The sequence below is a fragment of the Rhinatrema bivittatum genome, chromosome 9, assembly GCF_901001135.1.
Source record: "Rhinatrema bivittatum chromosome 9, aRhiBiv1.1, whole genome shotgun sequence".
Classification (NCBI taxonomy): domain Eukaryota; kingdom Metazoa; phylum Chordata; class Amphibia; order Gymnophiona; family Rhinatrematidae; genus Rhinatrema; species Rhinatrema bivittatum.
Genome location: NC_042623.1, coordinates 209,791,548 through 210,079,905, shown reverse-complemented (window position 1 = coordinate 210,079,905; position 288,358 = coordinate 209,791,548). Strand labels below are relative to the sequence as shown.

The window sequence follows — 288,358 nt, the reverse complement described above, 5'->3', positions numbered from 1 at the left end:
TCTTAGAAACATGCTGGATGCTGTTTAAGAACATAAGAAAATGCCATACTGGGCCAGACCAAGGATCCATCAATACCAGCATCTGGTTTTCAACATTGGCCAAACCAGGCTACAAGTACCTGGCAAGTACCCAAAAACTAAGTAAGAACATGCCATGCTGGGCTTGATGGACCAAGGGTCCATCAAGCCCAGCATCCTGTTTCCAACAGTGGCCAATCCAGGCCATAAGAACCTGGCAAGTACCCAAAAATTAAGTCTATTCCATATTACTGTTGCTAATAATAGCAGTGGCTATTTTCTAAGTCAACTTAATTAATAGCAGGTAATGGAATTCTCCTCCAAGAACTTATCCAATTCTTTTTTAAACACAGCTATACTAACTGCACTAACCACATCCTCTGGCAACAAATTCCAGAGTTTAATTGTGCATTGAGTGAAAAAGAACTTTCTCCGATTAGTTTTAAATGTGCCACATGCTAACTTCGTGGAGTGCCCCCTAGTCTTTCTATTATCTATCTGAAAGAGTAAATAACCGATTCATATCTACCTGTTCTAGAATTCTCATGATTTTAAACACCTCTATCATATCCCCCCTCAGCCATCTCTTCTCCAAGCTGAAAAGTCCTAACCTCTTTAGTCTTTCCTCATACGGGAGCTGTTCCATTCCCCTTATCATTTTGGTCGCCCTTCTCTGTACCTTCTCCATCGCAATTATATCTTTTTTGAGATGTGGCAACCAGAATTGTACACAATATTCAAGGTGCGGTCTCACCATGGAGCGAAATAGAGGCATTATGACATTTTCCGTTTTATTCACCATTCCCTTTCTAATAATTCCCAACATTCTGTTTGCTTTTTTGACTGCTGCAGCACACTGAACCGATGATTTCAATGTGTTATCCACTAGGACGCCTAGATCTCTTTCTTGGGTGGTAGCTCCTAATATGGAACCTAACATTGTGTAACTATATCATGGGTTATTTTTCCCTATATGCATCACCTTGTACCTATCCACATTAAATTTCATCTGCCATTTGGATGCCCAATTTTCCAGTCTCACAAGGTCTTCCTGCAATTTATCACAATCTCATGCTACTGATGCCAGTCATAGCAGTGGCCATTCCCTAAGTCAACTTGATTAATAGCAGTTAATGGACTTTTCCTCCAAGAACTTATCCAAACCTTTAAAACCCAGCAACACTTACTGCACTAACCATATCCTCTGGCAACAAATTCTAGAGCTTAATTGTGCATTGAGTGAAAAAGAATTTTCTCCGATTAGTTTTAAATGTGCTACTTGATAATTTCATGGAGTGCCCCCTAGTCCTACTATTATCTGAAAAAGTAAATAAACGATTCACATTTACCCGTTCTAGACTTCTAATGATTGTAAAGACCTCTATCAAATCCCCCCTCAGCCGTCATTTCTCCAAGCTGAACAGCCCTAACCTCTTTAGCCTTTCCTCATACGGGAGCTGTTCCATCCCCTTTATCATTTTGGTCACCCTTCTCTGTACCTTCTCCAGTGTAACTATATTGTTTTTGAGATATGGTGACCAAAATTGTACACAGTACTCAAGGTGCGGTCTCACCATGGACAATACAAAGGCATTATGACATTTTCCGTTTTATTCACCATTCCTTTCCTAATAATTCCTAACATTGTTTGTTTTGACTGCCGCAGTACACTGAGCCAACAATTTCAATGTATTATCCACTTTTTCCTGGATGGTAGTTCCTAATATGGAACCTAACATCGTGTAACTACAGCAAGGGTTATTTTTCACTAAATGCAGTAGAAGGAGCTGTACATAGTGTTAACAGCATCCCCCGGCAGAGGTCACAGTGAGCGATCCAGGCTTCACAGCCCCAGCTTCCAGGGGCCCCGAACCCTTTGCAGTAGAAGAGGAGCGGAAGGCTCATCTGCATATTGTTTCCAGCATTCTCCAGGAGAGGTCTCCAGATGCCACAGCGAGCAATCTAAAATAGCTCCATCTCTCGTTGGTTCCTGAACCAATTGCTCTATGAAGCAGTCGTTTATTCCGTCCAGGAATTTTATGACTCTAGCATATCCTAATGTTACATTTACCCAGTCATTATTTGGGTAATTGAAATCGCCCATTACTGCACTGCCAAATTGGTTAGCTTCCCTGATTTCTCTTAGCATTTTCATCATTTGTCTGATCATTTTAGCCAGATGGATGATGGGATTCTCCTATCACTATAGTCTCAACCAACACACATGGGATTTCTACCCATATAGATTGTAATGAGCATTTAGTCTCTTGTATGATCTTTATCCTGTTGGACTCTATACCCTCCCGGACATAAAGTGCCACACCCCCACCAAGTTTGTCCTCCCCATCATTGCGATATTTTTTATACCCTGATATAGCACTGTCCCATTAGTTATCCTCCTTCCACCAAGTCTCTGTGATGCCAATTATGTCAATCTCTTCATTTACTACTATACACTCTAACTCTCCCATCTTACTTCTTAGACTTCTGGAATTGGCATACAGACATTTCAAAATGCATTTTTTGTTTGTATTAACAACCTGCTTTTCAGTTGATAGGGATAATTTTGAATCCTTTAGCTCAGGTGATTTTTTACTTATAGGCACATGGACTACGTTTGCTTTTATTGGAACCTCTCTGTTAGGGTGCCCTAACTCTCCTGTTTCATTAGTATCCTTCAAAGATACATTTCTCCGAACCATGCACTGCTGAGTGACTGTTGACTTTCCCCCTTGTTCTAATTTAAAAGCTGCTCTATCTCCTTTTTAAAAGTTAATGCCAGCAGCCTGGTTGCACTCTGGTTAAGGTGGAGCCTATCCTTTCAGAAAAGTCTCCCCCTTCCCCAAAAGGTTCCCCAATTCCTTACAAAACTGAATCCCTCTTCCCTGCACCATTGTCTCATCCACACATTGAGACTCCGGAGCTTTGCCTGCCCCTGGGGACCTGCACGTGGAACAGGAAGCATTTCAGAGAATGCTACACTGGAGGTTCTGGATTTCAATTTTCTACCTAAAATCCTAAATTTAGCTTCCAGAACCTTCCTCCCATATTTCCTATGTCATTTGTGCCCACATGTACCACAACAGCTGGCTCCTCTCCAGCACTGTCTATAATCCTATCTAGGTAACACATGAGGTTCACCGACTTTGTACCAGGCAGGGAAGTTACCAGGCAGTCCTTGCATCCACCAGCTACCCAACTATCTATATTTCTAATAATCGAATCACCAATTATGATGGCCGACCTAACCCTTCCCTCCTGGACAGTAGCTCTGGAAGACTCGTCCTCAGTGTGAGTTTTAGGATTGGTGAGTTAGTGGGCCCTTGGCCTGAGGTGAGAGTTGGTACCACCCATGGGGAGGAGCCCCACTGGGCCTCATCATCGGGAGGCGAGGTCTGTAGCAGCAAATGACACAGCCCAGGGAGTATAGAGAGAGCAGGAGACTGGGGTGTGGATACTAATGCCAGAGTAGGAACTCCCAGTGGTGAAGTGCTGAGCAGGCCCCGAGGAGCAGGGAATGCAAGCCAAGGTATGGAGGAGTGCCGAGGGAACAACCCCAAGGGGCGGAGCCATGGGATGAGTCAGCACGGGAGGAATAAAGTAGGCTTACCCGAGGAGCGGGGAAGCCCCAGAGGTCTCTGGCAGTGCACGGAGCACTATCCTGAGGAGCAGGGGGAAGTGCAAGCACAGGCTCTGATGTTGAAGCAGAATGCCGTCTCAAGGAGCGGGGAGCGAGGCGCAGTCACTGAAGTACACAAAGTGCTGCTCCGAGGAGCGGAGAAGGGTGGCACAGTCACTGAAGTACACAAGACGCTAACCCGAGAAGTGGAGAAGCGCAGCACAGTCAGTGATGTACTCAAGGCAATGCCCCGAGGAGCGGGAAGCGTGGCACAGTCACTGAGGACCACAGAACACGGCCCCGAGGAGCGGGGGAGTGTGGCACAGTCACTGAAGAAAGAGGCAATGGCCCGCAGAGTGCGGTACACCAATGCTGAGTCTCCACGAAGCAGAGTAGTTCCAGAAGTGACACCGAGAAGCAGGGAAGCTGGCAGGCAAGCATCCGAGGCGCAGGGCCCTCCGAGGAGCGGATAGCCAGAGACAGGAATGAGCCCCTGAGGAGCAGGTACTCAGTGTCTCATGCCAGGAAGTGAGGCCTTCCCTCATTGCTGATTCCTGATTCCATGGTAATCTCAGGGTGACTGGAAGTCAAAAGCTCCCAGATATGCTTCCTCCCCCTCCCCCATTCAACACCATTATCCAACTGCCTTCCTTCCTTCTCCTACACCTCCCCCCCAGCTCTAATCCCCACCCTCAATACCTTTACTTGTCATAGTAATGTGGAAAGTGCTGGCCGAGACCACGGTAAACCTCATTTTTGGATATCCATACTCTGCATCGCCTATAAAAGGGGAAAATAAAATGTTATTAAAAAAAAAAAAGCACAATATAACATTGCCACATATACCACTCCCATCATGCTGACCATACATTGCTCCTTTCATGGCACAAACCATGCACAATTGACATCCATCATTTTTCCATTGCATATATCTTACCTCTCCCGACGCTACCTTTTATGCAGATGTTCTAGGGTTTTGATTTGAGTCCCATGTCTTTCCACCCCACCCTGCCCACACGAGCATTGCTACAAGTAGCTCCCACTCCCCTATGCTCCATCTGCATTACTAAGTGACCCTCCCAGTAGAGCTGATAAAATGTGGCTTTGAACTTACCCAGCAACCAGTCATCAGTGTATTTTCCCTTGGCAAAAATCCCACCCAAGCACGGACTGGGAGAGGATGTATGAATCGTGGTAGCTCCCAGGAAATCTTATTTATTTATTTATTTATTTATTTAACACTTTTCTATACCGACTTTCATGATTGAAGACCATATCAGATCGGTTTACATCGAATAGGGGAATTGTAACTAAAACCATAAGTAGAACAGGAAGAATAAAGTTACATATAACAAGGTTAGTAAACTTGGAAGCTTGAACTGCTAGAAAGAATAGGCCTAAGGAACGTAGTGTTTAAATAGTATAAACAGTAAGAATCATCGGCTCTTAGTCAGAACTTGAAGGTAGTATGGAGGTCCATTGTTCATGAAGGATATTCGGTCTAGTGTGTATCAAGGGGATCTGAGAAGGCTTGGCGGAAAAGCCAGGTCTTTAGTTTTTTCCTAAATGTTAAGAGGCAGGGTTCCAGTCTAAGGTCCTATGGGATGTTGTTCCAGATAGTTGGGCATGCTGTCGAGAAGGCTCGATCTTTGGTCGAGGTGAGGCGAGTGGCTTTTGTAGGTGGGGCCTGTAAGGTTCCTTTATGTATTTCTCTAGTCGGTCTGTTGGTGATATGGAGAGAGAGAGGGTATTTGAGGTCAAGATGCAGGTGATTGTAAATGGATTTGTGAATTATAGTGAGTGATTTGTGGATGATTCTGTATTTCACCGGGAGCCAATGTAAGTTACGGAGGATGGGTGATATATGTTCTCCACGGTTGGTGTTGGTCAGAATTCTTGCTGCGGCGTTCTGTATCATTTGTAGAGATTTGGTGGTTGAGCTGGGGAGACACGAGGAGGGCACTGCAGTAGTCTATTTTAGCAAATATCAAGGCTTGCAGAACTGTCCTGAAGTCGTGGGAGAATAGTAGAGGTTTGAGTCTTTTTAGAACCTGGAGTCTGTAAAAACAATCTTTGGTTGTGGTGTTGATCATTTTCTTTAGGTTTATGCGGTTGTCGAGTAGAACCCCGAGATCTCTTACATGGGTATGCGTGAGCTGGGTGTTGAGGATGGTCTGTGGGAGTGGGTTGTCTTGGTTGGAGGAGATGATGAGGAATTCGGTCTTAGACGCGTTAAGAACCAAATTAAGACTGTTGAGAAGATTGGTGATCAATTTTAGGCAGTTGTTCCAGTGTGTGAGTGATTTTGCGATGGATTCTGTTATCGGAATCAGAATTTGCACGTCATCTGCGAATAGGTAATGTGTTAGGTTAAGGTCAGTTAGAAGCTGACAGAGGGGGAGGAGGTAGACGTTGAAGAGAGTGGGTGATAAAGAGGATCCTTGAGGTACGCCAAGTGAGGAACTTGTTGAGGGTGATTCTTTATTATTAATTTTAACTTTGAAACTTCTATTACTGAGGAAAGATGTGAACCAGCTGAGGGTTGATCCAGATATACCTATGTCTGCTAGGTGAGTCAGGAGGATGGAGTGGTTGACGGTGTCGAATGCCGCCGAGATGTCTAGGAGTACTAGAAGGAAGGAGTAGCCCTTGTCTAATCCCATAATGATGTGGTCTGTTAATGATATGAGAAGCGTTTCTGTACTGCGAGATTTTCGAAATCCATATTGGGATGGGTATAGGATATTGTGATCTTCTAGATATTCTGAAAGCTGTGTATTAACCAATTTCTCTGTTAGTTTGGCTAGGAAAGGGAGATTTGAGATGGGGTGGTAGTTAGCAAGTTCTTTAGTGTCTAAGTTGTGTTTCTTGAGGAGTGGTTTAAGAGAAGCGGTTTTTAAGCTGTCTGGGTACCTCCCTTGGGTTAGCAAACAGTTTATGATGTTCGCTAGAGGACCAGAAATCCTGTTTGGAATTAGTAGCAGAAGTTTGGATGGAATGTTGTCCACTGGATGGCTAGAGGGTTTCTGTCTCTTGAGGAGGGATTCGATCTCACCGGGGGACGTTGGTTCGAAATTGTTGAGCTTGATTCCAGCGTGGGTGTGAGTGTTGGTGAATGTAAAGCAGGGGGTAGTCTTGGTAGGTAGGAGTGCCAGGGTTTTAGCAGTCTTCTGCTGAAAGAATGAAGCAAGCTCATTGGCCTTAGATTGTGCCTGATCATCAGGTATCGTTGGTGGGGATGACTTTGTGATTTGAGACACATAAGAGAAAAGCGCCTTTGCGTCATATTGGAGATCATGGATTTTGTTTGCAAAGTATTCTCTTTTTGCCTTTAGAATTGAGGTTCTGTAATGATGTAAGGTTCCTTTGTATGTCGATAGTGTTGAAGGGTTTGGAGCTTTGCGCCATCTGTTTTCTTTGTGACGTAGGACTTGTTTCATCCGTTTGAGCTCATTAGAGAACCAGGGTTGATTTCCTTTTTTTTCTAGGTTTATTGTTTTGGAGACTGCATGGCATAAATTGTTTGCCACTGCTTCCGTAATGTTGTGCCATGAGAGTACGGCTGAATCTGGGTTGGATAGATCCAGGTTTGCGAGTTCTTTCGCAAGATGGTTGCTGAGGGTCTCGGATGCACATGCTTTTCTGAAATGGATGGTAGAAGGGTGCTGCGGGCTGTGAGTCTGTTGTTTTGTGGAGATCTTGGTGGTTATCAGAAAGTGATCTGACCATGGGACTGGAGTACAAGAAGGTGCCGAAGAGCAGGCGAACTTCGAGTTAATAAAGATCAGGTCCAGTGTGTGTCCTGCTTTGTGTGTTGGGTTGTTGACGATCTGCGTGAATCCCATTGTGTTGAGGGAGTTGAGGAGGGTTTCGCAATTGGGGGAGCGGGGTGAGGCATCGGTGTGCAAATTAAAATCTCCCATGATCATGGTAGGGAGGTCTGAATCAATATGCTTCACTATGGATTCAATGAGGGGAGAGGCGTCAGCTTCAAGTGATCCAGGCGGGGCATAGACTAGTAGTATTTGGAGTTGTTGCGATTTGACTAAGCCCAGTTCCAGATTGGATTCTGACCTTATTGTATGCGGTGTAAGTCTGAGTTCTTTTTTGGTCGCTAGTAGTAAACTGCCCCCTCATTTTTTGTGTCTGTGGGTTGATAATATGTCGTACTTGTGTATAGGTAATTGGTTAATTAGGGCAATGTCTGAGTTTTTTAACCAGGTTTCTGTGATGGCACAGATGTCTGGGTCGGAGTCTAGTAGATAGTCATTGAGGATGTGCGTCTTTTTAGTCAGAGATTGCGCATTAAATAGGGTAACCGTAAGTAGAGTGAGCCCTAAGAACTGGGTAAGTGGGGTGATCATGATTGGTATGAGGGATCTGAGACTTCTTGATGGTAATTCTGGAGCAGGATAAATGCTGGTGTGGAGCTGGTGATGTCTGATAGGTATATTGTGAGTTATCATTTCTTTCGGCCGTTCAGCACTGGAAGATTGCTGGAAGGAGACGGATGAGCACTGGATGATTGTTGGATGTGGAGGGATGAGCGCTGGATGAATGTTGGATGTGGAGGGATGAGCGCTGGATGTTGAGGGATGAGCGCTGGATGTTGAGGGATGAGTACTGGATGATTGCTGGATGTTGAAGGATGAGTGCTGGATGATTGCTGGATGTTGAAGGATGAACGCTGGATGATTGCTGGACGTGGAGGGATGAGCGCTGGATGTTGAAGGATGAATGCTGGATGATTGCTGGATGTGGAGGGATGAGCACTGGATGTTGAAGGATGAGCGGTGGATGTTGAAGGATGAGCGCTGGATGATTGCTGGATGTTGAAGGATGAACACTGGATGATTGCTGGATGTGGAGGGATGAGCGCTGGATGATTGCTGGATGTGGAGGGATGAGCGCTGGATGTGGAGGGATGAGCGCTGGATGATTGCTGGATGTGGAGGGATGAGCGCTGGATGTTGAAGGATGAGCGCTGGATGATTGCTTGAGCCTGGAAGTATGAGCGTTGGTCAGAGCTCGGCATAGGCGGGAGAAGTGCAGGTGTGTTGGATTTGGATAGTGTGAGCTACTGTTGTGGTAAGGCTGAGGAGCTAAGGGAGGAACTACTTAGGATCTTCACAGTAGGCTCACAAAGGGGCGCACTAAGGGGCAAGCCCCTTAGGTCACGCTCCTTTGGGCGCGTGACGCCGCCGGGAGCTCTTTAAAATTTAAAGTCCAGGATGGCGCCTTCTGATAGGCTAGGTGCCTGTCTTGAGACATTGCTCAGAATCTTAAGATGCACATTGCACATGACCTGGACATTCGTAGAGTCGAAGTGCTTCCTGTTGCAGAATGACTGAGGGGTGAGAGCGATATGGGTGCAGTATAGCACTGACCACATTTGGCATCCCAGCAATATCATAAAACTCACACCTGATTTCATGCAGTTGCGCTTGCTGCTTCAGATATTTGATATTGTCCTTCATGCGTTTCATCATTGTCCATAGTACTTGACTAAAGTGCCTCGAGAATAAGGACTGGTCCATCCCGCCAACCATGACAATTGTTTGGAAACTTCCAGTGGCAAAACAAGTAAAGCACTGAGCAGTTTCAACAAGCCAGGTATAGCAAGAGTGCGAGATGTGAGGGGGTCTATATCATTACGCAGGTCCTCATAAAGATACAAAATTTCCCTTAAGCTTAAATGGTACTTTCACCCCATATCCATCTCTGGCAATCTGAAGAGTGTTATCCATGGTCAAAATATACCTGCGGGGGTCTCCAGATTATGGCTCTAGCCTGTACTGCATGGTCCCCTCTCCTCTTTTCATTGTTCTCTTCACCAGTAGTCTTCCTTTCTCTTTCTTCTCTGGCTGTCCTTATTCTCCCTTGCACACACAAGAGATGGCCCAACAAAATAAAGAAGTGCAGATAAACCATCTTGAAAATGCCAAAGAAGCCTTCACCAGCCTTGGTTGCTAGATCGTGAGTAAACTTTACTCCACCGACAGAGCTGGAGTTAAATTTCCTGTGCTGAAAAATGTGCATTGGGTACCCAGCCTTTGGGTGTACTTTCCTTCATCAGACAGTTATAGCTAATATCTTCATTTACATGGAATTTAATTACAATAGGCACTATCCGGTATGTGTGTGTTAGGATGCGCATTATGGATGTGCTAATCTCCTTACTGCAAAATATGGTGGCTATTTTTACACGTGCCCAATCGTGAGTAAAACCATGTGCTAGGCTGGGCATGCCTTATTACATCAGCTTGTGAGATTGTTGTCGATTAGTGGGAGGGGAGGCAGGGTGGTATGTTCACAAACGTTCTCCTCTCATACACATGCCCACTCACACTCTTCTCGTTCTCACACACACTCATGCTCACTCAGATGCACTCTCACACACATACCTTCTCACACATGCCCACTCATGCACACTCACTGTTCTCTCCCTTTCAAACTCATGCTCACTCATACCCTTACTTCTCTCCCATACATACATACACTCACTCACATGCTACTCATTCTCTGTCTCCCTGCCCCAAACCCATCGTTAGCAACAGCCTTCTCTTTGGGACCAGTGTAGCTGACATTTCCCTGCTCCTTCTTTCATGCATGGCTAATACTCCATTTTATTCCCAGCCACATGGACCAAGGTGTCTTCCTCTTCTGGGGATCACTCAACCACAAGCCACTTCGACAGCAGCATCTGGAGTTATCCTTGGTTTGCTGAAAGACCCGGCAATTCTTTTAGAATTATATAGTCTCTGGGTCAGATTTGGAGAATACCCAGGTATATATGTATCAGTATGTTTTATATGGATTATTTATTCAAAAAGGCTGGCTGAATGAGTGAATGAATAACTGGGGAAAGGAGCCAAGAAAGCAACAGGTGAGAGAAGCACTAGGATAGGGTCAGGTTTGGATTGAAAATGTCAGCTTCAAAAGTGCTGTGGTGGGGATGAGGAGGGTGGCCCAGAAGATTGTGGAAGGGAGAGGGTATGTGTGTTTGTGCATAGCTGGTCTTCCCTCATATCCCTGCCTGAATTTTTCCCTTCTCTTTCATGCCTCCACCCTAGTTCTTCATCAACCAGCAGTGCATCAGCAATGGAAGAAAAAAGTCATTGCGGGGCCTCTGAACTGGTACACTCACAGGACATGTGGTGGTCTCACTTCCTCCTTCTACAGTAGGCTTCCTGTGACATTTTGTTACAGTTTTTGATATATCTTGATATGGTTTGGGCATTATATTATTTGAGACCCCCCCCCCCTTAAAATATGCACTAGAATTCAGCTCTAGCATTGGAATACATTACTTTGCTATAGCACCCCCTGTGATTGTGGGTTCCTGTCTGCTCAAGAGCAGATAGCGCTTGAGTTTTGGTTTGGAAATTGAACTAGAAAGAGCTTTTTCTGCTGTTTCCCTATTCCTATTGGGCTGAGCCTCATAACCCTAGCTACAAAGGATAGAAAGTGAGATGTTGCCCAGTAAGGTGCTAACTTGGTTAGTGAGTGTGTATCAGTGTTTTTTTGGATTGTTTAAGGATTTCTGGACTTTATTCTGAATTTTTCCTGGTTCTCCCCAGTCCTGTTCAGGGAGGGAAGCATCCCCTGCTCTAGGAAGAATTAGAAAGCAAAAGCCTTTGGTTTTCCAAGTCACATCCAGGAGTTATGTATTAGACAGGGACAAAAAATGTGAAGAATCTTACTGTATAGGCAGGACTAGTTAGGCCCCCAAAGAATTGAACCATTGACTGAGCTGTATAAATTGTGAATATATATATATATATACTTTTTCTGTTAAACTCTCTGTCTTCTCTAGAAAACTAAACCACTGAATTTTGTGTGCTAGTGGTGAGTCTCTGAGTCCCTCAGGAAATTTGCATTATTAAGCTACCTATAAGTCACATTCTGCCTATCTTTTTGAGCCAACACCTGGCAGAGATCCTCTTCCTTAGGACTGGAATGCATGGGAAAGAAGAAAGTACACAGCGTGATTGATGGCTGGATATTGGCAGGAAAGTCAGACAAAGAACAGACATGCTATATAAACCACCTTATGAAACCAACACTTCAGTATTGGCGGTAACGAAAGATTTTCATGACATGCTAGTGCTCCAGTGCTGAAGTCCTAAGAGTTCGACTGCTCCACTGCTGCGATTCATAGGATGACCTCAGGGAAGTGAGCAGATTTAATTTTACATTGTAAATATATATTCTCTGGATTAGATTTACTTATTCTATGCATATAGGGGTAGATTTTCAGACGAGCGCGAACAGCCTACTTTTGTTTGCGCTCCAGGCGCAAACAAAAGTACGCTGGATTTTAGTAGATACGCGCGTAGTCGCGCGTATCGGCTAAAATCCTGGATCGGCGCGCGCAAGGCTATCGATTTCGTATAGCCTGCGCGCGCCGAGCCGCGCAGCCTACCCCCGTTCCCTCCTAGGCCGCTCCGAAATCGGAGCGGCCTAGAAGGGAACTTTCCTTTGCCCTCCCCTCACCTTCCCCTCCCTTCCCCTACCTAACCCACCCGCCCGGCCCTGTCTAAACCCCCATCCTACCTTTGTCGGGGGATTTACGCCTCCCGGAGGGAGGCGTAAATCCCCGCGCGCCAGCGGGCCTCCTGCGCGCCGGGCCGCGACCTGGGGGCGGGTACGGAGGGCGCGGCCATGCCCCCGGGCCGTAGCCACGCCCCCGTACCCGCCCCCAAAACGCTACCGACACGCCCCCGCAACGCCGCGCGCTCCGGCCACGCCTCCCGACACGCCCACTCCGAAAACCCCGGGACTTACGCGAGTCCCGGGGCTCTGCGCGCGCCGGGAGGCCTATGTAAAATAGGCTTCCCGGCGCGCAGGGCCCTGCTCGCGTAAATCCGCCCGGTTTTGGGCGGATTTACGCGAGCAGGGCTCTGAAAATCCGCCCCATACTTTCTTGTATCTTATTTTCTATTACATTTATATTTCTCCTTGTTTACATTATACCTTATTCTTATGTACATTGCAATTTTTATTAGTCCTGGATTATTATATATACTCAATTTACTGGGACAATAAATGTGAAAATCAGCTAAGCTTAGTGTATGGATATTTCTGTTTGTGTCTGTGGGAATTAAGAAAGAGAAAAACGCCACCTAGGAACCTTAACCACTCTCTGTTTATTGGAATGAGATACCTCTTTGTTTTAGGAGGAAGTTTTTTTGTCCACTCTTCCTGCCCAGAAGTGGGGAATATTATGAGTTTTGTATTCTCTGCTCAGTTGTGAAACTTTTGGGCTGAAAGAACCCTAATACCATCAGAGTTGTGTTTTAAAAAACCTGGAGATTTCCCCCATATGAATTTCTATATTGAGGGAGCGCTAGGGAATGCTCCCAATTCCGGGGAGATGTGTGCCCTTGGACCACGATGTGACTGCAGAGAGGAGCTCTATGGAAGCGCTGCGGCAGGCAAGATGTGTCCAAGCATGGGAGGAGCAGACTGACCACCTCTGCCGAACCTGCACGCACCAGTAGAGACCCAGCAATGCAATGCTGGTCTCTGGGGTAGCCCTCCAGCCACTCGATAGCCCTTTCGGAGCTGCCACTAGGGAGCAGCAGATGCGGCAGGATGGACAGAGTTTGAGGATAGGATACTGGAACTAGGAACAAGACGGATCCTTGGACGGACTAGGCTTGAAGACTTGAACAAGGCAAGGTTACTTGGAACTTGGAACTCAGATAAGATGAGAACGCTTGGAATTTGGAACTCAGACGAGATGAGGACACTTGGAACTTGGAACTTGGAACTCAGACGAGACGAGGATGCTTGGAACTTGGAACTCAGATGAGACGAGGATGCTTGGAACTTGGGACTCAGACGCAAGATGCTCAGACGTGGAAGGAAATCGGATGGAAACTGAAGAGATGATTCCGGTTACTCAGACGAGGACTTGGAACTTGGAAAGGCTCACACGAAGACTTGGAGCTTGGAACTCAGATGAGACGAGACAAGGATTCTTGGCACTTGTAACTTGGACGAGACCACTTGGAATTTGTAAGGGACAAGGACAAGGACTCAGGATACTTGGAGACTTAGACAGGCACTGTCCCTCAGGGTGCCCTACACAGCTGACATGGACTGGTCACGGACCACCCTGTCCCACTGCACGCCCTACACAACCTGAAGAGGCTGATCACAGACCACGCGGAGAGCGGAACATGCACAGGACTGAGGCTCAGGATGAAGGAAGAATCCGGGCAGTGCTCAAAGACAGATCCAACCGGAGGATGGCTCCAGCCACCGGAAATGGACACCGGATCAATATGGATTTACTCCCAGGGAAGGTCAGCTGGAGACGAGGTTCAGGGCGAGGCAAAGCTGAACCCAGAGCTAGGAACAGACGGTACTTCAGGATCAGGATTGGATGAAGGACATCAGGACTGGAACATAGGACAAGAGGACACCGGTTCCTCAAAACATCAGAACATCTAGGCGTCTGGACATCTAAGGCATCTGGACATCAGGGACCTCAAGAAAGGAGGACCACAGGGACGTCTGGGACATGATGGACAAAGACATCAGAGGACAGAGACGTATGGACATCTGAAGACAAGGGGATGTCTGGACATCCAGAGATAGGGAGACATCTGGACATCCGGAGTCATGGAGACATCAGGACTTTCGGTAGACAAGAGGATGGTATCTGATGAGAGACCAGAACATGGAACAAAGATGAGACGAAGGTTCAGGAACCATGGATGAAGACAAGGAGTACCAACGAGGAACAGAGTGCCTTGAAGAAGTGAAGAGGGATCACGGAGGACTCCTGGAATGAAGAGCTGGAACTGAAGATCCAGGAGCAGTCTGACTCCGTGACCAACTCCTTGCGAAGGCGAAGACTGAGTGAAGGAAGGCTTTCTTTATAGGGCTGAAGAGGAAATGCCTAGAGGACGTCAGCAGGAGGAGCCTAGGAAGACAACCCACTGCTGGCCCTTTAAGTGAAGAGAGGAGGCTTGGCTGCGTGCCTAGAAAGAAGGCAGGACCTTGGAGAGTGACATCCTGCTGCAAAGGAGGAAGAAGGTCTTAACAATGGTGGCTCCCTGCCGTGAAGCAAGAAGATCGATGGAGGCTTCCTGCTGCATGAAGAGGAGCTCCAGAGCGGCCTTCAGGCCACAGAAGAGGACCTGATCGATGGTGGCCACAGGGCCGCAGAAGAGGAGCTTTGAGGTGGCCTCCAGGCTGCTTAAGAGGGGAAGGACAGTGGCTCCATGTGGAAGGCCTGGTCAGCGGCGGCTCCCAGGCCACGTAGAAGGCCCGGTTGGCAGAGGTTCCCAGGCCGCGTAGAAGGCCCAGTTGGCGGAGGTTCCCAGGCCACATAGAAGGCCCAGTTGGCAGCGGCTCCCAGGCCGCATAGAGGGCCCAGTTGGCGGCGGCTCTCAGGTCGCATGGAGAAGAGTGGTGGCAGCCTCCAGGCTGCGGAGGAGAGTCGACAGCGACGGTGAGCAGAGGCGGTCTCTGGACCATGGGGTACAGTGGTCAACGTCGGGGAGCGGAAGGCTGGCTAGAAAAGGTGTTCGCTGCTAGGGCCATGGGCAGCATCACATCACTCTATTCCTGGATAAGAAAGGATTGAGAAGATTGGAGTTTAAAGGTCCTTCAGTAACTTCAGGTATTTATTTTCCTTTTTTGAAGGGGAGAGTCAATTTCAGTTGGGGGACTCAATTCCATCCTGAGAGCCTTACTTTCCATACCCTGGAAGGGAGGGTATCCTGGAACCTGCACTGAAGGACACTTACGCAAACTGAGTTGAAATTTGAATTTGATATTGGACACGGATGTAACAGTGAGGAAATATTTATGGTGCCAGCTTATACAATTGATGAAGTCACACTGTAACCTGTTTGGAATCCCCATCCTGAGTTTCCTGTCTGCTTTTTTTTTTTTTTTTTTTTTTTTTTTTTTTAGCATCTACATCCATCAGATATACAGTGAGATAGCACCCGCAGCAAAGATTTTCAACCTGCACCTTGGGCCCTGGAGGTATACCCTCCCCGCCATCAGAGAATCCATATCAGGTCAGTGGAACTTTGAGGGCTTTGCCCAAGACTAAGTATGGCTCTGTGCTGAGAAGGCAATCTAGACGCGTGGCTACATATTAACATGAATTGATTCACTGCTATTGGTGCTTTGGGTCTGCTATGATTATTAATATCTAAACCTCTGTTGCAAGTTTTCTGAATGAAGGTTACTTATGTAATCCTTTTCTTGGGGGAAGAGCCACCTTCTTAGCCCTAAAGAGCTTTGACTTGCTCCAAATAGTTGGGAAAATACAGGTTCCGTTGGACAGGGGGCAGGATTACTTCTGCAAGGTCACTGAGAAGGGTTGAAAGTGCAGAAAAAAAACCCAAGCTGTCCATTTCACAAGTTTGGAAGGAAAGTTTACTTGAAAAAAATGGCAAATATTCAACAAATACAAAAAGTTACAAAATACCATCCAACTAATTAAAAATATAGAGAAAAAAAGATTATAGTTTTTGCAATAATTCCTAAAACATTTGTATAATCAGAGCCTTATTCAATATAACTCTTCTCAAATCCCAGAGCACTACACCTTTATCACAGGCTCTGTTGCTTATCCTAAAGGAAACAAGTATAGAATCCTTAAATTTCCACAAAGTACTTACAAACTGGGAAGGTTGGCCCGAAACAAATCCTCCCACTGTCTTCTGGTGGTTAAAGGTTCTTCTCCCCCCTCTCATTCACTCCCCTTCCTTCCCCTCCCTCAGTCGCATCTTTCCCTTACCCTGGCAGAGCCTGGCCTCCCTGCCAGTGGCTGTCTTCACTGGTGCGTGCCTGGCCAGTTCTTTTCCCAGTGGCAAGGCCTGGGAAATTCCACCAGCCTTTCTGCTGCTTCCACGCAGAAAACCCTCTGGGAGGCGTATTGAGTCACATAAAGCAGAGTGATCTGTAAAAATGAGATCTGTGGGCCGGATCTGGTATGCAGACTATGGTTTGGTATGCAGTTATAATCTGTGTTAGCGGCCACTCTAACCTTACCGTAATTCTCTTATGAAAGGTGGAATAGAAATAAAAAATAAATGAATTTTAAATTAAATTCCAGGGTGTTCTTATGAGATGGCCAAAGCCTAGAATTTGTTGTTGGATATATTGTAGGACAGACTGTAAGCCTATTCTATGCCAGGCTCTTCATTTGCGATTGTGTGTCTCCTAGTGCCATTCTTAGGCATTTCATTTCTGTGCTTGTTAGTCCATGATTGGCGCTGGATTGTCTTGATAAGTTATAGCAGCAGTAAAAAAAAGATTCTGACCTTAACCAGCTAAAGAAGACTCAAGAGATGAAGGACAGGTCTTGATCGCCCCTAACCTCGTGCTAAGATCTGTAAGTCAGAGATGCGCGCACTGCATTCAGACTTCATTTGGAATATAATGTGCATGAGGGAAGAAAGATAAAAGGGTAAAATGAAGGGCATTCGAGTTTCTCTCTAGAGCTATCTAGAGAAATAACTCAATATATTACTAAGTGGTTTCATTCTGATCATGGTAATGTGGCAACCACAGATTTGGATTATCCTTTTTCGGATCTTACACAGTGCAGTTTACAGAGCACCATGATAAAGCCGATGCCAGGGAAGATGATGATCTCGGCATATTATTTCTCGGTGTCTGTTTCAGAGTTACAAGCCAGAGACTTTGACAGGTCATACCTCACCGTTACTCTAATGATGGAAAACTATTTTGGAGGGACTGCAAACTACAATCTGCTTACCAGACAAGGCTGAGTTTATTTTTCACAGTTCTGTTTTGCTGAATTTGAACTTTATAGTGTATTTTTTGTCTTTCTTTCTTCGACCTGGCAGTTTCCTCCCCCTCCTCTGGGTGGGTGTCAGTCGGATCCGGGCCTCCTGTCTGGCACCAGGAGCCTTTATTCACAATTACCTGGGGATTATTTCCCTTATTTTACATCTCCTCTCAACCTTTTAGCACAGTCATAGGAGTAGCCGTCCTCTGCCAGGGGCCATGCACTAGGGATCCTACTGAAACTCAGAAATCATGCAGTCTGAATCTGGCCACTAGGTGTCACCATTGCCTGATGACTATTATTGCACAGCCCCCTTGGCAGGAAGAATATCCATAGCCCGGGCTGACCTGGAAAGCAGAAAAAAATGAGCTGGGAATTGAGCCCAGCAGTGCCACTGAGTCACTAGGCTGACCATGTCTTATTTCTTAATGGTGTCTGAAAATGTTGCAGTCCCTGGTGTCCTCAGTCCTCCCTTATATTTGCCTGGATTATTACATGATTATAATCTTATTAAGAAATCCATAGTGTTTCACTGTACTGTTTTTCATTGCTGGTCCATTATCATTATCAGTACGGGATCTATTCAGGTAGTAATGTAATCATATTTGTAGATTTTTCAGAAGTTGGCTTCCCTGTCTTTCCCTTCCCCTGTATCTGCCTCCTGAGATGCGTTCATGTGTTGGGCACACCCCTTCCCTATTTACTACCTTTTCCCCTCACCCCCTCCTTTCCCTTCCCTCTCTCAGGCCCTGCAATATTGCTTAATATTTATTTTTAAACCACAATGATGGTCATAAAGAGGCCATTTTACTGGTTATTTACACTTGTCCGACTGATTCTTGGCTATTTCCCCATAGATCAGATGTAATCTTCATGAATGTAGTAAACCATATGGTATTTTCAGACTGATAAGTGATGTTGCATGACATTGAAACAAGCTCTTCTGCCAGTATTGCTGCAACCTATTCTTTCTGGATTGTTTATTCTCTCACCAGGCTTCTCCTTACTCCTTCGCACTTATCTTTTTTCAGACTTTACCTCCACTGCGTCCTATTTTTTTGTCCTAGGGCTCTTCCACTCAAAGCTCAGTATCTCTAACAGTTTCCTGTGCCCCAGCGAGCAGGCTGGCAAGGTCTATTAGTTTTAATGCTGCTATTCTTTGAGTGGCCACTAGATGTCATCTTTCAAAGAGTTGTGGACTAGCTCAGTCTAGAGCAGGATTGGGGAAGTTAAGTGCACAAAGTGACATTTGTGGCAATTCCTGTTAGCCCTCAACTCCCAGTTAGAAATGCCAAGCATGCACCAACCTGGAAATTCTTGGTATTTTGCACTTTATGGTACCTGAGATTAAATCACTTCACATTACTGCCCTATGGGGGTATGCACAGATGTCTTTTTTCTTCTTTTTGTTTTGTGGTTCATTTTAAATTTTTTTTGTTTTGTTTTTATTACATTTTATTTCAAATAAAAAATCATACAAAATTTAAAAAAAAAATGAAAACAAAAAATGTCGAAGCCACCTTGTCCCCTGTTCCTTATCCCCCCCCCGCCACATACATGAAATCACCACCCAAAAAAAACCTCTCCTGGGCCCTTCCTGCATCATTCCTGGCCTGTTCTTCTCTATCTTACCCCATCCGTAGACTTTGAAGACTCTCTTCAGGGTAGAAAGTAATCCCCAGTCGCTCCTGTCCTACACTTGTAGAAAATGGTGCTGGTTAGCCTGTGGCTAGCGCCATAATGGATAATTATCATACAAAACATGGCGTTGGCTGACCCAAGCCAATTGTATGGCAATTATCCATAATGGTGCCGGCATTCAACAGGGGGATAGCTCCTGCTCTTGAAATGTCTTCAAAGTCTACAGATAGGGGAGGGGCAAGTCGGGCTATATGGGGTAGGCCCCAGGAGAAATTTCTTTTTAAAACAAAATGAAAGAACAACATTTCTATTCTTTTTTTATTTCTTTTTAAAACCAAAAGGAAGGAAAACAGAATTTTATTTTCAAAATGTTCTGTTTGCTTTCCAGTGAAAGTCCATTCCTACTGCTCTAGAGGTTGTGACCACTGTTTTAACAGCAGACAGTCTGAGTAGGTATTTAAAGAGGTTTTCCTGTCTGACCCTGCAGGCTACTAACTACCATGTCACAGTTCCAGCTACATTGCTTTATGCTAAAATTCGAACAGCTGTGTCTTTCATACCACCTGACCTTTTCTTGGCCCAGTAATTCCTCCTTTTCTTCCAATTTAATCAGAATCACTCTTGAGATTATGTGCCAGGAGCCTTCGTTCACTACTCCCCAGGATTATCCCCCTATTTTGATGGCTCCTTCCTCCTGCTGTTCCTAATCTGCTCATTGCGGCAATGACCCTCGAGACTGGTTGCCATGAACTGGGGTTTCTGTATCATGGGCTCCCAAATCTGGCTGCCAGAAGTTACTCTTAATAAGGACTTTGACGCCTTACCCTCCTCCCCCCACAGAATTGCTTCAGGCCAACTGAAGAAGCCATTTTTCTTCTCTGAACCCCTGCAGGATGCACACATTTATCAGCCTGAGCTGAGTCACCATAAATGAGCTTGCCAGTTTCTGTAGATAGGATCATATTAATAGATCATTTTCCTGCTGGCAGAGGAACGTCACCCGAAGCTCTTCACTGGCTCTGCTTATCACCAACTGCTCTCCAGGGCAGCACCAAACTTGCATGGTGGAGCCAAGTATTTTAAAGCAACTATTAAATCTGTCATTTTCTCTTTGGCCCATTGCCCAAAGTCATAGCAATAAGCCAATAGATTTTTCTATGGCTCATAATGAGCTTCCAACATTTCCCACGTTTTTTTTTTTTCTTAGTGATACTTAGTCTGGTCCTAAAAGCTGACCAGAACCTCAACAGCTCTCTTCTTGTCTGGTGCCAACAGGGTGGCTTGTTGCTGACTGGGCACGGTCATGGTCTGATTCATGAGATACTTACTGAGCAAATCTGAATCAATATGTCGTGAAGGCCTTGGAGCCTTCTTCAAAGGCAAAAGTAGTTCCACTTCCCAGCTGAATTGAACTGCAGTCTCCTCAATACCTAACCCAACTGCTCAGTGAGGAGCATGGGATAGGAGAACCTCAGACCCAAGGTAGTTTGTGGTGATTTCTGACGTCAACAAAGAGGCAGCTTGGAACAATCTGCAAACACCCTTAGTTCCCATGGCCCTGGATGAATGTGACAGTATGGAAATAAGAACTGGAGAAATAATTAGCAAAGAGTTGATGAGTTTAGCTTCTAAGGAACAACAATAAATGGAAGTGAACCCTTTATCAGAGAGATGAGAGCAAGAACCATAGTTGGATGGCTAAAGTACAGAGAAGTGAATGGTGCAACCTGTGATAAGGGGCATCTTGATCTGGTTAAAAGGAGAAGTGTACAAGATGGCAATAAGACTATTACTAGTCTACAGAGTACTGGATCATGAGAGAGAACAAACAAGTAATGGTTCTGGTACAGATGAGGATTGGATGCTTGGAGTAACACAAACCAATAAAGCCAGGAATGAAAATGTTAGGAAAAGTGGTTGAAATTGCAAGGAAAAGAAGACTGATGAGGTTTAGACACATGAAGAGACAAAAGTTACATCAATAGGTAGGTACTAGAAATGCAGGTAGAGGGGGAGAAAAGATCCAGGGGAAGTTCAAAAGAGAAATGGATCATTCACCAGAATACTGATGCAAGAGAACTTACCCTAGATTCATCAAAATGTTGTAATATCTCAGGTCTAATGCCATCGCATGGTGTGGTAAACTTTTCGTGCCCTGTGATACTTCCTATTTCGCATCTTGCTCTGAGAGAGAGAGAAACTATTTCTAAGGCCTTCATAGTAGTCAAGTATTTATATCACTATAGGAAGGCCAGCTAATAGCTCAAGGTGTGAGGTGTTGGTGGTGGTTTAGGGGCCAGTTTTTCATGCAGAGTGAGACGTACAAACAGCACAGTACACCTTGGTGAAGATTTGACGTCATTTGGAGTGAGGAAAGTCTGACAAAGATGACATTTTGTACTATGTTATCTCACTCTAGCTTGATGGATATTCTCTCTCTCTCTCTCCACTCCCCCCCCCCCCTCTTTCTCTCTCTCCACGCCCTCTCCCCTCCCATGTTGTATACATGGTAACAGACACAAGAGAGTTGAAACCCTTCTCTGTCTCCCCTCTTACTAAGTAATAACATCTAATCTTAATCCTTGGCCAGTAATGGGCCATAGCTAAAAATTCGGTTAGTACATTTATTTGATTTTATATTTTGCCTTTTGGGCACTATTTACTAGGCATTTAATTCACTTGCAAGTTTTTTTTTTCTGTACTTTCAAGCTGGCCTTATAGCCATTTGACTGGAAGCGCCAAGAGCTTATTCCTGCTAGTGTAGCTGACGGTTCCCTCCGGTGGAGATAATGCCTACAAGGAGCTGGGTTTGTTTCTATGAGCCCTCTGCTAGCCCAGCCTCCTGCCTGGCTCTGCCATCAGCATCTGGAAATGGGGGGGGCAGGGAGGCAGAAGGGGCCTCTGTTAGCCCAGCCTCCTGTCCTGGCTCTGCCATCAGCATCTGGAAATGGGGTGGGGGGGGGGGGGGGCAGGGAGGCAGAAAAGGGCCAAGGGAGCAGGATTGAGGGGATCCCCCTGGGGGGAAGCTGCCTCAGAACGGGAACATCAGCAGCCGAATGTAATCCTTCTGTCATGCTTTAAAGTTAAACATACTGTATCCCTCCTATGGGGCTCTATATTCCTGGCTTCCATGCCTAGATCTATGCGCCATTAATTTGCCATACAGCTGGTTTTGATCATGCAGCTCTTGGGGGGAGGGGTGGGGGTGCCATTTAGGAGAGATTCTGGCTTCTGAATCATAGGACCTGGAATTTTGGGGGCTACTTCCAAAGGGAAAGAGGTTTATGCGATCACCATGTCCATGTGTGTCCCTATAACTTTTGTGTTTAATGTCCTGTTTACATCAGACTTTCAGAATAGGTGTATGAGCGTCGTTTCAGAAGGCAGACTCCATTAGTTTTGCATGGAACGTCTTTTCATGCTATTTTTTGGCACAGCAACGTTCTCCTTTTCAAGAATTGAACTTAACAGCATGTTTGCTTGTGACAAGCCCCCCACCCCACCCCCCGGTTTCCAGGGCTGATGGGGGGGGGGGGGGGGGAGAAAGAGTTTGCTGCCATTGAAATAAACTGCAATAGGAAGAAGCAGTGTCACAGGAACTGTCAGCCTAGGAAAGTCACAGCCAGGCTGGAGAGGTGATCAGCCCCTGCTGGAGAGTTTCAGCTTGGAGATTTGTATATGATAACCCCCTGGGTCTTTTTGCCGAATCACAGTCAAATATTGGCCTAGAAACAAATAATGGCAGCCTCCTAATAAATGTGAGTTGGGAATGTATTGAAAGCAGCAGATCTTCACCCTGGATGAGAAGGGGGGTATCTGGTTTTTAGAACTGAAAAAAAGCACAGGCAAGATGGAAAAGCTTGTGTGCTTCCTCTTTTTTTCTTTGGCCTAGTTCTCAGCTTTTTTGTTTGAGAGGAGGCGTTCTTTTTTTAACAGATCCATATCTGAGTAGTAGGCCATGGACATAGCCAAACTGGAATCTGGCTGAACTGAAGAATGAGCAAGCTGGGAAGCTGGCCGAATTACAAATCACAGTAACAGAAACCATTCCCGTTGAGAAAGGAAGGTACAGGACCTTCAGCAGGGCAGTGGCTGAGGCCTGGTCCAGTGGCTGAGCTGGAGGTGGAGTTGGTCACCCAGGAGGGTGGAGACCTAGTGGCGAATTAGTAGGTGGTGTTTGGTCTGGAAGGCTTGCAAGGTAACTGGGCATAGGGGCATTGTTCTTGTTTCTATAGAGCTAGCCACACTCAACATTTTCCCCATAGACAGAAGGTTGGAGAAACCTTTTAGTACACCTGCCCTCTGTTCTTCTCAGCTCACTCTTTGCCTTTCAGTAGATGTACAATATCTCCTTTTCTTTTTCATCAGGGATCAAGGAAAGGGGCAGGAGTCGAGGTGTTAGGCGATTTTGTTTTGCTGTTTTTAATTTTTGGGAGCCAGCGTCTCAGTTTATTTTGTGTATATTTCTCGGACATGTTTGTATTAATACAGCAGCCTATTGATTTGCTCCTCTTTTCAATATCAAACAAATGGCATAATAAATAAGAAGGGGCCCTATGCATTGATTGAGATAAGGGAGAAAAAAAATACAAATAATCCTTTAAAAGTTCCAGTACAGAAGTGCAAACATACAGCAAGAAATAAGAATTATTTAGGGATTTTGGGTTGAAAGAATTCTTTGATTACAACATTCCACGTGATCTACGCCTTATTTTTGTGACACAAGAGAGGTTGCAGTAGCCACACCTTTCTGTGCGTACGAAAAAGTGTCTGCATAACTCTGATGCAGTGGAGTTTCCACAGGCACCAGCAGAGAAGGTGGAGCATTTCAGCTCCCTGGACCCTGAATGTGTGCTGGTCAGGCGCGATCACCAGCTGGCGATAGTGGTCACGAAGGAGGCAGAACAAGCCTGCGAAGAAAGTGCTTCCTAGCAGAAACGATTTTATAAAAATAAATATATGGTTTGCATTCATGTTAGCTTTTTTTTTCAACTTGATGTTAAAGAGCAGAGACGGCTGTCAAGACTTTTGCCTGGAGGGCTGCCCTTCATGCAACGTCTCGGTTATGGGCGGGTGGATGTGAGGCCAGGGAGGGTAAAGTTGCACCATTGTGCTTTTTCCAGACACGTGAAACTCCACGGCGGAAGTTCTCCTTTTCCATTGTTGCACAGTTAAACGGGTCCATCCCCCTGCACAAAAAAAAGAAAGAAGACTATGAATTCTTATGATTGATTGGCTTTAATGAGTTTTATTTGAATGTAATTCTTTTTCAACATAGCCAGTCTCGGTGTATTTAAGCGACAGCAGTCGGAGGGCAGATAATCGAGTAATAAGGAGAAAAAAGTGGATCCTTCCTGTCCATCTCACCCATAATTCCACGAAAACCTCCCCAGCAAAAGGCTGAGCTCTTCTAATGATGATGCTATGAGGTTGTTCATGGCTCATGCTGCCATCGTGATTAAGGTACTGAGGGTGAGGACAGCTGCCCAAGACAGAGGATTTCAGGAATGCCAGGGTCTGATCACTGACTCCCAGACAAGATACCAGATGGGGCTACGGTAGTTTCGTACACTTCTGATCCTTTATTTCTTGGGAATGCTTTATTACTAATCTGTTTCTTGTAACACTGTTGGCGCTTATGCAAGAAATGTGTGCATTGCGGGTTAATTAAGATCAAGGACTCTTTTTTGTCTTTGGCTCGCAAGCGAGCATAGGCCTAGTCATTCCCTGAACCTGAAACCCAGGCCATTTCTTTGATAGGTGGGTGGACAATGCCAACCTGTGCTGATCTGGGACATAAAGGGAAATCTTTCAGCCCGAGGCCTGCAGCATCAATCCCCCTCCCAGGAGCTAGTGAAGGATTTAAGATTTTTCCACCCTTGGGCACTGTTGCTGCTATCATCCCCTGTCTCACCTCCCATAACTTTGCAGAATTTAAAAGGTACAGTCCCACAGCTGCCAGTGGCAACTCAGGGGTAAATCCTGTAGAAAATAATGTGAAAATTCTGAAGCATATTGACAAAGATTTCCATTTGTATTTTACATGATAAAAATGAGTAGTTCTCCAGTGTTTATCTGCATACTTTTTCCTTTTTATTGGGTGAGGGAAATGGGTCTCAAGTATCAGCAGAGGAATGAGATCTCAGGGATGGAAGGAGAGGGAGAGGAGACTGGAGATGGGGTGGGGCAGTGTGAGAAGGAAAGAGAACGGGATGGGGAAGGAGGACTGGGAATGGGGAGGATGGGGGATAGAGAAGATTAAGGAAGGATGGAGAACAGGAATCTGAGATAGGGAAAAAGGGGAGAGGTTCTGGAACTGAGGAGGAGGGAGTAGGAAAAATTTGGGGGTGGATTCCAGGATCTGGGGAGAAGGGAGAGGTAGGAAGGAGGGGAGGATTCAGGATCTGGGGGATAGATTCTAAATTCAGGGAAAGAAGATCTGAATTGTGGTGGTGGAAGGGGGAGAGAGGAGGCAGGTATCCTACTGTGTTCAGATCCTGCTTCCCCTTGCATCCCATCTCTAACCTCCTGCCCTATCTGACATATACAGACATGCATTACCAGCAACCCCTTCTGGCATCAATCCCAGAGACTCGCACCCCAGCTGATCTCCTCTCGCTCTCCAGCCTCTCTCCTCATGCCCCAATGATCTCCACTCAGTCCCTCCTAACCTCCCCAAAATAATCCCCTTTGCTCTGTCTGCTCTAGGCTTCCCCTTCCCCATCCATACCTAAATGGCAGGAGGGAGGGGCTGAATTAGCTAGCAGAGCAGCTCTTCTTTGCTCTGCTTTGTCTGTTCCAGGCTTACTCCCTCCCTTCCGGTTCCTTGCAGCTGCCTAGGAGGGGAGGGGATGGGATGGATCAGGAAGCAGAGGACTGTTCTCTGTTGAGTACAATTCAGCACAGTTTGAAGGCAACAAATCTTCAGCTAGCCTGCTGCCCCTTTATTTTTGCCACTCTAGACATAGACCTAGTATGCCTATTGACAAATCCAGGTCTGCCAGGAGTACCACACAAAATGCAATAGGAAGAATGTTCTGGTTTCATCCAGAGAGTATTAGTATAGGCAGAATTTAGCCAAAATGAAGCATGTAAGTACTGAGTTGCCAAGTGTCTGCTTTTGCACAACATAAATGCAGGGCTGGCGGAACCACTAGGCGAGCTAGGCCTGTGCCTAGGGCGCCGAGACTTAGGGGGCGCTGCGGCAGGCAGCAGAATTTTGAAAGGGCAAAAAGTGCCCTTTCAAAATTCTGCCAGCCTTCGACTCGCCTAGATGGAGACCAAGCGTCAAGATTTAGGGGGCGCCGCGGCAGGCAGCCAGCTCCCGACTCGCCCTGCCTCCCCCCAAGTGTCACCCTCCCGACACCCCCCCTAGTGGTCCAGCAGAGGTCTCGGGAGCGATCTGCCGCTCCCGGGGCCTCCGCTGCCACTAAGCAAAATGGCGCCGGTGACCTTTAGCCCCTACCATGTGACAGGGGCTGAAGGCTACCGGCACCATTTTGCTTAGTGGCAGCGGAGGCCCCGGGAGTGGCAGATCGCTCCCGGGCCCTCCGCTGGACCACCAGGGGGGGGGCGTCGGGAGGTTGGCACTGGGGGGGATGCAGGGAGAGTCGGGGGCTGGCTGCCTGCCGCTGCGCCCCTTAAGTCTCGGCGGCTGGTCTCCGGCCGCACCGATCTTCCTTTCTTCGGCCACGTGATCAGCTAGACCGGCTGCGCCGATCTTCTTTCTGTGTGTGTGTGTGTGTGATGTGATGTATATGTAAGAAAGTTAAAGGAATGGAGCTTCTGTGTGTGTGTATGTGATGTGTATGTGAGAGAGGATTATTTAACAAAGTGGGTAGAGACAAATACTAAAGTAAAAAAAAAATTAAAGTATTTAAAATGTTCATCTCAGCAAAATCACAAATTTAAGATACTGATGCCAGGTGGGTTTTTTTGTTTTGTTTTTTTTTGAAGCATAATTTAAGCATGAAGACTAGAATAGTTCCAATCTGAAACAGTTTTGCTTTTTTTTTTTTTTTTTTTTAAGCCTTTAGAAAATGTATATTTTTAAATGACTAAGACTGGAGTCTTCCCATTTAAAAGGGAAGCTGACTAAGGATGTCTTTCTGTTCCATATCTCCCACATGAATAATCATACGACTGATCGTTTGAAGAAACACACTTGCTTTATTGCCTGAAAGCATAAAACAAGAGAAGGTGTAGGTGGCTGTCCCTTGGGAGGACAGAACCTGAAGGAAGGGTGTCATTTCGCCTTCTGATAGGAATGTGGTTTTCTTATTTAATGGTTGGGAGCATCACTTTCACTTTTAGTAAAAGTGAAAAATGCTGTAAGTCTGAAAGCAAGGTGCTTCTGTGAGTGTAATGTGTATGTGAGACAGGGAGAGTGCTTCTGTATGTGTGGTGTATATGTGAGTCAGGGAGGGTGCTTGTGTGTGTCAGTGTGTGTGTGCGAGAGATGGAGCATGTTTTTGGCTGGCTTGTGGCTGTGAGAGAGGGCATGTGTGTGATTGAGCCTGTTTGTAAGTGAGATAGAACGTATGTGATTGAGAGCTTGTGTGTAAGTGAAATAGAGAGAGCATGTGTGTGATTGAAAGCCTGTGTGTTAGTAAGAGAGAGCGAGAGCATTGTGTGATTGACTGGCCAGAGAGGTGACTGGTATGTGTGTGTGTGTGTGTGTGTGTGAGAGAGAGAGACTGGTTGGGGAGATGAGTGATGTGTGAGAGACAGAAACTGGTCCTGAGGGTGTGACTTGTGTGTGTGTGTGTGTGTGTGTGTGTGAGAGAGAGAAGAGACTGGTTGTGGTCCCTAAGGAAGAGGACTGTGAGGATAGCTTCAGCAGCTACTGCGGCTTCTGGTATGGCCTGCAAGGGAAAGGAGTAGGAGAACTGCTGGAGAGGGTAAGTAGTAGAAAGACTAGGGGACACTCCATGAAGTTAGCATGGGGCACATTTAAAACTAATCGGAGAAAGTTCTTTTTTACTCAACGCACAATTAAACTCTGGAATTTGTTGCCAGAGAATGTGGTTCGTGCAGTTAGTATAGCTGTGTTTAAAAAAGGATTGGATAAGTTCTTGGAGGAGAAGTCCATTACCTGCTATTAAGTTCACTTAGAGAATAGCCACTGCCATTAGCAATGGTTACATGGAATAGACTTAGTTTTTGGGTACTTGCCAGTTCACTTGCCAGTTCACTTAGAGAATAGCCACTGCCATTAGCAATGGTTACATGGAATAGACTTAGTTTTTGGGTACTTGCCAGGTTCTTATGGCCTGGATTGGCCACTGTTGGAAACAGGATGCTGGGCTTGATGGACCCTTGGTCTGACCCAGTATGGCATTTTCTTATGTTCTTATGTTCTTATGTTTAAGTTCATTTTTCTTGATTGACTACCATTTTAATTATTGGGTAGTATGTGATGTGTCTGCTGTTTGAAATATTTTATTGGTGTTTGGTAAAGCTTTCAAAATTTGCATTAATCTTTAATTATTGGATATTCTATTCATCAGCTGTTTTGAAATTATCTTATTTGTATGGTTTTATAATTATGATTAATGATTTATATATCTTTATATTATTGATTTGTTTCACAAGGAATGGTGAAATTTTTGTTTTTCCATTGTTACACTGTATAGAGTCTGGCATGATGCGTTTTACAGTTCAGTTTTTGTCTGCACATTTCTGTTTATACTTTATGTGGCTTTATTCTGTATTTGGTGAGGGTCTGTCTCTGCTCTGTATGTGTGACCATGATGAGAGATTCTGCTAGCATGTAGTGTCTGTATAGGGATCATTAGCAATTGGGTTTGTTTTGTTTCCTCAGTAGGTGGTGTATTGGTATTCTAGGACCCAGTGTAATATTTACCCTTGCTTTTTCAAAGGTAGGGTTATTGTTGTTTGAGTTATGTTATGTTACGATGGGATTGCAGTATAGATTTTGAGTGTCTTTTTTTGCGGGGTTTTGTGTTAGTTCACAATATGCCTGGCAGTGGAAGGTGTTTGTGCTGCTGTTACTGTGAGGTGACACCAGAATTTGAAAATATCTTTTAGTATGATGAGCTGTAAGGGAAACATCCAAGCTCCATTGTTTAGGGGAATTTCAGTGGATGCACAGAGTTAGAGAACTGAAGATGCAGGATTTATATTGACATTCTGTTCCTTCCTATATATTCCAGTCTTCACTCTCATAGCCCTATAGGATTAGTTGAATGAGGCTATCAAATAATTTTATAGTGTGAAACTGGCCAGCTTTTTAAAATTACCCAGAAGAGCCTTTGGACTTTTTTTATTAACACTTTTTTTTAATAACCAGTTTGAAAGCAGGATCCATGCTATAGAGGTGGGTGTGATGAAGAAATGTCATTTTGGCTCCCCCCCCACCCCCCCCAAAATTCTTCTGTCTAGTGACACCACTGATTTTCTGTGACCTTAAGCATTAGTACAAGAAAGATTAAGGGGGGGGATGCTGGAGAGGCACACAAATGCATTGGCCCCTGGGTGCCGGAGACCCTTGGTGCACCATTGGGTGCGAGTCATATGGGGCCACAAGCGGTGGCAAAGAGGAGTGGAGATTTGGCGGGCCGCAAGCAGTGCCCAACCTGCTTGTGACCGGAAAACCACACAGTCAACGGGAGTAATCGAGAATGAGGTAGGAATCGGGGCCGAGACCGGGGGGTGGTGGCGCAACGGGGGGGGGGGGGGGGTGCAAGGGAGAAGGCTCGCCTAGGGCGCCAAATCCCCTTGCACCGGCCCTGCATAAATGAGACCAAGAAGCTCTCAAAATGTGTTCAGTACCCCTAGGTCTCCACTGTCCATTGGTCCCTAGGTAAATCACTAGACTAGAATTTTGTAATTTGCAGACTTTCCCTGCAGGCACCTCCAAAGTGGCTGGATTGGTCAGCAGTGAACTATAAAAGCAGAATGTGCACAGGGAACACTGGTGGCTTTGGTTTTCGTATTTTGAGTTGTAGTTTGGATTCTCCCCATCTGTGGGATCCTGCTTCTGCCTAAAGAGGATTTTCTCCCCTGCCTTGGGAGCTCAGGAAGGTGCTGTGACTCCCTCCACCCAGCTAAGAAGAGGTAGCAGTGACCTGACAATGAACACCAGAGAAAAAGAAAGTTATATTTTTCTAGAGAATTTTTTGTTTGTTTTGTGAGAAAGTTTTGCCACCAATTCCTGCCCACAGATGGGAGGTGGGGGAGGAGATTTTTGGATTTTGAACACTTTTTGAGAATTTCTACCATCAGAAGTCCAGCTTTTACCATCAGCGAAACAGACAGAAGATCCCAGCACCACCAGGAACCCACTCGCTATCACTCAGGAGCATTGAGTTTTTACTTAGGGTTTCCATCCTAAAAGACACTGACTCAGCTACTAAAACTGAGAAAGAGGCATATTTAGATGGCTTCTTTTTGTGAGAAGATTATATGCAGAATTTTTTTGTTGTGACTTGGTTGTAAATTTTTGTTGAACACCCACCAGAGTATCCAGTGTCTTAATTTCAGAGCAAAGAGTGCCCTCAAGCAAGGACATTGACATAGGGCCTGATTTTAAAAAGCATTTACTCGAGTAAAACAGGGTTTTACTCGAGTAAATGCACTTTACTTGAGTAAGTGGGCTTTTGAAAATTGCTATAATATATGCCATTGAATTGTCCATAGGATTTACTTGTGTAAGTGCACTTTACTCCAGTAAATGGCTTTTGAAAATTGCTACAATAGTAGTTACATTTACATGTGTAACTCCTTTTGAAAATTACCGCCATAGTGAATGCACCTCTCAGAGTAACCAAAAGGGAGATTGAGAGACTGGGCCCCAGAGGTTTATCCTCCTCTCTGCTGGAATGAACCTTGGCACCCTCAAGCCTTCTGTGAACGGAGAGGAGAGAAGGTTGGGAGAAAAGTGGCCCCGGGGCCAACAGCATGCCGCTGCATGCCGAGAGACCTCCGAAGAGAGGGCTACAAATGAAATTAAACTAGGCTTAAAGCGCAATGTGAGCCCACGACTCTATCACTTTTATGATTCGGAACCCGTAGGCGTGCAGGTATCCATGGTTAATGTGTGCACACGATAATACAGAGCAGCCAAATCTAATAATGTACCTGCGTATTCCAGAAAAAGTGTTGTACTGAATAATGTTTGGGGGGGCCTTTGACTTACCCCACAACAGCCGCTTTTGCACCTCCCGCAGAGCGTTCCCATCAGCCCGTTGATGGCCTGAATGGCGCAGAGCACGGCTTGGACGCCACTCATCAGCAGAAGCAGTAGGAAGAGCGTCAGGTTCCAGGGAATGATATCCTTGGGGTTCACACATTCCTGCTGAAGGGTGCTGTTTCCAAGATAATCCCTGTGTGACGGCAAGGGGGGGAGGGGGGCAAATAAAATACAGGAGTTCAGTAACAGCTGTTGTTTGCTGAATATCAGAGCTAACAGCCATGAGGTCCATAATAGTTATCCGTCTTAGCCATTTAAATGGTTTACCTGGCTATGTTCAGCCTTTATCCAGCTAAATTCTAGCTGGCTAATAAGTTAGGAGGCTAGAATTTAGCTGGATAGGTTAAGGGCAGTCTAGGGACGTAACTGGGGAGGAGTTGAGTTAGCCGGCTAACTAAAGAGGGCAAGATTCTTGAAGGCTTTTCTCCCATTTTGTGTCTATGGGAAAAACCCTTAGTGAATCAGGCACTAAGATAGCCGACTATATTCATTAGTGTAGCTGCCTCCAGAGTCAAGGACCAAAGTGTGTTTGCTTTGCTGTAAACCCAATCCACTGTACAATTAATTCTCACTAGCTCTTGTACATGGTTTTTTGAACTACTGGACTTGAATTTTCAAGAGCTAATGGGACTGAAATTTGGCAGCTCACTTATAAGCTGCATTAGGGCTGGTAGAGACTTTGTACCCACACTCGGGCCGATTCAGTAAGTCCGCGGGAGAGCGGGCAAACGCCCGCTCTCCCAGCACGTGCACAGGCCACTCACCTGTGCGCGCGATTCAGTATTTAAAAGAGGCCCAGTGGTAGAAACAGACAAAAGGAGGCGCTAGGGACACTAGCGCGTCCCTAGCGCCTCCTTTTGGCCCGGAGCGGCAGCTGTCAGCAGGTTTGACAGCCGACACTCAATTTTGCCAGCGTCTGTTCTCGAGCCCGCTGACAGCCACGGACTTGGAAACCAGACGCCGGCAAAATTGAGTGTCCGGTTTACGACCCGACAGCCGCGGGCCGACTTCAAGTTTTTTTTTTCTGTTTTTACCCTTCGGGACCTCCGACTTAATATCGCCATGATATTAAGTCGGAGGGTGCACAGAAAAGCAGTTTTTACTGCTTTTCTGTGCACTTTCCCGGTGCCCAAAGAAATTAGCACCTACCTTTGGGTAGACGCTAATTTCTGAAAGCAAAATGTGTGGCTTGGCTGCACATTTTGTTTTCTGAATCACGCGGGAATACCTAATAGGGCCCTCAACATGCATTTGCATGTTGAGGGCGCTATTAGGTTCGGCGGGTTGGACGCGTGCTTTTGGCCCCTTACTGAATAAGGGGTAAGGGAAAACGCGCGTCCAATGGCGGGTTAACAGTATGCTCCGTCGGAGCGCACTGTACTGTATCGGCCCAACTGTGAATAGAGACTAGGAAGTAACCCTCCATTCACATCTTCCCTCTCTTAACACACACAGACACACACCTACACCTATACACCTACAACTACACTGTGTGTAGTTGTAGGTGTATATGCTACACACACACACATACACCTACACACACACTCTCCCACACACACACACATACCTACACCTACAACTACACACCCACATACACCTACACACACACCTACAACTACACACACACACACACACCTCTACACACACACACATACACCTACCCACACACACCTATCTTCCTTCTCTTCTGATACACTCTCTCCCCACACTCACCTTCCTTCTCTTCTGCTACACTCCCACTCCATACACACACATACACGCATGTATCTCCATTCTCTCCCTGCACAAACACCTTACCTTGCCACACATTTCCCTTTCCCCTCTCCTCCATCTTTTCCCCCCACACAAAGAACCTTCCCCTCTGTTATTTCCCCACACACCTTCCTCCAAAGTCTCCCTTTTCTCATTCTTCCCAATCAACCAGTATAAATTGCTAATCTGAAAATTGTTCTATTCTTTTGTCTTGTCAGGTGACAAAGCTAGACTATAGGGCCAAATGTGTCAATATTTAACCTAGAGTGTCTGAAAGCCTCGAGGAGGAACATTCTAGAGGAAAGTAACAAACAATCTTACACTAAAATGCTATTGACCGAAATAATTATTTTGGAAAGATATAATTAAAAACTTGCAAAATGGGTGTTTGTGTTAAAAACTTGTAAAATGGGTATTCATGTTAATTAGAGACTTCTGGTATTTCTCTGTCAATGAAGAGTTTCCTAATGGCTGATGATATTTCAAAAGTTAAAAATAAAATCCTCAGGGTGACATGATCAATAATAAACCACTTCCTTGCCTAAATTACTTGGTGAAGCTAAAACTAATATAAAAATGTTTAAATAATTGAAATTTAATTGCTGCTAACATTTAAAATATTGCCACTTATTCAATTAGATCGATGTTTGTTGACATAAAACCACCTTATGAATAAACAAATAATTATAAAGGTAAATAAACAAGCAATTTTATTTAAAAATAATGCTTGTCTTTTGCAGCTGCTGGAGCATCTCTGCAGCAGCTGCTGTTGTGCATGCATGTAAAACAACAGTGCCATCTAGTGGCACATTTGGGATATTGGCAGTACTGCAAACATTGCTATCGTTGCATTCATTACTGCCATCCGTTCGGCTGGCCAAACAAAAAAAAACAAAAACCCGCGCTTCTGGATTGCGATTACAGACCTCTCCCATTATCCCAGTATTTATCTGTGGTCGGGGGGCTTTGTTATTTTAACCAGGACTTCATTGGGCTCGAGACTGCCAGGACAGTGACCTTGAGTGAAATTGTTCCCTGCTCAAATGTTCTAGCTTATAATGCCCAGCACTACTACTTAACACCAGAGGCTTTAAATAAAATAATTTGAGAAAGGAATGGCTAGAGGGAGCAGTCGATTTTTCAGGCATGCAGTTATGAGCTCTAAGCACGACATTGGACTGCTTTCCTCTTAATAAACGTGTGTCTTTGTTTTTACTTACAGAAGATAGGAAAGGTATGGCTATCCCAGTATAACTGGTTTATTTACTTTAAAGCTATGCTTTCCCAAAAAGCTGCCATTAAGACAGACTGTCCCCTAAACCATGAATCATGTAACTTTCCGCTTCTGGGCTTTTAGATTACTGCATCTACAGTGGATGTTTATCATAGCATTTTTTTTCATATCTGCAACTCTACAGCCTGAGGAACAAAATTTATCTTACCCGTTGTTAAATGGATAGGTCCAGTTTCCACTCTGATTTTGACATTTGGGACCTTTATTTATTGCAATTGCAGATATGATGAAGCAGTATCCAGCACCCACAAAACCAATAGCAGCAAATATTATAGAGGAAAACATCTGCCGAGGAAAGGGACAAAAGACATTAGTGTGGATATCTGGCAAGGACTTACATTCTATAGCCTCATAACTACATTTTCATAACCGCCAAATCCTTATCCAAAAGATGCAACCTAAATCCAGATCACCCACAAGGCGGCATGTCCTCCTTCCCTGAAGAGCTGCTTCTTTTGTAGCCTCTGCTACACAGATTGTAACCCATTGTCTCCAAACCCTTCAACAAAATTTTTTTCCCCAATTAAATAAATTTTTATAAAATAACTCTAAAATGTAGAGCAAAGAAAACACACACACACGCACATACACACACACGCACATACACACACACGCACATACACACACACGCACATACACACGCACACACACGCACATACACACACACTCTCGCTCGCTTTCTCCTTATTTGCGTTTGCTGAAAGTGTGGTGGTATAGGTGTGCAATACTGATGTCTCCTTTATGTTCTTGCGATGTGCACTCTGATATCATCCCGTACTGAGAAGGCAAGGAGAGCATTCCAGAAATATAATATGGAGTACTGCAAGCTAAAATGTCATTATAATGGGTAGTGGAGAACTTATGTCCTATATACCGGTATCATATGAATCTGTATGACTGCACTATGGTAGACCGAAGCCTCAAACTAGTGTAAATACAGGAATTAATATAATCATGTACCAGTATATATTACCTAGCCACAGCCAATTTAGTTCAATTTTTTAAACTTTTTCAAATGAGAAAAAAAACCAAATTGGAAATGTGATCTAGCAATGTTCAAATGTTCTCATTCTCTGGACAATTTTGCACCACACTGAGGGCCAGATTTTATAACATGTGCGCGGGCGTAGATTTGTGCGCGCAACCCGCCGCACACAAATTTACGCCCAATTTTATAACGTGCGCGCGGCTGCGCGCACGTTATAAAATCCGAGGTCGGCGCACGCAAGGGGGTGCACACTTGTGCACCTTGCGCATGCCGAGCTCTAGGGGAGCCCCGATGGCTTTCCCCATTCCCTCTGAGGCTGCTTCGAAATCCGAGAGGCCTTGGAGGGAACTTTCCTTCCGCTTCCCCTCCCTTCCCCATCTAACCCGCCCCCCCAACCCTAACTAAATCCCCCCCTCCACCTTTGTTGTGTTAGTTATGCCTGCCTCTGGGCAGGCGTAACTTCCGCGCGCTGGCCAGCTGCTGGCGTCGGCCCCGCCCCTGGCCTGCCCCTTTTTCAAAGCCCCGGGACATATGCGCGTCCCATGGCTTGTTCACGCCGCTGAGCCTATGCAAAATAGGCTCGGCGCACGCAGGAGGGTTTTTAAAGGGTTACGCGTGTAACCCTTTGAAAATCTACCCCGGAGGTTTTAACACATAGAAGGACATCTCCTCCTCGTGGAGAGTGCCCACGGTAAGACAGACAGCCACTGTTCGATGGGTGATGAGCCCTGGAAGATGTTCTCCTTGAATGGAGGCGATGTGGAGGCTCACATCTAATGGCTGAAGAGGAATATTCAGAAGCTTGACAATGTCATTCATGATGAAGCTGCCACTTGCTCCTTTGAGAGCGCTGGAGAGTCCATCTAGGAAGATGGCTTGCAGACAATCTTCTTGCCACCCGAGCTCAGTAGCCAGGGTCCTGAATTCCACCATATTCTCAGAGAGGGTCTGTGACCCTTGACGGAGGTGGAGTACATTATGGCTGGCTACAGCTTGGCGGCCTGGGTCTCCGAAGGTCTGCTTGAAGGGAGCAACAAACTCGGAAAGCTTGGAAAGCATGGGATCAGAGTGTTCCCATAATGGAGAGGCCCATGCAAGAGCCTTCCCTTCTAGGTGGGAAAGGATTTATTTATTTATTTATGTATTTATTTATTTAAAATCTTTTCTATACCGTCGTTAAGATTGATACCATCACAACGGTTTACAGTAAGACACAAAATGTTGCTAAATGTCTTAAATGATATCAATTAAACAGGTGCCATAATGGTTCGGTAACATAGTTTTATAATAAATATTATTTGGTAAATGTGATGAATCATGTCCAATTCTATATCAGTTTTTAATACAAGAATAGCTTTATAATTGTAACTTATCCTTTAGTGTTGAATGAAAAGTAAAAATAAAATATACACATATTGAATACGGTGAGGTGTATGGATGTTCTACTGTCCGCATCCTACGCTTCCCTGTGTTCTATTTTCCATTCTCTTTGTGATAAGCTTGTTTAAAGAGCCATGTTTTTTAACTTTTTCTAAAGATTTTGATGTCTCTTTGTAATCTTATCTCTAAAGGCATGGTGTTCCATAGTATAGGTCATGCTAAAGATAGTGCCCTTTCTCTTACTTGGTTAGTCTTGCTGTTTTGACTGAAGGAATAGTTAGGAGTGCTTTTTTGGCTGATCTGTTTCTGTGAGGGATGTGTACGCGAAGGACTGTGTTTAGCCATTCTGCTTTTTCGTTATGTATTAATTTATGTATGGTACATAGTGTTTTTGTACTGTATTCTTTGCTCAATGGGCAACCAGTGTAATTCAGCTAGGGTTTCGGTAATGTGGTCTCTTTTATTTTTACCGGTCAGAATTCTTGCAGCAGTGTTTTGTAGTATTTGGAGTGGTCTTAGTGTGGTGTATGGTAAACCTAGTAGTACGGAGTTACAATAGTCAGTGCTTGCAAAAATTAAAGCTTGTAACACTGATCTAAAGTTAGTAGTTGTTAGTAGTGGTTTAAGTCTTCTGAGAATCATGAGTTTGGCGTATCCTTCCTTGACTTTTAAAGATATATGTTGTTTCAAGCTTAGTTCTGTATCAATTATCACTCCGAGGTTCCATACTTTCTCTGCTAATTCTATTTTTTGGTTGTTTTGAGTGTGATTGGGCTTTGAATGACCTCTATATTTTTATGTTCTAAATGTAGGAATTCTGTTTTCTCTATATTAATAACTAATTCCATTTGGTTTAGTAGCTGTTTGATGATATCAAGATACATGTTAGCTATGTTTAATGTTTTTTCAATTGTGTCATCGATGGGTAGTAATAATTGAATATCATCAGCGTATATGTAATGTGTGATACCCAGACCAACCAGCAGGTGACATGATGGCAACAGGTATATGTTAGTGTAGCTGATAGGGCTGACTCCTGTGGTACTCCTGTTTGAAGGTTTATTTTTTCTGACATTACGTCTTTGATCTGTACTTGGAAGTATCTGTTATTTAGATATGATCTGAACCATTTGATTGTTTTGTTACTTAATCCTATTTCTTCTAATCTATGTAATAGTATGTCATGATTTACTGTGCCAAAGGCCGCTGACAGGTCTAGCATCACTTGAATGTGTTTACCACTGTCGAAACCTCTCATGATGTTGTCTGTTAGCGCAAGCAGTAGTGTCTCTGTACTGTATTTATTTATTTATTTATTTAGTAATTTTTTATATACCGCGGCATGTTAATAACATCACCTCGGTTCACAATAAACAGTAAATTAGCAACAAGCTTTACAGTCAATAGGATAACGAAAACAAGGTACATAATAAATCAATTCAGAACAATTTAAGAACACACAGGTCGATACTGTAACGTGCGGTTGAGGATTTCCCGTCTGTAACGAGCTGGGAGCGCACAATTCGGACGCGTAAGGCGATCCAGCGATACAGTCTCCAGTTTCACGCGTCCTTAGCGCTTCTTAAAACAGACGCATAACCCTTTCCGCACGCAGCATGTATATGATATGTAAATGAACGAATTAGCTGAATAATGAAGGAATTAGCTATTCCCCTCCGATACTGTGACGCGCGCTCAGATTATCTCCTTTGTAACCTGCTATTTTGCCGCGTCCTTAACCTGTTATTTTACCGCCACCCTCTACTTGGAGTTAGTGTGGTGTTAGAAAATTAAAACGGGAATAAAGTGTAAAAAATGGGGGCGATTTCGGCGCTCAAGGCCCCATTCGGTCTCCGGTGCAGCCCCAGTCCTGTCCCCTCCTCCCGAAGCAAAAAAAAAAAACCCCCCCGAAAAAGTAGCAAGGCTCGGGCCTGCTACGGTAGTCCCTTCTCCCTTCTCCCCTCCTCCCGATTTCGGTGCTCAAGGCGGCCGGGTGGGCGTGCATTCATCCAGGCAGAGGGAGCCGGCGGCGAAAGCGGCCTCCGGCTCCCTCTGCCTGGATGAATGGACGGCCCCCGCCGGCAGTGAATGAATGCCCGTGCGATTTCCGGTCTCCGGTGCAGCCGCAGTCCTGTCCCCTCCTCCCGAAGCAAAAAAAAAAACCCGAAAAAGTAGCAAGGCTCGGGCCTGCTACGGTAGTCCCTTCTCCCCTCCTCCCGATTTCGGTGCTCAAGGCGGCCGGGTGGGCGTGCATTCATCCAGGCAGAGGGAGCCGGCGGCAAAAGCGGCCTCCGGCTCCCTCTGCCTGTATGAATGCACGGCCCCCGCCGGCAGTAAATGAATGCCCGTGCGATTTCGGCGCTCAAGGCGGCCGTGCATTCATCCAGGCAGAGGGAGCCGGCGGCAAAAGCGGCCGGCTCCCTCTGCCTGGATGAATGCACGGCCCCCGCCGGCAGTGAATGAATGCCCGTGAGATTTCGGCGCTCATGCCTTGAGCGCCGAAATCGCACGGGCATTGTTTCTGTTTATCCCAGTCTAATCGGTTGCCCATTCAGGAGCCAAAGTTATTTTCATTATGACTAGGGTTCAGTGGTCTTTTTCTGATTTAAAAAAAAAAAAAAAGGCTGGAGATCAACTTATTTGTTAGAAAGAGGTTTTCCTATAAGGAATTTGATGCATGAATGAATGCCCGTGCGATTTCGGCGCGCAAGGCGTGACGTCACGTCATGTGACTGCCTTGAGCGCCAAAATCGCACGGGCATTCATTCACTGCCGGCGGGGGCCGTTCATTCATACAGGCAGAGGGAGCCGGAGGCCGCTTTCGCCGCCGGCTCCCTCTGCCTGGATGAATGCACGCCCATCTGGCCACCTTGAGCGCCGAAATCGGGAGGAGAGGAGAAGGGAGAAGGGACTATCGTAGCAGGCCCGAGCCTTGCTACTTTTTCGGGGTTTTTTTTTTTTTTTGCCTCGGGAGGAGGAGACAGACTGGGGCTGCACCGGAGACCGGCCGGGCCAGGGCAGGTGAGCGGGGGCTGGGGGAAAGTTTGCCGAGCATCAGGGAACATAACTGTCCACTTCCTGGTACCTGTCATTTCAAATGTCATTTGAAATGACAGATACCAGCGCGGCCGTGAAGCGTTAGGCCCGCGAACCCAGGATACAGTAAAATGGGTTGCGCGGGCCTAACGCTTGCCTAAGGCTTCGCAGCCGCGGCATGCATTTGCATGCAATTAGAAGAGAGTATCGAGCGCTAGGTGAAGAGAACTGTGCGTGCGGGGAACGAGGGTGCGCCTGGCAATGCCGCACTCTTTCTACCGCGGCCTTAGAGTATCGACCTGACAATTCAGTAACTCAAAACCTTAAATTAACTATGATCATAATCAATCGATCAGAGCTAAAAGCTAATCATAATCAATCGATAAGAGATACAAGAACAAGTGATTGACATTTTAGAAAAATGTAAAAGATCATTGGGAGAAGGCTTGTTCAAACAGCCAAGTTTTGAGGTTCTGCTTGAATTTCTTATGGCAGGGTTCTAGACGCAGGTCTGTGGGCATTTTGTTCCATATGTTGGTTCCCGCAATAGTGATTGAGCGTTCTCTTGTAGCAACATGTTTGATGTGTTTGAGTGAAGAAGACGCCAGTTTGGCTTGGTGTATTTTTCTTATTGGTCTCTTTGAAGTGCAGAATATGAATTGATCGGAGAACCATTGCATATCTTGGTTATAAATCAACTTGTGAATGAGGGTGAGAACTTTGAATAGAATCCTTGATGCTATAGGACGCCAGTGAAGGTACATGAGCGCTGGCGTTATGTGTTCATGGCGGTGGGTATTAGTGAGTAAGCGAGCAGCAGCATTTTGAAGCATCTGTAACGGTTGTATGGTGTTTTTAGGGAGACCTAGTAATATGGCATTGCAGTAATCCAGTTTGACAATATTGTTGCTTGTAATACTGTTCGGAAGTCATATGGATGTAGAAGCGGTTTGATTCTTTTTAGCGTATGTAGCTTGAAGAATCCGTTTTTGATTGTAGCCGTGATGAATTTCTTTAATGAGAATTGGTTGTCGATGATAACGCCAAGGCTGCGGACTTGCTGTAAATTGAGGGAGTCTGAATTTGCATGTAGAGTAGGGTTCGTAGTGATGTTATTGTGTGATGTGATGATGATGAGTTCTGTCTTGGTTGTGTTTATTGCTAGGAAGTTTTCCGTAAGTAGATTTTTTATTTCAACCAGAGCTGTATCCCAGATTTTTAGAGCATTAGGTAGTGAGTTGTTGATGGGGATGAGGATGAGGATCTGTACATCATCTGCGTAAATAAAGTGTGGAAGATCCAGTTTCACCAGTAGTTGACAGAGAGGAGATAGGTATATATTGAAAAGTGTAGAAGAAAGCGAGGATCCTTGTGCAACACCTTGAGCTAGTTTTCTGGGTTTCGACACATGGCAGCCTGTTTTAACGCTGTATGTCCTGTCCATCAGAAAAGATTGGAGCCAGCATAGGGCAGTGCCTGTAATGCCAATTTGTGAGAGGCAGGACAGGAGCGTGTTGTGGTTGACAGTGTCGAATGCCGAAGAAATATCAAGAAGAGCCAGTAAGTAGGAATGACCGGAGTCGAGGGTTTTTAGTATAGAATCCCAGAGTGTTACTAGGAGGGTTTCTGTACTGTGGTTCTTACGGAAGCCATATTGAGATGGGAAGAGTAATAGATTTTCGTCTAGGAAATTTGTGAGTTGCTTGTTGATGACTTTCTCCATGATTTTAGATAAGAATGATAGGTTCGAGACTGGACGAAAGTTGGCCGGTTCAGAGTGATCCAGTTCAGGATTTTTGAGTGTAGGTTTTATAATAGCGTGCTTGAGTTGCGTTGGAAATACACCAGTTGATATGGATTTGTTGATGATGTTAGTAATGGGAGAGGCAATTCTTGTAGGTATGGAGAGTAGCGTTTTTGTTGGCATGATGTCAAACGGGTGCATGGCTGGTTTAATTTTTTTGAGAATTCCCTCAATTTCTGATGCTGTTGTTGTTTCGAAATTTGAGAGAGTGGCTGAGGTGATCATAGTGTTAGTGGCCGAAAGGGGTATTGATGGAGCGGGGGTAGTGAAGCGAGCCATGATTTTTGCCACCTTGTCGTGGAAGTAGGAAGCTATCTTCTCACATTTGTTTTCGTCCTCGTTGTTTGGGTTGCTGTGTATAGGGGGGGGGGGGGGGGGGTAATTATAATTGCCACATATTGGAAGAGGGCACGCGGGTTGAACTGGTATTGATGTATTCTTGCTGTGTAATAGTTTTTCTTTGCTTCATCCGTGGATTTACGATACTGGTGGAGTATGGCTTTGTATTTTTGTAGTAGTGTTGGATCTTGGTTTCTCCGCCATTTCTTTTCTAGTTTGCGGAGATCAAGTTTCATTATTCTGAGGTCTGCGGTGTACCAGGGTTTTTTAATCTTTCTTCTCAGGGCAGATTTCCTTCGTTAGAAGGGGGCAGAGTCGATTTGCAATGTTGCTGGTAATTAGATGCCAGGAGGAACAGGCGGAGTTGGCATCAAAGAGGTCTAATTTATTGAGATCCTCTGTAAGAGCATCAATGATGTCTTCAGTCTTGCATTTTTTTCTGAAATTGATGGTTCTTTTCTTAGGCAGTGGAGAGTGGGAGCTGCAGTTGAATGTGCAGCGTGTGTCAACTTGGTAGTGGTCTGACCAAGGTATGGGGGTGCATTGGGGGTGGTCAGTGCGTAAGAGCGAATTCGTAAAAACAATATCTAGGGTGTGTCCTGCCTTGTGTGTGGGGCCTGAGACCATTTGTTTAAATCCGAGGGCATTTAGAGTAGAAAGTGTGGCTTCACATGCTGGAGTAAGAGGGGAGCGGTCAAAGTGGAGATTTAGGTCTCCTAGGATGATAGCAGGTATGTTGATGTCAATATGTTTGGTAATGTATTCAGTCAGAGGTAAAGGGTTTTTTTTCCAATATGCCGGGGGGGGGGGGGGGGGGGGGGGGCATAGATTAGGCAAATTTGTAGGTCTTTTGATTTGAAGAGACCAATCTCAATCTTGTGAAGAAGTGAGGTGGGTTGAAGCGTTAAATTGAATTTCTTTTTAGCAGCCAGTAGAAGTCCACCTCCTTTCTTTTTAGGTCTCGGAATAGAGAAAATATTGTATAAGTCTGAAGGTAGTTGATTTATTATGGAGACATCTGTGCTTTTTAGCCAGGTTTCTGTGATTGCACATATGTCGGGGGACTCATCAGAAAGTATATCACCTAGTAGTGCGGCCTTTTTTAGTAGGGATTGAGTATTCAGAAGTAGGATTGAGAACGTCATTAATCCTATGATTTGGGTGAAGGGAGAAGTCATAATTGGAATGAGTGAGTTGTAGTAAGAGGTGTTAAGGTTAGTTCTCATCATTTTGGAGGTGAAGTTAGAGTATTTGAGAATTGGAATGTGGAAGGTGTTCATGGTGATAATGGTTGGTCTAGTTATAAATCAGCTGCTGTAGAAAGCGGAATTAGGCATAGGCGTCAGGCAAGAGGGAGGGGTCATGCTGTTTGGAAGCTGAGTGCTGGGCGAAAGGAGTCCGAGTCTGTTTGGAAGCTGCGTGCTGGGCGAAAGGAGTCCGAGTCTGTTTGGAAGCTGAGTGCTGGGTGAAAGGAGTCCGAGTCTGTTTGGAAGCTGCGTGCTGGGCGAAAGGAGTCCGAGTCTGTTGGAAGCTGCGTGCTGGGTGAAAGGAGTCCGAGTCTGTTTGGAAGCTGCGTGCTGGGCGAAAGGAGTCCGAGTCTGTTTGGAAGCTGAGTGCTGGGCGAAAGGAGTCCGAGTCTGTTTGGAAGCTGAGTGCTGGGCGAAAGGAGTCCGAGTCTGTTTGGAAGCTGAGTGCTGGGCGAAAGGAGGCCGAGTCTGTTTGGAAGCTGAGTGCTGGGCGAAAGGAGTCCGAGTCTGTTTGGAAGCTGAGTGCTGGGCGAAAGGAGTCCGAGTCTGTTTGGAAGCTGAGTGCTGTGGAAGGATCTGTGAGTTCTTTGCAAACTGTTGCGCACGAAGGGAGTGCATGAAGGGGCGCACAAAGGGGCTAGCCCCTTTGTCGCGAGACGCCCGGCGCGAGACGCCGAGGGGGGGCGGTAGGGATTTAAATCCCCCGCTTACCTCATCTGCGACGTGCCTGGTTGCCTCTCGCTGATAGGCTGCCTCGTGTTGGGAGGAGGAGCGCCGGGACGAGCCGCGTGGCTGGAGCTGGAGCCCCGGAGGTGAGTGCCCGAAATGAAAACTAGGCCTTGCCCCGACGGGCTTCAGCGCCGGCTGCGCAGGCCAGCTGCTGAGGTCTGGGGCGGGTGGCGCGGTTGAGGTGGTCGCGTTCAAGAGGAGGTTTGAGGAGCGGCAGGGATTTAAATCCCCCGCTTACCTCATCTGCGACGTGCCTGGTTGCCTCTCGCTGATAGGCTGCCACGTGTTGGGAGGAGGAGTGCCGGGTTTTGCGAAAGTAAACTCCTGTAGTGTTTGCGAAAGCCATGTTGTGATGGATACAGGATATTATTGCTAACTAAGTGCTCCGCTAATTGATGAAGGTCACTTTAGTGGTTTCCTTCAGGAACAAGGAGGGTTGCAGTGTAAATTGCATGAAGCACTGGTTGAGGAAGCCATGACAGGAGTGTGGGTCTCCGTTGTATCGAAGAGGTACAGGGAGCGCCAACGATGCTTTGGGTAGCATAGAGGCCGGTAGGCCCATGGGATTGGCCAGAGCTGTATCTCGCAGCTGGGAATGAAGCTCTTCCATCGAAGAGGCTAGCGATTCCAAAGCCCTGCGATGTTCTTGGACTGTGGCAGCCAAACCCGATAGGGCCCTGGAGGCGGGAGACTCCGCCGAGTCCATGGCCTTGGAAACCTGTTGCGCTTGGAGGTGGACCCTTGTCCTGGAGCAGTGGAGAACGGCTCCCTGGTAGGGACCAGGAAGCACCTGCCCCCAGGGGGTGGAGCACAGGAGGAGACAGAGGCTAGGATGAGCTTCACCACTAGAAGACCGCGGTCCTCCCGGGTGAAGCCCGTAGGGACCCGGGCCACTTGGACTTAGGTGGGCCTTGTAGGGTCTCCCGGAGAGGTAGTAGAGAGGTGTGCCCATGAACAGCAAGGGAGCACAGTCAGACACTAGGCTGTAGGTCTGGAGGAGCAAGGAAGGCCAGAACAGCATAGGCGATGACAAGGCAAGGGACAGAGCCAGAATCAGGAGACATGGTCAATGGCAGCCGGGGTCAGAATCCGAGGATCAGTTTGAGGAGTAGTCAACGAAGCAGGGGTTCAGGTTCCAGAGGTCAGACAAGGTCACAAGGCAGGCAGAGGTCAGGATCCAGGCAGCGAACAGAATGGTGAAGGAGCAGGCCGAGGTCAGTGCCAGAGAGACAGTCCGAGGATACTACCCAGGGAGACAGGACAGACGCTGGAACAGAAGGACGCTGGAACAGAAGGATGCTGGACAAGGCGGGAACAGTAGGACGCTGGAACAAGACTGTGAATGCGGAGGCAAACTAGTACACTTACACTGCCGCCCCGATTGCCAAGGCAAGGAAGTGCAGGCAGGGACTTCCTTATATCGTACCTTCAATCAGAATGCCCCGCGGAGCTAGGACCCACCCCTGGCCCTACAAGAGGCCAGGTGGTCCACGCGCACACGCGTAGGGGCATGGCCAATGCCACTGGGGACGCCGAACTCCGGCGTGAGGCCTGGTGCGCAGTGGAAGGCCCGGTGACCGCCGCCGTGGGATGCTGAGGCCTGGAGGAGCTCGCGGCTGCCACTGGGGAGGCTGACCCATGACCTGCAGAGGAGCTAGCGAGGTGAGCAGGCCCGTGCGTGGGCTGGGCGAGGACGGGGCGCGCAACAGTGTTTGTGCTGCTATTACTGTGAGGTGACACCAGAATTTGAAAATATGTTTTTGTATGCTGAGCTGTAAGGGAAACATCCAAGCTGTATTGCTGGGGGGAATTTCTGTGGATGCACAGGATTTATATTGACTTTCTTTTCCTTCCTGTATATATTCCAGTCTTCACTCTCCTAGCCATATAGAATTAGCTGAATGAAGCTATCAAATAATTGTAATAGTAGTTTTACTAGAAGCTTTTTAAAATTACGCAGAAGACCCTTTGGTCTTTCTTATTAAGACATTTTTTTAGCCAATTTGAAAGCAGGGGCCATGCTAGGGAGGTGGGTGTGATAGAGGAAATGTCATTTTGGCTCCCTCCTCTCCAAATTCTTCTGTCTAGAGATGCCACTAATTTTATGTGACCTTAAGCATTAGTACAAGAAGGATGGCGGGGGGTGGGGGGCACTGGAGAGGCACACAAATGCATTGGTCCCCGGGCGCCGGAGACCCTTGATATGCCACTGCTGCTCAACTGATGAGCTCCTGGAGTCACTGGGAAGCATGCAAGTGAAGAGACCTGATATTGAGTTAAGTACACAAGATGTGTCATGCTGGGTCAGACCAAAGGTTCATCGAGCCCAGCAACCTGTTAGTGGCCAATCTGGGTCACAAAAACCCAGCAAAGAGTAGTCCCATTTCCTTGTTGCTCATTCCCAGGGATAAGAGGTGGTTTTCCCAAATCTACCGGTTAATGATTTATGGACTTTTCCTGCAGGAAATCCTTTTAAAACCAGCTATGCTAAATATCTTGACCATGTCCTCTGGCAACAAACTGACACAAAGACCATTAACTACACCCTTTTGAGGAACTGGATCAGCCGCTGAACCTTGGAAAGGGATTTCCATGAACAAGGAACTGTTTCCAGCAATTTGAGAGCTGTCGAACACAGCTTTGGAACCTGGATACTGAGAGCCAACCAAAATGAGAAAGGGGATGGAACAGCTCCCCTATGAGGAAAGGCTGAAGAGGTTAGGGCTGTTCAGCTTGGAGACGAGACAGCTGAGGTGGGATATGATAGAGGTCTACAAAATCACGGAAGGACTTGAACGGGTAAATGTGAATTGGTTATTTACTATTTTGGATAATACAAGGACTAAGGAGCACTCCATGAAGTTAGCAAGTAGCTCATTAAAAACAAAGAAGAAAATTCTTTTTCACTCAACGTATAATTAAGTTCTGAAATTCATTGCCAGAGAATATGGTTACACCAGTTAGTGTACCTAGGTTTAAAAAAGGTTTGGATACATTTCCTGGCGTGTAGCCAGATGGACTCAGGACAAATGGGATAGTATCCGCGTGCTAGCAGTTGGAGACGGATCTGACGTCAGCACGGGGGCGTGTATATATCCCCACAGGAAGCGCAGCTGTTCAGTAATTTCCGTCTCCAAAGCAGTTTGGAGTGCCTGCACACTGGTTCAGCGTGCTTTCCAAGACTACTTTCATTTTTGTTTTCTTCTCTTCTAGATTCTACTTTACCTTTCTTCAACACCTTTTTGAGCCCCGCGCTCCTCAGGGGCCGTTCTGGCCGTGCCCCCCAGTTGAGCTTCCCGGGGTGACTGCCGTGGTCCCCCGGAGGTGGAAGTCCTCAGTCCCGCCGAGGCCCTCAGGAGACACCTATGGATCCAGCCATGGTCCGCTGATACACCTTCGAAGTCTCGCTGCGGCACAGAGCTGTCAGAGTGATGTCCGACAACGCCACCACGGTGGCCTACATCAACCGTCAGGGCGGAACCAGAAGTCGACAGGTATCTCTAGAAATCGCCCCAGTCATGGTTTGGGCAGAGGCGAATCTGCGGGACATCTCCGCCATCCACATTGCCGGGAAGGACAATACCACAGCAGACTTCCTCAGCAGAGAAAGCCTGAATCCAGGCGAGTGGCAGCTGTCCCCCACAGCTTTCCAGATGATTGTCGATCACTGGGGGATCCCGGCCATGGATTTACTGGCAGACAAGTCCAGTGCTCAGGTACCCAGATACTTCAGCCGCAGACGCGACCCGTGCTCGCACGGCATCGATGCTCTGGTCCAGCCGTGGCCTCCGGGGACTCTCCTATATGCCTTTCCCCCGTGGCCTCTACTGGGTGCCCTCATCCACAGGATTCGGTCACACCAGGGCCTAGTTCTTCTGGTGGCCCCGGACTGGCCAAGAAGGCCCTGGTACGCGGACCTCAGACGCCTACTGGCAGGGGAGCCTCTCCCCCTGCCTCCTCTCCGGGACCTTCTATGTCAAGGTCCCATTCTGCACGAGGATCCGGCTCAGTTCTCTCTTACGGTCTGGCCATTGAGAGGGCTCAACTGAAGAAAAAGGGTTACTTGGGGCCTGTGATTAATACACTCCTCCGGGCTCGCAAGTTTTCCACATCTCTCACCTACGTACGGATCTGGAGAATTTTTGAAGCATGGTGCGACTCTCTTGGCACCAGTCCACATACCGCCACTATTCCTATTGTGTTGGATTTCCTGCAGGATGGGCTTCAGAAGGGTCTCTCCCTCAGCTCCATCAAGGTTCAGGTAGCGGCACTATCGTGCTATGGGCCCAGGAGAGGTGGCAAGACCATCGCCAAGCACCCTGATGTTTCTCGTTTCCTGCAAGGCGTCAAGCATATTCGTCCATCACTGAAGTGGCCTGTACCCTTATGGAACCTTAATCTGGTTCTGGATTTCCTCGCGGGATCTACCTTCCGACCCCTTCGGGGCTTGTCTCTACGGTCTCTAACCCTGAAGTTGGTATTCCTGCTGGCCGTATGCTCCGCCCGCCGCATCTCTGAACTACAAGCGCTGTCCTGCCGTGATCCCTTTCTACGTATCACTTCGGAGTCTATCCATCTTCGGACGGTTCCCTCCTTTCTCCCTAAAGTAGTTTCACAATTTCATCTTAACCAAACCATATCCTTGCCTACCACGGTAGGTTTGAAGAAATCTGAAGAAGGCCGTTTATTACGCCATCTCGACATCGGCAGATTGCTGCCCAGGTATCTGACAATGACTCAAGACCTGCGGAAGACAGACCATCTGTTCGTCCTACACAGCGGGAAGAAGCAAGGTGAAGCGGCCTCTCGGCCCACCATTGCCCGCTGGATTAAAGACGTTGTCAGAGCTGCCTACGTGGAGGCTGGGAAGGCTCCGCCTCTACAAGTTAAGGCTCATTCTACCAGAGCCCAAGCGGCGTCTTGGGCTGAATCCCGGATGCTGTCACCGGCGGACATCTGTAAAGCGGCGACATGGTCCTCCCTCCATACCTTTTCTCGGTTCTACCGTCTGGATATCCAGGCCAGGGAGGACTCGGCTTTTGCGAGGGCGGTACTACATGGTCCTCAGGCAGCCTCCCGCCCAGGCGGGGTGTAAAGCTTTGGTACATCCCATTTGTCCTGAGTCCATCTGGCTACACGCCAGGAAATGTTGAGATTACTTACCTGGTAATCTTGTTTTCCTTAGTGTAGACAGATGGACTCAGCATCCCGCCCAGCTGCCTGTGTACATGGGTTTCACCGATTCCAGGTAAGCCTTTGACATTTGTTTTCCTAAGAGCGTACACTCTGCCAATGTACACGCCTTCCGGTTGGGAAGGCTGGCGGTCTCCAGCCACTGTCAATCGGTCAGGGGAGGCCTGTTTTCACTTTTTTCTTTACTTTTCATTGAGCGTCAGTACACACATCCATAACAGCTTTTGCAAGGAAGATTACTGAACAGCTGCGCTTCCTGTGGGGATATATACACGCCCCCGTGCTGACGTCAGATCCGTCTCCAACTGCTAGCACGCGGATACTATCCCATTTGTCCTGAGTCCATCTGTCTACACTAAGGAAAACAAGATTACCAGGTAAGTAATCTCAACATTCCTAGAGCAGACATCCATAAACTGCTATTAATCAATAAGGATTAGTAGCCTGAGATCTATTCATTTAATGTTTGGGTACTTGCCAGGTACCTTGACTTGGTTGGCCACTGTTGGATTCAGCATACTGGGCTTGATGAACCCTTAGTCTGACCCAGTATGGCATATAAAAAAAAAAAAGCCATATTGTTTGAATTGCATGTTTGTATAATGAGGTGAAGTAACTAACCTGTTTGGGAGAATCTGAATATTCTGACTTGAGCTATGTATATTCTGACCTCAGGGAAGCTGTTCATCTGTACTTGGGACTGAAATCCCTGACCTACCTTGCTCCAGTGCCCGACCAGGGAGTTTATCTGCTTGTCCCTGAATTGAGCGGAACTTGTTAATTGTTTGTTTAGCTCTGGCACTGGGGTCAGCTCTGAAGTGAAGAGAGTGAACAGTGTCCTGGCTTCATAACCTGAGGGAGCAAATATTTGTGTTCCTGTGCTGAAGTAACCCTTATACCTGTGAAATCTATGCTTTTTGAAATAAACCCTGTTTTGACATGTTCCCTACCCCCCCAGAAAGAAATCTCCAGTTGAAATAAATCCTGTTTGGAATTCGAGATCTTGGTATTACGGCTTAATTAGGAAATTATATTAAGTAACACGCTGATACATATTTATCCCTGCCTGAGGTGGCTGAAATTTCACTTTTTTAAAAACATTTCTTTTTTCTTAATATATGGAGGCACTCTCTGGCCAATTTGGGATTAATTATGCCAGGCAATTCCTCTCGTTCTCCTTAGGCTTTGTGCTGTTTAGTTAGAAAAAATGTGAAATAAATCAATGATGAGGGTGACAGATGTTGTGGGTAGGGTTGCCAGCTTTCGACCATCAAATTTCCGAACATTTGGAGATGCTTTTAATATTATTGGTGATAGAGTTTATGCACATGCGACACTGACAGGCTTCCCCCTTAGAACAATACAGAAATACAGAACAGCAGATAAGGAATGGGTGATTTCAAGATGGCCGCCACTGCCTGACACTCTTCTGAAGTTCATTTTCTTTCTTTATGTTTTCTACTGTTTTAACTCTTTCTGATTTCAACTGGCTCTGATGGGGAAGAAGAGAAAGGAGAAACCATCTCCTGGTTTAACCTCGGTAGGTATGAGATCCAGTGGATCAGCATATTTAGTGTCAGTCAGGAAGAGCCAGGGGCGTATTGGCCTATCGGGGGATCGGGCATCCCCCGGTGGGTCAGTCACTCTGGTCACATGGGTCTGCAGAGCGCGGCCGTGACAGAACCGCGCTCGGCAGACCACGGGGTATCTCCTGGGCCGGCCTGGGCGGAAAATCTCCGGGCCGATCTTTACCCGGAATCTGCCCCTGGGAAGAGCCTATGGTGACCTGAGTGCAGAGACCGCTTCTGCTCTGGGGCCTCTCTAACACTTCTTTAGCCGATGTAGCGGGTTTCTGCTGGCTCCAGCGATTGCTGCTGCTGTTGGACTTCTACAATTCCTGTGGAGGCTGCTGGGATAAGGGAGCAGAGGTCCCCATGTTTTACTCCTCCTTGTGATCGGCTGCAGTTTGTACATCTGGGGAAAGGGATGGGGAAGGATGAAGTCCCAAGTAGAAAAAAGACTGATACTTTCTCTCTCTCAGCTTTGTAATTTCACTGGAGGGGCAATGTCTAAGTTGGATGAAATTGAGAAATGCCTAAACCTCACCTACTAACTCGAGGTGAGGTTTAGGTATTAGTGTAGGGGGTAAGTTTCTATTTTGATAAATGAGGGGGTAAGTTTCTATTTTAAAAGTCATGTGTACTTGTACATTTGCTAACGTATTTGTGTATTTTTACACCTGCTAATTATCTGATCTAAGTGATATTAAATGTGTTTGTTGTGTGGGGGAGGGTCTGGGAGAACTGGGGGGGTCTGGACTCGGAGAAGGACTGGGTGAACTGGTGGACTAATTGGTAAAACTGATAATTGATGTGTGCATGTTTTAAAATACACCGACTTATGCGCATAAATAAGGACTTAAGCGAGTATGTCTTATTTTAGCATCAATGTATGTGCATATAATTTTAAAATGGATGGGTAAAGGATGCACTTTCAATGCATCGAAGTATGTGGTTTCACTGCATTGCATGCATTCGCACATAAGTCTTTATATGCACGTATGTTAAAGGGTTAAGATACACGCATTTTATAAAACACACATATTGGGGCAGATTTTAAAGCTTATGCATGGGCGTAGATTTGTTCGCATAGTACGGGCCCGTACTATGCAAAATAGGCTCGGCACGCGCAGGGGCAGATTTTCTCAGGTTACGTGCGTAGCCTTTGAAAATCTGCCCCATATTGTACACATATTGTACACGTGTTATAAAATACTATGGTAAAAGTACACATGACCATATACACGCATACATGCCGCTGTGTGTGCTTGTTTGAAAGAAATCCTCTAATAGTTTAATACTCTCAGACTTAACTGAAAAAGGTTTGATTTTACTAGTCCAGGGGCCAAACTATAGTTCTATAAATTAAATCATTGACTGAAGTCTATGCAAGTGACAGTAAATAAACTTATCTAAAGCACACTGAATATAGCGTAGCTCCACAGTGCACACTGTACTATATAATCACAAGGAAGGCTCAGATGCTAACCTGTGGCTGAAGGAATAAAATCAGGACATTTCCGAATATTTTAGCCCTCCGTATTTTATCAGTACACTACCTCAAAATTCTGTACAGTCCAGAAAAAAATCAGGACAGTTGGTAATCCTTCGAGACCTCATACGAAGTACACTCCTAAACCGTTAGAGGGGTAGTCTTCATTTTACCATTCCCATCAATGGCCATCTGGCTGTCCAAGACAGACCCAGAGCAAATCAGCCTATGTAGGTCTCCTCTCCCCTTCTCCCCCTCCCGGCACAATCCTTTTCAACTCAAACCCCCCCCCCCCCATAGGATCCTCTCCAGCTCCTGTCTCCCCTAGACAATTCTTCCCCCCCCCCCACCCCTTGGGAGTCAGGCGTAGTCGGAGAGCAATGCTTCACGCCTGTGGCTGCTTCCTCCTCCTCCTCTGCTAGTCTCAGTCTGTATGAACCCTACAGGGCCCTGTGGTCTCACGGGAACCATTGGGCCCGTACGGCTCAAATTTCAGATCAACGTTGGCAGAAGAGGGGGAACGTTGCCATGAGTAAGAAGTGCTGCTCTTCACCTGATGTTTGAAAGAGGCTTGAAGCCCCTTTCCCGTCTGATCTCCTACTTTTGCAAAATTGAAAGCAATAATGGTCAAACCTAGTCCTTCCTTCTGTGAGATAAATCTGTGACGTGCTCAGCTCACCTGTGGCCCTGACATCTGTCAAGTTTCAATCTTTTTGACCTGATATAGCCCAGGATTTTAGTGACTATTATATTTTTGATTTGGTGTTTGTATTTATTCTGCTTGCTTTTATTTTTATTGCTTTTATTTTATAATAGTATAGAGGCCAATATTCAGAAAAAGCTGGGAAGTGGACAAGATATCTGGATAAAGTTAGCTGGATCAATGCCCTGCTGACTATATTCACCTAACGTGAGCTGGATAACTTAACCGGCTATGTCTGACTATGATCCGTTAAGTTATAAAGTTATCCAGCTGTGCGTGGCCAGATAACTTGCCACTTAACTAGTGTTATTCAAAATGAAACAACCCGCCCCCCCCCAAACCTCGAGCCCTTTAAGTCCGATCCCCCAGCTCCACCAAAGAAAAAACTTACAAATATTTTCAGCCATAGCGCCCGATCCCCTCCAATCCCCAAATTAAAAAATAAAATAAATTAATGGGGGGTGGCGCCCCAAGGCCTAGGTACTCAAATTTGCGGATGATACAAAACTGTTCAGAGTAGTTAAATCAAGAGCAGATTGTGATAAATTGCAGGAAGACCTTGTGAGGCTGGAAAATTGGGCATCAAAATGGCAGATGAAATTTAATGTGGATAAGTGCAAGGTGAGGCATATATGGAAAAAATAACCCATGCTATAATTACACAATGTTAGGTTCCATATTAGGTGCTACAACCCAAGAAAGAGATCTAGGTGTCATAGTGGATAACACATTGAAATCGTCGGTTCAGTGTGCTGCAGCAGTCAAAAAAGCAAACAGAATGTTAGGAGTTATTAGGAAGGGAATGGTGAATAGAACGGAAAATGTCATAATTCCTCTAGACCGCACCTTGAATACTGTGTACAATTCTGGCCGCCGTATCTCAAAAAAGATATAATTGCGATGGAGAAGGTACAGAGAAGGGCGAGCAATATGATAAGGGGAATGGAACAGCTCCCCTATGAGGAAAGACTAAAGAGGTTAGGACTTTTCAGCTTGGAGAAAAGACGGCTGAGGGGGAATATGATAGAGGTGTTTAAAATCATGAGAGGTCTAGAACGGGTAGATGCAAATCGGTTATTTACTCTTTCGGATAATAGAAGGACTAGGGGACACTCCATGAAGTTAGCATGGGGCACATTTAAAACTAATTGGAGAAAGTTCTTTTTTACTCAATGCACAATTAAACTCTGGAATTTGTTGCCAGAGGATGTGGTTAGTGCAGTTAGTATAGCTGGGTTTAAAAAAGGATTGGATAAGTTCTTGGAGGAGAAGTCCATTACCTGCTATTAATTAAGTTGACTTAGAAAATAGCCACTGCCATTAGGAATGGTAACATGGAATAGACTTAGATTTTGGGTACTTGCCAGGTTCTTATGGTCTGGATTGGCCACTGTTGGAAACAGGATGCTGGGCTTGATGGACACTTGGTCTGACCCAGTATGGCATGTTCTTATGTTCTTCCCTGTATTTGGCAGAAAACAGGCAATCTAATCCTCTCCCCCACCTTCTGGAGCCCCAGCCAGAAGTGGTAGTCTGGCATTTACAGCGCAGCTCTGACTGCAACACTGGAAATATTATAACGTTGATCCTCTGCCCTCAGCATTTGCTGTCAGAGCAACACTAGAAGCGCCAGGAGATCAGTCCCGGCTGGGGATTTGGAAGTCTGGGAATGGGGATCGAGGGGGCTCGGAAGGTGAGGTTGCGGGCGGTTGAGGCAGGGGGAAGGAGTGGATCACCTGTTTTCTGTAAAAAAGACAAGGAAAGAAGGGGGATCTGGCCTCGGGACGCTATTATTTTTATTTTGGAGGTTGACATGTGGGCAGGTGGTTTGGGTGCTATGGCTGCAGTTGTCTGCATGTGTTTTCTGGAGTGGGGATGGGGGATCAGCCCTAATGGCCCCAAATGTCTTTTATTATTTTTTTTGTTGTTGTTTTATTTTGCTGCCACTTAATCAGCTATGTTCAGAATGTAACTGGTTACGTAGCCGGATACTGCAGAAAATCAGCTATGTTAGCTGGATAACTTTCCTCCACTGTGCCTGGAACGCCTCTTTTTATGCAGCTAATTTATAGCTGGATAATGAGTTCTCCCACCAAAATTTAGCTGGATAAGTTCCCTCTGGTATCCAAAAATCTGCATTTAGCAGGATAACTCACAAGTGGGAGGAGAAATAGCCTAGTGGTTAGAGTAGTGGTCTATGAACCAGGAGACCAGGGTTTGAGTCCTGCTGTTGCTCCTTGTGACCTTGGGCAAGTCACTTTACCCTCCATTGCCTCAGGTACAAAAGAAACCTTAAAGGCAGATACAGTAACCTGCCCATGGATGCACGTATTTCCTTACCCCTTATTCAGTAAGAGGTGGAAAACACACAGCCAAACCTAATAGAGCCCGCAACTTGTAAATGCATGTTGATGGCCCTATTAGGTATTCCCGCACGATACAGAAAGTAAAAGGTGCAGCCAAGCTGCACCTTTTACTTTAAGAAATTAGCGCCTACCCAAAGGTAGGCGCTAGTTTCCGCCGGCACCAGGAAAGTGCACAGAAAAGCAGTAAAAACTGCTTTTCTGTACACCCTCCGACTTAATATCATGGCAATATTAAGTCGGAGGTCCCGAAGAGTAAAACAAGTAAAAAAAAAAAAAAAAGAAAAAAAAAATTTAATGGGCCGGCAGCTGTCGGGCCGAAAACCGGACGCTCAATTTGCTGCCGTCTGGTTTCCGAGCCCATGGCTGTTAGCGGGCTCGAGAACCGATGCCGGCAAAATTGAGCGTCGGCTGCAAACCCGCTGACAGCCGCTGCTCCGGGTCAAAAGGAGGCGCTAGGGACGCGCTAGTTTCCCTAGCACCTCCTTTTGCCCGTTTCTACCGCACCACCTAATTTAAATACAGAATCGCGCGCACAGGCGAGTGGCCTGTGCGCTCTCCCGTGGACTTTACTGAATCGGTCTGTTAGATTATAAGCCCTCTGGGGTTAGAGTACTACCTACAGTACCTGAATGTAAACCGATGTGATATGTCTGTAAGTAAAAAAAAAAAAGTTATCCTGTCCTTCTGGAAGAGGTTGTGAACATGAAAACAAATTCAAAAAGTCATTGGATGAACACTGTGGGTCCCTAAAGACTAGAGGTGGAGATTAAGGAAAGGGTGCATGGAGGGGGGGGGGGGGGGGGTAACCAGGATGGAGCAGCAGCTGCTACCCCTAACAGAAGGCTTGGGCATTGCTGCCCTTAAGGAACTCGCTTGCAAGATTTTGATGCAGCATCGCTCTCTGCTTCAATGGGAAGGGGGAATTGGATTCAGGTAACAACCAGCACTGGCCTCTGACTTTTACAGACCAGGGTACGGATACGCAGACATTATGGAAAAAGCGCAGGACTGTTTCTACGGCCAAGTCCAAACGCAAAGCACATTCAAGCAGCAGCATTGTATGAATTATCAAGAAGGCTGCTCGGTCTGCAAAATGTTGCTAGCAGTAATTTTGTTCTGGGTTTGACAGTTGCTTGATTTTGATTGTTAATGTTATTGCCCAGAGCAGCAGTTATTACCCTTAACAAAAGACTTGGGGGTAGCCAGCATGGAGCAGCAGTTACTATCATAAGACTGGATGGACCATTTGGCCTTTTTTTGCCGTCATTACTAAGTTACTATATGAGTGACTCGGTTAAATGCCTTTGAATATTGATCCCATATTGTTTCATAGATTTATATTTATTGTGCTTATGTGGAAAGGCATGACATGAGTACATGTCTGAATGATTGATTAATCGGTACAGATACAGATTCCTGCTGATTCAGAACTATTCTCCAAGTGCTTGTTTTTTCTATCTATATATATTCTGAAAGTCTGAATCTGATTCAGTTTTTTGTGACTAATCATAATGTAAGGTTTTTCTAAATAAGGAAAACATCCCCTAAAGTCAATTTCCAACTCTCACTATCTGAGTAAATTTGCATCAAACCTGAATTCAAACAGGGTCAAAGGAGGTTCACCCCCAAATAATAACCCTTCCAACCTTATGATTTCCATTCCTTTCATGACTTGGCTGCCTTTATTGCCCATTTTCCTCAGCTATTTCCTCCTCCTCCTCTGCTTTTTCTCCAGGATGCTACTATCTCTAAGCTTAGGACCTCTGCCCTTCACGGGAATTCTCACCACTTTCTCTTTTCTTCCCTCGTGTCTGGTACCATCCTTGATCTGTTTCAAACCCTTTGCCCCATCCTTAAAGAGTCTTCTCTTGGCCCTCCAGCCTATCTCAGTACTCTACTTCTTTCAAAGCTTTCGGAAGGAGCTTGGTTCTATGAACTCTCTCCTTTCAGTGCGGCTTTAGACCCCCTCCACACCACTGAAACTGCTCTCCTCCTTCCCCCCCCCCCCCCCCACATTGCCTTCACTTTCTTCTCAACATCCCGACTCTCAGTGGACTCTCTGTGCTATCTATAGACTAGCTTCACTTACCGCAAATCTCTCGCCACAGCTCTTATTGCCACAGCATCCACAACAATCATTATTCTTAAGGCCCAGGAACACCAGGGCAGGAAAGATCATCTGTTGCAGGAGGGATAGGGAGGGGGAAAAAGCATAATTTTAAATGATGGGTAATCTAGGATCATTACTGTCAATGCTGCACAGTGCTAGTCAGTGGTCACTTTCATTTGCAGAGAGCATTGCTGGAAGAGTTTTATGTAGCGTAAGGATTATCATCATTGAATGGCTTACAATTAAATGACTTTTATGGGGAGGGAGCTTAGGGTCTTCGGCTATCCAGTGACAAATGCACCGCACAGAGTAACACACTGCACTATTTCTTAAATAAGATGCAAAGGTGTGCAACCTAGCAGAATATTCAAGGCACTGCGAGTAATGTAAAAATATCTGTCAAGACTGCAGAAAAGGACAAGGCTGGAGAGGGAAGATATGCTTGTATTTTAAGAGTGAATAAATGTCTGAGTCTCGTAAATGAAAAATGATCAAACCCTTTTCTGGGTTTTTGGCATGCTTTTTGCCTCTCAAGGTTATCCTGTCAGGCCTGGACCTTGCTCACTAATGTGTGCTCTTACAAAGTACACATTGTAGCTCTCCATGACACATCGAACACATTCCTCCTAACACAGAAACTATAATAATTTTACATCTCACTTGTGCATTTTTGGAAGGTAAACTGAGCAATGCACTGAGGCTTTTAGATCACAAGCCCTGTAGGGCTGGATCCTACAGTATTCTTTGCCTCTATGATTTGCTAAGTTGCAAACTTTTGTGTTATGGAATGAATTTCTATATCCCTACATCCATGCAGCATTGTGCACTCTACAAATAATAATATTTTATCATGCCGAAAGTGAACAATTACTGTTATTCCAATAATGTACTTTATTTTTTAAATTTCCATTAACAGTGACCAAGATGTACATTTAGTAAATTATATGGTGCGGTTATAATAAAAATAGTTTCAAAAATTCAGTGCAAGAGCTACTCACCAACACACCAGCTCCCAGGATGCCTCCAAAATACCAGACCTCATCGGAGATGTGCGTGGAGTCTTCTGCAACTTTTCCCCCAGGGAAAAACAGTAAAATATTGGCCAGGACGCACAGCACAGCCAAAGGGAGAAGAGAAATCCCAAGGCATTTTGCACAACCTCCGGAGCACATGGTAATCCCCAAGACAGAGTACAAGAAAACAAAACGGACAGAAATATATTTGCTCAGATGATCTTCGAAGAGTAGCAAATGGAGCGCCCTCGTTGATGGGACCGAATTGAATCCAGTCCGGCCTTCGGAAGACTCAGTATGCAACACTTCAAGGAGATGAGCACCACAGCTCCTTCCTCATACAGTGATCTGGGTATTTATAAGCCCAGGGAAGCCGGCAATGTTGATCTCAGAACCCCTATAAATGAGATTATATGCAGAGCAACTTCTCCTTCTGCCATGACAACTAATCACCCTTGTTAATATTCTACTAGTGAGGACAAGACACGGGCTGGTATGTCTTTTGCTCATAGATAAAAATGCAATAATAACCCCTTCCCAGTTTAGGGTTATCACTCTTTTATGACCTTTTCATTTCATCCACACCCTGAAAAATAATGAATGCATGACGGAATGCATAGTGGCAGGCTTCAATGTGGTTATTCTCATTCTCCCACAGAGACAGTTCCCTGTATATATGGTATATACATTGGTGGATGCATGCAGCATGCACTTGACATGTTTTACAAACATGCAATGTGAATTAAATGGGCACCTGTAGCACGTGCATATCTATAGGGGAGATTAATGTGTAGCATCCATACATTGCATCACTCTTGTACAGACCTCTGGGGAAAGGCATCAGGGTCCCCAAGCCTTCCATCCAGTATTGCTTCAAACAACCCCCCCCCCCCCCCCCCCAGCAGTGGGGGGCAGCCTGAAAGTGCTTGCCCCTCCTCAGGTGGTTTACATGTATTCATGAAATTCTGTTTTATATGTTGTAAGCAGCTCCGGGATGGTTCTGTGGGTCTGGGGGAGGGGGTGGGGCATATAAATACAGGATTAGATTAGATTAGATACAGAGAAACATCGTAGGATGAAAACCTGAAGGTCAAAATTGCAGAATGTTAAGAAACCTTTGAACATGTCGTAGTGAGGGGAGAGCTAGTAAAGAGGGGGGTTCACCTAAATGTAAAACCTCGATGAGAGTGGTGTTCAGTTTATGGGTATCATTGCACAGAGGAAATGCAAACAGAAGGATGGGTGGGGCGTGACATTCATCCGGTTCATTGTAGAACACCGTGGAAGAGGCTGGCACATTAACAAAACCCAGGAATATCCAAACGAGCGAGGCAGGGAATTCATTTTTTGTCCTTGAATTTCCACAATACCTTCCACATTATTTGCAGGAGAACTTTTGACAAAAATCACATCAATTTGTTAGAAAACTGAACCATTCACTCCCACCTAGTGTCTAAATTTATTTTATAGTGCTGCCTGTGTATACCCTTAGGTATATAGTATAGCTTTACATACCAAGCTCTTTTCCTCTGGGCGTTGTGTTCCTTTTGGCCTCTTACTGGTCCATAAAGCCAGCATAAGTCAGTTATCTAATGCCATTGACTGATTGATGGCCTACAGATATTTTCTGAGCACGTGCAATCGCATAATTTCACAACGAAATACAAAATTCAGCAGCATAAGAGCAGCCAGAGCACTGTTGATGGAGTGTGAAGGTTGGGTATAGACTAGAACCCGGAACACCTTAAAGGACCAAGTCAAGCTATCTAGCCCAGTTCACCTTAAATACCCTGAGTGGGAATCCAGGCTACAGGACATTTCTCAGGGGAGAGAAATAAAAGTCCAGGATCAGGAAGGAGCAATGAGGCCCAGACCTAGAGGAGGAAGCTCCAAGAACTATGCCAAAACCCTGTAGTTAGAATGCTTGACTTGTCATGGAGCACTGTAGAAGTACGTCCTAGGCATTTGCTGCTTTTCGGTTTATGTAAGGAATAAAAGTGATGTTTAGTTGAAAATCCAGGGTGCAGGTGATTTTCTATCTTCTGGCACCTTTCCCTGAAGCCAAGGCTGCCCCACGCTATCACAGGGAGGCATAATCAGATACAGAGATGAAACGTTGATGGTACTGTGCAATAAAATCCATGAAAATCTAAGACTTGCTGCAGATATCTTTGCACAGGTTTACTTTTATTTTCCCGCACATAATTCTATTTCAGGTTGCGAGTTATGCATCTTCCTTCGAATCTTGCCAACCGCGTGTTAAACAGTGCGCATGGCCGAGCGCACTTTACAAAATCGGCTCGAATATCTGGATGGACTGCCTACTTTTATTGTTGACTGGAGAGAAGCTTGTGCTAGAGGCGCATTACCCTCTGCTCTGCACCTTAGGGCAGGCATTGTGAAAAGGACACTGTGACCTTGACTAGCAGTTGAATGAATTATAAACCATCGCCCTGGAAAAATCATGCACAGCGTTTAGCAAGTTTACTAAAGCAAACAATTATCAAACTCATTAACTTCTTGAGGCCTAGGAATAAACAAACTACATTTTTATTTTCAAGACAAATTTCATAAGACCTCATGGATGTAAGTTTTATTTTTTTCTTAAGAAAATATAAAGAGGAAAGTAATGGAAAAATATATGCTACCTTAATGTAAGGAGAAGATAGGACTTGCTAGTTGGCCATGGACCCGAAGATTTCTGAACCAAGCATTATACACCGTATTCTCTCATCATCTCGGAAATAAAGGTTAACAACAAAAATTCAAAGTGATACCTTTTTTTTTTTTTTTTTTATTTAGAACATAAGAACTTGCCATGCTGGGTCAGACCAAGGGTCCATCAAGCCCAGCATCCTGTTTCCAACAGTGGCCAACAGGACTAACAATACATTTCTTGACTGGCTTTTGAGAGCTAATGCTCTCTTCCTTAGGTTAGGAGTTGTAGTCATCAGAGGAGGAACAGTATGGCAAGGTGCGTCTTTGGTAGCCGACAGTCCTTGTGGAGCAGAATTTAAAAAATAAAAATCAGCAGGACAGCCCTGGGGACAGGAAAGGACTCATCACTGAGGAGATTGAGGAGAAGGAGAGAAGCTGCTGAGGAAGGGGGAAGGCAGAGGGGAGATGCTGGGGGAAAGGGGAGATGCTGAGGGAAAGGGGGGGAGGCAGAGAGGAGATACTGAGGGAAGGGGGAAGGCAGAGAGGGGAGGTGCTGAGGAGAGAGAGGAGATGCTGAGGGAAGGGGGAAGGCAGAGAGGGGAGGTGCTGAGGAGAGAGAGGAGATGCTGAGGGAAGGGGGAGGCAGAGAGGAGATGCTGAGGAAAGGGGGAGGCAGAGAGGAGAAGTTGAGGGAAGGGGGAGGCAGAGAGGAGATGCTAAGGAAAGGGGGAGGCAGAGAGGAGATGCTGAGGGATGGGGGAGGCAGAGAGAGGAGATGCTGAGGGATGGGGGAGGTAGAGAGGAGATGCTGAGGGAAGAGGGAGGGAGAGAGGAGATGCTGAGGAAAGGGGGAGGCAGAGAGGAGATGCTGAGGGAAGGGGGAGGCAGAGAGGAGATGCTGAGGGAAGGGGGAGGCAGAGAGAGGAGATGCTGAGGGAAGAGGGAGGGAGAGAGGAGATGCTGAGAAAGGGGGAGGCAGAGAGGAGATGCTGAGGGAAGGGGGGAGGCAGAGAGAGGAGATGCTGAGGAAGGGGGGAGGCAGAGAGAGGAGATGCTGAGGAAAGGGGGAGGCAGGAGATGCTGAGGGAAGGGGGGAGGCAGAGAGAGGAGATGCTGAGGGAAGAGGAGGGAGAGGAGGAGGAGATGCTGAGGAAAGGGGAGCAGAGGGGCAGAGGGGAGGCAGAGAGGAGATGCTGAGGGAAGGGGGAGGCAGAGAGGAGATGCTGAGGGAAGGGGGGAGGCAGAGAGGAGATGCTGAGGGAAGAGGGAGGGGAGAGAGGAGATGCTGAGAAAAGGGGGAGGCAGAGAGGAGATGCTGAGGAAGGGGGAGGCAGAGAGAGGAGATGCTGAGGGAAGAGGGAGGGAGAGAGGAGATGCTGAGAAAAGGGGGAGGCAGAGAGGAGATGCTGAGGGAAGGGGGGAGGCAGAGAGAGGAGATGCTGAGGAAGGGGGGAGGCAGAGAGAGGAGATGCTGAGGAAAGGGGGAGGCAGGAGATGCTGAGGGAAGGGGGGAGGCAGAGAGAGGAGATGCTGAGGGAAGAGGGAGGGAGAGAGGAGATGCTGAGGAAAGGGGGAGGCAGAGGGGAGGCAGAGAGGAGATGCTGAGGGAAGGGGGAGGCAGAGAGGAGATGCTGAGGGAAGGGGGGAGGCAGAGAGAGGAGATGCTGAGGGAAGGGGGAGGCAGAGAGAGGAGATGCTGAGGGAAGAGGGAGGGAGAGAGGAGATGCTGAGAAAGGGGGAGGCAGAGAGGAGATGCTGAGGGAAGGGGGGGAGGCAGAGAGAGGAGATGCTGAGGGAAGAGGGAGGGAGAGAGGAGATGCTGAGGAAAGGGGGAGGCAGAGGGGAGGCAGAGAGGAGATGCTGAGGGAAGGGGGGAGGCAGAGAGAGGAGATGCTGAGGGAAGGGGGGAGGCAGAGAGAGGAGATGCTGAGGGAAGAGGGAGGGAGAGAGGACATGCTGAGAAAAGGGGGAGGCAGAGAGGAGATGCTGAGGGAAGGGGGGAGGCAGAGAGAGGAGATGCTGAGGGAAGGGGGGAGGCAGAGAGAGGAGATGCTGAGGGAAGGGGGAGGAGAGAGGAGATGCTGAGGAAGGGGGAGGCAGAGAGGAGATGCTGAGGGAGGGGGAGGCAGAGAGAGGAGATGCTGAGGGAAGGGGGAGGCAGAGAGGAGATGCTGAGGAAAGGGGGAGGCAGAGAGGAGATGCTGAGGGAAGGGCGGAGGCAGAGAGAGGAGATGCTGAGGGAAGGGCAGAGGCAGAGAGAGGAGATGCTGAGGGAAGGGGAGGCAGAGAGAGGAGATGCTGAGGGAAGGGAGGAGGCAGAGAGAGAGGAGATGATGAGGGAATGGGAAGGCAGAGAGGAGATGCTGAGGGAAGGGGGGGAGGCAGAGAGAGGAGATGCTGAGGGAAGGGGGGGAGGCAGAGAGGAGATGCTGAGGGAAGGGGGGAAGGCAGACAGGAGATACTGAGGAAAGGGGGAGGCAGAGAAGAGAAGCTGAGGGAAGGGGGAGGCAGAGATAGGAGATGCTGAAGGAAGGGGGGAAGGCAGAGTGGAGATGCTGAAGGAAGGGGGGAAGGCAGAGTGGAGATGCTAAGGGAAGGGGGGAAGGCAGAGTGGAGATGCTGAGGGCAGGGGGAAGGCAGAGAGGGGAGGTGCTGAGGGAAGGGAAGTGTTTGAATGCCACAGCGGCATTCAAACACTGCACGGAGCGGCAGTAGCCACAGAGGCATTCACGAAGCGGGATGCCAGTGGCCAGTAGTTGGTGTTCCACCTTCACGGCGCGGAAGGATGGAGGGCTGCTATCTCCAAAAAAAAATAAAATAAATAAAACAAAACAAAAAATAAAAACAGGGGTGGGTAAGAGTATGGGGCAAGGGGGTGGCCTGCTTGTTACAGCGGTTGCTACCCCTAATTGAGCTGGATGTCACTTGGATGCAGATACGGAGCTGCTCTCTAAATTGGGTGGAGGGGAATTAGGGCTGGAGGGTACTGGAAGCCAATAGTAACAGGTGGGAGAGAGAAAAAGGGAAAAAAAAATGGATAAAGTGCGTAGCTTGCTGGGCAGACTTGATTGGCCGTTTGGTTTTCTTCTGCCGTCATTTCTATGTTTCTAAGGGGGAAGGTAGAGGGGAGGTGCTGAGGGAAGGGGGAAGGCAGAGAGGGGAGGGGCTGAGGGAAGGGGAGAGGCAGAGAGGAGATGCTGAGGGAAGAGGGAAGGCAGAGAGGGGAGGTGCTGAGGGAAGGGGGAGGCAGAGAGGAGATGCTGAGGGAAGGGGGAGGCAGAGAGGAGATACTGAGGGAAGGGGGAAGGCAAAGAGAGGAGATGCTGAGGGAAGGGGGAGGCAGAGAGGAGATACTGAGGGAAGAGGGGGAGGCAAAGAGAGGAGATGCTGAGGGAAGTGGGGAAGGCAGAGAGGAGATGCTGAGGGAAGGGGGAAGGCAGAGGGGAGGGGCTGAGGGAAGGGGGAAGGCAGAGGGGAGGTGCTGAGGGAAAGGGAAGGCAGAGAGGAGGTGCTGAGGGAAGGGGGAGGCAGAGGAGATGCTGAGGGAAGGGGGAAGGCAGAGTGGGGAGGGGCTGAGGGAAGGCAGAGGGGAGGTGCTGAGGGAAGGGGGAAGGCAGAGTGGGGAGGGGCTGAGGGAAGGGGAAGCCAGAGTGGGGAGGGGCTGAGGGGCTGAGGGAAGGCAGAGAGGAGATGCTGAGGGAAGGGGGAAGGCAGAGAGGAGATGCTGAGGGAAGGGGGAAGGCAGAGTGGGGAGGGGCTGAGGGAAGGGGGAAGGCAGAGAGGAGAGGGAAGGGGGAAGGCAGAGTGGGGAGGTGCTGAGGGAAGGGGGACGGCAGAGGGGAGGTGCTGAGGGAAGGCAGAGGGGAGGTGCTGAGGGAAGGCAGAGGGGAGGTGCTGAGGGAAGGGGAAGGCAGAGAGGAGATGATGAGGGAAGGGGGAGGCAGAGAGGAGATACTGAGGGAAGAGGGGGAGGCAAAGAGAGGAGATGCTGAGGGAAGAGGGGGAGGCAAAGAGAGGAGATGCTGAGGGAAGGGGAAGGCAGAGAGGGGAGGTGCTGAGGAAAGGGGGATACAGAGAGGGGAGGTGCTGAGGAAAGGGGGATACAGAGAGGGGAGGTGCTGAGGAAAGGGGGATACAGAGAGGGGAGGTGCTGAGGAAAGGGGGAGGCAGAGAGGAGATGCTGAGGGAAGGGGGAAGGCAGAGAGGAGAGGTGCTGAGGGAAGGGGGAAGGCAGAGTGGAGATGCTGAGGGAAGGGGGAAGGCAGAGAGGGGAGGGGCTGAGGGAAGGGGAAGGCAGAGGAGAGGTGCTGAGGGAAGGGGGGAAGGCAGAGAGGAGATGCTGAGGGAAAGGGGGAAGGCAGAGTGGGGAGGGGCTGAGGGAAGGGGGAAGGCAGAGTGGGGAGGGGCTGAGGGAAGGGGGAAGGCAGAGAGGAGGTGCTGAGGGAAGGGGGAAGCCAGAGAGGAGATGCTGAGGGAAGTGGGAGGCAGAGAGGAGATGCTGAGGGAAGGGGGAAGGCAGAGAGGAGATGCTGAGGGAAGGGGAAGGCAGAGAGGGGAGGTGCTGAGGGAAGGGGGAGGCAGAGGAGATGCTGAGGGAAGGGGGAGGCAGAGAGGAGATACTGAGGGAAGAGGGGGAGGCAAACAGAGGAGATGCTGAGGGAAGTGGGGAAGGCAGAGAGGGGAGGTGCTGAGGGAAGTGGGAGGCAGAGAGGGGAGGTGCTGAGGGAAGTGGGAGGCAGAGAGGAGATGCTGAGGGAAGGGGGAAGGCAGAGAGGGGAGGGGCTGAGGGAAGGGGGAGGCAGAGAGGGGAGGTGCTGAGGGAAGGGGGAGGCAGAGGAGATGCTGAGGAAGGGGGAGGCAGAGAGGGGAGTTGCTGAGGGAAGGGGGAGGCAGAGAGGGGAGTTGCTGAGGGAAGGGGGAGGCAGAGAGGGGAGGTGCTGAGGAAAGAGGGGAGGCAGACAGAGGGGATGCTAAGGGGGGAGGTAGAGAAGAGATGCGGAGGGAAGGGGAAGCAAAGAGGAGGTGCTGAGGGAAGGGGGATGCCAGAGGCGGGAGGTGATGACGGAACGGGGAGGCAGAGAGGGGAAATGCTGAGAGAAGGGGGAGTCAGAGATGGGAAGTGCTGAGGGGTAGGGGGGAGGCAGAAAGGAGATGCTGAGGGAAGGGGAAGGCAGAGAGGGGAGGTGCTGAGGAAATGGGGGAGGCAGAGAGCAGATGCTGAGGGAAGGGGGGGAGGCAGAGAGGAGATGCAGAGGGAAGGGGGAAGCCAGAGAGGGGAGGTGCTGAGGAAATGGGGGAGGCAGAGAGCAGATGCTGAGGGAAGGGGGGAGGCAGAGAGGAGATGCAGAGGGAAGGGGGAAGCCAGAGAGGGGAGGTGCTGAGGAAATGGGGGAGGCAGAGAGCAGATGCTGAGGGAAGGGGGGAGGCAGAGAGGAGATGCAGAGGGAAGGGGGAAGCCAGAGAGGGGAGGTGATGAGGGAAGGGGGGAGGCAGAGAGGGGAGGTGCTAAGGGAATGGGGAGGCAAAGAGGCGGTGCAGAGGGAAGGGGGAAGTCAGAGAGGGGAAGTGATGAGGGAAGGGGGAGACAGAGAGAAGATGCTGAGGGAAGGGGGAGGTAGAGAGGGAAGGTGCTGAGGGAAGGGGGGAAGGCAGAGAGGAGATGCTGAGGAAAGGGGGAGGCAGAGGGGAGGTGCTGAGGGAAGGGGGAGGCAGAGGAGATGCTGAGGGAAAGGGGAAGGCAGAGTGGGGAGGGGCTGAGGGAAGGGGGAAGGCAGAGGGGAGGTGCTGGGGGAAGGCAGAGTGGGGAGGGGCTGAGGGAAGGGGGAAGGCAGAGAGGAGATGCTGAGGGAAGGGGAAGGCAGAGTGGGGCGGGGCTGAGGGAAGGGGGAAGGCAGAGTGGGGAGGGGCTGAGGGAAGGGGGAAGGCAGAGAGGAGATGCTGAGGGAAGGGGGAAGGCAGAGTGGGGAGGGGGAAGGCAGAGGGGAGGTGCTGAGGGAAGGGGAAGGCAGAGGAGATGCTGAGGGAAGGGGGAGGCAGAGAGGAGATACTGAGGGAAGAGGGGGGAGGCAAAGAGAGGAGATGCTGAGGGAAGTGGGAGGCAGAGGGAGGTGCTGAGGGAAGTGGGAGGCAGAGAGGAGATACTGAGGGAAGGCAGAGAGGGGAGGTGCTGAGGAAAGGGGGATACAGAGAGGGGAGGTGCTGAGGAAAGGGGGATACAGAGAGGGGAGGTGCTGAGGAAAGGGGGATACAGAGAGGGGAGGTGCGGAGGAAAGGGGGAGGCAGAGGGGAGGCAGAGAGGAGATGCTGAGGGAAGGGGGAAGGCAGAGAGGAGAGGTGCTGAGGGAAGGGGGGGAAAGGCAGAGTGGAGATGCTGAGGGAAGGGGGAAGGCAGAGAGGGGAGGGGCTGAGGGAAGGGGGAAGGCAGAGTGGGGAGGGGCTGAGGGAAGGGGGAAGGCAGAGAGGAGATGCTGAGGGAAGGGGGAAGGCAGAGGGGAGGTGCTGAGGGAAGGGGAAGGCAGAGAGGAGATGCTGAGGGAAGGGGGAGGCAGAGAGGAGATACTGAGGGAAGAGGGGGAGGCAAAGAGAGGAGATGCTGAGGGAAGTGGGAGGCAGAGGGAGGTGCTGAGGGAAGTGGGAGGCAGAGAGGAGATACTGAGGGAAGGGGGAAGGCAGAGAGGGGAGGTGCTGAGGAAAGGGGGATACAGAGAGGGGAGGTGCTGAGGAAAGGGGGAGGCAGAGGGGAGGCAGAGAGGAGATGCTGAGGGAAGGGGGAAGGCAGAGAGGGGAGGGGCTGAGGGAAGGGGGAAGGCAGAGAGGAGAGGTGCTGAGGGAAGGGGGGAAGGCAGAGTGGAGATGCTGAGGGAAGGGGGAAGGCAGAGAGGGGAGGGGCTGAGGGAAGGGGGAAGGCAGAGAGGAGAGGAGAGGTGCTGAGGGAAGGGGGGAAGGCAGAGAGGAGATGCTGAGGGAAGGGGGAAGGCGGGGAGGGGAGGGGCTGAGGGAAGGGGGAAGGGGGAAGGCAGAGAGGGGAGGTGCTGAGGGGAAGGGGGAAGGCAGAGAGGGGAGGTGCTGAGGGAAGTGGGAGGCAGAGAGGAGATGCTGAGGGAAGGGGGAAGGCAGAGTGGGGAGGGGCTGAGGGAAGGGGGAAGGCAGAGAGGAGGTGCTGGGGGAAGGCAGAGAGGAGATGCTGAGGGAAGTGGGAGGCAGAGAGGAGATGCTGAGGGAAGGGGAAGGCAGAGAGGGGAGATGCTGATGGAAGGGGGGAGGCAGAGGAGATGCTGAGGGAAAGGGGAGGCAGAGGAGATGCTGAGGAAAGGGGGAGGCAGAGAGGGGATACTGAGGGAAGAGGGGGAGGCAAACAGAGGAGATGCTGAGGGAAGTGCGGAAGGCAGAGAGGGGAGGTGCTGAGGGAAGTGGGAGCCAGAGAGGAGATGCTGAGGGAAGGGGGGAAGGCAGAGTGGACATGCTGAGGGAAGGGGGAAGGCAGAGAGGGGAGGGGCTGAGGGAAGGCAGAGAGGGCAGGGGCTGAGGGAAGGGGGAGGCAGAGAGGGGAGGTGCTGAGGGAAGGGGGAGGCAGAGGAGATGCTGAGGAAGGGGGAGGCAGAGAGGAGATGCTGAGGGAAGGGGGAAGGCAGAGAGGGGAGGTGCTGAGGGAAGGGGGATACAGAGAGGGGAGGTGTTGAGGAAAGAGGGGAGGTGCTGAGGGAAGGGGGATACAGAGAGGGGAGGTGTTGAGGAAAGAGGGGAGGCAGAGAGAGGGGATGCTAAGGGGGGAGGTAGAGAAGAGATGCGGAGGGAAGGGGGAGGCAAAGAGGAGGTGCTGAGGGAAGGGGGAAGCCAGAGGCGGGAGGTGATGAGGGAAGTGGGAGGCAGAGAGGGGAAATGCTGAGAGAAGGGGGAGACAGAGAGGGGAAGTGCTGAGGAGTAGGGGGGAGGCAGAAAGGAGATGCTGAGGAAATGGGGGAGGCAGAGAGCAGATGCTGAGGGAAGGGGGGGGGGGAGGCAGAGAGGAGATGCAGAGGGAAGGGGGAAGCCAGAGAGGGGAGATGCTGAGGAAATGGGGGAGGCAGAGAGGAGATGCAGAGGGAAGGGGGGAGGCAGAGAGGAGATGCAGAGGGAAGGGGGAAGCCAGAGAGGGGAGGTGCTGAGGGAAGGGGGAGGCAGAGAGGGGAGGTGCTGAGGGAAGGGGGAGGCAGAGAGGGGAGGTGCTGAGGGAAGGGGGAGGCAAAGAGGCGGTGCTGAGGGAAGGGGGAAGTCAGAGAGGGGAAGTGATGAGGGAAGGGGGAGACAGAGAGAAGATGCTGAGGGAAGGGGGAGGTAGAGAGGGAAGGTGCTGAGGGAAGGGGGGGAAGGCAGAGAGGAGATGCTGAGGAAAGGGGGAGGCAGAGGGGAGGTGCTGAGGAAAGGGGGAGGCAGAGGGGAGGTGCTGAGGAAAGGGGGAGGCGGAGAGGACATGCTGAGGAAAGGGGGAGGCAGAGGGGAGGTGCTGAGGGAAGGGGGAGGCAGAGAGGAGATCCTGAGGGAAGGGGAAGGCAGAGAAAAGATGCAGTAAGCTAACTGTATGCTAACGCATTGGAAATTAAAAACAAAACAAAACATGTAAACCTAAAGGTATGCACAAAAAAATGAACAGAGTGTATAACTTATGTTTAATATGCACAGACCATGATTTATGAATTCTGTGCAAAAAGAATGACATCTGCACGTAAAGTACTGTGCATAAATGTTAGGAGCACAAAATTTGTACTCCAAAGGTTTAGGAACATACGTTGTGCTCTTAAGAGTTGTGCATTCAAAACATGAGACAGGAGGTAGAAATCGGCTCATGAAATTTGTGTGCACAAAATACTCATCATGATTTATGCACATAAATATCAAGTACAGAACCCCCAACACCAAAAACTCCAAGTTTAGTTCCATGCACTAAAGCTAGACCCAAACACGTTATGCCACCTCTGACCAGGACTTAAATTTCCAGTGTTAAGAAACACGCATAAAGCTTACACACCTGTCAGGATAAGGAGTAACAGCCAATGCCTTGCTTAACATGAGATTTGCTTGGAGGAGCTTTAATCTGTGCCCGTGTTTTGTGTGTGTGAGTTCTTGCCGCAATGGGAGTTCCTACTCACAAAAAGGTGCACAGAATTTCACATTGATTTGCATAATTTTCTCAAAAATCGACTATTGCAATTCCCTTCTACTCGGACTTCCAGCTAACACCATAAAACCCCTACAAATGCTCCAAAACGCCACAGCCAGAATTCTAACTAAAACCAACAAAAGAGATCATATCACCCCCATATTGAGAAACCTACACTGGCTCCCAATCAAGTTTAGAATTACTTACAAAATCCTTACTATCACTCACAAATCAATCCACAAGCTCATCCCACTGGAGATCAACATCCCTTTTAGACTACATATTCCCGATAGACCGGTGAGAACAGCTTACAGGAATACCCTCATTGCCCCAACCATCAAATCCTCTTTAAACAAACGATCTTTATCCAAATCGGGCCCTGAGCAATGGAACTCACTACCCCCTGAACTACGACAGGAACAATGTCCGATCACCTTCAAAAAGAGACTCAAAACTTGGCTGTTCGAACAAGCTTTTAATCTACACCAATAACCTCCCTCCATTCACGCCCTTGCCATCCTTCAATGGCTCTCTCAGATTATAACCATATTGTAATTCCAGATATCATTCTTACATGCAGTCTTTCCCAAATCGCAGTTTTTCCGAATTGAACTATGTTTAGCTATTGTTTAGCTTCTTTACTTGTTTAGCTATTGTTGAGCTTGTTACACAAAAAATATCATACTTTTTTTTGTTTATGGTGATACCTCGCCTGTTGATCCCAGTTTAATTCTCCTTGTTCTATGTAACTGCATTCTTACATGCCTGTTAATGTTAAAATGTAAACCGAATTGATTTGTAGCTTTGCTACAAGAATTTCGGTATATAAAAATGCTAAATAAATAAATAAATATATTTGTACGCATAGCATAGCCTAGCCTAGTTTATTACATTGGGGTGAATGAGAGCGTTCCCTCCTTGTTCCTCCTGTGAATGCAAGGATTGCACAAGATCAAAACAAAAAGCAGGACCACTGAGAAAAGGAATCGAATAAACCAGTGCAAGAAATAGCAATATTCATTAGGACAAAATTTAATAAAAAAGAATTGCAAACATTACAAAAAAGACCTGAACTAACAAATCAGAGTGCAAATTAGAGTGGAAGACGACCAGCTCACACAAATGCTCCTCCTTTAAGATACTCAGAAGGAACAGTGGTTCAAAAACTAATCATGAATGGACCAAGAATATGTTAAAATTCATTATGAAAATAATTAAAAAAAAAATGTATTGAAATCAAATTAACTCATAAAAATTGACATAACATACACACAGGCTGATACAGTAAAGTCCGCGGGAGAGCAGGTGAACTGTATCGGCCTGTTAATAAGCAGCCAGCAAAATTTAACTAAATGTCTTCATTTAGATAGCACTGATTTAAGTAAGAGATTTGCAATACCCCAACAGAGCAAACTGAGAACAAAAAGAAAACTTTTAGTTGGCAAACATCACATGTGCTGAAAATCATACTCAGGAAAATATCAAACAAACTCTCTTCGCTTGACACAGCATTTCTTTTGCCCTTGGCTTGGCAAAAACATTGTGAAATCATGGTGCTGTCTAAATGTGTGTTTGTACGTGAGCCTGTGTCTTTGAGAGGAAGCATGCATGTGTGTGTGTGTGTGTGTATGACGGCCTGTGTATATGAGAAAAGGAGTATGCGTGTTGTGTGTGCGAGCCTGTGCATATGAGAAAGAGGGAGTATATATGTGTGTGTGTGAGTGAGCCTGTGTGTATGAGAGAGGGAGCATGCAAGTGTGTGAAAGCCTGTGCATATGAAAGAGGCACTAGATGCCTGCCAATGGGCTTCCTTGGCAGGAAAAAGATGAAGACCACTGGGTGGGGGAGGAGGAAAGGGGTGAGTCATATGGCAGGTTGTGACTGAGAAGGAAGGAAACGGGTATGAGTGAGGATGGTGAGTGACTGGGGGGGGGGGGGGGGGGAGAGGTGCGTGGGAGGGAGGATTGAGTAACCGAGAGGGAAGGGAAGATGGTGAGTGACAGTGAGGGGGTGTGCCTGAGAGGGAAGGAAAGTAGGGAAGGGGTGTGAGGAAATGGAAGAAAGGAGTGAGAATGAGAGGTTAGAGAGGTGTGTGTGAATGAAAGTGTGTGTGTATATGAGATAGGAGAAAATTTGTGTGTTCCCTCCTCCCCTGTTGTTGGAGTCATTTTTTGCTACTTTGGCTGAGGATGTGTGTGGAGGGTGAGCCATGTACATTCAGAGTTCTCACCCAGACACAGACTAGTTTGAAGGCTACAGGCCAACTTCTGAGTGAACTCATTTTTATTGCTTTGTTCTGTGAAATGCTTATGAACAGGCAAGAGTGTGTTTATTTTAGTTATTCCAGTAGGTCTACGATGAGAAAGCAAGCAATTCACTTCTACTAACTAAAGCCTGAGAGAGAGTGAAGGCCATACAGCTGTGCCTGAGATTGATCAGAACTCAGAGGGAGGGAATATCAGTTCTTTCCCAAGTATTTAGTGTATAAGGAGAAATAACAGCGAGAGAGAGAGGGAGAATGCGCTCCAAACATGATAGCATAGGCCGATCCTTCGGAAACGTAAGCTTTTTTGTAAGTTTTTATTTAAGTAATGATACGTCAAGACACATGATAGCCTTCAACTTATACACAGCGTGAACAGAATGAAGAACAAACAAAAACATTGTGAACAATTGCCATATAGTCAAATTAACGGTCGCTCAGCTATGCGAACTGACTGGTAATACGATAGACAAAACACGTCATAACGTAAGTATCTAATAGACCGTCCTTCTTAATTCAGATGTCGGTATACAATATGCAAAACTTTTTCCATACTCCTAATCTCTCCACTTAGCTTTTTATATATATGTAGCAATTGTTATCATCTACCATTACTTCTTCTGTATGATCTGATTTTATTTGTTCTATCCTCCTAATGCTCAAATAAATTTACTTTTCTAAGTACCTGGAACCATGATGTATTGAATCCAAGTTTGTGTATGGCTATTTGTGTATGGAATAAGCTCCTGGGTTCAAGCCCCCAGGTATAAATCCAGTAATTGTGTGTAGCTATTTGTGTAGGGAATAAACTCCTTAGTTTCAAGCCCCCAGGTATAATCCCAGTAATTGTGTGTGGCTATTTGTGTAGGGAATAAACTCCTTGGTTCAAGCCCCCAGGTATAATCCCAGTAATTGTGTGTGGCTATTTGTGTAGGGAATAAACTCTTGGGTTCAAGCCCCCAGGTATAATCCAAGTAATTGTATGTGTTTATATTGGGTAAACCCCCGAGGTAGTCCTGTGTGCTCGCAAACGATAAACCCCTCAGGTAGCCCCCCAGTGTAGACCTCAGTGAGATTAGTCCCCCCCAGGTCAGAGCCCCTGGGCAGAATGCCAGTGTGCACAGTCTGAACCCGGAACACCTGGCCCCCTCCCCTCCACTAATCCACGGCAATCTCAGGATGAGTGGAAATCAAACCTTCCCAGATATAGAGAGGGTGTCTTTTTTATTCTTATTAGTTATAATTATTGGGTGTTATTCGATATGTCTGCTTTTTAAAATATTTTTCAGAAATGTTTAAAGTTTTTGTTTACCCTTATTCATTGTATTTATTAGATGATCCATTTGTCATCTGTTTTGAATTATTATTTTTCATTATTATGGTTTACTGTTATGATTGATTTATATTTCTTGATTTTATTTTATGAGGAATGGTGATATTTTTGTTTCTTTATTATTCCATTGCATATACGTCTGACTGGGAGGGGAGAGGGGCTGGGGAACAAGACTGCTGGGGCCTGGGCTTGTTTCTCTGAGATAGGAAGTGGAAAGAATTTGATTTTGTCTGTCATTTTTGGGAAATGTGTATCTGAATATTTCTATTTTTTTTCCAATATAGGGAAAATGCAATTGTTTCTATTTCTCTAGTATTATACTGCTGGCGTTTTGGGATTTCCATGTTTCCCTTTGTAATTTGTGGCTAATTATTCTGTATTTGGTGAGGGAACGGGCTGTATGCTGTAATCAGGCTATAGTCATGTGTACAGGTCTGGAAAAAAGGTCACATTTGGAATGGTTTTTCCTGATGCTGAGAAGTGGAATAATTGGACCTTTTGTAAGAATTTAGAAATGTTACATCACAATTCTTGACTTTGCTTTCATTCTGTACCAGAGAATGTTTTGTTTGCTTGCAGTACCACACAGGAAAGGGGGCTTAGGAATCTCCACCTGCAGGCAGGGAAACTTTTGCCCCTTAGGATGGCCACCACAGTCCATTGGTTCATTTCTTTCCTGGGGTTTGCATTAACGTGACTTTCTGCAAGGAGACTGGTGGGGCAGAGGGAGAAGGGGGCCGACAGAAATCGATTGCCCCTCCCTGCGCCCGAGAGCCTTGGCGCGCAGTTTCTGTGTAGGGCTCTCTGTAGCTCTGCTTCCTTCTCCAGCTCTCCCCAACATAACCGCCTAAAGGCGAGGGGGCTGGAGCAGTACAGGGCCAGGGAAGCCCAGAGAGGGCCCAGCTATAGACTGAGCACAACTCCTGGGTTTCCAGGTATCTTTCTTGGCGCCTTGGGCTTGCCATGTATCAGGAAGTAGCAGGGGAGCAAACCGCGTGGTTTCACTTCCGCCCCGTGCTCAGGCTGCTGCGGGGCTGTGTCTGTACGGTGCCGAGAAAGCCGAGGCTCTGGGCGTCCTCTGCCTCAGAAGTCGTGAAAAGCTTTTACGGAAAACGCGTTTGCCTTTCCAGGGGCGATTTCAAAGTCAAGCACTCTGCCAGCATTTTCAGAATCTCACCATTAATTAACTCGAGGCCAGACAGAAATAGTCGAGGCAAATCGAAAGTTACAAGGCTCAGATTTTTATGGTTCGCAGATCACAGAGTTGGGATCAGCTCATCTCCATATTTCTGTCCCTTTGCTCCTCTTCTTACCCGGATTCTGCAAACCTGCATCTCTGGCTGCCTTCCTGGTAGTACTACATTAACTGCAGCCGTCCACTCTGCTGCACTAATAAGTAACGACCCAGGCTTTTTTTTTTTTATGTGTTTGCAGCATTTTGCCTTTGGATAGTGGTTTACTCTAATTCACCTCTCCTGTCTCTGCCCAGCTGCACTGGCTCTGCACTTCAGCCTGCGGTGGGAGGTCCCAGAATCTGCTCGGCTTCTCCCGGCACCTGTCTGCTCTCTCGCTCAACTGTTAAAGCACGAAGTCCTCGTGAACGGAAATCCCTCCGATCTGAAGCCTGACAAGACCTCCCTCTCGCTACCAGCATCCCTGCATGAACTGCATACCGTGCTGGTGAGCCAGAAATTAATTTACGCCTCTATGGACTCTTGGTGGTGAACAGATACAAAATCCTGCTTAACCTTTAAGGCTCCTGAGGTGATTCCGATAACTTCGATTAATTTAATCCATAAAGAACCCAACCCAGGCCCTGGGCCAAACAGACGGTGCTTGTGAGGCTGTCGCTGACTGACCTCTGTGATCTGTCACCCTTTGCTTGTGTGACAATCCTGCTCCACGTTTTCTCTTTCTGCTGCTTACCCTGCGGTTTCGGGCTGCACAAGCTTTGGCTCATGAATGCAGCCAGCACTGGGCATGCCAGTTGCAGTGGGATTTATTTTCTCAGCTGCTCGCCGAATTCCTCCCTCATCCTGTGGGGTATATATATGGATCATCCAGATCTAACATTCAAGATATTCATTTTGTCTTTTCCTTGCCTGTTGCTGGAAGGTGTCTAACCCAGACTTGCAAGGCTTTCAAACCTGGCCTTTTCTATCCATTTAGGAAACATGGCAGAAATAGGAACGCCTCCATCCAGTTCATCTCTGGGTATAAGATGTTGTATTAAAGAGTTAAAGCTTTATCATAACTTTGTGAGTTTTTTTAAAATAATAGTTCAGCATGCAAGGTATCAGTATACTATTTGCAAGTATATTTCCTTTAGAATAAGTGTAGCCCTTGTTTATGTAACTTTAGTTACTTTGGCAGAGTCATTTTAAAGTTATAGTTGTGCAGATGCCTGGGTTATTATATTGGGTTATCTCTATACCAGTCCTATATTTTTGTCATTTTACTTTTCTTTTTATGACAGCGTTCGCATTAGACAGACACGATTTCCATACAGTGGTCTGTGATGACTTCCAGTCTTTTGTTCCAGTCCCGAAGGTCACCTGTCATCTGTACTGGAGGATGCGTGGCTTCGAGTCAACCACTTGCAACAAACATTGGCCTTGGTAATTGCTTTCTTCTGTTATTAAACTGAGCAGCTAGTTTTAAAAGTGGCAACATGCTTTGAAATTCTTGGTTTAATTAAGTGTGTTCTCTACGGATATGTGTAACAGTGTGCCTCTTGTTTGATTTTGATGTTTCTCCTGGAGCCGGCTGTGTCACTGCTTTGTAGAGGAGTTATCAAATAGTTCCAGGTCACAAGAGGTGGTTTAAATCAGGTCTGGTATTTCCCTTTGCATACATACATTTTATAGTTGTATTTCTGAGCTGCTTCAGAAAACTAGAAGACCACACAAAGTGCCAAAACCAGAGCTGAGTTAGCCTGTACTTTGTGGACTGTAGTCATGTAATAACTTGATGTGACGCTGGTCCCAAATGGTCTATGCTTAAACTCATCATCAACCTTAATTAACCTTTTCCCATAGAAAACAATAGGCTGCATTTGTTTCATCAGTAGACATAGGATAGTTTTGCATAACAATAGGTTTGTAATATATTTTATATGTACTCATTACAGATTTCCTGAAAATCTGACTGGTTAGATGTAGTTTTTGCATTACTCTAGGCAGGCAAACACAAACTTGATTTCCCTTCCCCATTCCCCCACTCAAAAACAAGGGGCCAGTTTTTCACCCTAACATAGCCCCTTCTGAGACAGCCACTCCTGGCATCTAGAAGATCCATAAGGTACACTACACCGAGGGCACTGTTAAACTACCAGTTCTCTTAACCAAATAGTTACACCACAAATAAGAGAACTCAGAAACTTTCTCAAGTTATGTCAATATTCAATTTCCCATATTTATTCACGAAACATACACTTCTTAAAAGATCCTATCTAGACAATAATTCCTCTCTAGCACACTCATCCTTCCATACATCTATCATACACACCCATAAAAACAACATATTATAATGTGAATTCCATCCCCACAAATTTGATTACAATTCAAATAACAATGTAACATAGATTTTACAATATTATATAAATATAATTAATATTATTATATAACAATGCATTGGTTTGAAAATATCTATGTTTTCATTTGCTTATGTCACCACATCTAGGCTTTTCTTTGAATTCTCTCAATCACAGCGACATCGTCCATGGGACCTATCCATGGGATAGGTCCCATGGATATCCATGGGATAGGTATCCATGGGATAGGTCCCATGGACGATGTCGCTGTGATTGAGAGAATTCAAAGAAAAGCCTAGATGTGGTGACATAAGCAAATGAAAACATAGATATTTTCAAACCAATGCATTGTTATATAATAATATTAATTATATTTATATAATATTGTAAAATCTATGTTACATTGTTATTTGAATTGTAATCAAATTTGTGGGGATGGAATTCACATTATAATATGTTGTTTTTATGGGTGTGTATGATAGATGTATGGAAGGATGAGTGTGCTAGAGAGGAATTATTGTCTAGATAGGATCTTTTAAGAAGTGTATGTTTCGTGAATAAATATGGGAAATTGAATATTGACATAACTTGAGAAAGTTTCTGAGTTCTCTTATTTGTGGTGTAACTATCTAGAAGATCCAGGCAGGAGGGAGGATGGCTCCCTACTGTCTCAAAGGTACTGGCCAACCTCATGTTTTACTATGCCCTGAACACTGGAAGCGGAAGGCTTTTGGGGGAGGAAGATCACCTGATGAGGAAGCTCCCTCAAAGGGTTTGTCGGAGGAGGAGGAAATTTGGGCCCATTGGGTCTTTGTTTTTGACTGGGAGTTGTGGTGGGAATTGCCCAAGCCTTGATGTAGGGTGGATGGAGGAGGAACGTGGGGGCCACAGGCCCCCCTATGAAGAGCCTGTTGAGGGCGTCCAGGGAAGTGGAACCAGCCACATGGGATCGTTAGGGATCACTAACACACATAATACATGATCAGTTTAAGAATGATAAACACGTGCACACTACAGCCCCATACTAAATCTTATTTGCATAATGAGGTTTAGTAGATCAGGCGTAAAGACAAATGTTAATACCCACATCAAAATCGTTACAGTAACCTGCATTAATGGCTGATTTTAATGTGGTTTAGCAGTTAGAACCCCCAGTAGCTTTTTGGCTTATTGCATTGTAGAGTTCCAATAATTTCTTATGTTCAAGTGCCTGTGACACTTCTGTTTTGAGCTAGAGTGAAACAGCAAGCAGCTTTTGTCTTTGTGTCTTCTTTGAACTGACGATACAAGCAATGTAGACACATTTTTTCAAGGTTCCCAGGGGGCATTCATGCAAGAGAATTTCAATGCGTTATGAACATTTCACTTGTTGCCCAGAAGACTCCACATATGACTGATTAAGAAATCCAAACTTTTGCTTTGGATAAATCTCTTCACGGCACGTATGGCTTGTGCACCTCAGTGAAAGCACTGAACCGGGTTGCACTGATTTTGTAGGAACCAAACCAAGGACTGCCTCAGAGGGCAGGAATGCCAGTAACTCCAGCGCTGAGAATGCTGGCTCTTTGTTTCAGTGAATTGTCACGAGCCTTGAATCACTGATAAGATTTGTGCAGATTTAAAAAGCCGGATTCTTTGCTTCTGTGTTGTAGACATTTTAAAGATGGGCGGAAATGCCGTAGACGCTGCTGTGGCTGTAGCTGCGGTGCTAAATGTCACTGAACCTTTCAGCACTGGCCTAGGGGGAGACTCTTTTTGCCTCTATTATGAGAAAAAAACTAAGCATGTGTATGGCCTCAACGGAAGGTAAGACGAACCAACCACATGGGGAGGACCCCGGTGAAGCACTCACAATGGCAGGAATGTCTGAATTTCTTCTGTGCAACATTTTACTGTATTCATATTAGCTGCACATTGCTCTCTGAAAGCACTCTATACATTTCTAATCAAATTACAATATAGCTTCATCTGAGTTATTTAGGCACACTTCATTAATTCCCCTGTATGACAAGCTTATAATCAAACTTTAGGATATAACAGTTCCAGAAGGCTGTCCCTAGCATCAGCTGAGAAATAAGAGTTAAACATCTCTCCTCTCCTATGAAGGCTGGAGGACTTAGGAGTAGCAGTCCATCTTTTCAGGACAAGGTTCAATATTCACTGAATTTTTTTGCTTTTTGAGAAAAATGCTGCAGACTGAACATATCAGGGTTTCAAAAAAATGTCCTGGTATTTTTGAAAATTAGTAAACTGAAGAAATGAAAGAAAAAAATCTAGCTTCCTTGTTCTAGAAACCAGTTTATGCATTTTTTTTAATGTCTCTGAATGAGAAACTTCTTGGCATGTGCGATTGTAAGCAGTAAAAGTATCAGAATTTTCTCTGACCCCATTACACATTGCGGATCGGAGTGCATCACCCCTACTAGTTATAAGGCAGCCTAGGGATGATTCACTCAAACTTGGACTTCCCTAACTGATAATGTCTCTGAAATTATTCTCCTTCTAGATCTGGCCAAGGCTCTAGAAAATAATTCTTTGTAAAAAATATCCGTTTTTTTCCCCCTACCGTATTCCCCCCCTTCTTCTCCTCTTTTCCTATTTTTCAGTTCACTGATTTGTGAGTTCCCACTAATCAGGGACTAAGTTAAGTTAATTTATTTTCTACTCTACCAGCTACTGGGAGAGGTTCCCTTCATGTAAGAGGACCCTAAGATCTGTGGAGACGGATGACTTACAGCCGTCCTAGAGAGGGGAGAAAAGAGTTTGTATGGTCCCACAAAAGGGCCCAAGAACATCTCCTGGAGGTTTGGAAAGGAGGAGCTACAGACATATTGTCTGGATACTGAAAAGGAGAGGAGGAGAAGGGCTGGTGCCATTCAGGTGCTGTGAGGAGATTAAGGAGACAGAGTGCAGGAGGTAGGAGATAAAAGACTGTGTAACACCAATTCCATCCTTGATATTTCACCTGCATTGGGAGGGAAGTAATCAACTTGCCCTGTACCCATAAGAGGGAAGAAATCATCAGCACGAGGACTACATTAATTGGCTTCTCCATCTTCAACTTAAGTAAGGCGGTGAGAAGTCACACATTTATTTAAAAGCACCTGTACCATTGAGAAGTGAGTTGAACAGCTGTAAAGACTTTTATTTTATCATCTTACAACCTATCAGTAAAAGTATTGTTGGAAACCACCAAAGCCTCCAGTGTGTTTCCTTATCTGTGCTGTTCTCATTACTGCTGTTTACAAGGACTATGAATGGGGAATTAAGGGTAGCAATGCTAAGGGCCTTGGAAGTAATCTCCCCCCCAGCTAAGGGAGCCCTGCAATATCGTCTTTTGACATTTTGGAAGTGGCCTCTGAAGCTACTGTCCTGGTTCAGCCATCACAGGGGTTACTGGGAAATGACTTTGGTAACTGCCTGCAAAAAGCACATGCGCTCAATAGTAAAAATATTTGAAATGAATATCAGTTCACTGGCTGAGTGATGCCCTAAGAGAGGTTCACTATAGGGTTTACTAGCAGCTTTCCCCTGATGCTTGTATTGTCTTGTCTCGAAGATATTTCTCTATTTTCTACGTGAAATAAAATACCGGACAGTGAAGTGCTACTGTCTTTAAAGGTTTTTCCTTTTGGTCTTTGAAGTTGTAAGGCCAGGCATTTAGAATTAGAAAATAAAGGCCCGAGTAGGGAAGCTGTTGGTCCTTATCTCCCTGACAAACCCCAGAAAACATCATAACCTCACTGCTTAAACACGTAACCAGATGGAACGGCTTGCATGTCCCTGCTAGGCAATTTCCAGAAACAGCAAACGGGGAAATGGGTTGTTATGTATTGATCGCCTTTCCTCCCCAGCCCAGCATTGTCCCTGCTGTAACTGGGATTAGGGCTGGTGTGTGCACGAACAGGAGTGACCAGCAGCCCATTCTGTCTTACCAGCCAATCACGTCCTAATGCTTGCTACTGCGTCAGCGCTCACCCGTGCGCTTTCATTGGCTTTCTTCAGCGGCAGGTCTCCCAAGGCACTGACCATTGATCTGCTGGAGCAGCAAGGTTTCGATGAGAGCAACCTTCCTCCTCTTCACCATGCTCACAACGTCACTGTGCCAGGCACGGCAGCTCTCTGGTGCGATGCGTTATCTCTGTATGGAAGTGCAAAGGTGAACTATTTTTATTTAGCTGTGTCACTGACCCTGCATGCTTTAAATTCATTCCTGTGCTTTTGTTCAGCTTGCAAAGTCCCCTTCTCCTTCTGTGTTTTTAGTTTGTTTGGGAGAGACGGGATAAAAAACAACTTACAGGTCGTATAACAGCATTTACAATAATGTACAGAAGACGCTGCTGGGCCAAACAAAAAAAGCAGTGTTTTCTATTTTCCACCTTTCAATCTGTTTTCAAAACATCTGTGTCTACCTTTTATATATGGACTAAAGAATAATAAGAACTTGTCATACTGGGTCAGATCATTAAGCTCAGTATCCTGTTTCCAACAGTGACCAATCCAGGTGATAAGTACCTGGCAGGATCCCATAAGGTCAATAGTGTCAAGGTTTGTGGCATCTGGGAAACCCACTTGGAGTGTGGCGGGATTGCAAAGCAGAACTCAAGGCAAGATAAGGGCTGGTCTTCCACCTAGCCAGACCCCTCCCCTGCAGGTTGAGCCCTTGGGTTCTGGGGGCGGTAGGTCTCTGCGGCGGCAGTATATATGAGTCCGTACAGGCTAGGCAAGGCCGGAGAGGCACAGCTGGACAGGCAAGGCTGAGCAGGCGAGGCTAGAAGGATGAGGCAAGGATGAAGGCAAGACTTGATGAGGCAAGCAGGACAAGACAAGGCTGAAATGGATACTGGGCAGGATCTGAAACTAGACAAGACACTGATTGAGGCAAGGCAAGATAAAGACAGGACTGTGGTAGAGGCAAGTCTTGTCATGCCCTGCCAGTTCTGTCTGTTCCAGGCAGGGCATGACAAGACTAACCAAGGACAAGACCAAACAAGGCAGACTAGGGCAGGAGTTAGACAAGGCAGACAAGGATAATACCGAACAAATTACATAGCAGCCCAAAGGCAACAAGGCAGGAAGCCTGTAGGCTACTAGGAAATAGGAAGGCCTGGAGAGGCCACAAGGCAGGATATAAGGCAGAACAGGCCAAGGGCCCTTGAGGCCTCAAGGCAGGGCCTCAAGGCAGGATACTAGACAGAATAGGCCTGAAGGCCTCAAAGCGGAGCAAGGAGAATGAAGGCCGGAAGGCCACAAGACAAGGCAGGTAGTAAGAAGGCTTAAAGGCCACAAAGCAGGAAGGCCAGAATGCCATAGAGCAAAACAAGGAACAGGGGCCAGGACATGGAGCCAAGAGTGACACCATGCAAAGGCAAGGATACAGTAGCAAGGGAGGTTTACATACGGCTGAGACTTGGGCATGGCATAGACAGAGAGGAGGAGCTTTGCAAGGCTGGAGGCTAAGCTCACTGGAGGTCTTTGCTGGTGGGGAGGCGTCAGTGTAGGCAGTAACAGGGTAGGATGTGACTGCGAGGCAGGCAAAATCCTAACATAGATTTATTTATTTATTTTATTTATTTAACATTTTTATATACCGACCTTCATGAAAGAAATTCATATCAGATCGGTTTACAAATAACATGAGGGGAATAACAAAGTCAACCATATAACAAGAAATGAAAGTTACATATAACAAGGGGTATTAACCTGGAGGGCTAGGATAGCCGGAGCGATAGAAGGCATAACTGAACAAGTTAGATAATACAATAATATGATGAGAAGAGGCATAAGTGTATAGGCTACACTTGTCAGAGAGTTTAGGTAGGAGTCAGTGTCTGAATTAGTGAGGAATTGCTGGATCTGTAGGTTAAGTGAAGGCCTGGATGAAGAGCCATGTCTTAAGATTTTTACGGAAGGTAAGCGGGCATGGTTCTATTCTGAGTTCTGTGGGCATCTTGTTCCAGATGGCTGGGCCAGCTGTAGAGAAGGTTCGTTCTTTGGTTGATGATAGGCGAGTAGATTTCGTTGTAGGGGGTTGCAGGGTGCCTTTATATGCTTCTCGAATCGGTCTGTCTGATGAGTATAATTTGAGGGGAATCTGGAGGTCTATCTTAAGTATTAACATAGAATCTGGAGATTCTATGTTAATACTTCTCTGGCAGCCTTCAGACATAAATATATTTACTTCTGCCTGAGACAGGTGTAACTTCACTTTGGGCCATTATTTCTTAGATGGGAGGGGATTTGTCATGTTTAAAGCTTTTTTTACTTTTTGAAAGATAGGAAAAATAGTTGCAGTGAGCCCTCTTCTTTTCACAGTCCCAAACCAACCCAATCCAAGCCCCAGCAGAGAGAGACGAAACCTTCCCCCAGCCCCTCTCACCTGCCGCGGCCACGCAAGCCCCCAGCAGCAGCAGTAGAAGGGCGTCCATGGTTGCCGGTCTCCCATGCGAGGCGGCTTCCAACAGCCCTGCCGACAAAGATGAATATGCGCACGCCCCTACGTCCAATTTGGGCGCTCAAGGCAGTGAAGGCGCATGCGCCAGGTCACAGCCAAATTGGACGTAGGGGCGTGCGCGTATTCATCTTCGCCGGCGGGGCTGTTGGAAGCCGCCTCGCATGGGAGACCGGCACCCATGGACGCCCTTCTACTGCTGCTGCTGGGGGCTTGCGTGGCCGTGGCCAGGGCAGGTGAGCGGGGGCTGGGGGAAGTTTCGTCTCTCTCTGCTGGGGCTTGGATTGGGTTGGTTTGGTTTGGGACTGTGAAATTTCGTCTCTCTCTGCTGGGGCTTGGATTGGGTTGGTTTGGTTTGGGACTGTGAAATTTCGTCTCTGCTGGGGCTTGGATTGGGTTGGTTTGGTTTGGGACTGTGAAATTTCGTCTCTCTCTGCTGGGGCTTGCCTGACGCTTGGATTGGGTTGGTTTGGGACTGGGAGGCTAAGTGCGAGAAGCATTTTTTTCTGTGGATTGGGTTGGTTTCGGACTGGGTGGCTAAGTTCACCACACTAACGCCAGGGTCAGGGTAGGTTGTAAATTAGCAGGTTAAAGACGCGGCAAGATAGCAGGTAAAAAAGGAGATAATCGGGGCGCACGTTACTGTATGGGAGGGAATAGCTAATCCGATCGTTTACATATTATATACATGCCGCGGGCGGAAAGGGATACGCGTCGAATTCAAGAAGCGGTAAGGATCGGTAAAAAAAGGATAGTGAATCGCGGGTTAGACTTACGCGGCCAAATTGTGAGTACACAGCGGGTTAGAAACGGGGTAACTGTGGCCGTGCTTTACTGTATCTGCCTATTAGGTAGGCTGTTCTATGTAGTTCATTCCAAGCTGTCTGGACATCTTACCCTAGGAGAGATAGAGTGGAGATTAGAGCTTCAAAATAGTAACATACATGCCTATGTTGTAAAAGGATATGCAGCATTGCTAGTGCTAAGGCAACAAGAGCTAACCAAATGTGCAAAGGGGATGAGATTTTCTTTTTCTCATTTCTATATATGTGTGAACCTTTCTTAACTCTTGCTTATCATTTTTTTTTAGCTTCCCTAATCATTTTTTGCTGTTTTTTTATTCACCAGGAATGAAAGGTTTTTATTCTTTTAATTCAAATTCATTCCCTATTGATTCCTGTGGAATAGGACCACCTAAGACATTTTGAGCTCATTTAAAAGAGGCAATGTAGTGGTTGAAAATGTAAAGCTTTATCGTTTTCTTCGTTTCTTTGGTTTGAGCTGTGGCTTGCATGTTCAGCGGGTTCCCTCTTCTCAGGAATTTCTGAAAACAGAGAGTCTGTCATACATATTGGATAAAATAGTGTGGCTGCCGTGGGTAGTCCACTTGAATACATGGAAAGAAAGGTTAAAAAAAATAAAAAAATATATAAGGTGGTGCCTTTATTATTGGACTAACTTTTGAACTGACAAGAAAAGATTCAGCAGAGACCTTGGTTTCTTATCCCATAATGAGACATAAAATTATACTGCCTGTTACTTCTGATCACCCATAAAACCTTGCCTCCTCTGCCCCCTCCCCCTCCCCTTTACAATATCATGGGAATGCCTTCTAAAAGGCCTCTTTTACTCATTCTGGTCTAATCTGAGCAAGAGACTATTAGCTTTTAACAGCTAGAAATGTACTGATAGTCCAGTAAAGAGGAATCACTTTATATACTTTTGTTTTTATTTCGTACTCTTTCTTTCCGTTCATGCATATTGTAGTTAAGCTGATAATATTGTATGCATTTCTGAGATGGTGTGGGGTAAAACCATGCCATGGGGGGGAGGGGGGGCTGTGTTTGCTTTTCCCAAGACACATAGGGCATCTAATTTGCATTTTTTTAATAATAGGTTCTGATTAGTTTTAATTTCTCAAAGTCATAAAATGTCTGGGGAAAATGTTATCTAAGCCCCAAATCTGGCAGAATTAAACCATCAGCGGGTTAAGTTTGTTTGACATTTTGTATGCTTCTGCTGCTGTTTCCTCCCTACAAAATTGTCTTCTCTCTCTTCTAGCGTTCTGCACATATTGTCTGGAATTACTATTTCTTTCTTTGCAGAAAATAAAGAAAACTTTTTTTTTTTTAAATTTCTGCTTATTTGTCAAGGTGCCATAATCCCTCTCTACAGAATGTAGCAGGCTTGTCTGTAGCTGTTTTTCTTTCACTTTTTTTTTGCCTCTCTAAATCTTAAAAATAATAAGAGAAAAACCAGCTTTATTATCAGTTCATGCATTTATTGCGAATGAAAAGTAAACCTTATATAAATACAGATATGTTTCTAAAAAATATTACATGGTGTTTTTTTTGTTTTCTAACGATCCCATCCAGTTTTCTATAGGAGAAATTCTGCAACCTGCTATCAGTTTGGCAGAGCAAGGCTTCCCGGTATCTGAGATTACTGCCTACCACTGGAAGAAGGAGGCCTCTGTCCTTCAGATCCCTAGTAACCCCCACGGAAAAGATCTGCTGATCCACGGAGAGGCACCTGGGCATGGACACATCTTCAGGAATCCTTTCTTAGCTGAAACTTTTAAGGTAGGGATGGATGTTTGAAGATTTATAGGATGCTGGACCCCTCCTCCTTTTATTAAAAGAAAACAAATAACCTGCAGTCACAATTAGTTTGATGCTAAAATGGGGCAATTTTCTCTTTCTTATGAGACTCTTGAACTTAAATTAATCTGTGAAAAAAAGCAAAATCCATTCAGTAAATGATATTTGCAAGGTCATTTTTAAGTTTCCTCTTGGTTTGACTGACTAAAACAAACAATAACAAAGCAAAATACTGCTCATACAAAAATGCCTGTTCTTAGAATTCAGAAACAGTAATTCTGTATTTCATGTGTATTTTTCATAGTTATAAGCAATCTTAAATTGTCTGCTATCACGATCGCTATAGCTAGACATCAGAATATGACACCAAAGTATGATTATGAAATTTGGAAAGTTAGACACAATTGTGGAAGCAACAAATGCTATACAGCACAAATAAAAAAGGGATACTGTTAGAACTCGTGAGTTAGTGGACCCTTGGCCCGAGGTGAAAGATGGTACCGCCCATGGGGAGGAGCCCCACCAGGCCTCAACTTCGGGAGGAAAGGTCAGCAGCAATGGGTAAGACAGCCCAGAGGGTATGGAGAGAAGGATGTGGATACAATTGCCAGAATAGGTCCCCCTAGTGGTAAGGAGATGGGCAGACCCCGAGGCACGAGGATGCAGGCTGAGTATGGAGAAGTGCAGAGAGAGTGGTTCCCCAGGGGTGGAGCCACGGAACGTGTCAGCACTGGAGGTATGACATAGGCTTATCCGAGGAGCGGGGAAGCCCAGGGATCTCTGGCAGTGAGAGAGGACACTAACTCGAGGAGCGGGGGAGAGCGGTACAGTCTGTGAGATGCTGCAGGACGTTACTTTGTGGAGCGGGGAGCGGGGTGTAGTCACTGGGATGTACAAGGCACAACCCCGAGGAGCGGGGGGCGCGACACAGTCATGAATGAAGGCAATGGCCCGTGGAGCGGGATACACCTATGTTGGTCTCCACGAAGCAGAGTAGCGAGGCAATGGCTCGCAGGGCAGGGCACCCTACGTTGAATTTTCAAAAGCAGAGTAGAGCATAGTGGCCCGCAGTGTGGGGTACACCAGTGGTCTTTGCGAGGAGAGTGGTTCCAGGAGGAACCCCGAGGAGCGGGGGAGCTGATAAGCAGAGTCCGAGGCGTGGGGCCCTCCGAGGGCGGATAGCCAGAGACAGGAGCAGGGCCCCCGAGGAGCGGGCACCCAAGAGTGTCTCATGCCGGGAAGAGCAGGAACCAGAACCAGCGTTCGTAGCGATCAGCAGGATTCAGCAAGGAAGGAACTCGTTGCCAAGTCCAGGCCCCGATGGAGCCTAAGAGTCCAGGGCTAGTGATGTCATCAAGGGGAGACGCCCCTGAGTTCCCCGCCCAGGCATCCATAAGGGGGGGGCCATGTAGCGTGTGCGTGCACCTAGGGAGGCCCAGAGGAGACATGGTGATCGGCGGCGTCCTCGCCGCCCTGGGGAGTCCTGGAACGGAGCAGTGAGCGACGGAAGCGGCTGGCCACAGCCGCGAGTTTCCCCAGGGGAGAGAGAGAGAGGCAGAACACACAGTGAGTAATAGCAGTTGCAGCCGTCTGCAACCGACGGTCATAACAGATACAGAGCAGAATTGAGGAAAGAAAGTCTTGACCAGGATGGTACTTGCTAGGTATTGATGGTTAAGGAACTTTAGGAAGGTTTCACTTGCCTACTGTTTGTTATTGATTGCTTTTGGGGCTTTTGGCTAATATTAAGTGTAACATCAAATATGGGGGTTTTGAGCTATAATTAGAACTATTAATAGATAATGGTCCCTTTATGGTTGAAACTGAGAACCTGTATGATATGAGAATGCTAACTCCTGGCCACCTGACCTCACTGGGAACATGCTGACATAATGAGCATTGGCAAAGCAGAAGGATTAAAAACACTGCATTTTTTTTTTAACATGGATCACTTCCTCATCATCCAGTCAGACCAGTCCAGACAAATGGGTTATGCCTACCAACCAGCAGATAGAGACAGAGAATAACAGGGTCACTGACATCACCCCTTAATTACCTCTGTAGTGACCTCAGTCTGCCAGTATTTTCTGTCTCCAGAAAATGGACATTTCATATCCCATTCTCTGGACTGAGGCATGACTAGACTGATCAAGGTGAGGATCTTGGTGGTGGCTCCTGAGATAAAAGCTGCAAGCTCCCTCCTTCAGTTGAGTAGTACCATTGCCACAGGAGATTGGATCAACTCCAGTGGTGAAAGCCTAGTGCTCCATCTCTCTATAGAGCATGGTCTTGGCAAGCAGGCTTCCAGGATATAACTTTTTTTCTAAAGATTGAGTGATCTCCCTCCTTTCTCCTCTTTCTACCTCTTCTCCTTCGCCCATCTTCTCCTTGAGTTTCTTCCCCCCACCCTCCTCCTTGGATTAGACTGAGAGGTTCTTGTCTGCCAATTAAAGTTGAGAAAGTAAAAAAGACAGCTGGCATTGGAGACAGCACAATCTTGAGAGTAGCTGTTGAGTTTCTTCTTTCTCCCCGGGCTGCAGCAGTGTTGGGTGGCGGGGCAATTTTGTAAGACCGTGAGAAAGCTCAGGAGGGGTTGGTGGCAGGAAAGATGTCTGCTCCCTCTGAGCATAGGGAAAAGCCCGCACTGTGTTCAAGCTGCAGCCTAAAGAAGATGCAGCCAGGAGGATCTCTCAGGCTTTGCCGTGGGAGTGTGGTTGAGCAAGGGAGCTTTGAGCTTGTGATGGCTGCTCTTCCAGGGTTTACTGGGTACTGCTAGGGCTGCTGCCTCAGATGGCCCCCCTTCCTCTGGATTCAGGAGTGGTGACTATCTTGGATCCACAGGATGGTGCAAGATACTTGGATCCTCCTTCTCTCCTGTTCAGCAGTCTGTGGGGGAAACATCGGGGACTCCTGTGATGGCTGAGGCCTTGAAGGGTTTCTTCTCCCCTTCTTTTCCCTTTGATTTCTCCTTTGCCTGGGCTGGTGAGTTCTTTAAGTGCATTCATCAGGTCTTTGAGATGGGAAGGAGTTTGGTCCTGTGGTCTGCTCCAGATTTTTCTGCCCCCTTTTGGTTCGGGGTCTTCAGGCAGGAAGAGACCTAGAGGGAGTAGAGACGAGGTTAGAGGACGATTTTGGTTCTGGTTTGAAGGACTCTCTTGAGGGATTCCTCTGGGTGTCCCTTCTGAGGGGGATTTGGAGGAAGGGGAATATCCTCCGGAAGGGGAGGATAGTTCTTCAATAGTTAGGCTGTTCCATAGGGAACAGCTGACCAGATTGATTTCTCAATCCTTGAGAACTCTGAATATTGCTGATGAGTCAAAGGAGGAGACCTCTAACTTGGCAGAAGATCCCATTTTGATTTATATCAGGAGGCCTTCTAGATCCTTCTTGTTGCATAAGGCAATTAAGGTTCTGATTGATCTGGAATGAGTATCTCCTAAAGTGAGTTTTAGAGGTGATCAGGCATTGGCCAAGCTTTACCCTCTAGCTCTTTAGCAGAGGGATAAATTACAATTTCCCAAGGTAACTTAGGATAGAATTGAGTCGATCTTAAAGCAGACTTCTGAGGCTGCTAGTATGGCCCTTCTTAGTGGCCTGTAGCTGTATAGAAGCTACGTTTGGCTTGCAACTGGCTCAGTGTGCGCAGGAGGAAGTAGATGACACTTCAGTTGTAACCTGAAGCTGCCTTCCTTGCTGATGCCTTGATTTAGTTAGGGCTTCTGCCAGGGGCACTGCATTCATTGTCATGGCACAGCATTTTCTTTGTCTGTAGTATTGGTTGGAAGATTCCATTTCTAAGTCCAGCTTAACTAATTTTTAAAGGGCAGCTGCTGTTTGCAAAGATCTGGAGAAAATGGCCAAAGTGTGGGGCAACTCCAAGATTGTTGGAGGATCAGTCTCTGAGTTCTTCTCTCTCTCTGTTGGCCCGCAGTAGGCTCCAAGATTCATGTAGGTTTCATCTGAGGGGTTCTTCCATTTCTTCTCATTCTTAGAAATATTGGCCATTTGACAGGTTTCAGACTTTTTGCTCTAAGAGAAGGCAGTAAGGATGGACCTTTGGTGGCTGGGTCTTCCAAGGCTTCTTAGTGAGGTTTTGGGAGCCCATTCCCTGGTGCCAGCCATCTGTCAAGGTTTTATCAGAGATGGGCCCAAATTACCTCAGATCACAGGATCATGGAGGTCATTCAGGATGGCTAAGCTATAGAATTTTCTCGTTCAGTTGCAGATGCTTTATGGTCTGCTCCTGTCATTCAGTGGCAAAATGGGAGGCAGTAACAGTGACTTTCGTGCAACTTTTCAATTTGAGGGTGGTGGTCCCAGTACCAGCTCTCCAGAGGGGTCTGGACTGTTATTCCATTTACTTTGTGGTCCCCAAGAAAGGGGCTCCTTCTATCCCATTCTGAATTTGTAGTATGTCAACAGGTCTCTTCGGGTGATTCACTTTTGGATGGAAACCTTGGTCAGTCATTCTGGCTGTCAGGTGGAGTGAATTCCTGACCTTATTGGACATTTCAGAGGTATAGATTTGAGAGGCGCATCAGATGTTCTTTTGCTTTGCGGTTTTGGGGATACATTTTCATTTCCAAGCTCTTCCCTTTAGTTTGGCCATGGCGCCACAAACCTTATTGAAGGTCATGGTGGTAGTATCAGTGGGATTCTGGTGCATCCACATCTGAATGATTTATTTATTTATTTATTTAAAAAGTATTTATATACCGTTTTTTAAAAAAGAAATTTTATCAAAAACGGTTCACAGATTTAAAACCAAAAATAAAATAATCAAAATAAAATGGAATTTTTAAACTTTACATAAAAATTGGTAATAACTAGACAGAATGCTAGTATATAAGGTTATTAAAAATATAAAAAGTTTGGAACCATGGGCTTATTGTTTTGGGGGAAAAGGGGAAAAAGGGGGGGAAGGGGAACGGGAGGAGGAAGGGGAAGTGGGAGAAATAGAGCGTAAAAATTATATGAGATAAAGGGAAGAAGGGAGAAGGGTATGATAGTTGGAAACGTGTGAATGAGCAGGTATGTTGTAGTTATGTGTAGTATAAATGGGATTGTAATGGGTGTAACTATGTTTAAGAGGGTAATTTCGGTATTGATGATTAAGTTTAATTAGAAGACGTGTTGAATGCAAGTTGAAAAAGATATGTTTTGAGAGATTTTTTGAAATGTGCAGGATGATTGGTTGATTCAAGCAAAGTCAGAGGAGGAGAATGTGAATCACCAGAAGGGTGGTTCAGTTGATGCAGGAGTTAGGTTGGATTGTCAGCTTTTTCAAAAGCAGTCTGTAGCCTTTGCAAGCTCTGGAATATCTGGGGGCCCTTTTCAATTTGAAAGAGGGTTGTGTTTGTCTGACAGGCCAAAAGATTCTAAAATTGTCCTTGCTTTCGGTCAGGTTTCCAACTGTGTGGTCTTATCTGTAGCTTCTCGGTTCCATGGCTGCATCCTTAGACTTGATGCCTTGGGCAAGAGAACACATGCATTCTCTTCAGAGGGCCTTGCTGTACAGGTGGGATCCTCAATCTTGGATTACCGTGTTTGTCTATATGTTCCGGATATTGTCAGGAACAGTTTGCAATGGTTTTCAAGAATCTGACGTTTGGGGTGGACCTCAAGCTTCCTGTCTGGCTGACAGGGATGACAGATGCAGGCCTAGTGAGATGGGGGGGGGGCCGGGGGGGCCACTGTCAGAATCAAATCATCCAGAGACACTGGTTGGCGATGGAGGCAACTTGGTTCATCAATTGGTTGGAGGCCAGTGCCATTCGGTTGGCTCTGGTTCACTTTGACAATGTTCTGTGTGATCAAGTTGCTCAATAATGTCTGACAACACCACAGTGATGGCACATCTGAAGCATCAAGACAGTAGCAAGAAGTCTGCAGGTGGCAGAGGAGGTGAATTTGCTGCTCAGTTGGATGGAAAAGAATCTGAAGGAGATCTCAGCTTCGCATATTGCAAGAGTGGATAATGTGCAGGTTGACTTCCTCAGTTGCCATGTAGTGGATCCAGGACAATAGTGGTGTTCAATCCATTTGTGGCCAGGTGGGGCATTCCTCAGATGAATCTGATGCAAAGTTGTGGAGTTTTTTCAGTCACAGGCGAGAACAACCAACATTGGGTTAGGATGCTTTAGTTCAACATTGGCTGGCAGATGAAGTTCTTTACATTTTCTACCATGGCCATTGAAAGAGTGGTTCAATGGATAGGGAGTCATCTAGAATTGGTGATTCTATTAGCTCCGGACTGACCCAAACATCCTTGGGATGCGGATCTTGTGTGGCTGTTATGGGAGGAGCCATTACAGTTCTGAATGAGTACCCGGATCGATTTTGTCTTATGGCCTAGCCCTTGAGAGGAAACATTTATCAGGGAAATATTATTCCCCTGAGGTGATAAATACCTTTCTGAAAGCCAGGAAGCCTTCAGCCCTTGCTCATGTGCATGTTTGGAGAATCTTTGAGCAGTAGTGTGCTGCCAGATGTTTTCTTCCTATGCAGGTGCCAGTTCCAATGATTCTTGGCATGTTACAGGAAGATCTATGTAAGGATTTGTCCATCTCTTTGAAGGTTCAGATGGCTGTTATCGGGGACAAGTATTGGGTAATCCATTGTCTTTTAATCCATATATTTCTTGCTTCCTTATGTTACGCCTGTTGGTCGCAGACTGCTGTGACCTCTAATGCACACCTCTTTTTTCCCCGCTCCATCAAGTCTGGGAAGAATGGCAGCCTCTGCCAATCCCCGCCGACCTCTCCAGCGTTCCCAGGACAGCGTCAGTGCTGCCATCTTGGACCTGGAATCACCTAGGCGCACGCGTGTGCGCAAGCGCAAGGATCTCTCTTGAAGACATCATGGAGGGAACCTCGGGGGCGTCCCCTCCTGATGAAGTCATCCCGCTTGTGTATTTAATCCAATCAGCCTTTGCCTTCCTTGAGTTAGCAAGGAGTTCCGTCTTACTGAATTCTCCTCTTTCAAGGACTTCCTGTTCCCGACTTGGTCTTGGCATTTGGATGCTCTGAGTACCTGCTCCCCTGCGTCCCGGCTATCCGCTCCTCGGAGGGCCTACCTGCCTGACTGCTACAGACCTGCTTCTCAGCTCTCTCTCTCTCTCTCTCTCTCCAGGAGCCATCTTCTATGAGTACCTCTACTGACTTCTACTTTATGAACTGTGCTGAGGACGCCACATGGTGTACCCCGTACCCTGGGCCACTAGTGCCTTCCTCCGATAGAAGTCATTTAGCTGTCCTGCACTACAGAATATCTGCACACCAACTTCAGGAGCCACTTCCGGGTTCTGGCATCTCTACCACTTCTTCAACATCTACTATACCGACAATATTGGTGTACCCCGCCACTACCGGATCTGTGTTACTGAGGTGCCTACACTCGTCAGAGGGGATCCCCGGCGTAACCCGCTCCGTGGGCCACTACTGGATCTTCTCATCTGTGGTTTCACTCTGGGCATTCCTCATTGCTCAGCACTGAACTACATCTGCTGTTCTGTGGACATTATTGTTTTCTCCATTTATAATAAAGTCTCTATTTCTAGCCGTGCTCCATGCCACTGAGTCTGCGTCTGCTGATGGTGAGACTCACAGGGCACCTCCCTGTGGGTGGAAACACCTCTCATCTCATCCCAGGGTTCACATTCTTCCATAAACATAACACCTTATAGGAGTGAAATATATTGGGCCTCCTCTGTGTACCTCCATTCCTTTGTGGGACCTCAGTCTGAGTCGACCTTTTTGGCTGCTCCTCAGTTCAAGTCTATCCGGTTGATTTCAGTTAGGCTTCTTATGTTGAACGTGGTTTTTCTGGTGGCTGTTTGTTCAGCTAGGTGGGTTTCTGAATTGCAAACACTTTTTGGTAGGGAGCCATATCTGGTTTTTTTTTTTTTTTGAAAGATGAGGGTCAAAATCCAGATAGTGCTGTCCTTTCTTTCCAAGGTGGTTTTGGCATTTCATGTTAATCAGGTGGTGTTTTTGCCTTCCTTTAAAAGGGATTTGGAAGGAAGGAATTATCATTCCCTGCACTCCTTAGATGTGCAGTGGGTGCTGTTACGGTACCTCAAGGCTACTAATGATTTCCAGACGTCTGATCACCTTTTTGTTTTGTTTGAGGGTCCGCATAAGGATGATACTACCTCTAATGTTTCTATTTCATGCTGGATTAAGGAAGTCATTCGGACAGCATACGTGGATTGTGCTAAGCCCTTGCCTAAGCAGGTGCGAGTGCATTCTACTAGGGTTCAGGTGACATCATGGGTGGAGCTGCACTCCATGCTTCCCCTAGGTGGCAACTTGGTCTTCACTGCGTAGTTTCTAAAAGCATTATAATCCAGATATGGAGGCTAGATAGGAGACTGTTTTTGCCGCTGAGGTTCTGAGAGCGAGTTTGGCAGGGTCCCAACCTAGAGGTAGTATCGTCCTTATGCAGACCCTCAAACAAAACAAACAGGGTACATCCCATTTCTCTGCACTGCTCTGAATAGATGATGAGGAAGGTGAAATGAGTTCTTACCAGATAATTTCCTTTTCTTGAATACAGTCAGACCAGTGCAGGATCCGCTCTGTGCTCCTGCCAGATTCCACTGTTTCTTCTGTCACTGTATACAGAGACTCTGGTGCTCTTCAGAACACTGTGTGTCTGAGCAGATGAGTTTGTATTCCACTATTCTGCTATACCTTCCATCCTGTTTTACTGTTGCGTTTCCTTTGGGTTTTGGAAGCTCTTTGGTTTGGTAGAAAAACAGAAAAAAAAAATGAGTTAATGGGGAAGAAGTCTGTGTTTCAAATTATCTAATTTTGTCCAGAATTAGCTTGTTGCAGATCATACTGGCAGGCTGAGGTCAGCACAGGGGTGTATAAGGGGTGACATCAGCGAGCCTGTTATTCTCTGTCTCCATCTGCTCGTGGGTGGGCATAACCCGTTTGTCTGGACTGGTCTGATTGTATTCAAGGAAAGGAAATGATCTTGTAAAAATTAATTTCACCTTCTTTGGCCTTTTTTTTTTTTTCTTTTATTAAGATCGAATGGAAGGTCTGAGCCCTCCTTAGCTTTTTGGCTGAAACTTGAGTACATGTACAGTATGAGGGGTGTAACACTCTACCATCCAATCCAAGAGGGGACCCAAAAATCATTATAACTATGGCCAAAGCAGGAGGATTAAATCTCCTGTTAAAATACGTAAACAGGAGATTGAATTCATACAGCAAGTGACTGAAAACTGGACTGTAAATCAAATAAGTACCAATAACTGTAACAGTAGCATTTAAAAAGAAAAAAAATGAAAGAAAAGGTTTAAAATATTGTAGAAAACAAGTCAGAAGCCTAACTGAGAAGTTGGAAGTGTTGGAAGTCCTCCCAGGATCCCAGCGCTGCTGGAGAGTGCCAAGGTTCCATGATTCCTTATTCACGTTGCGTCAATGGCAAACTCTCAGCCAATGTTCTGAGAAGGTGCAGCTCTCGAAACAAAAGAGAGAAAAGTTTGTGCCCTGCCTTACTGTACATTTATTATTGCAAACAATAGAGCCAGCGTGAATGTTGTTATTTCTTAATTTCTTTTGCTTAAAACCGTGAAGGCACAAAATGGTCACCGTTACAAATAGCAACCCGCCAGGGCTTCTTCTTGTTTTACCACCATGTGAGAGCCAATGCAGACTTCAGTTTAGTGTAATTTTCAGTGCTTTGATGCAGAAAGAGACTCCTCTGTTGTTTGCTGAATCCCATGTGTAAAGTTTTAATAAGAATACAAGAACAAGAAATGCCAGGCTGGGTCAGACCAAGATCCATTGAGCCCAGGATCCTGGCTCTGACAGTGGACAGGCCAGATTGCAAGGACCTGGCAGATTCCCTAAAGCAGATCTATTTCCTGTTATTCACTGCCAGGGACAGCCATGGCCAGGGCTGGTTCTGTAATGAGGCAGAGTGAGGTGGCAAAATTTGGAGGTGAAAACAGTGCCTCCCATGGCCGTCTCACCTAAGCCACTAACCACAAAGTTAAAGGCATGCCGGTGGGATTCGCACACCACCTTCCATCCTCCCTGGTGGGCTGGAAGAGGACCCTTATGGGCGTAGAAAAGTGATGTACTCAGTAGTTGAAGGAGAGAAGAAGCCCAGCCCGCCATCAGAAAATAAGCAGTAGCCCCACCTGCGGGCTGAGAAAAAGAAAAGACCCAGTGACCGCTGGTGGAGCCCAACCCGCTGGCGGCTGAAGAACAGCAAGTGCCCAACTCCTGGCAGCCAAAGAATAGGAAAGGCCTGGTGGTGGCCAAACAAGAGACAAGGCCCAGCAGCAGAAGAAAATATGAGGCCCCAGCTGCCTGATGAGCTCATCTGCCTATAGCCAAAACAGAAAGGGGAGACTGAGCTTGATTGATAGCAAGCGTGAGTGAGGTGGAGGGGAGAGAGTGTGGATATGCTTTGAGAGAGCATGGGTGTGTGTGAGCATGAAAGAGCAAGTGTGAGAGAGTGTGCATATGTGTGTGTGTGAAAGAGCAAATATGTGAGCGTGCATGGTTGGTGAGAGCATGTATATGTAAGAAAGTGCATGTTATGTGAGAGCTCATGGATGTGTGTGAGAATATGTGTATGTGTAAGAGCATGTGTGGTGTGAGTGTGAATGAACATGTGTGAGAGAGGGAAGAGAAAATTCTCCCTTCCTGCCAGTCTCCTACCTCCCCCAACACTAATCCATGGAAATCTCAGAGTGACTGGAAATCAAAAATTCCCAGGTATGGAAAGTGGGAATTTTTTTTATTTTTGCTAGGTTTAATTATTGGGCGCTAATTCATATGTCTGCTATTTTGAAATATTTTATTGGTGTTTCGGGAAAATGTTATGATTTTGATATGAAATTTTAATTATTGGATGTTATGCTATTCATCAGCTGCTTTGAAATATTTATTCTTTTTAGTATGATTTTACTGTTATAATTGTTGTATATGCCTTGATTTTATTGTTTTGAGGAACGGTATTTCCATTTTCAGTTGCTGCACTGCATGTAGTCTGACTTGTTGCAGTTTCCAGTTCAGTTTTTTCCTACACGTTTCTGTTTGTACTTTATAATTTCTTTATTCTGTATTTGGTGAGATTGGCTTTGCGCTGCAGGTGTGACTGAGATGAGGTATCCTGCTAGTATGTAGTTTGTATAGGGATCTGTAGCAGGCTGTTACTAACAGGAGGTGTATTGGTGTTTAGGGCATGGTGCAGTATTTGCAGTGTTGCCTTTTCATAGTTAGGATTTGTATTGTTTGAGTGCTGGCAGTTAGTGTTCGTTTAGTATGGGAGGTTTACTGTATGTAATTATAATTCAGTTTACTCATGTATTCCTGGCGGCAAAGCCCACAACCAACAAGTATTACATTAGGCTTAATACCTTATGTTTCCTGGCACCACAGATATTTTTAATTCAGAAGGCTGTACTTTGAATGTCCTTTTTCACGCAGAATTATTCATTGTGTGTGGTAAGGGCACAAGGGCATAAAGTTCATGGAGGATGCTCTAACGCTCTTGCACCAGGCTATGGAGTGCGCGCCACACACAGACCCCACCATTCACTGATGTCCCACATTTCCAGTGGGCAAATGCTGGGGAAGGGTGGGTGGCAGGTGGCAGGGTTCCTGGGAGTGTGGCAGGGTTGCCAGCGTCCTAGAAATATTATCACCGGCTCGCTTTCTGCCACTCCTCTGGGAACTTGGACCCTGCTTTCCCCTTCCGCAGCATTTCAGATCACGGAAAGGGCCAGACTCCGAGGGGACCCCCCTTGCCTTCTCTTGATGATTTGACTTGTGCCATGCCGCGAGGGGAGGGGGGGGGCGGGGGGAGAGGAATGGTGGCAGGAGTGCCATCTCCTCCCTCGCCTGAGCGCTCCTGGATAAGTCCAAAAAGTGCTATTTAGATGGACTTTTCAGACTTATCTGGCTAAAAAGATCCAGCTATATTCTGATATATCTGGATACGTGCTGCTACTTAATCTGGGCAAGTTCAAATTTGTCCATCTAAATAACAACAAAGGTGCTGCTTATTCGGATAAGCATGTTTGTACTTCAGATTTTAAAAGGAAACGTAAATAGATTTTACTTACATTAATTAGATGCTTTTATTCCACGTAAGTTGGCTTTTACATGTGTAAGTCAGGGGATTTTATAAAGGAAAATTAGTTTCTTACCTGATAATTTTCGTTCCTGTAGTACCAAGGATCAGTCCAGGACACCTGGGTTGTGACTCTGCACCAGTAGATGGAGACAGAGCAAGATCTGTCGGACTTGGCTACATATAGCCACGTGCCTCACACAGCCCCTCAGTCTTACATAATGTCAAAGTAGAACAAGCTAAATAACTAACCCCAACGGGGCCCGATTCAAAACCCCAACGGGAACAAGCTCTCGGACTTGGCCCGAATCAGCCAATCGTCTAAGTAGGGGTGCACCAGAAACCCTTCCCGTCGGAGCTGAGCCGCTACCACTACCACTACCATTACCTTCGTGAATGTGCGGGGAGCCGTGGCTAGACCGAAGGGAAGGGCCCTGAATTGGTAGTGCCTGCCCAGAATGCAAAACCTGAGGAATCGTTGATAAAACGGTTGAATGCCGATATGGAGGTACGCTTCCATGAGGTCCAGAGACGCTAGGAACTCGCCCGGACGGACCGAGGCTATTACGGACCGAATCGTCTCCATTTTGAAATGGGGAATGCGAAGACATCTGTTTACCCCTTTTAGATCCAAGATTGGCCGTGCTGTGCCGTCCTTCTTTGGTACAATGAAATAAATGGAGTAACGGCCCTCGCCTCGTTGGTCGTGAGGTACGGGAAGTACTGCCCCCAAGCTTACCAGGCGCCGCAGAGTACCCTCCACGGCTTCGCACTTCCGAGGACACTTGCAGGGGGACACCAGGAACTTGTCTGTAGATGTCCTTGCAAAATCTAACGCGTAGCCTCTTCTTATCACGCTGAGGACCCACTGGTCTGATGTTATTTTGGCTCATTCCTCGTAGAACAATTCCAGCCGAGCCCCTACGTTTGGGACGAGCGACTGGAGCTGATGCGAGGGATGGACTGGCCGCCTTTCATTGGGAGGGCTTGGACCCCGAGCCTCCCGGGGTCCCCCCTTGCCTCCCGAACCGTTTCCCTCGAAAGGACTGCGGCCAGGAAGAGGATCGGGAGGAACCCGCACGGTAGGAGGGACCGGAGGACCTCTGGGGCCGAGATTTCCTGTTCCCCCGGAACCTAGACCTACTAGAAAAAGAAGATCGAGTCTGAAACCTATCTTCAGGTAGCTTAAAAGCCCTGTTTTCCCCGAGGGACAACATCAAATCATCTATCTCCTTGCCAAACAACAACTTGCCCTTGAACGGTAGCGCTCCGAGGTGAGCCTTGGACGACCCATCCGCCGCCCAGTTGCGGAGCCAAAGGAGACGCCGCGCTGAAACTGCCGAAACCATGGATCTGGCTGAAGTGCGAAGGAGGTCATGTAGGGCATCAGCGCTATAAGCTATCGCCTCCTCCAGACGGTCGGCTTGCGTGGCTTCTTCCTGTGATAGGTCAGCATTGGCCTGGAGAACCTGGGCCCAGCGCAGGCTCGCCCTCATGGCGAAGTTGCTACAGATAGCCGCTCGGACCCCCAAGGCCGAAACTTCGAAAATCTTCTTCAGCTGCAGCTCAAGTTTCCTGTCTTGTATGTCCCTGAGGGCCGTGGCCCCTGTGACCGGAATTGTCGACCTCTTCGTCACCGCTGACACGGCTGCATCCACCCTCGGCAACCGGAGAAGCTCCAGGGCATCCTCTGGCAGTGGGTAAAGCTTATCCATGGCCTTGCTGACCTTCAGACCCAGCTCTGGCGTATCCCACTCACGGAACAAGATATCGGACGCCGCAAAGTAGAACGGGAAAGCCACGGCTGGCCCGGTGAGACCCAGTAGCACCGGATCCATGTTTGCGTCAGGCCGAGATACCACCGGAGGTGCTTCCACCCCCAGCTCCTGGAGGATAGCCGGTATGAGAGGGGCCAGCTCATCCCTCCGAAATAGACGGACCACCTTAGGGTCATCGCCGTCGACGGCCTGCGCACCTTTGCCAGTACCGGGTTGAGAGGAACCGTCCCCCGTAGCACCATCGACCCCCCCCCCCGGGGGCTCTTCAGCCAAATCTTCCTCGTCCTGCGACGAAGAATCCGAGTCCGTGTCCTGCGGCACGCCTCTCAAGGGACGCTTTTCCCTAGGGGGCGTGAGGGTTCTTCTGGAAACCGCTCCGGATTTTCTCTTCCGGGATCCAGAGCTGCCGCCGGATCCCTTGGCGCGAGATTTTCCCTTTCCGCGCTTGCGGCCCTTGTACCTTAGGACTTTGCGCAATAAAAGCGCAAAGTCTGAGGAAAAAGAGGAGTCCGACTCCGAAAAGTCACTTCTGCTGGCCTCCACCGGTGAGTCAGCCGCCCCCCGGAGAGCCCCCCCCCCCGAGGGTGCCCGTTGCGGGGAAAGCGCGGGAGGCATGCCGCCATCTGCCACGGCCTCCCGCGAAATTTCCCGGGCTGACCCTAAAATGGCCGCCACTCCCGCGCTGACAGGGAAGAGATCTGCAGGCCCATCTGCAGCCTTCCCTGCACGCGGTGGCGATCGCGCCGACCGGGACCGGCCCTCCCGACCGGCCCCGGATGGTCCCTCACCGCCTGCCACACAAGCCGAGCAAACCCCGTCGCGCGGGCCGAGCCGCATGCACGGCAGGCCGACCCTCGCGGCATCCGGCGGGACCACGAGCGAAGAAACAAATTGAAATTAAACAATTAAAATAAAATAAACCGATGTGCTGAAACAGCCCCCCCCCACGAAGAGCCCGCGAAGGAACGGAGAGCCGGCACAACAAAAATAAAGTCAACTTTTTTTTTTTTTTTGTACTGACTTGGCGCTGTCCTCGGTCCTGAGGCCTGTGCTCCTGCGGGGGTGAGTGAACCGGGCTCCCCGGTGTCACCCCCAACGCTGCTACTAGCAAGCCGGGTCCTCAACCCTAGCAGCGGCCTCTACCAGGGGGGGATGGTCCCCTCAGAACCTTCAGACCCCCCTGGGAGGCAGGACAGCCGGCGGATCTTCCTGCTGCTGTTTCCTAACAGCCAAAGCTTTCTTCCCTTTTTTTTTTTTTTTTTTTAAACCTTTAAGAAAAAAACCAAAGAAAACTAAGCCTAACTAACTACCAGGCCTAGCCAGAGGCTGTGACTGCACCTGCACCATCTACTGGAGACAGAGTAAGACTGAGGGGCTGTGTGAGGCACGTGGCTATATGTAGCCAAGTCCGACAGATCTTGCTTTGTCTCCATCTACTGGTGCGGAGTCACAACCCAGGTGTCCTGGACTGATCCTGGTACGTACAGGGAACGTGCATGTGGCAATGAAATAAGCAGTTTTACCAGTTAGTCTACCAGTTTGCCCAGTCCATCTGCAGCTCATGAAGACCCTCATGGCCCATTTCACCCCGCCCCCTAGCCAGTCATTTTTTCACTTTTAAGATGTTTACGATCACCCCGGATATTGAGCAGGAGTAAATATATGCAAGTGAAAGACTTACGTGTGTCGCTTTGGCAAATCCGCAGCAAGCTCTGGCACAATCCATAAGCCAGCACAGGCAACCACCTTCAGCAGCAAGCTGCAAGGAGAAGCGAAAAACAAAAGTCCTCAAAGGCCTCTGCTGCCAAACGTGGCAGTCTCCCTGCCGTGGTCTCCACCTCTCCTCCCCTTCTTCTCACTACTAGCCCCACTCTGCGACACGCTTCCCCTCCCGGCGTGGCCCTAGATCAGGCTGTGCCTGTGTGTGAATATGGAGATTGTGAGGCACCATATAGTCAATCTATGCACAGCCACGGCCCTTCCTCCTCCTGGATGCATTTTCTATTTGAGAAAAAAAATCCATCCAGGAAGGTGGGGAGATGGGACCGTGGAACCACAGGGGGAGGCACGTGTGGCAGTGACATATCAGTGGGGGAGGGGCATAGATGAAAGCCTGGGGGAGGGGGAGGGCTGTCAAGGGTAGAATTCTTGTACCAGCCCTGATCCCCCCCCCCCCATGCTTTCTCCATATGATTTTTTAAAAGTAATAAAACTATCAAAGATTCCTGGGAAGACAGGCAAAAATAATTACAATTTGGGAACAATTTGAAATCACCCCTTTTTTTTGTTAAGATTACATTTTAATGATCCAGCTAATGAAAGCAAGTCCCAAACCAAGTATTCTTTGTGCTGTTAGAGGCATTCCCTGACAGCAGTGTGAGGTCAATGCCTGGAAGTACAGGGCTGCTTGCTGTCTCCCACCACTAGATAAGGTAAAAATTATGACCATGCCAGCAAGATCATTGGGAGAAAGCTACAACATGGCTACAAATTCTGGCAATCCCCAAATAACTACAGACTGCAGTACCGTTCCTGATAATGTCTAAGCTGGATTAGTTTTCTCTGTAGTTAAATCTTTTCCTTGGACATGATACATAGAGAATAAATAAAGACGATAGCTCTTCTTTTCCCACGGTTCCAGCCACAGGCGTTCCCTCCGTTAATAAATCAGCGAAAGAGGATATTAGGAATGTCAAAGTGGATTGTTTTTCTCGCACACATTTAATCAGATATTTTTTTTAAACATATAAACTCATACAAAAAGTTCTTAGGAGCTAAGTTCAATCTGTCTTTAGTCGTGCTAACAACTTATGCAAAAGTGCACCGGTCTGCTCCAGCCTAGGGGGAAGGTGGGGCTTGTGCGAGCCACCCATCCTATTAAAAGACCTCGATTGGTAGAAGGCTGTGATTATTTTCAGTAGGCTCAGAGAGTTGAAAAGCACTAGAAAATCAGTGAATTTCTTGTTTTGGCTTAAATCGCAGATTCTGCATGAGCTTGTTTCTTTGTGATGCTTCTTTAGTTTTCACTTTTATTTAAATACCCAGCGAGGCAGCAATGAACATAGCATTCAGTAACCTGAAGTCTGTATTTGGCCTTGCAGCAATGGGCTCTGTTTTATCTCATCCTGCATCCCCTGAGACTCAGGGAGCTGCTTTTGCAATCTTCCATGGAACCACTTGACTCCGAAAGACCACGGAAATGTCAAATATTTATTTTATACACTTGATTGATCGCTTGTCGTACAATCGCAGCCTAAGCGATGGACAATAAAGCAAAAAAGCAATAAGAACATGCTCCAATTACAGATAAGTAATGCATACATACAATGAGTAAAATAGAATAATAACTAAACATACATCATCTGATTAAGACAAAACAAGTAATTCATAAATATTAGGAAATAATTTGTTTTTTTCATGATATAGAAATATCCTGGATCTACAAGGGGTGCAGTAGCAGTGTCTACAGCAATTTCAATGAAAAAGATGCTTTTAAATAAAAGGAGAAATGTTCCAGTTAAAAAGCTGATGAAAGAAATGATGGGTCTGCAGTAACCTAGATTTAATTAATTCCATTTCCTGGCTAATTCACTTTGAGTCTTTAATGCCTGGACCATGACTGGAAATGTAGTGCATGAAAACCTCATCTCAGTTTGTAACATCCTGAAAAATAAAAAAAAATATCCTGTTAAAACAGTGTTGTAGGACAAGTGCAAAACAACATATTATCCAGATAAGAATGATGATACTGAACAAATCACCTGCAAATTGCATCCCTGCCCCAGAAGTCAGCCATACTGCTGCCATAAACTTCCAATCCACTGCCTTTACCTGTATTTAAACATTTTGCACCACAGTGCCTTGCAAAGTTTGATTTATTTTGTTGATTTACATTGCTTTCATTTTTGATGCACTAACTGCCTTGCTAATGGATCTCCATTTTTTTTGTTGTCTTACATTTCACAATAGTTGGTTGGTAATAATATCCAAATACTCCCAACATATGTTTCCATCTCAGGGGATTGTGACTTATGCAATGTTTTCAAGACAGGGGAGGTAATTTTCAAAGAAGTTGCACCTGTAGATGTAACATTCTATTGCAGCAATTTTCAGAAGTCCATTTACACGCGTAAAGTGCACTTAGTGCAGTAAATCCTATGGACAATTCAATGGCATATATTATAGCAATTTTCAAAAGCCCACTTACATATGTAAAGTGCATTTACACCCTAAAATCCAGTTTTATGCGTGTAAATGCTTTTGAAAATCAGGCCCAAAGATTCTCAATAGTTTACTTTATCTCTTTATTTTAAATAATTTATATTTTGCTCACATCCAAAAAAGTCTGAGGCAGATTACAGCATTATGCATGCATAAAATCAGTATGGTTTGTTCCATAAAATGGTTTGTTGGATCATGCTTTTATGGTACATAATGTTTAAAAAAATAATAACAAGAACAGAGCTGTAGACTGTAAGAGGCCTGGACATGCACTCTGATGTGTTTTGGTGAAAAGTTGTTTTATGATTCACAACTTCACAGAAACTTGATCAAAATCGCGAGGGCAATTTTGAAATGATTTTTCTCAGGTGACTAAACAGTGACCTGGATACAGGTTTGGTTGAAAATTGCCCACTCCCTCTGTGGAGCCAAGACCAGAGGAGGGTGGCATTTGCAGACAGCATGTGGGGGTTTCAATAGGAAATCCATACCCAGGTTGCAGGGTGCCGACACTGCACTTCTCCAAAGTGGATGCAAAGTCCACAGATACAAACGCACCCACAGTGCTGTCTGGCCTTGAAATTTTGAAGAGAAACTCTACAGGGAGTTTCCCTTTGAAAATTTGCTTGCAGACCCAGAAGCTAACTATGAGGTTTAAAAATGTATTTATTTAAGGTGTTCTGCATACCGTCATTCGGTTTCGCCATCAAAACGGTTTACATAAATGAGGATGGGCTACAGGAAGGCAAGTATTATCTAATTATTTTATTAAATATCTAATGCTGTAACAACTTGTAAACCATTAGGATGGTCCTACTGAATGACGGTATATAAAATCAATCAATCAATAAATCAATAAGCAAGTGGCCCCTACAAAAACAGCAAAGTGGAAGGCTGGATGTTAGGCTTCCGGCTTTTGCTGTTGACAGCTGTCCACCTGCAGCACAGGATAATTCTAAATATTGTGGCCCAGTGGCAAGTTAATGCTGCGTTTGGAGCCAAGGGGCAACCTGAGTGTGCTGTTGAAAGCATAAGATGTATACTATATGAGCGGGATGCAATAGCGAAGCTTTGTGGAGCAGAATCTAAATGATAGCCCTTTGCTGCCTGAATGTTCCAGGAAACAGAAGCAAGCAAGCAGAAATGAGAACATCAAAATTCACTTGAATTTTGTATTTGCAACTTTGGCCATTCTGTGCCGAAAAGGCTGTCCATTTTTATTTACCTGTCTACCAGTTTTGCTGACAAATATTAGAGAAAACAAGTTCTCAGGCCAATTTTATCACAAGGCTGAGCTCCTAACCTAGCTCCCAAATTTTGGTGAATATTCCTCTATCCTGGGTTGACGTTGCCAGGTGGCTTGGAGTCAGAGGGGGGAGACCTCGAAATTGGCGGCATCGCAGCAGGGCTGATGGAGCCCTCGCTCTGCAACCTGGAAATGTGACAGCGAGGTGGTGGACACTGGGGGTGCCTGCAGCCACCCCCCTCCCACCACACAACTTGGAAATGCGGTGGCAGGGAGAGAGGGTATCCTAGGGGGAGAGGTTGATGGGCTTTCACCATTGGGCAGGAGAGAGCCTGGGTGGCCACTTGTTTTGGCAGCGCGTAGATTTGGCTGCCCAAAATCGGCGCCTAGATCTGAAAATCATCTTCCCTTGACTGATCACCTCCCTTAACAATGCCCACTTTTTAGTCCCTAAATTTAGGTTCCTAGTGAACAATACCTGCATTTAGGCCCTGAAGCCAGTTAATATTCAAAAGGACCAATTAAGGACCTAGCTCCCAAAGGTAGATGCCTAAACCCTTTGAAACATCAATAAAAATCTTGTGGCATGAGTGCTCAAGGTAGATAACATGGGTAAGGATGCTGCCACTCAGGAGGCCCCACTCCTGACTAAACAGGGTGTCCCACTGCTATCGGCACCCACCAACTCTGCTAAATCTTGAACAGCGGAAGAGGTGGGATCTAAGCATTTTTAAATAAATTCCAGACTTAGAGAAATTGTTAGTGCAACGAAGTTGAGCATCTACAGTAACAGTGTTTGCCATTCTAGAGAGCTCCAGACTTGTTTTGCACACATCACCACATGAAATGTAACAGCACCGACCGATGACAGTATCATGTGGTTGTACTGTTTGCCTTCAGACTCCTGTAGCTTCCAGATAACTCGTGTCTCTGTTCCAGGAGCTCTCAAGATCTGGTAAGAGAGGATTTTATGAGGGTCGAATTGCAAAAGCCGTGGTAGAAACGGTGCAGAAAAATGGTGGAACATTGGCCTTGGAGGACCTGAGAAACCACGCTACCGAGGAAGTGGAGCCCATCTATGCAACTTACAAGGTAACCCTTCTGCAGTTCCCTGGTCAGGGATTCGGTCTGATTACTCTTATGTACTGTTATAGTGTCGGTGGAAAAGCTTTTGTCTGACTTACATTGTGGCCAATGTGGAAGCAGAAAGTTAACTTGCAAGCACAAAAGAGGTCGATTCGCCTCCCCTTCATTTAAAAAAAACAAAAAACAAACAAACATATAAAATGAAAACATTTGCAGCTTGTTGCCCCTGCCTGGGGCAATTTCCTGGTGCTGAAGGGGCACCTCAGGGGTATTCTGGGCTATGGTCCTGCCTCCAGATATCTGGGCGAGACGGAGAGAAAGATTAATATTATAAACAGATAGTTACGCCAGACACTGCACAGACAGCACAGAAAGGAGCAGGCAAAAAACAGGAGGGAAGTGGGGCCGACTCTAAGCCCTGGGCAAAATTTGTCAAAGCCCCCCTCCTAACATAGTAATTGATGGCAGATAAAGACCCAAATGAACTATCCAGTCTTCCAGGCAAGTTGTTCAGAGTAATAACTACTGCTCCAAGCATGAAGCACCCATGCCTTCCCTTCCCTCCGTCCACATATTCTCTCTCCTCTTCTCCCTCTCTCTCTCTCTTTTTCTCCAGATATTCTTCCCCCCTCCCTCCATCCATTCTCTCTCTCCTCCCTTCCCATCCTGGGTCTTATCCCTTTATCCTGGATCCTCCTCTCTCCTGTTTCACGTCCCCATTTCAAGTCTCCTCTCTTCTGCCACATGCCATACTACCCCACTCCATGTAAGTCTCCTCCTCCTCCTCCTTCCTGTCCCTCCACCCCCCCCCCAAGTAAGTCTGGCTCTCCCTGTCCCCCTCCCACCACTCATATACAGTCTCTGTCCCTGCCCTCGCACCCCATTAGTCTCCAGCTCACTCCCACCCTCCACCTCAGATGCACATCTCCCCCTCCCTGCCCCAAACCCCTACCCTATGTAGCTCTTCCTTTACCACCCCATGTACCGTCTCTCTCCCTGCCACCCACCACCCACCCCATGTAGAGGTCCATCTCCCTGACCCCACCCCCAGCACTCTATGCACAGTCTCCCTGCCTCCCCATCTCTAAATGCCCAATGTAAAAAAAAAAAAAAAGTCAAATAAAATGTTGGTATTCCCTGATTCCTGGTATCTTCAGTCTTATCCTTCCCTCCCAGCATTTGTATCCCCAGCTGTTCTTAGGACCTCCCTTCAGCCAACACTGCCTGGCAAGCGCCAGTCTCATGGTAGGAGCCATCTCGCAACTCTTACTCCGACACTGGTCCCAAGCAGCAGAGGAAGCACTGTTAAGTACCGGTCAGGTGCACGAAGGGGAGCGAGATGGATGGACCGCCCTCATTCCATGGCACCCCATGTGACCACCCAGACGGCCATAAGAACATAAGAATAAGCCATACTGGATCAGACCAAGGGTCCATCAAGCCCAGCATCCTGTTTCCAACAGTGGCCAGTCCAAGCTGAAAAGTCCTAACCTCTTTAGTCTTTCCTCATAGGGGAGCTGTTCCATTCCCTTTATCATTTTGGTAGCCCTTCTCTGTACCTTCTCCATCGCAACTATATCTTTTTTTTAGATGCGGCAACCAGAATTATACACCGTATTCAAGGTGCGGTCTCACCATGGAGCGAAACAGAGGCATTATGACATTTTTAGTTTTATTCACCATTCCCTTTCTAATAATTCCTAACATTGTTTCCTTTTTTGACTGTCGCAGCACACTGAACCAACCATATCAATGTATTATCTACTATGATGTCTAGATCTCTTTCCTGGGTTGTAGCTCCTAATATGGAATCTAACATCGTGTAACTATAGCATGGGTTATTTTTCCCTATATGCATCACTTTGCACTTATCCACAATAAATTTCATCTGCCATTTGGATGCCCAATTTTCTAGTCTCACAAGGTCCTCCTGCAATTTATCACAATCTGCTTCTGATTTAACTACTCTTAATAATTTTGTATCATCTGCAAATTTGATTACCTCGCTCATCTTATTTCTTTCCAGATCATTTATAAATATATTGATAGGTTACAGATTTTTACTAAAAGAACTGAAATTTCATTTTTGAGTTCCTTCAGAACCCTGGGTATATGCCATCTGGTCCAGGTGATTTACTACTCTTCACTTTGTCAATCAGGCCTACCACATCTTCTAGGTTCACCGTGATTTGGTTCAGTCCATCTGAATCATTACCCATGAAAATCTTCTCAGAACGGGTATCTCCCCAACATCCTCTTCAGTAAATAACGAAGCAAAGAAATCGTTTAATCTTTCCACGATGACCTTATTTTCTCTAAGTGCCCCTTTAATCCCTCGATCATCTAACGGTCCAACTGACTGCCTCGCAGGCTTACTGCTTCAGATTTATTTTAAAAAGTTTTTACTGTGAGTTTTTGCTTCTATGGCCAACTTCTTTTCAAATTCTCTCTTAGCCTGTCTTATCAATGTCTTACATTTAACTTGCCAATGTTTATGCTTTATCCTATTTTCTTCTGTTGGATCCTCCTTCCAATTTTTGAATGAAGATCTTTTGGCTAAAATAGCCTCTTTCACCTCACCTTTTAATCATGCCGGTAATCATTTTGCCTTCCTTCCAACTTTCTTAATGTGTGGAATACATCTGGACTGTGCTTCTAGGATGGTATTTTTTAACAATGTCCACTCCTCTTGCATACTTTTTGCCTTTGTAGCTGCTCCTTTCAGTTTTTTTCCAACTATTTTTCTCATTTTATCAAAGTTTCCCTTTTGAAAGTTTAGCATTAAAACTGTGGATTTGCTTACTGTCCCCCTTCCAGTCATTAATTCAAATTTTATCATATTATGATCAATATTGCCAAGTGGCCCCACCACCATTACCTCTCTCACCAAATCCTGTGCTCCACTGAGAATTAGATCTAAAATTGCTCCCTCTCTTGTTGGTTCCTGAACTAATTGCTCCATAAAACTGTCATTTATTCCAACCAGGAACTTTATCTCTCAAGCATGTACCGATGATACATTTACCTAGTCAATATTGGGGTAATTGAAATCTCCCATTATTACTGCACTACCAGTTTGGTTAGCTTCCCTAATTTCTCTTAGCATTTCACTGACCGTCTCACCATCTTGACCAGGTGGACAGTAGTATACTCCTATCATTATACTCTTCCCCAACACACAAGGGATTTCTACCCATAAAGATTTGATTGTGCATTTAGCCTCATGCAGAATCTTTATCCATCCTGGACCTAAAGCACCACACCGCTCCTCTCTGTCATTGCGATATAATTTGTACCCCTGTATAGTACTGTCCCATTGGTTATCCTCCTTCCACCATGACTCTGAGATGCCAATTAAGTCTATGTCATCATTCACTGCTATACATTCTAATTCTCCCATCTTACTTCTTAGACTTCTGGCATTAGCATACAAACATTTCAAAGTGTGTTTTTTATTTTCATTCTGCATTTTAATTGATAGCAATAAATTGGAATTTTTTTTGGCTCAGGTGAGTTTTTACTTACAGGCACTTGGACTACTTTTCTTATTATTGGAACCTCACTGTTGGAAAGCCTTAATTCTAATGCATCGTTAGTATGCTTTGAAAATACCTCCCTCCGAGCCATGTGCTGCTCTATCTCCTTTTTAAAGGAGCAGTCTGGTTCCACCCTGGTTAAGGTGGAGCCCATCCCTTCGGAAAAGACTCTCTCTTCCCCCAAAGGTTCCCCAATTCCTTACAAAAAACTGAATCCCTCTTCCTTGCACCATTGTCATCCATGCATTGAGACTCCGGAGCTCTGCCTGCCTCTGGGGACCTGTGCGTGGAACAGGGAGCATTTCAGAGAATGCTACCCTGGAGGTTTTGGATTTCAGCTTTCTACCTAAGAGCCTAAATTTGGCTTCCAGAACCTCCCTCCCACATTTTCCTGTGTCGTTGTTGCCCACATGTACCACGACAGCCGGCTCCTCCCCAGCACTGTCTAAAATCCTATCTAGGGGATGCGTGAGGTCCGCCAGCTTCGCACCAGGTAGACATGTTACCAGGCAATCCTCTTGCCCACCAGTCACCCGACTGCCTACATTCCTAATAATTGAATCACCAACTTTGATGGCCGACCTAACCCTTCCCTCCTTAGCATTAGGCCTTGGAGATACATCCTTGGTGCGAAAGGACAATGCACCACCTGAAGAGCAGGTCCTTGCTACAGGATCCTTTCCTGCTGTGCCAGGTTGATGCTCTCTGATCATGAGACCTTCTTCCTCCAGGGCAGCACCAGGGCTGCCAGTCTGAAGTTGGGTCAGCTCCTATGTCCCTGAGGGTCTCATCTATATACCTCGCTGTCTGCCTCAGCTCCTCCAGGTCTGCCACTCTAGCCTCCCGAGATCGGACTCGTTCTCTGAGAGCCAGTCGCTCTTTGCATCGCATGCACATGTACAACTTCTCACCGGCAGGTAAAAACTCATACATGTGACACTCGATACAAAAGACTGGGAGGTCCTCCTCTTGCTGCTGAACTTCTGCTTTCATTTCACATTTGTTCAGTTCCTAGTTAAGTTTTAGGTTGCTATGGGAGTAGGAATGTGTCTAATTAGCATCCTTTAAAGGTATTAGCGAATTCACTATATGTCTGGTAGTGGCCTACAGGGGAATGATCAAACTCTCAGTAAGGTATGGAGGAATTTGTGAAGTTAAAAGGCTGATTTTTTTTTTTTTTTTTAGTGTGAAAGTGGCACCTGCCTATAAATTTAAGGATGAGCTAGGGAGGAGTGGGGTGGGAGGGTTGGGAAACACAAACACACTAACTTCTGATTATTAGCTGCCTTACTGACTATTAAAAGCACAAACACACTAAATAATATTCCTCTCCATGGCAAGCCCCAGGGAATGCCCTGCTTGCATGCTTGCATTAGTTGAGTGGCCAAACTGCAAGGACACTGACCATTTGGAGAAGCAGCCGGGGGCTCTGATCAGTGAGGGGAGCATAAAGTAAAATGGAATAAACTCAGATTCAAGGGTAATAGTTACATTAATGATCAAAAATGGGAAGAAAGGATACATAGAAGAAGGAATATGTACAAGGGAAACCAAGAAAAAGACAAGGACATGTCACACGAAAAATGCAGCTCTGCGACGCCCCATACAGCAGGTGCTTTTGCAAGCTATGCCTAGTAATTGTTTTGCGGCATGGTCGCCCCTAGAAGTGAGAGCAAGAGGTGTGCAGGGCGTTCTGAGCTGGATGCCACCATCGGGCGTAATGTGTGCGCCAGCTGTGCTGAGGAAGCTTTGAGAATGCTGCTGCAGTGAGATGGATGAAGGCAGCCTCCCCCTGTATTCTGGCAAAAGTGCTGTTGGCAGAAGGTTGTCGATGGAGCCCTTTTGAACGAGAGAGAGAGAAAGGAGGCTCGGTTGGCCGGTGTGGTGTCCCTGGCCACCGTGGAAGGGTATTGGGAACAACTTGGCATGTGAAAGGGAAAGGTGTGCTCCTTGTATCAATTGAAGGGCCGTGCCTTCTTGTAAAGGAGAGCTGTGACGGAAGGTTGTGTTGCTAAAGATTGTGTAGATGTGAAACAGGGGCGTTTGTTCACGCCTCTCTGCATGCAGGCCTTGCAGCAAATTAAAGCATTGGCAACTTTGTTTTCTGGCTGTCATGATATTTTTTTTCATGTGTTTTAAGTGCTGTTATTTTCCCTGTTCATTTCAATGGGATTCAGGTAAATGAGTGTTTCAGAGAGTATGCAAATGAGATTGTGTGGGGCTTGAAATTTGGGCAGTCGTTTTCAGTTTTGTTTTTTTTTTGCCCTTTGTTTTCACTTCCATCATGGCCTGCAAATGCTCAGTGCAGTTTCCCCCCACCCAGTTCCAGATGCTGATGACATTAGGTAAGTGATCTTGCATCTTGCATTCAATTACATCCAATAGCCCCACCTTAACACACCATCTAACAACAGTGCCGCAACAAAACACAAGCTTGGACTCATTCGAGCTCACTTCTTCACTGGAGATCGAAAATACACTCAAAAAACTAAAACCATCCTCACACCCATCAGACCCATTACCAACAAATCTCCTCATTGCCATACCAAACACCATCTCAAAACCAATAGCAGAAATTATCAACACATCCCTGTCTCAAGGCTCAGTTCCTAACCAGTTAAAATTGGCAATCCTGAAACCGTTACTGAAGAAACCAAATGCTTCTCCATCAGACCCAGCTAACTTCCGACCGATTGCAAACTTACCACTCATCGCCAAACTGATGGAAAAAATTGTCAACAAGCAACTGTCAGAATATCTGGAAGATCATAACATTCTATCCCCAGCTCAATATGGCTTCCGAAAACGACTAAACACCGAATCTCTCTTATTATCGCTCACTGATACCATCCTCGTGAACCTGGAGAAAAAACAATCTTACCTGCTGGTTCTACTTGATCTTTCTGCGGCGTTTGATACGGTAAAACATACTACACTTATAGACCAACTAACTAATATAGGGATCAAAGGCACAGCTCTCAAATGGTTTCACTCCTTCCTAAGCAACAGATTCTACAAAGTAAGGATAAACAACTAAGAATCGCATCCAATCCTTACAGAGCAAGGAGTCCCGCAAGGATCCTCACTTTCTCCCACCCTATTCAATATCTACCTCCTCCCTCTCTGCCACCTACTCTCAAACCTCAAGCTTACCCATTACCTCTATGCAGACGACATTCAAATCCTTCTCCCGATTACAGAATCCCTTCAAAAAACCATCACTTACTGGAACGAATGCCTACAGCCCATTAAGGAATTACTCTCAAGCCTCAACCTAGTATTGAATGCCAATAAAACCGAAATGCTCATTGTCTCTCAGGATCCACTCACAATCTCTTCTAGCTTCTCTCTACCAAACGCTAATAACATGTTCTCACCGGACGTCAGAAACCTTGGAGCATGGCTTGACAATCATCTTAACCTAAAAAAGTTCGTAAACAATACCACGAAGGACTGCTTTTACAAACTGCAAGTCCTCAAAAAACTTAAACCCCTCCTTTATTTCTCCGACTTCAGGCTAGTACTTCAGTCCATAATATTATCAAAGCTCGACTATTGCAACTCCCTGCTACTAGGTCTATCAAACCATTACAGATGGTACAGAATTCTGCTGCCAGAATTCTAACAAGCACTAACAAAAAAGATCACATCACCCCAATCCTTAGTAATCTACATTGGCTTCCCATTAAACAAAGGATACTCTATAAGGTACTCACAATCATCCACAAAGCGACAAACAAAATAGCTCCCATCACGTTAAGCTTTCAACTCCAACCGCACACATCTTCCAGACCTATCAGAAGCGCTTACAAAGGATCACTGCATGCCCAACAAGTAAAATCATCTCTGAGCAAAAGAGCGCTATCCTTAGCAGGCCCCCACCAGTGGAACATGCTCCCCCCAAATCTAAGACTTGAACCCAATCATCAAGAGTTCAAAAAAAGGCTAAAGACTCTTCTTTTCCAACAAGCCTTCCCAGACTCACAATCCTACCAAGACGGAAAGTCTTCCAAATAAGAAGTATCCCCTAATTATGGTCACCATACCAAGTCCTACCTTCAGGTCTCTGCAACTGGACAACAATCTTTGAGTTCTAAAAATTAATCTTATTTATATTTTCCTCTGCAACTGGACTACAATTTCTAAGTTCAAAATTCATTTTATCTTATTATTTATATTTGGCATGGTTAATATGTCACTATATCCAAGTTAAATATTTAAATTATACAGTTTATATTACATAATTTTATTTTTTATTAATTACAAGTAAAACTATTCTATATTATTTATTATCATTATGTTAAATTGTCATCCAGTTATAATGTTCCATATGTACCACTGTTCTATGTAAAGCCCCCTTATCTCTGTTGGGCAGTTTATCGTTATATGTAAACCGGAGTGATTTATAGTCTCTATAAGAACCTCGGTATATAAAAATTAAAAATAATAATAATAATCTCAGTAAAGGGATAATGAGGCTGTTAATGGAGTGGGTTAGGTATAATGTTCTTAATTCTACTCTCATTTGTCTGCAATTCATCATTATTCAGAGTGCGTCTCCCTCTGGGATTGAATTGCAAGTGTTTGTATTTGCCTGCTTAGCCAAGTAAATATTAATTTGTGGATGTGTTCCTGTACTGACATGGATGAATCTATAAGGAGTCATTCTTTGAATTGTTCCCCTGTAGAATTTGTAACAATAGAATTTGTAAGTTGATTTATGAATGTGAAAGTTTGTAAAACTCTGTTTCACCTTTACCTGTCTATCGGGCCGATGCAATAAAGTGCGCTCAGGCCGAGTGCACTGTTAGCCCCCGGTTGGACGCGCGTTTTTTACGCGCTATTTTTACCCCTTATACACAGGTCTATCCAGTAAAGTGCGGCCGCGTTTACCCCGCTCCTAACCCGCGTTAGCCCTTCCTGCGATCCACAACCCCCTTTAACCTACCCTTACCGCGTCCTAAAATCCCCGGGCAACCCCTTCCGCACGCGGCATGTATATTGCATGCAAACGAGCGAATTAGCTATTCCCTACCATCCAGTAACTCGCGCCCCGACTATCGCTATTTTACCCTGCCATTTTGCCGCGCGTTTAACCTGCTAACTTACTGCCCACCCTTACCCCTGCGTTAGAGGCAGGGGAAAGGGTAGGCGGCAAGCTTTCCCCCAGCCCCCGCTCACCTGCCCTGGCCGCGTCCATGGGTGCTGGTCTCCGGGGCAGCCCCAGTCCTCTCCCCTCCTCCCAAAGCAAAAAAAAAGCGAAAAAAAAAGTTGCAAGAGAGAGAGGGGAGAGGATGGGCAATCCTACGCTCGGCGACAGTGTAAAGCGGCGAAGCTTTAAGTCACTTCTTATGACATGGCCTGACAACTCCTTTGGAATCTTTCTGTTCTCCATATTTCATGATCGAGAAGCCCAAACAGATGTACTGTTCAAATTAAATAGTTTATTTTACATTTGCAATTGGGTACTAGCCCAAACTTTCATATAACAAAAAAAAATACCTATCTCCAGTTATGGTTTTCCTGTAGCTAGCATTCCAAAACACACTGATCTGCCTTCTACAGCCTGTTAGAGACATTCTTTATGAGTGCTTCTTAACTTAGAAGCTAGATTTCTGTAGAAAGCTGTCCTGGTCTACTTTGTTCAATGGCAAATTATCACACACAGTATATGAGAAATAGCATTCAAGCTTATAGAAATGAATCCAGGACAATGGGTACCATTGTTTGATTTTTGCCAGTGGCATACTTGTCATTGCATATATTAATTTGGTCTGTCTAAAGGCAATTTTGAAATTTCACAAATATCTGGATCTTATTGTGAAGTGGCTTTGTACCCATAAACTAACAGTTAATCCTTCAAACCCTGAAGCCCTTTGGATGGGTAGGAAGATGCCTATACTTTTTGCAGCCCCCTCCGGACATCGTGGCTTCCCCCGTGCCAGTCCCCCTCTCCACTCCTCCCGAAGCAGGGTGCGAAAAGCAGCCTTGCTCCGGGAGGAGGGAAGAAAGGACTGGCAGCGTAAAGCGGCGAAGCAACTTACTTTTTGCAACCCCTCCGGACATCGGACGACCTCTCCTGACTCCAGCCGCTCGCGAAGATGGATGCCTGCACGGCCGCTGAAGACATGACGTCACATGCCGTGACGCCAAACGTCGTGACGTCACGTCTTCAGCGGCCGTGCAGGCGTCCATCTTCGCGAGCAGCTGGAGGCAGGAGAGGTCGTCCGATGTCCGGAGGGGGGTGCAAAAAGTAAGCCGCTTCGCCGCTTCGTACTGCCAATCCCTTCTTCCCTCCTCCCGGAGCAAGGCTGCTTTTCGCGCCCTGCTTCGGGAGGAGGGGAGAGGAGACTGGCACGGGGGAAGCCACGATGTCCGGAGGGGAGCTGGCAATCCCGACTTCCTGGTATCTGTCAATTCAAATGACATTTGAAATGACAGATACCAGCGTGGCCGTGAAACGTTAGGCCTGCGCACCCAGGATACTGTATAGGCGCTCTATACAGTAAAATGGGTTGCGCGGGCATAACGCTTCACGGTCGCTTCTTAGACGCAGCTTGCATTTGCAAGTTATTTACATACAGGATCGAGCGGTAGGTGAGCTGCACTGTGCGTGCGGCAACCGCGGGTGCGCCGGGCACTAACGCAGCTCTTCCTACCGCTCGTTACTGGATAGACCTGACAGTAAGGGGTAATAGCGTGTGGGAAAACGTGCGGCCAACCCCCCCCACCCCCCGAAACTAATAGCGCCCGCAACATGCAAATGCATGTTGATGGCCCTATTAGTTATTCCTGCGTGATACAGAAAGTAAAATGTGCAGCTAAGCCGCACATTTTACTTTTACAAATTAACGCCTGCCTTTGGCAGGCGTTAATTTCAGCCAGCACCGGGCAAGTGTACAGAAAAGCAGAAAAAACTGCTTTTCTGTACACCCTCCGACTTAATATCATAGCGATATTAAGTCAGAGGCCCCAAAATTAAAAAAAAATAATTAAAATCTGCCCGCGGGTTAGAAGACGGACTCTCAATTTTGCCGGCGTCCATTTTCTGAACCCGTGGCTGTCAGTGGGTTTGAGAACCGACACCGGTAAAATTGAGCATCGGCTGTCAAACCCGCTGATAGCCGCTGCTTCTCCTTTTACCGCGGGCTCTCATTTGCATATTTTTTCTTTTTGAATCGCGCGCCCAGGAGAGTGGCCTAGGCGCACGTCGGGAGAGCGGGCGCTCGCCGGCTCTCCCATGGGTTTTTCTGTATCGGCCCATATGGTAGGCACAGTTAGCGGGGTTAGAGATTTAGTTAAGACTACCATGAGCGGGCCTTATTTGCGACTATAAAAACCTGCTGAAGCAGAGCAGGTCCTCAGGGTCTATATTAACTCCTTAATCTTAAGAATCACACCTACGTCAGTGAAGATTACTGCCTGCACATCTGACAGTGTAAGAATGCTTCTTGCCCCTCACCTCCCTTCCCAGGGGTTTAGTGTTTTGGCTTTTCTGGCAAACCTGCCTGCTGGTTGGTTAAGGTTTTTGGGGGGGGGGGATCTGAAAGGAGCATGGATTTTCTCCTGCTAGACAACAATTGCGTATTGCACCAAGCTTTGTGACGAGTGCAGGTAAAAGAAAAAGGCTACAGGATACACGGCTGGAGGGACCTCTTGTTAGGAGAGACAAGGAGAGGGCAAAACAGTCCTCTATAGCATGGGGGAGAGGGGGAATTTTCAATAATCTGTCTAGATGGAAAGTCACCGCAGACCTGGCCAGCAATTTCCAAAGAATAACATCATGCATTACAGATGTGCGAGCACCAAAGTCCCGATGGGGGGAGAAATTGAAGGGGGAAGGGGAAGCGATGCGGGGAATTACACGTGCAGGTTTGAAAATGCAATTCTGCGTGCAGACGTTACTCCCCCAGGCTAAGTGTGCCTCTGGGTGGGGAGAAGGGGACCGCCAGCCCACTTTATCCAGCTAAATAATTACTTATCCAGGTAAATGATTCAGAGCACTGTCCTCACCACAGTGTTATCCCGTATTCTTCCTGGTAAATCTTTTCACCACATTTTGGACCTACTCATGCTCGATGAATTTTGTAATAAGTAAGGCCAAAACAACACATCCACTGGATTTCTGCCAGTCTCTCGCAAGTAGAAAAGAGTCATCTCTCAATAGACTGAATAAAGGATTCACATCCCAAAAATGTAGGCGCACCTCTTGGTAGAAATTAAAGTTATTGTTCCTAGAACACAGAATGCCACATTATGGATGAATAAAGTATTTAACCTTATATATGAGGCAGAGCTTCCTGCAGGACTCAGGCATTTGTCACCGTTAAATATAATAATGTTTGCTGGAGAAATTAGGGATTCATCACTGGCAAACAGAAAAGAAATTTGGGAACTCACCCAACTATCATTAATGAACAGGAGCAACCTGCTAGTGCTCTAAAAATGCAAGTTTCTTCCTTATTCTGGATTCCCTGAAAGCTTCTTTCACAAATACAAGTAGCCCTCTGATGAGCTCATAAAATGACAGAGGTTCTGATGCCTGTTCAGTAGCAAAGCATCGGCCTCTGATTTCACTTCAGTAAAAATGGTCAAACAGATGGTGGAGGAAAGGAGGATGAGCAGCCTGGTGATTAGAGCACTGGACTGAAAACCAGGGAATCTAGGCTTCAAATCCTATTTCTCCCACCAAAACTCCTTGGGCAAGGACACCTTATCTTCTGCTGTCTTGGGTATCCACTTAGAGGTGCATGCATTAATTAGAGGATGTGCGAATAAGTTGGGCTCGCACGCACCGAGCAGATTTTAGAAACTGGCGAGATACACCCGCAGCATGCACACCTCGAAAGTTTTCAAACAGGAGCAGGGCATGGGCAATTCATGGGCGTGAACCTGAGATGTGCGCATAAATACTTATGCAACCCGGCTCGTGCTGTGTAACTTTACTTCTGCTGTGGATGATGTGTAAGCTAAAAAATAAAAAAAAAAACTAGGCAGCTCTTCAGGGATTTAAAAGTTGGGGCTAACTGGGAGGAGTGAAGGCTATGAAACTGGGGGAAGGGGGGGGTTTGAGGACCTGTCTCTGGTAAAATTGGGGATATGTGCAAATGTGCGCACGCATGCTAGTTTGAAAGTTACCGCTCCTGATTGTAAGCTCTTTGGGGCATGGAATTATCATACTGGAATACTTACCTTCATTTTACAGGGCTGCATATGTCCAGTAGCACTGTAAAATGATAAGTATTAGAGGGTGTAGTTGATCTGGCCCAGAGGCAAGGTTTGTATTTCTCATGCTGGACAGGGAAGACAAACCCAAAAATCAGTACTGCAGTCTTTATTCTTTTTGATTTTTTTGTTTTAGAAAATCAACAAAGATGTATGAAAATGGTGATTATTTTCTTATTCACTGGGTTTTATATTTCTTTAGAAAACAGCAAATATTTTTGTAAACTATTTGTGAACACTAATGGATTCTCAGAATAGTCACAAAATTAAAAATTCACTTTGTGCATGGCCTTGGTTTGAAGCTCATGGATCAGGCACTGCATTTTTAGGAAACAACCTCTGCAGTTCGCCTCCTTTGGTTTTGATAAATGTTGTCCTCGTTTTCACACCACATTTAAAATTTGACAGAGTAGGAACCCAGTGTTAATAGAGACACTGTTGATTGTATCCTGCTCTCTCAGTGACAAAAATACGAGCAATTGCACAGAGAGGGAAAGAACTGGTAGGGCCATGACAGGAGAAAAGAAAGTGAGAGAGAGAGAAAGATCCCAGGGCCACTGGCAGAGCCCATTCAGCTTTTGGCTGAAAAAAAGGAAGGCAAGAGAGAGGCCTTTGCAAGGCCACCAGCTGAAGCAAGGAAGGAGAGAGGTTCCAAGATGAATGAGAGACTCAGCATGTGTGTTTGAGCGAGGGAGTCAGCGTGTGTGTGTGAGAGAGAGCAAGTGTGAGTTCGTGAATGAGAGAGCATGTGTGTGTGACAGAAAGAAGCAGTGTGTGTGTGTGATGGGAAGAGTGTGTATGTATATATGTGAGGGTGTGGTAAGAGAGAGAGAAAGCATGCATGAGTGAGAAGTGTATTTGGGCATATGTATGATTGTGAAAAAGAGAGGGAATGTGTTTGTGAGCACATATATGTATGTCTGAGAGGGAGTATGTGAGTTTGTGAGAGAATGAACATGCGTGTTAGAGAGTGTGTGTATATATGAGAGAGAGCGGAGACAGTTTTTGTATCCCTCACCACCACCATCCCCCAAACCATACTAATTCATGACAATCAAATAGTGACTGGAAATAAGACGTTCTCAGGCATGAAGAACAGGCGATTTTTAAAAATTTGTTTTAGTTTTAATTATTGGAAATTATTTGATGTCTGCTGTTTTGGGAAATTAAAAAAAAATTATATATTTCTAATTATTGGATGTTCTGTTTTGAAACATGTATCCTTTTATTAGTATGGTTTTACTGTTATGTTTTATATTTCTAGATTTTATTGTTTAATGTTTTATGAGGAATGGTGGTGTTTCTGTTTTTCCATTTTTGCACTGCATATAGAGTCTGGTTTGTAGTTTCCTGATGAATTTTTGTCTGTGTATTTCTTCTATGTATATTATATGGTCATTTTAATCTGTATTTTATGAAGATGTGCCTGTATTTTGCATGTGTGACCAAGGTAAGGTAGTATGTTAGTATGTAATTTCTGTGCGGGGAAACTAGCAGCATGGCTTGCTCTGTTTTCCTAATAGGAAGCACATTAGTGCTTAGGGCCTGGTGTAATATTTGCAGTGTTGCCTTTTCATAGGTAGGGTTGTTACTGTCTGAGTACTGGCAGTTAGTGCTGTTTTGGTATGGGAGGTTTGCTATATTGTAATTTAGTTGATTAATGGCTTTCTGAAGGTGAAACCTACACCCAAAATGCTTTACAGTAGGCCTAATACCATATGAATTCCCAGTGTCTTTTTTGCAGGGTTGGCACCCCAGCAGTGCAGGGCTGGGTGAGAGGACATGGTGCAAGGCTATAAGGTTCACCTAAGGTGCCTAATACCCTTGCATTGGATCTGATTGGAAAAATAATACAAATTAAGCTGGGGGGGCCGCACAGTAATTGTTTGCATAGGGCAGCAAGCAAGCTAGCACCAACTCTGCTCCTGGAATTGGCCTGAGACCACCATCTTGTTTCACAAAGACCACCTGCGCTCAGATTTGAACTGGTGGCATAGAGGCGGGTCCCATCTCCATCTGAGATTAGGTTAGAGGGGACAAGCTGCGCTACCTTTCCTTACCAAGTCCCTATATTATGGAGCGCTGTCCCTCTGGATGCAAGACTGGAATTAAATGATGGAATATTCTGCACGTAACCTCTCACCCCTTCCTTCGGCAGCTGCAGGGGTCGGAGAAGACCTTTCTGAGGACCCGGAACCAGGATTGTTCCCCTGGGGGATGGCACAAAAGCTACAGGGTCCAAGGAGAGTCGCACACCGTCCACACTCTGTGTTGTTGTCGTAAGACAAGGATGGAGTTTATTTAAGAAGTCCAAAAAATCAAAGTCAGGCTAGAGCAAGAACCCCCCCACCCCCACCCCGGCCAGCTTCTCCTTTCAATCACAAATCACGTCACTGAGGTAACTCACAGTCACTTCAAAGGGGGTTCCCCCAGTCCAACCTTACCAAAGCCCCTTATTCCTGTAGGACCCCAAGTGCAGCATTGGAAACGTCTCCGCCTACAAAATCTCTGTCCCAGGCTGTGGGCTTCCCAAAGCAGACAAAATATCCCTGATGACTGACCAGTCCTATCTGTATCTACTTGAAAGCCCTCCTTGGCTTCTTCAATACTTCCACTCTCTGGAAACCCTCAGAGTCCGATCTGAGGCTGCAAACCTCAGCCTCGCAAGTACAGACTCCTGACTCGTGAGGGCCTGGGCCTCTACTCCTGCAAGTGCTCCAAGCAACTCAAATAGACTTCAACAAAACCCCCATCCCTTTGTGGGAAGGAGCTCCAAGCACAGCTCCCAGAACCTCCCAGTAACTGGAAAGTGCCCCAGTATAAACCATAGCCCTTAGTCTAGTGGCCTGCATGTAAAAATATTCAAGCATGGTTTTAGGAATTAGACAGAGCCCTTATGTTGCAAACTTCAGAATTAGTTGTGGTCTTTTTCTCCCTTTGCCTGCAGTTGAATTTAATGGGCAGGTTCTTCTACTCCTGGTAGAGTGAGAGGTTGTTATATCAGTGATGCAATGTTTGCATTTTCATCTGTCTATGTGTTTTTTCTCTGCTGTTGATGTCTTTTATTTTGTAAGCCGCTTTGATATCTGATGATTCTGATAAACGGCTCTCTACCCTGTGAGCCTTCCCCTGAGCCCTGCAGTCCCTGGCATTCTGCTGCTGCTGCTTTACTTCCAGGTGCCCAGAACTGAGCAATGCAAGCTGCATCCCTGTTCAGCACTGCCTAAGTCCTGGAGGCCATCGTAGATCTATTTCTGTCCACAGTGGAGTGAGTCAGCTCGTCATGGGAGAACACACCTTACAGATCCATTTTTAGTACTACGTTTAGAAGTATAATTACAGTATCTACTGCAGGATTTAGTACTTGATACAGATGAAACATACACGCAATGTTTGTGTGTGTGTGTGTGTAGGAGTTTGGTTAAAAAACAAAAAAGTGGTTATTGCTATTGTGTGGTTAGTATACACAGCACTGACCAGGATCATTCACCTGGTTGACATGTTCCTGCTCCAAAGACTTTACAGTCTAAAGTGATGTTGCTCAGACTGCTCCTTGAGACCTCCTCTTTTCCATCCCACAGTCAGTTGAGTTCTCAAGAATACCCTAATGAATATGCATGAGAAATATTTGCGTGTACTGCCCTCGGTATATGCAGATACGTCTCAGGCATATTCATTAGGGTTATCCTGAAAACCCAATTGGTTAGAATGGGACCAAGGATTAGTTTGAGTACCACTGAGGAACCTATATACTAACAGGTAATAAAACCAGCCGATAATGTGTTCTATCTGCTGATTGCAATGCCTGTCTTAAACTGCTGTTTATCATGTATTGTTCTAAATTAATGAGATGCAGAACACTGACACAGTAAAATATCTTTGTTAAACAGAATGGCAGTGCTCTGCATTTAGCCCCTGCCAGATACATGGGCTTGGTTAGGGAAGGGTGTAGGAGACCTGACATGAGGGAACCACTAACCCAGACTCTCTGCTACCCTTCACTCCTTGAAGTATCTGAACCCCTGTCCCACCCCTGAAGTGGCCAATCTCCTCCCCACCACTTACTGTACGCATCTTTCCAACAACCTTTCTGTCTCTGCGTGATTATTGCTGCTGTCTATGTATGAGTGAACATCAGTGCTGTTTACAGTGGACTTTATAATGGGGTCTGATTTAAAGCAATCTCTACAGGGTCTTGAAGATTATTCTTCCTCCTGCTCAGGAATCATGAACATTCAAACAGCAAAATAACTTGGGAAGACTGAACTTTAAGAAACTGAGATGTAGATTCTGGGACCTTATTTGGTATTTTCAGCCCAGGGAGCTGCATTGGCTTCCAAAAGAGAATAAGGTGATTTCCAGATTCTGTCCATAATTTTCAAATGCTTAAATCAGATGGGACCAAAATATCTTAAGGATTTGCTGGTACATTGTCAGTCGTCAAGAAATTAAAGATTATTTTAGCAGGCTCGACTGGCTGTCCTGTCTGTAACTGTAAAGTGATTGAGACAAACTGAAAGGCCTATGTCAGGTATCACAGGGGCTTCCCTTCAAGGGAGAACAAGGAGGAGGCCAAGGATCTGCGTAAGCTGTAGCTTGCAATTAACTCACAAGCTGAGCCCGCAGGTGCAGGCCACGGCAATCTGTGGAGTACCTGAGGGTACAGGCAGGCCGAGACGTGGGCCCAGTTGTGGGTGAGGAATCTGGTGAGGATCCGAAGTCAGGCACTGAGCAGGAATCGCAGGCCAGTCAGACAGCATTTCCACGAGCAAGGTCTAAGAAGACTGTTTGGACTGGCAAGGGTGTGTCAAGCAGGGTCTTCCCAGTATAGCAAGATAAGCAGCTAGTTTAGCTTTTGGCCAGGTGCATTTTTTTCACATTTCTAGGTTTGAAAAGCTAAGATAGTTCAGTGCTATGTCTAAGGATATTTTTCTATTAACTTAATCTTACTTTTAAATTACTTGGAACAGCTCAGTTTTCAAACTACACTTCCTCTTTGCAGCTAGAAACAGTCACACCTATATGTCTGAAATAGCACAGGCAGTTGATTTTATTATGTATTTGCATTTTCACATTTCATATTCGCTATTATACCAACATACTCTTAGCAAGGAAGACAATAAAAATACAATATAATTAGGACTCTTTGTTTTCAGCTTCTATTTTATTTTCCCCGGGAAATTATCAGTGTTTGTTAAAACAAAACCAAAAATGATATTTACTTGGAAAAATGATGAGTTGTTCTCATGCACTGATATCTCCCATTTTGGTAATAAACACTGATAAATTCCCAGGGAAAATAAAATAACTGAAAACAAAGATCCCTAAATATAACAGAAAACAAAACAGATAGAAGGCAACATAAAATAAGGGCACAAGTTGCAGAAACAAATATCTGTACAATATTAAAGCAACTCGTTAACATTCTTAATAACTGGAGCAAATAGATATGCAGGGGAAGCCCAAACAAAGACAAACAGTTAAAAAGTAAAAAGAATCGGGCAAAAACCTGTAAGAATAAAAATGTGCTGTGGTTATGTCACTAAACAAACAGTTATTGTGGGCAGGATATGGTGATCTTTGCAGGGTAGGCTAAAAAGCAAATTAGTCTTTACTTGTCTAAAAATCTACATATAAAGTACAGATAATGTTATCTGCAGAATAAACTTTTATTGTTGCAAACACTGTAAGGGCTGACCTTTGAACCGAGTGGCTATAAAATGATGCAGTAGAAGCCACACAGATTATGCGCTGTTGATCTACTGTACACCTGGCGTACAGTTCTGAATCATAAGGCCAAGGGTCAGTGCGACACGGGATGCTGATGAACGAAAAGCGGCTGTGCGATGGGAATATGATGTGGCTCGTTTGTGATGCCACACTTGTCTTCAGCTAGCTAATCGGGTAATGTCGAGAAACCTTATCAATATTAGACTGACCTTCAGTCATGCCAAATCACAGATTCCTTGGCGCTTCAACCCTCCACTTACCCTTTCATCCTTTGTCTCAAATTTGAGGTGTGCTGCGATATTATATCCACTTCAAACCCTCCTGCTCATGCCTTAATTTTATGACTTGTGAGAAATAAATAGAATGGGAATCCTGTATTTGGTCTGGCAAGGTAGTTATGAATACAAGTTTGTAATGGCCAGTGTATGCCTCTTGCCCCTATCAACCCATGTTGAAGTGGAAAAAAAGTTTGGATTTGATTCAAACCCAGCGTGTTTCCTACCCATGCATGAAATTTACTAAAAAGGACGTGTGGCCGATCAGTTTGACTTGAGAAAATTCTTTATTAGCAGGTCGATACAGTAAAGTGCAGTTAAAGATTCCCCGTCTGTAACGTGCTGGGAGCGCACAATACAGACGAGTAAGGCCATCCAGCGATACAGTCTCCAGTTTCACGCGTCCTTAGCGCTTCCTAAAATAGACACATAACCCTTTCCGCACCCAGCATGTAAATGAACGAAAAAGCTGTATAATGAAGGAATTAGCTATTCCCCTCCGATACTGTAACGGGCGCTGATACTATCTCCTCAGTAACCTGCTGTTTTGCCGCGGCCTTAACGTGTTAGTTTACCGCCTCCCCCTAGTAGGTGTTAGTGTAGTGTAAAAAACATTGCTTATCCGCCCTGGTCCCGTCCGGTCTCCGATCCGGTCTCCGGTGTAGCCCCAGTCCGGTCTCCTGCAGCCCGTCCGGTCCCCTCCTCCCGAAGCAAAAAAAAACCAAAAATGAAAAAGTAGCAAGGCTCGGGCCTGCTACTGTAGTCCCTTCTCCCTTCTTCCTGATTTCGCACGGGCATCCATCCAGGCAGAGGGAGCCGGCGGGCGGGCGGATAGGTGGGGAAAAAAAAACTTTTCTGAGCCATCAGTAGCTCCCCCGACGAAGACAAAAAGATGGCCGCCTGCACGGGGGAAAGCGTGCAATTGGCCGCTGAAGACGTGATGTCACACCCCGTGACGCCAAACGTCGTGACGTCACGTCTTTAGCAGCCAATTGCACGCTTTCCCCGTGCAGGCGGCCATCTTCGAAGACGAAGATGGCCGCTCGCCCGATCGAACACGCCGCCTACCCCCCCCCCCCCCCCCCGATCCCGCTGCCGCTGCCCCGCTGCCCCGGAAAAGTAAGTTACTTTTGTCGCTTTGGTTTTTTTTGCTGCGCCGCCACCGCTGTCGCCTACCTGCCTATTCGCCCGATCGAACACGTACCCACCCCCCCCCCCCCCCCCCCCCGATCGAACACGCCGCCGCTACTGATGGCTCACGCGCCTTTGGGTTTTTTTTGCTTGCCGCTGTGTCTCACCTCCTCCCGGAGCAAGACTGCTTTCGTGCCCTGCTCCGGGAGGAGGTGAGACACAGCGGCAAAGCAAAAAAACCAAAGGCAGGAAGTAAGTCGCTTCGCCGCCTCCCTCCTCCCGGTGCCTGTCATTCCAAATGTCATTTGAAATGACAGGTACCAGCGCACCCAGGTTACTGTATAGGCGCTGTATTAAGCGCCTATACAGTAAAATGGGTTGCGCGGGCATAACCCTTCCCTATCGCTTCACAGCCGCGGCATGCATTTGCATGCAATTAGAAGAGAGTATCAGGCGCTAGGTCAAGAGAACTGTGCGTGCGGGGAGGAAGGGTGCGCCTGACATTGCCGCACTGTTTCTACCGCGGTCTTACAGTATCGATCTGTTAGTGAATAAAAAAAAAATCCCCATGGCCGTGAAAATTTGGGAGTGTGCAGGATCCAAAATGTTTGAAGACTCCTGAAAGGTCCTTAGCTCAGGTTACAAAGGACAGCAACTCCCAAGTCCTGTTAGCGTTCATGCACTCAGCACTCTTTTCCTGCAGGTTACTGTTACTGAAGTGTCTATCTCCTTAGCAGCAGTAATAGAATATAGCAGGGTAAGGATTTTAAAACTCAGCCCATTGTTTTCTTGAGCACGATCACTGCATTCCATTAATAGCTTCATTTGTGCTTGGCGAAGCTATTTTAAAGGGATAAAGCTACTCCCTCACAACTTCATAGGGGGTTTTTACGGCCATTTGTCTGGGTAGTGATTTACGTGGGTAATGACTGAACATTGCCGCCCCCTCAATCTGCCTAAAAGCACCCATGGTCTTCCATACTGTGCGCTCATTTTTAACTCCGACTGCAGGGAGACACGTCGGAAGAGTGTTTAGGTTGGGAATGGGAAAGGAAAATAATGCTCCCAGGTCCTATTTTCAAATCTGTCGCAATTTCACCTGCACAGAGAGCAGGTGCAATCTCACTGAGTCCTTTGTACCCATGGAAAAATAAACGCACAAGTACGTTCCCTTCGAAAATTTGTTACAAAGTCTCTTGTACCCACAGACCTTGCACCTCAGCGGAGAGTCTGAAAATTGCCCCTTTAAGGTACATGCCCAGTGTCCTGAGCCATAAAATATAGACGTTTAAGAAAGCAAAATAACTTTTTGCAATACACGGGCAAGTCAAACGCTGGCCATACTATAAATACAGGATTGGTTAAATAAATAAGGACGGTGCCATCTCATCTAATTACTGGTGCACAGTTTATATTCCATCATCCCAATAGCAGGACAATCTCTTTACTGAAAAGCCTTCAGTGTTTTTTTTCTTGACTTTCTAGGGTGTGAAAGTTTGGGAAATGCCTCCAAACGGACAAGGAATCACAGCGTTAATGGCTCTGAATATCATAGAAAACTTTAACCTCAGAGGTATGAAGCTTTGCGTGGCGTTGGCGAAGATGCTGTGGTGAATTAGAGCTGATTCTGGAGGGGTGGAGCATAAATAAACTCTGTTGAAAAGCTAAATGCTGGGATTGAAATAGAGTTTGCATTCTAAAGTTGCGGTAGGAATGGCTGATGCTGAACGTAGGGGACTGCGCACTAAAGCAGTGGGATTTGCTTCTGGGCCTCGAGGGCCACAAATGGGTCACATTTTTCGGATACCCCCAAATGAAATATGCATGAGGGAGACTTCATACAATTGAGGTGGTGTGCATGCAAATCTGTTTCATGCATATTCATTAGTGATATCCTGAGAAGCAGGCCTGTTTGCAACCCTCGAGGACTGGAAGTGAACACCATTATAACGAAGGTGTCTGTGAGGAAAAGGTATAGGGTTTTTGTTTTGTAGAATTTCACCTGAAAAACAGAGTTGAAACCATAGTAAACAAGTCATGCTTTTAGATGTAGCTGGGCTGAAGAATTTGTGCACTGTGTATCTGCAAAGTGCTGCTATTCAGGATAAAAGATACCATGGGAGGAGCTTAGTTCTTGGTCTGATGCTAAATATTTGGATTTATTTTCTCTGTTTTGGAGCCTTCCCTCTATGGCCCTTTCCACAGGCCCAGGTCTCTGTTCAACGTTCCCTCTACTGCCTTTTCCCTTGCTATTTTGGTAGGTTTGGACCATAACAGCGCTGACTATCTACATGTTCTGGTCGAAGCTGTAAAGCTCAGTTTCTCCGATACCTTGTGGTTCTGTGCTGACCCGAGCTGCGTGCCAGTACCAACCCAGGAGATTCTTTCCAAAGCGCATTGCAGAAAGCGGTCGGAGCTCATTGATACGCAGAGGTGAGATTCTTTTTTTTTTTTTTTTTTACCTTTAATAGTTTATCTTCATTTCTCTCCCCTTTCCTTTAATAGCAGTGCAAGCCCGTGCCTTGACCTATCTTAAAACGTGGTCTTTTGAGGAATGGCTCGTGCTCACTTGATAGCTTTAGGTACTTGGCTGCTGGTTAAATTTAAATTATTTTTTTGGCTAGGTACAGTATTTTCTTAGGGCCATTGAGACGGGTTATTTGTTAATACTGTACTAAAAAGAGAACATTCAGTGTCCCATTACCACTTTTCATGCAAAACTCTTCACATAGGCTCTAGCCGGTGCCCAGCCTGAATACTGGTGCCCTGTGCTGCCTCAATGCAGGTAATGCTAGTGATGCCTTCTCCTGCAAGTAATGGGGATTTAAAAAGAAAAGAAAGGGTATCAGGTGGCAGCGAGTGGCAGCTGGAGGTGTACAGATGCTTAGGCGTGACTACGTGCAATGCATTGAAAATGCACTGAGCATGTGTAGGCTCGTATATTGTATGCGTTAAGTAGGACTTTCTAAAACCTGATTTACGCACGCAGGTCAGCATATTTTAAAACATGCATGCATAATTGAAAATGAAACAGTTTATCGATTACTTCACAATCCTTCTTTAGATCATTGAGACCCTCCTGGTTCTTCAGCTTCCTCCCTCCCCCCAGTTCATGCAGACCTCCACCCCAGCCAACACTGCACAATAGACAAGCCTAATGTCAATTACATGAGATAATCAGTAGGAGTAAAATTACGCGAGCCTTTTAAAATAGCAGCTTACATGCGTAACTGTTGGCCCCGTCCCAGAATGCTCCTTAACCCCGCCCCCTTTTTCCATGTGCATCTGTGTGCAGGAAACACAGTGATTGAATGCTTACAGGCTACTTGTGCACACGCATGCTAATTTTTGCACATGTAACTCTTTGAAAATGACTTCCACAGGGCTTGATTTTCAAAAGCATTTACACAGTGGAACTGAGTTTTATACATGTGTAAATGCCCGTTACCCGTGTAAGTGGGTTTTCGAAAACGCTACACTATATAGATTTTACCCCCTTAACATGTAGATGGCTTTCAATATATTGATTTATAATCCATCTTTCAGATTACATTCAGGTACTGGAATTATCTCCCTGTCCCCAGAAGGCTCACAATCTAAATTTGTACCCGAGGGAATGGAGGGTGAAGTGACTTGCCCCAAGGTCACAAAGAGCAGCAGCGGGATTTGAACCCTGGCTTCTCTGGTTCGCAGCCTGGGCTCTTCCTCCACATTCACGGGTTACATTTACAAGTGTAACTCCGTTGAAAATTCACCCGATGGTGCTGATACTGTGCTGTATTGGCACTCTGTGCTGTATAAATGGAGATCTACAGTTATTGGGGCTCTGTAATGTTCTCCGGTTGATAAAGTAGATGGTAATAGCAGCAGTACGGTTAATTCTTGATGCTTTGCAGCAAGGTCTATCTTTCAAACACTGGGTGTCTAAAATCATGGTAAAGCTGAGGTTTGCAAGGATCTGATAACTAAAAGACTTCCATTTCCCTTTATAGGAATGTTTATACGGGATGTTTTCATTCTCTCCCCTGACATCAGAAAACTGGTGCCAACTGTAGGAGTTCCATGTTCTTCTTGTCAGGCCTGGATTTCCCACCAGTGAAGGAGGCAGCTGCCTACAGGGACTTTCCGGCCAGACCCACCCCCCTTAAAGGCGCAGGGGCTTTTGGGCTGGTGGCATTCCAAGCACTGTCCAATAAGATCGCCACCGGTCCGCCCCTGCGCCTTTAAAGGGGCAGGTCCATCAGAACACTGCCACTGAGGCTGAGTGGTGCAGGTGAAAAAGCACCTCCAAGACAGAGGAGGAAACACCCCCATTCACTCTGGGGCAGGCACGTGTGGAGGAAGCCCATGCCCATTCACCCCCACCTATCCCTCCTGCATCCTTGGAGGTGCTGAAGAGGTCAAGCCAGCCCTCCTCTTTTCTACATTGTTCAAGTTTGCATCAGAAACGATCTTCAGTTGCCCCTGCTACGAAAGAGATGATTTTTCTCAAATTCTCTTGCAATTGGGAAACAATTATTTTCTCCATTTCCAGGGATCGCTTTACCTTGACGTAGAATCCTGATCCAATAAGTTCCGCCTATAGGAAAATCCCTGCATAATAGATTGAGATTAGAGCTGTGATTCTAGGCTGTGATAATTTTGTGGGCCCAGCTCTAAATTCACTCCTGCCCTTATGGTTAGCATTGGATCACATTGGTTAGCACAGTAAGCACCATTGGCTTGAACAATAGCTTTCTAAAACTTTTTTTTTTCAGTTGGTACCAGTGTGTGTTCCTTCTCTGTTGTGTACTTTAGATAAAAGTGTTGACTTAGCTTTGCTGGCAGCATTGCACACAGAGCTAACCACACAGGAGGTGTATCATGGAAATTGCTTCTTGATTTAATCATTACTGAATCATAAAATACAGCCTTTGGAAGTTTTCCTGTGCTTCTGCCTTGTATCACATGCTGGCTTTTGAAAACTAAGGGTATTTTAAACTTAGCTAAAAATGACTCACTTAATTTCCAAAACTTGGTGCTTGGTATTTAGATTGTTTTTAATACTTTTTTTTTGTCTCCTTCTTCTGATGTGCTAGAGCCAGTGTTAGATACGCTCCTGGAGACCCTTGTCAAACAGGAAATGACACTGTGTACTACACGGTGATGGATGCAGAAGGCAACGCATGTTCTTTCATTAACAGCATCTACTTCAGCTTTGGCACTGGACTGGTACCGGAAGGCTGTGGGTTTAGCTTGCATGTAAGGAAACAATTTTTACTTATCTGCAATAAGTAAGCAGATTTGCAAAAATTCCCTGAGCCTGAACATCACAGAATCATATTTCTTTTAGTATTTAATGTGCCAGTTATGTTAGGTTAAGATCAATGTCAACATTCAGAAAAACCTGTGCATTGAGAATCAGTGTAATATTGTGTTTTCCAACCCTGTCCTGACAGTCAGGTTTTCAGGATTGTCACAGTGAATATGCAAGAGATAAATTAGCGTGTCCTGCCTCTATTGCATGCAAATCTATTTCATGCATATTCATTACACTAATGCTGACAACCAGACCGGGTAGGTGGGCCTCCAGGACGTGCTTGAGAAACACTGCTCTATGCCCTCTGATTCAAATATAAACTTATTTTCATCTGACCTAATGCCCAGAACTACGTAATCAACCAAAGGTTAAAGTTGCAGTCTTGATAGTTTGTCCAAAACAAATCTCTTTATTATGGTTCTATTAAACATTAAAATAATTTGGCCATTTGAAATAGTCTAGGTAAGAGGTGGCCAACTCCGGTCCTTGAGAACCACAAACAGGCCTGGTTTTCAGGATATTCACAATAAACATGATTGAGAGATTTGCATGCATATCTTCCACTGTATGCAAATATCTCTTGTATGTTCATTGTGGATATCGTGAAAACCAGACTTGTTTGAGGCTCTTGAGTTGACCACCCCTGGTTTACGTCAGTTGGCTCCACTTCCTTTTAATTTGCTAGGATGCCCATGTTTTCTTGTCTTTTCCGCTATACAGCAATGCACACAGACTTACAAGACAACTGCTGCCTGTGGGACTGCTAGCACACCTGCATCTCCCTCCTCTTCAAATTCTACATCTGCACTTTAGATATACCGAGATTTGGAATGCTGGCAATCTGAACTCTGAAATGATTAACACTCATGAACTGATTTCATAAGTTCTTTTCTGGTAATAATGCGTGCAGAGAGAACGTAGTTGAGTTTTCAGGATATCCACAGTGAATATGCACTGGTAAATCTGAATGCTTGGAAAGTTAGAATGTGCAGATTTATACATATTTATTGTGCATATCCCAATTGGCAATGAGGTCCTCGGGACTGATCCTGGTTCCAAGTCATAAGAAAATAAAAAGACCAGCAGGCTCAAAAAAACCTTAACAAATGAGTAAATATTTCTAGCATCTGAATAAGTGCCTGTGATTAATATAATAAACTGATAGCTAACCCCAGGGTTTCTCAACTTACTCCTCAGGATAATATCTAGCCAGTCAAGTTTTCAGGATATCCACAGTGAATATGTATGAGATTAGATTGCATACCATGGAAGCAGTGCCTGAGAATCTGTCTCATGCATATTCATTTCATTGTGGATCTCCTGGCTGGCTAGCTGTGTCCTGAGATTGGGTTCAGAACCCCTGTGTTACCCAACACATGAATGAAGGAAGTTGGGTAGTCTGTGGTCAATTAGTAACATGAAAAATATTCTTGATACCTAATGTAGAATAATCAGTTTTGGTTTGATGCCACTTTTATCAGTTCATTACGCCTTCAAATGTTCTAGAATGTTGGATGTTTATGTATCTATATTTATTATTATATGTGCAAAGAAGTACAGAGTCATGCATCTGCGGTGTGGTAATCCGAAAGGACACTAAGTTTTGGGGGGTGAAGGGCTGATGTGCACGGAGCAGGAGAGAGACCTTGGGGTGATAGTGTCTAACGACCTGAAGTCGACGAAGCAATGTGACACGGCAATAGCCAAAGCCAGAAGAATGCTGGGCTGTATAGAGAGAGGAATATCGAGTAAGAAAAGGGAAGTGATAATCCCCTTGTACTGGTCCTTGGTGAGGCCTCACCTGGAGTACTGTGTTCAGTTCTGAAGACCGTATCTCAAAGGAGACCGAGACAGGATGGAGGCGGTCCAGAGAAGGACGACCAAAATGGTGGGTGGTCTCCATCGAATGACTTATGAGGAGAAGTCGAAGAACCTGAATATGTACACCCTGGAGGAGAGGAGGAGCAGGGGTGATATGATACAGACCTTCAGATACTTGAAAAGTTTTAATGATCCATGGTTGTCAACAAACCTTTTCCATTGGAAACAATTTAGTAGAACTAGGGGACAAGATTTGAAGCTCCAGGGAGGAAGACTTAGAACCAATGTTAGGAAATATTTCTTCACTGAGAGGGTGGTGGATGCCTGGAATGCCCTTCCGGAGGAAGTGCTGAAGACTAAAACTGTGAAGGATTTCAAAGGGGCATGGGATAAACGCTGTGGATCCCTAAAGGCTAGAGGATGGGAATAAATAAAAAATCTTAACCGGCACGGAGTGGCAGTTGCTGCCCTTGGCAGAGACGTGGGGGTGACTTGCATGGAGCGGCAGTTACCTTGGGAAGCTTGCTGGGCAGACTAGATGGACATTTTGGTCTTTTTCTGCCGTCATTACTATGTTACTGTGTTTTTTGAGGCAGTAGATTATAAGATTTTAAATAAATATAATCCTAACTAGCACAATTTATACAGTATATTGGACAATAGCAGGATAAAGGTTCTGAGAAGTCATGAGATACAGGTGATTCAGGCCTGGTTTTTCAGTTCCGGTTTCAGAATTTTTAATATTGAGAAACTTTCAGATTCCTTTTAAGAAGAACTGAGAAAACAAGATCTGATTGACCTGCCTGTTCCTATTGACCTGCACATTCATTGTGGATATCCTGAAAACCCAACTGACTGTGGGCTCCCCCAGGCTAGGCTTGGGAAGCCCTGGGTTAACTATGAAATGCATCCTGTGTATTCAGTATATAGCATGTGTATTAGATTTTTTTTTCTTTTCCTTTTTATTGGTTTTACAACAACTCTTACAATGATAATAGTAAAAAGGAGTAATGAACGAAGAACAGACCATAGCAGGAACATTGTCGTGAGGCCTTATACAATAATGTAAAAGTCAGTGGTGTTCCTAACAATCATAAACTTAAATCAGTTTTACAGAACTGGAGAAGAGACGGCTGAGGGGGGATATGATAGAGGTGTTTAAAATCATGAGAGGTCTAGAACGGGTAGATGTGAATCGGTTATTTACTCTTTCGGATAATAGAAAGACTAGGGGGCACTCCATGAAGTTAGCATGGGGCACATTTAAAGCTAATCGGAGAAAGTTCTTTTTTACTCAACGTACAATTAAGCTCTGGAATTTGTTGCCAGAAGATGTGGTTAGTGCAGTTAGTATAGCTGTGTTTAAAAAAGGATTGGAGGAGAAGTCCATTACCTGCTATTAATTAAGTTGACTTAGAAAATAGCCACTGCTATTACCAGCAACAGTAACATGCAATAGACTTAGTTTTTGGGTACTTACTAGGTTCTTATGGCCTGGATTGGCCACTGTTGGAAACAGGATGCTGGGCTTGATGGACCCTTGGTCTGACCTAGTATGGCAAGTTCTTAGACATGTTAGGCAACAGGGCCATCTAGATAAAAGGCATTGGTAAATGCCATTGAAACATTTGGTATGGTTAAATGTTACAGCCAGGTGTTATGATATGTAAGTAAGTCGTGTTATTTTCACCCTCTTTTCCCCTCCCTCTCCCACCCCTCCCTAGTAAGCATTGAGAGAGTAGTTATTAATTAAATCCACCACAGAAACCTGAAGACCAGTGCTAACATGTCAGGAATTTAATTCTAAGCCTTTAGACCTTTAGAATGCTCAAGGAAATCCACGATCAGGTTGGTACCGGGAAAGTGATTGCCCTCAAGCGCTTATTTTAATGGGCTTTCATGATGATTTATACCCTCATGGTGAGATCCAGTGGGAGTATGATCTCCTCTCCTGGACCCTCCCCTAAGAAAGCAAAGTATCCACAGTATTTCTTGTCTCTGTAGATTGGAGCTGGAGGACGGGTGTCCAAATCTCGATAGTCATTTTTCGTTTCCTAGGAGCATATTCTTTGGCTGACATATACTCCATGGTAACCAATTTTATCAATTTATTTAGCCAATGAGAAAGAGTTTGGACTGCTCCAGAGCTTCCTACTATCAAGATAGTTTGTTTAACCAACAAGCGAGCTTTGCCCAGGAATGCCCTCTGTGAGCTGGTAATTTTATTTTGCAGTGCGGAGTGTATGCCGAACAGCCAAGTTTTGGGATCTTCAGGAACCTTGCTAGCACATTCAGTGGAACAATAGGGACCATACCTGGGACCAAAATGTCATGAGCTTTGGACATGTCCAGAAGCAGTGTAGAAAATCTCCTTCCTAAAGACCACATTTGGAACATAGAGGCGTTGAGCATATTTTTGCTGTACAGGCTTTGGTCTTGGAATAGTAAAGTTGCCATATAAATTTCAATTGCAGTTCTCTTATGATTACGTTTTTGGAGACCTGGGCTATATGGTGAAGGTAATATTTTATGTCCGCAGACGATAATGTCAGAGTGGGATATTTAGAGCAACGCTGTTGTAAAGCATGGAAATCTTCATTGTTCAGGTTTAGCGCTAACAATTTGGAAAAGGCAGAACAGGATACCTTTACTGTATGGCAATCCAAAAAGAGCTTTTCCAGTAAAAGTTTTTTGGCGTGAGGGAAAACATTTAGTTGTGAGGTAAGTATATAATGTCTGATTTGCAAATAAGCAAAGAACGCTGCTCTGGGCAGAGAATATAGTTGTTGTAACTCTTGAAAGCTATATAATAATTTGGCATTGTGAGAGAACATTTGACAGATATGCGTTAGACCCCTGTCCGCCCAGTTCCGGAACAGCTTATTCTCCATCCCCAGTGGAAATTGCGGGTTGCCACATATGGGTAGAATAGGGGTGAGAGGTGACCCCACTTTGAGTATTTTGCACAAGTAAGACCAGGCTTGTCTCTCGGAGGTTAAAATTAGAAAGTGTTTGACATAGTCAGGAAGTTGGGAAGGGTTAAGTTGGACCAAGGCTGATAAGGAATGACTATTGAACCAGCATTGTGTAGATAGATTGTCCGTGAGAAATAGGAGGAGCCCGACATCCAAACCCTTAGATGGCATATCAAACAAACTAGGTTGTGTGTATTAGATGTTAATAATGTGATGCAGCTTCTTTCAATCAATCCTGTGAAAACATGAACCAGCCTACCCTTGTCGCCCTTGAACTTATCCTTTTAGATAACAGAGCCTTCTTGAGCGATATCTGTTCAAAGAATAATCTTGTATATCAGAAAGCTGATGTATTAAATCCCTGTTATAACTGATTAAAGAATAAATGTCCATTGCACTAAAAGGCAAACTATAAGTAGAAATGTTGAACATTTTTAAAGTGAAATATGTTAAATGAAAAAAGAATATATTTTCTTTGTTCCAAACCAACAAATATGTTCTGTCTCAGTGGAGCTGTCATTAATTATCCTTTGAAAGCCAGGAGGTGAAAGTATACATATCATGAGAATGAATGTTAATGCATTGAACAAACGGCCATTCCAATTTACATCTAAACTGAGCAGACGTCAAAGGGCTAGGCTCTTTGCCCTTTGCTTTGTGCACAGCACTTTCATAAGGTCCCGCACAGTGTGTCACCTTGTGCTGTAGAGGGTATTGTCCCTTTTTTATTTATAGGTTAGCATGTAATTCTGTTCTGCAGTGTGCCAAGTGGCAGCTTGCTCACTGCTTTCTCTCTACAGGTCATTGTTCAACTCTCTTCCGTGTCCTATTAAGTCACATTCATCAGGTCACTAACAATGTAAAACCTTCCCTGAGCAGCCCCATTACTTTGTTTTTCACTTGTTTTATTTGTGAAACCCGGGATCCCAGGTTCAAGCTAGGACCTGTCTGGAATGTGGTAACCCAAGAGACCACCCTCGTTTTCATGCGAGGAAGCTTTCAAGGTGATCTCAGAACAGTAACATAGCAGTTTGTCGGTACACAAAAGGCCTCTTCTCCTGCCCAGTTCCCTCTATTTGTGCAAGCATTTAGTTAAGTTCCTGTGATGTGCTGTTATATACACCATGCATATACCTGCAACTCTTCTCTGCTTAGAACAGCTGTTTCTGTAGATAAGTGGAGTATACAAATTTTAAATAAATACCTAAGGTGTCACTGTAGGTGGTGCTTGGTTTCCAGTCTGTTGCCCCACTTGGAAGGGTAGGGCTAAAAATAAACAGTGATTTCCCATAAAAATCTATGCCTAGGACCAGTGCTGTTCAAGATATTCATAAACTATTTGGAAGGGCAGCAAAGATGTTTACTTCCATCAGAGGGAAACAAAGAAAAAAAAAACCTGGACTCTGATTTGGAAAAAAGATGCCAGAAGTATATAAAATCATATTACAAGAACTAGTGTACTCCTGATAAAATTATCGGTCAGCATGCCAGCTTAAAACAAACACTGAGGTATTTCTTCACCCAATGCATAGTTAACTTGGGAAACTAACGTCTGCATGACGTTGTGCAGGCAACTTTAAAACTGGGTTCAAAAAGGGATTAGACAAATTTATAGAAGTGAGATCCAGCTCTAGGCTAGTCAGCATATCACTTAGGGGCTGATGCAATTACGTGCGCTGAAAACGGGCACTGACTTTTCAGCGCCCACTTTTTTAACGCATGCATGGCGCCCGCAAGGGGAGGCACCATGCAATATGGAAATTAGGGGGTCGTGCTAGGAAGGAGGCGCTAGGGTCGCTTTGTGCGACCTTAGCGCCTCCTTCCTAACGTGACCCGCCGCGGCTGCCGGTTATGAAGACCGACGCCGGTAAACTCGGTAAACAGGCGGGTTATGAAAACCGAGGCAGAGTTTACCGGCGTCGGTCTTCATAACTCAGTGGTCTGCCGAGTTATTTTATTTTTATTTTTTTACTTTAAAAAAGAAATACAGAAAAGCAGTTTTTTCTGCTTTTCTGTACTTCTTTTCAATGCACTCAGCTATTAACGCCTGCTCCAGGCAGGCGTTAATATCTGAGCGATAAATGTGCGTCTGAGACGCACATTTATCTTGCATTCGGAGTGAATGAGTAATAGGCTCATTCACATGCATTTGCACATGATGAGCGCTATCTCATTCACTCCGCATCGGACGCGCGTTAAATAGGCGCTAATCCCCCTATTGCATTAGTGGGTGGATTAGTGCCTATTTATCCTGCATCCGACAGTGCGCATCAGCCCCTTAGGGATGTCACCCCTGGCTGAGTGCATTCCTGAGTTAAGAGGCTGGAAGGGCCACTCTACGTGGACTCTGCTTCAACCATTCTTCCTGATCGTACAGCTTGCCACATGCATGCAGGACCCAGGGCTCTATTCAGCTTTGGTCTGACTCACTTTCCCAGCTCCTAGATACTTAACCTTTTAAAAGTAGGTGCCAAATTATATCAGGTAGAATTGTTAGCAACATTTTTTTTAAACAATTGTATCTCTGAAACTGTTTTATCCCACAAATGACACAACTGGGAAGTCAAAACATTTCAGATTTCCACCAATATATAACACTAACTGCTGGGGCAAAAGGTTCTAGGGGAGCGCTATCATGCTTTAAACACTGTGGGCATATTTTATTTCTAGGGCCACCAAAGTTAAAAGGATCGAAGAGCAAAGAATCTGCTTGTTTTCAGTATTAACAAGAATGCAAATTGTATTTTCAGAACAGAGGAGCCAACTTCTCCCTGTCTCCTGGCCATCCGAATTGTCTAGCATCTGGAAAACGTCCTTTTCATACCATCATTCCTGCTATGGCTACTGCAGCGGATTCTGAAGACCTGCTGTGTACCTTCGGCGTGATGGGCGGGTTCATGCAGCCTCAAGGGCATGTGCAGGTAAGATAAATGCAGCAGCCCGACAGATGTTCGGCTGCCCCTGTGGCTGCTCATCCGCTCAGAATCCTTGACAGCTATCATTTGAAAACTGTTAAGCAAACAATAAGTTCATATGGTGAACTGTGCTGCTCCTGCTGTTTGCAGTGATGTAGGATGTTCATGCCATAGTGGGCACTGCACTCGCAGGCTCCTTCCCTGAGAACGAGCTCTAAGGCATCTCACCTCAGTATGGCCATCGAAGTGAGAGAATGTAAAGCAATGTGATCATTCGCAAAACGCTTCTCCTTATTTTGGAGCTGTTGAGCTTGTGCCACATCAAATTCTTTAGTGCTGAAGGCTACCAGATTTTCATAGAGACCTGTTAAAGACCAAGCGCCAAACATATATGACATTCGGTTACTGATTCATCAGGAAAGAATGTGACTTAGATAGGGGCCAAACCTTTTTATATCCAGCTCCCAAGCCCTTATGTGTACGCAGACATTGAATTGTATGGTAGATTTGGTACGTTTTTAAAAAAACATTTAACCATTCATCTACAGCAAAAAAAAACAAAACCCAACATAAAGGAGATTCCATTCAAGGAAAGGATAATAATTTATCTAGAATGCAACAGGCTGCAGCATGGTTTTAGCAGCAGGAGATTGTGTCAAACGAATCTGATCAATTTCTTTGATTGGGAGGCTAGAGAACTGGTTCACGGGCACATGCTTGATATGTTTTGCTTGGATTTCAGCAAAGCCTTTGAATAAAATAGTGTGCTTGCCATGTTAATCCATGAATGCACAGAAATAAAGGTCAACAAACAAAATATAACTTTTTTTTATTGGACTAAATACCAGTACATTTCTTGATTAGCTATCAAGGGCTAACACTCCATTCCTCAGGTCAGAGCAAAAGATGACATTGTCTGAATATACAAGTAAATCATAGATTCCATTACAATTTTGGAGGTAAAATATTAGAGTTAAATGATTAAATGGTAAGTAAAACCTTATCATTTCGTTTTTTAACCATTTCATATTTGCTGGCACTACTGCTGGGAGCCAGAGACAGGCTCAGGTTGACCCATGGCTGTCTTCTGTGTTTCTCTTTCCTTGCGTGCAGCAAGACACCCCATGTAGCCGGAGGCTGGGCTGCTATTGTCCATCCCAGAAAGGATACAGAGGCACCAGGCTGTGAATGTGTGGAAAGCACACAGGCACATGGTGGGGGGGGGGGGGGGGAGTGGATAGGGGGGCAGGGAGTGTACACAACCTGGAAGCACATCAAACGGGGCTTCCTGCCCTATAGCTGCAGGCAACTCTGTTGTAGCTATCTGTTTAATACAAGGGTTCTCAACCCAGTCATTGGGACACTCCCAGCCAGCCCAGTTTACAGGATATCCACAATGACCATGCATGTGATAGACTTGCATTTAATAGAGGCAGTGCATGCAAATCTTTCTCATGCATATTCATTGTGAATATCTTGAAAACCCAGCTGGCTAGGTGTGTCTCAAGGACTTAGAGGAGAACCACTGGTTTAGAAGGTTAATTGTTTATCTGTAACCTCCCTTTTGCCAAGAGCCACACTTCAGAGACTACAGAGCACATCTCAATGCAGTGCAGCCTCTGGAAACTGGATGCTGCTGTGGGGGACAGGCTGCCACACTCAGCCACTCCAAAAAAGAAAGTCCAAACAGCAAGTGTTGAGGTCCAAAACAAAATCAGTCACTTCAGCAGAACAAAATAAGTAAAACTCCAGAAATAATCCTTCCCAAGGTAGCAGACTGTAAACAGTTCATCAGCTCAAAATAGCTTGAGTAAAATGTAGCAGGAAAGCTTGGGGCTCCTGAAAAAAGTCTCCTCTTCCTCAGATACCGCCCATAATTCTGGAATCCTCTCTTCCCCCTTGGACAAATATTTTCAAATACCTTGGTAGGACAGAGCCCTGTTCCCTACACTTGGGACAGAATCTTCCTGGATTGCACTACTCACAACAACAGAAGCCCCCGTCTCCTGTCCTCCTCGGAGCCCTGAAGAGCTCAGCCCTTTGGATGCCTCTCCTTCGCTCCCTGGATGATTTCTCTTCCCCCAGCTCCTCTCAATGAATCAATTATATAACCTCTGACTACTGGTTCAGCCTTTTGGGGATGGACCCTTCCTTTCACTCAAAATATCAGTACCTCCCATGGTTGGAAATTTCCTCTTCTCATCCTATGGTGATGCCTGGTGTGCTCTGCATAAACAAAATGTCCATCCTTAATGGTGGGGTGAAGGGGGAAGGGGAGATTGATGTATTAAGGCAGAGTGATAAGGTGATAGAGAAACACAAAATTGTCTGCTAGTGAATTTAAAAAACCTCTGTTAAGTCCTTTTGTGTTTTAACTTAGGTAATTTTCAAACTTCCCCCCCCCATAGGTTAAAGTCTGCGGGTACTTTTTTCCAGCAGACTTTACCCAATTTTCGGGCTGATACAGTAAAGACCGTGGGAGAGCGGGCGAACGCCTGCTCTCCCTGCGTGCACACAGGCCACTCTCCTGTGCGCGCGATTCTCTAGTCAAATGAGGCCCGGCGGTAAAAACAGGTAAAAGGAGGCGCTAGGGACACTAGCGCGTCCCTAGCGCCTCCTTTTGGACTGGAGCGGCGGCTGTCAGCAGGTTTGACAGCCAACGCTCAATTTTGCCGGCATCTGTTCTCGAGCCTGCTGACAGCCACGGGCTCGGAAACCGGACGCCGGCAAAATTGAGCGTCCGGTTTTTGGCTCGGAAACCAGACGCCGGCAAAATTGAGCATCCAGCCGACTTCAAATTTTTTTTTTTTATACTTTTGGAAACTTTCGGGACCTCCGCCTTAATATCGCCATGATATTAAGTCGGAGGGTGCACAGAAAAGCAGTTTTTACTGCTTTCCTGTGCACTTTCCCTGTGCCCGAAGAAATTAGCGCCTAATTTATGAAAGCAAAATGTGCGGCTTGGCTGCACATCTTGTTTTCTGAATCGCGCAGGAATACCTAATAGGGCCATCAACATGCATTTGCATGTTGCGGGCGCTATTAGGTTCGGGGGTTGGACGCGCGTTTTCGGCCCCTTACTGAATAAGGGGGAACGCTAGTGCGTCAAAAATGCACGTCCAATGGCGGGTTAACAGCGCGCTCCTTTGGAGCGCACTGTACTGTATCAGCCCGTTTCAAAGTAGATTTCTGCATATAAATCTGCTTTAAAATTTCACGGGTATGGCAAAAAGATCCAATGGCTCAAACGTTGGGTGTGTGCATATTTAGGTGCATACTTTCAAAAATTGGAAGTGTGTGCAAATTTTCTTTCTTTATTTATTGAAAAAATGTATAATCCACCCCTCACAGTAATTCAGGGTGGGGTACAATAAAACAAGACTGGAAGGCAACAGAAAACCTTATTGCTGAAATGCTTCAGAGAATAGAAATGTTTTTAATAATTTCTTAAATTGCTTGTGGACCTGTGCGAGTCGCAACAAAATTGGGAGGGAGTTCCATGGATGGGGAAAAGAGCGTTCACATGTGGTAGCTTTTGGGGGAGGGACATCAAGAAGGAACTGGCTTGAGGGACGGAAGATTCAGGCAGGAGTGCGGATGCGGAGAGTGGAACTAATCCAAGGAGAGGATAAGTTATGGGAAGTTATGGATGGAGGTGGTGACTTTGCACTTAATGCGCCTATGTATAGGTAGCCAGTGCAGACTTTTTAGAAGGGGGATAATGTTGTCTCTGATCTGTGCACCAGAGAATAGACATGCAGCAGAGTTCTGTATCATCTGGAGGTAGTCTAGCACAAAGTAAATTACAGTAGTCAGTGGAAGGAAAGATGAGTGTTTGCAATACAGTGTGAAACTGGCAGGTTGTAAAATGGATTTAAGATATCTTAAAATTTTCAGCTTATAGAAAGAATTTTTGATAACTGACTTGATTTGTGGAAGGATGATGCCAAGATTATGAACTGTTTGTGATATGAGAATAGTGTCACCCAGGATTTGAAATTAATCTGGAATTGAAATAGGAGGATGACAACTGAGGATGAGGGCCTCAGTTTTTTTTCAAATTAAGAGAAAGCCTGTTGGCAGCGAGCTAACACCGAATGGATTGAAGATAGATGGAAGCGAAGTGAACAGTGGCAGACCATGAGGAATATAGTGGAAAGAAAAACTGGATGTTGTCAGCGTACAGTTTGTATGATATACCAAGTTGACCAAGAAGATGACATAGAGGACTGAGGTATATGTTAAAGAGTGCAGCGAAAAGTGTAGATCCTTGAGGTTCCCCAGAAATAATGGAGTACCATGGGGAAGTTTCTCTGTGTTTGTTGATTTGTTGAGAACAGTTAGTGATGTAAGAAGAAAACCAGGAAAGGATAGAACCGGACATACTGATGTCAGAAAGAAGTGCTAAAAGGATAGTGTGGTCCAGAGTGTCAAAAGCTGCAGAAATATCTAGAATAAGAAGATAGAAAGCACCAGAATCAAAACCACGATGAATAGTGTCAAGACTAGAAGCCAAAAGAGTCTCTGTGCTATGATGTTTACAGAAGCCGAATTGACAGATCGATACAGTAAAGTGCGGCCACGGTTACCCTGCTCCTAACTCGCCTTCTACTCACTTTCCGGCCGCGTTAGCCCTTCCCGCGATACACTATCCCCTTTAACTCATCCCTACCGCCTCTTAAAATCCCCGGGTGACCCCTTCCGCCCGCGGCATGTATATTAAATGTAAACGAGCAAATTAGCTATTCCCTCCCATACAGTAACGCGCGCCCCGACTATCGCTTTTTTACCCTGCCGTTTTGCCGCGCGTTTACCCTGCTAACTTACCGCCTACCCTTACTCCAGCGTTAGAGGCAGGGGTAAGGGTAGGCGGCAAACTTTCCCCCAGCCCCCGCTCACCTGCCCTGGCCGCGTCCGGTCTCCGGTGCAGCCCCAGTCCTGTCCCCTCCTCCCGAAGCAAAAAAACCCCCCCCCCAAAAAAAGTAGCAAGAGAGCGAGGGGAGAGACGGGCAATCCTACGCTCGGGCCTGCAGTCCCTTGTTCTCTCCTCCCAAAGCAGGGCGTGAAAAGCAGCCTTGCTCCGGGAGGAGGGGGGGGGGGTCAGTTTAAAGCGACGAAGCGACTTACTTTTGCAGCCCCCCCTCCGGACATCAGCGATGACGACCGGGCAATCCTAGGCTCGGGCCTGCTAGTCCATTCTCCTCTCCTCCCGAAGCAGGGCGCGAAAAGCAGCCTTGCTCCGGGAGGAGGGGGGGGGCAGTTTAAAGCGACGAAGCGACTTACTTTTGCAGCCCCCCCTCCGGACATCGGCGACGACCGTAGCTCCTGCCTCCAGCCTCCAGCTGTCAGACAGACGAATCGCACGTGGGAAAGCGGCCCCTATGCGTGCAATTGGCTGCTCAAGACGTGACGTCACGACGTTTGGCGTCACGGCTTTTCGCTCCCTGCTTCGGGAGGAGAGGAGAAGGGACTAGCATTGCCCGTCTCTCCCCTCGCTCTCTTGCTACTTTTTCGTTTTGTTTTTTTTTGCTTCGGGAGGAGGGGATAGGACTGGGGCTGCACCGGAGACCGGACGCGGCCAGGGCAGGTGAGCGGGGGCTTGGGGGAAAGTTTGCCAAGCATCGGAGAACATAACTGTCCACTTCCTGGTACCTGTCATTTCAAATGACATTTGAAATGACAGATACCAGCGTGGCCGTGAAGCGTTAGGCCCGCGCACCCAGGATATTGTATAGGCGCTCTATACAGTAAAATGGGTTGCGCGGGCCTAACGCTTGCCTAACGCTTTGCAGACGCGGCATGCATTTGCATGCAATTTGAAGAGAGTATCGAGCGGTAGGTGAAGAGAACTGTGCGTGCGGGGAACGAGGGTGCGCCTGGCACTGCCGCACTCTTTCTAACGCGGCATAACTGTATCGACCTGTGAGTAAGCTATTTTAAGATGGGAGATTTGATGATTTTTACAAAGAGAGATAAGGAGGAGATAGGATGGTAGTTGGAAAAATCAGAAGGATCCAATCATGTCCCCACCCCCTGCTCCACCTCCCCCCCTCAGAACACCTCTTTATAGTGTGCGTAAAAGTACATGCAAAATCCAGGAGTTTAACACCTTTATGTGATCAAACCCCTGAGTAATTTTTTTTTTATATATTTAAGGTTTATTTGCAGTAAGATAAGAACTCAATACAAATCAATCTCAATACAGTATGCATCAATTTGTTAATACAATTTTTAATCAAATTACCCCATTCCCCCCCTTATCCCTGACCAGCGGACCTAAATCAATGACGAAGAGCACAAGTATCTTATATGTTAGATGAAATGCATAACCAACTTAAAGAATTGTCATTGCATCGACTTTTAATATTCATCGCAATGTACAGGTCAAAAACAATATACCAGTTAAGCGTGTCACTTGAACCACTGTAGAAATGGTTCCCAAATTTTCACATGAATAGAGACTTTATCACATCCGACAGTAAACATATATGAAAAATCATGTAAATCCCACAACTTGCGTAAAACTGTAGATGGAGAAGGAGGGAGCGGTCTTTTCCAATGTAGGGCCACTTCTTGCCTGGCTGCACACAAAATATGATTTATCAAGCGAGCTTGAGCATAGGTCCAAGTAGAAGGGTAATATGATAAAAGGTAGAATTGGGAGTCCAAGTCACATTTCAAAGATGTTATCTCCCATATAATAGTTTCAACCCATTTCCAAAATGGAATAAGTTTAGGGCATGTCCACCAAGCATGGATGAAAGTCCCCACTGACCCACACTGCCTCCAGCTTTTGTCTGAATAGTTGGGGTATAACTTGTTTAGTCGGTGGGGTGTAAGATGCCAATGATATAAGATTTTATAATTGGTTTCTCTCACCGCAGCCGATGTAGAGCTCTGAGATATAATGGCATAACAATAGTCACACTGCTCTGGATGCCACACTTTACCCCTGTCTTTCTCCCAACCCCGCACTTGCGCACTCTGGGGTAGATTTTATAAATCTACGCGCACGCGTACTTTTGTTTACGCACCAGGCGTGAACAAATGTACGCCGGATTTTATAAGATATGCGCGTAGCCACGCGTATCTTATAAAATCCAGGGTCGGCGCGCGCAGGGGGGAGCACATTTGTGCAACTTGCGCGCGCTGCCCGTTCCCACCACCCCCACACCTTCCCCTCCCTTCCCCTACCTAACCCACCCCCCCGGCCCTATCTACACCTTCCCCCTACCTTTGTTGTGAAAGTTACGCCTGCCAGAGGCAGGCGTAACTCTGCGAGCACCAGCAGGCTGCTGGTGCGCCATCACCCGACCCAGGGGCTGGTCCGGAGGCCTCGACCACGCCCCTGGGCCGGCGCCACACCCCCACACGCCCCCCTTGCGAAGCCCCGGGACTTACGCACGTCCCGGGGCTTGCGCGCGCCACCAAGCCTATGCAAAATAGGCTCGGCGCACGCAGGGGTTTTTTTTTAAGGGTTATGCGCGTAACCCTTTTAAAATCCGGCCCTCTGGAAACTATCCACGGGGAAAAGCATTAGATATATCCTAGAAATTAAAATCTTACAAATATTTTGGAGAAAGCACATTCCTTCAAACTCTAAGGGGTAGATTTATTTATTTATTTAAAATTTTTATATACCGACGTTCATCCGGGATATCACATCGGTTTACAGTGTAACTGAAACAGGCGCCTGGGATGGCGGTTTACATCGAACAGATATAACGAATTTAACATAAGAACAAATGAGGAGGGGGAAAAGAGGAGGGAAATAATTAAACAAAACTTATGAGCAAAATTTACAAATATATATAGAGTATCACTATGTACAATGTATTTATTTATTTATTTATTTATTTATTTAAAATCTTTTATATACCGTCGTTAAGCGGGTGCCATCACAACGGTTCACAATAAGGCACAAAAACTATGTTGCATAAAGTGTCTGGAATTCTAACTTAAACAGGTGCCATCAAAAATACTGTAACATTATATCATAATAAGTACTATTTGGTGAGTGTTATAAGTCATGTCTAGATTTTCTAACTCTGCTAAAAGTTTGGTGTTACTTAACTTTAGTTCTTTGAAGTTTAAGATAAAGGTTGAGATTAGAATATAGGAGAGAAAACACACTTTAAGAAGGAAGGAGTGTGTTTGTGTGGGCGTTTGCTTGACCGCAACTAACAGTTCCCTGGGTTCTACTCTTGATTCACTTTGTGGTATGCTTGCTTAAATAGCCATGTTTTTAAATTCTTTCTGAATGTTTTGATGTCTCTTTCCAATCTGATTTCTACCGGCATGGTGTTCCATATTATCGGTCCTGCTAGGGATAGGGCCCTGTCCCTTACTTGTGTTAATCTGGCTGTTTTGACTGACAGTATAGTTAGCAGTGCTTTGTTTGCTGACCTTAGGTTTCTGTGTGGGGTATGTAAGCGGAGGGCTGTGTTCAGCCACTCTGCTTTTTCGTCGTGTATCAGTTTATGAATGGTGCATAAAGTTTTGTATTGTATTCTTTGTTCAATGGGTAACCAGTGTAATTCTATTAAGGTTTCAGTGATATGTTCTCTTTTACTTTTCCCAGTTAGAATTCTAGCCGCTGAGTTTTGTAAAATCTGTAATGGTCTTATTGTGGTATATGGCAGTCCCAGTAGGAGGGCATTGCAATAGTTAGTACTGGAAAAGATTAAGGCTTGTAAGACTGATCGGAAGTTGGTGGGCGTTAGTAGTGGTTTTAATCTTCTGAGAGTCATAAGTTTGTTGTATCCTTCTTTTACTTTTTGAGATATATGTTGTTTCATACTTAGTTCTAGGTCAATTATCACTCCCAGGTTTCTTACTTTCTCAGCTAGATGTATTTTTTGGTTGTTGAGTGTAATTGGGTTCTGGATGATAGTTATGTTTTTTCGTTCTAGGTGTAAGAAATCTGTTTTATCTATATTGATTACTAGTTCCATTTGGTTTAGAAGTTGTTTTATTATATCTAGGTACATGTTTGCTATGTTTAGAGTTTTTTCAATTGTGTCGTCAATTGGGAGTATTAACTGAATGTCATCGGCGTAGATGTAGTGCGAAATTCCTAAACCTGCTAGTAGGTGACATAACGGCAGCATGTATATGTTGAACAATGTTTGAAGGTTTATTTTTTCTGACATTACTTCTTTGATTTGTACTTGGAAGTATCTGTTATGTAGGTATGATTTAAACCATCTGATTGTCAAGTTGCTTAGTCCTATTTCTTCTAATCTATTTATCAATATGTCATGGTTAACTGTATCGAATGCCGCTGAAAGATCAAGCATTACTAAAATGTACTGTTTACCGCTGTCGAATCCTCTCATGATGTTGTCTGTTAGTGCAAGTAGTAGTGTTTCAGTGCTGAAGTTTTTGCGGAAGCCATGTTGTGATGGGTATAGTATATTGTTGTTCTCTAAGTGTTCTTTTGTTTTTGTATGGCTTTTTCTATTAACTTTGCAATTAGTGGCAGGTTTGATACTGGTCTATAATTGCTCATGACTAGATGGTCGCTGTTTTTTTTCTTTAGAATTGGTTTTACTATTGCTCCTTTTAGTGAGTCTGGCACGTTTCCTTCTTTTAGTGACAGGTTAATGATTTTTGTTAGAGTTGGAGAGACTACATTGGCTACTTTTTTTAAATCTGTGGTTGGAATTGTGTCTAGTGCATGTGGGGCTGGGTTTAGTTTTTTTAGCATTGATTCAACTTCAATTTCGGATATTTCGTCGAATTCTTCCCAATGTTTAACATCTCTTTTTTGCATGTTAATTTTCTGCTTATTTGATCTAGGGATTTTTGCTTTTAGATTCGTGATTTTGTCGTTAAAGAAGGTAGCTATTTCATTGCATTTGGTTATTGGTAGTTTCTGTGAATTGTCATTTTTGTCAGTTGTGAGATTTTTTACTATGGTGAACAGGGTTCGTGGATTGTTTGCGTGTTTCTCTATCTTAGTGCTGTAATATTGCTTTTTAGCGTTAAGAATTACTTGTTTATAGTAGCTAGCTGTTTTCTGTATTTAGTCAGGTTGTCTGTTGTTTTATTGTTTTTCCAATCTTTCTCTTTTTTCCTAAGGTTTCTTTTGATTATCTTTATTTTTTCATTATGCCATGGGTTTGTTTCTTTGGGTTCTTTTATGTCTATCCTTTTTATTGGGTTGATCTCGTTGGCTACGTTTTTGGTTGTTTGTGACCACGCAGTAATGGCGGAGTCACAGTCGGTGCAGTCTGTTTCGGTTAGTTTTTCTGCTAGTTTGTCTTTCAGGGAGTCTATGTTGAATGGAGGGCGGTATTCAAAATTGATGGGGTCACTGTTCTGTATCGTTTGTTTTTCTGTAAATTTGATCGAGGATTTTATTAGGAAGTGGTCTGACCATGGTATCGGAGTGTATTCTGATTTGCTATGTTCTAAGTGGTCGTGATTGATAAATGTTAAGTCAAGAGAGTGTCCTGCTTTGTGGGTGGGTTTATCAGTTGTCAGGATGAAGCCTAGCGCTGTCATGAAATCTAATAGTGTTTGACATGTGTGAGATAAGGGGTGTTTGTCCATATGTATGTTGAAATCGCCTAGTACAATTGTGGGTTTGGAGGTGTTTAGTTGCGTTGTTAGGAATTCAATTAGTGGGGAGATGTTTAGTTCTAGGAGGGTGGGGGGGCAGTATATAAGACAAATTTGTAGTCTGTTAGTTTCAAACAGGGCAATTTCATGATTCTTTGGAGGCAGTGTTGGTATTAGTTTACATTTTAGACTTTTTTCGATTATTAGTAGTAGTCCCCCTCCTCTTTTGTTTGTTCTTGGGATAGAGAAGACATCGTAGTTTTTATGTGCGATTTGGTTTTTTAACACAGTGTCTGATTTTTTTTAACCAAGATTCAGTGATTGCTATGAAGCTTGGTTTTTTGTCATACAACATGTCCGTGATTATAGGGAATTTCTTTGTAATAGATTGCGCATTTAATAGTAGAAAACCCTGCGCCGGTGTGCCTATTTTGCATAGGCCGCCGGCACACGCAAAGCCCCGGGACACGCGTAAGTCCCGGGGCTTGCTAAAATGGGCGGTCCGGGAGGCGTGTCTGCAGTCCGGGGGGTGTGTCTGCAGTCCGGGGGCGTGGCCGAGTGCCCCGACACAGCGGCCTGTGTTGGGGCCTGGCCAGCCTGTGCGTGTGGCAGGCGTAACTCCATCGAACAAAGTAGGGGGGGATTTAGGTAGGCCGGGGGGGTGGGTTATATAGGGGAAGGGAGGGAAAGATGGGGGGGGGGATAAAAAAAAAAGTTCCCTCCGAGGCCGCTCCGATTTCGGAGCGGCCTTGGAGGGAACGGAGGCAGGCTGCCCGGCTCGGCACGCACAGGCTGCCGATTTTGCGCAGCCTTGTGCGCGCCGACCCCGGATTTTAAAAGATTTAAAGTCCGGCGTACTTTTGTTCCCGCTGGTTGCGGGAACAAAAGTACTCGCCCGTGTATTTTTAAAAAATAAGCCCCTATATGTTCGCGGGCATACTAGAGTGGGATAGGCAAAGTGTCAGTTGTATATTTATTTATTTATTTATTTATTTATTTAAAATTTTTATATACCGGCAATCATGTTACAAACACATCATGCCGGTTTACATATAACAGGGGTGTACAATGAACAATTGAGTAACCTATTGGTGTGGAAGGAAGCAGTTACAAATAACAAGGTAATAGAACTGGGAGAAGAGAAGAAATGGAGCGTATAACATTAGATGAAGGTATTTACATTAGCAGAAACATATTTACATGAGTAAGTGGTAGATCTGGCTGAATAGAATTAATCGGTGTCCGGGAATTCTTTTTTAAACAGCCAGGTCTTAAGTCTCTTCCTGAAGGTTGGGAGGCTGGGCTCCTGTCTAAGGTCCGGAGGGATGGAGTTCCACAGAAGGGGGCCAGCTGTTGAGAAGGCCCGATCTCTCAAGGTAATGTGTCTGGTGGTTTTGGCTGGGGGCACTTGAAGAGATCCTCTGAGTGCGTTTCTTGTTGGTCTGGAGGAGTTGTAAATTTGGAAAGGGACTTGTAAGTCTAGAGGGGTGTGTTGATGGATAGTTTTGTATATTATGGAAAGAGATTTGTAGAGGATTCTAAAGTGAACAGGCAACCAGTGGAGATCTTTTAGGATTGGAGATATATGGTCCCTCCTCCTGGAATTTGTCAGTAGTCTTGCCGCAGCGTTTTGTAACATCTGAAGGGGTTTAGTGTAGGAGGAGGGTAGGCCCAGAAGGATAGAGTTACAGTAATCGATCTTAGAAAAAATGATTGCTTGTAGAATGGTTCTGAAATCCTGAGTGTGGAAGAGTGGTCTGATTCTTTTCAGAACTTGGAGTTTATGGAAACAATCCTTGGTGGTTCTGTTGATGGAGGCTTTAAGGTTCATCCTGTTATCAATTAATACTCCTAGATCTCTCACCTGTGTAGTAGTTGGGATAGATCCTCGCATCATAAACGTGCCATATCTACAGCAGGCCCCATTCAATGGAATGCGCTCCCACCAGACATTCGGCTTGAGTTCTGCCACTCTTCATTCAAAAAAAAACTTAAAACCTGGCTCTTTAGCCAAGCTTTTCCAGGACCATGATCATCATTTTTTCCCCTCCAACCAGCAAGAACATATCTTCTTCACAAACCCCCATTTTCCATACCACTACCTACTTCGGTATCTAATCTCTTGCTGCAGGACACTTGAGACTTTCTCACTTATACGTTATAATTTTTATGCTCAATAAGACCTGTCAACTTAATTGTTTAAGTCTTTTTTTTTTTTTTTTTTTTTTTCTCCTTTATCTTTTGGTCATCAATGTTACAACGTTATTGTTAAATTTTGAACTTATGTACACTGTTCCAAGTTTCATAACCTTGTTCTATGTAATGCCTTTTGGCAATTTTCATGTTCTGTTTCAATGTAAACCGATGTGATCTTTATTTCATATAGGAACACCGGTATATAAAAATCTAAAAATAAATAAATAAATAAATAGTTGGAGGATTTGAGATGGAATTGTTATCTGGGGAGATGAGTAGCATTTCTGTTTTAGAGGAGTTTAAAACTAGGTTTAGGTTAGACAGGAGACGTTTAATTTCGGAGAGACAGTTTTCCCAGTGAACCAATGTTTTTGCGTAAGAATCTTTAATGGGTATCACGATCTGGATGTCGTCGGCGTAAAGGAAATGTTTGAGGTTAAGGTTGGAGAGGAGTTTGCAGATTGGTAACAGATAAATGTTAAAGAGTGTAGGTGATAGTGAGGAGCCCTGAGGGACTCCTATGGATGCGTCCATTCGTGAAGATTCTTTGTTCTGTATCTTAACCTTGAAGCCTCTGTTGGAGAGAAAAGATTTAAACCATGAGAGTGCGGTGCCTGAGATACCTATAGAAGCCAGAATGGAAATAAGAATGGAATGGTTGACCGTATCAAAGGCGGCTGATAGGTCCAGTAGAATCAGAAGGAAGGATTGACCTTTGTCCAGGCCCATTAGTATGAAGTCAGACATGGAGATGAGGAGGGATTCGGTGCTCAATGATTTGCGAAATCCGTATTGTGATTGGAATAGGATTTTGTTTTCTTCAATGTAGTCGGAGAGTTGAGTATTGACAACTTTTTCTAGAATCTTGGCAATGAATGGGAGATTGGCAATAGGTCGGAAATTGTTGGGGTCTTTAGGATCCAAATTGGGTTTCTTAAGTAGTGGTTTGATGGAGGCCAGTTTGAGGTCGTCAGGATATAGACCTTGGGAGAGTGAGCAATTTATGATGTCAGACAAAGTTTTAGCGATGGTTTCAGGGATGGCCAGGAGCAGTTTGGTGGGGATAGAATCCAAAGGATGTGAGGAAGGTTTCATTCTTCTTATAAGAGTTTGTATCTCTAAGATAGAGATGGGTTCCAGTGTTTCCAGACCATTGTTGTTGAGGGATGACTGTTGAAGAGACTGGTGAAGAGCAGGGTCGGTGGGATTAGAAGGCAGTTTTGTTAGAAGGCTGTTGACTTTGTTGTAAAAATGAAGTGCAAGTTCTTCAGCTTTGGATTGTGCTAGGTTGTTGGAAATCTCCTGTGGGGTGATTTGGGTGAGATTGGAAACATAGGCGAAGAGGGCTTTTGCGTCGAAGATTAAGTGGTGAATTTTGGATGCATAGTAGTCCCTTTTGGATTTGGAGGTAGCTGACTTGTATTGATGGAGGGTGGCTTTGTAGATGGATTGTGTATTGGTGCTGGGGGATTTGCGCCAGTCACTCTCTTTCTGTCTTAGATTTTGTTTTAGCTTTCTAAGTTCTTCCGTGAACCATGGTTGTCTTTTTGAGGCGTTTGGGAGTGATTTTTTGGTTGCTAGTGGACATAGCTTGTTGGCTATGGAATCTGTGATGGCTTTCCAAGTGCGGAGAGCTGTGTTTGGGTTTGAGAGATCAATGGATGGTAGTTGGGAGGTTAGGTGGGCGCTGAGGTCTTCAGTGGAACAGGTTTTTCTGTATGGGAAGGATGGTGAAGGTCCTTTGGGGGTGGAAGGTTTTTTCAATGCGAATGAGGTTGAGATAAGTGAGTGATCTGACCAAGGGACCTTCTTGCTCTTGAGGCGTGAAGAATGTTTGATGCCTGGGTTAATAAAGATAAGATCCAGCGTGTGGCCTGCTTTGTGTGTGGGTTTGCTAACTATTTGTTTAAAACCCAGGGCTGAGAGGGCTGAGAGAAAGGATTCACAGCTGGATGAGAGGGTGGGGTTATCCACGTGCAGATTAAAGTCTCCTAGGATAATTGCTGGAGCGTCCAGTTTGATAAGGGTTGTGATTTCCTCTATTAAGGGGGAGGGGTCTGTCTCAAGGAGGCCCGGAGGGGCGTAGACGAGTAGGATTTGTAATTGTTCCGAGGTGAAGAGACCCATTTCTAGTTTAGAGTCTGAATTATATGGGTGCTGGATGAACCCGAGGTCTTTTTTTGATGCAAATAGAAGTCCTCCTCCTCTTTTTTTCAGTCGGGGGATGGAGAAGATGTCGTAGTTTGAAGTGGGGAGTTGGTTTATAATTGCTGTGTCCGTAGGTTTGAGCCATGTTTCCGTTATAGTACATATATCTGGTTTGGTGTCAAGGAGATAGTCGTTGAGGATTAGAGATTTCTTGGACAGAGATAGTGCATTAACTAATGAAAGTGAGAATAAAGTGAGGCCTAAGAGTTGGGTGATGGGTGTTATCAAAATTGGTGTGAGTGATTTCAGGTTTCGGTGTAGCGCCTGTCGTTTGGGTTGTGGTATGAATGACCTGTTAGGTTTTCCTATTGCTGACAGGCAATGTTGTAGAATAGGTATTGGGAAGGTGGGGAACATTTTAGCGTGTAGGTCTTTTGTTGTACTAGTGCTGCGTTTGTGCTGGTGATGGACCGGAGGGTGAGGACAGCCTTTGTGAGCGGAGGCACATTGGAGCTGTAGCTGGATGTGTAGCCCTCCGGGGCTGCACGAAGGGGCCAGCCCCTTTGTCGCGCTCCTTCGGCGCGCGACGCCGAGGAGCGTCAAAAAATTTAAACGGACTCTTGGTCCCGCCTCCCAGGCGTCGGGGGGACGCGGCCCTGAAGGAATCCGAAGGAAATCCTGAAGGAATCCGAAGGAAAGACTAAAGAGGTTAGGACTGTTTAGCCTGGAGAAGAGACGACTGAGGGGGGATATGATAGAGGTGTTTAAAATCATGAGAGGTCTAGAATGGGTAAATGTGAATCGGTTAATTACTCTTTCGGATAAAGAAGGACTAGGGGGCACTCCATGAAGTTAGCAAGTAGCACATTTAAAACTAATCGGAGAAAGTTCTTTTTCATTCAGCGCACAATTAAACTTTGGAATTTGTTGCCAGAGGATGTGGTTAGTGCAGTTAGTGTAGCTGGGTTTAAAAAAGGATTGGATAAGTTCTTGGAGGAGAAGTCCAATACCTGCTATTAATTAAGTTGACTTAGAAAATAGCCACTGCTATTACTAGCATCAGTAGCATGGGATAGACTTAGTTTTTGGGTTCTTGCAAGGTTCTTATGGCCTGGATTGGCCACTGTTGGAAACAGGATGCTGGACTTGATGGACCTTTCGTCTGACCCAGTATGGCATGTTCTTATGTTGACCCAAAGAGATCCCCACACAATCACAACAAATGCAAAAAAGGAATCCCATGATGCCACTCCCAAAAGATTTTTTAATATTATTTTTTATTTATTATTTTTGTTATTGGGAGTGGCATCATGAGATTCCTTTTTTGCACAGGTTCTTATGTTGACCACAGCATCACAGTCCCTTCTGAGCCCACCTATGATATAATGCCAGGGACTGGGGAACATATAAGTCCCTCTTATATAAACCCAGAGGCATTAGTGGAGCTAGTGAAGCATGCCCTGTTAAATATTTCCTCCACTGACTCCAAAGTTGGAGTGTATGACATGTAAACAGATTCCCTCTCCTCTTACTCAGTGAAGGCAACCCCCAAACTTGGAAGTATAATGTGCCTCCTGATAAGCACGATTGTTTTATAAATAACCAAGGCTTAGCAATATTTCGAGAGGACCACTCATAGACAGCTCTCAACTTTGCAGCTACATAATATCTTGTGAAATCCGGGACCACTAGTCCGCCCTTTGTCTTGGGGAGATAAAGCACCCGTTTAGCCACCCGGGTGGGGGGGGCGATGTCTCTAGATAAATCTGAAGACTCGAGCTTGGAGGTTGTGCAAGAACTTGTATGGGACTGGTATAGGAAGGGTTTGAAAATAATTTAGCCAACTCGGCAGAATGTTCATTTTAACCGCCACTATGCGACCAAACCAGGAAAGATTATAGGTAGACCATTTATCCATTTCTCTAATGGTACATTCTAATGATGAAACATAATTAATAGAAAACAGCTGCTTCCAATCTGCTGACAATTGTATACCCAGATAGAGGATGTTCTGTCTTGCCCTTTTAAATGGAAATTTACTGCATAATATGATCCATCTGTATCTCATCTAAGTTTAAGTTCAAAATTTCTGATTTGCTTATATTAACCTTAAACCCAGACAACTTTCTATTTCTATGTAATTCTTGTATCAAGATGGGCATGGACAGTTGTGGGTTAGCCACTGTAAGCAATACATCATCTGCGAACAATGAGATCTTAAATTGACCTTGACCAATAGATATCCCTTTAATGTCCTCATTTTGCCTAATGGTCTCTGCTAGGGGTTCCATCATCATGTCAAAAAGGTGAGAGTGGGCATCCTTGCCAAGTTCCGAGTAAAATCCATTGATTTTAATGCACGCTTTTGGAACAGAATACAATGCTCGTATCCATGTTAAAACGTTTTTACCAAGTCCTGCTTTCTCTAAAACTTTAGACACCTTTTCGGCGTCAATAGCTAAAAGTACTGCGGGGAGCCGTCCAACCTTAGCAGCCTAAACCAGATTGTTAATTTTTCGGATGTTATCTGCGGCTTGTCTGCCAGGTATGAATCCGCACTGATCAACATGTATCAGCTCAGGCAAAACCCTTTTTGAATCTTCCTGCTAGCATTTTGGCAAATAGTTTCAAATCTATGTTTAAAAGTGAAATGGGCCTATAAGAGCCACATACTGTATTATCTTTTCCAGGTTTTGGGAGTACCGTAATACCCGCTAACTCCATAGATGCTGGTATAGTTGAATTGTGTAAGATTTCATTAAAAAGTCTCTGTAAATGGGGGATTAAGAGATCATGGAACTTTTTATAAAAGAATCCCGAGTACCCATCCAGTCCCGGTGCTTTATTAGTTTTTATAGATGAGATAGCTACAAATATTTCCTCTTGGGAAATCTCATGATCTGTTGTGTTTGGTCAAGGGATAAATTAGGTAGCTGGATTCCCTCTAGATAATTATCAATATCTGAATCTGTAACCTGTAACCCCCTTGGCACCCGCATACAAATTTTTATAAAACTGAACGAACCTTTCTCAGATTAAGGCATTATCATAAACAGCTACCCCTGAGTCATTTTTAATTTTTAGTATCTGGCTCTGAGATATCTGGGTTTTTTTTTAACTGCCATGCCAATAATTTCCCTGGCTTGTTTCCTTGTTCAAAATAATCCCAGCGTGATCTGTCTAATTTATGTTGGAGTTCCCCATCTAAAATACCCTGTAATTTAGCCCAGTTACTGTCCAATTCTTGCAGAGTTTTTACCTTCCCATCTACTTTGTTTCTGCTCCAAATTCTTTATAGAAAGGATCAAATTTTCTTTCTCAATCTGGGATTGTTTCCGGATCAATTTGCCCCGAATGACTGCTTTGAAGCAGTCCCACAAAGTATGAATGGAGTCCTCGCCATTATCATTTAATTTAAAATATTCTTTGATATCTGAGCATAATGCCTCACAATATCCCTTATCCAATAATAGTGAGTCATTCAGTCTCCAATATTTCAAATCTCCTTCCTCCGGTAGAATATTAAAGCGACCAAAAACGGGGGCATGGTCTGACCAAATTATTTGCCCTCTCTCTAGAGATGTATACCCCTGAAGCCAGAACCTATCTCCAAAAACATATCTATGCAGGAGTAGGAATTGTGGACCCTGGGAAAAAAAGTATAATCTTTCCCCTGAGGATAGAAAACCCTCCAAATATCTTGCAAACCCCATGATTTACATAAATGTTTTAATCTAAGTCTATGCATTTTAAGACCATCTCTGGGAAAAGGGTTATCCATTTGAATATTAATGGAAAGATTAAAATCATCTCCCACCAGTACCGCCCCATGGATAAAATCACTCAGTTCGTGTTCTAATTTCCCAAGGAAGGTACCTTGTGCAACGTTGGGAGCATAGATGTTGATTAAGGTTACCTGTTGCGTTTCTAGCTTAGCTCGAACTGCTATATATCTCCCTTCTCTATCTTTTTTACAGGCAAGAGCCTCAAACTTTAAATCTCTAGAAATGAGAATCCCCCCCCCCCCTTTTTTTCCCCCCATTTTTTTTCTTATGCAGATGATTGGAAGCCAAAAAAATATGTGGATAAGTAGCATGTTTTAGTAACCGCTCATCCTTAACTAATAGATGAGTTTCTTGTATGAAAAAAATAGAAGCTCTTTGAGCTTTCGCTTCCTCAAACAACAGCTGCCTCTTCCTTGGAATGTTTAGACCTTTCACATTCAACAAGACAATAGAAATATCATTCATAATTACAATTAAACATAAAAACAAAAAGCAGTGAAATAGGCTTATCCTGGCCCCAGTTTATATACATCCATACCTTACCATACAGGTGCTCGCTGATCAAAAATTCCCCTCCCCCCCCCCCCAACTCTCACCCCCCCAAAATTCCCCATTCAACAAAATTTAAAGGAGTGTGTGCCTTTCTCTGAAACACACTAGCCATGAGGAATGACGTCACCTCTGCTGGCCGCATTTTTAGATTATGTCATAAAGTAGCTGTATTTACATAGTACCAAGTGAACCAAAGTCAATGAACCTGATGTAAAGCTTTCTAACTGCTCTATCCCATGACCAAAACCCCTTAGAGCAAGCGGAGTTGCCCTGTTACCACAATCATCTTGCAGAGTCTGGTCATGTGCCCGGTTTATAAGCTGGTTATGTCCCTGCTAGAGTTTCTTCGAAGCCTCTTGCCCCCTTTATTTATTCGCTGCCAATGAATTGTGTCTCTTTTAGGGCCTATCCATCCATCTTCCTTAGGTGCTTTAATTGCAATATCCTTCTTCTTCAAGATGACTTCTGCCACTTCCAACGTGCGTGCCATGAACGACTGGCCACTGATGGTAAATGAGATCCCGAAGGGGTAAAACCATTTATACCTAATATTATCTGCCCTAAGTGACTCCGTGATATGTCGTATCTGTCGGTGGCGTTGTAAAGTGATGGGAGGGAGATCATTAAAAATCTGCAGTTTCATTCCTTTCCATGCGACAGTCCCCATCACCCTTGCTTTCTGTATTATTAAATCTTTAACTTGGAAATCATGTAGGCATGCTACTATATCCCTTGGCGTGTTGTTGATCGCTTTGCCCAGCGAGCAATGAGCATAGTCCACTTTAATTTCCACCTTGGCTGAGTCCGGGGAGTCAGAGTGTAAAATGAATTGGCAAATATCTTGCACCAGCACTCCATAGTTTACATTGCCTTCTTCTTCCAGAACACCTTGAATGCATATATCGTTCCTGCGTGTTCTGTTTTGTAAGTCTTCCAGTTTCAGGGATAGATTGTCCGATGTCTCTTGGAGCAGTTGGTAATTTTTAACTTGCTGCATCATTTTTACACCATGGTGTGCCACCATTTGCTCTATGTCTGGCACCCATTGTCCAGTATCGTCCACATCTCAACGTAACTCACCTAAAATGAAATTTATGTCTGTCTTAAGTGCTGCAATGTCGTTTTTAAGATCTTGGAACCAAGCGAGCCTATCAGCTCCGGAGAGGCCTGTTGACTCGTTCAAGGCCTCGATGTTGGTTCCATATCTCTCCATGTTTGCAATGCGGCATTGTGCTCTCTTTTAATGCTGTTGCAGCACTGGCGTAGGAGAATTCTTGCAGATTTATTATTCTCCTCCAACTTGCCATAGCTCGTGGCATCCGGAGAACAGCAGTGATATTGGGGGAAAGGCAGGGTAATGAAAAAGCTACTTTATTTCAGAAAGCCATGCAGAGCTAAAGAGTCAGGTGACCATCTTGCTTGGGTGATGTCACTTCCTCCACCCCCGAGTCATTTTTAAAAGGCTATATACATTTATACACATAAAACCAGGTTTTATATATGTGAGTGAATTTGAAAATTATACCCCAAATCTACATATATAAAAGGCTTGTGTCGGTCGGTGACACTGTCTGGTCTGTCTGTGGCCATCAGGTAGCGCCCTGAACACTGGAAGGTGCCTATGACTCTCAGGCACAGACAGGCAAATAAATGCATACATGCACACAAATGCATACATACACACAAGGCTCTCCCCCACACAAATACACACACATACAGGCTCCCCCCACATACATATATAAGGCTGCTCACTCACATATACACATACATACGCTCCCACTTGCACATATACACACACATACACACACAGGCTCCCACTCACATACACACATTCATACACACACACAGGGCAACTTCTTCAGGCACCACCAGACCCCTTTTTCAGCTGCTATGAGATGGGGGTCCCACAGTGGCCTTCTCTTTCTTTGGGAACCACGGCTGCTGTCCTGCAGACCTCTTCTTCTGGTGTCAGGTAGCCCTGATTGTGTGAACCTGAGCCCTAAGTGGGTGGATGATGACCCAACCAGGCCCACCTATGGCTATGCTAACTGGATAAAAGACAGGCAGTTCTGGTCAGTTCTCTTAGTGGAGGATGGTAAACATTGCAGTGCCCCAGGGATCTGCACTGGAACCAGTGCTTTTTAATCTTCTTCTACAAGAATCGTTACTTAGCATGCTCTACAGTTGGGCAACAAGAGATGTCTAATATACTGTCAATGTAGTTTATAGAGAGGTTTCCTAAGTGTCTATATGCTTTAATTTCTTAACAAAATAAAACAATATTTATTGTTTTCACTTTTGTTCAGTTTTAAAATTTATAGCTGTTATGGACCATTCAAACCACACAACTCAGGGCAGTTTTCACTAGTATTTTATATTCCTGAATTGTTCTGAATTTTGCTTTTAGTATCTCGCTCAGAAGGGCATTGATGCAGTGGTCTGGTCCCACTACATTAAAAAAGACCCTATTAATGCCCCACCTCTAATGTAATATATATTACTTGTTAGCCCTGGGCAGGACGCATCCTGTAGACTGCATCCAGGGGCGATTATTAAGAGAGATGGCCCCTATCTGCTCTCAGTTTCTCCACGGAGAGCTACACATATTCTGAATTCCAGGGTTCCCTGTGGGGGTGAAGCTTTAGCTTTAAGATCCTTCTGCATAAATCCCAGTAGAAGCCCTTTTCCCCGCCTCTGTAAATCTCTGTAACCAGCACCAACAATCTCCACAGTCTTTAGCAGCAAAAATCACACAGCACAGCAAAGTGGTTTCCAACTTCTTTAATGAAAGTTGAGTAACTGAATGAAGATTCTTTACAGCTGATGAACAATAATAAAGAAGAAGATTGTGTCCTCGTTCTTCTAGCATAATCCTCTGAATCTCTTTTAGAAACCATTTTTCTTAATTTCACATCTCCTCCTTCCCAGTACTCCGATCACAGAAAGTGCAATCCCTCTTCCAACTCTCAGCTTTATCCAGATTTCTCCCCCCTGTAGATTGAACATAAGAACATAAGAAAATGCCATACTGGGTCAGACCAAGGGTCCATCAAGCCCAGCATCCTGTTTCCAACAGTGGCCAATCCAGGCCATAAGAACCTGGCAAGTACCCAAAAACTAAGACTATTCCATGTTACCATTATTAATGGCAGTGGCTATTCTCTAAGTGAACTTAATAGCAGGTAATGGACTTCTCCTCCAAGAACTTATCCAATCCTTTTTTAAACACAGCTATACTAATTGCACTAACCACATCCTCTGGCAACAAATTCCAGAGTTTAATTGTGCGTTGAGTAAAAAAGAACTTTCTCCGATTAGTTTTAAATGTGCCCCATGCTAACTTCATGGAGTGCCCCCTAGTCTTTCTACTATCCAAAAGAGTAAATAACCGATTCACATCTACCCATTCTAGACATCTCATAATTTTAAACATCTCTATCATATCCCCCCTCAGCCGTCTCTTCTCCAAGCTGAAAAGTCCTAACCTCTTTAGTTTTTCCTCATAGGGGAGCTGTTCCATTCCCCTTATCATTTTGGTAGCCCTTCTGTGTACCTTTTCCATCACAATTATATCTTTTTTGAGATGCGGCGACCAGAATTGTACACAGTATTCAAGGTGCGGTCTCACCAATGAGCGATACAGAGGCATTATGACATTTTCCGTTTTATTCACCATTCCCTTTCTAATAATTCCCAACATTCTGTTTGCTTTTTTGACTGCCGCAGCACACTGAACCGACAATTTCAATGTATTATCTACTATGATGCCTAGATCTCTTTCTTGGGTTGTAGCACCTAATATGGAACCCAACATTGTGTAATTATAGCATGGGTTATTTTTCCCTATATGCATCACCTTGCACTTATCCACATTAAATTTCATCTGCCGGGAGGAAGTGACGTCACTTCCCATGCCGGCTGCTTCTTAGAGGAGCTCCCTGCGCCCCGGAGCAAAATTATGATTTTCGCCGCGATCACCCACGCGATTTCGACCGCCACACCTCGATTCTGTTAGCGGCAGCTGGCGGGCACATGACGGCGCGAAAAAAGCCGATCGATTTTCAGTGGTTTTCATACTCGAAAGGGGGAGCAGCTCCGGCTTCACAGGAACCCAAGATGGCGGCCGCATGTGACTCGGAGGGCTCCGGGTGTGATGAGGACCCCCCGGGAGCCCAGGACTCTTCCCTGCCGTCTCGCTCCGAAATGAGATCCTGGTTCATGGAAATCAGGCAAGACATCAAATCCTTTAAAAAGGAAATTGCGGTTACTCTGCAGGGAATGAGGGAGGACCACGTGGATCTTTGCCGCAGGCTGGATGAGGCTGACACCCGGCTGGACGACCATGAGGAACGCTGGACCCAACAGCATACAGAGGTGGTGGCCCTTCAAACCTTGCAGGGGGAGCTGGAAGATAAGCAGGGGGAGCTGGAAGATAAGCTGGAGGACCTGGAGAACAGGTCCCGGAGGTGCAATCTGCGTTTTAAAGGGGTCCCTGACACCACCGAATACTCTGACTGTTCCCAAGTTATTCAGCAGATTTGTACTTTAATTCTGGGAGATGCCGGAGGCGCTAGTGATGCGGGAGGACCTGCCACCACTGATCCACAGATTGACCGAGCACACCGGACCTTGGGCCCCCGGAGCGATAATCGGCCCAGGGATATCGTTGTTTGTTTTCACTCCTTCACTTATAAGGAACAAGTTGCTACGGCCGCCAGAAAGCGACACACCTGGCTTTGGAACGACCATGAGATCTCTGTCTATGCGGACCTGGCGTCTAGCACTTTACGAAAGCGGTTCGCGTTTCGCCCCGTCACTTCCGCGCTTTCTGCAGCATCAATTCGCTACCGGTGGCTGTTCCCTTTCAGCTTATGGTTTCAAGTTGAAGGACGCTCCTTTAAGATCCGCACTTTGGATGCCGCCGGCTTTGAAGGACGTGGGACTGTCGGTGGACCTCCCAGGATTACCAACTGCAGTTGCTCCGTCCTCCAAACCTACCGCTCCTCGTTGGCAACAAGTTACTAAGGGAGGTCGTCGGCTGCGCAGAAATATCAGTGGAAATCTGCAACCTTCTACTCCTACCTGACTTACTTTGCTACACTGCTCCAGTGATGATCCAGTTTCCTGCTTATAGCAGGGATATCTAGGAACTATCTTGCTCCTTGATCTTAATGGTTTTACTGTTGCGTGGGTGATCTCAGTTTAAGCTATGTTAGCTATTGTTTCTACTTCTTTTCAGGCTCTGGGGACGGGAGGACTCGTTTACCGGTATGGGGGTTTCCTCCCATTCTTTCCAGGAACGAGTTGCTCCTTCCTGGGTATCGTTGGGGATGGAGGGGGAGGGGGGAGGGGAGATTTGCCTCAATTGTATGTGTTTTGCTATATGGACAGTTGGGGATGGTCATACTTGGGGGCTCATCCACTGTTCTGCTGGGGCAGAGCTTTTTTTTGCCACTTGCTGGCCCGCGACTGCGCGCTTAGCCGGCCGCTTCGCCTCACCTGGCTTTTCTGGGGTTACTGAGCACGGGTTGGGGATTGATTTCATTATCCATGGCTACAGTGACCTTTACTTCCCTTAATGTGAAAGGTTTAAACTCGGGGCGCAAGCGCCGGCTCTTGTTTCAGGAGCTGGGGCGGTTATCCGCTGATGTAATTTTCTTGCAAGAGACTCATCTTCGAAAGCGTTATGAGGGTCTGTTGCGCTCCACTGTTTTCCCCAACCAATATTGGGCGGCGGCAACGAGCGATTCCAAATATGCCGGGGTGGGTATACTCTTCTATAAGAATGTACAGTTTGAACTCCGCGGCTCCTATCCCAATCCCCAAGGTCGCTATCTGTTGCTTAATGTGTTGTTAGGGGGGGAAGCTTTTGCCCTGTGTGCGATCTATGGCCCTAATTCTCAAATAGCTGAGTTTTATGACATGCTGTACTCCGTTGTGGAGGATAAAGCAGAGGGTAGTGTCATTTTGGGGGGCGACTTTAATTTAACACTTAATCCGCATCTCGACAATTCCACTGGGACTAGCTCTGACTCCACCCGGTCTCGGAAGGCCCTTAAGCGCATTATTACTATGATAGCTGGGGTGGATGTTTGGCGTACTCGCTTCCCCTCCTCGCGTTGTTATTCATATTATTCAGCCCCTCACGATTCCTACTGTCGCATAGATCTGTTTTTGATTGATAAAACGAGAATTACAGCTGTGCGGGAGGTGGACATTGAACCTATCGTATGGTCCGATCATGCCCCTGTCTGGTTTAAGTTGCGCTTGCATCACCAGGACCCTGGCCAGAAATATTGGCGCCTTAATGATTCTCTTTTAGAAGACAGCGCCTTTCAGAAACAACTGGTGGCAGAAATACAGGAGTATGTTCGGCTTAATGACACGGGAGATGTTACCCCGGGGACGTTATGGGAATGTATGAAATGTGTTTTACGGGGTTCTCTAATAGCTCGAGCAACTTATGTTAAGAAGCAGACGGAGGGGGAACGCCAAAAATTACTACTCGCTTTACGGAAGCTGGAACGCACGCATATGAGGGGTGCGGCTTCCTTGTCCTTAAAGCGTTCAATTCAGGAGACCAAGGACAAAATAATGGCACTCGACTCCGCAAAAATTGACCATCAGTTAGAGCTAGCTAAGCAAAAATTTTTTGAGGGTGGCAATAAAGCTGGTCGCTACCCAGCCCAAACTCTTAAACGGAGACAATCTCAAGCCTTTATTGCTAAACTCAAGGATCCTACGGGGATCATACTTACTGATGACCCTTCCATTAGACAGCGTTTCCATCAATTTTACTCACAGTTGTATAGTTGTGATACTAATATCCTGGAGGTTGCCATATCAGCCTATCTCGCCCAAACCCCCCTACCTACCTTAACGGCTGCCCAGCGGCAGTTTTTAGATAAGGATATTACTGCCATAGAACTAGAGGAGGCCATTAACTCTCTCAAGCTGGGCAAATCGCCTGGGCTTGACGGATATACCCCCGCGGTTTTATAAGAAATTTGCCTCAGCTTTGTCACCCCTCTTATTACGGTTTTTTAACTCTATCCGTGAAGGGGCTTCTCTCTCCGCTCTAGCCAACACAGCGGGGATCACGCTCCTGGTCAAGCCTGGGCGGGATCCAACTGTCTGTGGGTCGTATAGACCGATCTCCCTTCTGAATATTGACGTTAAGTTGTTAGCCAAAATTTTAGCCAATCGCCTGAATTGCTTTATTGCTCAGTTAGTCCATATTGATCAGGCGGGGTTTATTCCTGGCAGAACTACTGCGGATAATGTGCACAGAATTCTTGATGCTATATGGGCAGCCCAGAAACAGAACGCCCCAGCGCTCGCCTTATCTATTGACGCTGAAAAGGCGTTCGATATGGTGCACTGGCCTTTTCTTTTTCAAACTCTGGAGGGTATGGGATTTGGTACTTTCTTTTTGACCTGGTTACACCAACTTTATGCCTGTCCAAGAGCGTGTTTAAAGGTCAGTGGAGGATATTTCTCACCCTTCCTTGTGCAAAGGGGTACCAGGCAAGGTTGCCCCTTATCCCCATTGTTTTTTGCGCTTTTTCTTGAACCTTTTGCCATTAATATACGCCGCAATCCTAGTATTTCTGGTGTGGGATTTGGGGTCGTCTCTATAAAAATCTCCCTTTATGCGGATGACATTTTATTAACTTTAACTGACCCGGAGAACTCCTTGGAGGGGCTTATGAGCGAAATGGACTCCTTTAGTGGTGTTTCAGGCTTTAGGGTTAACTGGGACAAATCCGAGATTCTTAACATTAACACCTCGCCCAGGTTAATTGGCCATTTGCAGGACCTGTACCCCTTTAAATGGGCTACCTCCCAAATCAAGTACTTGGGGATTCAGCTTAGCGCTACTCAGGACCTAATTGACATAAATTATACTCATTTATGGAAAAAACTTGATAGGGATATGGAAGAATGGAGCCGTTATCATATCTCCTGGCTGGGCCGAATGGCGGCTTTTAAAATGAATATTTTGCCTAAACTACTATATCTATTTCAGACCCTCCCTGTTTTGGTCCCACCCTCCCTTCTTCGGCAGTGGCAACAGCGCTGCATGACTTTTATTTGGGCGGGTCGTCGACCACGGGTTGCCAGAGCGGTGCTTATGCGACCGAGGCGGGGTGGGGGCCTCGGTGTGCCTGATCTCTCCCGCTATTTTCAAGTGGCTCAGTTAAAAAAAAATTGGTAGATTTGCATAGGACCCGACGGCCTCCAGCATGGGCACTTTTTGCTCAGGAATCACTGGGCTCTCTTCCTCTCCATAGCCTTCTCTGGCAGCCCAAGTCTACATGGTTAATTGACCCTGCTATGGTGCTTCCCCCCTCTACCCGCATGTTATTGCAATTGTGGCTTAAACACAGATCCAACCTGGTGGGTACCAGGGAATATCACCTGCGTACTTATTTATATGCTAACAAGTCTTTTAGCCCTGGCTTTGAGAATCCCGCCTTTCTCATTTGGCAGAGACGCGGAATTCTTCATTGGGGGCACGTTTGGGGCTCCACCGCCCTGCATTCTTTCCCTGATTTACAGCGGGCTTACTCACTACCGGCTTCGGCCATATACCCATATTTTCAATTGTTGCATTTTGCAAAGGCCGATATGCTGGCGGCCCATTTCACCTCAGGGCCCTACACTTTCGAAACCTTGTGCGAGAAGGCGAATACTTGTTCAAAGACCTTATCCCAAATTTATCAAATGCTATTACCCCAGTCACCCTCTAGCTATAAATTCCAACAGTTGTGGGAACAGGATCTTCAGGTATCTTGGACCGCGCAAATTTGGAAAACTCTTTTTCAAACCCTGGGTAAAGGTTATATAGCGGCTTCACTTATTGAAAATTCTTATAAGGTATTATATCGGTGGTATCTGACTCCCGCACAATTACATAAGTTTACCCCTCTCTACCCCGATCTGTGCTGTCGGTCTTGTTCGCTTGTAGGTAGTTACTACCATATGTGGTGGGTTTGTCCTAAATTGCAGACGCTTTGGGGTGAAGTCCACCAATGGTTGTGTGTCCTGATGCCGGGGCTGCCGGCACCCACCGCCACGCAGGCGTTATTGGGCACTAAGATACCAGGGCTTACTGAAGATCATAATCGGCTGGCTCATTTTGTTTTTACGGCTAGCCGCTGTGAAATCGCTCGTCTGTGGAAATCCCCCAGCACTCCTACAAAAACAGATGTGCAACGCAGAGTACACAATATCTTTTTATTATCAAAAATCACAGCATTTAAGCACAATAAGATTGCTCGCTTCAACATGATATGGTGCCCTTATGAGCGGTGGCTCTCATCCACATTCCCTGCTCCTCAGGGCTAGTGGTGTGCCTCCTTACTGTTATTACATGCCAGCTCTTATATGTCCATCAGCTCCTTTTGTGATGTTGTCTTTCCATCCTTCTTCTAACTGATGCACTATTGAGGCAGGGAGGAAGGGGGGGGGGGGGTTAAGTTTACTAAAGTATAGCACTGTTATCAGTTCCGGTTGTTTACCTCAAATGTACAGCATGTTGCTTTGTATTCTGTAGCAGTTTTCATGTACGGCTGTTTTTGCTTGTCTGTACTCCATGTGTTGGGCTGTGCGCTGTTGTTCTGTTGTTCATTTTCTGGTATCCTACAACTGGTTTTTGCTTCAATAAAAAACCTTTTCAAATTAAAAAAATTTCCTCTGCCATTTGGATGCCCATTGTTTATCAGAACGTAAATCCCAATTCTCATACTTTTCGTGCTGGCTTCCTTAACTCCTTGTGGCAATCCCTTTAGCTTCTTCCCTTAGCCCAAGGACAGGGATCCCCTCCTCACAGATGATTCCTCCAGGCTCTTCCAAAATGAAAGACATCTCTCTCCCAATGGATTGGTAACTGTTTCCCTGGTACCAAGCGCGCTCAGTTCCAAATAACAAAAATAGTCTTTAACTCCAATCAAAGGGAAAAAAACAAAACAAGAGACAGGAAGGGTGGGAAAATGAGGAAATAATCCAAAACTAGACAATTTCAAGTTGAAACCCCTCTGCATCAGGTCAGTGACAGGTCTATCCCCTGGAGGAGTGATAGAACTCTGCAGAATCTTCCCTACCTTTGATTTAACCATGCACAAGGATGCCCCAATTCTCTGTGAACAGCTCACAAAAGGAGCTGTTCCATTTGTAAGACCACAAAAGGGTCTTACAAATGGAAGTCTCCAAAATAGATTCAAAGATGTAAAAATAGATCAGGCTATTCATCTGACCCAGAAGGGGGGAAAAAAAACCCCTGCACTATTCCTCCAACCAAATTCCAAATAGAAATCTATGACCTGTCTAACCGAAATGCAAATTAAATCCATGCTCCTAAGATGGTGCCTGGTGGTGATAAATAGCTAGAGCTCCCACATGGGGAAGTAAAACCTAAAACTCTTTTCACTAACACTCTCGTTGAACTTCCCATGCTAGTTAGTATACTCCTTTTAGTAAGGAAAACCAGAGATTCATTACATGTTCAACGCAGAACACGTGAAGAGGGATTCTACATTGGCAAAAGAGGCCCAGAATTTAAAGGCGTGAAAACATTTACACAGACAGAAGATAACACATCATGGAGAAGAGCAAAGCAGCATCTCTGGTGGGAAACAATTTTTGGGTGCAGACCACTGCATCAGTGAACTTATATTGAAGGGACATCTGGCATTGCTCGGTTTCTGTAAAGATGTAATGTGTATACAAAGTATGGCATCCTTGGATTATGACTGTAGCTGTTGTGTTTTTGTAAATGAAGGTTCTTTTAAATATGATGGAGTTTGGGATGAATCCCCAGCAAGCTCTCGATGCTGCGCGCTTCTGTGTGGAGTATGTCAAGAAAGGTAAGTTCTTTACGTCTTCCTTCCAGACAAAACCAATGCAAACACAATTTCAGCGGAAAGACTGGAACCTGCCTGCTGGGAGTGTTAGGATTTGAAATATCAGTTTGTATGTGAACCCTGGGCCGAAGTGAGAGATGGTACCGCCCACGGGGAGGAGCCCCGTGAGCCTCACTTCGCTTCTGAGCTAGGCACAGAAGCGAAGTGAGTCTTTATTAAGAGAAAGAGACATTACCCGTAGAGCGGGGGTATCAGAGAGAATGTCACACAGGTCCAGAGACACTGGGTTGATGGACCAGGGATTGCCGATAGGGAATACCTCTGTAGCGTTGATAGTAGTTCGTGAAGCGAGTACTCTGGAGGTATCTCCTGTAGAGGCGGTAGTGGCCCGCAGGGCGGGGTACACCGAAGAGGTCTTGGTTGAGGTGGTAGTGGCCCGCAAAGCGGGGTACGCCAATGATGTCCTCGGTAGAGATGATGAACCCGCAGAGCAGGAGATGCTGGTGGGATCCTCAGTAGAAGAGGTAGAGGTCCGCAGCCGAAGAGCTCACTCGAGGCCCTAGGTGGGAGGGGCAATGGCCCGCAGCGTGGGGTACACTGGTGAGAGTCCTTGGTTGGCTTGGTAGCGGTCCTCGAAAGCGCAGCAATGGTCCATAGAGCGGATACCTCTGAAGGAGCTTTCTGTAGTGATGATAATGGCCTGCAGCGCAGGGTACACCAGAAAGATACTCGATGAGCCGAAAGTGATCCGCAGAGCGGAGTACTCGCGCAAAAGCAAAGTTGGTTCCAGGAAAGCCCCGGAGAATGGAGCAGGTAGAGTTCCAGGCGTCAGGCCCTCCGAGGATCGGATAGCCAGGATGAGAGAGGGAGGCCCCCGAGGAGCGGGTCCAGGTCGGAACGGAACTGGAACGCTAGGTCCTCAGGAAGCGAGGCGGGATTAGCAAGGATGAGACTCTTAGCCAAGTCGTCTTGGGATAGGGCCAGCAGGTTTAAATATCCCAAAGTACTAACGTCATCTGGAGGGGACGCCCCCAAGGTTCCCGCCAAGATGTGGATAAGACTGGCCTGTGCGCGCACGCGCGCTCCTAGAGGGACTTGATGGCGGCCGGTTGCGTCCGCGCTGACCTGGGAGACCTAGTAGCGACAGCCAGGTTGTCGGTAGCTAGCGGAGGCAGCCAGTCTACCCCAAGGAGTTAGGGAAGTGAAGAAAGAGGTGAGCATTAGTGGTCATGTTACCGTCTGAAAAGAAAGACTTTTATTGCATGCAAGACACAGCTGAGGACAATGGCTCAGAATTCTGCGTGCCCCTCCCCTTCAGGAGCTGGCTTTTATACATTTCACATTTCTTATCTTTTACACATGCGTTCTACGCCTTGCTGAGCAAGCATATTCGGCTGAGGGGCTACTGACCCCCTCCCTAGACACCCTGAAACTTTCGTGAAACTTCTCCCAAGTTCTGCAGGAGAGGCTGCCAGGACTTGCAGTTCTGGAAAGGAATTCACGAGTCTGTAGTAATACAGTCCTGCATATAATACATTCATTGTTCTAATCTAGGTTACAGCAGTGAAAGCTTATCAGAGAATAAGAACAGCGAAGCCAAAAATGAAAATGTGCTGACAGAGAGTTTCTCAATGTCCTAATTACAGCTGTATCTGTAAGTAAACCCGTCATGAAGCAGGGAATTCTGGTACATGAAGTCCTGTTTGGCAGGAGTTTCAGATTGTCCTCTGTCAGTGTGAAGTCTTCAGCCCACTACAGTCACAGCCGTCTGTGACTGACGGGCGTAACATTACAGGAAAGGGCCCAATTTATCTGGGAGCAAAGCAGGCTGAAGGTAACTTTAAACGAATAAAGCAGATGCTGAGCCACACCTTGTCACTCGGGTTTAACTGTGGAGCTGCCCGATGATGAGCCTTATAGAATTTTTTTGCTTTTAGAGCTGCTTGTTGCAACAATTGCTTAGTATGCTCCCAGAGTTGATGCAGTTCTTGGGCGGAAATTTGAGCAGCTGGTGAGGGTACCAACAGAGGAATCGGAAGTGGAGGTAAAGGCTGACGTCTGTACACCACTTGGAAAGGGGATGATCCTGTGGCTGAAGATGGGTGAGAGTTCAAGGCAAACTCAGCCCACGGCAATAATCAGACCAATCGTTCTGGTGGGAATTCACATATGCTCAGAGGAACTGCTTAAGAGTACGATTGGTTCTTTTGGTCTGTCCATTGGCCTGTGGATGATAGGCTGATGTAAGGTCCAGGGCGATGTCAAACATCTTACACAGCGACCTCCAGAACTTGGCTGTGAACTGGACGCCCCTATCCGAAAGGATGTGCTTCCGAAGTCCATGAAGGTGAAAGATATGTTTGATGAATAATTTGGCCAGCTCTGGAGTAGAGGGCAGACCAGGTAATGCCACGAAGTGAGCCATCTTCGAAAAGCGGTCTACCGTGACCCAAATGGTATTGTTACCACCGGAAGAAGGTAGGTCTACAATAAAGTCCATGGATATATGTGTCCACGGCTCGCTAGGTACAGGGAGAGGTTGTAGTAGGCCCCAGGGATGGCCTGTCGGCAGTTTTTGACGAGCACAAGTGGGGAAGATTCCACATAGGCTTCAACGTCCTGTTTCATAGTCGGCCACCAATAGAACCTCTGTAGTGTAGCGAGCATTCTGGCTTGCCCAGGATGACCTGAGAGCAAAGAATCATGTGCCCATTTGAGGATCTTCTTGCAAAGAGGCCGGGGAACCACCATCTTCCCAGATGGCACCGTGGGTGTAGCATAGATAAGTACCTTAGTAGGATCGATGATGTGCTGGGGAATGTCTGGGACATCATCAGTGGTAAAGGAGTGAGAGAGGGCATCTGCTCGCACATTTTTGTTAGCTGGTCAGTACTGAAGCAGGAAATTAAATCGGGTGAAAAAGAGACACCAATGGGCTTCTCTGTGTTTCAGGCGTTGGGTGTGATGGAGGTATTCGAGGTTATTGTGATCCGTGTATATTGTTATTTGATGCTGTGCTCCCTCAAGCCAGGGATGCCACTCTTCAAATGCTAACTTGATCGCTAGCAACTCTTTATCTCCTATCCTGTAATTGCGCTCAGCTGGGGAGAAGCGTTGGGAAAGGAAGGAACACGGATGTAAGGTATGGTTAGGAGAATGCTGGCTGAGCACGGCCCCAACCCCGAAGTCAGAAGCATCTACCTCAACGATGAATGGTCATTGGGGGTCCGGATGACGGAGGCACAGCTCTTGCAGGAATGCTTCCTTAAGTTTTTGGAAGGCAGATACAGTTTTGGGTGACCATTGGGATGGATCGGCTCCCTTTCATGTCATGGCCGTGAGTGGAGCGGTTAGGGTAGAATAGTGGTTGATGAAGGACCTATAGTAATTTGTGAAGCCCAGAAATCTTCGGAGTGCCTTGAGACCCAATGGCTGAGGCTAGTCTCGAATGCTTTTAGTCTTTTGTGGATCCATTTGAAATCCCTGTCTAGAGACCACATAGCCCAGAAAAGGAACGGACTCTTTGTGAAAAGAGCATTTTTCCAGCTTGGCATACAGCTGGTTTTCCCTTAAATGTTGTAAGACATTGATGACGTCCCGATGGTGGCTTTGAGGGTCTTGAGGAAAAACCAGGATGTCGTCCAAAAAAACCATGACATGTGTAGAGCATGTCTCTGAAGATTTCATTCATCATATTCTGGAACACTGCAGGCGCGTTGCAGAGGTGAAAGACCAGATATTCAAAATGGCCATTGCTGGTGTTAAAGGCGGTCTTCCACTCATCACCTTGATGTATTCTGATCAAATTATAGGCTCCCCCAAGGTCCAATTTGGTGAATATCTTAGCCCCCTGGAGCCTGTCAAATAGTTCAAAAATTAAAGGCAGGTGGTAGCGATCCTTCTGTGTGATGTCGTTTAGGCCACGGTAGTCTATACACGGTCGGAGGGAGCCATCTTTTTTTCCTACAAAAAAGAACCCTGCTCCAGCAGGGGATTTGGAGGGACGAATAAAGCCTTTTGCCAGGTTTTCCTTTATGTATTTGGACATGGCGTTGGTTTCAGTTAAAGAAAGTGGATAGACTCTTTCTCGAGGAGGCTCTGTATTGGGCAGCAAATTGATTGCGCAGTCAAAGGAGCGGTGTGGAGGTAGGATGTCTGCAGCTTTCTTGGAAGGAGGCGTATTGTGGCAGGAGTCCAGAGACAGCTGGCTGTATGGTCAGGCAAGGCATTATTAATATCGTCTTCAAAGATTTTTTATGGGAGGAGTCACCCCAGTGGGAGAGCTGGAGGGTAGTCCAGTCAAATTGAGGAGTATGTATCTTCAAGGCATGGTAATCCCAGGACCATGGGATGTATAGCTTTGTCCAGAATCAAAAAAGAGAGAGTTTCAGTATGCAGAGTGTTGCATTCGTGCCTCTTCTCGCCCCTCGCTCCACCCTCTCTACCTAGGATGCGACTCCCTGCGACTCTGACGGACAGATGCGGCCACGGCTTCTCTCCGCCTCGTGGTCCCAGTTCCCCCGGGCTGGCCTGACGCTACGGAGCCGCCATGTTCCCGATGACGTAAGGGCACGCGCGCGCGCATGCTCCAGACTTTGTACCAGCAAGGGCATGAACCTTGGGGGCGTTCCCCCGTAGTGATATCATCCATTTGTTCTTTAAAAGGTCTTTGTTTGCTAACCTCTGACGAGTTAGCAAGGAACTCCAACGGGACTTGCTTCGGCAGTCCACGATACTTGCACCAACGATCCGAGTTAGCCGGGGAACCTGTCCCCACTGCTCGGCCTTTTCAAACTTACCAGGAGTACCCGCTCCACGGGGGCTCCGCTCTCTCTTCTTGATTTCAGATTGCCAGAACACTCGGAAGACTCCTCATTGCCTGGAGGCGATCGCGGACGTGAACACAGTGAGTTCTATTACATAGGAATCTCTCCACGAAGGCCTACATTCCTATTTGCTCTGAAGACTCCCTTCCGTCCAAGATGTTATCGCAGGTACAGAGATCAAGAGTTACATTGGCAAGACTACAGTTAGGAACCAGTGCTCGCTCCACGAGGGCCCATGTTCCTAGAATCTTATACAGCAATTGTGAGTTCTTATTACAGACTGTTTGTGGGAACCAGTGCTCGCCTACGGCTCCTGTTCCTGCATGTACTGAAGACTCTCTGTGGCATAGAGACCATTGCAGACACCTACTATTGTGAGTGTACCATCTTGTATCCAGTATACCCTGTCTATGCACTACTTCTAGTCTCTCTCTACAGCTCAGCAACCCAGAGATTATATTCCAGTATCAGAAGGATTTCAGCCTTGCCAGACACAGCGACTCACTACTGCCACCCCTGGTGGTCCAGCTTCCAGTCTAATAAAGAACTATTGTGTTTATCTCATATTCTAGCCTAGTTGGTGTCTCTCTCAGGATCTCCTCCTGGGGGCGCTGTCATCTGCCATCGACCCAGGGATTCACCGTTTCCTCCAAGTGGTCATTCCTTTCACTATTGCCACCTTGTGGGAGCCAACCACTACAGACCACTAACTCCGCTCACGGAAGTATTATATAGACAGCTACTCCTCTTTCTCTGAGACTTGCCAGCAGCTTATATATATATGCAGATTGCTACTCCGTAGCGGGGGGCATGATAGATTGCTATCTCAGTAGCAAAGTACTATATACCTATTGCCAACTCCTCTCCCTTGGAGAGTTGATCCATAACAGATTACTTACTCCTTAGCAGATTGGTAACAGCTTGCTACTTCCTTCCTTACAGGAGTATCTACAACAGTTCGCTAACAGATCTACAGATAGCTAACTCTTCCCCTCTGGAGGAGCAGGTCATGTCATATCGCTACTCCTTCCCCTTTCAGGAGAACAGCAGAACAGTTTGCCAACTCCGCCCTCCTAGCGGAGTGAGTGACAGCAGATTGCTAGCTCCTCCCCTCTGGAGAAGGAGAGCGTAACAGATTGCTAACTCCGCGTTCCTGGCGGGGTAAGCACAACACAGAGATCCTGTGCGAAGGCAAATAGGGATCGTGGAAAAGGCAACCTCGCCAGGTAAAGGTTCACCATGGATAGATGATAGTAACAAAGGCATTGGCATACGGACGTTGGGAATCCGTAAATGTTCAACAAGTTGCCGAAGAATACAATTTCCTCCGGCTCCGGAGTCAACTAATGCCAGGGTGTGAAACTTCTGGTTGTCCAAGTTAATGGTGACAGGCAGGGTTAGTGGAGGAAAAGGTGCCGTTAGGCCTAGGAGGAGTCCTCCAGCAGATCCTGGGCCTGGGAGTTTCCCTGACGGAGAGGGCATGAAGGTACAGCATGACCCGATTGACCACAATACATGCAGAGGCCTGCTTTCTGGCAACGCTGCTTTTTCTTTGCGGATAGATGACTACAGCCCATTTGCATGGGTTCCTCTTCTTCTGTGTTAGGTGCCGAGATACTCTGCGTAGAGGATGTGGTGCGAACTCGTGGAGCACTAGAAGCCATTCTCTTGGTTCCTCTGATCTCCTGAGAACGTTCGCGTAGACGACGGTCTATGTGACCGGCGAGATCAGTAAGCGAGTCCAGGGCCTCAGGAAGCTCGCGTGCTGCCAACTAATCTTTAATACGAAGGCTAAGGCCCTCAAGGAGGTTGGCCCGCAGACAGCCCAGATCCCAGTGTAATTCTGATGAAAGGGTCCGAAACTCGATGACGTAATCAGTCACTGATCTGGAAGGAACCTTGCTGCAAGTGCAAAAGAGTAGATCTGGAGATGGCCTTTCGCACTGGGTCATCAAACACAGTTCAGAAGAGGTCAAGGAAGCCCGGTAGATCGTTCAGGATGGGATCTGTACATTCCCAAAGGGGCGATGCCCAAGCCAATGCTTTACCGTCCAGAAGGGATAAGATGTATGTAGTTTTGGAGACTACATCCGGAAAATATGCAGGTTGTAGGGAAAAGTGCATGTTGCACTGGTTCAAGAAGCCCCTATATAACGAAGGGTCACCTGCAAAACGAGGAGGAGCTGGCAACGGTACTGGAGGGCGGAAGGGCGGTAATTGCGTAGCTGGGCCAGGCTTGGCAGGTATTGGTATTGAATCCAGCCGGCTATTCAGTTAGTTGACAGCGTTAGCTAAAGTCTCTAAAATTTTCTGTTGCTCCGTGATTCGCTGGGCCAGGCCAGGGATGGCCTGAATTGCTGAGACCTGTGCTGGGTCCATGGACTTGGTAATCTGTTAGGATTTGAAATATCAGTTGATATGTGAACCCTGGGCCGAAGTGAGAGATGGTACCTCCCACAGGGAGGAGCCCCGTAAGCCTCACTCTCAAGAGGCTAGATCCCAGCTGAAGATAGGCAGAGAAGCGAAGTGAGTCTCTATTAAGAGATAGAAACACTACCCGTAGAGTGGGGGTGTCAGAGAGAAAGTCACACAGGTCCAAAGACACTAGGTTGATGGAATAACTCCATAGCATTGATAGTAGTTAATGAAGCAAGTACTCTAGAGGGATCTCCTGTAGAGGCGGTAGTGGTCCACAGGGCAGGATACACCGAAGAGGTCTTGGTTGAGGTGGTAGTGGCCCGCGGAGCAGGGTACACCAATGATGTCCTTGGTAGAGATGATGAACCCGCAGAGCAGGAGATGCTGGTGGGGTCCGCAGCCGAAGAGCTCACTCGAGGCCCTAGGTGGGAGTGGCAATGGCCCGCAGCGTGGGGTACACCGGTGAGAGTCCTCGGTTGGCTTGTGAGGTCCTCAAAAGCGCAGCAATGGTCCATAGAGTGGATACCTCTGAAGAAGCTTTCTGTAGTGATGGTAATGGCTCTCAGCTCAGGGTACACCAGAAAGATTCTCGGTGAGCTGAAATTGATCCACAGAGCGGAGTACTCACGCAAGAGCAAAGTTGGTTCCAGGAAAGCCCCGGGGAACGAAGCAGGCAGAGTTCCAGGCATCAGGCCCTCTGAGGTGCAGATAGCCAGGACGAGAGAGAGAGGCCCCCGAGGAGTGGGTACCTAAGACGTCCACATCGGAACCGGAACTGGAATGCAAGGTCCTCAGGAAGCGAGGCAGGATTTGCCAAGTCGTCTTCGGATAGGGCCAGCAGGTTTAAATATCCCAAAGTACTGATGTCATCTGGAGGGGACGCCTCCAAGGTTCCCGCCAAGATGTGGATAAGACTGGCCTGTGCACGCGTGCGTGCTCCTAGAGGGACCTGATGGCAAGATGGTGGCTGTTGGCGTCCGCACTGATCCGGGAGACCTAGGAGTGGCAGGCAGGTCGTCGGTAGCTAGCGGAGTCAGCCAATCTACCCCAAGGAGTCAGGGAAGTGAAGAAAGAGGTGAACATTAGTGGTCGCAGCCGTCTGCGACCGATGGGCGTAACAGGGAGTATACAGAAACACTTTGATATCATGCAGGGAAGGATGATCAAACTCTGTTTTCAGTATCAAAGGTTTCTAGAGTTTAGGTTCACTCTTTTACATTTTTATATTTATACATTTTCAAATACAAAGCAAGAAATACATTTTAGTAATGAAAGCAACATCATAGATCACAATGAAATAAAAAAAGATAAAAATATTTGAAGACCATGGGGGGTTAATATCCAGAAAGTGGGCATGCGGCAAAGTTATCCAGATCAAGTTGCCTGGATAACTTGAGTTGAATATTCAGTGGACCTTACCTTCTGCTAATACACGCTGCTAAAGTTACCCATAAAACGTTATCTGAATAACTTTGCGCTCTCCAGCTTACTGAATTAAAAAAAAACAAGGAGGAGACCGGACTGCTGGGCCCCGATTCAGGGCCGGACCATCACCCACCCTTCCTGAGCCCGGAAGTGAGAGGGAGGAGCCGCGCGCTTAAAACGCTGCGGCTCTGTAAGACGCCGAGGAGACCGGACTGCTGGGCCCCGATTCAGGGCCGGACCATCACCCACCCTTCCTGAGCCCGGAAGTGAGAGGGAGGAGCCGCGCGCTTAAAACGCTGCGGCTCTGTAAGACGCCGAGGAGACCGGACTGCTGGGCCCCGATTCAGGGCCAGACCATCACCCACCCTTCCTGAGCCCGGAAGTGAGAGGGAGGAGCCGCGCGCTTAGAACAGCCGCGACTCCGGTGCTTGCCACCGCCGGTGCGTCACCAAAGCCGTGCGCGCCCAAGGGGTGCGCACGGCTTTGTCCGGCTTAGTCCGGACTAGGACGGACCAGGACGGACTGAGAGGAACCCAACATCCACTCTGATTGCTGAGACGCAGACAAAATCAGCTCAAAACGATCGACGATCCTGATTTTTGAATAACAGATGCCTCCAAAAAGAAAAGGGAAGGTAAGGGTGTTTCCACCAGAGCCCTTGCCTTCCCTACTTCAATTGGAAATCGATCGGTTTATGACCCAGCTGGAGAAAGAGAGCACCAATGAATCGGTTGGGGGCAACCCGGAAGGAGAACGAGTTACCCCCCTCGACGAGGCATCTCTCAGTCCTGACACCCGACCGCCTCCAGCCCAACGGGGAGCTAATGGAGATGCAGCAACATCAGCTACCGAAGAGGTTAAGCGATTGTTGTTAACTGGAGGAGCAAACTCCATACTGGACTCAGTGGAAGTTGAGGGATTGCTCCCTCAATTAGAGAAACAAGACCACTCCCACCCTGAAGAACCAGGTACCGTGACGGCAAACTTAAGACCAGAGACGGTAACGTTGGGGGCAATCTGGGATTTGGTAAATGGACTAAGTGTTACTGTTAACCGACTGGAGGGGAAAATAGACTCAGTAGCATTAGATCTCCAGCAAAAGTTTATAGGGGTACAAAGACAAACAAATGAAGTGGTAAATAGAATAGGGGAAGCTGAGAAGAAAATAAAGTCCTTACAAGATTTAAGCATAGTTATGGTGAAAGATCAATTAGGATGTTCTAGAAGATTGGAAATAATGGAGAATAATATAAGGCATTTGAACATAAGGGTAATAAACTTTCCCAGAATAGCAGGGGAAATACCTTTTGTTTCCTTTAAAAAGTTTTTGGCAGAAGTCCTTGGTTTTTCTGATATAAATAATAACATGTTGGCTATAAATTCATGCTTTTTTGTAAAAAGAACCTCTGCTCAAGCTTTGTCTATCCCTGCTAATTTAACGAGTTTCTTAGAAAATTCTGAAACACAGGTACTAGCCAGAGAAACTTTGATTGTTTCATTTATCACATCAATTGATATCAGTACCCTTATGAAAGCTTATTTTCAAAAATTTCCCATTACATACTGTGGTCAGAATATAAAGATCTTTCCAGATCTTGCTCCAATTACAAGAACAAAGAGGCGTGAATTTCTAGACTTGAGACAAAGAGTTACGACTTTAGGCTTCTCCTTCTTGCTAAGGTACCCCTGCCGGTGTATACTCAGAAGGGGTACAGAGTCATTTAGCTTCAGCCAGTCAGATTAGCTACGTCAATTTTTAGAATTGCGAGAACCACTTGCTTCATCCCCAGTTGAACCCTAAGTAGTGCAGGTGATATATAAAGGCCAGTTGTAAAATGAGCTGTTTCTTGAATTAAGTGTTTTTCTTTGTTCTTTCTCCTATTGTAATTGTTTAGCTGTCTCAGATGTAATATTTAATATTCCTGGAGATATGGTTACTATTTAATTTAAGATTTAAATTACAATCACATATTGTGCAATTACGTATAATTGTATTGTTTCTGAAATTATTATAATTTTTTCTTTTTTGTTTTTCTGTCAGAAATTGCAGATATGTGATAGTGTCTTTTTCTCAATTCAACCAAGTATTGAATGTAAATGATTAACCTAAGTGTAAATTGAAAAATTTATAAATAAAAGAGGAAAAAAAAAAAACAAAAAAAAAAAACATTGCAGGCTGAGCAGCCTGATCTGTCGTCTCCTTAAAAAAAGTGGGGTATCAACCCCCCCCCCCCCTCATCCTGCTGAAGCATCGAAAAGTCAGGATTGGTTCCTTCACTGGCAGCTGAATTCAGATCTGGACAGGGATTGGTCAGCTGTTAGTGAAGGAACCAGTCCTAGTTCGAGTGAAGTACAGCTGACAGCTACTGGCACACAAGATATTCAGCGAGTGGCCACCTTCTCCTCCCGCTGGGGAACAGGGAAGCTTTTGGGGATTATTGAGGGTGGGGGAGGCAGTTCTCCACCTTTTAAAGAAGAGGAGAGGCCGCTCAGTCCACATTTATTTTTTTTAAACTTGGGGGGAAGACGGGGTAGGGGATGGGGTTGCTCAGCCTGCAATGTGTATTTTATTAGGCTGCTGCTGGCCTGTGATGGTCCCCCCCCCCCCACACACACACACACACTCTTACCCAGCTAAATTTAGACCTGTGATTTTTTTCAAACCAGAGCTAGCTGGGCAAGTTTATGCGGCTAGCTCTGAATAAACTTATCCAGCTTAAGTAATTTGATGGTGGTCTCTGAATGCTCCCACCCTGGCTCTGTTTTTCTTATTCAGCTGATCCGGGTAATGACTTTTTCCCAGCTAAAACTTAGCCGTTCCAGTTCGGAACAGCCATGTTTGGGTTTGTTTTCATTTTAGCCCTGGCCGTTTCCTTCTGCTCTCCTGAGCTTCCAGCAAAACCGGCACCAGCTTCTACTGGCCTAAGGTGCCATGAGCCTTCATTTACAGTTACACAAGGAAGTTCTTCCTTCATCTGTAAGCTGCCCCCCCCCCCCCCGACCCACCTACCATGTAGCTAGGCCATTGCAGTGGGGAAAAAAACTTAGCCAGGGGCTGCAGACTGCATCTCCCTCAAGAACCCTCTTTGTTATACTCTGAATTTGTCTAGTTAGGTGTCCCTGTTGAGAAAATGGCAGATGCTTCCTTCCCTGGGAAGTGGAAGACCACTGTCTTTACAGTATTCCCAGCCCAGGCCAGCTAGATTCAGAATTTGAATTCATATCTTCCATTGGGCTGGTTCCAGAGCTTATTAAAGTACTTTAGAACCACATGCACTGTGCCAATTTAGAATTGTTGAATTTCTTGGCCACCTTCTACTTTCTTTGGAATTACCACCCCAAGTCCTTTGTCGCAGTTGGGATTGGGGATACCAGGGAGCCTGGGTGGCTCGATGCTCTGTCACAGGAATATTGAGCCTTTCACCTCTAGGTCATCGGTTAAAGTCTGCCTTGTCTTGCTAGCAGCTAAGGTCAAAACGTTTTGGTGGCCTATATGAGCCAACCTGCTTCTCTCAGTCCTGCTCTTGGAACTGGCACTTGTTGACGGTCTTGTTGTTTATTAATTTTACTTTCACCTCTATTATATTGGTACCACAGCAATTTATGCAGGGCACTCTGGTTTAAGAAGCAAAGCAAAGGTCAAAAAAATAAAATATGACATACATTGATTTTAATGGTAACCAAAAGGTTCATGCATGGATGTAACTACTGGACTATATATATATATATATATATATATATATATATATATATATATATATATATATATATATATATATATATATACACACACACAGTTAAGAAGACACATCAGAGTTCACCCATTGTGGAGAGTTTGGAGTTACTCTTCTCAAGAGAGTTTGAGGAGTGAAACCAATTAGCATCATAGTATATAAATCATAATAGCCAGAATAGAAATGATCTGTTTATATGGCATCTTTAGGTGGTGAAAGCTTATGAAAAATGCCTTTTGTTTCGCTTATTAGCAGCACTACAGCATGTCATAGTCTTTTTATGTTTTGGGAAAGCCTGTTGGTTATGGTTGAACTTCTCTATGCCGGTTCTGCACAATATGAGGCCAATCCTATAGTTACACAATGTTAGGTTTCATATTAGGTGCTACAGTCCAAGAAAGAGATCTAGGCATCATAGTGGATAACACATTGAAATCGTCGGTTCAGTGTGCTGCGGCAGTCAAAAAAAGCAAACAGAGTGTTGAGAATTATTAAAAAGGGAATGGTGAATAAAACAGAAAATGTCATAATGCCTCTGTATCGCTCCATGGTGAGACCGCACCTTGAATACTGTGTACAATTCTGGTCGCCGCATCTCAAAAAAGATATAGTTGCACTGGAGAAGGTACAGAGAAGGGCTACCAAAATGATAAGGGGAATGGAACAGCTCCCCTATGAGGAAAGACTAAAGAGGTTAGGACTTTTCAGCTTGGAGAAGAGACGGCTGAGGGGAGATATGATAGAGATGTTTAAAATCATGAGAGGTTTAGAACGGGTAGATGTGAATCAGTTATTACTCTTTCGGATAATAGAAAGACTAGGGGGCACTCCATGAAGTTAGCATGGGGCACATTTAAAACTAATCGGAGAAAGTTATTTTTTACTCAACGCACAATTAAACTCTGGAATTTGTTGCCAGAGGATGTGGTTAGTACAGTTAGTATAGCTGTGTTTAAAAAAGGATTGGATAAGTTCTTGGAGGAGAAGTCCATTACCTGCTATTAATTAAGTTGACTTAGAAAATAGCCACTGCTATTACTAGCAACGGTAATATGGAATAGACTTAGTTTTTGGGTACTTGCCAGGTTCTTATGGCCTGGATTGGCCACTGTTGGAAACAGGATGCTGGGCTTGATGGACCCTTGGTCTGACCCAGTATGGCATGTTCTTATGTTCTTATGTTATGTTCTTAATCTAAGCCTCTACCTGCCTTTGCCTTTGGAGGCCAGCTGATTTCTTGTCTTTGCTTAATTCTGTCTTCAAACTCCATCATAAAGATGTATTACTGCTAATTAAACCCATTAAAAGTTCATAAATTAGCTTAATAGACTAATTCATCAATTCAAGGATAGTTAAGTCTATTCTCCACAGTATATATCTACGCTAATAATAATGCTGATATACAATTTAAGGTAGAGCATGAAACCACTTACGACACTATATTTAAATAGAACAAGCACAAAAATATGCACATTAATTTACTGAAGAATTATAACCAAAGAAGAAAAATTGCATTGAGAAAGCACATTTCCTTTCAGTTGAATCAAGGTATACAGCAGTCCTTTGCCCCTCATGGCTTAAATTCTGAAGATTTGGGCCACTAAGGGAGTGCAGATTGGTGAAGGATAGTAGCTAACTGCATGTTTAATATGCTTGGGAATTTGGGAGATACCAGTGCAGGTCTAGTGCCAGCTTTTAAAAAGTGGCAAGCAACAGGGAACAGGCCCAAAGCTATCCACAGGCAGTCGTGGTCTCTTTAACGAGCCTGCCTGTGACTGCTGATCACGGTTCAGTGCCCAGCTGCAGGTGTGCTGTGTTCATATTCTAAGCTGGCCAAAGCATTTTAAAGTTAATAGCCATGCAGGGAGCTCGGTGTCAGGTGCACCTTATTCAGACTGAAGCGATGCAATGGAAAATAACGAATGGAATTTATTATCTTTTTTTTTTTTTTTTTAACTCTTCATAGGGTGCTCCGATCTAGGCAGCTTACAAGATTAAAACTGAGCGGAAGTGACAAAGGTACACAGCAGTGAGGAGGAAGGATATAAACAAAAGGGGATAGAGGAAGCAAGGCATTGTGAATGCTTGTTTACACAAATCTTTGTAGCCTGGAGAGACACAGTGTTGATGCAACATGATAAGGGGGACTTTGTTCCATAGATGAGGAATCAGCAGGAGAAAAGGCATAAGATTTATTTATTTATTTATTTATTTATTTATTTATTTTTAATTTTTATATACCGATATTCTTACATTAAATGTAAATCAAACCGGTTTACATAAAACAGTAAAAGCAGGAAATATAATTCCGTTGTCTATTACAATGAACATTTATAATTTAACTAGTTAACAAGCTAAAAAGGTAAAGATTGGTAAAGAGGGTTAGTTAACAGGAGAAAAGCAAACATAAGATAAAAGAATATTAGATAAGGCACTAAGGATTGCACGAAGGGGTGCACAAAGGGGAGAACCCCTTTGTCGCACCCCTTCATCGCACGACGCGCGGCGCCTGATGTTGATGCGCTTTTGAACCGCTGCCAAAGCTCTCACTGACGTCGTGGGAGGGGGCGTGGTCTCTCTCTCATTATTTCCATCTCACCTCCCGGTGTTCCCTTCTTATTTTAAATTTTCTTGGATCTTGGAGTTGTCTGTCTGGTGCAAGGCCGACCTTAGGGAATGCAGAACCCAGGCTGATGGAGCAGGACCCATCTCAAGGTTGAAGAGCAGGGGAGGGTCCATCTGGACTGACTGTCAGCGCCCCATCCACCACCCAGACCCCCAGCCAGTACTTCTACCACTAAAGACCCAAGCAAGCACTGCCCCCACCCCGCAAGGCACCAACAAGCACTATCCCTCCTCCTCCTCTTCCAGCAAGTGCTCCCCTCCTGTATATTGTTATTGTCTTGGTCTCCATGGACCTTTTTGTGTTTTTGTTTTTAATGTTTTATTCAGTTACCCACTAGGAGCAAGTATATTTGGCCCAGCGAGCTAGAAAAATACGAAATCAATTAAATAAATAAGCACTTCCCCACCAAAGACCCCAGCCAAGCACTGCCCCCCTTCTCCCCACCCACCAAAATCTCTGGCAAACACTCCTACCCCTACACCCCAGCACAAGCGTTCTCTCCCTTCCCCCTTAGCCTGAAGAGACCAGTGGCAAAGTCTGGAGGAGCAGAGGAGGATGAAGCAGAGTCAGGAAGCCTAGCAAGGAAAAAGTTTCAGTAATCTAAACGGGACAAAAAAAAACCCAGCAAGAATAAGAAAAGTGTCAAAAGCCAAGAAAGAGTTGACGGCGGCCCTATGAGGAAAGGCTAAAGGAGTTAGGGATGTTCAGTTTGGAAAAGAGATGACTGAGGGGGGGATATGATAGAAGTCTACAAAATCATGAAAGGACTTGAACAAGTTAATGTAAATCGGTTATTTACTCTCTCAGATAATAGAAGGACCAGGAGGCACTGCATGAAGTTAGCAAGGAGCTCATTTAAAACAAATCAAAGAAAATTCTTTTTCACTCAGCGCATAGTTAGCTCTGGAATTCATTACCAGAGGATGTGATTACAGCAGTTAGTATAACTGGGTTTTAAAAAAGGTTTGGATAAGTTCCTAAATCCATAAATTGCTATGATGGTAATTAAGCAATAGTAGCTTGTGATCTATCTAATGTTTGGGTACTTGCCAGGTACGTGTGACTTGGATTGGTAGAAACAGGATGCTGGGCTTGATGGACCCTTGGTCTGACCCAGTATGGCATATCTTATAGTTATGTTCTAGACTATTATATCTTATAGTTATGTTCTAGACTATTGTACAAAATATGTGAACGAAAAGAGTATAGGGAGAGAAAGGTCAATTATGACCCCAACGTTTTTAACAGATTCAGTGAAGACAAGAGGAATAGTGGGGTACATTTTAAAAGACAGTGCGCGTGTGTACTTTTGTTCGCGCATCAGGCGCGAACAAAAGTACGCTGCATTTTATAAGATACGTGCATAGCCACGCATATCTTATAAAATCCGGGGTTGGCGCACGCAAGGGGGTGCACATTTGTGCAACTTGCATGCGCCGAGCCCTGCACGCGCTGCCCGTTCCCTCCGCCTCCCCCCACCTTCCCCCCACCTTCCCCTCCCTTCCCCTACGTAACCCACTACCCCCGGCCCTATCTAAACCCCCCCACCTCTGTTTCACAAGTTACGCCTGCTCGAAGCAGGCGTAACTTTGCGCGCGCCGGGCTGGCTGCCGCGCACCATGTTCCGGTCCGGGGACTGGTCTGGAGGCCACGGCCACGCCCCGGAACGCCCCCATGCCGAAACCACGACCATGGCACCGCCTGGATGACGCGCCGACCGCGTCACGCCCCCGACATTTCCCCGGATGACGCGCCGATCGCGTCACGCCCCCGACACGCCCACCCCAAGAAAGCCCCGGGACTTACGCGCGTCCCAGGGCTTTGCGCGCACCGGAAGCCTATGCAATATAGGCTCGGTGCACGCAGGGCCGTTTTAGAAGGGTTACGAACGTACCTTATGCGCATAACCCTTTTAAAATCCGGCCCATTATGAACAGAGAGAAAGTTATTGAAATATTGAGGAATATCAGTTGAGAAACATTGAGAAAAACTGGGGAATATCAGGAGAAGCAGCCAGGTAAAGGATTGTAGAATTCAGTATCAGGAAGCAGGAGAGCATCCAGGTGAAAACTGCAGAGAAACAAATGGAGAATTGAGGGATGCAGGGCCAGTGCTAGCTTTTTTGCTTCCCTGTGCGAACTATTACTTGTTGCGCAGGAGGTGGACCCTTGGGCCGAGGTGGGGTTGAAGCTACCTGCAGGGCAAGCCCTACGGGTCCCCACCATCGGCAGGCGGAGCTGGCTGACTGACGGAGGCTGGCTGGAGCTTCGCCAATACCAGCCCTCGCTCCCCGCAGGTTGAGTCGTTGGGTACCGGGGCTGGCTGGACTTAGGTGGGCCTCCATCCGTGGTCTTCTCTGGGATGACGAAGAGGTCAGCCAGGGGCCAGCAGCGATGGTAGAAATAGGTGGTCCAATCTGGACGAGGTGGAGTCCCGGAGACCCGGGCGCCAATGGGAACAGGAGGCAGACAGAGGGCGCCCGAGTAAGAACAGGCCAAAGCCTGAGAGGCCAAGTCCAGAATGAAGACAAGAGGAGCGTCATAGAGCAGGCCGAAGTCAGGGCAGGCGGCAGGCAAGGAAGAGTTGTAAGGCAAGCGTGGGTCAATACCAGTAGTAGAAGTCAGGCAAGGCAAAGGTCAAACCAGGAGACAGGCAGAAGCGTGGTCAGATGAAGCAGTGGTCAATACCAGGAGACAAGCAGTAGCGTAGTCGGACAAAGCAGTGGTCAGTACCGGGAGACAAGCAGAAGCGTAGTCAAACGAAGCAGTAGTCAGAGCCAGGAGGTCAGTCTTTTAGAACAAGCAAGGAAAACAGGGAACACAGGAGCAGGATTGGGTACCAGGATCAGGAACACAGACGAGTCAGGAACCAGGAACATGGAGGAGACGCAGGAACAAGCAACTCAGGGCACGACCAACATGGAGACCTGTTGCCAAGGCACGGAAGCACTGGCTGGGCCCGGCCTTATATACCGGGACCCAGTGACGTCATCATCCGGGGCCACGGGTAAGGTTCCCGCCGCTGCCCCTTTAAAAGTACAGCTGATGTGCGTGCGCGCGCGCCTAGGGAGGGGCGCAGAGCGAGACGGCGGCATCTCCCCACAGAACAGAGACATCTGCTGCGGAGTGAGCACAAGGAATGGCCCAGGGTCGGAGGCGGCGGCTACCGGCCGCGAGAGCAGCAGAGCCAGGCGCTGGAGCAGGTAAACGAGGGTAAGAGGGCCTGGCCGCGGGCCTGCCGTGGCCGGCACACACAACATTACTGTGCTGCCTGCCCCCCCCCCCCCAATTCATTCACTCTCTGTCCCTGTCCTGAGCCCTTCAGATAAAGCCCAGCTCCCTACTGCAATTTATATTTTTAAAAACTGTCATGCCCGTACCCACCCCAGAGCCCAAGGTTAGGGAAGGGTATGAGGTACCCTAGGTAAACCTTACAGCCTTGCACACACGCTGCCACCCCCCCCCCCCCCAATCCCACACTCTTTCCAGACACATCACCTAAACAATTTAAACTATGCTCCACCAAAGCTCGGGCCCTAACATTAGCAGGGCCCACGCTATGGAACAACCTACCATCCTCCCTACCGCAAGAATCTTGCTCCAAAAAATGTAAACAAAACTTGAAAACCCACCTCTTCAAGCAAGCATACACCTAACACCTCATTCTTATGCCCTCTGACTTATATGACTTTCTGACTTTATTCTTGTAAATACTTATATTGCTATTTGTATCATTCGTCCCATATTATTGTAATTATGCAGTTTTTTTTTTCATTTGTTCTCTGTTATTGTAATTTTAATGTAATATTATGCATATTGTTCACTGTTTCACTGTAAAGCTCTTTTAGCTGCATTCTGTTTATTGTGAACCGATGAGATGTTCCCATCATCGGTATATAAAAGCTTCTAAATAAATAAATAAAATGTGTGTCTGTGCATGCCTGTGAGCCTATACGTGACACACAGGCTCTCATAGGCATACAAACATACACAGACACACACACAAGCATACAGGCTCTCACTCAGGCACATTCACAGGCACACACACACATACACACACACACAGGCTCTCACTTGCTCACACACATGGCCTCCTGTTGTCATCAGGCTGTGATGAGCTCCACCAGGGCCCCGTGGGCCTCCTGTTCTCTTCGGGCCATGGTGGGATGAGCTTCTCCATGGTCCTCTGGCCTTCCTGCTTGCAGGGAGGGGAGGGAGCGGAAGCTGTGTTTGCCCATGGATAAAGATTTGCGTGGAGTGTGCGCACCCACGGGAGCAATGGCTTCTCATTTTAAGCCTCTGAGCTGCTGGTGGGTTGACTTCCCTTCTGCCAGCGGCCTCTCTTCTTTTGCCGCCAGCGGGTTAGGCTCTACTGGTGGCCTCGTGGCCTCTCCTGTTGCCGTCTGCCCACCCCCCCGTACATATGCCGGTCCTCCCTCCAGTTGCGCCGGGCCTGGAAGGATATGAGATGTAAATAAAGATTTGGGTATCATCAGCTTAGCAGTGGTGGAAGCAACCAAAGGAATAAATCAGAGCACCAAGACTCTGAGTGTAAACAAAGCCCCAAGCATCACCACTAGGAGAAAATTCAGTAAAGGAGGTAAAAAAGAAGGGATTAAACAGGTAGACAGGTGGAAAACCATTTGTGGACTGAAGGGTAGATAAGGACTGAGAAGAGCAGTGCATGGAGGCAGCTAAATAGATGTGGAGAGCCAAGTTAGGAATGATGAAATAAGACAGCATGCCACTTCAGATTTAACCCATCCTTTTAGCTTGTTTTTCATTTCTGAATATGATTCTGTATGCGTCACCTTGTGCAGGTGTACTGTTTCTTATGCTGAGAAATAATGCATCCAGTGGGGTAGATTTTTAAAGTTATGTGCGGGCGTAGATTTGTTCGCGCAACCCGAGACAGACGAAACTTGTGCGCGTCGGCGGGCTGCCAGCGTGCCATTCCCCGGCCCGGGGCTTGGTTCGGAGGCCTCGGTCACACTCCCAGAACGCCCCTGGGCCGGCACCACGGCCCCGCCCCGGAACACCCCCGAATGCCGCACCGCGCCCGACACGCCCCCCCCAAGCAAAGCCCCGGGACATAGGCTCACCGGCGCGCATGTCCCCTGCGCGCGTAAATCCAGCTGGATTTACGCGCACAGGGCTTTTAAAATCTGCCCCATAGTTTTTACTAGTTTGCACCAAGGTCTAATTTTAAGACAGAATAACCATGCTAGCAGAGAACTTCAATTTATAGCTCCCCAATTAGAGCTATTAAAACTTACTTTCGGGGCTAGCCTGGTGACTCAGTGGCATTGCTCTGCATTTGCCATGCAGTGGATTCTGATTGTGATTCCGGGCGCAGGTTGTCCACTCTCCAGGATGGCTGGGGATGCAGCAGAAGCAATGTTCACAGCCCCTGGGGATGCTGGGATTCATAATTTATTTAGGTCATTTTGTCTAATTTTTATATTCTGCTTTTTTGGCACTTCAAATTGGATTACATTCAGGTACTGTAGATACTTCCCTATCCCCAGAGGGCTCACAAATTAACAGGTTGATTTTAAAAGCATTGCGTGTGCAAAAATGCCCACAAGCAACGCAGATTTTAAATAGCCACAAAATACATTCATATGTACCTGTGCATGAGTAAGGAATAAGGGAGCAGGGCATCGGCATTCTGGGGTGGTGCCAAGACTTACGTGTGTAGCTCTGAATTTTAAAATTGAAAACCGCAGTACGCGTACGCTAGATATCTGTGTAACTTTGCTGCTCCTGATGAGGTGCAAATCTGTAGATCTCGAGTTTTACGGCTTATAGGACAGGGTGAGCAATCCAGATCAACTGGGGAGCTTGTAGGATGAAGAACCAGAGAGGTCTGAAAGACCTCACTATTAACTGGACAAACTGGTGGACTAATTGCAAAACTGGGAATGTACCTCATGCGAGAATGTTTTAAAATTCGTTGACATACTCACGAAAAGCTGACAAGGTCCTATGGAAGACATACGTGTGCTAGCTGTGCTTGAGTAACCTTGACCCAAGCCAGAAAAACGAAGCTCATCTCTACTAAACAATGTATATCAACTTAAAACTAACTAAAAGCTTCATTAAAATACAGTGCCTTTATCTTCTTTCTAAAGCTCTTTATAACCCTTTCCTCTCTCAAATCTTCTGGTCATGCAATGCACAAGGTAGGGGCAACAAAAGAGGAAGCCCTCCCTCGTGTACACTGTAACCTATACTTATTACTCAATGGAGGATTAGCTAGTAATCTGGTTCCAGAGGACCATAATGTACGTGCTGGCTCCTACCACTCTAATCTATGTGCTACTGCACATGGGTCCTTTGAAAACAATAATTTATGAACTATCGCCAGCAATTTTAATTTCGAACTCTAATTTATCGACAGCCAATGAAGATTAAACACTGGAAAGATGTGATCAAGAGGGCTACTATCACTAATCAGCCTTGCAACTGCGTGCTGAATCAGTTGCAGCACAGGGCCTAAGTTATTGGGGAGCCCAATCAGCAAACTATTACAGTAGTCCAATTGCCCTTACAATGTCTGCAATACAGTTTCAGACACACCTCTTGAAAGAAAAGCTTTCAAAGGTTTCAACATTTTTAGTTTATAAAATGATACCTTTGCCAGATGTCAAATATGAGGCTTAAGTGACAAACCAAATTCTAAAAACACCCATCTTTCTAACCTCATGTAGGATAGGTAACAAAACACCATCATAGAATAAGTGCATTGCCCCGCCCCTTGGTAACTGTCTACCCATCCATAACAGCCTAGTCTTCTGCAAGTTCAACACAAGGCCATTATTTGTGAGCCAGTCCAAAAGTTTGGTCAAACAACTGCGAAAGAGGGAAATTGGCAACTTTCCCCCGCTATCACAAGGGATGTATAACTGTATATCATCTGCATAAATGAAATACTGCACACCCATTGATCTAAACAACGACCTTAATGATGACATATAAATATTAAACAAGACAGGTGATAACGCAGATCCTTGACAACTGTTGTCAGGATGAGTGATTACTACCCAATTGGATCCACTGTCTCCTATTTTTAGAAAGGAAACAAACCAAGCCAACATCGACCCATCCAATCCAATCTGTTGCAAAAAGGACGTTAATAAATCATGTCTAAAGGTGACAGACACAGCAGAAATGTCTAATTGTATTTAAAAAAACATTCTGGTTTACAGTATAAGCTAGTGACAACAATAAAAGCTCTGTCCTATGAGCCTTTGTGAAGCCAAATTGATCTTTATCCAATATAACAATTTCCTCTAAGTACTCACTGGCTTTTGAAGTACACATTTTTCAATAACTTTTGCTAGTGTAGGGAGGTTAGATACTGGTTGATAGCAACATCATCCATTGGTATCCTCTCATCTTTTAAAACTGCTCTTAATCGCTTCATGGTTCTGCCTTGGTAATTAACCCTCCTTCAGTGATTTATTGGTAATGGCCCAAATAACCTCAAACAAATCACCCCTAATATATTTTTATATAAACAACGGGGCATGGGTTCCAATTGTGAATGGGTTAATTTTAGGCCCCCCAGTCACTGTAGTTACCTCCTCAATGGAGACCTGCCTTAAAGCTGACCACTTTAATACGTCGACTTCCCTGGACAAATGCCCTGACTCAGCTGGATGGGCCTTAAACAGAATCAAGTATATGTTAGAAATTTTTTCTTGCAAATCTGCAATTTTGTTGCACTCCAGATAATTCCCCATCTCTGGCTTTAATTTAGAAGGGAGATGATAAACTATAGAATACAGTTTCAATGGACTTTTTAATGACTCTTCTGTTTTATGTTTATCGTAATCACATTTTCTCTCTTTACAACTTGTCTTATCATAGGCTTCTTTTGAATCACAGTCCTGGACTATATGGAGGGCAATGGTAGAAAAAATGTTGAACAGTTAAAAGGGAACTGATGTTGGGTTGAGTTTGGATAAGTTCTTGGAGAAGTCCATTACCTGCTATTAATCAATTTGACTTAGAAAATAGCCACTGCTATTACTAGTATCAGTAGCGTAGGATAGACTTAGTTTTTGAGTACTTGTAGCCTGGATTGGCCACTGTTGGAAACAGGATGCTGGGCTTGATGGACCCTTGGTCTGATCCAGTATGGCATGTTCTTATGTTCTTATATTTTCATTTACTCAGTGAAAGAACGTCAGCTGGGCAGACTGGATAGGCCAGGTTGGTTTTTTTCTGCCATCATTTACCATGTTATATTGTTGCAATGATTGAGCTAAAGCAAGTTTCGATGGAGAAGGTACAGAGAAGGGCAACCAAAATGATAAAGGGGATGGAACAGCTCCCATATGAGGAAAGGCTGAAGAGGTTAGGGCTGTTCAGCTTGGAGAAGAGACGGCTGAGAGGGATATGATAGAGGTCTTGAACGAGTAGATGTGATTTGGTTATTTACACTTTTGTATAATAGAAGGACTAGGAGGCATTCCATGAAGTTAGCAAGTAGCACATTTAAGACTAATTGGAGAAAATTATTTTTCACTCAACACACAATTAAGCTCTGGAATTTGTTGCCAGAGGATGTGGTTAGTGCAGTTAGTGTAGCTGGGTTTAAAAAAGATTTGGACAAGTTCTTGGAGGAGAAGTCCATTAACTGCTATTAACCAAGTGGCCTCTGCTATTACTGGCATCAGTAGCATGGGATCTTCTTAATGTTTGGGTACTTGCCAGGTATTTGTAGCCTGGTTTGGCCTCTGTTAGAAACAGGATGCTGGGCTTGATGGATCCTTGGTCTGACCCAGCATGGCAATTTCTTATGTTCTTAAGTTGGGAGGGAATATAAACAGGGGAAAAATGATGGTGCCAGGTCCAAGCCCTAACTGAACTGGAAGCCCAAAGGACAGGAGGAAACTGCTAGGACAAAACCCCCCAAAATACTTTATAAGTCACCCTGAAGTCCCCTGAATAAAAAAAAAGGAAATGCCCTCGTAATCAATGTGTTTACTTTATCTAGCTGCAGCAGAGTGTGGAATATATATATATATCGACAGAAGACAAAGTACAGTTATTTGCATGAGAATTTTATTTTGGTTATGAGTTTTGTATTTCTTTTTATTTTTTTGGCAGAAGATGCATGGCAATTGTTTCTAGAAGATGGCATTTCCAAGGAAACAGCAGAAGATTTGAAAGCAAGAGGTCATAATGTCCAATGGCCAACAACTGGATTTGAGAGATGCAAGTTTGGACGTGGTCAGATCATCACCAATGGAACCTGGTGGGAGTCCTGGGACTCCTCAAAGACCAATAAAAGTTGCCATGTGCTGTGGGCAGGATCGGATCCACGAGGAGATGGCTGTGCTATGGGTTATTAATGTCATAGATATGATATCGTGCCCATGAAGTTAAAAAATAATGGGTTAAATGTACAAGTTTGTAAGCATTTTAAAAAATGTGATCACAGAAATTTGAAACACAAAATTATAGCTGGATTGGTTTCTGGCTAGTCTGATAGAGAAGGAGGAAGCTGTCATTCTATTTAGTAAAATGTTATTAGAGATTGGGTAGGGCACATATTTTTTTAATTTGCAATTTAATTTGATGTCAAGACATTTTATAAGTATAATTGGATTTATTCCTAATTTTGAAGTTTACTTTTAAAATTCTTTTGGATGTCACTATATTGCTCAAACATGGCTTAATTCTGAAGCCGTCAGATGAGATCAGAAGCATACATTTTCTAGGGATGTGCAGAAGAAAAAAATTAATTTCAGTTTGTTCATTCATTTTGATTCATTAGTTTCAGAATGAAAAAAAAAATTATTCATTTATTTATTTCATTAGTTTATTCATTTTCCATTAAAATCAATAGGGGAAGCTTTGCAGTCTATTTTGGGCTCCAGAATAGTGGTTTTCTTATCAGTTCTAATGAACCTTGTGGGAACAAATCATCAGAAGAGGAAAAAAAACTCCAAGGAACTTAGACTGTGGCAAAGTGGCCCAAAAAATGGAATAAATAGTTTAAGGCTCCACAAAGAGGTACCAGCATTGACAGGCATTCTCCAAAGCACCATGAGAGCAGCAACAAAACATCAAGAGGAGGATGAACACTCCAAGGTACAAAAAGAGGACACCAGCAATAGTAACTTGAACATGTGATGGAATCACGAGAGGCAAAGTGGCCCCCAGAGTGGCATTAGCACCCTAAGGCACCATGAAGGGGGAACGAAGCAGAAAAGGTGGCAGAAAATATCCCAAGGCAATGATAAAGGGACCAAGAGTCAGAAAAAGTGGTATCAAGATTTCAAAAGCACATGAGAGGTGCCCAGCAGCCCCCCAGGCTGGCAAGAACATATGGAGGTGTAAGAGCTGGAGTATGCCAGGAAGGTACAATAACAGAAAGAATGGCCCCAGTGGTTGTGGCTGGAACATGGCAGGATGAAGCAGGATCTGTCAGGCCCCAGTGATTGTGGCTGGAGTATTGCAGGCTGATGCAGGATCTGTCAGGCCACAGTGGTTATGGTTGGAGCATGGCATGCTGAATCTTGAAGTGTCAGGCCCCAGGAGTTGTAGTTAGAACAAGGCAGGCTGAAGGTGGAAAAATCAGGCCCCCAAGTGTTGTGGTTGGAGCAAGGCAGACTGTTGCGGTCCCGTGCCCCGGTCCCTTCACCTACCTCAGGGGCGGCCCGGGCCGTTTCGCGAAGGTTTCAGGCCTCCAGGCCCTCCAGCGCGTCTCTCCCTCCTCGGGAGAGACGCCGACGGCTCGATGCGGCTGGCCCTGCCCCCTGATGCGCGCGGGGAGGAGCTCCCCTTAAAGGGGCCAGCGCGGGAAAATCCATACTGCACCTGTGGATGACGTCAGACGCCCTCAGGGTATATGTACCCTGCATCTACTACAACCCAGTGCCTTGCAACAAGGTTCCCGAGGTTGGTTTGTGCTGCTGTGGTCTTGGTTGTCTTCGTCCTGCTTCTGCCTTCCCTTCGCTGTTGATTCTTCTGGCTTGACCCCTGGATTGGCTTCGGATCGTTCTTCTGGCTCTGACCCCTGGACTGGCTTCGGATTGTTCTTCTGGCTCTGACCCCTGGACTGGCTTCGGATCGCTCTCTGGCTCTGACCTTGGACTGGCTGCGGACCACTCTCTGGATACTGACCCCTGGACTGGCTACGGGACCACCCTTGGACTCCGACTCCTGGACTGACTTCTGGATTTCCTACGACCTGCTGGAGGCGCCAGCCGTCCGGACCCACGACCTGCAGGAGGCTCCTGCATCCGGATTATCCACATCCTCTGGAAATCGCCTAAGTCCCAGCGGCCGTGTCCCTACAGGCTCCTCCTGGGGGGACTTCGGCTTCCAGAGTGAATCTCCTAAGTCCCAGTGGCTGGGCTCCTAAGGGCTCCTCCCGGAGGAGTACCGGTCTCCAGGGCGAAGAGTCTTCTTCTTCTTCGGTCCAACAGCGTCCTTCCGTCCAGTAGGGTTTTGTCCTTGGTCGCAAAGGACTTCATCTTCGACCAGAGCGTCAGCCAGCTTCGAGCTTCCAAACCGCCTCCTGGTTGGGACTTCGCTGTGTATTGCCACAGCACTCCATCTTCTGTTCCAACCAGCCCAAGGGTCCACGAACGTAACACAGTCTGATACAGGATCTGTCAGGCCACATTGGTTGTGGTTGGAGCACGGCATGCTGAAGCTGGAAGTAACAGGCCGCAGGAGTTGTGATTGGAGCAAGGCAGTGATACAGGATCTGTCATGCCACAGTAATGCATTTTAGGGTAAAGAGGCAGTGGAGTCATGCCCCAATGGTGGTGATTGTAACAAAGCAAGCAGAGTAACTCACTGAAGTTATGTCCCAGTAGTGGTGTCAGTGTTTGGGGCAAAGGAGGCAGAGGAACAGTGGAGTCATAACTCTGGGGTAGTGTTTGGAGCATGGCAGGCTGATGCTGGATATGTTTTTAGACCCCTGTGCTGTTGGTATTAGGGTATGACAGTGGAAAGCTAATCCTGAATGTGCTCTCAGACCCCTGTGCAATTGGTGTTTGGGACATACCTGGAGAAAGCAGGCTGAGTCAGGTCTCAGTGGTAGTATTGAGGATATGGCAGGAAGCAGGCTGAGTTGGGCCCCAGTAATGGTGCTGGGGACGTGGCAGGATGAAGCAGGCTGAGTCGGGCCCCAGTGGTGGAGTTGGGGACATAGCAGGAGGAAGCAGGCTGTGTCAGGCTCCAGCAGTAGTGGTTAGAGCATGGCAGGAGGAAGCAGGATATGTCATTCCCCAGTGGTGGCATGGCAGGCAGATGGCATCAGCGCATGTTGGCCCCGGTGGTGCATCTTCCTTCCACGAGGATCCTTTCTGTTCTCACAACCCGTCTCTTATTTTATCTCCCTTATCAACTCCTCACCTTTGTCCCATACAGTTCATTTTCCAATCCTCTTCACCTCTCTCAAGAGTGAGAGATAGATAAAGAGATCTGGAAAAGGTGCTGTATAGGATAGAGGAGAGGAGTATCTGCTCAGCCCAGCCCCCAAGGGCAGCAGAACACCTATTTGATTGGGTGCATCTCCCCACGCTTGGGTGCATCCCTTCACCTATTTGGGGGGGGGGGGGGGGGAAATGCACCCATGTTCCACCCCCAGCATGTGCCTGCACTCTCATTCTGTTCTGTATGTTTCGTGAGACTAGTAGCCCACAGTTTGGTCACTCCAGGGTCTGGGTGGCCCAACACATTCCTATGCCTAGGTTAGCTCCTCTGCTTATCACAGCATAGGTTCTTTCTCTCAGTTTATATCCTCTTCTCCCTTCTTTCAGCTCATGTCCCCTTTTTCAGTCCCTCTCAAAATCACAGTCTGTCTACTCATCTCACACAGCTGTCTCACCATCAGTCCCTCTTTCCCTCACAGTTTCTCTCCTCCTCTCCCATCCAGAATTCCTTCTTTCAGTTCCTCTCGCAGACCTTCCCAACAGTATTACTTTTTACACCTAATTCAGTTTCTCAGCCAGCATTCTCTCTCCTCCTCTCCCAGCACTTTTCTCAGCCCCTCTCTCACTGTTAGGGTTTGTGGGTATGTGGGCCCTGGGCCGAGGTGAGAGACGGCACTGCCCACGGGGAGGAGCCCCGTGAGCCTCACCGTCGGGAGGCGAGGTCTCAGTTGCTGGGTGCGTAGAATGCTTGGTGTCACTTAATATTAGTTATGGCTCCAAAAAAATAAATGATAATTCAGTATCCCTATTTTTCATTAGGACAAAGAGGGAGGTTTTGGCGTGTATTTTTTGACCCAAACACACAGAAGATTTCCTCTCAAGCCGGTGAAACAACACTTAGTATACACTTTAGTTTCCCTGACCGGAAGACTTTATCGTGTTAGAGTAGTTAGGAATCTTGTTTTTCATTTATTTAAAGTACAGCATAGGAGGAGATTGGTACGTTTTGACAAAAAGAGTTCCTGAGATAGCATCTACCAGTGCCTTTCAGCTAATCAAGCAGCGAACGGAAACAGCGCCCTGTATCATCGAACCCCAGACTTGGGGAAAGGGTGAAGAACCAGCGCACCCTGACACCAGCTCGTTGTACTCAAATTACTTAAGTAAGGACTCAGATAAGGGTACACTGGCACTTTGGCCGCCAGAAAGTCTAGCTAGACCAACAGCCATTTATATCTTCAGGGAGTTTTAAAGAAAAAGAAAAGATACTCATTGACTGAAAAAAGTAAAAGCAGACAACAGGAGAATGAGAGACACAAATAGTGACAGAAAAAGTAAAAAGAAACAACTAGAGAAAGAAAGACACAAATAGTGACTAACTTATACTTATCACAGAAGTGTCCTAGTAATCTTTTCAAGGTATCATTCATCAGCTGGTTCCAGTAACAACATCTGAAAAAAAGAGTTTACGCAAAGAATCAGCTTCTTTAAACAATTATTGATTTAAAGCTCCATCTTTTAAAGCTCCATCATTTAAAGCTCCGTCATTTAAACCATTACTATTTTTCCAGGACTTCAGGACAGTCCTACAAGCGCTACTATTCGCCAAAATAGACTACTGCAGTGCACTCTTCCTAGGCCTCCCCAAATCTACCACCAAACCACTGCAGATGTTACAAAATGCGGCAGCGAGACTGCTGACCAGCACCAGCCGCGGTGAACACATCTCACCCATCCTCAGTAACCTACATTGGTTACCAGTAAATTTTAGAATCCTATACAAATCAATCACCCTAATTCACAAAACCATCCATCATCAACTTCAACTCGACTTGGAAATCCCATTCAAACTCCACTCCTCTAACAGACCAACTAGAGAGGTTCTCAAAGGCTCTCTACAATTTCCTCCGACTAAGGCCACACGTCTCTCCACGACCAAAGACAGAGCTTTTTCGATAGCAGGCCCATCTATTTGGAATAACATCCCTGCAAACCTCAGATTGGAACCCTGCCTCTTAACTTTCAGAAAAAGACTCAAGACGTGGCTCTTCCACCAAGCCTTCTCCGATCCTCCAGACAATCACTAATGGCTTCCACTCTCATCCGGCCTTGGCATTTATTTTCATGAACTGTGGACTCTGGTACCTCCAGGTTAAAGCACTTTCAAGCTTTAACCCGTTCTCTCTATCGTATCTTTCATAATTAATACTTGCCTTTATCTTCCTTCCAGCTTGTTTTTAAGCTTCCAAGTTCTTGACTCCCGTTGATTGTAACTTTGACTTATTCCTATCTATGGTTATTTATTGTTTACCTGAATTGTTCCTTCAGTTATACCCTCTGTTAAATGTAAACCGATCCGATATGGTTATTTACTATGAAGGTCGGTATAAAAAACTGTTAAATAAATAAATCAATCTTTTAATAGTCCACTGCTAAAAGAGAGGACTAATAGAGGACTTATCTGATAGTTATCTTGGTTTATATTCAGAACCAGTTCTGTTAGTTCCTGGAGATAAGGAAAATAAGTAAAGAGTTCTTATTAGTTAGCATGTATGTGAACATCTGTTATCCTGTTTTGTTGTTAAGATGTTATTCATGGTAGATACAGCATTGATAATCCTTGCTTGAAAATAAAATTAATCAGTTTTAAAGTATCTTGAATGCTCTGAGGGTTTCCATCTGGTTACATTTAAATTTTGCATTTGTAATTTGGGTTCTGCCTTCCCCCTCTACCCCCGAGGGACATGCTGGGTGGGTTTTGGATCCATTTTTGCCATTTTAAGAGATACTCAGTGGGAAGGAGAATTCCCTTTCTGCCCTCCCCTTCTTGGTTTCCTTCACCGGGTGACCCCTCTAATAACATCTGAAACCCCATTTTCATTATCGTACCTCAGCCATTGTAGCAGAAGGGGGGGGGAGGGGGATCACTGTATTACACCAAAAAGGCCGGGGTATAGACTTTGGAAGTAATTTTAGCAAAAAAACATAAATATTCAATCTTTCAAACTGTGCTCAATGAAAAAAAAACAACAGTGGTCTCACTGGGTGGCAAAGAAAGAACTCTGATGAGCTGATCACGTCAAGATGATTCATTGTAATTCATGCATTTTTCAATTCATTTGCAACTTTTCATCTCCCCCAAATTTCAGTAGCATATGTGATTTTTTTTCTGTACACCCCCCTAAATACTATTTTTCTCAAATACAATATTTTTATTGACAATTAATTATCTATATTTGGACAAGAAATTTACTTCTTGGCTACTGACAGCTCTGTGTTTTTTGTTTTACACAACACGAGACTTCAGAGATAGGTTAAGAATGGGAAAATTCATCTCGGTCCACGCAGGCCTAGATTTGAAATTAGGCAGTAGCCAGTTGCCTAAGGGAACTGTAGCGAAAAAGGCTCCCCCTTCTCTTCCAGACACTGAGCAGCTTGAATGGCAGTCAGATCCACGCCCCCCCCCCCCCTCAAAGGTGCAGAGGTGTATGTGACCGCAACATTTGGAGACCTGCAAAATAGAATTGCCCCTGGTTTGCCTCTGCTGTTTTAAGAGGACAGGTTTGACAGGATGCAGCTGCTCAGGCTGAGTGGTGCTTGGGAGAGCAGAGAAGAAGGTCCCGCTTTCACCATGGTGTATGGAGATCTCTTCCCCCCCCCCCCCCCCCCCCCGACACTTCTGCATCCTTGTAAAGGATCCCCCCTCACTCCCTGGGTGCATCCCAAAACCAAAAATATAATTCCTTAAGACTCAAATGAACCATTAGAATCTCCCTTTCCATTGTGTTTATTTTTAACCATTGAAATATTAATGGGCTTTGTGTTGGTCATTGAAAATGAGGCTACTATAGGTATATGGTAATTTGGAAGTTATTGTTTAGCATTCATTGTACCTGACGACTGGAGGGTGGCCAATGTAACCCCAATATTTAAAAAAGGCTCCAGGGGCGATCCAGGTAACTATAGACCAGTGAGCCTGACTTCAGTGCCAGGAAAAATAGTGGAAACTATTCTCAAGATCAAAATCGTAGAGCATATAGAAAGACATGATTTAATGGGACACAGTCAACATGGATTTACCCAAGGCAAGTCTTGCCTAACAAATCTGCTTCATTTTTTTGAAGGGGTTAATAAACATGTGGATAAAGGTGAACCGGTAGATGTAGTGTATTTGGATTTTCAGAAGGTGTTTGACAAAGTCCCTCATGAGAGGCTTCTACGAAAACTAAAAAGTCATGGGATAGGAGGCGATGTCCTTTCGTGGATTACAAACTGGTTAAAAGACAGGAAACAGAGAGTAGGATTAAATGGTCAATTTTCTCAGTGGAAAAGGGTAAACAGTGGAGTGCCTCAGGGATCTGTACTTGGCCCGGTGCTTTTCAATATATATAAATGATCTGAAAGGAATACGACGAGTGAGGTTATCAAATTTGCGGATGATACAAAATTATTCAGAGTAGTTAAATCACAAGCAGACTGTGATACATTACAGGAGGACCTTGCAAGACTGGAAGATTGGGCATCCAAATGGCAGATGAAATTTAATGTGGACAAGTGCAAGGTATTGCATATAGAGAAAAATAACCCTTGCTGTAGTTACACGATGTTAGGTTCCATATTAGGAGCTACCACCCAGGAAAAAGATCTAGGCATCATAGTGGATAATACTTTAAAATCGTCGGCTCAGTGTGCTGCAGCAGTCAAAAAAGCAAATAGAATGTTAGGAATTATTAGGAAGGGAATGGTTAATAAACGGAAAATGTCATAATGCTTCTATATCGCTCCATGGTGAGACCGCACCTTGAATACTGTGTACAATTCTGGTCGCCGCATCTCAAAAAAGATATAGTTGCGATGGAGAAGGTACAGAGAAGGGCAACCAAAATGATAAAGGGGATGGAACAGCTCCCCTATGAGGAAAGGCTGAAGAGGTTAGGGCTGTTCAGCTTGGAGAAGAGACGGCTGAGGGGGGATATGATAGAGGTCTTTGAGATCATGAGAGGTCTTGAACGAGTAGATGTGACTCGGTTATTTACACTTTCGAATAATAGAAGGACTAGGGGGCATTCCATGAAGTTAGCAAGTAACACATTTAAGACTAATCGGAGAAAATTCTTTTTCACTCAACGCACAATAAAGCTCTGGAATTTGTTGCCAGAGGATGTGGTTAGTGCAGTTAGTGTAGCTGGGTTCAAAAAAGGTTTGGATAAGTTCTTGGAGGAGAAGTCCATTAATGGCTATTAATCAATTATACTTAGGGAATAGCCACTGCTATTAATTGCATCAGTAGCATGGGTTCTTCTTAGTGTTTGGGTAATTGCCAGGTTCTTGTGGCCTGGTTTTGGCCTCTGTTGGAAACAGGATGCTGGGCTTGATGGACCTTTGGTCTGACCCAGCATGGCAATTTCGTATGTTCTTAGCAAACGTGCAGAAAATATCTACTGGCTAAAAATCATCTATGATTCTGCATCACACTGTTTCTTACACGGGTCATCAATAAAAATTTGGATTTATATATATCCCATTTTCCCTTACAGTACTGTAATATGCTTTGCAAGTTTTGGTGCCTTAGAAACAAACATGCAGCCACCTCTGTGGTGGATAGCCTGGCCACACATTTCTGGTGCCTGGACCGCAGGCAAATTTCCAAAGGGAAGAGAAAGCACTATTGTTTTTTATGATGACCCATGGTTCCTGTATACAGTATTTGTTTGGGAACTGATCTTTGAATCTCTTCTTGGGAGCTGCTGGTTTGGTCTGCAAAGCAGTGTCCCTAGAGTCTGTTTTTGCCGCGGGCCCTCATTTGAATACAGAATTGCGCGCACAGGAGAGTGGCGTTCGCCCGCTCTCCCGCAACTTTTACTGTATCAGCCCAATATGAGGCTAACTACCTTTCACCCACATCCCATGACCCCTCATTCTAGAGCCTCCTTTCCTGTGCATGATTAGATCTTTAAGTCTATCCCTACATGCTTTAGAACGAAGACCACGGATCATTTTAGTACTCACCCTCTGGACCGACTACATCCTGTTTATATCCTTTTGAAGGTGTGGTTTCCAATATTCCAAATGAGGGCTCACAATGACCTTTACAGGGGCAATTTCACCTCCCTTTTTCTGCTGACTATTCCTCTCCCTATGAAGTCAAGTATTTTTCTAGCTTTTACCGTCACTTTATCCTCCTGTTTGGCCACTTTAAGATTTATTTATTTATTTAACATTTCTTTTATACCGATGATCGTTTGCACATCGCATCGGTTTACAGAGAACAAAAACCATTGGGCATAGCCCTTACATATAACATATAACATAGTGAACTAGGCATTATGGGGCGGATTTTAAGAGCCCTGCTCGCCTAAATCCGCCCAAATCCGGGCGGATTTAGGCGAGCAGGGCCCTGCGCGCTGGTGAGCCTATTTTACATAGGCCTACCGGCGCGCGCAGAGCCCCGGGACTCGCGTAAGTCCCGGGGTTTTCTGAGGGGGGCGTGTCGGGGCGGGCCCGAACCGCGTGGCGTTTTCGGGGCGTGTCGGGAGCGTTCCGGGGGCGGGCCCGGGGGCGTGGCTACGGCCCGGGGCGGTCCGGGGGCGTGGCCGTGCCCTCCGGACCTGCCCCCAGGTCGCGTCCAGCGCGCTAGCGGCCCGCTGGCGTGCGGGGATTTAAGTCTCCCTCCGGGAGGCGTAAATCCCCGACAAAGGTAAGGGGGGGGTTTAGACAGGGCCGGGCGGGTGGGTTAGGTAGGGGAAGGTGAGGGGAGGGCAAAAGAAAGTTCCCTCCGAGGCCGCTTCGATTTCGGAGTGGCCTTGGAGGGAACGGGGGTAGGCTGCACGGCTCGGCGCGCGCCGGCTATACGAAATCGATAGCCTTGCGTGCGCCGATCCAGGATTTTAGCGGATACGCGCGACTACGCGCGTATCTACTAAAATCCCGTGTACTTTTGCTTGTGCCTGATGCGCCAGCAAAAGTACACGAACGCGCCATGTTTGAAAATCTACCCCTATATAAATAATTTTTGGGAGGAGCCCTTACATATAACAAACATCAATGGGTCGATGCTATGGGATTGAACTATAACAATAACTATTTACAAATCAGTGCACAGTAGAAAATCAACAGGCATAAAGGCGGTCATACCAGGATATCCGAATAACATTCGTAAGGGGGATTTATGTAATAGGGGGTGAGATGGAGTAAGCTTGCTGGAAGAGCCAGGTTTTAAGTTTCTTTTTGAAAGTGGGCGTATTGGTCTCTATGCGAATATCATGGGGCAGTGAGTTCCATATAGTAGGGCCGGCAAGAGAAAAGGCTCTGTTAATAGTGGAGGAGAGTTTAACAGATTTGATAGATTGGGCATAGAGTGTTGCTTGGAGTGCTGGGCGGGTAGGTCTCTTGGAGGTAAGGGGGGGGGTGGTTAAGCCAGTTAAGGTTGGAATTTAATACTCTTGTGTATGATTGAGAGATCATCAAATACAATCACCCCTAAATTCCTCTCTTCCTTTGTGTTTAGAAGAATTTCACCTCTAATACTGTAGCTTTGAATCTCATAATGCCACTTTTGTACTTCCTTCTATCACTAACATATCTAAAATTAGTCTTGTCCCCTTGTTCTACCATATTTGCTATTTTTTCTTCTATTTGAATTTTTGCATTCCTGACTACTTTCCCAGCTTCTCTTAATTTTACTAGATATTGTCGCCTCTTAACCATTGCAGCTGCAAAGGTTAAGAGTTTACATCAGGCATGGATCTTGTTTAAAAATGCCATCTTGGAAGCCCAGACCAGATGTATTCCACACATTAGGAAAGGTGGAAGGAAATGTAAATGACTTACCAGCATGGTTAAAAGGTGAGGTGATAGAGGCTATAAAAGCAAAAAGAACATCTTTCAAGAAATGGAAAAAGAATCCAAATGAAGGAAACAGCACAAGCACTGGCAAGTTAGATGCAAAGCATCAGGGCCGGCAGAACCACTAGGCGAACTAGGGCGCCGAGACTTAGGGGGTACCGCGGCAGGCAGCAGAATTTTGAAAGAGCAAAAAGTGCCCTTTCAAATTCTGCCAGCCTTCGACTCGCCTAGATGGAGACCAAGCGTTGAGATTTAGGGGGCGCCGCGGCAGGCAGCCAGCTCCCGACTCGCCCTGCCGCCCCGCCAGTGTCACCCTCCCGACACCCCCCTAGTGGTCCAGCGGAGGTCCCGGGAGCGATCTGCCACTCCCGGGGCCTCCGCTGCCACTAAGCAAAATGGCGCCGGTGACCTTTAGCCCCTACCATGTGACAGGGGCTGAAGGCCACCGGCGCCATTTTGCTTAGTGGCAGCCGAGGCCCCGGGAGTGGCAGATCGCTCCCGGGCCCTCCGCTGGACCACCAGGGGGGGCGTCGGGAGGGTGGCACTGGGGGGGAGGCAGGGAGAGTTGGGGGCTGGCTGCCTGCCGCGGCGCCCCTTAAGTCTCGGCGGCTGGTCTCCAGCTGCACCGATCTTCCTTTCTTCGGCCACGTGATCAGCTAGACCGGCTGCGCCAATCTTCTTTCTGTGTGTGTGTGTGATGTGATGTATATGTAAGAAAGGAATGGAGCTTCTGTGTGTGTGTGTGTGTGTGTGTGTGTATGTGATGTGTATGTGAGAAAGGAATCTGCCAGTTTAAAAAAAATGAAGTGTGATAATACATATACCTCAACTTTTGTGCTGATTTTGTTGAAAAGTTGGATAAAAGATGAAATTACTAAATTTTAAGAATCCCTCTGCTGGAAAATAAAATTTAACAAAGTGGGTAGAGACAAATACTAAAGTAAAAAAAAAAAAATTAAAGTATTTAAAATGTTCATCTCAGCAAATCACAAATTTAAGATACTGATGCCAGGTGGGTAGAATAGTTCCAATCTGAAACAGTTTTGCTTTTTTTTTTTTTTTTTTTTAAGCCTTTAGAAAATGTATATTTTTAAATGACTAAGACTGGAGTCTTCCCATTTAAAAGGGAAGCTAAGGATGTCTTTCTGTTCCATATCTCCCACATGAATAATCATACGACTGATAGTTTGAAGAAACACACTTGCTTTATTGCCTGAAAGCATAAAACAAGAGAAGGTGTAGGTGGCTGTCCCTTGGGAGGACAGAACCTGAAGGAAGGGTGTCATTTCGCCTTCTGATAGGAATGTGGTTTTCTTATTTAATGGTTGGGAGCATCACTTTCACTTTTAGTAAAAGTGAAAAAAGCTGTAAGTCTGAAAGCAAGGTGCTTCTGTGAGTGTAATGTGTATGTGAGACAGGGAGAGTGCTTCTGTATGTGTGGTGTATATGTGAGTCAGGGAGGGTGCTTGTGTGTGTCAGTGTGTGTGTGCGAGAGATGGAGCATGTTTTTGGCTGGCTTGTGGCTTTTTTGCGGGGTTTTGTGTTAGTTCACAATGTGCCTGGCAGTGGAAGGTGTTTGTGCTGCTGTTACTGTGAGGTGACACCAGAATTTGATAATATCTTTTAGTATGATGAGCTGTAAGGGAAACATCCAAGCTCCATTGTTTAGGGGAATTTCAGTGGATGCACAGAGTTAGAGAACTGGAGATGCAGGATTTGTATTGATATTCTGTTCCTTCCTATATATTCCTGACTTCACTCTCATAGTCCTATAGAATTAGTTGAATGAGGCTATCAAATAATTTTATAGTGTGAAACTGGCCAGCTTTTTAAAATTACCCAGAAGAGCCTTTGGACTTTTTTAACATTTTTTTTTAATAACCAATTTGAAAGCAGGATCCATGCTATAGAGGTGGGTGTGATGAAGAAATGTCATTTTGGCTCCGCCCCCCCCCCCCCCCCCAATTCTTCTGTCTAGCGACACCACTGATTTTCTGTGACCTTAAGCATTAGTACAAGAAAGATTAAGGGGGCGATGCTGGAGAGGCACACAAATGCATTGGCCCCTGGGTGCCGGAGACCCTTGGTGCGCCACTGGGTGCGAGTCATATGGGGCTACAAGCAGTGGCAAAGAGGAGTGGAGATTTGGCGGGCCGCGAGCAGTGCCCAACCTGCTTGTGACCGGAAAACCACACAGTCAGCGGGCGTGATCGAGAATGAGATAGGAATCGGGGCCGAGACCGGGGGGTGGCGGCGCAACGGAGGTCGCAAGGGAGAAGGCTCACCTAGGGTGCCAAATCCCCTTGCACCGGCCCTGCAAAGCATTGATAAGGAAGGCAAAGAGAGAATTTGAAAAGAAGCTTACCATGGAAGCGAAAACTCATAATAACAATTTTTTCAGGTATATTCGAAGTTAAAAGCCTGTGAAGGAATCAGTTGGATCATTAGATGATCATGGGGTAAAAGGGGCACTTAGGGATGACAAAGCCATAGCAGAGAGACTAAATTAATTCTTTTTTTTCAGTTTTCACTGTGAAAGATGTAAGAGAGATACCTATGCCAGAAATATTCAAAGGAGAGGATTTTGCAGAACTGAAACAAATCTCAGTGAACCTGGAAGATGTATTAGGGCAAATTGACAAACTAAGAGTAACAAACACCTGGACCAGATGGTATACTTCCTAGAGTGCTTAACGAACTGAAAAATGAAATTGTGGACCTGCTATTAATTAATTAATTAATTAATTAATTAATTAATGTAGCGTATTTTATATACCAAAGTATAGCGGAGTTGCCTTCACTCCGGTTAATATTTTGTAAGCTATCATTAAAATTGTCTATGGTACCTGAAGACTGGATGGTTGCCAATGTAATGCCAATTTTTTAAAAAGGGCTCAAGGGGTGATCCATAAAACTACAGACCAGTGAGTCTGATATCTGTGACAGGCAAAATGTAGAACTATTATAAATAACAAAACTGCTGATCATATAGATAAGCAAAGTTTAATGGGGCAAAGCCAACATGGATTTAACCAAGGGAAGTCTTGTCTTGCCAATCTACTACATTTTTATGAGGGCGTAAATAAATGGATGAAGGTGAGACAGTTGATATAGTGTTTGTGGATTTCCAGAAAGCATTTGACAAATGTAATAGACATGGACCGACAATGTGAGGAACTTTGCTGTACGGGCAGGGCCAGTTAGGCCCCAAAGAATTGAACCACCGACTGAGCTGTAAAAATTATGAATATATATATATATTTAGGATTTGTTAAGCCTTTTGACTTCTCTTTTCTGCTAAGTTCTTTGTCTTCTCTGTAAAACTGAACCGCTGAATTTTGTGTGCTAGCAATTAGTCTCTGACCTTGGAGAGTACGAACTTTAAAATGGGGCATTGGCAAAGGTGGGCTAAACTGAAAGGACACATGGTAAAGGCAATACATTTTTCTGTTGGGAACTAAATAAAAGTGACTAGGTTAATGTAAAGGAAAAGAGAAAATGTTTGGGATTAAAAGGTCAATAAATCTCTGAGGCTGACAGCTCAAGGTAGCAAAACAGTCATCAAGGCAGTGTCTTGTGTTCATAGGGAGAAACCTCATCTGGAGTATTGTGTCCGGCTCTGGAGGCTATATCTCCAAAAACATAGGGATAGCTCAGAACAAGAGTCCAGAGGGTATTAAATGGCACAGATTCTATGAAATTAGATATTAGAATGGATTCTAAATATGTATAAAAGAAGAAGAGGGGAAATATGACCTAAAAGCATTGAAATATCTCAAAAATATTAATGCACACAAAGTAAATACTTTTTAAGGGAAAAGAATCAAGGGGTCATGATATGAGGCGTAAAGGGGTTAGACTCAGGAATAACGCTTCTTCATGTAATGGGTCATGTTTACATGGAATAGCCTTACAGTGAAAGTGGTGGAGGCCAAATCCAAAAAAGCATAGGATAAGCATAGAGAGAATCCTTAGATGAGAGGATGTGTAGGAAAAGCCTGGAATCAGATAGGAGCTGAGATATTGCTTCAGAAATAGGCTAGATGGGCCTTTGTGATCCTTATCTGCCGGCATTTTCTCTGTACAGATGGGTAAAACTGAGATGCAGAGGATAACATGATTTGCCTAGGATCACACAGAGAATCACCGGCAACAACAGAGACACAGAAACTGATGTCCCAGTTAATCTTCTGACTTGTAATGCTCAAATCACAAGACCACGTTTTTTCCACAACATCCTATATTCAGTTCCTTATTATACTGTAAACAGTCACTCAAAATTAGAGATGATTAGTAACGTCAAATCCTACTCCTTTTCTCTGTCACTATTTAGTGAATCATAAATGCAGGGAGCAGTCTTATGACAAGCATGTGACCTGAGGTTCTTAGTCTGATAATTTCAGTTTAACAATGAACAGTACAAGAGATGGCACAAAATGCAGAAAAGGAATTTGAAAAAGCAGACATAGGGAGGATACCCTGGCTTCCAGTAACATTTACAGAGTAATCCAGTGCTGTAGAAATGCTGAAAGGCTGCACTCAAGGAAACATGACAAGTTCACCAGTTTATTCAGTTCAGACATGAAAGCAGCAGATGGTGCCGATTGCTCTTGTATTACAATTCCTTAGTTTATATAAGTGTTGGGACAGTGAAGCTTCCCGCTAACTTCTGGCCACTGGAAAGTCAGTGCACTGCACAGTTCATATTCACTCCAGTGTAAATATCTCATGTGTGCATGTTGGAAAGATGGGGAGGTCTTCTACAGAAACTATTATTGTTATTCTTGTTATCTGTCTTTCAATTCTTGATATATTTGCGTGTGGTCTCAAGTAAATAACCATTCCATAATTTATGTACAGGGCTAGCAGAATTAACTATTCTTCCTATACACGTGTGTGTGTTTGTTGTGTATGTTCATGTTTATGTATGTATATATGTGTACGTGTATTATATGTTTGTATGAGTGTCTTTGTATTTCGTTGGGTGTGTGGTGTCTGCCGGGAGCAGGGAGATGGAGAGATAAAGACATAGTTTCTGCGGGGTGAATGTGATGGTCATAAACATAATGTTACGATTCTGCTCGCGGAGCCCATCCCATGAGCAGCTTCTCACCTCTGTTCCTGTCGGGCCGGCGCTCGACCACCCCTCCCGGCCCGACGCCACCACAGAACACTTCTTCTTGCGGCCTAGGCCACCCGAGACCACCACCACGCCCAACACCACTGTATGTGGCAGGAGGGGCCGCCATGCTTCTTCATGTGGCATGAAGCCGCCTCCGGGATGTCTCATCCTTGCAGCTAGGAAACCGCCGCCATCCTCATCTTCTTCGCAGCCTAGGTGCCGCTGCTGACTGCCTCCTTCATGCGGCAGGAACACCACCGACATGGCCTCCCCGACTTCATCCACCTCCCGGGCTCCTCTAGGTGCAGGTGTGCGCCTCTTAACTTTATTTAAAGGGCTAGCGGCGGGAAAGGTCCGTGGCCCCAATGGATGACCTCATCTTCCTGTGCCTAGTCCAGCCCTATAAAAGGGCTCAGCTTTCACTCCTCGGGGCCTTTTGAACTGTATCTCCAAGGTTGTCCATGCTTCTCTTCTTCGGTCAAGGTCCTCCGTGATTTCCTCGTGTCTAGATGGCTCTTCGTTTGATGTTGATGATCCTGGTCTCCTTCGTCTGATGTTCCTGGTTTTGTTCCTCGTTGGAGCTCCTTCACCGCCTGTTCCTGAAGTTCCTGATGTTCCATGTTCCGGCGTTCCATCTGCCTGATGTTCCAGTCCTGATCCTGATGTCCTCATCTCCGGCTCTTCGTCCTGCTTCCAGGTTTCCTGCTTGTCCACCTTTCCTGGTGTGCCACCGTCATGGTCTCTGATCAGCCCATGGGGGGTTGTGTGGGGCGCTTTGTGGCAATGGGCCTGTCTTCACGTCTGTAGCGCGGGTCTCCGGAGGGCCCTTGCTTTTAATGCCGAGGTCTGTTCCTGAATCCGAGTTCCAAAGTCTTGAATCCTGAGTCTTGAATCCTGTTCCCAGTCTTCAGAGTACCTTGTTTCTGCTTCTGTCCATGCCATAGACTCAAGCCAGAACCTGCTCCACTTCAGCATGGTCCGCGACCAGCCTCGGGCGGCTGTGTAGGGCGCGCTTCAGTGCAGGCCTCTCCTGAATCTTTGACATGTTTCTTGTTCCAAGTCTTCACTTTCTTGCCTGGAGTCTGCTTCACTATTGGCGTGGTCCGTGACCAGCCATGGGTGGCTGTGTAGGGCGTGCTGAGTTGCAGTACTCACCTTGTACTAATGCCTGAATCCTGAATCCTTATCTGAGTCTTCCAAGTTCCACGAAACTTCGTCTGTCTTCTAAGTTCCACGAAACTTCGTTTGAGTTTTCCAAGTTCCTCGAGTCCTCGTCTGAGTCTTCAAAGTTCCTGAGTTCCATGTCTCATCTTGTTCCTGTTCTCAGCTTCTGTCTGCCTCACGCACTCGTCGTTCCCAAGTGGCAGGTCCGGAAGGGCTACCAAGTGGCTGGAGGGCTACTCTTGAGACCTGCATTGCGTTGCTGGGTCTCACCTGTGCGTGTAGTTCCAGTGGAGGTCTGAGCCTGCCTTGGTCTAGTTCCTGATGTTCCATGTCTTGACCCAGCTCCAGCCCATGCCTGAACACTCTCACCTCCCACGTGTGTGTCTTGGGGCTCCTCCCTGAGCTGCATCATGGCCCAAGGGCTCACAATCCCTCTTGAGCAAGCAAACGCACCTCTGCTCTCGTGTTATGGTTATTGATGTTTGGGTGGATCCTTGGACACTGTGGAAGCTGACCACGCCCACGGGGGCAGTCCCGTGAGGGACCACGGGGTCAGGCTAGACTCTGGACACACAAACACAGATTTGAATCTTTATTTAAACAGTTTTGGAAACCACCAGAGGTGGAAGTAGTGAGTAGTAGATGTTGAACCCGGCTGGCCGAGTATCCCACAAAACGCTGGAACAGCGAATCATCTCCTTGGCTGTGCTGTAGTGGAAAGAGACTGAGAGTTATGAGTACACAGTGAAAAACATACAGAGTCCCAGGTAGAATAGGAGAACCTCCGAGACAGGGAGAGCAGGCCCTCGAGGAGCGAGTACCTGATCCCTTAGAGTAGAGAGACTTAATGGTATTATACTCACACAGCGATTCCACTAGATGAGAGGTCTGGCACTGGAACAGAGGGCAGGCCCTCAAGGAGCGAGTACCTGGTTTCAGGGAAGCAGTACTGTGGAATAGATGGTAGTTGTACTCACAGATGGAAACTGTTAGTGAAGTCTTCCAAGTAGAAAGGGTTGTAGATGCAGGCAGCGACTCAGGGAACATGGGTCCTCAAGGAGCGAGTACCGGTTTCCTGATAGCACCTGAAAGAAGCAGAAGAAGCCCCCGAGGAGCGGGTACCCCATTAGCAATAAGAGTTCCAGATAACGCTGGAGTGGCAGAGTAGCTTTGGTACGGAGAGCGAATCCCATCCGTAGAATTTCGGTTGCTAACTCGATTAGCTAGCAAAAGTAGTAGGCTTAAATATCCGGGCAGCATGACATCATCTCAGGGGGATGCCCCTGAGGTTCACGCCAACGAGGAAATAAAGATGAGGGTGGCGTGCGCGAGTCCTATGGTACCTTGGAGGAGCATGGTGGGAAGCAGCACCAAAGCCGGTCCGGGGACGCCGGAGAGGACGGCAGACAGATGCCGCAGCAGCCAATAGTCTGAGGTGAGCGGGAGGAGCCGCAAGAAGAGTGAGGTAGGCGGGGTGAAGCCGTCATGGCCGACGGTCGCAACTGTACCCCCTTTCAAAGGGCAGACTCCAACTCTTGTACCAGGTCTTGGTTTCAGAGGATACATCTGGTGAAATTGATGAAGCATCTCTTTATCTAGGATATTAGCCATCGGCTCCCAAGAATTTTCTTCGGGGCCATAACCTTCCCAAGACAGAAGGTATTCCCAAGTCTTGCCATGTCTTCTTACATCTAGAATGGCTTCGACTTTGTATTCAATGTCTTCTTCTGCATTAATAGAAGATGGTTCAGGATACTTGGATGAGAACTCACTGAGAATGAGTGGTTTCAGAAGTGAAACGTGGAATGCGTTGTGGATTTTCAATCCAGGCGGTAACTTCAGACTGTATGTAATGTTGCCAAGACGTTGGAGGATTGGAAATGGTCCAACGCAGTGAGGAGCAAATCGAGTGGAGGGTAACTTTAGTCTCAGATGCTTAAATGATAGCCAGACTTTGTCACCAGGTTGAAACACAGGCGCTTTAGAATGGTGAGCATCATAGGACTTCTTTGCTCGATCACCTGCTTTAATTAACATTTCTTTATTCTGAGTCCATAGTTGATGGAAATCATCAGCAGTGGATTGAGCTGCTGGGGATGACACTGAGAGCTTCAGTGGAAGTGGCGGTGAAGGTAAACGTCCATATACCACTTCAAATGGTGTTGATCCAGTGGATGATGCTGGATGTGAATTAATGGCGAATTCAGCCCATGGTAACACCTCGGCCCAGTTATTCTGACGGCAACTCACATAGGCCCGAATGAACTGTTTCGGGGTCCTATTCATCCTTTCAGTTTGGCCATTAGATTGTGGATGATAGGCAGATGTATAATCCAGAGAGATGTCAAATAGCTTGCACAAAGCCTTCCAGAATATTGCCATGAATTGAGATCCTCTATCCGAGACTATGTGCTTCGGTAGGCCGTGAAGGCGAAATATGTCTGCGATGAAGAGCTTCGCAAGCTCCAAGGCTGAGGGTAAGCCAGGCAGCGCCACAAAATGAGCCATCTTGCTGAAATGGTCAACTGTGACCCAGATGGTATTCATTCCTCCAGAAAAAGGTAGATCAACTACAAAGTCAGTAGCGATGTGAGTCCATGGCTGTTCCGGAGCTGGCAGCGGTTGTAGCAATCCCCCAAGGCTGACCAGAAGTAGGCTTATGTTTGGCACAGTTGGAGCATGACACTACATAGGAGTATGTGTCTTCCTTGATAGTAGGTCACCAATAGTACTTCTGTAATTTCAGCAGGGTACAGCATTGACCAGGATGGCCAGTCAGCTTGGAATCATGAGCCCAGTATAGAAGTTTCTTTCTGAGGTGTTTTAGCACAATTGTTTTACTGGCAGGCACAGAATGGGTAGCTGCCAAGATGACTTTCTTCGGGTCGATGATGTGCTGAGGTTCTTCAGGAACATCCTCAGAGAGGAAAGAGTGTGACAGGGCATCAGCTCTGGTATTCTTGTCTCTGGGGCGATATTTGAGCACGAAGTCAAAGCGATTAAAAAACAAGTACCATCTGGCTTGTCTGTGGTTAAGACGTTGCACATGACGGAGATACTCTAGATTCTTTTGGTCCGTGAATACGGTAATTTGATGTTGGGCGCCTTTGAACCAAGGCCGCCATTCCTCAAATGCCAGTTTAATAGCCAGAAGCTCTTTATCTCCGATCCCATAGTTCTTCTCTGTAGGAGAAAAGCATCGCGAGAAGAAAGAGCAGGGATGTAAGGCCTTAGAATCTCTGGATTGGCTTAACCCGGCCCCTACTCCAACATCTGAAGCATCAACCTCCATGATGAAGGGTCTATTGGGGTCCGGGTGACGTACAAAGGCTCAGTGGAAAAGGCAGTCTTTAATTCCTTGAATGCGGAAATGGCCTCTGCAGACCATTTAGAAGCATTGGCCCCTTTCCGTGTCATTGCAGTTAAGAGCACAGTTAAAGAAGAGTAGTTCTTTATAAAGCTTCTATAGTAATTTGTGAACCCCAATAATCGTCTCAGGGCCTTCAGACTGGTAGGTTGAGATCAATTCTTGATACTCTCTAATTTTTGGGGATCCATCCGGAAGCCTTGTTTTGATACGATATAGCCAAGGAAAGGCACAGAATCTTTATGAAATTCACACTTTGACAGCTTGGCATAGAGGCAGTGTTCTCGAAGTCTCAGTAATACTTGCTTGACATCTGCTAGATGAGTTGGCATATCCTGTGAGAATATCAGGATGTCATCTAGGTAAACAACGACACTTTTGTACAGCAGGTCCCGCAGAATGTCGTTATTTGGTAATGCCCTTCGGCCTGTGCCCTTCGGCACAGGCCGAAGGGCATTACCAAATATTCGATATGGCCATCTTAAGTGTGTCAAATTTAGTTTCTTGTAGCAGAGCTATATGGACATGGTGCCTCTGTAAAGCTTGGAGAATTTTATACCATTTGAAGACCGAGCCTATGCCCGAAACATTCCAAGACCAAAGTCGCAAGGATTTTTGAGCCATGATCTTACTGTGAGAGTAGGAGTAAATGATTATCTAAGAATATACCAAGTGTATATTCCCATCCTAAGTCCACACGCAAAGCATAACAAACTACAATTATACAACCTGTAGTCAAGAACAGGATCACTAGCATCAGAACTTACCCCTTGTGCTCCCCATCCACCCTTCCCCCTCCCCAACCACAACATACATCCGTCCATCTCTTATACAATCAGAAATCAGAGTCACCTCCCACATGGGACATTCCCCCCCTCCAGAAGGGAAAACTGTTAAACGCAGTCCTGGAAAAGCTTATAGACGAGAGAAAAAATAATAATTTAAAAAAAAAAAAAAAGGAGAAAAAGGAAAAACGTGAGAGGTATATTCATGATTCCTATATAAAGTGGTCTGAAAAGTCACAGTCTAGTTTCAATCCCTGAACTGAATAAGAGGAAATGGAAGTTATCAGCATGGGAGGCCTCCGCAGAGCTAATGTCCTTCTCATGTGTTCTGGGGACCCTCCATGTTGCCGGTGAGACCCCGTGTCAACCACAGATAGTAGGCCGGCACGGATCCAGTCTACATAAAGGAAAAAGCAGGGTCAGGATCATCCAACTGGGTCCCGGAACAAATTTTTCGAAAGCACAAAAGCCGGGTACTGAGGCCGTAAGTTCAGAGTGATCGCTTTCAGAAAAAGTCCACGGCACTGCCCCCAGGGATGTTCACCGTCGGAGAGTGGCCTTTTCAGACGCCCTTCAACTAAGTGCATCAGCGACAAAAAAGAGGGTCAGGGCACATTACTCTTAATCCCCTTCGCTCGAGAAATCACAAGCGAAACGTAGAAAGAGGGGAAGCACAAGCCTACTGATGGGAATAGCAGCGGCTACTCCCCAGATGTTGGAATCACGGTATCCACTTATTGACGAGCAGCCTCGGCCGTGTCAAAGATGCGGGGTTCATTTTGCCAGGTAACAAGAAGGTGCGCAGGGAATTGGAGTGCGATGGTAATCTTATTTTGAATCATCAGCTTGCAAATCTGAGTAAAAGCCTTGCATTGTGCCGCCATGAGCGCCGAATAGCCCTGAAAAATCAGGATCGAGGTGCCTTCATAATCCACGGCCTGGCGTTTTCTGTATGCAATAAGGACATCCATCTTGTGCACTGAATTGAGAAACTTGGCGATAACTGGACGGGGTCTATTGGTACCAGCCTGCTTCTGGCCCAGACAATGCGCTCGTTCGATGCGAAGGTCTCCATGGGCGGAGGGGAGCTCCAGCACCCGTGGCAGCCATGTTTCTAGCATCGCCGCCAGGTCCACCTCCCTAATAGTTTCCGGGAAACCAATAAACCATAGATTTCCCAGGTGGGACTGATTTTCCAGGTCGTCTATTTTTTTAACTTGTTTTTCCGACTCACTTTGTAAAAGTTGCAGTTGCTGTTCGAGTTGTGTCACTCTCTCCTCCACGGTGGTGATACGGGTCTCAGCCTCTTGCAAATGCATGGTGGAGTCAGTTAGAATCTGGTTCATTTGATCGAATTTTTGGTATAGTTTATCGAATTTAGAGTCCAAAGCCGTCACTACCGCTTCCACCAGCTCTGTCACTTTCTTGTCCCGAGATTCCGGGATGGCGAGGGTCGTAGCAGCCGTGGCCATTTTCTGGTCTGTATGGCAGTATTTGTCTAGGCCGCACCTGGCCAGCTTCGCTGCCATCCAAATCAGTAGGAGAAAGCAGACAGGGAGATGATATCGATGGTCGGCCAAGGGTGAGAAAGGTCCGTCAGTCGCACGGGCGTAGTTTAAGCCCAATAAAAGTAAAATTAAAGTAAGAATAAAGGCTTTCTGGAGGGAGGGAACCCAGAGCACGCAGGAACACGTCCTACTCCTCCACCATGTCACGTGATCCACTGCAACTCAACTTTAAAAAGGAAATTCAGCACTGGGCTTTGAGCGGTTTCCTTCATGCACGAAAGGTCCTACAGCAGCCCTACCTGTGTGGAGAGCTGCAGGGCCCTGAGCTCGAGATGGGCTGCACTGAATTTCCTTTATAAAGTCGCTGCTATTGCTGGAGCGGAGTGCCGCCATGGTGCAGAGTTAAGGGCAAGGTCTAGAGAGGAGAGGAAATGGATGAGGAAATCTGGGGGTCCCTCACCCTCTCCCCTTCGCAATCCCAATATTCTGCTGGGAGGTGGCACCACCACCCCTACCAACCCCTCCCCCCACTGCCTAGGGGGTGCCCAAATATAAATCCAGCCCTGGGATTATTGATAATTTTAGGTTTTAATGGTGGAGTTTGTTATGCTGTTGGATTTGAGCTGCAGGGATTTGAGGGGGTTGCCCTTCTAATTGTTACTGGACAAGCAGGTTATAAATTAATGAAATCAAATCGTAAAATTTACACAAGGGAATTTCCTGCAGGTGAGTCAGTTGAACAGTATCTATGTTTTCCATCGTCCAACAAGTGCTCTCATTGTTTGTCTTTGATATAACCAAGTCATAGGCTAACAGCTCCTTTAATCCATCCTCTCTCTCTGACCTTCAAGCATTGTAGCATAATGTCCTGGAGGTCAGAAGGCATGCATGGTTCTTTGTGAGTTATCTCACAGCTAGAGATCTATAAATTGAACTCAAACCAAGCACGTTTCGGTCTGGTTTCAGTTCCTCAGGAAAAATGGATCATCTTGGTAGACTGGAGGAAAATCTGAAGCACAGCCATAAAAAATGTATTTTATTTATTTATTTAGGTTTTTTATATACCGGCATTCATGATACAATCACATCATGCCGGTTTACATTTGAACGGGGGTGCAAAATAAACTTCAAACTGGAACTATGGTGCGGAGAAAAGCAGTTACAAATAACAAGGAAGAATGAACTGGGAGAGGAGAGAAATAAAAGGAAAGGATAACGTCAGCTAAAGATAATTGTACATCGAAAAGGATTTGAAAAATTCTAAAAAAAAAAAAAACAAACCACTTTGGATTTTCTGAAGATCTAAAGTGAATTTCTATCAGTTTGACGAGAAGGCTGAAAAACTCGCTCAGTTTCGCCAGAAAGTTCAGTATCTGTGAGTGCTTACATAGGTAATTGGATAAAATAGTGGGGCTGCCATGTTAGTCCACTTGACTGCATGAAAATAAAGATCTATAAACAAAAATATGATATCAAGTGCTACCTTTTTATTAGGCTAATTTAATTTAGCTCTTGACTGCTTTCGGGCATGGATACTCGGAGCACCGGAAAGCTAATCAAGAAATAAGTTTATCCAATAAAACGTTATCACCGTGTAAAATTTGTTTTTGTTTATTGACCTTTATTTCTATATACAGCTAACTGTAAAATCTGAAATTTGGGGATTTTTTTCACATTTTACAAGAAATCTGATTTTTCGCCAAATCTGTTTCTGAAAGATTCACACACATCAAATCAGATTTTAATTACTCATGTTGAGAGTAGGGATCTTCTATATTCTGTCACAGACCTGCGATATTGTAGAATGGTCCTGAAACTGGAGACACCTGATTAAGAAAAGCCCACTCTCTGTAGGAAGTCTTATTCTATTAATTAGAATGCATGGTCAACCCATTTGATCCTTTTGATTGTGAACACTTGTTTTTCAGAAAAAATGAAATTAATGTATCAGAAAATCCATTATATCAGGAGAGATCAACTTTGTGACTAATCCATCATGGATACTCGGAAAAACATATTGAATATGAGTTGTAGATCATACTCACAAATATATTTATACAAGCCGTAAAGCCCGTTAAAACGGGCTACATCCCTCTGTCTCTCACCTCCCCCTCATTCTCTCTCCCCTCACTCTTCACCACCCCCCTCCCCCACCCACTCCTCTCCACCCTCCCTCTCCTCTCACTCAGTACCCCCCTCATCCCCTCACTCCCTCCCACTCAGTCCCCCCTCTCCCTCCCACTCACTTCAGTCCCCCTCTCCCTCCCTCCCACTCAGTCCCTCCCTTCACCCACCTCCATTTCCTCCTCCGGCGCCGTAAGCGCGACTTCCCGCAACCCTCACCCGGCTCCATTGACTTCCTCCCGCTCCTGCCGGCAGATCTCGGGGGGGGGGGGGGTGTCACTCCCGCGCGCGTGGCAGTGACCCCCGCGAGATCTGCCGGCAGATCTGGGGGAGGAGAAGTAGCGCACCGCGCGCGCGCGGCGCCGCTGCTTCTCCTCCCGCTCCTGCCGGCAGATCTCGGGGGGCGCGGGAGTGACACCCTCCCCCCCCCGAGATCTGCCGGCAGATCTGGGGAGGAGAAGCAGCGGCAACCGCGCGCGCGCGGCGCCGCTGCTTCTCCTCCCGCTCCTGCGGCCCCACCGCCATTTTTTTTTTCTGATCGACGTCCTTGCCCGCACATGCGCAGTAGAGCTGCGCTCTACTGCGCATTTGTGGGCCGTCGGTCACAGGCCATTTATAAGGTAGATTATACCTGTCTGTGTTATGATCTAATTATGAATCATGCTATTTGCATCATTAATTAGACAAACTCATCGCGATCTGCTTAAAATGATGTGCCTGTTAATAATTTATCTGTGCTGCCTGGGGTGTTTCACAAAAGACCAGATTCATTTACAAAAAAACCTGTGTACATTGAAGGGGCATAGAGTTTGAGGATATGTTCGTCATATCAGAAAAGCGGCAATGGGCAAGCTATATTTCCATTTTTTCATTTGGCAAATATTTTTTACTTTGCAAAAAAGAGAAAATACACAAGTTACACCATTTCCAGAGAAGTTAGAACTATTTTTCATATTTTATCTTTATTTTTATGCAAATTTTCACCTCTAGTGAATTTCTGGGATTTGTAGGAATAGTTTATTGAATAGAAACTTGATATGTTAGCTCAGCCCTAGCAGTATGCTCCCTTCCCGTATTACTAACTCTACATTTATTTCATTCCTGAATGCAACTCTCATTGAAACTGAAGAAGTAATTAGGACTTGAAAGCAGTTTGTCAGTTTTCAGCCTCTTTGACCTAAATGTGAGAGCTTGGTTGACATCTCCTATCGAGAATAGTACTTTTTCCATTTAAGAGAAAGCTTCTTTGGTTTGGTAGCTTCCAGGCCACTTGGAACCTATTCTGGCCCTACGAGCTGCCGTTTACCATAGGAGTCTAAAGCTGGCATGCCATGGGTTCTGCATTTCCCTTCTCAGGCTGTGCCAATTCCCTACTGGGTCTGATAAATGAGTACCATTCAGATAGGTCCAAAAGGAGTTAGAGGACAGTCGAAGTGGACCCCAAGCCCCCAAATCACATGGGAAATAGCTTTCTATTGATAAATAGCTTTCTATTGATAAGTATGCACACCTCTCCAATACTAGGGAGCGAGCCATATCCATTGCAAGCCCCACCCATTGGAACACACTACCCCCGAATCTCCACCTTGAGCCATGCACCATCAAGTTCAAGAAGAAGCTAAAAACCTGGCTCTTCAAACAGGCATTCCCAGATTAGGACATTTCCCCCCCAAACTCACTGCAACTATATTATGCTTCCAGTTTAAACTGTTAAGTTATTGTTCAACTGTTTCTTGCACTTCCCTTTCATTCCCTTCTCTACCATATAACTCGTTATGCAAGTTATTGTTCTCTGTAATCCCATTTCCCTCCCCTGTTCATTGTACTTTCTACCTATAGTTTGTAAACCGACATGATGTTCCCACTAATGTCGGTATAGAAAAGCCGCTAAATAAATAAATAAAATAAATAAATTCTCATCATAAGGATACGTAGTGCTGTAATGTAGCACTGCGCATGTGGGACAATATGTGAGCCCCACTGACTTCCTTGAATGACTACTTTAATATAATAATGGCCAAGGTAGCAGAAAATCATGACTTAACCATTGTAAAAATGTGAAATGTTATGGAACTGCTGAAGAGTCACTGATGGTTTTACTTGGCAAATGAGCTGTTATTATCTTGCAATATTTTTATTTTAAAGGCATCTTTGCAATCTATTAAAAAGACTGGTATTTTAAAAGTGCATAGTTCGTTTTGCAAGAAATCCAGTGGAATGTACCTGTAATTTTTAGATCATCTGTGACAGCTGATTTCTCTGAGCGCCACATTGTTGCAAATGTAAAGCCAGATAGGCTTCACTATGCCTTATCATTAGGAACTTTCCAGAAGTGGGAGGTTCAGAGGGAGTACTGGTCATTTAGAAGTGACAGGAGGGTCCACCCCTAAAGCAGGGATCCCTAAACTCAGTCCTCAAAGGCTGCAACCCAGTCAGATTTTCAGGATTTCCAGCATGAACGTGTATGAAATATATTGGCATACAATGGAGGCAGTGCATGCAAATAGATCTCATGCGTATTCATTATGGCAATCCTGAAAACCAGACCGGGTTGTGGTCCTTGAGGACCAAGTTTGAGGTCCCTGCCATAAAGGGTGGGTGAGAAGGCTATCACTATAAATGGTGAGTCAATGAGTCACAAGGTGGAAGCATTTTGGAGTGGCTGAAGACACCAGCGACAGCAGTAAATGAACTCGGCTCTTCTCTGAGGCTCTGAGGCAGGTGAGGTTGAGCTCAGGGCCAATGCTATTATTAGCAAACTAGGTGGTTATCTAGAGGCCAAATCTCAGGGGAGTGACAAAATTCCACCAGCACTAGAGCCCAGGCTGCCAGAGAATCCCACCCCATTGGCAGCCACAGACTGGACAGACATCTGGGGCCACCAGCGGAGCGCATCCTCCCAGTGGCCAAAGAGTGAATGAGACCCCCACAGTGGAAACCATCCTGTTGGCAACCAAATAAAAAAGAAAGAGGCCCGGGTGAGAGAGAATGAGTGAAAGAGAGAGGGATTGTTGTGGGGGCATGAGAGAGAGGGAGGTAGCATGGGTATATGTGCGAGAGACCATATGTGAGAGAATGAGAGGGAGGAAGTTGTGTATTTGTGAGTGAGAGAGAGTATGAGTGCATGTGAGTGAGACAGAGGAGAGAAAGAGGAGTCTGCGAATGAGTGAGAACATATGTGAGTAAGAAAGATAGCACAAATCATAAAAAAAAGAGCAAAAAAATCCCAAACAAGTCAAAAAAAAAATCACAAAAAGGGGGGATCAATCAGCAAACTCAATCAAAAATCATGCTTACCTATAAGCTAATTCATATTTTTGAAAAAAGAATTTTTTGTATTATTATTAGTGTAACTGATTGTTAGAACCGCATCAGCAAGCCAGACAGCGTATCTCATGCATTGAGTGAGATCGCTCGGTCTTCTCAATCACTTGCGGTTTTTAACCGTGTCTTACTGGGAAAATAATTTTCATAGAACTTTAGCTCCAATATTTTAAAGTCCACTTCTATAGGCACACTGTGCAACTATATGTTGATGTTTTAAAACATGGTCTGGATTCACTGAGCAAATTTGTGAAAATTTTAAAGCATTTTGAGCCTCTTTGAAGTTCCGTTTTGCAGCTTGATTATGCTTAAAATGCTTTAAAATTTTCACAAATCTGCTCAGTGAGTCCAGACCATGTTTTAAAACATCAACATATAGTTGCACAGTGTGCCTATAGAAGTGGACTTTAAAATATTGGAGCTAAAGTTCTGTGAAAATTTTTTTTCCATAAGACACTGTTAAAAACCGCAAGTGATTGAGAAGACCGAGCGATCTCACTCAATGCATGAGATAGGCTGTCTGGCTTGCTGATGCGGTTTCTAACAATCAGTTACACTAAATAATAATACAAAAAATTCTTTTTCAAAAATATGATTTAGCTTATAGGTAAGCATGATTTTTGATTGAGTTTGCTGATTGATCCCCCCTTTTTGTGATAGTAAGAAAGATAGAACATGTCTGCATGTTCTGGTGGTTGGCAGGACTTAGCTAGAACAGGAAACATGGTAGGTCCTGGAAGCAGGCAGGGCTGGAGACATGGGCTGGAACCAAGGGCAAGACTCAACTGGAGAGAAGGCCTGGAGCAGGAGACACAGTGGGGTCTTGGAAGCAGGCAAGGCTGGATACAGGCAGATTTGGAGACATTGGCATGGAATCAAGGGAAGGCTTAGGCTGGAACGGAGACTCGATGGGTCTTGGAAGCAGACAAGGCTGCATCCAGGTAGGGCTGGAGACCCGGGCTGGAACCAAGGGGCAAGGCTTGGACTGGAGTCAAGGGCTGGAGCAGGAGACATGGTGAGTCTTGGAAGCAGGCAAGGCTGGATACAGGCAGGACTGGAGACATGGGCTGGAACCAAAGGTAAGGCCTAGGACCAGAGACAGGGCCAGTACTGAAGGTAATGCAAACAAGGGCTTGACTGGTTTGTACAGGATGAGGCTTGGAGTGGGCAGGTCAAGACAGGACAAGACAAGACAACAGGTCTGGACAGTTACAGGACTAGAACAAGCAAACAATAAACAAGAAGGCCCAAATAGACCCTCAATGCAAGGTTAGGCAAACCTAGAGGCCTGAAGGCCGCAAGCAGGACAGGAAGGCCAAGGGGGCCACTGAGCAAGGCAGGAAGGCCAGGAAAGCCACAGAACAAGATGGGAAGTCCAGGAAGCCCACAGAGTAAAGCAGGAAAGCCTAGAAGGCCTCAGTGCAAGTAGAAAAGGCCAGGAAGACTATAGGGCAAGGCAAATAGGCCAAGGAGGCCACAGAGCAAGGCAAGGATGGCATTGCAAAGAATCAGAGTGACTTAATGAAGAGGCAAGGAGTGTATGGAGAGACTGGGCTAAATAGGTCGGGAACTGCTGCATTATATGATCCACAATGAGGTGACTAGAGCAGCTGTGAGCGAGGCTCACTGATGACCTCTGCTGGGGGGGTGGGGGGCTTTGTATCAGGCAAGACCGTGACAGTGTGACAGAGGGTGTATGAGTAAGAGAGGGGACGTGTGTGTGAAAGAGAGAGGAGTGTATGAGAGAGTGAGTGAGAGAGAATTTTAATTTGTTTTTACAAGTTTGTCTCATTTTTTGTTTATATAAATATTGTTCCTCACTTAGAATGACTGTGAGTTACAATAAACGTGTCATAAGTAAGTGATATAAATAAATGTGTGCTTTGAAAAGGTTGAGCAGTCACAAAAGGCAGAAAAGAAATAAATCAAATAAAAATAAATAAATAATTAAAGGATGGTGGCCATTCCAGAGAGCTTACCCTTTCATTTCACTTGGCATGTCTTGCTCAAGTGGCCTTGTGTGCGAGTGTGCCCAAGCAGGGATGCAATCTTGCATGCAAGATCATTGTGCCACAGTGCCAGTGCATACTGTTCAGCTGTAGGTGTCTGCCCAAGAGACCTTATACGTTGATGTACTTGCCATGCCTTACTAGAATGGGCAGGCACTTACTTCTGAAACGATACACTCTGGTGCTGTAGCATGCATGTGAGATTGACACTGTCCGTTGGGAGGAGGTGTGAGATGTGTGTGTGTGTGTGTACTCTCTCACTCCACCTTGCGCTGTACCCTTTGTAGCCCTCTTTACCCCCTATTTTGGAGGTGTGAGTTCTGTGTGTTGGGGAGGGTAGTTTTGTTGGTGGGCTAGGTTAGGGGCTGGAGGGTTTGAGCGATGGAAGAAAGTTCTGGGGGGTGGTTTATGGCCAACACAAAACTGGAAATTAAACTCTTAGATCTGAGGTGGAGTAAAAGTTAACTCACATTTCTAGTGGCCATGTTATTCTATTGCTGTGACCATCTGCTGGTTTCTAGCTGTTTCTATGCATTGGCCCCCAGAAATGTGAGTTTACTCCACCTTAGACTCAGTGGTTAAATTTCCAGCAAATGTTCTCAGAGGCGGGTACAGGTCAGGTTTTCTTGTTAAATACTGCGGCCTACCTGACCCGGTGCTGAGCCCTCGGCTCCCTTGCCTGCGTCCGCCGCCACCGCAACGAGGCCCCCGCCTCCACACAGTCACCTCCACCTTGCACCGCTTGCGACAAGCCTACAGCCTAATCCCGAGGCCTTTCTCCATCGCTTCTCGCACCGGACCCGACCCGGAACAGACCCGGCCCGGAGCCGCCGCCCCTGGCCTACTGGAAAAATAAAATAAAAAGGAAAAACTAAGGGGCCTGCCCCTTAGTGCACCCCTTCGTGCGAGCCTGAGACATCCTTAGCTTCACTGTTAATTTCTTTAACTCCTGTGCTATCCGATTCCTCCACCGCTACTCTCAACGCTATCACCTTCACACCTCCCCCCATCCATTTACTCCCTTCCCTACCACTGTTCTGCCCCTTGCCCCAACACCACCATGCTGAATTACCCCATTCCACGAATTCAACCCTACCTACACCATTTCCCGTTCCCCTCTGCCCCCCAGCTCACACCACGTAAATCACTCCTTCCTATCCTCACCTCCCCCGTTACTCAGCTATTAGATATCACCACACTATCATCCTCTTCAATGCTCAATCCTTAACCAAAAAAGCCCCATTCTCAGTGACCTACTGATAGACTGCAAACCTGACTTATGCTCTGTCACTGAAACCTGGCTTAAGGACACTGACACAGTCCTAATAAACCTGCTTCCTTCACACCTCTATGACTTGCACTCCATCCCGAGACCCAAAAAAAGAGGAGGAGGCATCCTCTTGGTCGTAAAAAAGCACTTTAATCTCAGATACATCAACACCAAAAACCCACACAAACATGAACTGGGCCTCTTCAAATCACCTGAACTCCAAATTTGCCTAGTCTAGTCTACACACCCCCAGGCATACTAGAGCTAGACCCATCACCTTTGATAGAATTCATTATTGAAAACATAAACATTGAAATCCCAGCCATTATACTCGGAGACTTTAATCTCCATGTTGACTCCACCCGCCTATCCTCCTCATGCGACACCTTCCTCAACTTGCTCCAGACCATAGGCTTCAGACAAATCGTTACAAGCCCCACTCACAGAGCCGGTCATACTTTAGACTTGATATTCATCAACTCTTGTATCTCCTCACCTACCCCCCCTGCCTGCACACCTGAACCATGGTCAGATCACTTCCTCATCAACTCCCATCTATCCTTAGACACACTAAAACCCAGAAACACCCACCTCAGAAACACCTTCACTTACAGAAAACCCTGCCCTTCTGAGAACCTCATTACTGCCCTCTCCAACTCCCTCCCTAACATTAACTGTTCTTCCCCAGAAGCTGCCCTCAACTCCTGGAACAATCTCACTCTCAACATAGCTAATGAACTATGTCCCCTCATCAGCCAAAAATCTCACTGCACCCAAAAAAAAAAAAAACCCTTGGTACACACCTGAACTCAAAACTATGAAAACCAATCTCCGGATGAAAGAAAGAAACTGGCGCAAAAACCCCTCCCCTCAACTAGCTGCCATTTACAAATCCTCCCTTCACACATACAGACTTGCCACTCTCAATGCGAAACGAGATTTCTATGCAGCCAAAATCCACAATTACATGTACAACCCAGAGGCTCTATTCTCATTTGTCTCGAACCTCACTAAATCTACCACCCCCAGCATCCCTGACAACGAAGCCCCCCAAAAAAGTGAAGAACTTGCCTCATTCTTCCATAATAAAATATTAAATATCCTCAGGAGATTCACCAATACCCCCCTCCCGCACCCATCATCCCCACCACCACCAACCTAAGCTCCCTCGACCCTCACCTCCTCAAAGGAAATAAGAATCCATCCTAAAAAAACTCAAACCCGCAACCCACCCCTCAGACACCATCCCCACAAAAACGCTCTTATCCATCCCCAACGCTATCGCTAAACCTCTAGCGGACATTATCAATTGTTCCTTCACCCAGGGTTCAGTCCCAGACTCTCTTAAACATGCAATTGTCAAACCCCTCATTAAAAAACCTTCCTTGGACCCTCAAGACCCTTCAAACTACCACCCCATTTCCAATCTACCATTTATCGCAAAGATTATGGAAAAAGTGGTTAATACCCAACTCATGGAATACCTTGATGATAACAATATCCTCCACCCATCCCAATTCGGCTTTCGAAAAACCTAAACACCGAAACCCTCCTCCTTGCCCTCTCAGACACCCTTCTCATAGGGTACATCCTTGCTCTTCTAGACATTTCCGCTGCATTCGACACCATCAGTCACAACCTCTTGCTAACTCGCCTCGCCGAGATAGGCATTACAGGTACAGCCCTGCTTTGGTTTGCCTCATACCTAGCCAACAGAAAATTTTCTGTAAAAATCGGCAATGCTGAATCCTCCCACCACCCACTGTCCCAAGGAGTCCCTCAAGGCTCCTCCCTTTCATCTACCCTATTTAATATTTACCTCCTCCCCCTCTGCCACCTCCTAACCAACCTAGGACTCAAATTTTTCATCTACGCAGATGACGTACAAATCGTCATCCCTATACAAAACTCCCTCTCCGACACCCTCAACTTCTGAGATAAATGCCTCAGCTCGATAAACAATCTCCTTTTAACCCTTCAACTAGCCCTGAACTCCTCAAAAACAGAGCTTCTACTCATAACCAACTATCAAACCCTGAAGCCTGCACTCACAAATGACCCTGCGTTCAACTCTATTACTAATCAACCATGCGTACGAGACCTAGGAGTCCAAATCGACCAATCCCTAAACCTTAAAACACACATCAACTAAATACTGAAAGAGGAGTTCTTTAAGCTCAACGTACTGAAGAAGCTTAAACCCCTGCTCCACCCCCATGATCTCCGCATTGTTATTCAATCTACCCTCATATCTAGACTTGACTACTGTAATTCCCTCCTCCTAGGCCTCCCATACTCTACTATTAGACCTTTACAAATGCTGCGGAACGCCACAGCAAGAATCATCACCCATGCACGCAAATCAGACCACATTACACCCATCCTTAAAGACCTTCACTGGCTCCCCCATTTCTTCCCGTATCCTCCACAAAACACTGACCATCATCCACAAATCCATCTACTCGCATAACTCCAACTGGCTAGGTGAACCTTTCCTTTACACTCAACCCAGCCGCCTCACTCGAGCCAACCACATGGGTATGCTCCAATTACCATCCCTCAAAAAAGCACACCTATCCTCAACAAGAGATAGAGCCATATCTATTGCGGGCCCCACCTGCTGGAACAAACTACCTCCAAACCTCCGTCTCGAGCCCTGCCACAAAAATTTCAAAAAATAATTAAAGACATGGTTATTCATCCAGGCTTTCCCAGAATAGGATCCCTCCTGCCATTATCTCCCCCTCAAACTGCCTCGAATCCAAGTTGATCCACCCTGCCTTTATCTCATCTACCTCATGTTAATGCACTCTCAGATAACTAAATTTAACTAACTATGCCATATTGAATTTCTATCGTTTTCGTTGTTGTTACATTTCTTGTTTACCGTTAAACTCTATATGCCTGTCCTCCTCCTTTTTCCCCTCCCTGCCCCAGTTGTCCCCTTTCCTGTTTGATGTAATTTCTTTCTTTTGTTTGATGTAAACCGATATGATGTTCATATGAATACCGGTAAAGAAAAGCTGTTAAATAAATAAATAAATAAATAAATAGATAGATAGATAGATAGATAGTGCATGCACAGTGCCAAATGTGTATTGTTCTGTTCTTAGTATCAAGTCCAAAGGGGCTGATGCAAAGCGGGTGCTGAAAAGTCAGCACCCGCTTTTCTCACGCGAGCATGGTGCCCACAAGGGGGGCGCCATGCAATACCCAAATTAGGGGATCGCACTAGCAAGTAGGTGCTAGGGTCACTTGTGCGACCTTAGTGCCTCCTTGCTAATGCGACCCTGCCACGGCTGCCGGTTATGAAGACCGATGCCGGTAACTCGGCGTCGGTTTTTCATAACTGGCCATCTGCCAAATTATTTTTTCTGCTTTTCTGTATTTCTTTTACCTGCGCTCAGCAATTAATGCCTGCTCCTGTTCCAGGCAGGCGTTAATAGCTGAGCGATAAATGTGTGTCTGAGACACACATTTATTTTTTTGCATTGCAGAGTGAATGAGAAATAGGCTCATTCACATGCATTTGCATGTGATGAGTGCTATTACATTCACTCCGCATCCAACGTGGGCTAAATAGGCGCTAATCCCCCTATTGCATTAGGGGGTGGATTAGCGCCTATTTAACCTGCGGCTGAGCGCACTGCATTGCATCGGCCCCAAAGACCTTACACTTTGTTCAGCTAACTGTAGATGCATTTCCTAGAGAGCTTCTGCTTTGACTTTAAATGCGATGCCTTGACAAAATGGGCTTGGATGAAAGAATGTGGTCAAAGGTTGGGATGCACAGCACCAAACTCGTATGCAATCATATTTTGGCAAGGCATGGAAAGTACAATCAAAACATAAAATCTCTGGGGTGGATGCCAACAACTAGCTGAACGGTGTGCCAGATTTATGGTTCACAGCACCGGCGTACCATTCAGCTCTAAGAGCTTACCCAGAAATTAAACCCCTGTGTCCAAGGTGAAGTAAACTCACATTTCTGGTGGCTGGAATTATTCTATTGCTGTGCCCAGTGTGATACAAGCAGCTAGACAATACCAGACTGGGCACAGCAATAGAATAACATGGCCACCAGAAGCGCGAGTTAAGTTTTACTCTAGCTCTGATCCAGGCGTTAAATTTCCAACATTAAGAAAATGTACCTTAAGCTGTCTGTCCTTTAACAGCCCTTCCCTCATGGTTGGGGAATAGCTAATGCCTTCTTTAACACTGGATTTGCATGCACCCTCACTAATTTTGGTGCTGATATTTACTCCCGTTTTAGCCCACATTTTTTTCAACGTTAAAACTGTTAAATGCCAAGATTCAAGTACCATGGAAAAATGCATGGTAAAACAGGAGTAAAAAGCTTGCTCTATCATCAGCGCGCCTTTTACGCTTCGGCCTCTTTGGCTGCCATCGCCTTTCAAATCAATCTTTCACACAGAAGCCAGTGACCAGCGAGGAAGGCCTACTTGTCTGGTTTTTCCTCCCTGAGATGCAGGTCTATGATTTGGTTTTTCAGGGTTTATCTTGGATCGTTGATTCTGTGATTGGATGATGACGCCTTTACAAAATGATTAATGATTAGGACTTATGTAGTTAAGAGTTAGCAGGCTTTCTGGTTTTGCTTCTGGCTTAAATTCAGGCGTTGGAGCTCACTGGCATGTCCTACAGTACCATATTCTTTCTTTGTCATCTCCCTCCATGCATTCACGTAACTGCGAAAATCTCACCTCTTTCTCTCTCTCTCTCTCTCTCTTGTTTTGTTTTCCCCCTCCACCTAACTCTCTTTTAGCCTTCTCCTTCGTTATTTCCTAGAGGTCTTCTACTTATCTTGCCCCCCCCCCCCAGGTTTTCAGCATCTTCCCATCGTTGCGTATCCATCCGACTGCTCTCGAGCGCTGGCGTTCACACCCCAGTCAAGCCCTTCGTTCAGCAAGCAAAATAATAATGAAGGGCACTGAATGGATTGTGAGCCCTGCCTTCTGCAGGCTGGAAATGGAAGGCCGGTCCACAAGCGAGCAGTCCCGTGTGTTACTATCCACGAGGAACGGCATGGTTTCTGTTTCCCAACAAATACTCTTGCCAGTTAAACACTTTGTAATTTACGAAATGAGATCACAGAAGGGGGCATTTTGTTTCCTTATTGAGATCTGTGAATATCATATGGTGTGGCAGAAACCTAGTGACGTGCTGCTGTGTAGCAGTGTAAAAATAAACTCTTTAATAAGCTTTTGTTTTCATTTTCTCCGCCCTGTTTTACTTGGCGGCGGCTGGCTTTCCCAATGGCCAGTCGCACTCTCTTCCCCCAGCTATTGTGTTTAGCAATCAGAACTAATATTCAGTGAAACAGGTCCTCGCCCAGGTGACTAAGAACCTCTTGTGTACTTAAGATGTTGCAAAAAAAGGAGCGGAGCTTCTGGAGTCATCACTCTTGGGACTTATTTGCCGCCACGGCGAGTTCTGAAGACAGGACACCTGAAGAAGGATTTCTATTATTGCAAAGATGTGTTATGAAAAGTGTGCTAAGGGCATTGGCTATAACCTTCTAGTACTTGCTTTGTTCTGCATTGCAGCTAACATTTTGCTCTATTTTCCCAACGGGGAGACAAAATATGCTTCAGAAGATCATCTTACAAACTACGTGTGGTTCTTTCATGGAATCGGCGGAGCTGGTTTGTTGGTGAGTTTGGGGTTGGCTTTGGAAGGAAATTTCAGTTTGTGTGCCTGCAAGAAAGAACTTCTATAAAATATCTAAGTCTGGGTGCTGGAGCTTCCTGCAGAAGGCATAGATGCTTTGATCTTTCCTGTTTGGTTTCACCATGACTATATCTGTAATTAATCTCTAGTTGAAAAGGTGCCAGTTTAAATGAATATGAATCTTTTAACAAAGTGATGGTTTGAAGAAAGGGTTTATTAGAAAGAAACTACAAGTGACTGCATAGGGTAGGGTGGAAATCCTGTGTTATTAATTTGCTAAGCAGGGCTGGCTCACACTAGATGGTAGAATTAAATAGAATGATTACTCGGTTGCCAAACCAACCTCCTGGACTAGAACCAGAAACAGTTGCTGTCCAAAAAATGACTATTTACAAAGCAAATTACCAGCTCAGGAGAACATCTTATAAAACTTGCAACTGAATACTTGACTTAAAAGATTGCAAGATTGAATTTGTACTTTATATTAGAATACCAAGTCTAGCATAGAGCGGCCATACAGCAAAATGATCTATAAACCACATATTCTTTTAAGGCAATCATTTTAGGATTGTTTTTCAAAACTAGAGATGGTGTAACATTAATAAGAAATGTAATAAGATAAAATAAAAAAAAAAAAAGCTTAAAAAACTTCCAGCGCTTTTAGTATTTTTCTTTAAAGAAGTTCAGAAGTTAAAGTGTCATTTTAATATAGCCGACCAGACATCAGTTGGAATGTATCCCTGTACATTCAGGAGGAAAGCTGCTTCGGTATAAAGGTGCATATGTGGCTATATAACATTATTTCTCCGTAAGTGCCATATTTTTTTGGCATCTGCCAATCGGAAAGATGCTCAGAAGGTTTGGAGTGGTCCTAGACAGGTATCCAAAGGGAATAACAGCCCTTTGAGGGGAACGGATAACTATCTAAAGCTATTTTCCTACAAGTTTATGTAATTATGGAACTTTGAACTGCACACGCAAAAATTAGCATATATGCACGTAAGCAGCCACTATGCAAGTATTCCATATTTTATAAAAACGGTAAGTAAGCATGCATATTCACGTTTGTAAAATAAAAGGGGTGATCAGGGGTGTTCTGGGGGGATGGAGGCCAACACTTGAGTGAATAAACTGCTATTTTAAAAAACACATATACGCATACCTTTTCCAGCTTACATATGGGCCGATACAGTAAATCCCGTGGGAGAACCGGCTGCTCCGAGGCGAGCGCCCGCTCTCCCAACGCACGCCCAGGCCATTGGGCGCGTGATCAAATATTTAAATGAGGGCCCGCGGTAAAAAGAGGCGCTAGGGACACTAGCGCGTCCCTAGCACCCCCTTTTTGACAGGAGCGGCGGCTGTCAGTGGGTTTGACAGCCGATGCTCAATTTTTCCGGCGTCGATTCTTGAGCACACTGACAGCCATGGGTTCAGAAAACAGATGCCGGCATTATTGAGCGTCCATCTTCCGACCTGCGTGCCGCGGGCACATTTTAAATGTTTTTTTTTAATTAAATTTTTTTTTTTATTTTTGGGGCCTCCGACTTAATATTGCTATGATATTAAGTCGGAGGGTATACAGAAAAGCAGTTTTTTCTGCTTTTCTGTACACTTTTCCCGTTGCCGGCAGAAATTAAAATGTGCGGCTTGGCTGCACATTTTACTTTCTGTATCGAGCAGGAATAACTAATAGGACCATCAACATGCATTTGCATGTTGCGGGCGCTATTAGTTTTGGGGGGGTTGGCCGCGCGTTTTCGACGCGCTATTACCCCCTTACTATATAAAAATAGCGCGTCGAAAACGTGCGGCCAACCCCCCCAAAACTAATAGCGCCCGCAACATGCAAATGCATGTTGATGGTCCTATTAGTTATTCCCGCGCGATTCACTTTTGTAAAATAAAAGGGGTGATCTGGGGTGTTCTGGGGGGAGGGAGGCCAACACTTGAGTGAATAAAATGCTATTTTCCATAGCGCGTCGAAAATGCGCGGCCACACGCGGGCTAACAGTATTGGCCTGACAGTTATACGCCTGCTAATTATCTGGCATAAGTAAGCATAAGTAATAATAGACATGTTTATTGTGCAGTATTGGCTGGGAGGCTGGTCTGGGTAAACTGGGTGAGTTGCTAAATAAGGATAGAATTGTGGTTACCAAGTTTTGTTTTGTATTTTGTTATGAGGAATTTGTACATTGCTGATTGCTTTATAGTTGATTATTTTTCAGATTGTTTGTATTGTTTTATTGTACTACCACTTGGGTCATTACGTTTTAATAAATGAAATGAAAAGAACCAGGAGGGTGTCGATGGCCTGGAGAAGGCCTAGGCGAACTGTTGGACTAGTGGTAAAATTGGTAATTTGCTTGACACGCGCATTGCTTTATTTATGTGTTCTAAGTTGATATTGTTTGTATTTTTACTCTATAATAGATTAATCGTTTGATATGTTCCATGTAAATCGCCATCCCGGCGATAGTTATCTCTGTTACCTGTGAACCGGAGTGATATGTATTGTATACAGGAACTTCCGGTATATAAAAACCAAAAATAAATAAATAAATGTTATAAAATTGTCCAAGTTATGGTGCAAATCGGGACTTACGTGGGTTAGTCTGTTTACTTTTGCACATAAATTACATGCGTGTATATGTTTAAAATAGATGGGTAAAGTATGTGCGTTCAATGCATTGAAATCTGTGGTTTCAATGCGTATGTATTTGTGCATAGGTGTTCATTCATGTATATATTGTGTAGCAAACATATGCCTATTTCATAAAATAAGCGTATGTGAAATACACATTATAAAATTCTATGCTAACATTGTACACGCCCATATACACATGTATATGGGTGCATGCCCATGTTTCACAGTTATCCTCCCTGTGGGGTTATGTAATGTTTAGTGATAGAAATGCTACAGTTCAAGGCATTATATGAGAAAGCAAGACGTTCCCCCCAGAAGTAAGGAAGCCTGATTTCCAGGATGCTCACGTGACTGTGGTTTCATGCATGTGCGTGGATTGTGAAAATAAATAAATAAATAAGAAACTCAAGTGTCAGAGGCCAAAACAAAAAAATCCATATAATGTTTAGGTCAATAAACCATCTCCTTTACTCAGTCACAATAATCTCTTTGTGTAAGAACCATTAACGTTGAAGAAATGGCAACTTCACAGAGAGCCGGGAAGTCTCAGGTTTCTGCCCTGTAGCTCTTGGTCTCAGGTCAGGGAAGGGCAGCTGACTAGGAGGATCACTGGACTCAAGGCCCTAAGGAAACAGATGAGTCACATCTAGTTTTTTAGTTCTTGAGAAACACCCAGAAGACCTTCAGTACTGTATTGCATATAAATGTGGTATGAATTCTTAAAGGTATTATATAGCCTGGATGGTCTACAGGAAAAAATGGGAATTAAAATCAAATCCATGGTGTTTGTTGCTGTTTATGCCTCTTCAGTCCCCTTGATATAGTTTCAAACTTCATTGCATCCCAGAAGAAGGGTGGAGTCTGCAGAGGACTCTTACAGACTAACTTATATTGTACTTTGGCCAAAATGAATTAAAAAATGTGAGCTACTGGGCGTGTGTTAGACTTGCTGGTCTGTCTTGCCAAAACATTTACAATAACCTAGAAATAGCTTTGGTATTTTGCAATATCTGGAGGTGTGATATCAAATGCAGAAATAGAATCTTTGCTGTCAAATATCCTTTGAGTGGGCCTGAATATCTTTTGTGGAGCATGAGAAGAAGTGCCACAGGAGGTATCGGTCCATTTGAGCAGCACTAGAGTTTTTCAGACTTCAGGCCTAATTGAATATCCATTAGAAAAAGACAGGAAATATAATTTAGCCAACACTTAAACGACCACTTCTGGTGTACACACAGGCAGACTTCTCACAGCAGCTTTTCTTGCAAAGCGACGCCGTTAGGACCGAGCAGAAGTTGATGGATTTCTTTTTTAAGCTGATCTGAGACAGGTGCAGTTCACAGGCCAGGCACAAACCCTGAGACTATTTCTTGCTTGTTTTCTCTAGATGTTCTTGCCAGCTGCCGTGTTTATTGGCCTGGAGCATGAAGACTGTTGCGGATGCTGTGGGCATGCAACCTGCGGGAAACGCTGTGCGGTTGAGATGGCTTATTTCAACCTTTTTATTTCTTTAGGTGATAGATTTTAGAATTTCAAGCTGAGAACAGTGTTGATCTTTTTTTTTTTTTTTTTAAATTTCCCTTTGCAGATGCTTTCATCAATTCTAGCAGCCCTAATTGGACTAGCTGGTTCTGGATATTGTGTGATCATTTCTGCATTGGCTTAGCTAAGGACCTTTGTGTTACAATGGTTCCCAATGGACATATCTCTTTGCCAATACAAATGGCAGGTAAGGACAATGGCATTATGGCTATACATTATTACATTATCAAATGCGCATTCTGGTCACTCTGACACCCTGTGTTTGATGTAGATTGAGGGAGGTGAGCATGCACCTGAATGTGCTCTGTTCCTCCTCCCCACCTCTCCCCTCCCCAAGCTGGATCTCAAAACTCTCCCCCTTCATGCCCACCCCCACCACTTTCCCCTAGGCCCAACCCCACCAGCTTCTAACCCTCCCACCTCTGAAGCTGCAACCGCCTCTATCCTGTGTGCCACGTGGACAATGCCTCCCCTTCCTCTGGCCTGCACAGCTGCCTTCCTCCAGACTGACAGTGCCAGCCGCTGTTGATTTCCAGTATGGCTCCAGAGACCTGACAGCTTCAATGGGGCTGGCGTCCCATCACAGGACCCCCAAAGAGCACACTTCAAATAGTTGTGTAACTTTCTTCCTGACGTCCAAGATTCCCTGTCGGAGATTATTTCCTAGGCCGTGAGTGTGGTATACTCAATCTAACCTTAAAACCTTTTGCCTACAGCAGCAATAATCATACTGGAAGCTGATTCGGTTTCCAACACAACTTGTTTTTATTGCTTAATGATGGAAGCTGATGAAAATAGGCAGTTACAAGCTCTTATTCTTTTTAGTCCATTCACAGCTTTAGCTCTTTTGATAAATGTGTGCCTTTAAGCTTCCCTTTAACTTATTTTAATCCGGATGCTTTCCAATCACTGGGGTAGGATGGGATGAAATTTCCCAGCTGAGATTCCATTCGAGTCCCAGATTCCACGTCCGAGTCCAGTTGTTCACTCTCCTTCTCCTGCCTTCCCAGTTGGAGCCTTGAGGGTCCCTCCACATATTGATGATGTATGGCTGCCACAGATCTTCCCCCAGGAAGGAACCCAGATCCATTTGTCTCCGTCTTTTTCCTTCAAAGTGGCTATTTTCTCTTTCATGTCCTTCTCTTCATCCTTGTCACTTCTTTAAATTCTTCCTGCCTGCTTTCCCTTTCTCCTCTTTCCTCTTTTTCATATGCTTTCACCTTCATTCCTTCCCCCCCATTGTCTTCCTAGACCCCCCCCCCCCATTAAATCCAGCGTCCTCTCTCTGTCAGTCCCATCCCCGGGCCTCTCTCCTCCCCCATCCACCATCATGGGTCCTTTTCTTCCCCTCCATCCACCCAATAACCAGGCTTCTTTTCCTCTCCCTCAAATTCCCACCTAGCTAGGGTACATTCTCCCTCAGTCCCAAGTTCTAACTGGTCCCTCTCCCCCCCCCCCCCCCCCCCCCGCCCCTATTCCCAGTATTCTCGCCCCTAGGCCCTGATCCTCTCTCACTCTCCTTCATTCCATCCTGGGCCCTTTTCTCTTCACCATGTCCTCTCCTATCTCTCTGTCCCCCCCATCCCAGGTTTAATCTTCACTTGCCTAATCCCTACAGTGCTTTCCCCCCTCTCCTTGACCCCCACATAGCATTTCCCACACCCCCCTCCCAAGCTTGGAAAACTTTCTCCACATAACCTTCACACCTCTGGAAGGTTCTCCCCATATCCACATCCCACCCCTGGGGGAGGGGGCCTTCCCATTAAAACTCTCCTCACACTCCTCCCTCCCCCCCCAAAAGCTCTCACATATTCCCTCCCCAGTTCCCCCTGATCCTCTCTGCCCTACAATCCCCATGTAGCCCGGCCTCTTCCTGATCCCGCCTGCTCGGTAGAAAGCGGCGTTTAATTTGCTCTGCTGTATGGGTCCAGTCTCATGGTACAGGCCGCATGAATCCCATAGATCTTGTGCCTCCTACCACAGGAGGTTAATGCTGTGTTAAGCGTCACTCCCGACAGCCGGGGAGGGGATAAGCCAGGTTCTGCACTGCTTAGACTCCATGGGCAGGCTCAGCTGTGAGATGTTGCCCCCCTCCCCTTGGAATTGCTATCTTGTGCAATAGCACAGTTTGCACAGTGGGTCATGCTATCCCTGGGAAGGGAAAATATTTCTGTAGATACACAACTACCGTATATGTCAAAAATGTTGAATCTTTATTAAATCAAAATCCCTGGTTTCTTAGAGACAGTGTATGGTGCATTACATTCTTCCCTAATATTTCATGATAGAACAGAATTATCACGCATAGAAGAACACCATACAAACAATAAATATTATTAATTGCCAGGACAAATAATTGCTAGTTACACATTTTCTTTCACAATAATTAAAGTGGGTGGGGCAGGATGTTAGCTAGCTATCAACAGAAACCAAGACCTGTTGTTGGAGAAGGAAACGGATCAGCTGAGTTATATTTCTGTCCCTTATTCATAGGAAAAGAAAAGAAAACAAAAAGTGTCAGTCACCATAGAGTGTATATACGTGCGCACACACACACACGCACACACACACACATATCTATATACTATAGTGGGGTTGGGATAATCTTTCTTATTTGGCATAGGAGATGCAGTAACTATTCAGTGAACAGAAAATACAGCTGGTGCCAGTAGGCGTGCAGGTGTGGTGCAGTGATTAAAGTTAGTGGATGAGAAACCAGGATTCAACTCCTCCTTCTCTCACTCACATTCTGTGTGACCTTGGGCAAGTCACTATTTCCCTTTGACTTGCTTAAACCACTCAGATTGCAACTCTGTGGGTCAGAGACTTATCATGCTGAAAAATGTTGTAAACTGCCTTGTACTAAGATTGGAAAGGTGACCTAGAAGTACAAATATGTATTTAGCATATCCCTCAAACCAGCAAAGAGCAATGTGTTTATGCCATCCACATTATAGGCAAAAAAACCAGAGTTCAGTGCGTAGCAATTAATCCACAGGATTCTATTCATATATATTACAGTAGCTTATTCTTATGAAAAAAATGACCAATAGTTTGAAATGTGCTTGCTGTGTAGACAATGGCCAAACTAGTGATCTCGTAAAGATACATTATTCGTTTTTATTTATGCTAAATATTTGTTGCACTACTTCAACTTGTCGGCAAAGTCATCTGTGCATGTAGCACGGCATACTTTAGTGTGTTCACCGGCTTGAACGAAAGGGGCAGTTTTGAATAAAACCCACCAGACAGAGCTTTGCGGGTCTCATCCCCATTCGTTTCTTTGTCAACAGATATCTGACGGAGTATTCCTCCTGGTCTCAGTGCCAGCAGCCACAGAACGTGGTGGTATGGAATGTCACCTTGTTTTCCATTCTCCTGGGGCTGGCGGGAATCCAGTTCATTTTGTGTTGCATCCAGATCCTCAACGGCTTAATTGGGGGGATATGCGGTTACTGTTGTACTTCTACGCAACAGGTAAGAGTCTTCATGCAAGCGTCAATGAAAGCACAGCAACTTGCAAAGCCTTTATGCCGTGATGTTCCCCAGTGGAGCATTCATGCCATCCCAGGACAGCAGCGAAGTGTCAGCGGCCAGAAGGCTGCTCAGTGCTGGCTGTTCTGGTTTCTGTCTCTGCTAGGCTCTGCAGCTGCGCCTTACTTAAACTCTGCAGTGTGTGCGTGTGAGCTGGGGTGGGGAGGGGAAGGGGAACACAAGCTGTCCAACATATATTAAGTTGCCCACCAAGGCGTACATCAAACTCAATAGCTACTGGAGGGCCGCCAATAAATATTATTAATTCAACCTACTTTCCTTAACGAGTTTCTGTGCGTAATCTGCACTGTAGGTGACAACGCAGTACTTAATTTAGTCCCCTTTCCCTTGTTTCAGCAGGGGAGGGGGGATTCAAGCAGTAATGTAGAGCTCTCCTGCCTGTCTTCAGTTTTAGCAAAAACACCTCCTCCACCTGAACAGTGCGCGGAGTAACTCGGTTTTCATTATCCGGCAGCCGGATCTCGCTGCAGCAGGCCGTTAGCACAGAGTCAGCCCATAGATACCACCGGTGGCATCCAGTGCCCACTATCTCAGGAGTATGAACCCCTCCCCTCGGACCCTGAAAACCCTTGCCCGGAGCGAGGTCTCTCTAACACGCTCATGACAAGATATATGGTTAAGTAATGTTAAGTAATGTTATCTGGCCACACAAGGCCGGATAACTTTAGGCCTGCTCTGCCTAACTTAACCAGATAATGTAGGCTGCCCCGATAATGACATATCTGGCTAAACTTTAGATAGATAAATGGTCCAATATTCAAAAAGTTGCCATTTCACCAGGGAACTTTCTGTGGTATCCTCTCTGTGGTATCTTTTTTGAACCTGAAGACTATCAGTTATTCCAGAGCTCTGCATATGGAAATTAACATAATCAGTATTTAAAAGAAATGTAGCAAAAGGGGAGGATGGTTCCCTGGAAATGACTAAGAAAACATTGTCCTTTTCTCTCCTCACAGAGTTATGCATGCTGAAGGATTCACAACAGCACAGAAGACTCACTCTCCCTTCCCTCCAGTCTATTTATATTTGTGTTTTATTGACTTGTCATAGCTCTGTTCAAGTGTATTGTAAATTAAAATGTACAGCATTGCATATTGTTTTTCAGTGTGTATTGTCATAGTTACCAAAATCAGGGCTGTGGGCGGAGCTCTTCAGGTGGTGGTGGCCACAGGAGGAATAGCCAGCATGGGTCCTCTGAAGCGGAAGGAAGCCCGTGCAGGAGAAGGGAGTGGGGGCCACCTCACAGGTTCACAGGACCCATGGGGCTTTTTCCCCTCCCACTGCCACTGCCTGAAGGTCTCCACCTGGCCTGGGTCTGGGGCCAGCCAAATGAGGTGAGGAGAGGGTTGCAGATGGGGGGAGAAGGGGAAGAGGATCCAGTAAAGGGTCATCTGGTGGGGGTAGTAGGATGAAGAGTTTGCACCTTTGAAGGGGACACCCCCATCCCCGATCTTGAGAGGGTGACACCCCCCACCCACACAGGGGCAGACCTGGATTTAGGCATAGGTGACTGCCTCAGGCACCAAATATTGAAGGTGCCAAATATCCAAGTCAAAGAGGATCCTGCTTGTGCTTTCTTTCGGACACTCTTCCTATGGGCACCAAAATCTTACATCCGGCCCTACACAAAGGGCTGCTTTGCCCAGGGGTGGTCCTGTTCCTGCCAGTGTCTCTGGCCAGTAGAGTAGAAGAGGGGATCAAGCAGAACTTCAGAAGGTCCTGCTAAGTCCTAGAGTTTGAGAGATACAATCTTAGCAATAGTGCAACATTTTATGTATGAATGGCGTGTTTATCTTTGTACCAAGTATATTTATTAGCAATCAGACGTCTGTGAAGGTCAGTTTTACAATAGGCATGTTTCCATAATCTTTGCCATGATTGTACTAATACATTGCAGACCAAAATAAAGTTATTTTTCTAACCTTTTTTTGTCTTATGAAATTATTTGATTCTTCTCCGTCTTCAGCACGTTGTTATGCTCTGTATTCTCCAGTGATTTTAGTGTCTCTTCTGCTTTTCTGTTCCTTTTCTTTGTGCCCCCCCTTCTGCTTGTCCATGCTCTGTCGTTTCTCTGCCCTGTTATCCCATTATCCTGCTTTGTGCCTTTTCTGCATGTGATCCCCATTTGTCTCTATGCCTGTCCTGATTTCTTGTGTTGCTTTTTCTCTGCTCCCCCGGTTTGTGCCTACTCCATCTCCTACATTCTGTTTCTCTCCCCTTATATGGACTCTCTCTCTTTTATTGTCTCACTAACCATCTATTCCTCTGCCTTAATCGCCAAATTCTTTCTGTATCTACATTATTGGTGTCACCCTTCTCTGATTATTTGTGTCTTTCTCTTAGACAGTATTTTTTTATTCTTTTCCTTCATTTTTCCTCCCTTCCCAATATGTCCATGTTTTTTATCTTCCAGTTTTGTGTGATTCTCCTTCCCATGCTTATTTATTCTTCCTTTGTCTTTCCTCTGTTGTAGGGATGTGCTGACATTAGGATATGACATAGAAAATGTCAAAATGGCATTTCCCGTGCCATTTTGTTTCAATTCTGAAATGCAATGAAAGAAAAGCGAATACAATTTCACTCGTTTTCTTTTCGTTTCATTTCAGTTTTAGTGTACATTATTTTATAATAGCACGCACTAAAGCCATAACTCGTCCACATTCCTGCTGCCATTTTACATTAAATCCTGCACCATCTGATTTAAAAAAACGCCCCTGGGCATTCAGCCCCCCCTTCAGCATATTTGCATTATAATAGTCTCCAAAGAGGGGCAGGAGCAATCCCCAGTCGTTTCTGCCCCACCAGTGTGCTAAATGTAAATCATGTTGCTGACTCAAGGTCGGCGCCATTTTGATTTATGGCATGGTGGGGCAAGAGCGACTGGGGATCACTTCTTCCACTCTTTGTATAATCAAATAAGCTGCAGGGGTGCCAGGAAGGGGCTGTAAGATTTTATAAAATAGCGTGCACTTAAACCAAAGATGAAATGAAACCCATGTAAACATGAAAAAAAATTGCTAAAGTAAACCAAAACGAAATTGTTTGCCATGCGCCCACCTACTTTGCTATCTTTCCCTAGTTGTAATCTTTTTTTTTTTTGTTGATCCTCATTCCCCTTCCCCTTCTCTCTTTTCCCATTTGGCTAGTTCTCTCATTTCTTTCTTTTTTTTTTTGGGGGGGGGGGGGAGCTCAAGTAGTTTCTCCTATTTCTAGACCAAATAGAGCTAGTGCTAGGATTCTTGCACCAGGAGTCTTCATTCACAACTGCCCGGGAATTTTCCCGCATTGTTTCTAGTCAGGTCATTGCAGCAACAGCTCTGAGACTGGGAGCCGTGCACCAGAGAGCTCCTCCTTGATCCCCATACCAATCTGGCCAGCTGTCACCTAATGGCTGGGACTTCCTCCTTCCCAGGGTCCGTGAGCGCTGCCTCTGCAGCATCCTTAGCCCCAGCCGGCCCAAGGCATGGAATGCCAGACCCAGGAAGTGGGACCTGGGGACTCTGCATGGTAGTCTACAGCACAGCCACTGAGTCACTGGGCCGGGCCCTCCCATTTACTGCTTTCTCATTGTTCCCCTCCCTTATTTGCTTCTCTTTCTTTTTTATGTCTCTTCTCTTCATCTATTGCTCTTTTTAATCTATTTCTGTCTCTCTTGCATCTAATATATCTTTCACTTGGTTTTCTCTCCCCATGTCTCTTTCTGTCTTCCTCTGTGTTGCATGAGTTTAGCTTCTTTCTAGCTCCCCTTCCACTCTGATTTAATCTCAGCCTCTGCCCTCCTTCATGTCTCCTCCCTCTTCCCACGCTTGTCTGAAAGCCTCAGCAGAGATCAGAGAAACTGCCCCAACTGTCTGTCTGCACAGTGAGAAGTGGGAATATCCAGGTCCCTACTGAAGGGTAAGGAGCAGCAGGTATTGTTCAACTGCGCCACCTACTGTGTACCCAAGGAAAAGGTCATCCAGAGTGTTACTGGTGCAGTGCCAGCATGGGGGTGGGAAGGACACTACATTTGTTATTGAGCCCCTCGTGTACTTCTGAAGTACTACAGAGCACACAGAGGCTATAGTTTCCACTACTCCCACACTCACACCTTTGTGGATAAGGCTAGCACATTTCTGATAGTTTAAAAAAAATAAAGTGCTTTTTTTGTTACTGCATTAATTACTTAGCTATTCCTTTTATTTTATTAATCAGCATGTGGTACAATTTTTTTTTTAAAGTTGCATTAAAGAAGCATTTGAAGTTTGAAGAAAATAATTATAGATCGGTATCTGTGACTTAAAGTTGACAAACACAAGGAGCAACGTTCTATCAAGCCTCGTTTCCCCAATGCAGTTCTTATGGCAAACTTTCCAACTTTGTCCCCCTCCTGTTCCCCCCAAAAGAACTCCCCAATGTCCCTCCCCACAATGACCTTCATCTAGCCCGAGTTTGGTTGGGCTAGATCCCACTGCTCATAAGGAGATGGACAAGCACACACACACACACACCCACATCCACACATACATGCACACACTCCCCCCCCCCACACATACACGCACCCCCACATATATCCCACACACACATAGACCCCACACCCACACATACACGCACACACTCCCCCCACACACATACACGCACCCCCACATATATCCCCCACACACATAGACCCCACACCCACATATACACGCACACACTCTCCCCCCACATACATACTTATACTCGCACCCCCACACATGACCCACACAAACACACACTCACATCCCACACACACTTCCACCCCCACACCCACACATACACACACTCATCCCCCACACACACATCCACCCCCACACACCCCATACACCCCCCCACACACATAGATCCACCCACACCCCCCACACCCACACATACACACACTCACCCCCCACACACATACCTCTCAATACAATCTAATAAGCTTCTCTTCGTATCAAATCAAGGCTACATAAATGTAAAATTAAAAGAGCAAATGTTGGAGATCCAAGATGGTCGCCACAGGGTGAACATTGAAACGAGCTAGCTCCGCGTTTTCTGACTTTCTTACCTTGCAAATATTTCCTTGAGAATAATTCTTCTGGCAATGCCTCACACTAAATGCAAGGCAAGGGTAAGAGAGGTTTTGGCCTCGACTCCTGAACCATTTCTTCGCCAAACGCGGATCGATGAAACGTTTCCTGGTTTGCAGTTTGAGCCGGTGAGGGGAGCCGCTGGCTTTCATGGTTTAGAGCGGATGCCACAAGCCTTGGCTGAAGAGATTTCTCTTAGTCCCGGTCTGCCTACAACTCCCTCTCTCTCCTGCAAACCCCCGACACCAGGGGATTTGGGTCAACAGCAGGTAACCGCTCCAAACCAGCTCACAGTAACACCGGAAGAACCCCAGAGAAGCGGCATAGATTCTACGCCGGCTTCGGTGAGCCTGGGAAGCGCAGGCTCCAGGGGATGTGAGTTAGGAGTGGAGCGCGTGGAGCGAGACGAGGAAGGCCTTCTGAACAAAAGAGGAGAAGAAGAAGGGATTTGCGTAGTATTAAAACATCCATTGACTGCTCCGGATAAGGTAACATCTGAAGAAATATGGAAAGCGTTAACAGTTATGAATAAAGCAATAGTTGATTTAACAAACGCTGTGAAATTGAGTTTAGAGAAAACTAATGGTCTTGAAAAAAGAGTTCAGATAATGGAAACTAAAATCGAGGATCTGGATAAAGATATTAATAACATAAAAGAAGTGCAGGTGAATCTTATAAAGTCAGATTCATATGTAAATGGAAAATTGGACTTTTTAGAAAATCAGATGCGAAGAAGTAACTTGAGAATTCTTAACTTCCCGAAAACAAAATGGATGCCTTTAAAAGAATTAATTAAGAGTTACTTTATGAACATTTTGGCATACTCAGAAGAAAATTTACCCTCTTTGACGAGGTCTTATTATACTCCAGGAAAGAAAGCTGAAGATAGAGAGCTTTGGGAACAAGAACTAAAAGATAAAGATAATTCTCCTGATAATTTGACTGACTTTATAGAAAAATCCTTTGAGGCTAAGATAGAGGAGCGTGCAACTGTTTTTCTGTCCTTTCAACAAACTTTGGACAGAGATGAAGTACTGAGAAGATCTTTTAAAAATCAAGCATTATTATTTTATGGCTTTCAAGTAAGAGTATTCCCCGATATCACTAGAAGAACTCAAGAAAAAAGAAAAGCTTTCCTGAATTTAAGAAGTGAAGTGATATCTAGAGGAGCGAAATTCAATCTGAAATATCCATGTCGATGTATCTTGGTATATAATAATAATAGGTATATATTTACTGAGTTAGACCAACTACGCTCATACCTGGACTCTCACTCTGGATAGGTAAAGAAGGGTAGACAGTTAAAAAAGAAATATCTGCAAATAACCTTGTGACTATATATTATATTAGATGTGTTTAGATTTCCTATTATACCGCTTTAACTCCTAGGATCTCCTCTTTTGCTTATAATTTAGGAGACAATTATTGTCTAGAAGTTATCTAGAAAGAAATGTGGAATAATTTCCAAAAAATTTGTTTTCTTATTGTCTTCTTCTTTCCTTATGTAAAATGTTTCAATTGTAATTTGAAATAAAATTCAAGAAATTAAAAATTAAAAAAAAAAAAAAAGAGCAAATGTTTTCTTTGTCAGCTAAAACACCAAGCTGAGTTCAGGCCAGTGTCACCCTTGAAGAGAGCAAGTTGGCAAATATCCAGCACACCATGAAAGACCGAGGCACAAACCCTAATCCCACTCTTTAGCTTTTATAAAATATACTTCTTTGTAATGTGTTTCAGAAATTTGAAAAGCACTATCCCAAGAAACATGCTTTAATAAACCCCTGGGTTTATCGGACAGAAATGTTTTTCTTTCATTGCAGGATGCGTGAGTTAATTATGAGCGGCTTCCTTTATGATTTCAGTGGTTCTGCCTGCTGTACTTGTACAGGCCGAGTGTCGGCTGATGGTTTTACTGTACAGTAGCCAGAACTGACAGGAACTACAGCAGGGCCAGTAGGGTCACACTGCTGACAAATGTTGCAAGAAACTGACTAAAGTCTTTGCCTACTAAACTCTCTCAAATAAAGAAGACCAATTTAACCAGTACTTGATTTTGCACAAACTGAGACTTGCGACTTGAATCCTAACTGAATTTTAGTGGGGAGGACATTATTCAAAGTCATTTGCATGGACAGTGGTTTGTGCATGTGAACCACCTTGCCCTCCCTCAGTACAGCTAAAGGTGTAGAGTGTGGCTCAACTTGCATACTTTCAGCTGCATTTACAGGAGGTGTTCTGCTTGGGGGCGGGGGGGAGGTGTGGTGTTTGGGTTGAGGGAGGAGCAGAGCCAGGAAATGTGAAACTGCTGAGGTTATGTGCTGGGCTAGTACATCTGCCCAAAGAGGGTGAATGTGTGCAGCACCCCACAGGCAGGCTGAGCTCCAAAGTCAATGTGTGGATGAGGCGATGGTGCAAGGAGGAGGGCTTTAGGTTTGTTAGGAACTGGGCAACATTTTGAGGAAGGAGGAGCCTGTTCCGAAGGGATAGGTTGCACTTTAACCAGAGTGGAACCAGTGGCTTTTAAACTAGAACATGGGGGAAAGCCAACAGTTGCTCAGGAGCACACGGTTCAGCGTGAGGTATCCTCAAAGGACACTGACATAACAAGGAAGTCAGAATATCCCAAAAGAGAGGTTGTGATAGAGGCAGAGTAGCCCAGGTGTATTTAAGAAGTTGCTATACTGGGTTAGAACAAGGGTCCACCAAGCCCAGCATCCTGTTTCCAACAGTGGACAATCCAGGCTACAAATACCTGGCAACAGGGGCAACTCAAGGCAATCTGCTGCCTGAGGCGAGGGATGAATTGGCGCCCCCTTAACCCCGCCCCCCACTCCCCGTCCCCCTCCCTTTTCCACACATACCCATATGTTATGCGTGCTGCCCACGGCAGACCCGCGGCGCAGCCCTCTCACATTCTTACACGACTTCAGCTCCTGGTTCCTCTTCACTGGTGGCGGTGGGCTGCCAGCTCCGACCTCGGGCCGCCTCTGGTGCCTCCAACTCTGCCATGGTCCCCAGTGTTGCCAGCCAAGATGCCATAGCTCGTCTGGCCTCTCCGCGAGGCCCACAGAGAGGTACCGACATCAGCACCGCGCCCCTCCCTAGGCGCACGCGCGCGCATCACTAATCCTTTTAAAGGGCCCGCAGCGGGAACCTGGCCGCGGCCCCGGATGGTGATATCAGTATCTTCAGTGTATAAAAGCTCAGGCCTCGCTCCTTAGCGTTGCCTTTGCAACAGGTCTCCTCGTACCAAAGGAGGTGGCTCAGGGGCTTTCCAGGCAGACCGATGCGTCGGGTAACGGTGAAAGGACCAATGTATCTAGGCACAAGTCTCTGAGACGGAATTCGAAGTCGGATATATTGAGTACTAAACCAGACTTTCTGGCCAGGGAGGAATTCAGGAGCCAAGTGACGTCGACTGTCAGCAGTTCTCTTTGCCTGGGAGGCGGCCTAACGCAGGCGGAAATTTGCCTGTTCCCATAGCGTCTTAAGGGCATCCGCAGTAGCCTGTGCCACAGGGGACGGCACTTAAAGAGGTATGGGTAGTGGTGGTCGTGGTTGTTTCCCATAGACAATTGAAAATGGAGACGTTCCAGTAGCCGTGGCGACGTGAGAGTTGTGAGAAAACTCTGCCCAGGATAAGAGGTCTGAACAATTATCTTGTCGGTCGTTGATGTAAGCGCGCAGGAAGGCCTTCAAGGAGTGATTCATCTGCTCAGCTTGCCCATTGGCTTGGAGATGATAGATGGTCGTAAGGCTGACGTTAATACCGAATTTTCGGCAGAGAGAGCGCCAATACTTGGCGATGAATTGAGGATGTCGATCTGAAACAATATCCATGGGTAAGCCATGCAATCTGAAAATATGGTGGAAGAATAATCATGCTAGCTCTGAAGCAGATGGTAGGCCCAGCAAGGGTACGAAATGGACCATTTTAGAAAAGCGGTCTATGGTGACCCTTTGAAGGTGGTAGGTCCACGATGAAATCCGTAGACAAGTAAATCCACGATTCTTCGGGTGCTGGGAGTGGTAATAGTTTTTGCTGTGTACATAGGTTACAGGATTTGACATACACATTTGCGTCAGAGACCATGGTAGGCCACCAGAAGAACCGCTGGAGCAGTGCCACGGTTCATGCTTGTCCTGGGTGACCAGCAGATTTGGAATCATGTCCTCAACAGAGAACTCTTTCTCGGAGTCGTCGGGGCACTACTGTCTTTCCAGCAGGAACTGATGAGTGGCAGACAAAGAAATACAGGCCAGGTTGATTATATGAGTCGGCTCTTCCGAAAAGTCTTCAGGCTCAAAGGATCGTGATAGTGCAACTGCCCGGAAATTCTTGTCAGCTGGGCGATAGCAGAGTTCGAAATCGAATCTGGAGAAAAACAAGGCCCATCGAGCTTGACGTGCGTTGAGACATTGTGCTTGACTCAAATGTTCGAGAGCCAATTTTATGGCGAGCAGCTCACAGTCCCCGATGCTGTAATTTTGCTTTGCCGATGAGAATTTATGGGAGTAAAAGGAACAGGGAACTATAGTACCAGAGGCAGTGTGTTGACTCAGGATGGCCCCAGCCCCAATGGCGGAAGTGTCAACTTTGACTAGAAACGGGCGACTCGGATCAGGGTGGTGCAGACAGGACCCCTTCTGGAAGGCTTCCTTCAAACAATGGAAGGCGGGAATGGCCTCAGGCAGCCAGTTTCGTGTGTCTTGGCCTTTACAGGACAAGACTGTCAACGGAGCAGCCAGGGTAGAGTAATGTGGGCTGAAGTGACGATAGTAGTCTTACATGGACTCCAGCTTCTGGTTCCTCTTCACTGGCAGCGGTGGGCCACCAACTCCAACCTCGGGTTGCCCCTGGTGCCTCCATCTCTGGCATGGTCCCCAGTGTTTCCAGCCAAGATGCCATAGCTCATCGGGCCTCTCCGTGTGGCCCGCGGAGAGACGCCGCCATTGGCGCCGCATCCCTTCCTAGGCGCGCGCATCGATAATCCTTTTAAAGGGCCCGCACCGGGAACCTGACCATGGCCCCGGATGGTGATGTCAGTCTCTTCAGTGTATGAAAGCTCAGGCCTCGCTCCTTAGCCTTGCCTTTGCAACAGGTTTCCTCGTACTCCTCGTACTCGTTGCTGATAGAGAATCCTCTCTACGTCGTGTTCCTGACCTCTGTTATTCCCGGTTCCTGTCTTCCTCATTCCTGCCCTGTTTATGTGTTGGACTGACTCCCCAGATATCGATTCTGCTTTGTTTGACCACTCCAGCCTATCTCCAGGTCTGGACTACTCTTCAGCCTATCTCCAGCCCCGTACCTCTGCTATGCCTGACTACTTATCAGCCTATCTCCAGCCCTGGACCTCTGCAACACCTGACTACTCTTCAGCCTATCTCCAGACCCAGACTTTGCTACACCTGACTACGCCTGCCTTGACCATTGCCTTGATTTACTACGCCTGCCTTCTCCATGCCTTGACTATTGCCTTGATGACGACGCCTGCCTCTCTGTGCCCTGACCATTGCTTTGATTGACTACGCTATAGACTTTTCCGTGTGCAGAATTCTACATTGCTTTCCACGAACTCCGCTTGACGCTGGTCCTGATCCAAACCTATCATTGACACCTCTCCTGGCCTACTCTCAGGACGTGGACTTTTCAGGCTTCGGCCTATCTTTGCTCGAGCGCCTCCAGCTACCCTTCATTCCATTGGTGCCCGAGTTCCTGTACTGTATCCAGTCCAGGGTAGGACTATGCCACCTATTGACTGCTGGCTCTGGGCTGAACCAACTTCTCTCGCAAACCAACCTCGAGGCCCACCTAAGTCCTGCCGGCCCCGGCACCCAAAGGCTCAACCCGTGGGGAACGAGGTCTGGTATAGGTGAAACTCTAGCGGCCTCGACCTTCAGCCCATTCCACCTGCTGGTGGTGGGGACCTGTAGGTTCTCACCTATGGGTTGCGTCAACCCCACCCCAGCCCAAAGGTCCATCTCCGACGCAACACCATACATACATACACACATATTCACTTCTCTCCCTCTTCCATACACACATGATACACACACACACCCTGTCATATACATACAAACACCCTCTCATACACATTCACAAACTGCATCCCCCACCCCCAAACCTAGCTGCCATGCACACACACACACACACACAAACACAAGTTTCCTCTCTCACATGGAGCCTCTGCTCATTCTTTCGCCCAGTAAGCTTGGCCTCCGCAGTGTCCCTCCTCTATTCAGCTGCCACCTGTTTGGCCTCCGGCGGCAGCCTACAGCAGTGTCCCTCCTCTATTCAGCCACTGCCGGTTTGGCCCCCAGCAGTGGCTCGTAGCAGCACCACTCCTCTTCATCCACCAGCTGCTTGGCCTCCAGCGGTGGCCCACAGCAGCAACCCTCCTCTCTTCAGCCACCACCGGCCTGGGTCGGCAGCTGCAGTAAGGGCAGGCAGTGTGAGGCACATGCCACAGCGGCGTTCTGAGAAAAGCAGTATTTGCTTCCTCAAAATTCTGCTGCCTGAAGTGGCTGCCTCCACCCTGCCTCATTATAGAACTTCCCCTGCATGAAAAGTACCCAAAAACTAAGTAGATTCCATACCACTGAAGCCAGTAATAGCAGCGGCTATTCCCTACATCAACTTGATTAATAGCTATTAATGGACTTCTCGTCCAAGAACTTATCCAAACCTTTTTTGAATCCAGCTACACTAACTGCACTAAACACATCCTCTGGCAACAAATTCCAGTCTTTAATTGTGCATTGAGTGAAAAAGAATTTTCTCTGATTAGTTTTTTTTTATTTTTTATTTTATCTTTATGCAATTTTACAGTAATTACAAGATATTAATCTTGAAAAAGAAAAATCAGAGAATACAATATTCATTAATCACTTAAGTACAAATTCCCAATCACCAAAACTTTTTGTTTCTCTGTATTTAAAGTCCACAAATGGGTGGGGGGAAGAATAACTCAACCTAAGGAAAACATAGTACACAACAAAATCTCAGTAGCTTATAGAGACTAATACTTTATATGGAACTTGGGACATCAATACTGGCTGGGTTCAGCTGTGGTTACAGGGGACTTCCCCACCAGAAATTGTGTCAGTTAGAGGGGGTCATAGAAAATATACATATTATTCACATATTTTATCATGCATTTGCATGGAAATTTAAGGTAGAACACCCCCCCAATCTGTAAAACCTGAGATCTCAAGAGGAGGAATGCTTTCCTCTTTTCTGAGTTTCGCATGAAACATCTGGGAAAGCCCGAACGTTACACCCTATGAATGTATCATTCCTATGTCGCAAACACAACTTTAAAAACCACTCTATCAGATTCTAATGCAAATGTTACTATTAGCATAGCTGGTTCCGCAAGGTCAGTGTCCGAAGTTTCTAATATTGCAAAAATATTCATTGGATCCTGAGTCGTAGCAGGAACTAGAGGACCTTCAACTTGTTCCACCATACCTCTGGATTTGGGTAAATAAAAAATCTTGGTCCCAGGAAATAAACCGGTAGCCGATCAAAGATGGCTGATAGCAATAAACACAAGGAGTTGGATCGGTAAAATAGGACTTTAGGGCAAGATTCAATAAAGTCCTATTTTACTGATCCAACTCCTTGTGTTTATTGCAATAAAAAATCTTGGAAATCGGTGGAAAAGTACTCTCTGCCTGCTGTAGTACTTCTGTAAGGAACCTTTTAAGGATTTCTCTAGGTGAGTTGTGAGGGTCTCGAGGAAAATTAATAAGCCTCAAATTTCTGTTCTTTATTAGGTTTTCCAGGTTTTCCATTTTAATAGCAATACTTTTCCTTTCTTTTATTGTTGTTTGCTGCACTTGTTGTATTGCTTTTATTTTGTCTCTATTTGTCGAAATGTGTATCTCCAGCTCAGTATTAGTATTGCTTTGCAAAGCAAACATAGTCCATATGCCTATATGTAAAAAAATCATCGAAGCTAATGATTTCCAAATTATCCCAAACAACTGATTAAGCTAATTAAGCTAGATATTTCACTTAGATGCAGTTCCAACTCTGCTCTCATTAATGGTGGGGGTGGAAGGGAAATAGAACCAAAAGGTTACTAAGAGCCAAGAGTAACAGATAAGTATGAGGAAAAAAAAAAATTCGAAACTTGCTGGGCAGACTGGATGGGCTGTTTGGTCTTCTTCTGCCGTCATTTCTATGTTTCTATGTAAGTCAAAAACTATACAAAATCCCTGGTTCAATCATAACATAAGAATGGAAAAAAGAGCTCTAAAAAATTTCACTGACTCACCGAAACCTTATCGATTTTCACCCATTATCAATTTTCCCCTTACATGATTTGAGCATGGATATATACCTCGTTATATTGTAGATATTGATTGGATTAAGTTGTTGTTCGGAACCAGTTTCAGTTACTGTTAAATACTTTAGATGTAACAGGTTGTTGTAATTGTAAACCGGAGTGAAGGCGATTTTTGCTATACCTCGGTATATAAAAACCGCTAAATAAATAAATAAATAAATAAATAAATAAATATCAGGGTGACTGGAAATAAAGAGCTCCCACAGATGGGGACAGCAGGGGCTTTCTAAAATCCTTATTAGTTTAAATTATTGAATGTTATTTGATATATGTGTTGTTTTGAAATATTTTATTAGTGTTTGGGAAATTGTAAAAAATGTATATGATTTTAATTAATAGAAATTCTATTTATCAGTTTTAAAATATTCTTTTTTTATGGTTTTACTATTATAACTAATGCTTTATATTTCTTGATTTTATTTGTTTTATGAGGAATGGTGGTTCTATTTTTCTATTGTTAATACATGGAGTCTGGCTTCTTGGAATTTCCATTTCAGTTTTTGTCATTTGTGCTACTTCATTTTGTATTCTGTATTTGGTGAGAGTTTGTGTTCTGCATGCAAAGACAGAGATGAAGCATTCTTATGGCATGTGGTTTCTCTGTAGGGATCTGTAGTAGCTTGGCCTGTTCTGTTTTCCTGATAGGAGGTGTATTGATATTTTAGATTCTGGTGTAATATTTGTGGTATTCTTTTTCATAGGTGGGGTTGTTATTCTTTGAGTGTTGGCAAATAGTACTGTGTTGATATGGGAGGACCATACTGAAATATAGGGGTGTGTACATATATATGCAAATTATATGTAAATTATATATGTAAATTATATTGTATATGTAATTGGGTACCCATGGGCCAGTATGGAGAAAAATCACCCTGGCCACTATTTTCCCACAATCCGCCCCTGGGAACAAGCAGCTCCTTCTCCTCCAATTGCACGAGGCTCTTATGGCAGCAGGGGCCGGCCATTCCAGCAACCTCTGTGGAGACGCTGTTCTGAAATGACGCACCTCTCCCTCTTTTACCTATCTCTTACTCCTGGCTCAAAAAAAAAGGGGTTAAGAGCTAGGGCCATACAGCGGTGATCCCCAAGGGCCGCCACATAAGTGAGAACGAATCGTCTGCAATGGAAATGACATTTCCCTACTTCCAAAGGTGAAGGCAAGGACTTTCATGTGATGCTGGCACCCTTTCCCTCAGATTCCTAGTAATATACAGGCTGACAGTCAAAAAGATCTAGGCACCTAGCTTAAGGAGTTAGGAATCTGGCAAACTGAAAATGTTCCCTATCTGAGCTCCTAAATTTAGGCCCCCTTTCTTTCTAGATCCCTAAATTTAGGTACTTGAAAGCAGATGGGGTCAGGTCAGGGGCAGGAAGTTAGGTGCTCTGCCCTAGGTTCCAGCGCTAGGCCCTCTAACTTAGCTGGGTCTTATCAATCAGGGTCTTATCTAAAATATAATATTGTACCAGCCCTTATTGAAAGTTTAATTATCCCCTTGTAGGACACTAGCTGATTAATTACTAAATTCACCTGTAAATTTAAAGTACTCTCATTCCAACTCCCTTATTATCCTAAACTTAACTAGGAACTCAATAATACTAAGATGAAGGCAGCAGTCCAGCAGTAAGAGGGGGGCTTTCCAGTCTTTTGCATTGAGTGTCACATGTATGATTTTTTACCCGCCGGTGAGAGATTGTATGTGTGCACTTGGTGCAAAGAGCTCCTGGCTCTCAGGGAACGAGTCCGATCTCTGGAGGCTAGAGTAGCAGACTTGGAAGAGCTGAGGGAGATAGAGAGGTACATTGACGAGACCTTCAGGGACATAGTAGCCAAGTCCCAAATCCATTCTGGCAGCCCCAGTGCTGCCTTGGATCAGAAAGGTCTCCCAGTAGGAGAACATCACCCTGGTGTAGCAGGAAGTGATCCTGTAGCAAGGAACTGCTCTCCAGGTGATGTATTGTCCTCTCGCACTGAGGACAAATCTCCCAGGGCTACTGCCCAGGAGGGAAGGGTTAGGCCGGCCATCATAGTTGATGATTCAATTATTAGAAATGTAGATAGCAGGGTGGCTGGTGGACGTGAGGACCGCCTGGTAACTTGCCTGCCTGGTGCGAAGGTGGCAGACCTCACGTGTCACCTAGATAGGATTATAAACAGTGCTGGGGAGGAGCCGGCTGTCGTGGTACATGTGGGCACCAACGACATAGGAAAATGTGGGAGAGAGGTTCTGGAAGCCAAATTTAGGATTTTAGGTAGGAAGCTGAAATCCAGAACCTCCAGGGTGGCATTCTCTGAAATGCTTCCTGTTCCACGTGCAGGTCCCCAAAGGCAGGCAGAGCTCCAGAGTTTCAATGCGTGGATGAGACGATGGTGCAGGGAAGAGGGATTCAGCTTTGTAAGGAACTGGGGAAACTTTTGGGGAAAGGAGAGACTTTTCCGAAAGGACAGGCTCCACCTTAACCAGAGTGGAACCAAGCTGCTGGCACTAACTTTCAAAAAGGAGATAGAGCAGCTTTTAAACTAGAACAAGGGGGAAAGCCGACAGTCACTCAGCAGTGCATGGTTCGGAGAAATGTATCCTTGAAGGATACTAATGAAACAGGAGAGTTAGGGCATCCCAACAGAGAGGTTCCATCAAAAGCAAACATAGTTCATATGCCTATATGTAAAAAATCACCAAAACTAATGATTACCTAATTATCCCAAACAACTGAAAAGCAGGTTGTTAAAACAAGCAAAAACCACACTTTGAAATGTCTGTATGCCAATGCCAGAAGTCTAAGAAGTAAGATGGGAGAGTTAGAGTGTTTAGCAGCAAATGATGAGATTGACATAATTGGCATCACAGAGACTTGGTGGAAGGAGGATAACCAATGGGACAGTGCTATATCAGGGTACAAATTATATCGCAATGATAGGGAGGATCAACTTGGTGGGGGTGTGGCATTTTATGTCCGGGAGGGTATAGAGTCCAACAGGATAAAGATCATACAAGAGAGTAAATGCTCAGTAGAATCTATATGGGTAGAAATCCCATGTGTGTTGGGTAAGAGTATAGTGATAGGAGTATACTACCGTCCACCTGGACAAAATGGTCAGACAGATGATGAAATGCTAAGAAAAATCAGGGAAGCAAACCAATTTGGCAGTGCAATAATAATGGGAGATTTCAATTACCCCAATATTGACTGGGTAAATGTAACATCAGGACTTGCTAGAGACATAAAGTTCCTGGATGTAATAAATGACTGCTTCATGGAGCAATTGGTTCAGGAACCTACAAGAGAGGGAGCTATTTTAGATTTAATTCTTAGTGGAACACAAGATTTGGTGAAAGAAGTAACGGTGGTGGGGCCACTTGGCAACAGTGATCATAACATGATCAAATTTAAACTAATAACTGGAAGGGGGACAATAAGTAAATCTGCAGCTCTAACACTAAATTTTAAAAAGGGAAACTTTGATAAAATGAGGAAAATAGTTAGAAAAAAACTGAAAGGTGCAGCTGCAAAGGTTAAAAGTGTTCAACAGGCTTGGACATTGTTTAAAAATACAATCGTAGAGGCGCAGTCCATATGTATTCCGCGCATTAAGAAAGGTGGAAGGAAGGCAAAACGATTACCGTCATGGTTAAAAGGTGAGGTGAAAGAGGCTATTTTAGCCAAAAAAACATCCTTCAAAAATTGGAAGAAGGATCCATCTGAAGAAAATAGGATAAAACATAAGCATTGTCAAGGTAAGTGTAAAACATTGATAAGACAGGCGAAGAGAGAATTTGAAATGAAATTGGCCATAGAGGCAAAAACTCATAATAAAAACTTTTTAAAATATATCCAAAGCAAGAAACCTGTGAGGGAGTCGGTTGGACCATTAGATGACAGAGGGGTTAAAGGAGCTCTTAGGGAAGATAAGGCCATTGCAGAAAGACTAAATTAATTCTTTGCCTCCGTGTTTACTAATGAGGATGTTGGGGAGATACCAGTTCCGGAGATGGTTTTCAGGGGTGATGACTCAGATGAACTGAACGAAATCACTGTGAACCTGGAAGATGTAGTAGGCCAGATTGACAAACTAAAGAGTAGCAAATCACCTGGACCGGATGGTATGCATCCTAGGGTTCTGAAGGAACTCAAAAATGAAATTTCTGATCTATTAGTTAAAATTTGTAACCTATCATTAAAATCATCCATTGTACCTGAAGACTGGAGGGTGGCCAATGTAACCCCAATATTTAAAAAAGGCTCCAGGGGCGATCCGGGTAATTATAGACCAGTGAGCCTGACTTCAGTGCCGGGAAAAATAGTGGAAACTATTCTCAAGATCAAAATTGTAGAGCATATAGAAAGACATGATTTAATGGGACACAGTCAACATGGATTTACCCAAGGGAAGTCTTGCCTAACAAATCTGCTTCATTTTTTTGAAGGGGTTAATAAACATGTGGATAAAGGCGAACCGGCAGATGTAGTGTATTTGGATTTTCAGAAGGCGTTTGACAAAGTCCCTCATGAGAGGCTTCTACGAAAACTAAAAAGTCATGGGATAGGAGGCGATGTCCTTTCATGGATTACAAACTGGTTAAAAGACAGGAAACAGAGAGTAGGATTAAATGGTCAATATTCTCAGTGGAAAAGGGTAAACAGTGGAGTACCTCAGGGATCTGTTTTGGGACCGGTGCTTTTCAATATATATATAAATGATCTGGAAAGGAATACGACGAGTGAGGTTATCAAATTTGCGGATGATACAAAATTATTCAGAGTAGTTAAATCATAGGCAGACTGTGATACATTACAGGAGGACCTTGCAAGACTGGAAGATTGGGCATCCAAATGGCAGATGAAATTTAATGTGGACAAGTGCAAGGTGATGCACATAGGGAAAATTAACCCTTGCTGTTGTTACACGATGTTAGGTTCCATGTTAGGAGCTAACACCCAGGAAAAAGATCTAGGCATCATAGTGGATAATACTTTAAAATCGTCGGCTCAGTGTGCTGCAGCAGTCAAAAAAGCAAATAGAATGTTAGGAATTATTAGGAAGGGAATGGTTAATAGAATGGAAAATGTCACAATGCTCTGTATCGCTCCATGGTGAGACCGCACCTTGAATACTGTGTACAATTCTGGTCGCTGCATCTCAAAAAAGATATAGTTGCGATGGAGAAGGTACAGAGAAGGGCAACCAAAATGATAAAGGGGATGGAACAGCTCCCCTATGAGGAAAGGCTGAAGAGGTTAGGGCTGTTCAGCTTGGAGAAAAGACGGCTGAGGGGGGATATGATAGAGGTCTTTAAGATCATGAGAGGTCTTGAACGAGTAGATGTGACTCGGTTATTCACACTTTCGAATAATAGAAGGACTAGGGGGCATTCCATGAAGTTAGCAAGTAACACATTTAAGACTAATCGGAGAAAATTCTTTTTCACTCAATGCACAATAAAGCTCTGGAATTTGTTGCCAGAGAAGGTAGTTAGTGCAGTTAGTGTAGCTGGGTTCAAAAAAGGTTTGGATAAGTTCTTGGAGGAGAAGTCCATTAATGGCTATTAATCAATTATACTTAGGGAATAGCCACTGCTATTAATTGCATCAATAGCATGGGTTCTTCTTAGTGTTTGGGTAATTGCCAGGTTCTTGTGGCCTGGTTTTTGGCCTCTGTTGGAAACAGGATGCTGGGCTTGATGGACCCTTGGTCTGTCCCAGCATGGCAATTTCTTATGTTCTTATGTTCTTATGCTTACATTCAGGTGCTTGGCCATTCTTGGACATTGGCCTCCTTGGATGTAATACGACTAGTACTAGTGCTATTCATTATTTGCATAGCACTACCAGACATCTGTGGCACTACTGAACATTTAGTCCCTAGGGAGACTCTGCTTATTTTCAGCTTTCTATATCTGCTAGCTCTCCTTCCTTAAGAAAGATGAACAACTAAAAAGAGGACATTGAGATCCAGTCGGTGGCTTGTTACGAGGCCCCTCCATGTCACCTCTCTCCACATTTCTCTTTCCTCTTCTTTTCTTTATTAGCTTCTACATATTTAGCTTTTATGGCTCATTCTTTGTTTACTTTAGACAGCTGCGTTTATGATCGATAAATCTCCTGGATGTTTTAATGTGTATTCAAGCCGTTAATGTATAACGAGGTTGAATCTGGGAGACGTTACCAGGGCCACCCAATTATCCAGTTCCAGGAGGGAGATTAGGGGCCAGTCCTGCATTTCTGACCACCCCGTTCTGCAGCAGTGATTTCAATGGATAGAATCAAAGATTACAAATTCCACACTGCATTGGGACACAAGTTCCAAACTAGGACTGGCCAAAAAGCCTCCCTCTTGGGTAACTTGGCAGCTTTGCAATACTATGAGGCTATGTCCTATAAAGTGCAGCGCCAATTTTAGCGTGTGAAAAACATCCAAAAGGCAGAAGGAGTAAAGTGTCCAAGATTTGTATAACTTTAGTGTGGGTATTTATTCAAACATAAAGACATGTCACATAGCACAGTATTTATAATCCATTCTTCACAGTCCCTGGCACGGACCATCTTTTGATGAACTGCGTTGCGAGAGACCACAATCTACAGTGGAGAAACAGATGCAGAAAGTATTTTAAAATAACATTTGGACAACTAAGGCATAAACGAACATAACCAATCTGCTAAACTAAAATGCAAATACAATACAGCACTTACTGAGAGCATGGAAGCTTATCAGTACAGACTGAATGGCACATCAGTTCCAGTACAAAGTAACTAAATAGGTCATTGACAGAGAAAGCACACCAAAGTGTAAGAACATGTGATGACATACTGTCAATCAAAGTAAACATAAGTAAAGCCTTACTTACAATGTCAATATAACACAATAAAGTTCATGGATTATGACAGTTTGCAAGTCGTATAATAACATACTGTAAAATAGGTAAATTGATAATTACCAAGTAGTGATTCCACAATAGCATTGAGCATGCATTATAATAGATTGTAAGAACTGACAGCGAAGTAGAAAAAAGAGGAGTGAAATTAGAAAAATATCGACCAGTTCAGTACTGATATTAAACCCATTGGGGGGTACAGTGTTAAGAGCGTGCATCCATTTTTACTCATGTTGAATTAGCCTTGAAAAATCACCACCTCGGGGCAAGCATACCTCGAGTACGCAAAAACGGAGTTGTGAAAGGAGGTGCTGTTTGTCCTGCGAGTGTTGTACAAGCAGGGCACTTTCCCGGACAAGTCGGATACAAGAGCAATCCTCGTAAATGCGTGTGCAGATGCAGTGTGACGTTTTGTCGACGTAAACAAGGGGGACAAGGGCATAGAATGGCATTCACCATTCCCCTAGTTGAACAGTTGGAGAAGCGAAGGGCAAAATTTCTACCAGGAACTGGAAGTGTGAATGTAGAGAGAGTTAAAGAGCAGTCACAGGCCTTGCACTGACCACAGGGCATATGGTCATTAATGGAGAGAATCATGCAGGCTGAAAATCAGAGGTGACTGGTTGCGTAAATTGCAGCTGTGCCAGAAAGGGAATTGCAAATGGTTCTGAAAAAAACAATTTTAGCACACTTTGCTCCCACTAAAATAATGATATGCAGAGCGTGTGAACTCCAAGGGTTCATCAATAAAGAGAGCACAGTCCTTAGAATGTGTGTGTTTACTGCATATAATTGTTTTTATACATTTTTCCCATCTCCTAACCAGCCCACCACCTCTGGACTGGTTAGTCCAGAGGATCCCTCCCCAGACATGACCAAGCCCCAAATGGATTCCTGGGCCCTTTGGATTCCCCCATCCCCAATACCAGATCAAACCTTGTCAGGGCCCTCATTCTCCATCCTCCCTATACTCACTAGGCTGGCAGGCAAGGAACAGTCCTTCACCTCCAGCTGGCTCAGTTTCCTTCCCATTGGTGCCACTGAGCAGTAGGCTGAACTTTGAACCACACAGGCCGGTCTCCTTGGGGTTTTGTCCAGTGTCGGTGTTGGGAAGGAATGATCAGAAGAGGTGTTAAGGAGAAAATTTTTTGAGGGGGATGTCCCTGGACATTGCCTTCCCCTGCCCCCTGATTTTAAGTACAACCCCACAGCAGGACTTCAATTTCAACTGCACAAAATGCTTGTCAAATTGAAGTCCTGCTAGCTCGTACTTAATGCATGCACATTACATTTGCAACATTACCCTTGAATGTGCCTGAATTCATGCTAAAAAGTGACAGCTGGGACCAAAAATTAAGAAGAAATAATTTTAGTGTGGTAAATGCATTTACCATGAGCACTAAAAGTGGCTGCATGTTGGGTACATAAATTCCTTTGTTTGCATTTTTCTTTTTATCTTTTAAATACAATTAAAATAATGCAAAAAAAAAAAGTTAAAGACATTAAGGTTCTCTTCCTGCATTTATTTTAAATGCTTCCTTTGAGTTCACTTAGTGGTTGGCTAAATAAAGCTTTCCTGTGATGGGTGAATTTACATGCACATAGTAGAGTTTGTTCACTAAAGATAGTGCCAGAGCTATGGGAGAAGGTTAGAACTGTCAATATGACGTTCATGATAGCTCAGACTACCTAAGCTTAGCAAGGGCTCTCTGAGGGTCATTATCAAAGGTATTTCCACAGGTAAAACAGTGCTTTACCGGCAGACATGGCCTTTCATAAAACTGCCTGCTTGGTATATGGGTAAGTGTGTGCATACACTGCCTGTTCACAAAACTGCCTGCATGGTATATGGGTAAGCGTGTGCATACACTGTCTGCTCACAAAACTGCCTGCTCGGTATATGGGTAAGCGTGTGCATACACTGTTCACAAAACTGCCTGCTCAGTATATGGGTAAGCGTGTGCATACACTGTCTGCTCACAAAACTGCCTGCTCGGTATATGGGTAAGCGTGTGCATACACTGCCTATTCAAAAAACTGCCTGCTCGGTATATGGGTAAGCGTGTGCATACACTGCCTGTTCACAAAACTGCCTACTTGGTATATGGGTAAGCGTGTGCATACACTGTTCACAAAACTGCCTGCTCGGTATATGGGTAAGCGTGTGCATACACTGCCTGTTCACAAAACTGCCTGCTTGGTATATGGGTAAGCGTGTGCATACATTGTCTGTTCACAAAACTGCCTGCTCGGTATATGGGTAAATGTGTGCATACACTGTTCACAAAACTGCCTGCTCGGTATATGGGGTAAGTGTGTGCATACACTGCCTGTTCACAAAACTGCCTGCTTGGTATATGGGTAAGCGTGTGCGTACACTGCCTGTTCACAAAACTGCCTGCTTGGTATATGGGTAAGCGTGTGCATACACTGTTCACAAAACTGCCTGCTCGGTATATGGGTAAGCGTGTGCATACACTGTCTGTTCACAAAACTGCCTGCTTGGTATATGGGTAAGCGTGTGCGTACACTGCCTGTTCACAAAACTGCCTGCTTGGTATATGAGTAAGCGTGTGCATACATTGTCTGTTCACAAAACTGCCTGCTCGGTATATGGGTAAGTGTGTGCATACACTGCCTGTTCACAAAACTGCCTGCTTGGTATATGGGTAAGCGTGTGCATACACTGTTCACAAAACTGCCTGCTCGGTATATGGGTAAGCGTGTGCGTCCACTGCCTGTTCACAAAACTGTCTGCTCGGTATATGGGTAAGTGTGTGCATACACTGTTCACAAAACTGCCTGCTCGGTATATGGGTAAGCGTGTGCATACACTGCCTGTTCACAAAACTGCCTGCTCGGTATATGGGTAAGCGTGTGCATACACTGCCTGTTGACAAAACTGCCTGCTCAGTATATGGGTAAGCGGGTGCATACACTGTTCACAAAAATGCCTGCTCGGTATATGGGTAAGTGTGTGCATACACTGTTCACAAAACTGCCTGCTCGGTATACGAGTAAACACTACCTATTCACGTGTAAGTTTACCCTAAGTGGAGGCATTCCTGGGATAGGAGCTGGGCAGGTGTTTGCACTTAGGCTTCTACTTTTAGATTTTAAAAAGTATAGGCCTGCTTTTCAGAAGCCTAGAACTGGGTTTCACACGTGTCAATGCATTTTACCCATGCAAGTGGTCTTTTGAAAATTGCTACAATATATGCCATTGAATTGTCAATAGGTTTATCCATGTTAATTGCATTTAAAGCGGGTTAATAGCTTTTGAAAATTGTTATGATAGTATGTTACATTTACATGCATAAGTTCCTTTGAAATTTCTTCTGGTTGTGTGTATGTACATACATTTGATGGGATAATTTTCAAAGGTGCCAGCTCTGTGGCTGCTGTGGATGCTTGAGCACCCCCATTATTGAGCAAACTCCTTTATAGATTCCAGGGAGGAGGAATTTAACACTTCCGATCATTTTGAATAGTTGGCTCCTATGGTCTGATGCGTACAAATCCGCTTTGAAAACTGGGTGGAACGTATGCCCGTATTTGCTGGCTGACGTGTGCAGTATAGTTCACTTGATGAAATGACTTCGGACAGGAAAGCTTCCACAGTTCTAGTTTTACAGGTGGTGGTTGTGCACTAAGCTGTTATAACCACTTTGATAGTTTGGGTAATGAACATGGGCCTGCTTTACTAGAGAGTCCAGGTTAGTTCTGATATGAAGTTGGAAGACACAGAAACCTGCTTTATTACCTGAAACCTCTTTCCCACTGCTTCTCATCTCTGTTTAATGCAGAGGTTGGGCTCCCCTGTCTTAGCCCTGCTTGGAGTGACTTTCTCTGGATATTGCCTCATCGTATCCTCGCTGGCCTTAGCACAGGGCCCATACTGCAGAATCCTGACAGGGTGGGACTATCCCTTCAAAGATACTGCAGGGAGGTAAGAAACAACATGATCTACCAGAATTACCTCATTATAAATACTGTGCACAGTGCTAAAAAACCAAAAAAAGGAAACAAGATTTGGAAGCTACAGTACCGTATATACCATGAAGCACACAAAACTATCAAAGGACTTCTATATCTCCGGTACTTACTAACTAGGAATGAAATGTAACCACCATATACTTCCGTGTTCCCTTCCCTCCTGATTTCTTTTGAGGCAGGGGGTGAGGGGATTGGCAGGACTACCTATTAAGTGCTTTTACTCCCCCCCACGCAGGTCCCCACCCCCTCACGCTTCTCTCTTCCCCACCACTCCCCATGTTACTCTCTCCCCCTCTCATCCATTCCCCATCATGCTTCTCTTCCACCCTTCGTGCTTCTCTTTCACCCTTGCTCTCCTCTTCCCTACACCACTCATTACCCCCCACTGACCTCTCTCTGACCTCTCATTCCCAATCCCCAGCCTTTTTGCTCTCCATCTTAATCAACCCACTCCCGCTGAGGCATAGTTAGGCTCCTGCATCTGCCAACATCCTGGCCGTGGCAAGGTGGCATGATCTAGGCAGCGTCGTTTTTTGGCTCTACAGCCACATGAAGAGGTGTGGGAAAGGGGGCAGTGGTTTCTTCTGCTGCTGGATCCTGGGAACCCTGCTAGCCCTGCCGATCAGGCTGCTGGCTCCTCCTGCATTTCTTTGATTGGCGAGGCAGGGCCAGCCCCACCAGAAGGACTGGGTAAAAGGCTTGAGCGGACAGGGCAGCTGATGTTGGTGTAAGTATGGGGATATGCATGCTCAGTCTCTAGTCAAAACATATAGAAGCAGAAAGAAAAAAAAACTCATAGGCAGGACGGGTCATTTGGTTCTTATCTGCCATCACCGATTATGTTACAATGTAAAATAGGGATAACATTCAAAGGCATTTACCCGGGTTAAAAATGATTTACCTGGGTAAATCGGGCTGTCTGAAAGCTGCCCTCCTTACTCTGGTTGAAAGTATGTGTGGGCTAGACCAAGGGGAGGTGTCCCCAGGGAGAAGAGCTGGTGGGCTTGGGAGACAATGTGTGTCCATTTTGTTTTTAAATCTACTTGTGTTGTGTGCCAGCCATTTTCTGCCCACAAAATTTGTAGCTGCAAAGTTCGCACTATTTTTTGTATTCGCAGGCCTTGTAGGCAATTTTCAAAAGAGAACTTCTCTATGTACAGTAGCTTTCCTTTGCAATTGGGGCTACAAGGTGTCGCAGGTACAAAATACTGTTGGGTTTGTGGCATGATGTGGACCCTTGGTCGAAGTGGCGATGATTCCTCCCACGTGGAGGGGCTCCGTGGGGAACCACAACGATAGGCTAGACTTAATAGCAAGCGGACACAGAGGAAAGGAAGCTTTATTATACTGCTGGGAGGAAGAAGATACTTGTCCGAGGAACGGACAGCGCTACTATATCACAGTAAGGCTCTTATCACAGTAAGGCTCCAGATAGTCTCTGTAGAATGTAGATGATCTCACCCAGATGTAGTGAAGGTCTGGTGATATTCCGCAGCACGGAATAGGCCGTGAACCTGAAGGGTGAAGCAAGAAGAGCCTTGAAGTGAAGTAGTACTCACAGGATAGCAGCGATGATAGCTTCCTTTGGTAGTTGAGTGAAGAGAAGGACCCATGGTCTAAGGTGCAGAATACCCAGAGCAGGATAGGCCCTCGAGGAGCGAGTACCTAGGAGCATCGAGGGTACCTGGAATAAAGCAGACAGAACCCCCGAGGAGTGGGTGTCCTGAAGGTTAGGCAGAATAACCCCGGAGGGCTAGTAGAAGCGAGGGGCCCCCGAGGAGCAGATACCCAGAGCTTCAGTAGGTAGCGAGATACCCCGGAGGGTAGCAAGGAATCCAAGCGAGCAGCTTAGAAGCGGTCAGCGTAGCAAAACTGAAGTCCTTGCTAACTCATTGTATTGGAGCAGAGTGGAGGTTTAAATACCCGGAGGTACTGATGTGATGCGGTGGGGCCGCCCCCGAGCTTCCCACCATGACGTGGTTAAGAACGTGGGAAGCGTGCGCGCACATGCCCTATGAGGCCTCAGGAAAAAGCATGGCGGATGGGGACGCCCATGCTGGCTTGGAGACGCCAAGGGGTTTCGGCAAACAGCAGCGGGGGCTGGCTGGGCGGCGCCCATCTTCTTTTCTTCGGCCTCCGCCAGCCTCGATTTTAATTTCTTCGGCCCCCCTCGGCCTCGATTGTGATTTCTTCGGCCCCCATCAGAGACCAAGCCGGTGTGGGCCGAAGAAATTAAAATTGAGGCCGCGGGGGCCGAAGAAGTGAACACCAGTGCTGCTAACTGCTGCCGGAGACCAGCTGTTCAGCTGGGGGCCTTAGATTGGAAGGGTGCTTCTGTGTGTATGTGAGAAAGGAATGGTGCTTCTGTGTGTGTGTGTGTGTGTGTGTGTATGTGAGAAAGGAAAGGTGCTTCTGTGTGTGTTTGTGTGTACGTGAGAAAGGGATGGTGCTTCTGTGTGTGACAGGGAAGGTGCTTCTGTGTGTGAGGCAGGGAGGGTGCTTCTGTATGTGTGTGGTGTATATGTGAGTCAGGGAGGGTGCTTGTGTGAGTCAATGTGTGTGTGCGAGAGAGAGATGAAGCATGTTTTTGGCTGGCTTGTGGCTGTGAGAGAGAGGGCATGTGTGTGTAATTGAGCCTGTTTGTAAGTGAGATAGAACATGTGTGTGATTGAGAGCTTGTGTGTAAGTGAAATAGAAAAAGCATGTGTGTGATTGAAATCCTGTGTGTAAGAGGGAGCGAGAGCATTGTATGATTGAGAGAGACTGGCCAGAGAGGTGACGTGTGTATGTGTGAGACTGATCAGGGAGATGACTGGTATGTGTGTGCTTGTGTGTGTGTGTGTGTGTGTGTGTGTGAGAGAGAGAGACTGATTGGGGAGATGATTGGTGTGTGAGAGACAGAAACTGGTCTTGAGGGTATGACTGGTGTGTGTGTGTGTGTGTGTGTGTGTGTGTGTGTGTGTGAGAGAAAGAAAGAGAAGAGACTGGTTGTGGTCCCTAAGGAAGAGGACCGTGAGGACAGCTTCAGCAGCTACTGCTGCTTCTAGTGTGGCCTGCCAGGGAAAGGAGTAGGAGAACTGCTGGAGAGGGTAAGTAAAGGTGGCTTTTTAAGTTCATTTTTCTTGATTGACTACCATTTTAATTATTGGGTAGTATGTGATGCATCTGCTGTTTGAAATATTGTATTGGTGTTTGGTAAAGTTTTCAAAATTTGCTTGAGTCTTTAATTATTGGATATTCTATTCATCAGCTGTTTTGAAATTATTTTATTAGTATGATTTTATAATTATGATTCATGTTTTATATATCTTGATTTTATTGATTGTTCATGAGGAATGGTGACATTTTTGTTTTTCCATTGTTGCACTGTATAGAGTCTGGCGTGATACGTTTTACAGCTTAGTTTTTGTCTGCACATTTCTATTTATACTTTATGTGGCTTTATTCTGTATTTGGTGAGAGTTTGTGTTCTGCATGAAAAGACTGAGATGAAGCATTCTTTTAGCATGTGGTTTCTCTGTAGGGATCTGTAGTAGCTTGGCCTGTTCTGTTTTCCTGATAGGAGGTGTATTGATATTTTAGATTCTGGTGTAATATTTGTGGTATTCTTTTTCATAGGTGGGTTTGTTATTCTTTGAGTTTTGGCAAATAGTACTGTGTTGATACGGGAGGACCATGCCGAAATATAGGGGTGTGTACATATATATGTAAATTATATATGTAAATTATATTGTATATGTAATTGGGTACCCATGGGCCTGTATGGAGAAAAATCCCCTGGGCCACTATTTTCCCACAATCCGCCCCTGCCAACAACTACAAGGAGACTGTGGTGCCGTTGCTCTGGTTTTCTGGTAATAATCCCCAATAAAGTCTTCTAAGGAAGGTTTAATTGGAAGGAATGCTAAGACTTTCACCAAGAACTGACATATCACCTGCCAAACCTGTCAAAAGGTTAGAAAAGCTGTGAAAATACTGGAAGAAAATTTGAAAAAAATCCATGAAACTGAAGCTGCTTTTAAAATTTTTAATTTCTCACATAACTGGATATCAAAGATGAGTGTAACGTGAAAATTGCAAGCTTTAGGGTGGGATATTATCGTGTTGATTGGCAACTGACCGATAAAATCTTTTTAAATTTTGGACATATAGACCAAAGGGACAGTGATACAGAAACATCGTATTAAAATAGTTCTGTCATCAAGTATACATATGTAAAACTTAAAAGCACATTTAGTCTATGTTAAGCTAATCCGGACTCCTCTAGAAGACATTTGAAGAGAGTGAGAAGTGACATCACGCACACTGCTCTCTGATTGGCTCATGTCTGTGGAAAGCAGATTTACAAGCATAAGAGTGTAAGCATGATGTCAAATGTGACTCTTCCCCCAATCATGCCTACATCCAAGTGAGCCAGGAAATTGCAGGGAAGCAGCTTTTAAATATGTCAACTTTCTTCTTGCTAGTACATAATCCCCTGTTAACTAAATTGACAAGCAGTCAAAACTGAATCTTTGGCCTATGTCTGATGGGGGTTCAATGCAGATGCATGAATTGCATGAAACTGATTATATAATTTCAGGAAGTATAACCTCTGGAATGAAGGAATTCAATATTTTTATTGAAGGATTTTCAAAATCAGATTATGCTAAATGTCTTTTTTTTTTTTTACAAATTCCATTTGTTGCTGCACCAGTTACCTCACCAACTTCTCTAGCTGGGCTCGGTGCCTTGAGCCTGCACAGGTAGTGCAGTGGAACATCATTTTATTTTCCATTCTGATTGCTCTCAGTGGACTCCAAGTGATCATCTGCTTCATTAAAGCAATTAGAGAGCTAAAGAGAGCACTGTGTAGGACCCATTCTGTCATTGTTCAGGTAATCAAGCCACTGCTTCATCATTATACATGCATAGTTACTGAAAGGAGTGTAACCTCATAGCACCTGGGGAATTCCTCGATGCAATTAGGAGCCCTGTGACAGCACTTATCAGAGTTTCCTTTGGGTTTAGGCCTGGATTTGTCAAGAGGCCCACAAAGCCTATGTCTAGAGCAGCCAGCAGGCTGGATGAAGAATTGCTGGCTTTAGGGATGCCAACTTTCCACTGTGAAATTCCGAACATTGGGACGCACTAATTAAATTTTTTACTGATGGTGTCGAGCCACTAACACACATGACTATTAATGAGTAGGGTGCCACTGGGGTCCCTACTAAGGAGTGTGACCTAGTATCTAGGTCATGCAGTATAGCAGGGATGGCCAACCTTTCATACATCTAAAGCCACAAAACCAGAACTCACAGAGATAGGGAGGAGCCATTACTTTTACTGGAAGAGATTGGGGGGGGGGGGGGGGGGGGAATGTCCCCATACCTGAAAGAAAAAGCCAAGCTTCGCTCTCCTCCCAGCAGACCCAAAGACTCACAGAAAACACACACTCACCCTCTCAGACACAAAGACACAGACACACATACAAACACAAAGTCTCACATATAGACAGCCTTTCAGACACACTCACACACACACACACACCTTCTCAGACACAAAGTTTCACTATAGACAGCCTCTCAGACATGAAGACTCACATACACACACTTACCCTCTCAGACACAAAGTCTCACATATAGACAGCCTTTCAGACACACTCACACACACCTTCTCAGACAAAGTCTCAATATAGATAGCCTATCAGACATGACGACTCACATACCCACACTTATCCTCTCAGACACAAAGACTCACATATAGACAGTCCTTCAGACACACTCACACACACACTTTCTCAGACACACTCACACACAAAACACTCATACACACACAAACAGACTCACATATAGACAGCCTCTCAGACGTGAAGACTCACACACACACACCCTCTCAGACACACTCATACACACACACACACACACACACACACACACACACACTTACCCTCTCAGACACAAAGACTCACATATAGACAGCCTCTCTAATGCACTCAAACATACACCCTCTCAGAAACACTCATACCCTCTCAGACACAAAGATTCTCTCACACACAGAAGCACTCAGACACAATCACACACACTCATCCTCTCAGAAACAGATTCACATACAATATCCTCTCAGACACAAAGACACACAATATCTCTCAGACACAAAGACTCTCACATACACGTGCACTATCTCAGGCACACAAAGATTCACATGTATACACCCTCTCAGAAACAAAGATTCGCATACATACACACACACACCCTCAAAGACACATACACATTCTGTCATACACAAAGCCTCACATACACACCCTCTGAGGCACAGAGACTCACACACACATACACACACTCACCCTCTCAGACATACACATTCACAAAGAAACACATACATTCTGCTGTTATGCTGCTGCTCATGTACTCACTCAATGAGTCCCTCTGCCCTAGCACTACTATTTCATTTTATTAAGTTTTTGCTTGCTGCCAGCCCTTCCACAACCTACATCAGCCCCTTCCTTTCTCATTCTCACCCATTCTCAGCATCCCTACTCTCCAGGAGACTCACTGGTTTCATAGCCAGTGTATGCAACTTGCAAGATGACGGTTGGCCACCCCTCACATATGCAGAAGACATAAGAACATAAGAATATACCATACTGGGTCAGACCAAGGGTCCATCAAGCCCAGCATCCTGTTTCCAACAGTGGCCAATCCAGGCCATAAGAACCTGGCAAGTATCCAAAAACTAAGTCTATTCCATGTTACAGTTGCTGGTAATAGCGGTGGTTATTATCTAAGTCAACTTAATAGCAGGTAATGGACTTCTCCAAGAACTTATCCAATCCTTTTTTAAACACAACTATACTAATTGCACTAACCACATCTTCTGGCAACAAATTCCAGAGTTTAATTGTGCGTTCAGTGAAAAAGAACTTTCTCCAATTAGTTTTAAATGTGCCACATGCTAACTTCATGGAGTGCCCCCTAGTCTTTCTATTATCCGAAAGAGTAAAAAACCAATTCACATCTACCCGTTCTAGACCTCTCATGATTTTAAACACCTCTATCATATCCCCCCTCAGCCGTCTCTTCTCCAAGCTGAAAAGTCCTAACCTCTTTAGTCTTTCCTCATAGAGGAGCTGTTCCATTCCCTTTATCATTTTGGTCACCCTTCTCTGTACCTTCTCCATCGCAATTATATCTTTTTTGAGATGTGGCGACCAGAATTGTACACAGTATTCAAGGTGCGGTCTCACCATGGAGGGATACAGAGGCATTATGACATTTTCTGTTTTATTCACCATTCCCTTTCTAATAATTCCCAACATTCTGTTTGCTTTTTTGACTGCCGCAGCACACTGAACAGACGATTTCAATGTGTTATCCACTATGACGCTTAGATCTCTTTCTTGGGTAGTAGCACCTAATATGGAACCTAACATTGGATAACTATAGCAAGGGTTATTTTTCCCTATATGCAACACCTTGCACTTGCCCACATTAAATTTCATCAATTTCAACAATTTGGGGAATATATCTCTGATCTCCCTCCCAGTTCCCAGTCTCCTGCTGTCTGAGTTTCCTCTCTCTGCCTGTGAGTGGCTTTCTCTCTCAATAACATAGAAACATAGAAATGTCGGCAGAAAAAGACCAATCGGCCAATCTAGTCTGCCCAGCAAGCTCCCACACTTATTTTCCCATACTTATCTGTTTCATCAACCACCAAGTTCAGGGCCCTTGTTGGTAATTATTTGATTCAAATTTCCTGCCATCCCCTGTCATTGATGCAAAGAATAATGTTGGAGTTGCATCAAAGTTGAGCATAAGGCTTAATGGTTAAGGGTAGTAACCGCTGCATCAAGCAAGTTACCCCAATGCCTTGTTGGATGTTGTCTGAATGTGAATCCTGTTTTACACATTTCCATCTACCGTTGAAGCAAAAAGCAGTGCTGTATATGTATTTATTTATTTATTTATTTATTTAACATTTTTATATACCGACGTTCTGGTAACAATGTTACCAATCACTTCGGTTTACATAGAACTTAGAAATGACTTAACACGAATGTCTTACAGAGAACAGGGAAACTATGGAACTTGGACAACATTGAATTGAATAAATAATAATAACTTATACAATATACAATATATACAATTTTAACTAGCAGAATTCCTATAAATTAGGTTAATCATGTAACAAGTGGTTGAAGATTGGTAGGAGGGAAATTCAGATTAATTCAAGGATTATTAAGCAATGTGGGATAAAGAGATCATTAACCAGGCAGGAAAAGTGATATAAAAGATCAGTATATGTATTCAAAGTGATGTATCAGGCTTAATTGGTTTAAGGTAGTAACTGCCGTAATTAGCAAGCTACCCCCCACGCTTATTTGTTTACCCAGATTGTGAAGTTCAGTCCTTGTTGGTTGTTATATGAATGCATATCCTCTTTTCCACATTTCCCCTTGCCGTTGAAGCAGGGGGCAATGTTGGAGTTGCATTAACTGTGTAGGTAGTAGCCTCCACTCCAGTACTTCACCCCCATGGCTCTTCTCTTCATTCCCATCCTCTAGCCTTTATGGATCCACAGTGTTTATCCCGTGCCCTTTTGAAATCTTCACAGTTTTAGTCTTCACCACTTCCTCCGGAAGGGCATTACAGGCATCCACCACCCTCTCCGTGAAGAAATACTTCCTGACATTGGTTCTGTGTCTTCCTCCCTGGAGCTTCAAATCGTGACCCCTTGTTCTACTGATTTTTTTCCAACGGAAAAGGTTTGTCATTGTCTTTAGATCATTAAAACCTTTCAAATATCTGAAAGTCTGTATCATATCACCCCTGCTCCTCCTCTCCTCCAGGGTGTACATATTTAGGTTGTTCAATCTCTCCTCAGTTTATGAAGACCATCCACCTTTTTGGTCACCCTTCTCTAGACCGTCTCCATCCTGTCTCTGTCCCTTTGGAGACACGGTCTCCAGAACTGAACACAGTACTCCAGGTGAGGCCTCACCAAGGCCCTGTACAAGGAGATCACTTCCTTTCTCTTACTAGATATTCCTCTCTCTCTGCAGCCCAACATTCTTCTGGCTTTAGCTATTGCCTTGTCACATTGTTTCACACTCAAATTCAAACCCTCCCTTTGAAAATGCAACACTGCACATATGACAGCAGTCCTTAAAAAACCAATATATCTCCTGCCAGGAAAACAGATCAGACTAAGCTGCTTTAAATATCTACACAGAAACTACATGCTAGCAGAACAGACTGACCTTCATCAAATTTAGAATAAAGAGACCATAAAGTATAAGTGCAGACGAAAACTGAGCTGGAAACCAAAATCAAAACCAAACCTTGTATGCAGAATACAGAAAAAGCAAACATCAACATGCCTCATAAAACATCAAACAATAAAATAAATATAAAACATCAATCATAATTAGAAAACCATATAAACAAAAAAAGATAAATAGTTCGAAACAGTTGACAAATAGAATAACATCCAATAATTAAGAACTTATATAACATTTTTAAAATATTAATCAAATATCAATAACATATTTCAAACCAGCACACAAACACTCAATAATTAAAACTAATAAGGTTTTTAAAAATCTCCCACTCTCCATATCAGGTAGCTTTTGATTTCTACTCACCCTGAGATTGTTGTAGATTAGTGGACAGAAGGAAGAGCAAATAAACTTTCTTCTCTGCCATATAAACACATGGTCATTCACACACACCCAGCCACCCATATCTCTCTGTCTTTCTCACAGACACACAAACCCAGTCACCCATGCATTCACTCTCTTTCTCACAGATGTATAAACCCAGTCACCCATGCACTCACTCTCTTTCTCACAGATGTACAAACCCAGTCACCCATGCACTCACTCTCTTTCTCACATACACATAAACCCAGCCACACATGCACTCTCTTTCTTTAAGAACATAAGAAATTGCCATGCTGGGACAGACCAAGGGTCCATCAAGCCCAGCATCCTGTTTCCAACAGAGGCTAAACCAGGCCACAAGAATCTGGCAAGTACCCAAACACTAAGAAGATCCCATGCTACTGATGCCAGTAATAGCAGAGGCCATTCCCTAAGTAAACTTGATTAGCAGTTAATGGACTTCTCCTCCAAGAACTTATCCAAACCTTTTTTAAACCCAGCTACACTAACTGAATTAACCACATCCTCTGGCAACAAATTCCAGAGGTTAACTGTGCATTGAGTGAAAAATATTTTTTTCCGATTAGTCTTAAATGTGCTACTTGTTAACTTCATGGAGTGCTCCCTAGTCCTTATATTATCCAATTCACATCTACTCATTCAAGACCTCTCACGATTTTAAAGACCTCTATCATATCGCCCCTCAGCTGTCTCTTCTCCAAGCTAAACAGCCCTAAACTCTTCAGCCTTTCCTCATAGGGGAGCTATTCCATCCCCTTTATCATTTTGGTCGCCCTTCTCTGTACTTTCTCCATCGCAACTATATATGTTTTGAGATGCGACGACCAGAATAGTACACAGTATTCAAGACGCGGTCTCACCATACACACACACACACCCAGCCACCCATGCACTCTCTTTCTTTGTCACAGACACACAACCCAGCCACCCATGCACTCTCTCTCACAGAAGTACAAATCCAGTCACCCTTTGCACTCATTCTCTTCCCTACAGACTCACAAACCCAGCCACCCATGCCATTTCTTTCTCACAGACACACAAATCCAGTCACCCATGCACTCTTTCTCACAGATGTACAAACCCAGTAACCCATGCACTCACTCTCTTCCTTACAGACACATAAACCCATGCCATTTCTTTCTCAGACACACAAATCCAGTCACCCATGCACTCTCTTTCTCACAGATGTACAAACCCAGTCACCCATGCACTCACTCTCTTCCTTACAGACACATAAACCCAGCCACCCATGCTCTCTTTTTCTCTCTCATGTGCATACCCATACACTCTCTCTCGCATATACAAACTCAGTCCGGGCTCGTCCTTTTCTTTGGGTTGCTGGAAGGATGGATCCATCGACTGTTCTGTGGAGCCTCTCTCATTCTTCTAGCCGATAGCCCTGTGGCACCAGGCCCTTTTCTTGTTAGGTCACAGGCAGGATGGGGAGTGCCGATGGGCCATTTGCCCCAACCCCAGGTTGACGTGCTTGTTGGGCCTTTCCTCTTCTTCGGGTCATCAGCGAGATGGGAGTCTGCCGACGGCCCAGCGGGAATTCTTCTTTTCTTCAGGTCAACGACCTTCCTAGACCTTTTTTTTAAATGTTTTGCTCCATTCCATCAGCGCTGAGGGATCCCCTCCTTTTCCTTTGGCAGATGGTGGGCAGCCAGAGCACGCCTGCAGCTGCAAAACAGAAGCCCCAGGCACAGAAAACAAAGAGAGCGCGGAACCAGACTACCCTGCTACCCATGCCCACCCTCCTCCCCCAGTCCCAATGTGAAGCTCCCTCCACAGCTGGGAAACACCGCGTCTTTACCACCTCTCCTATCAACTGGAAGATAAAAACTCCACAGCAGATAACACAAAATAAGAAACCTCGGAGGACTAAAATCAGGACTGTTTCCTGACATTTTAGCCCTCCTTTTAGCTTCCGGACATGAAATCAAAAATCCGTACAATCTGGAAGAAATTGGACAGTTGGCAACCCTAGCTGGCTTCCAGCTGTGCTGAACCTCAAGCAGCAGATAACAGCCCTCTGCTTCCTGATCAAGCCCCTCCCCTTCCAGGCAGCGTGCAGCCTGGGAGGGGGTGAGCCTAAAATAGAGAGAGCAAAAGGGGATGATTTGGGGAAATTATGAGGGGCTGAGTGGGGATCATTGTGGGGGGGAGGTGTGGAGAGAGACTGGGGGATGAGAAGGGATTGGCTAGAGCAGTGGTTCTCAACCTTTTTTCTGTCGGGACACACCTGACAGATGGTTCTCACATGCGTGACACACTGACCCATGATCGTCACAGGGCTAGATGTAAATGTACAGTTTGCATCCACGGGAACCCCCCTGATCCACAATAATTGATGTAAAGCAGAATTATGACATTCCCCATTCAACTCACTCTACAAAAAAGATATTCTGGTTCTGGTGTCATCTCAGTAACAGCAACTCAAACTCCTTCTACTTTCAGGCTCAATAGCCCTACTTATGAAAAGACAGCAGTTTACCACCAATGCATGTCCTCTTGAGAAAACGCAACAAATAAGACTGATAAAACACTTACATGCTAGTAAAATATCTCTGTAACAGACACAGAACCGACCTAACATACTCCCAGGATCTGTAGTAATGCACATAAACTAATCCACACACAGTTACACCTGTATTATGGAATACACTCAAACAGGAGCAACCCTATCTATGAAAAGGCAACACTACAAATATTAAATCAGGCCCTAAAAACCAATACACCTCTTATTAGGAAAACAGAACTAGCAAGCAGCTATAGATCCCCACACAGAAATAATTGTAAAACTATACTAATAAGCAGAATAAATGTTTCACAACAATTATGAACAGAATAACATCCAACAATTAAAAACTCATAAAAACTATTAAAAATTCTCCAAACACCAATAAAATATTTCAAAAAAAGCAGACACATCACATAATATTAAATAATTAAAATGGCAGTCAATCAAGAAAAATAAACTTTAAAAGCCACCTTTACTTACCCCCTCCAGCAGCTCTCCTACTCCTCTTCCATGCAGGCTGTAGCACACACCAGAAGCAGCAGTAGTGGCTAAGCTCTATACTCATGGTCCTCTTCCTTAGGGCCCATGTCTCTCACACACATACACACACCATACCAGTCATGCCTCCATGACCAGTTTCTGTCTCTCACACACCAATCATCTCCCAGTCTTTGACAAACACACCAGTCACCTTCCTGAACAGTTTCTCTCATGCCATACACACACACACACACACAGGCTTCCCACTCCCGTGTTCCACTTACATATATGGGCTTCTCACTCTCATAATCACTTTCTCTTTCTCACATACACTCACCAGTCTCTCACTCCCATGCTTGTTCTCTCCACATGCACAGGCTTCTCATTCCCATAATCACTTTCTTTCTCTCACACATACACACACACCAGTCACCTGATCTCTCTCATGCATACACACACACAGGCTTCTCACTCCCATGCTGTATCTCACACACTCCCAGCTTTCTCACTCCCATGCTCACTCTTCACATGCACAGGCTTCTTATTCCCATAATCACTTTCTTTCTCTCTCTCACATACACACAAACACACACCAGTCACCTGATCTCTCTCATGCATATACACACACACATAGGCTTCCCACTCTCATGTTCTCTTTCAGATATACAGGCTTCTCACTCCCATGCTGTGTCTCACACACACACAGGTTTCTCACTCCCATGCCCACTCTTCACCTGCACAGGCTTCTCATTCCCATAATCACTTTCTCTCTCTCACACCCGTCACCTGATCTCTCTCATGCATACACACACAGGCTTCCCACTTCCATGTTCTGTCTTACATACACAGGCTTCTCCCTCCCATGCTGTGTCTCACACACACCCAGGTTCTCACTCCCATGCTCACTCTCTTCACATGCACAGGCTTCTCATTCCCATAATCACTTTCTCTGTTACACACACACACACACACACACCCAGTCTCTCTCTCATTTCCATGCTCGCTCTCCACGTGCACAGGCTTCTCATTCCCTGAATCACATTCTCTCTCTCTCACATTCACATACACATACACACCAGTCACACCGTCACCTTACCAACCAGTCTCTCTCATATACATGCACACACACAGGCTTCCCACTCCCATGCTCTCTCTCACATAATCAGGCTTCTCACTCCCATGCTTTCTTTCACATACACCCCCACAACACCAGGCTTCTTACTCCCATGCTTTCTCACATACCCAGATTTCTCACTTCCATGCTTTCTCTCTCTCTCTCTCTCTCTCACACACACACACACATCCCTGACTGTCTCACACTCTCACATACACATCAGTCATCTCCTTGAGCAGTCACTTTCATTGTCTCTCACATATACACATACATCAGCTCTCTGACCAGTTTCTCTCAATCACACACATACTCTCGATCAAATACATTCTCTCACTTACACACAGGCTCTCAATCACACACATTCTCTCACTTACACACAGGCTGGCTGGCTGGCTGCTTCTCTCTCTTTCTGTCACTCACTTCCTCTCCCCCCCACCAGCACAAACGGTAGCTGCTCCTCCTCCTCCAGCCCCCGCAGGCCAAAAAGGAAGAATTCCATCGATCGCGGGAGGCTCATGCTGCTGTCTCCTTTCCCGATTACCGTCTGCTGCAATAGCTTGGGGGCCGATGCTGCAGGGGCCGCTGCTAGTTTATCACGCGGCACGGCCTTTCTTCTTCCCGCGCACCACTTCCTGTTCCGGGTCTGGGGGGGAGGGGGGGAATGCAGGCGCGGGAAGAAGAAAAGGCCAGCCGCGGATGCCACAGCTTTTTTTTTTTTTGCATCGCTGCCGTTCCCGCTGGGCTTGAACGTGCTGATAGCCCGGCGGCAACGGCAGCAGGGAAGAAAGAGCAGCGGGAGGGACCGGGAGCCACGCGACACCCTTGCCGGTGCTTGGCGACACACTGGGGTGTCGCGACACACCAGTTGAGAACCGCTGGGCTAGACGATGTGACTGATTGTGCCTTCATTTTTATCATTTAACTTGATAAAGTTAAATGGACTTGATAAAGTAGACCCAGAATTTGATATTGTCATGAGGAACAATATGATTATTGAATCTGTCTTTTAAGACAGGACACATAGGACCTTTTATTCTTCACTTTTTCCTAGATTAGAACCATGAATGAGTCAAAGAAACAACACACGGCCTGAGTTCACATTTGTTAACAAATGCCATTTATTGTTCCCATCAGTACAGTAGGGAAACACAGCTGGCAGATCTCCCCTGGTAAAAATCACAATGTAACATTTTACAAAACTGGAAATCATTTTCTGTTTTTGGGGGTTTAATGTGTAGTTATGTTCCAAAAAGCAGTCACATTTGTTTTTTTGCATGCTAAAATTGCAGACTGTATGCAATTTCATATGCCATCAAGGATTTTAGCATGTAATATGTTGTGTTTGTGAATTTGCAGAAATATTAAGTCACTCCTAAACTTCGATATTAATAAGGTAAAGATAATTTTTTATTTTTCATAGCGGCAAGCTCCATTGCTCAAAACAGCACAGATTTCAAAAGAGGGTGCCCCGACACGGACCCGTGTTTCGCCAAACTCGGCTGCGTCGGGAGGGACAATAATTTTATGCGGCATTCATAAGCTATAAAATAAAGAGAATTTAAATCAGGTAGTAACAGGGACCGGTACAAAGTGGATCAAATTAATATAGAGCATGAATTCAAAAACGTGACACATACCTTCAAAGTTCTATGCTTTAGCGTAGTTTCATCACAAGGAGAGCAAACAGTACCGACAGACCTCGGCATTTAAAGGAACTGAGAATTTTAGCGCCAAAGGTTTTGGCCAATCAGAACACACCAGCACTGTACAGTTTCGACCAATCGAAATCAAGAACCAGGAATGTAAACAAAAATAGGATAAAAAAGACAATAATGAGAGAAATACAAAATTAAAGAAAGAATTGCCACTGTATTTCATTATTTAACCCTTGAGGGGTCAGGCTATTTAATCTAAAAATCCACTCTTGTTCTCGATGGGTTAGAACATCAGAAAAATTCCCACCCCTTATTTAAATTCTCTTTATTTTATAGTTTATGAATGCCGCATAAAAGGTCCATGTCGGGGGACCCTCTTTTGAAATCTGTGCTGTTTTGAGCAATGGAGCTTGCTGCTATGAAAAATAAAAAATTATCTTTACCTTCTTAATATCGAAGTTTGGGACTGACTTAATATTTCTGCATCTCCTTGGATGATTGAACTTAATAGTTGGAGTGCAGTTTCCTGCTCCTTTATTGTGCTTTGTGTTTGTGAATCTGGCCATGTTTTCTTTGCAAAACAGGTAATGAGCTGCATTAGGTTTCTAGTGCTAAAAATAAGGCATTTTGCACAACTTTAATAAAAAATAATTTGCTTTGCATAATATTTAGGTGAACTAGTAAAGCAAGAAATAAACCACATTACCAGACCATGGGAAAAGTAAATTGCAATGTGAGGGCCTTGAAAGACAACTTTCCCCCCCCGTGGAAGGAAACCCTGGAACATGAATCTGTCATTATGCCTAAGCGTCCATCTAAAATAGAAATGTGAGATTTAGTCTCTTATCAGGAATTAAGTCTCTTGCAGATAATCCCAGGCTAGAGAATAATGAAGTCACTACTCAGTAGGTCACTTGAGATGTTTGCTGGTTTCCAACATGTCTTTTTTTTTTTTACTGATAAGATGATATGGTGTTTTAAAGTCTTTACAGATGTGTAGTTCATGTTTAAAGATGGTACAAGTTCTTTTGGTGAATTTGTGACTTCTTACAATCTTTCTTAACTTCTAATTAGTTCTTTTAGTTACTTGATTTCTTCCATCCCACTGGAAAATATAGCAAAGGTGGTGCTTCCCTCCCAGTGCAGATGAAAGTATCAAAAAAATGTACTTTTAAAGAGTGAAGTCTTTTATCTCTCCTACCTCCTCCTGTAGTATCGAGGGAGATACCCCCTTCCTCCTCTTTCTCTTTCTCCCATGCACGTGGTCTGTCTCCTCTTCTTCTCTCCCCTTTCTCCTTCTTCCTCTCCTAGGAGTCTGGTGATCTCTGGTTCCACTTGCAGGAAGAAAGCCTCTTCCATTAGACAGAAGAGTAAAATTAAATAACCAGAAGGATTTGGCACTCCAAACTCAAATAAGTTAAAGGTGGCATAAGAGGGTGGAAAGAAACTCTCATCCAAAGCAAAAGTCTCCATGGAGCTTATGGTTATGAGCTGGAAAAACAGCAGCCCAGCTTAAGACATGCTGCCTCCTTGAAAGAAAAATGATCCATGAGAGTATAATCTCTCTAGAAAAGCACTGGGGACACTACCATTGCTAGCTGACACATGGGGGGGGGGGGGGGGGCTGATATAAATACTTTCAGAGGGACGGCCATTCTAGACCCCTCAAAGGGAGGAACTGAATGGTAACTCCCCCTAGATGCTAACCTATACTACCTGGCATTTCCCAGGGCTTACCAGTAACCAAAATTGGCTCTCGATTACATTAATGTAACCTTCGTCTGCTGGAGTTCTCCTTCCCAGCCCCAGAGACCACTGGATTCACTCAGTCAGGGCGAGGAAATGCGGTCTCTGGCTTCCATGGACTGGGGCATGCTCTCCTGCAAGGCCAGCTGGGCAGAGATTACCTTCAAATAACTCAATGTCCACAGACAAATTGGTGATCCAAACAGATTAAAGTGTACTTGAAAATTACCAGTTCAGCAGAAAATACAGATTTCAAAGTTCATAGCAAACACAGCTGGAAAATTCAGTTACAAAAATGCACAGTCCAAACTGCTTTACACAAACTCCAGACTTCCTTTGGACTTTTCTCAGTTTACTCACAACCCTGGCAGAGATGGCCAAAGACAACTTCCCCTTCTTTTAGGCAGGTAATATTTCTCAGTCCCTGCACTGGAACTCCAAGCAGGAACCAGTCTCTTGCTGTTCTTCTATCCCCCAACACAGCTCCTGCTCACTAACTTCAGTTTCGCACTTCTTCCAACTCCAAAAATCTCCACTCTCAAGTTCTTCAGTCTCTCCAGTCTCTAATCTCCAGTATCTCATCTCCAATCTATCTCATCCTTGGGCCTCGTGGGAAGCACTTTGTATGCCATCCAGCTTTGCACATCCCCTTTGGATGATGAACCAACTGGTCGCTCTAGTTAATGAATATAATTGTTGCGACTGGGAGAAGAGGTGGACCCTTGGGCCGGTCTGGTGAAAGGAGGTTTCCTTCGGACAGACCGGAAGGCGGAATCAAGGTGGGAACCTGGTGGCGGCTTCGCCCTGGAGATCCTAGATCCCCCCAGGAGGAGCCCGTAGGGATCTGGACCGCTGGGACTTAGGTGGTCTCAAGCAGGAGGATCTGAGAGGACTTCACCCAGGGCCCTGGATCCCCCCAGGAGGGGCCCATAGGGATCTGGACCCCTGGGACTTACGAGGCTGGAGCAGACGAAGTAAGAAGCAGGTCCAAGGTCAAGGCAGGCGGCGAACAGGGAGCGTCAGGAGCAAACCGGAGTCAGGAACCAGGAAATCAGCAGAAGAAGGAACAGCTGAGGCAGGAACTGGAACAGGAACAGGAGCACCAGGAACCAGAAACCAGGAGCCAGCAGGAAGCAGGAACGGAGCGGCAACTAGGCTCTCAAGAGAGGGACCTCGTTGCAAGGCGAAGTTCCAGAGTCAGGCGCCGGCCTATATACTCTGCCGGCGTCTGACGTCATCCAGGAGGCTATCCAGCACTTCCGGGTGCTGGACCTATAAATGCCCCGATCTCGCGCACGCAGCAATGCGAGAGGGGCAGAGCTATCGACGGGCTCGACGGCATCTCCCACGTGGAGACGCCGCAGCCATGCGGCCTACCAGGCCGGGACCCTGGCGTTCCTCTCCGCGATCTGGAGCGGAGGTAAGTGGCCCCGGCCCCGATCGTGGGAGAGGTGGTTGGGGCCGCAACAATAATATAATATAATATATAAATGATCTGGAAAGAAATACGACGAGTGAGGTAATCAAATTTGCTGATGATACAAAATTGTTCAGAGTAGTTAAATCACAAGCAGATTGTGATAAATTGCAGGAAGACCTTCTGAGACTGGAAAATTGGGCATCCAAATGGCAGATGAAATTTAATGTCGATGTGCAAGATGATGCATATAGGGAAAAATAACCCATGCTATAGTTACACAATGTTAGGTTCCATATTAGGTGCTACCACCCAAGAAAGAGATCTAGGCGTCACAGTGGATAACACATTGAAATCGTCGGTTCAGTGTGCTGCGGCAGTCAAAAAAGCAAACAGAATGTTGGGAATTATTAGAAAGGGAATGGTGAATAAAACGGAAAATATCAAAATGCCTCTGTATCGCTCCATGGTGAGACCCCACCTTGAATACTATGTGCAATTCTGGTCGCTGCATCTCAAAAAAGATATAATTGCGATGGAGACGGTACAGAGAAGGGCGAGCAAAATGATAAGGAGAATGGAACAGCTCCCCTATGAGGAAAGACTAAAGAGGTTAGGACTTTTCAGCTAGGAGAAGAGACAGCTGAGGGGGGATATGATAGAGGTGTATAAAATCATGAAAGGTCTAGGATGGGTAGATGTGAATCCGTTATTTACTCTTTCAGATAATAGAAAGACTAGGTGGCACTTCATGAAGTTAGCAGGTGGCACATTTAAAACTAATCGGAGAAAGTTCTTTTTCACTTAACACACAATTAAACTCTGGAATTTTCTAGCTATGTTTAAAAAAGGATTGGATAAGTTCTTGGAGGAGAAGTCCATTACCTGCTATTAATTAAGTTGACTTAGAAAATAGCCATTGCTATTACTAGCAACAGTCACATGAAATAGACTTAGTTTTTGGGTACTTGCCAGGTTCTTATGGCCTGGATTGGCCACTGTTGGAAACAGGATGCTGGGCTTGATGGACCCTTGGTCTGACCCAGTATGTCATGTTCTTATGTTCTTATGCCCCTTTAAACTCTCTCTGAGCCTTTTGAGCTAGGTTTCTCATGTTACCAGATAAGCCTACACTTTAGGACACCTCTGTCCATTCTCTGAACCTTCTTTAGCTCTAAGATTCCCAATTTTAGCAGATAGTAAACCTCTGACCCATAGGTGATGATATGCCTGTTGGTCGCAGACAGCTGCGACCGCGACTACTCACTGCTTGCACCGCTCCCCTGCCCTCCCCGAGGCTGCTTGCTGCGCAGGCCTGCCTGCACCGCCGAACTCCTCACGGTGGTATGGACGCCACAACTTCCTACTTTGATGTCGGGCCTTCCTAGGCACACGCGCACATCACAGGCTCCGCCTTTGAAGCCTCTTCAGCTGGAACCTCGGGGGCGTCCCTGGTTGATGATGTCATCGGACTTCTATACTTAAGCTCCACCTACACCCCCAGCTAGTCAACTTGGCAACGAGTTCCGTATGAGTCCTCAACTCCTGCCTTGTGTTCCTAAGACTTTGCTACGAGCCTTGCTCCTGGACCCTGTCTGGCACCTGCTCCTCAGGGGTCAGTGTACACTCCTATGGGGACTCGCTTCCCTGGCCTACCCTGCTCCTCAGGCTGGCCCTGCGCCTCTTGGGTCTTAATCTGCAACAAGCTTCTGCTACTCGGGTCTCCCTTGGAACACCGCGGCAACCTGTGAGTTCTTTGGCCAGCCTTCCCCGCTCCTCGGGGTTGTGCTTGTGTTCTAGCAAGACTGTCTGCGCTTTCCCGCTCCTCGGGCTGCGCTCTCTACTCCAGAGACTACCTAGAGCTCTCCCACTCCACGGGGCTTGCTCTGGTGTATTCTACGACTATTGGCTGTCCTGCTCCGAGGCCCTGCTTCTCTACTAGACTGCCTTCACTTCTCCGCTCTCCGGGTTCCTACCTACAGCTGAGACCGGCTCCGGGCCTCCCTGCTTCGTGGGTGAGCCTGCACCTCCAAGTCTACGCCACTATGCTGCAGCTCCACCCTTCTGGGCTGTCCTCCTGGAGAACCTTCAACACAGATAATCCTGAGCCTACTGCCCAACCGTGTGTCTGGCGCCTCTCTCCTCAGGGTCTCACTCCAGATACAACCTACTGTTACTCACTCTACAGGGGTCGCTCCCTGGTCCCTGGGTGTCTCTCCACTACTGTGCCCAGAGCTCTCTGCTGTGCCTATACCTTACCTCCTGAAAGTGCGGACCTTTGGGGCTCCTCCCCACAGGCTGTAAAATTTGAACCTCGGGCCAAGGGTACACATACCTACAAACCATAACAGATTGCCAAGTCCATGGACCTGGCAGAGGTATCGGCCCTTCAGGCCATTCCTGGCCTGGTACAACAGATCAGCAAACAACAAAATTTCTTGGAGTCCCTCGCCACTGCCATAGACAACCTGAGCTCTCATTTGGATGCCACTGTGACTGCCACTACTATGTCTATCAAGCTCAATACCTCTACCTCTCCACCGGCTCCTTGGCTGACTGTGCCGCTGCCGGCACCAACACGCTTCTCAGGAAATCCTCTCATGTGTTGGGGCTTCCTGAATCAATGCAATATGCATTTCTGCTTCAACCCGCATACTTCCCAGATGTGATCACCGAGAACACATACATTCTGGCTCCTCTGGAAGGTAAGGCCTTGGCCTGGGCATCACCTCTCTGGAAGCGAGCAGACCCCGTCCTTCAGGACCTGCCAGGGTTCTTAGCCCTGTTTCGGTCCATCTTTGAAGACCCTGGCTGGTGTGCCATCTCTGGGTCGACTCTTTTTAATCTACAGCAGGGCTCTCGCCCTTGAACAGATTATGTCATTGAATTTTGAACTCTCGAGTCAGAGTTGCATTGGGACTCCAACTATCTGCGCTCCATCTTCCTGGAGAGGTTGAGTCTTCGCATAAAGGATGAGCTGGCTGCTCGCAAATTGCCCACCTTCTTGGACTCACTCATTGACCTCACTAGGCGCATCGACTGTTGGTTACAAGAGCGCTCTCTCAAGTCCAGAGCATCCCGGAAACCAGCTTCAGGACCATCCCAAGCTTGATGTTCATTCCCTCCTAGACTGATCACTTTGACTAACCATACGGAGGAAGAACCCATGCAAATGAGTAGGTGTAGACTCTCTCCCAAGGAACATCGCCACAGACAGCAGTCTGGCCTTTGCTTGTACTGTGGTCAGGCCAGGCATGCCATCGCCTCGTGTCCAGTCTGTCCGGGAAACTGTCGGGCCTAGGTTTGCTGGAGGAATTCTCCTAGGCCTGACTTCGCCATCTTCTCCACTGTCCGTCCCCGTCTCTATTCAGATAAACAACCAGGAATTCCACACCTTAGCGCTGGTGGACTCCGGAGCTGGAGGGAACTTCATCTTGAAGCAACTCCCCAAGCATCTGCGGATCCCCACCATTCGCTCTCCGGGTCCCTTGTTGCTCTCATCTATCCACAGGGAACCTCTGCCTGGTGAGGTCACGCACACCACCACTCCCATCCAGCTACGCACCGGAACCTTGTACATGGAGACCATCTCATTCCACATCCTAGACAAGGCCATCCACCTGGTTGTCTTGGGATAACCCTGGCTTCAGCTACACACTCCACAGTTTGACTTGGCTACCCTGCAGCTCTCCCAGTGGGGCTTGGCCTGTCACAGGAATTTTCTGGAATCCATCTCACCCTTGGCTTTCATGTCGACCGTACCATCTCTACCCGGTCTCCCACCGCAATTTGCATCCTTCTCCGATGTCTTCTCTAAAAAGGCCGCAGACACCTTACCACCTCATCACTCGTACGATTGTGCAATTAATTTACTGCCTAATACAGAGCCTCCACGGGATAGGACCTACCCTCTCTCATAGACTGAGACATAAGCCATGACAGAATACATCCGTGAAACCTGGCCAAAGTGTTGCATTCGTGCCTGCTCTTGCCCTTGCTCCACTCTCTCTACCTCTGAGGCGACTCCCTTCGGGTCTGATGGACAGTTGCTGCCACGGCTTCTCCTCGCTGTTTCTTCCCAGAGTCCCCGGGCTGGCCTGATGCTGTGGATCCACCATGTTCCTGATGACGTAGGGTGCGTGCTCGCCCCGAAGTTTATACCAGCAAGGGCACGAACCTCGGGGGCGTCCCCCCATAGTGACGTCATCCGCTTCCAACATAAAAGGTCTTTGCTTACGCTTACGAATTGAGTTAGCTTGCAAGAGGTTTGATTGCGGGGATCAACTCGACCCATCTCATTCTTCGCTGCTCTGCCTCTTCAAACTTACCAGGGGTACCCGCTCCTCGGGGGCCCCGCTCTCTCTTCTTGTTTTCAGATTGCTAAGACGGGATCCGGTACTCGCTCCTCGAGGGCCTACGTCCCTGAACGCTCAGAAGACTCCCTATTGCCTGGAAATGATCGCAGACGTGAACATTGTGAGTTTCTATTCCAGTTGCATATAGGAACCGGTACTCGCTCCTCGAGGGCCCATGTTCCTAGAACTCTGAAGATTCTCTTCTGTCTAAGACGCTATCGCAGGTACGGAGATCGTGAGTTATTATTACAGATTGCAGATAGGAACCGGTACTCGCTCCTCGAGGGCCCATGTTCCTAAAACCCTCCGAAGACTCTCTTCTATTTCAGAAGCTATTTCATATATAGACTAGCCGTTAAGCCCGTAACAACGGGCTCGGTCCGTTTCCTTCCCACTCCCTCCCCCTCATTCTCCCTCCTCCTTCACTCTCTCACCCTCCTCCCCCTCCTCCCCCTCCTCCCTCTCCTCTCATCCCCCTCTCACCCCCTCTCTCCCTCCCCCTCTCACCCCCTCTCTCCCTCCCCCTCTCACCCCCTCTCTCCCTCCCCCTCTCTCTCACCTCCCTCTCTCCCTCACCTCCCTCCCTCTCTCTCACACCTCCCTCCCCCTCTCTCACCTCCCTCTCTCTCACCTTCCCTCCCTCCCTCTCTCCTCCCTCCTCCCTCCCTCTCTCTCACCTCCCTCTGTCACCTCCCTCCCTCCCTCCCTCCCTCTCTCTCTCTCTCTCACCTTCCCTCTCACCACCTTCTCCTCCTGCTCCTGCCAGCAGATCTCGGGGGGGGGGGGTGTCACTCCCGCGCACGCGCGGCGCTGCTTCTCCTGCCGCTCCTGCCGGCAGATCTCGGGGGGGGGGGGTGTCACTCGCGCACGGCGCCGCTGCTTTCCGCGCGCGCGCGGCGCTGCTTCTCCTGCCGGCAGATCTCGGGGGGGGGGTGTCACTCGCGCGCGGCGCCGCTGCTTTCCACGCGCGCGCGCGGCGCTGCTTCTCCTGCCGGCAGATCTCGGGGGGGGGGGGGGGTGTCACTCGCACGCGGCGCCTCTGCTCCTCCTCCCGCTCCTGCTTCGCGGCCGCCGCCGCTCCTGCGGCCCCACCGCCATGTTTTTTGTTTCGGGCACGCACGGCTCTGACCAACGTGCTGGCCCGCACATGCGCGGTAGAGCTGCTCTCTACTGCGCATTTGCAGGCCGTCGGTCAGAGCCCATTTATAAGGTAGACAAGCCGTTAAGCCCGTTAAAACGGGCTACATCCCTCTGTCTCTCACCTCCCCCTCATTCTCTCTCCCCTACCTCCCTCATTCTCTCTCCCCTACCTCCCTCCCACCCACTCACCCACTCCTCCCCAGCCTCCCTCTCCTCTCACTCAGTCCCTCCCTCCCACTCAGTCTCACTCACTCCCTCCCCCTCTCTCCCTCTCACTCACACTCAGTCCCACTCACTCTCCCTCAGTCCCACTCCCTCCCTCCCTCTCCCTCAGTCCCACTCACTCCCTCCCTCTCCCTCAGTCCCGCTCACTCCCCCTCACTCAGTCCCTCCCCCCCCCCCTCCCTCCCCCTCACTCAATCCCTCCCTCTCACTCAGTCACTCCCTCCCACTCTCTCTCTTCGTCCCTCCCACTTAGTCCGTCCCTCCCTCCCTCTCTCTCTCTCCTCCCTCCCTCGCTACTGGCCGCTGCCGCTACCGCCGCCGCCCGCTACCGCCGCCCGCCGCTACCGCCTCCGCTGCCGCCCGCTACCGCCGCCCGCCCCCGCTGCCGCTACCGCCGCTACCGCTGCCGCCACCGCCCACCACCGCTACCGCCGCCGCTGCCGCCCGCTACCGCCGCCGCTGCCGCCCGCTACCGCCGCCGCTACCGCCCACTGCCGCTGCTACCACCGCTGCCGCCATGTTTTTTGGGTTTTTTTTGACGCTGCCTAAGACTGACGTGCTCGCCCGCACATGCGCAGTAGAGCTGCTCTCTACTGCGCATTTGCGGGCACGTCGGTCAAGCTTCATTTATCTAGTTAGATATTGTGAGTTCTTATTTCAGTT

General features: G+C 45.7%; 3 protein-coding genes across 9 annotated transcripts; 2 read left to right on the top strand and 1 right to left on the bottom strand.

Moving 5' to 3' along the window:
- Positions 1 to 23,465: 23,465 nt before the first annotated feature.
- On the bottom strand, positions 23,466 to 58,779 carry TM4SF4 (transmembrane 4 L six family member 4). The gene is made up of 5 exons (XM_029617070.1): positions 58,272 to 58,779; positions 57,253 to 57,342; positions 34,476 to 34,612; positions 31,228 to 31,414; positions 23,466 to 24,256 (listed from the first exon to the last, which is right to left on the bottom strand). The coding sequence occupies exons 1-5, from the start codon at positions 58,443 to 58,445 to the stop codon at positions 24,239 to 24,241; spliced, it is 606 nt and encodes a 201-aa protein (XP_029472930.1). The 5' UTR covers positions 58,446 to 58,779; the 3' UTR covers positions 23,466 to 24,238.
- A 15,629-nt stretch (positions 58,780 to 74,408) lies between these two features.
- LOC115098864 (glutathione hydrolase-like YwrD proenzyme) lies at positions 74,409 to 195,811 on the top strand. Of its 7 annotated transcripts, none has more exons than XM_029615907.1 (13): positions 74,409 to 74,611; positions 75,166 to 75,356; positions 76,153 to 76,294; positions 78,861 to 79,014; positions 81,214 to 81,367; positions 86,035 to 86,241; positions 106,546 to 106,698; positions 128,075 to 128,162; positions 128,851 to 129,022; positions 131,668 to 131,830; positions 139,435 to 139,605; positions 169,630 to 169,714; positions 193,860 to 195,811. In XM_029615907.1, the coding sequence occupies exons 3-13, from the start codon at positions 76,195 to 76,197 to the stop codon at positions 194,102 to 194,104; spliced, it is 1,692 nt and encodes a 563-aa protein (XP_029471767.1). In that variant the 5' UTR covers positions 74,409 to 74,611; positions 75,166 to 75,356; positions 76,153 to 76,194; the 3' UTR covers positions 194,105 to 195,811. The 7 variants fall into 7 exon arrangements, with proteins under 7 accessions (XP_029471767.1, XP_029471764.1, XP_029471768.1 ...); XM_029615904.1 differs by lacking the exon at positions 74,409 to 74,611 and adding an exon at positions 74,636 to 75,072; XM_029615908.1 differs by lacking the exon at positions 74,409 to 74,611 and adding an exon at positions 74,636 to 75,072 and having other exon boundaries at positions 75,166 to 75,440.
- A 35,114-nt stretch (positions 195,812 to 230,925) lies between these two features.
- On the top strand, positions 230,926 to 241,021 carry LOC115099207 (transmembrane 4 L6 family member 1-like). Its single transcript, XM_029616644.1, is given in 6 exon segments — positions 230,926 to 231,335; positions 235,387 to 235,476; positions 235,588 to 235,658; positions 235,660 to 235,728; positions 238,835 to 239,018; positions 240,053 to 241,021. Coding segments are annotated over 6 exon segments (606 nt in total). The 5' UTR covers positions 230,926 to 231,158; the 3' UTR covers positions 240,068 to 241,021.
- Positions 241,022 to 288,358: the final 47,337 nt, after the last annotated feature.

Coding starts and splice junctions, on each gene's coding strand:
- LOC115098864 (XM_029615907.1), top strand. CDS start 76,195: ATGACTTCCAGTCTTTTGTTCCAGTCCCGAAGGTCACCTGTCATCTGT. Junction 81,368..86,034: donor CTCTGTATGGAAGTGCAAAG/GTGAACTATTTT, acceptor GATCCCATCCAG/TTTTCTATAGGAGAAATTCT. Junction 128,163..128,850: donor AGAAAACTTTAACCTCAGAG/GTATGAAGCTTT, acceptor CTATTTTGGTAG/GTTTGGACCATAACAGCGCT.
- TM4SF4 (XM_029617070.1), bottom strand. CDS start 58,445: ATGTGCTCCGGAGGTTGTGCAAAATGCCTTGGGATTTCTCTTCTCCCT. Junction 57,343..58,271: donor TCCTGGGAGCTGGTGTGTTG/GTGAGTAGCTCT, acceptor CTCCTGCAACAG/ATGATCTTTCCTGCCCTGGT. Junction 31,415..34,475: donor ACCTATCCATTTAACAACGG/GTAAGATAAATT, acceptor GCCGTCACACAG/GGATTATCTTGGAAACAGCA.